This window comes from Labrus mixtus, chromosome 20 (genome assembly GCF_963584025.1).
Source record: "Labrus mixtus chromosome 20, fLabMix1.1, whole genome shotgun sequence".
NCBI lineage: Eukaryota > Metazoa > Chordata > Actinopteri > Labriformes > Labridae > Labrus > Labrus mixtus.
In genome coordinates this window covers 1,183,299-1,471,656 of record NC_083631.1, presented here as the reverse complement: position 1 = coordinate 1,471,656, position 288,358 = coordinate 1,183,299, and the positions used below count along the sequence as shown (strand labels likewise).

Sequence of the window (288,358 nt, the reverse complement as noted above, 5' to 3'; positions counted from 1 at the left end):
GTAAAAATTGACATTTTGACTGTTCACTACTAAAATCAGCCATTTTCCCCATTATAGGCCTATGCTTAAAATGCTAGTAATTTCATTAGTTTTTGTGCTTGTGTTTTTGAGCTTAGTAGGTTATTTACAGAAAGTGTATGTGTGTGAGTGTGTGACAGTTTGCTGTTTTATGTGTCTTTGAAGTAGTCAGATAGATTGACCTTAGATTGACCATATAGTAGATGGGGAAATGGGAAAAATAGGAACATTTGATATTTTACACCACTAAAATCAGCCATATCCCCATTATAGGCCTATGCATAAAATGCTAGTCATTTCTTGGTCATAAAACATCTGTAAAATGACTGCAGTAATACAATAGGCGAATGGACTTCGCTTACAAGAAATGGTAAGACCATGAATACACCGCATTATATAGGCTTACTTTTATTTTTATTGAATGAGTATACCTCTATGTGTGTGTAAATAATGCTGATATGAGATATGAAACACAACCAGTAGTCAATGTGCAAGCTGCCAATTGAATTGTGAATTTGAGCTACTCTATAAATGGGTTCATATATTTGTATATCTGACTCTGAAAAAGTTAGTGCCTCACCAGCCTCACCACACCCGTCACTGCAACGAGGGCAGCACGCAAGATCTCCATGAATTTTCACTTTGTGATTACCGCTTTACCCCGCTAAACCAATGACGTTTGATCATCCAGGACAGAGCAGCATAACTAGATGTTTTCCTATATTTTGTTATTTTAGATGATTATTCTTTTAATAACTATAAAACGGAACAACCTTATAGGGAGAAATAGCTCATAGGGAGAAATAGCTCATAGCGGACGGAGGAGCGAGATTGAGCGAGTGTGTCATTACTCACAGAGGAGAAAGATGAAACACACAGACAATCAAACACCTGTTCTATTGTAACTTCATTTACCAGAGTAAAGTGTGCTCTACACTGCAGACTGTTGTCTTTGTTAACAGAATGTTGCTGTCAAAACAGCTTCAACGTGCGCATTGATGTCTGCACGTCCACTCGCCACACTCACTGCTTTAATTATAATAAAGTGTTAAAACGGTCATAAGATACTGTCATGATTTGATTTTGTATATTTGAGTTTCCTGTTTTATCCCAGTGTTGATTGTTTCCCTTGTGTGTTAATGTTTCCTAGTTTTGATGGTTTCCTACTTTTGTTTTTAGAGTTTCCTGTTTTATTTTGTTATTTCTTATCCTCGTGTATCTCTGTGTTCTAGTGTGTTTTTGTTTCATTCTTGAGTTCTGTGTGTCTTTAGTGTTTCATGATTTACTTTGTAGTTGTCCTCAGTGTTTCTTGTATTGTATTCCTCTGTGTGTTTCCCTCCGTGTTGATTACCCTTATTGTCTTTACCTGTGTTATTAGTCTCACCTGTGTTTGATTACCCCTGTGTTTATTTAGTCTCTGTGTCTTTTTCAAACCGGCCACTACACCCTACCCACTACCCCTCCGTTTGCGCGTCCTCGCAGAGGGTGCGCCATATTAAGTCTGTCTCAAACCAACCAGCGGGGAGTGGTAGTGGGTTGTAAAACCCTCCACCAGCGAGTCTGCACCAATACCGACTTTCGGATCACGTGCAACGCCTATAGTGTCCGGTCGTCATGAATTAAGCAACCTGTGAGTTCAAACACTGCTCCAACTAAGACAGACATTTAATATCCTCATACAGACGTTAACAACTTCAAATGTGTACTGAGGATCAAATATATGTTTATTTATTGTAAAGTGTTTTATATTTACAGGGACTGTTGCAAAAACAAAAGAATATTAAATCATGTTGCAGACAACTTTTCACTGTTAATATTTATTTCTTATTTTTCTACTTTTGATGTCTTTGTGAAATCTCAATTCAACAACAAAAAATACACTTTTTGCTGCTCTGATGTTCAACAATAGTCTCCTTGTATTTGCATTAATTTATGACACCCTGATCTAAGAATTACAATAAATTAACTGAAATTATAAATTACAATAAACAATGTAGGCTCAATCTAATAGTTTTGTTATAAGTCTACACTAATATAACTAAAGAAGAAGAATAATCTAGGCTACATAAAGATTTTTACAGAATGCATTAGCTACAAAAAAAAGCCGTTCCTGCAAGATACCGCTAAGTAACCATGGTAACACACAGTTCCTGTTTCCACCTGAGAGAGGGAAGTTTTTCCCAAAGCCTGCCGCTGTATTTCTACCCTACATCTTGATGAAGGGAACGTCATTCAGCTGAGAGTGTCACTTCTAACGGAGTGCACTCCGTCACGGAGGGGGAGGGTGTAGGGGTTGGTTTGAAAAAGGGCCTCTGTGTTCCTTCCCTCGTGTTGTCAGATCATTGTTGTAAGTAGAGTGTAGTTTGTCCATCTATGTCGGCGTTTCCAGTGTTTCTAGTGCTTCCTCGTGGCTCCTTGTTTTCCCCTTTTGGAACATTTAGAATTAGTGAGTTTTGTTTGCCTTTGGCTTTTTGTTTAATACATTTTTGTTTCTTTGTATCTGCAAGGGGGTCCACCTCCTTTGTTTCTTCAAGCTATCGTGACAGATACGTCCGTGTGAATTTTTATTTGAGGTTTGTTGAAGTAAGAAATGTCCTAATTTGAATGTTAATACAAAGTAGGCCTATTACTAACAATTATTAAAATCACTCCTTCGCGCCGTTATCAGCCGCAACATGATCCAATGTTTGCCCCCCACACACACGCATAAAAACAGTACCGGTAGGTTTAGCTAGGTCAGTGGTTCTCAAACTTTTTAGACTGCGTACCACCTCCCAAAATATTTGGCTCTCCAAGTACCACCATTATGGTAGACGTTAAAATACACTGTAGGCCTATTTCTACACACATTTTAAGCAGGAGGCAAATATATTCATAAAAGAATGTTGGCAGCCATACTATAGGACTACTAAGGGCTAGCGCTAGAACTGGCACTTTAACTCCACACAACACTGACATTTGCCCAAATCCAAAAAAAAGTGCAGCACAATAAAAATGACAACTTTATACCAACAACCTGTTTGAGAATATTTAGTCTCAAGAGTTTCCCACTAATAGACGATACCTGGGCCCAAGTATATTTCCGACCTGTTCTTATTTAATTTTTCATTTATTCATAAAATTGCTGAGAGAGAGAGAGAGATCGTGCGCTCCACAGGCTTCGTGCAACCAGAGCCTCTGTATTATAAGTCTCTGCGTTCAACATAGCAAAACTCCCTTTAAAAAAAACAATAAGACGAGAGAGCAGAATCTCATCAGCTTCAGAGGGAGGGGGAGCGATAAGTTCCGCTGTCCGTACATGCATCAAAACTGAATCATCTCCTGTACAGCTGCTTGCTGCGGATTGTGTACTGAACTCCAATAAATAACAGAATGCCACTGAGCTAGGTTATTTAGCCATGAGTGATGACTCCATAAGCAGCAATGGCACGTGTGTCACGGAAACAAATAACCACTGTTATACGAGCAGGGTATGTCTGTCTGTGAATGGCTCAGTGCGCATGTGTGTGGGTGGGGGGAGCGAGTGAGGAGAGAGAGAACAAGGCGAATGTGTGCAAGAGGCACGTTATGATGCCGGGGGCCGGAGCAGAATAAGCAGGAGAAATTAGAGTCACGAGGCTTTTATAAGTTTGGTGACATAGGCATTCACTCCTACATGGTACTGTACTCCACACAGCTGTTAGACTTTTTCAAACGGAAGGGCAGACACTATGCACATTTCTAACACAATATTTAGAATTTCAATACTTTGTACTCAAATGTCGAGATTTGGACTTGAATTGATCCATAATACTACTTAATACTCAAATACAGAGGTTTAGAGTTGAAAAAAGTGGTTTTAGGGTTTAGTTACTCTTTAACAATGGGACAATCAATTACAGAAAATTTAGCATTTCTGCACCCCTATTATCAACCTTATTAGTACTGAATTAAATGTGTTATGTCATGCAGACTTACCATAACATTTCTCTGACGTACTTCATGAACACTCTGCCCCGCCCAAATGAGCAACCTTAGACCAATCAAAACAGTTGTTACATGTGAACTAGTGTTGTAGTAACAGTGCAAGATCATTTCGTGTGATTGGCTGTACATTTTTGAAGGGCTATGATGCGCCAACCTGATCTGGCCCATTTTACCTGACTTTACCCTACATTCATTAAAAAAAGATACACATATATATATATATATATATATAAAATGTTTTAATGGATGTGACAGACTATGCCATTATGTGTGAAGCACTGATAGATAGCAGTTTCATAACCCATATTTTAAAATAGATTTCTATTATAATCTGAGGTTATTTATAGATAAATACATTTTTTGTATTTTTTTTTTGTGAGCAAATTTCTTAAGGTACATAGCCATAAATTGAGGATATTATTAGATCACATTGTGACCCCTGAAACAATGACACCAGTGACATGGAAATACAATTACATTTACTAGAAATGTTGCATTCATATTCTTCCTTGTTCTGACTTTTTAGAGAGTCTTGGTATTCCCTCATAAGTGCTTGATGCATGACCTTGTACGTGTGTACAAAGTCATCCAATCTTGTCAGTCTCAAAGCAGATCTTTTTTAGATCCTACTGACTCTTCTCCATAATCTCCTGGGTCTTGTTGTCCCGGGCGTAGCTCTTTTAAAGATACCTTAATAAAATTCAAATGAAGTCATATTAGTATTATTTTTCAGATTTGCTTAATTCTTTTTACCTAAAACTGTGTCATTAAACAACAACTTAGTTATTACAATTCATGCTTTTTATAGGCATTTACACTAAAGTTTACCTGGGTCGACTTGTTGGCAGCTATTTTTTTATTTTTTTTATTTTTTTAAGATCTTTTCACATAAAGGTCCTTTTCCATGACGTCCAAGGTCACCTGTAGTATAAGCACGTTATTTTAATAATAAAAAACCAAGCTCAAAATAAATACACACAATTCATGTAGAACAGCAAGCTGGCTCACCATCTAAAGGTCCCGACCACAGAACTGTCTGAGGGAGAAAGTACATAACCTTCCTCTTATCTTAGCTATCGGTTACTATCTCTTTTGTTAATGTGTCTTAAATCAGACATAAAATACCCTGAAAACAATTATTTATCATCCAATTTGTTTCTTACCTCTCGGTTTCCTTGTTAGGCTTCCTTATCCATGAAAAGATTGGTTTTAATATTTTGGTGTGGCCCCCTGGGCCTACCTCTCGTTTTCAATTTTAAAAAATGGTAAAATGGGAGGTTCCAGACAAAGTAGAAAAGCCTGGATGGAATAAACTAATTTATGTTGTATTTTATGCATTTAAAACCTAAAAACGGGTCGGTGCCGACCCTAACACAAGGCACCTTTGGTATAAAGTTGGGGCAGAAGTACACAGTTGGCTTTCCATCTGTGTCACACTTTTGAAGTGGTGGTCAAATGGTGTTGGGCCCAATTCAACCTGTAAGGGTTAGGGTTAGAAAAGAGAAAAGATAATAATAATGTCATTGTTTATGTATTTTGACTTGTTTTATGAGACTTGTTCTTAGATGTTTCTATGCTCCATGCACTTTTGTATGTAGTCCCTGTGAGTCCTGTAATGTCAACCCATCAGACAAATGATCCTGACCAACATTATCAAAATCTGACAATTCTAACAAAATGTGTCAATTGAAAATTTTGAAAAAAATAACCTACCACAAAGTCTTCTTTTGCAATACCTAGGTCATCAATTTCATCAACATTCTCACCACTGGAGGGACTTGACATGACACTGGTAGCTCCTCCTCTTTGCCTTTTTGACTACACTTCCAATTGATAACACATGACTGTGTTATGTAATGTCCCCCCTGGAAGGAGACCACAGCCTTCAGTGACGATTCACTGTCCACTTTTACATTTATCTAGACATTGCAATCTTCAAAACAGCAGTATCCAGTGCAGGTAAATACTGGGCAGTTTTTCTTTGATCCAACAGTTTTTCCACTCTGTATTTTAAATGCAAAACTGGGTTCCATCCCATTGTCACTTTCAGCAATCCCTTTATATGGTGGAGGTACTTCTTGTCTTCTGCGAACACAGGTTGAAATAGAAGTAAGATTAGAAAATGGATAGCATTACAATGAAATTCATACAAATACATTTGTGGCAGTCATTTAAAGTTTTTTTTGACAATATATAAACAAAGCTAACAATTTAATATGTCTAATTGTCCAGTCCATGCTTCAGCTACAAAGTGCAAACTTCATCATACAATGCAAGACAAGAGGAAATAATATTTATATTTGCTGTAAGAAAGAGATACATTTAAATTATGTATTTATAAAACAACAACAATAATCAATTAGATATATTCCTTACATTTTTACAGGTTTAAACAATGAAACATGCCAGAGCTGTGTAACGCTGCTGGTACAGGAGGTGTAGCTAGTTGGCAATAAATCCCGGGATAGCTGGTTAGCATCAGTTAAACAGACGACAAAGTTGGGGATTTCCACACGGCACTTTTATTCTGTTTTACTAAAAGGACCATACAAAGCCAGGTCAGCACGGCACTATATATCCTGATCACACATGACAGGGAAAAATAGGCTATTATCCTGCACCAACTCGTCACTAGAGTTTTGGAGAGTCCTCTCATGGTCGACATACAAGATGACTGACATAGATAGACTTTCTCACCCACACACTTAAACATAACAAAGACACCACCTTGTGGCGCTATTTGGTACTACTACTAATATATTCTGACTGTTACAGCTGTAACATGCAAATCTTTAACTATTTATCATTACCTGTTTATGTTGAAGATATTTTCTTTTTACTCTTATCCTGTTTCTTTTTTCATTGGGGATTCTTAAATCTTTGCACACATTTCCCCAGAAACCCCCTTCTCCATATGCACTTTCTTGTGTGAGCGGGAAATTAACCTTGTGTTTCAGCCCCTGGATGCTTGCCAAAATGTCTTCTAAACATTTTCTGGACTACAGAATCAAGAAAAAACAAAATTGTCATTATTTTTTGGTTAGTCTTTTTTAATTTTATTTTTTTACAAACCAAGTATTAAAATATCACTCACCTTCCCAAATGTTCGTTAACCAAATGCTGTAGTTACCCTTGAGTATTTAAACAGGATGATTGTGTCATTTCCATACTTAGACTTAGACTTTAGACTTTACTTTATTGTCCCCAAGGGGAAATTCTTTTCCACAGTACAGTTATGGACAGCACGCCGACAGATAATAACAGATGGACAAACACAACAAGATAACATGCAGACAAACATATTGACAGAGTGGGACTGGGGTGTTTTTATTTTGGCCTTTTGTTGAGGGCTGCTATGGCTGCAGGCACCAGGCTTTTACCATAACGAGCCCTCCTGCACAACAGGGACCTGTACCTGCGTCCAGAGGGCATAATGGTGAAGTGGTAGTTGAGTGGGTGTGTGTTGTCCAGTGCTATTGTAAGTGCGATGCGTGAGATGGCCCTGAGATTGAGCTCTGACAGTGTGTGGGTGTGGGGAGACCAATTAATTTGGCAGCTATGTTTGTGACACGTGAGTTTGACCCGGTTTTTGACAGTGAGCATGTTAAAGAAGCAAGTGGAACAGTAGAGCAGGATGGGCTGGACAATACTTTGATACAACAGCAGGAGGAGATGGGGGGCAACATAGAGTCCTTTGAGCATACAGTCTTTGATGGCTCCTTTTTTGAATGTCCGTTGTGTGCTGGTCAAAAGTGAGTTTATTGTCTAGTGTGAGTCCGAGGTATTTGAAGCTGTCAACTGTTTCAACTGTATTGTTGTTGATGAGAGTGGGGGGCTGGGGTGATGGGGTACCTATTGTTATTTATTTTGTTTTGGCTACATTGAGATGGAGGAAGTTATGTCTACACCATTGGGAGAAATGTGTGACAGTGTTATGGTAGTCTGATACAGAGTTATTGTCTGATAGGACAGCGAGGATGGCAGTGTCGTCAGAGTATTTGAGGAAGGTGGTGGTGTGAGAGGGGCTGGTGCAGTCATTGGTGTACAGGGTGTAGAGGAAAGGGCTTAGCACACAGCCCTGGGGGGCTCCGGTGTTGGTGATGAGTGTGGGTGATGCAGTTGTGCCTACCCGGATGGCTTGCCGTCTGTCGCTGAGGAAGTTGTGCAGGAGATGGATCAGAATGGGTGGAGTGTTGAGGTTATGTAGCTTCTGGATGAGCAGGTGCCTTTGGATGGTGTTGAATGCGGCGCTGAAGTCCACGAAGAGGATCCTGGCGAAAGTGCCTGAGGAGTCTAGGTGCTGGAGGACAAGATGCAGCAGGCAGGCGACAGCATCCTCTGTGCCCCTTTTTTCCCTGTATGCGAATTGGAGGGGGTCCAGTTGAGGTTTTACGAACGGGAGGATGGTCTTGAGCAGCAGTTTTTCCAGGCATTTCATTATTATGGGTGTGAGGGCAATGGGGCGGTAGTGGTTTAGTTCGGTGGGTCGTGGTTTCTTAGGTACAGGGATTATGGTTGCGCTTTTCCAGAGGAGGGGTATTGTGGCAGTCAGGTATGATTCACAGAAGAGGGAGTGGGCAATTGGAGCCAGTTCTGTGGCACAGGTCTTCAGCACCCTTGCTGGGATGCCGTCGGGTCCTGGGGCCTTGGATGGATTACTCTGGCTGAGCTGGTGGCGAATACATACACAGGCAGACAGTGAGACAAGATGTAGACAGACGTGGCGTGTGGCTGAGCGAGGTACGGTGAGTGCTGTCGCAGCAGAGCATGTGCCAAGAAGCATGTCAATAATTGATACCAGCACACAGACAAAGTTGACAGACCTCAGCCTATTCCAAAGACCTTTTCTGCAAAGAACACCATTGGTGGCAATGGCCATCGAAATGCTGCATTGCTTAGACTGCTCCCTTAGATGACTGGTCATATGTTTCCTGAGCAGGGTTGCCAAGTCCGCTTGTCCTAAGCTACTTTGGGCTTGCTTTTCTGTAAAGTCGCTTGCAAATATTGTCAGTCGCGGGTTTTTGGGCCTTGTTTTCTAAAGTGTAGTTGCTTATTTGGGCTTGCTTTGCTCACTGTATGAACCCCCACTGATTCTCTCCTCGCTCTCCACAATAAAGCAAAACACTAACCCGATAGTTAGTTTGTCCTTTTCCATGATCAGTCCACAACCCCTTTTCCTTTGTTACCACGCCCGCCCAATCCGGCGCGCCCACACCCCCACATATGCACAACTACCTGAGCTACAGAGTGACAATGCCCGGGAGTATGTGAGGGACATGTGGAAAATGATATAATAAAGAGTGGGAGAAGGAGAGTGCATTGATGGACTGGAAATGACCTCAGGTGGTAGATGACTCGAAGACGTTCTGCCGATTTTGCAAGTGTGAAATACGTACTCGCCATGCAGATTTAAAACACTATGCTAGCACCGAAAAGCTCAAAACAACTCTGCACCTTTCTCACCCATGAGGCTTACGAACATCGGTTTTACTGTTTCAAAACAAAATGAGACAAGGGGAATCTTTGATGCACTTGTGATTGATGTTACTTTTGTAGCTGATTACCCCTTTTGCAAAATAACTTTTTATTATATGCAATAAAATACACAAAGACAAAAGACTTTGACTTGAGATCTTTTTTACCAACAGAAAAATCCACAACAAACTGTGTCAACCTTTTTTGGGCTGATTAACTTGGATGGTGAAACAGCAGAGGCTATTCCACTCTGACCTTTTTTCTACAGAATATTGGGCTGGATATCAAAAAAAAATTGGGTTAGGCACAGATGGCTGCAGTGTTAAGATGGGGAAGAAGAATTCTGTGTAAAAATACCTGCTCCTGGAAAACCCCAAATCTTCAGCTGCTCAAGTGTGTGTGCCATTCAATACAGCTGTGTGTAAGCAAGGCAGTCGAGACACTCCCACGCCACCTTGAATACTTGGTTTCTCATTCTCACAACTAGTTTTCACACGCTGCCGCGAGTATGCAAGGATCTACAGCCTTATCAATCCTGGTGAAGTCCCTTTGACGCTTGTACAGATGTTAGGTACACGATGGCTTTCCATCCATGACTGCTGTTTGCGCATTCTCCAGCAGTGGGATGAACTAAAGCTTCACTTTCACCTAAGCAAAGATCAACAAAGATATTATGATGCTGAAATCCTGCACCAGGGACCCGTTCCTAGTATGTGGTTCAAATAATAAGAGCTAATGTCCTTTTAGCCTGATTCATTTAATGTGATGATTGAAGGCTGGCTAAGTCCGTTCCTCCACTGCTGAATCGCGCTAAATCAGTATCGTAAGTTGGAACCAGACATGAGTGATCAGGATACTTGCGCGTGCCCATTCTACATAAAAAGGGAGCAGTGTGGATCACAGAAATCATGATTGTCTGTCATAATTGATGGCGAACAACAAAGAAAGAACAACATTTTTCACTCAATTAGAGCAGCAAACAATCATGGAGGAGTTTGAAAATTACAAAAACATAATGACTGTGAAATCCAACACCTCGGCTGCAGCGAAGGCGAGACAAGCAGCTTGGCAAGGGATTGCCGACAAGTTAAATGCATAAGTAAGGAATATGTGTAGTTAGATCGTCAGTTGACGGCCTGCCAGAACAACCCCTACCCCCTCCCCACCGGATCGTGGGTTGACGGCCTGCCAGAACATAATATAAGTAATAAGTAAGGTCTTTTACCTGCTTTTTGTAACATAACAATGAGTAAGGTCTTTTACCTGCTTTTTGTAACATAACAATGAGTAAGGTCTTTTACCTGCTTTTTGTGAAGTGTCTCGAGATAACACTTGTTATGAGTTGACGCTATACAAATAAAAATTGATTGATTGATTGATTGATTGATTATGCATTGCTGTAGGCTATAGCCTAGGCTATTTATTTAAATGTGAGTGTTTGCCGTAATCGCATAGCCTAATGAAAAAAGTAATGAACTAGATTAATGACTTTCTATCATGAATGAACCTTGTGTATTTTCTATAGGCTAGTTAATAGTAGGCATACTAATTTAGCGACGCTGTGTTTTATATAGCCTAGCTATCTGTTTTCATATTTATGTATTGTGCACTTTTTCTCCTCTTATCACTTAATATAGAACAAACCCAAATGTCAAAGTAAAACACAAGATCATTCAGTGTGGTAAGTGAATATCATTTGTGCCATGGTTTGAATTGGAAAAGTTCCCAGTGTCACTGCCATATCTTTCATATTTAGCCAACAAGAAAAGGGCTGAACTAGCCAAAATGGGAGGAGGACCGGAACTCCAGACGAGAAACTGGCCCTACAGCACAACAGGGGTAGGCCCATAATTGAGGGCGTACCTGGAGGCAACTGTTCTTCTGAACATGCTGGCAGGGAGGAGAGGAGCTCTCATCTCAAAGGTAGGTGAACCTCATTAAATGGTATGTTCATAATTGGTGATTTAGTTAACCATTGTGAAGTTTTGCAGCGGTTGGACATTCTGCTGCAGCCACCGTGGTGGTTTGGAGGAGAGGAGGAAGTACGTTTATATAGCTGCATCAGTGTACTGATTCTGTGTCTGTTCATTGTGTATGTTAACAGAAAACATCCTGCAGATGTTGAGGAAACGGTGTTGGTGTGCTCCATCCTGGATGCAGAGAAGGTAAGGGGAGGAAACTGTAATCCTCATATCTCAATCTTTGTGCGTGGTATTTGGACTAAATCAATCCATTCCTTTTAGGGGAGTGTGAGGAATGACCACTGAGCGGCTGGATATTAGTGATGAAGGCAGAGGCGAAGTATGGTGCAAATCAACTCCTATAATTTATTTTGCATAACAGCATCAGAAACACATGATTTGCTGTGGAGTGCGGCTCCCACGAGCAACCCCACGTAAAGCATCAAACAGCGTTTTGATATAGAATAAAACTATTTGCCCAACACCTAAAGTAAGTATTTAATTTACAATAAGACAATACAATCTCAACACCAAACTAAACACCCAACTCCGACGCACACTACCCTCTACACTATCAGCTCCTGTAGTCTCTCCCGGAACCTTTGAATAGGTGTTCGGACTCCGGGGACGACCTGGAGAGAGAACACAAGACACACAGTTAAGTGAGCGCTTCACAAACACTTAAATTGTTATAAATACATGTGTATTGCACTAATAATATATTGCCCAGAAACACCTGACAACTACTTAACCGAACCGCAATCAATTAATTTTCCGTGGGTAACATCATCTCTGTTTTACAGGCCGCTGTCCATCAGATGCGGAGCAGCCGCTGAAGCACCTGGAGGACACACGCTACACACAAACACTTAATAAACAATTCATATGAAGCAAAGCTAACTTGTGCAAATGTCTGTTTCTTACTGTGCAAATATATGTTTTCTTGAGCTCCCGTTCAGTACATCCAGTGAACGAATCAAAGCCCATTATTTTAAAAAAAAAATATATATTTTTTTTAATATTTTTTTTTGCCCTGCGTATATAATTTAAAATATAACTGTTCTGGCATAGGATATATTTGTTGTCATGCATATTTTCTGCTGACATGTAGCCTATATTAAGTTAAATGAATTGTCATTCACGATAACGTTTGCAAACTGAAAGCTGCTTTAACAGGCACAAACATTTTCGCGACACCCAGCTGTTCATTGTACTAGTACGTCGTTCAGTGTACGAATCATTGACTGACTGATGCTCAGTGAGTGATTCGTTCACTGAACGTACTGAACGGAACGGTCAGGGAAAATATATATGTTTTTTTTTAGCAGCTTTCAGACAGGTGAACTGTAGCTTTATCCAACTAAATTCTCAGCTCATTGGCTTATTATTCACCACCGGCCACGAGGAATGTCGCTCTCCCTCTCTTTGATCCCATTGGGGATGAGGACGCTCTGGATTTGCCGTTTTGGAACTTTTTTGCCCCGCTGTCCGAGCTTGCTGATGGCTCACCTCTGTCTTCTCTGCCTGCTCCTCGGAATTTTAGCGGCAATTCCACGTCTTCGTCAAGGAAACATCCCGTCTCTCTTCTCCACCGCTCTCCACCAGGTTCTCTGCCTAAATCCAAGCGTCCCCGTCCCCTGCTCCTATATCGTCTCAGCCGTGTGTCAACCTGTCACAGGCGTCTGCAGCAACAGCTGATGAGCTTCTCCCTAGCAACCTTGCAATATATGACGGGGGGGGGTGTCTAAATGGTCAACCAGAAATTCTTGTGATAGGCGATTCTATCACCAGGTTTGTCAAAGTCCCTTGTGGCATAACATACTGTTTCTCTGGTTTTAAAGTAGCCGATATTATTTAAAATGTCCCTGCCATTCTTGATCGTCACCCTTCTGCCCACACTGTGATTGTATACGCTGGTGCCATTGACTTCATGGCAAGGCAATCAATTAAACTTCAATCAGACTTTGAGTGTCTGACAACAACATTAGAGAGCCTTGGAAAAGCCTGTATCCTGTCTGGCCCCATTCCATCCCTAGCACGTGGTACAGATGCTTTAGTCGCCTCTTCAGTCTGCATTGCTGGGTACAGAATTTCTGTACTGCAACTGGATGCGGTTTTATAAACAACTTTGACTTGTTCTGGTCCAGCAAGGGCCTGACAAGAAAGAATGGGATTCACCCAAATGGACTGGGTGTTAAGCAACTGACCGCTAACTTGATTTATTTCTTAGCTACGCCAGCTTGACAAATTGGCCCTCCCACTTCTGAGGACAGTCTGTCAAATGACTGTACTATCTCTAATTCCCCTGGTATTTCTGAACTTGGGTCTGCTGCTGATCCAAACTCCAATCCTCTTATTTCTTGTTTACCTGATATGTCTCAGCCTTACTGCCCTCCCGAGATCACACCACTTGGTCTCAATAATCCTTATTCTTTTAAGTCTAGAAAAGGCATAGGGTTGATTCATCTAAATATTAGAAGTATACTCCAGCATCAGAAACTTGATCTTTTGAACATTTTAGTCCCTCAAGCTGATCCTGATATCCTGGTTTTAACAGAAACTTGGCTTAAGAAGAGCGTTTGTGACTCTGAAGTTGCCATGAATGATTTTAATCTTTCTAGAATCGACAGAATGGGAAGGGGCTGGGGGGTGGCTGTTTATGTCAAATCATGATTTTCTGTTTCTGTTTTACATGCAGTTTCTGTGCCTAATTGCTTTGAATTTATAGCGTTAAAGGTAAATGAGGGGTCAAATAATTTGTTTGTTATAATAGGGATTTATGGACCCCCATCAGCTGAAACTAGGTCTATTGACTGTCTAGCTGAATTACTCTCTCAGTATACAAACTCTGAAATCATAGTTATGGGTGATCTAAACTTGGATTGGTTGACCAAAAGCTCTGATTACCTGAAGGAAATCTCATCCAGTCTCAATTTAACCCAATTAATTAATGAACCCACCAGACCCAACTTGAAGAATCCTTCAAGATCGACTTCGATTCTCAAACAGAAGTGAAAAAATGACTGCAAGTGGTGTCTTTGACTTAGGGGTTAGTGATCATTGTCCTATTACTTGTATTAGGGATATGCATCTAAAGAGAACTTCTTCATGTATATTAATTAAAAGAAATATGAAACATTTTAATGAACCTGCTTTTATTAATGACCTATTTGAGAGCGACATCCATCTTACATCTCAATTTCAAGATACCGAACTAGCCTCAGACTTTTCTACTAATAAGTTCCTCTCTGTGGTAAATAAGCATGCACCTTTAAAAAAAGTTAGGGTAAAAAATAGATCCAGTCCATGGTTTTCCCCTGAACTGTCAGCTGTATTTCTATCAAGAAACAAAGCTTGGTCCTTAGCTAGACGTACGGGAGAGGTGTCCCACTGGGCTTCTTTCAGAGCACTCAGGAATAAATGCACTTCACTTGTGAGAAAAGCAAAATCAGTTTATTACTTGAACTTGGTCTCTAGCTGCTATTCCAACCCTGCAAAATTCTGGAAGGTGGTAAACGCTATATAATAGCAACGCTGCTGCCTCCCTACCTAATACTCATGTCAGGTTTGACGACTGCTTAGTGAATGATCCTAGCGAGATCTGCTCTGCCTTCAATATGCACTTTGCAGTGGCCGGTCATATCTTTGAGGATGTCGATAATAGATCACCCGCTCCTAGCATTGACCTTCCTCCCACTGACAATGGCTGTATTCCCACTCCAAATCATACTTCTCAGTTTAGCTTATCTCCTGTCTCATTCTGTGTAGTTTTAGAGGCTCTTCAAACCTTAGATCCTAAGAAATCTACTGGTGAAGACAAATTGGATCCTCTCTTTCTCCGTCTCTCAGCCTCTCTGATTGCTGAGCAATTAACTCACATTTTTAACCATTCCATTTCATCCGGAGTAATTCCCAATGTATGGAAAACTGCTTATGTTACACCTTTACACAAGAGTGGAGATAAGAGGGATCCTAATAATTATAGGCCAATCTCCAAATTGCCCTGCTTAGCAAAAATATTAGTCTCTCTCGTAAATCACCAACTCAAGGAATTTCTCTCAATAAACTCTGTTCTAAGCCCACGTCAGTCTGGGTTCAGATCTATGCACAGCACTGTTTCTGCTGTCACGCTAGTGTTAAATGATGTTGTCAATGCCTTGGGAAAAAAAAACATTTTGCTGCCATGTTTGTCGACCTCTCCAAAGCATTTGACACTGTTGACCATTCATTGCTTTTGCAAATTCTTGATTTTATTGGTTTTAGTGCAAGTGCGTGTGCATAGTTTTTGAACTACTTCACTGACCGATGGAAATCAGTGAACCTGGGAACCATCTGCTTAGAGTTTCTTCCAATCACTAAGGGTGTTCCAGAAGGTTCAATCTTAGGCCCAGCCCTTTTTACAATTTTTATTAATACAATTATTCCATTATTATCTAGCGACCATTCACATGCTCACTTATATGCAGATGATACAATATTGTACTGTATTGCTAATTCTGCTCAGCTTGCCATGGAGAACCTGCAACATTCCTTTAATGTTCTCCAAGTTGCACTTAACAATATTAAATTGGTTTTAAATGTTCAGAAAACTAAATGTATGTTGTTTTCTAGGGCTAAATGTGAAACTGATAATAACCTTCACATTACCACTCTGCTAGGCTCCATTGTCGAGAGCTAAAGACTATAAATATCTTGGTATATGGATAGATGACAGACTAACATTCAAACTTCACATTGATAGTCTTACTGTCAAACTATGACAAAAGGTTGGTTACCTATATAGAAATAAATCAAATTTCCCTATGTTCTGTAGGAAAAGGATAATTGAAGCAGTTTTTCTCTCAGTTTGGGATTATGGTGATGTGGTCTATAGGCATGCCTCTTCCACTATGCTAAAGCACTTAGATGCTGTTTACCATTCTGCGCTTAGATTCATTACCGGTGATAGCTACATGACTCACCACTGCATTCTTCATAATAAAGTTGGTTGGCCCTCCTTCACTGAGAGACGCAATAACCACTGGCATCTTTTTTTTATCTATAAAGCCCTTACTGGAAAGCTTCCATCATATATCACCTCCTTGTTACATCTGAACCCTGGTCCATTTTTAACCTGAGAGAGAGAGAGAGGCTGGTTCTCCAGGTTCCTCATGCCAGGACTGACCTGGGGAAAACTGCTTTTAGTGTTAGTGCTGCAAAGTCCTGGAATATTTTACAACAGGACCTGAATTTGAGCACTTTTATCCCTTATGGACACTTTAGAAATATTATTTTTAACCGTACCTGACTGTAATTGTTTTATTTGATTTTAATTACTGATGTATCACTGTAGTAATTTCAAGTTTTTAAATTATTTTAGTGTATATATTTTATTGCTCTTTTATTGATTTTATTTTCTGTAGTGCTTTATCTAATTTCTCGTTGTTTATCATTTATGTATGTTTTCTCGGCATCGTTGTAAATGAGGGTCGCCCTCAATGATCTCTCCGAGAACTTAAATAAAGGTTGATGATGATAAGCATGGTGGTGTGTCATGCTTATGGAAAATTTTGACCTTGGAAGGTAAGACTTTACTAATTTTGCCTTTTTTTTTACTGAAAAGTTTTCACACAACCCTGTCTCTGCTGAACTTGCAGAATATTTATGTCTTCTTTGTTCCTCTTATTTTAGCCATGGCAAAGTGTTTGCCCACTGGACAGAGATGTCAAAAGCTCTCCTGCGAGGTAAGTTTTGTAACGCATTATTTTCCTAAGTTGTATTTGTTTGTTTTTTAGTTTACTCATATGCCAATGATAATTATAATAATAATCGTACTTATAAAGCACCTTTAAAAACACAAGTTTGTGAATGATTTTACAACCAATCGAATTCAACCAAACAAACAGTTAACTCAAAATGTAACAAGCAAATCACAGTCTCAACTTATCGACCATTCCACACACCATTTGTTCCTCCATTCAGTCTTTAAAACCAAAAATCTTAACTAAAATTAGGGGTGCACATTATTTATATGTTAACCCCTAATGTGCAATGAATGTGCCATTCCTAGAGATATTACAGTCCTTTATGATTTAAAGTCTCACCTTATGATGTTTTATAGTTTCTTACAAAGATAAGAATCATTGGATTTAAAAAAAAAAAAAAAACATTTTTAAAAAAGGAGGAGGAGCAACTAGAGGCTGTGCAAGCTAACAGCACTCTTCAAAAAAGATGTGAAGGAAACAGAGGAAGAGGTAGGATTTTTTCCAGTCTATACTTCTTACCCAAGAGGGATACCCATTCTATGGGGTATTCTAACATACTATGTTCGTGCCCCAACATTTTTTAAACCTCATCACTTCAGATGTATCTTCTGTGATGGTGTCAGCGCTTTCCGATGTTGCAAGAGCATACATTGACCAAATAACAGACAGCAGCATGATTGCAGGTTGTGCAGGTTCCTGGAGGCCTCAGCAGGGACAGACTTCAGCTGGTTGTTTTGAACCATCCTGGAAACAAATGATCCAAAAACAATATGTTAAAGAAAACTCAACAGTACAGAATATAAATCATTATTTATGACCAGAATGAACTCTGTACTCCTCTACAATTCGAGCAGCAGCACAGAGAGCTGAGTAGCAGCAGATTCCGACTCAAACATTACTGGAGCACACAAGTAGGCCTACCGGATTTTTAACATGGCGATGTGTGTGAGTTGCCTTCCTGCTTACTCACGGTTATCCGACGACTTTCGCCGTTTGCGTGAGGAGTTGAAGAAGGATGAACTTTTCCTCCAGCTGTCGTCCATTGCTACTGCCCAGTCTAAACACCTTTCGTGCTCCGTGCTTTCAGCTCCGGTACATACAGACTCCGACACCACCCTGCCTTGCTACAAGTGAGTCTTTTCCGACAGTTGCCCCCCCCTTCATGTATGAAGGAAGACGCTATGGTAAGTCTTGGAGCGAGGCCCAAGCCCAGAGCCTGCTCAACTCCAGGGCCCTGGTCACAGGTTAAGCGCGCTGATCGGCGGAGTAATAACTCCGCGCTTTGTGCTATGTCAGCGACTATCCAGCTGGAAAACAAATTTGAAGTCCTGGAGCCTGTGGTCGATATGCTGAATGTAAAGGATTTCCCTCCTCTGTGTGCGAGATCTCAATCTCCTGTTTTATCACGGGGACCGCAGCGGTGTCCGCCTCCACCACCCCCCTCTATGCCCCTGTCCGGGCATCCTGTCAGTGATGGATCTGTACCCCGTGTCATCGAGTGCTCCACGGCTGTCTCCTCCTGACCCCAGTTCCTTCTACATGTCAAGAGCGGCCTGCTCGTCTCCGGGATAAGCATGATGGTGATCCCGCTCGCCTCCCCCAGGCGGCCAAACATAAGTCGGGACCCCCGCCTTGCTCCTCTGGTGGTGTGCTATCCGGGTCAGTCCGCAGGCCTGCTATGGATGATACTCGTGCCGACTGCTCTCCTATCCTCATCGTTGGATCATCCATGGGCCGACACATCCATATCAACAGGTGCTGCACCTCCTGCCACCCTGGTGCACTTGTTGAGGATATTAAAAACTCCATCCCACCGCTTCTACGTCACCACTCATGTGTTTCAACTATTGTGGCGCATGTGGGCTCTAATGATCTCAAGATTCAGCAGTCGGAGAACCTTAAAAACAACTTTATCCACCTCATTGACAGTATTCTGATTGCTAAAATGCAGTGTATAATTTCTGGCCCACTTCCATCCCCCTGCTTTGGTGATGTGAAATTCTCCAGGCTACGGCAACTGCACATCTGGCTTAAGGACCAGTTATAACGCTGTTACGCTAAACACAGACAGCGGTCCGAAACGGGAACAACAAGAGTTTTAAACAGGTAAAACTCGGGACGTGGCGGTCCAACAAAGAGAAAAATTACAGTTTTCGCATCAATCAAACAATTGTTAAAAACACTCTCTAAAGCTAATTCTGCCCAGACCTAGCCTCACTTGTGAATCGCTTTGCCTGCGATTGGTGAAGGAAAAAGAGTCCGGTGATGGAACAGATCTTCTGTCCGTCCTGGTGCAGAGGCATTTGATGGCGGCGAGGGTCCCTTACGGCAAGAGCGGCTTCATTGGTTCTCCGTCGAGTGGAAAGATGTCCGTTGATGTCCTTTCGTTGCAGGACGGAATAAGACCGTTATCTTTCTGATAATCTGTTATAGTCTGACGCTCTCCGAGAAACTGAGATGCGTTCACTGGACAATCCGAGCTCGGAATTCAGAACACTGCCGGCCGCGGATTACCTGCGCGCCAAAACTTAAAACAAAGAGATTTTTCCAGAAAACAGGAGTTGAGCTTGTGTCTCCGAACACTTGAATTCAGCGCGTGGAAAGAGGAAGAACAATGGAAGTCTTGGAGTTTTGTAGCCTGGCCTGCTTCATGGGGGGTCTACCTCAGGTCCCCTCCAATGAGAAGAGAGAGGTTCCGGTCCCCCCCCCTTTCTTCACACGTAGGTGGGAAGTATTGCAGGGGATTCTGGGAGTAAGAGTCCTTTAGGTCTCTTTGTGATCTCAGTGAATAACTCAAATGAGGCTTCTCACAGAGATGCAGGCCCAAGTCCATTGTTTGCCTGTCTTAAGCCTGCATGGCCCAACATCGGTCTATGTTAAACTCTACTTTTAGTCCCTCAGCTTATAGAACAGGAATAGAACAGGCCTGGGTTTAATTCACTTAAACATTAGCAAGGAAAACTAGACCAGCTAAAAATTCTGGCAACCCAAACCAATCCAGATATTATTGTTTTATCTGAAACCTGGTTAAAAGTATCTGTAAGTGACTCTGAGGATGCCTTGGATGATTTTAACCTTTTTAGAACTGATAGAAACTCCAGAGGTGGTGGTGTAGCTATCTATGCAAGATCTTCTTTGATCTGTACTGTCCTTAAAACTGTTTCAGTTGAAAAATGTTTTGAATTTTTGGCCAGCCCACATTCAAATCCTTCAAAATTCTGGAAGGCAATAAATTCCCTTAATCGGAAGTCCTCCCCCTCACTTCCTCCTCTCACTTCAGCCAACGGAACTTTAATTACAGACCATAAAGAGATCTATGTTGCGTTTAATGAACATTTTCGAGCAGCTGGCAACCTATTTGAAGAAACCTACACAGGACCCCCGTTACCTTTTTTTCTGATGAAGTGTTCAATGCCTTACTAGCTTTAGACACAAAATATTCTGTTGGTGAGGATAAACTTGATCCCTACTTCTTAAAGCTTGCAGCCCCTTTTTTAGTCAACTACATAACTTATATTTTTAACCTTTCTGTTTTATCTGGTACTGTTCGCAGAGTTTGGAAAGCTACTTGTGTCACTCCACTGCACGAGGGTGGTGAATCGGCTAATGTGAACAACTATAAGCCTATCTCTAAATTAGCATGTCTTGCTAAAATCTTAGAGTCACTTATAAATGAACAACTAAAATCCTACCTTTTAGAAAAGTCTATTCTAAGCTCACATCAGTCTGGCTTTAGACAAAAGCACAGCACAGTTACTGCCACCACTCTTGTTTTAAATGACATAATCTCAATTTTGGATGACAGGAATCACTGTGCAACTCTTTTTATTGACCTTTCCAAAGCCTTTGACACGGTTAATCATGAATTGCTCTTAGAAAGGCTAGTTAACATTGGTTTTGATAAAAACACATACAACTGGTTCAAGAGCTATATCCTGGGTAGACTGCAATGTGCAGCACTAGGAACTGCAAAATCAGAATTTGTTGAAATTTCAAATGGTGTTCCACAAGGTTCTGTCCTAGGTCCTGTTCTGTTTACTCTCTATATAAATTATATTGTTTCTGCTGTCACTGGCTGTAAAATTCATCTTTATGCTGATGACACAATTTTGTATTGCACTGCTGATAATATACAGTCTGCTGTGTACTCTCTCCAGTGCTGTTTTTCAAATTTAGAAGTTGCACTCACTAGACACAGATTGGTTTTAAATGCAGAGAAAACCAAGTTTATGCTCTTTTCCAGATCCAAAAATATTGATTTTGAGAAACTTGGCTAAACAACTAAGGATGGCTCTAGCGTTGAGAGAGTTACTGTTATATAATATCTGGGTATTTTAATTGATGATAACTTAACATTCAAAGACCATATTTCAAGTTTGGTTCTTAAACTTCGGCAGAAGATCGTTTTTTTCTACCGGAAAAAATCCTGCTTTCCCCTGCACTGCAGAAAAACTCTGGTTGAGGCAACTTTTTTACATGTGTTAGATTATGGTGACACATTGTACAGGCATGCTTCTGCAGCAACTTTAAAACCACTTGATGCAGTTTTCCATTCTGCTATTAGATTTATTACAGGTGATGCTTACAGCACCCATCACTGCATCCTGTATAAAAATGTTGGTTGGTCCTCTCTCTCTGTTAGGCGAGACTTAGATCTTTAATTATTAACTCCTTTACTTCTGATTGATTGCACATGTTTTAATTGATTTTGTTTTTAATACTTTTTATTATCTGTTTGTTGGTTTTTAAATGTTTGTTTTTTTGATGTGTATATATATATATGTGTGTTTATGTATACAGTATATGCATATGCTTATGTGTGTATGTGTACATATATATGTATATGTATGTTTGTTATTTTTCATTGTTTATCCTGCTCGACGTCAATGTAAATGAGGGCAATGCTCTCAATGATTTTCAAGTGTAAATAAAGACATCATTTACAGTACATCCAAGGTCAACATTGATGGAACTGATTATGGTGTTTTAACATTTGTTTCTGTGGGACAACAGTGTGGACTACCACAGTTTTGCAAAATTGAGCAGATTCTAATTGTTAACAATGTTATTGTCCTTCTTTGCCGACAACACAAATCATACTACATTGAACACCTGCGATCCTATGAATTCTCCCCAGGGAGTTTAATTGTATACAGTTTATCTGAGCTGACACATCACCTCCTTCTGCATACAACACAAATGGCAGTCTGCGCTTTATACCCAAGCAGTACATATTACTGCACTGAAAAGTATGGCAGCACAAATAAATCTCAGTGGGCAGCAGTACCACAATATGAGCATTCACAATAAGCACAACTGGCAGTTCTGTTACGGACATCTTCCTGCATGTTCCTTTGACACAGCGTCAGAAGAATTGGCCTGATTGTTTCCCTCTGCCTGCTTTTTTTTTAAGTTGAGCATGTATCTCAAGAAGGAAACACTGTGTTTGAAAGATCTGGAAAAACTGAAATTGACAAGGTCATAGAAGCACAACATTCTGGAAAACATGGCAGAAACGATGTACAGCTTCAAACCATACCCAAATGACAGGGAGGTGGGTATGGCAGCTGAGGCTCTAGTTACAGCATATCCATGTCTCCGTGGACTTGGAAGCAGGAATGGATGGTACAGATGGAAGGTCTGTTTGAAGTTCAAGATAGGTAAATATCGTACCAAGCTGGCCAGATCTGACTGCGCAGAGGTGTCCATCAACACAGGCAGGAGGAGCAGAACCCATCCTGAGAGTGAGCCTCCCCATTCTAACATCAAAAGAGCCAGACGAAGTAAACTTCCTACCCAATTTTTCCCAGAGGACAAAACCAGGCCTCTCTGGAGCAAATGAGACAGAAATCATTCATGAAGTTGAAAAGACAGACAAAGATCAGATGTTGATTGAAAAGCTCATGCAGATTACCTTTGACCTTTGCTGCAAAGAGATATATTTAGACTTAAGTTAATCTTGGAAACTATAAATTCATGAGAAAGAAAAATAAATATTTGAAATCTATGCAAAATGATATTTTCATGTTTCAACTGTTTTTACTTGGGTGGACCCAAATGGATTACTGACACAAGAAGGGGCATGTGTGTGCGTGCCCACAAACACAGGCTCGTGTATGAGCAGGAGTTTGTTTGTTGGAAAGGACGGCCTATTTGGGATAACAGTGCAGGGTAAGTTAAGTGATTTGTTTGTAGCTTTGTGGATTGTTTGTGTTTACCTTGACATTGCAAGAGAGTTTGTTTGTCAGCTGCTTATTGTTTCGGCTGCCGGCTGGCACTTGACAGTTTCCTGTGCGTAATCGGTAATATAGTGTGGTGTTTTCCCCTGGTAGGCTGAAGCGACGTTCCTCATATGGGTTCGTTGTGCGGGGATAAATTAGGAATGTGGTGAACGTGGGTGAAGCTTTTGCTTGGGAGCATGTCCGTGGTTTCGGGAAGGTTGCTAGCCTGCTTGTCGCCCAACTGAGCCATCGGTCACTAGTGCATAAATACCCACCACTGCAGCTGCAATAGAGTCGAGTTTAGGTAGCTGGGTTTATGTTTAGATAGTCGGGAAAATCCACATTGGATTGAGGAGTGTTCCTCTTGGTGCGCACGCGTTAGTGTCTCTGTGTCTGCTGGTTTCCGTTTGTGCGCAAAGCTGACAATTCTTTTTTTTTCTTTTTCTTCTCCGGTTCATTGTCACATAAATTGTAATTAAAATGTCTGAAATCAAATTGTTTATTGACAAAAGTGTTAAAGACAACATTAAGTCAGCGATAAATGCGATTTTGTTAATGCAGATGGAACATGACAGAAATAAACAGGAATTAGAAATTAAGAAACAGCTTCCGTCAACAGTCTTACTGTCAATTCACACATACTCTGTGCGCGCCGTGGTCCGTCAGCGCCGCGCACTATGTTGCACTTAGCTGCCACTTAGCTGCCACTCTAATCAATCATTGTGTTCACACAGGGCGCGCTGCGGTCCTTCTCCGGAGCATGTCACCAACGGCACTGCGCTCTGCTCCATTTCAAATACGCAGCGAGTCTATTTTCGCCAGACTACGCTGCAGGCAAGCGTCAAGCTGGACAGAATATGACAGCCCGGATCGAAAGTCAGACAAGGAAACGCACAGAGCATCCGGTCAATTTAAAAATAAAACACAATATACGGACTCGCGATCGTATTGTTCATCACTTTATCAACATTACGTCAAAACAGGAACTGAATGAACAACAGTGCATCCTCAGAAAGACAAAGCAACATGTTGTTTGCATGTTTTTATCTTTATTCCCGCAGGATCTTGTAGTTCTCCTGTGATGTGTCATGGGTGCGCTCCGCTGTGCTGACGTCCCAGAAACGGATCCAGTGTGAATGGGCGCGAGCCGTCTGACGGAGCAAAACAGTGGCGCTGACGGACCGCGGCGTGCACAGAGTATGTGTGAGTTGGGGGTGAGAAGGCTAAAGTAGATTTGGAGGAGTTTCGTTTGTCTTTGGGGAATGATGGCATGTTGTCTGGCGAGAGGCAGGGCGCACAGGATCCGTGGCTCTTCCGTGCATCGCTTTGATGTTAATCTTACCACGCTTTAATGAAAAGGACCCAGACACCTTTTTCTTGTTGTTTGAACGTGTGTCTGGAGCAAGATGTTGGCCCGATGCTGATGCTTCAGTCTGTTCTCACACGGAAGGCGCAAGAAGCATATTCTTCTTTGAGTTTTGAAGACAGCTCCAGCTATGTTACAATAAAGTCAGCTGTGCTTAAGGCATATGAACTTGTGCCCGAGGCTTATCGACAGCGTTTTAGAGGCTGGGAGAGAAGAACCGTCAGATGTACGTGAAGTTTGTCAGGGATCTGTCCACTCACTTTAAGCGGTGGTTAACTGCGCTTGATGTTACATCGTTTGATGGGTTGTGTGAACTGATGATTTTGGAGCAGTTTAAAAATTGTCTTCCGGATCTAGACAGTAGGCAGTACCTACTATCCGTGCTGTATACTGTTTAGTATCTACTATTCAGTAGGCGCGCACAGTAGGCAGAGATTTGTTCCTACTCTTCTTATTAATTCAGTATGGAAGTAGTGTCATTTACATTACCCGAACCGGCCGCATTCACCCGTTGTTTTGTTTTTTTTGTTTAGAAGAGTAATGCGCATATACAGTCAGGTAAACAAAAAACAATATCACAATGTAAATCAAGTAAAAGGCAGATTAAATAACTAAATAACATACAGTACATAAAGGAAAGTACAAATGAAAGACAGTAATATACAGAATATAAAATAAACCAATAAAGACTCATTTAAATAGTGAAATCATTATTTAAATAGAGGGAGAAAGGTTTTATAATAATGTATACATTTGTTATATTTTCTGTTGTTAATTAAAAGTAGTGATTTCAGTCGGGACTTTAACTCTAGATTGAAAAATTGATTCAATTAATCCACTCTGGTTTGTTTTGATTTGGAGGCGGACGTGAAGTGATGATTTACGTTTAATTTTGCACGGCATTGTGGGTGGTAAAATACAATTAATTTCCTGAAAGCACACATCCGATCCATACTGCATGAAACCCGGAAGTTAGTATCCATACTGAAATGTTCAGTAGACCCAAAAAATGCACACTGAATGACCATGAAAGTTCAGTATACTGAAACTCCCTACTGAAAAGTACTGCATACTGAACTGTGGCTATTCGGAAATGGCCACTATCTTGTGTTATTAGGAAAGGGGCAGGTATTATAAGTTTTCTTCTTCCTGCTCCTGTTTGCTCATGGACAGTGTTTCAGTATTATGAGATAAAAATATTTATTGTTGTGTATTATTGTGTTGAAACCATACACTGAAATGAGCAAATAAATCAAATATGAAATGAAATATGAAAAATAAAGTTCCCTCTTCTTGGTCAGGGTTACACTCTTTTTGGAATTTTCTTTTTCAAGCTTTTTTAGAAGAACTGGCAAAGCCCGACACAGGTGCCTGTGGGACAATTAGGAAAAACCGCATTGGCTTTCCTTAAACAAACCAAAATGATCCCCCTAAAAATGCACAGCGGGGAGATATCTGCTGGACCAGATATGACAAACTGCTGTTTGTAAAATGGATGGACACACGAGAAGTGACTGTTTGCTCCACAATACATAAAGCATTAAGTGGTAAGACTGTAAAGAGAAAAGTCAAAGAGGCTCAGGCTTGGCAGGTAAAGAACGTGACAATTCCTGATCCTGTCCAGTTCTACAATCAGAGCATGGGGTGGGATTTATCAGATGCTCTGATTGGATATTACAGTGTACACCATAAGACAAATCTGTAAAAACAGACTGACCCCTCAAAAAAAAACCCTCTAAGACAGAAGCGCTTCAGTTTGGGAAGGCCCAAGCACAACCAACACCCCACCACCAGCCTCTTGCATGCCATATTATTAGGGGGACAATGGCACAATGTCTAGAAGGTACTGTAAGAGATGCCAGGAGGCTGGTATCAAAAAGGTAAAAACTCCAGTTTACTATATTCGGTGCCAGGTCCCCCCTCACAGAGGCAGAGGAACTGCTTCAAGGAATGGCACAACAGGTAAACTGACTTTGCTTCTCAAAACTGCATTTGTTTGTTGTTTCTTGTGCAATTTGATGTTTATATTTTGTTGCTTTCTAAACCCTTTTTTACCTATTTAGAACTTTATTCTACAATTCTACAATTCACTTAGCAGACGCTTTTATCCAAAGCGACGTACATCAGAGTGTAAGTACAACACAAGCAAGGATCTAGAAAAAAGGGAACAATGTTTGCTTCAGTTTGTGTTTTCTATATTTGAAAGAGACAGAAATGTGTCACAAATATTCCATTGTTAGTTTGTATTTTATCTTTGTACATTTGTTACATTTTATATAAATCTTATTCATTCTGATTCAAACTTCATTGTATTTGTATGGTTTTATTTCAATTCAAACATTTATAGAGGACTTGTGTGGTTTCAAAAAAGTAAAAAAAAAAAAAAAAAAGTTACATTTTACATTGAATACATGTCTATATAACGACATCTTAGTAAATAAAAAAATAGTTTTACAGTTTGATACCTGAAACATTTGAAGTGGCACAGATGGAGCCAAACTGTTAATTTTCGAGAATGAACCTAAGAAACAGGCTCTACATATCATTGCGATCCATCTGGTCTTTGTGAGGTGTGCAATCAAGCAGAATCAATTGAACATGTAGTAGTATTATTGTAGAAAGTATTTAATACATAGACAGAGCATGATGTCAGATATGGAGAGAGAGGAACTGTAAGAAGAGATTTAAAAGGTATTTTGGAGTGTGGTGAAAGAGGGAGAGGCCGAAGATGCCTGTTTAAGTATCTTTTGAGAACAGGTCTGTTGAGGATTTAGAAATGTGAGGGACAGTTAAATCCAGCAGATGGCAGCAACGCATCGTTTTTGGATGCCAGCTGTCAATAAAACCCAAATAAGATTTATTGTTCCAGAGCTTTCATGTCAAAGTTGGGAGAGAATCAGTGAGGGGTTATCAGTTTCCACAGGGGAAGTGATCGCACTATTATTAGTAGTACAGTGCATAGTGTCATAATCCAACGTGGAAAACATAGGAGATGCACCCAATTACAGAAAACCAAAGTAATTTTATTTAAACAACAAGGCAAAACAAAATCATATTATCTTAACAAAAAGTCCAAACTGAAAAAAACCCCACAAACGGTCAAAAACTGGTAAGCACAGGAGACACTGGGGGAAGGAACACAGACTAAATAGACACAGGGTTAATTAGACACAGGTGAGACTAACGACAAAGGTGAAGACAATCAGGGCAATCAAGACTGGAGGGAAACACAGAGGCAGGAATTAACATAAGACAAGAAACACTGAGGACAAGAACTACAGTGTAAATCAGGAAACACTGAAGACACAGAGAACTCAAGAATGTAACAAAACAAGAGACATTACAAAATAAAAACAGGAAACACTAAAGACTAAACTAGGAAACATAACGATAAAGAACCCCACAAGGGAAACAAGCAACATCAGGGAAGAATGAGAAGTAAAACAAGAAAATCTAAACACGGAAAATATGCAAAACCAAATAAGACTAAATCACGACAGAGATACAATTGAGTTCAGATTCAAGTTCATCACTCATCAGTTTACAATACAGTCATTGAGACAGCAGACCAGAACTTTTCATAAAAAACATGATACAGAATTCAAATGATGGGTCTTACAGTTGTGTTTTTATTGGTACCTGCACAAATAGGCATAAAAGGCAATTCATTGGCAGACAAGGTGGCAAAGGAGGCTACATTAACTACTCAAGTAGATTTTATAGTTAGCATCAGTCGAACAGAAGTGAAGAGTATTATTAAACAGAGACTGAAGGAAAGGTGGCAAAAGCAGTGGGAGGAAGAAAGGAAAGGACGATGGTTTTACAGAATGCAAAGGAAGCTTGGTGAAATGAGAAGTGCAAGAACAAATAGGAGAAATTAAAGAATAATAATATATAATGTGGACATACTGGACTAAATAACACATTGTTCAAAATAGGAAAACATGATAGAGGCAGATGTTACTACTGTGGATAAGAGAAAACAGTGGAACATGTCATTCTGCATTGTCAGAAATATAGTTTTAAAAGAAGACAGATGATGGAAAACCTGAGACAAATTAAAGTATGTGTAGTGGCTTGATCTTGCTTTTCAAAAGTTTGAGCCACTGAGGGGCTGATAGCCTACCGTACTTAATTGACGCGTTGTTTCCGTGTTTCGTGGCAATAATTCAATTAACTCCGTGCTGTCACACTCAAACGGGTTTATCTGAATCGTTCATTTACAATACATATTCTGGTCGTCTACATACACTTATTCCATTATAACTTGAATGTACAACAAAGCCAGGATAAATGTTCCATTCACGATACATTTTAACAGCGGTCAAAAACTGTGTGCCTCTCACGGTGGGCTGCTCACCTGTCCGTGATTAACTCTTCTTCTACTTGTAACCTTCCCAACACCAAAGTGAATGTGCCCCCTACTGTGAGCACAAGGAACTACCACAGAGCACACATACATACTGAACACACAAATGGCTCTAACACGCCGGCCCCTAATTGTTTATGGCACTTACATAACAATTACCTTCAAATGTAACACACAGAGCCATCATGTAAGCAATAACATACAAATTGTACCACATCCCAAATATAACCTTGTTTTAGTCAGCATTGAGATTAATAGTGACCTCTAACAACTTGTAACTTCCTGCAGCAGACAAAGCTTAGTGACAGGTCTTTCCAAGATGCTTGTCTTTGTCTGGAGACGCACAGAGCGTACAAAGCCTTTTCTGTCTGGGAAAGTTTCCAACACTCTACCAAGAAGCCAGGATCCATGTGGAGCTCCAGAATCTACTACAACAACAATGTCTCCGGGAAGGAAATTTCTCCTCTCTTGATTCCATTTTGTCCGCTCTTGAAGTAAAGGGAGGTACTCCTGTACCCATCTTTTCCAGAAAAGATCTGCGATGTATTGGACTTGTTTCCATCTCCTTTTAACGTATACATCGTTCTTGCTGAAGAGTCCAGGTGGTAAGACTGGTTTACCTTTCATCAACAGAATGTGGTTAGGAGTGAGAGGTTCGAGATCGTTGGGATCATCTGAAAGCTTAGTGAGAGGACGATCATTCAATATGGCCTCGACCTCGCACAACACTGTGTGGAGTCCATCATCATCCAAGATTTGCTGATGTAATACAGAAGTGAGTACTTTCCTGACCATCCGGATGACACGTTCCCAGACTCCGCCGTGGTGCGATGCTGAAGGCGGGTTAAAGTTCCACTGAATACCTTCCTGCAGTAGAACTCCCTGTATCCGACTGTGATTCAAGGATGTTACTGCTTCCCTCAGCTCTTTCTCTGCTCCAACAAAATTTGTGCCATTATCTGAACGCATTGAAACCACTTGTCCTCTTCGGCTGATGAACCTTCGTAAAGCATTAATACATGCATCCGTATCCAATGATGGAGCCACTTCCAAATGGACAGCTCTGCTGGCCAGGCAGGTAAAAATGACACCATAACGCTTACAAAGACTTCTACCTCTCCTTACTTCGATAGGTCCGAAGTAATCTACTCCGACATTTGTGAAAGGAGGGAGATCAGGAAGAACCCTTTCCTTTGGTAGGTCGGCCATTTTTTGTTCGCCTACAGTTCCCTTATATCGCCTACAGAAACAACATTGCGATATAATTTTCCTCACAGCTGAATTGGCACTTGTTATCCAAAACCTTTTGCGCAGCCTTGACAGTGTATGATTTCTTCCACTGTGGCCCACTTGTTGGTGAATGTGCCTCAATATGAGTGTGGAGATGTATTGATCTTTTGAGAGAATGAGAGGATGCTTTGTCTCTTCTGGCAGAGCTGCCTTACTCAATCGACCTCCAACTCTCAAAAGTCCATCTTTGAAGCATGGGTCTAGTTTGTAGATGACGCTGGCTCTCGCTACAGACTTTCCAGCTGACAGTGCGTCAGTTTCTTCTTTAAACCTTTGTTGCTGACAGTAGCGAACAATAGAAACTTCAGCCTCCAACAGATCATCTGGCAACAAGGTTTGACCTCCTAATGCACTTTTGGCTTTTTTCATCTCCAATGATACATACTTGAATGCATCATCTGCATCTTTTCTGTGAACCTCAAGCGCATGTAATTCTCTCCTCCTTTCTACCAACTGTAGAAGAGTCCTTTTCCATTTGAGAAACCATGCGACTCCCACCTTCAATCTCCTCCAATCGGAAAAATGTGCTATGAGCTGGTCTGTAGCATCAGGTGAGTCTTTGGTTATGATTGTATTTACTGTGACATCCTTCTTGACTTCTGGATCATCAACTCCCATTGTTGCTTCCGTGGCATCAGAAAGCCAATCCTTTTCTGGTTCATACAGAAACTTTGGGCCCTCAATCCATCTACCACCATTCAGCAAATCTCCAACTTTCATACCTCTGGAGGCATCATCAGCAGGGTTCTCCTTAGTATGGATATACCTCCACTGTGAGACATGAGTTGCATCTCTGATTGTTGTCACCCTATTTGCCACAAACGTGTGGAAGCGTTTGTCCTCGTTCTTTATGTACTTCAACACTGAAGTGCTGTCCGTCCAGAAAATTGAGTGATCCAACGGTAGATCTAATTCTGCTCTCAACATGTGATCTACACGGACGGCAAGAACAGCAGCTGTCAGCTCCAGACGGGGAATGGTTACCTGTTTGAGGGGGGTGACTCTGGCTTTGCCCAGCAGAAACAAGACATGGACACTGCTTTTGCTGTTCTCAATCCTGAGGTAGGTAACAATGCCAAATCCCTCCTGGCTAGCATCAGAGAAGTGATGCAGTTGCGCCTTAGTGAGCTGTCCAAAGTGTTTGGGCTTAATGCACCTCTCAACTTTAAAAGAATCCATCCCTTTCAGGTCTTCCAGCCATCTTATCCACTGATTGCCAATGTCTGCAGGTATGTTGTCGTCCCATCCACAACGTCTCCTACAGAGCTCCTGCAACATGATCTTGGCTGGCAGTGTTATTGGTGCAAGGAAACCCAGTGGATCATAAACTGAACTGATCACAGACAACATTCCTCGCCTGGTAGAAGGTTGTTCCTTTAACACCATCTTGAACTTAAATGAGTCTGACTCCACACACCACTGCAGCCCAAGTGCTCTCTCTACTGGAAGCTCATCTCTATCCAGATCCAATTCTCTCCAATCCTTAGCCCTGTGCTCCTCTTCAATGGTTTGCAAGACTGCACGGCTGTTACTGACCCACTTTGTCAGAGTGAAGCCTCCTTTCTGACAGATGTTGTTAAGAGCTTGGACCATGGCAACCGCCTCCTCTTCTGAGGGCAAGCTCTTCAAGCAGTCATCCACATAGAAATTTCGTTTGACTGTTTCCACCACCTGTGGCGAAAAGTGAGCGCTATTGTCCTCAGCTGTTTTCCTCAGTGCATAACTGGCACAGCTTGGGGAAGAGACGGCACCGAACAAGTGAACTGTCATTCGATACTCCACTATCTCTTGACTCACATTGCCCTCAGGCCACCACAAGAATCGAAGGAAGTCTTTGTCTTCTTCGGCCACCTTGACCTGGTAGAACATAGACTGTATATCCCCCATGAATGCTATGGGCTCCTTCCTGAATCTTGTAAGGACCCCAAACAGGGAACTAGTGAGGTTGGGGCCTTGAAGAAGCTGGCTGTTAAGCGAGGTTCCTTTAAACTCAGCTGCACAGTCGAACACAACACGTAAAGTGGCCTTTTTGGGATGACGTACAGCGTGGTGGGGTATATACCAGAGCTTTCCATTTCCACAGTCCAGCTGATGGCAAGGCACCCTTTCTGCATAGTCATTCCTGATAACATCTGTGAAGAAGCTGGTATATTCCTTGTGATATAGCTCATCTTTCCTGAACTTCCCTTTTAATCCCATCAGCCTTTGCTTGACCATTGAGAGATTATTTGGAAGAGTGGGCAGATTTTTCCTGAAGGGCATTCTCAGGCTGTAATGTCCATCCTGAAGCTTTGCTGACTTGTCCATTATCTCCAAGAACCTGAGGTCCTCTCTTGACATTGCCCTTTCCTCTGAACTCTTTTCATTGAAGTCCTGGTTGTATTGGTTGCTTAGCATTTCCTCCAACTTGCATACAGAGATCCTATTTACAGCAGCCACTGAAAACCCTGTTTTAGGTTTGCTGTTCTCTCCGTCTCGAAGGGGACCATTAACCACCCAGCCTAATACAGTTCTTACGGCATATGGGCCGTTCCCCTGGCTGTTGACAACCTCCCACGGCTCCAATACCTTGGGGACGTTGGTACCAATCAACAAGTCAACGTTGGCATCTATGCAAGGAATTTTGACGTCAGAGAGGTATGGCCACTTTGCTAGCTCTTCCTGTGTGACAACATTGCTAGTGGTCACAGGCATTTTACTTTGAGTGAGAACTTCTGGTAGTCTGTAAAAGAAGTTACTGTCAAAACCAGCAACCTCCAGACCATTCAGGGCACTAGTAGCAACAACCTTCTCTTGTCCCATAGTGCGTAAAAGGAAGTTAGTTCTTCTTCCAGTAATGTTCAACCTCTGCATAAGACGCTCTGAACAGAATGTAGCTGTACTGCCAGGATCAAGAAACGCATATGTTTGAAGGATTCTGTCTCCTTTGATGGCTTTAACCTGGACTGGCAGAATTGACAGGATGCTGTCCTCCTTTCCGGCCCCTGTATGACCACAAGTTTCTGAGGAAGCTGGTGTGATGTATGGTTTTTCCTTTGATTGTTCACTTTCTGTGCTGGCTCTTGGCTTCGAGATATGAAGAACAGTTGGATGGTTTTGACCACAAACTTTGCAAGTCAAGCGCCTGTCGCAATCCTTGCTCCTGTGTCCAATACACAGGCATCCAAAACACGCCCCTTTCTCCTTTAAAAAGACAATTTTATCACGATGTTTCTTCTTTTCAAGCTTTGGACACTCGTCCAATGGGTGAAACTGAGAACAGCACACACAAGTGTGTTTAGACCTTTTCAAGGAATCCTGCCCTTTTGGGACTGACCATGAACTCCCAGATTCCTTGGTTGTGTCAACAGCTGTGACTGTAGTTGCAAAGCTGTTACCTTTGACTCTGCTGAACTTGGGCTGTGACTTGAACCTGTTAACACTCTTCATGGTTAAACCACATTGTGTGTCCTGGATGTCTCCAAAAAGAGGGTCAGAAACAATCTTTACCTGACGTTCAATAAACATGACAAGATCCTTGAATCTCGCTCTGCAGTTGTACCTCTCCAAGATCTCATGTGCTTTTGTCCTCCATCTTTCTCTGAGCTTGAATGGAAGTTTTGTCATTATTGCTCTCATATTGGTTGGCATGTCGAGTTCTTGCATATATTGAAGCTCCTCCATGACATTACAACAACCACGCAGAAACAGAGCAATGGCTTGTAGTGCCTTTACGTCCTCTGACTTTATTGCAGGCCAAGCCAGGGCCTTCTCTATGTAAGCCGCAGCAATCCTGTACTCATTTCCAAAGTGCTCTTGTAGAAGCTCTTTAGCCAGTTGGTATCCTCTGTCAGGACTCATGTGCTGACAACTCCTCACCAGCTCTCTTGGCTGTCCTCTTGTAAACTGTTCCAGAAAATAAAGGCAGTCAGCTTTGTTAGCTTTTGATTCAACACCATGCTCAAAAGCTTTAATGAAGTTTCTATACTGAAGTGGATCACCGTCGAACACTGGGATGTCTCTAGATGGTAAAGACATGAGACGTTGCTGTTGAACGAGAGCTTCTGTTATTTCATTCTGTCGATGCATTATAGTGACTATGTCTCCTTGCATTTGTAGAGAATGTGTATGCTGTTGTTGCTCAACATGAGCCATAGGCAAAGAGGGGGTTTGATGTTGTTCTGTTCCATGCCATTCAGTCTTGTTTTCCAACTTTGTCTCATGATTTGATCCAAAGATGCATTGCTTCCTGTTTGCACCAGGCTGAGTGTTCTGTGCACTTGTTTCATTATGACATACAGGGGAATTCCTTTGTTGCTTTGTGCTCCATGTAAAGGGTTCATATGTCTTTGCTGCAGGATTGAGACTTTTTGATGTTGTTTGTTGTCCATTTTTCCTTTCAAAATAAGAATTCATCCCATTTGATGATGCTTCGGAGTCTCCTGAACAATCTGAAGCAGCTTGTAAAACAGCCAGTTTTGCTGTGGATGCAGCTATTTCAGCATCCAGGGTGAGCTGCTCCCTTCTTCTTCGTAACTGTTCCTCCTGGGCCTCCAAAGCATGCTTTTCCTTAAGTATTGCAACACGAGCAAGAAGTGCAGCTTTTTCTGCCTGTACTTTGATGCAGGAAGAGGATTTGCTTTTACCACTGGCTGCACTTTTGCGGTTAGAGTGTTTACTGGTAACCTTTGATATGCTGTCATCAGGTCTGACATCATCAAAAGGGTTAACATCAACTTCAAGATTCACATCAACAGCCACATCATCATTATTGTCATTGTTTGTCAACCAATTTTCAACATCAGAAATGAAACCCTTCTCAGCAAGCATTTTTGCAGAAAACCATGTATCTTGTTTATCCCTTTCATCAGTGGGCATTAAAGGCACCAGAGAATCATACACAACTTTTGCTTCCCCACACAGACAAACCATTTTTTCAAGTTTTACCTCTTTCACCCTGCTGCGCTGCATGAGCTCCGGAGTTATTTTTCTTAAATTTCTGGCCTTATTTAATTTATCTTTTCTTATATTTTGTAGCCTTTCTACCTTTTCAGCCAGAGCTTTGTAAGTTAATTTAACAGATCTTTTACCCTTTACAGACTGTGTTTCATTAACGTTACCCATTTCCGCTGCAGCCGCAGCAGGATCAGCTGTGCGCGCAGCTGCCTGCTCGTCAATTTTACCGTCCATTATGTCCCCGTTTTGTTTATATTGTTCCATAACGCACGTCCAGCACGAACATTACAATCGATCACAAAGTTCAGTCTGATTTCGCAACGATCAGTTTATTTTTGGCGACCAATGCATTGGGATTACGCTCGCAAAGTTGTGTGCACACATTTAAACATGGCCATAAACCTGGTAGCGCTACACATACCTCGTAGAGCCGGTGGGCGCCGTTGAGTTGGACCGGTCTGATAACGATACCTTTTGGAACACGCTGTCTGATGATCGGCGTCCTCCTTGTAACGAACAATGCACCGGCGTCCTCCTCGTAACGAACAATGCACCCGGCGTCCTCCTTGTAACGAACAATGCACCCGGCGTCCTCCTTGTAACGAACAATGCACCGGCGTCCTCCTTGTAACGAACAATGCACCCGGCGTCCTCCTTGTAACGAACAATGCACCGGCGTCCTCCTTGTAACGAACAATGCACCGGCGTCCTCCTTGTAACGAACAATGCACCCGGCGTCCTCCTTGTAACGAACAATGCACCCGGCGTCCTCCAGCGAGCCAAACAAGTCTTGGGGAATCCAACGTTGAATCTGCCTCTATGCAACGATGGCGTTCTTTCAGCTTCCAATTGTCCAATTTAAAGCGAAGTTTTTGACTTAATGTAGTGGCTTGATCTTGCTTTTCAAAAGTTTGAGCCACTGAGGGGCTGATAGCCTACCGTACTTAATTGACGCGTTGTTTCCGTGTTTCGTGGCAATAATTCAATTAACTCCGTGCTGTCACACTCAAACGGGTTTATCTGAATCGTTCATTTACAATACATATTCTGGTCGTCTACATACACTTATTCCATTATAAGTTGAATGTACAACAAAGCCAGGATAAATGTTCCATTCACGATACATTTTAACAGCGGTCAAAAACTGTGTGCCTCTCACGGTGGGCTGCTCACCTGTCCGTGATTAACTCTTCTTCTACTTGTAACCTTCCCAACACCAAAGTGAATGTGCCCCCTACTGTGAGCACAAGGAACTACCACAGAGCACACATACATACTGAACACACAAATGGCTCTAACAGTATGTTTGGATTTAATAGAAATTCTACAAAAGACCTTGGAAAATGAGGGCTATAGGATTTTATTTCAGTACCTTGACAAACTAACCAGTAGGTGGCAGAAATGCACTCATTTGTTGTTTGCCAACCACCATAAAACCCTAAAGAAGAAGATGATGATGATTGCCTTCATCAGTTTCACCTGTGTCTTGTCTGTCACACCTGGGTTTGATTGCCACCTGCATTTCATCACGGAGGCCGTTTCCGAATAGCCACAGTTCAGTATGCAGTACTTTTCAGTAGGGAGTTTCAGTATACTGAACTTTCGTGGTCATTCAGTGTGCATTTTTTGGGTCCACTGAACATTTCAGTATGGATACTAACTTCCGGGTTTCATGCAGTATGGATCGGATGTGTGCTTTCAGGAAATTAATTGTGTTTTACCACCCACAATGCTGTGCGAAATGAAACGTAAATCATCACTTCACGTCCGCCTCCAAATCAAAACAAACCAGCGTGGATTAATTTAATACATTTTTAATCCAGAGTTAAAGTCCCGACTGAAATCACTACTTTAAATTAACAACAGAAAATATAACAAATGTATACATTATTATAAAACCTTTCCCCCTCTATTTAAATAATGATTTCACTATTTAAATGAGTCTTTATTGGTTTATTTTATATTCTGTATATTACTGTCTTTCATTTGTACTTTCCTGTATGTACTGTATGTTATTTAGTTATTTAATCTGTCTTTTACTTGATTTACATTGTGATATTGTTTTTTGTTTACCTGACTGTATATGAGCATTTCTCTTCTTGAATAAAGCTGAACAAAAAAACGGGTTGATGCAGCAGGTTCGCCACTTCCATACTGAATGAATAAGAAGAGTAGGAACAAATATCTGCCTACTGTGCGCGCCTACTGAATAGTAGGTACTAAACAGTATACAGCACGGATAGTAGGTACTGCCTACTGCCAGATTGAGTAGGTACTTGGCAATTCGGATACAGCCAGTTTCTTACCTTTTCTGTCAGTTCATTGTCAATCTGTTTGTAAATTTCCTCATGGCTCTTGGTTTTATCCTCTGGACTTTTTGTTGGATTATGATAGACTTGAAAGAGCTTTTTTTTGTTTAAATACATTCTTAGTCTAGGGATGGCCAATTCGAGGCTTCGAAACGTATCGATACATTCAAATCATTCCTGCTCGCTCAACATCGGCATCTACTGGCAGAAGCTGTCATCACAGCCAGTTTAGTCTGCACTTGACTCCTGTCCAAATTTCTGAGATACACATGATGGAGCTGAACACCATCTCTTCCAAACTACAGCTGAAATGTATCAGTGAAAGGGAATATTAGTTTCTCAGAGTACTGTGCTGACATGAAGCCACACACTGTGGCACTGGACATTCTTCAGGAAGAAGACAATAGTTTTTAAGGCACACTCCAACCAACATTAATGAAAAGGGGTCAACAGAGAATCCATTTGATGCAGAGGCTGAACTCTTTTAGTGTTTCTTAAAGCATTAAATGTAGCTTTTATCATTATTTTATCGAAAGTCTTTTAATTATCTATTGGTTTAACGCGGGGCTATTCAATTTGCGGCCCTTTGGGACGGCCCGCGAGGTCATTTTTAGTGGCCCTTTGAGAAGTCTTCTTTTACTCTAAAAAAATGAATAACTTTATTTATTTTTATTTTTTTAATAGCTGATGTGTATTATTTCCATATGAGTGTAGCTGAGTAAATATTTTATTTTAAATTATTATATTATTTTAATGTTGGTTCTCAAAACCTTTTGTCATAATTATTGACAGAAAAGTTGATACGGGTTATTTCATGCAAGTATTTCATGCATGTATTTTTGTATCCAAGTTATTTTGTTTCGTTTTACCTGTTGTAGCTGGGGGGAATATTTGACTCACTGCAGGAGAGAGGGACAATGCCATCGCTCGTGTCTGTGTGACTTTTGTGCCCTTTTTGCTGCCTTAAGATGTTTAAATGTTTGTTGACTTTATATGCACTTTTATGGATTTATTTAATTTAATTGAAGCTAATAACATAAACAATTAGCCTTTGTTTAATATCTTTGTTCTTGTCTTGTGTAAGATGTTTATTATCAAATAAGAGCCACATCTTATAAAGGTAGTATACATATAAGTTCTACTTTAAAAAAACGGAAAGTGGACTCAGAAAACAGACAATTTATCACCGAATGGACGAAGAAGTATCTGTTTATTTCTGTATGTATGAGGCCCGTGTGTTTACTATGCAACAAGTGCGTATCGGTGTACAAGGTATACAACTTAAGAAGACATTTTAAAACGACACATGCTAACTTTGACATCGTTTTCCTGTGAGGGTCTGATGCTCGTTGCACTTTTTCAGGCTTGTACAGAACAAGAGAGAGCTTCATCAGTATCTCTACGAGTAGCATGGATATTAAGCAAAAAGAAAAAGCCATTTACAGATGCAGAGACTGTCAAGGAGTGTATGTTTGCATCAGTTGAGAAGGCGGTTACAGATGAGAAAACTCGAAACAGTTTGATTGATTCAATCAAAAGAATTCCATTATCAGACACTTCAGCCATAAGGAGAGTGGAGGTCCTCACATCGGACGTCTTTGAGACTCTTTTGGACAAACTGAGGAAAGTGGAGGTGATGTCGCTAGCTGTGGATGAATCAACGGACAACAGTGTATTTATTAGAGAGTCTATGATGGTGAAATTTTTCGGTAAGATCTACTTGGATTAATTCCTTTGGAAGGTCAGACGACTGGTGAGATATTATTTAAAAAAATTATGTCATTCTTTGAGGAGAACAATTTAGACTTGGGACATTAACATGCTAGTAACCGACCAGGGCCCCCATGATGGCGGACAGGACTCAGGGACTGAGACAAGGATACACATTGAATCGTTTTTGTGAACTCAGAGGAGATACTGGTCTCTTTAATTCAAAGCAGAAAAAGGACAATACTTTTCTGTGTCTTATGGAGATCGGGGACTTTTGAGCTACTTTTTCCATCACATGAACCACCTTAACACGGCGCTCCAAGGCAGGGATAAAACAGCAGCCGTTTTTTATGCACTCTGGATAATACAACCCAGTCTCATGTCGAAATGTGTAATACCTACGTTGGTCCACAGCGCAAAACGTAGTAGTTTCACAATAAGGGCTCTAAAATTAACTGTACTTTATTTTAACATAGATCATATATGTACTAGGCAATAAATACTTCGGCCACACGAGATCCGTGACATATTCAGTGAATATATCTTTTGTAAGCCTTTTATAATCTTAGTTACAACCTTTTTTTGGAAACGGAAAAGACTACAATTATGGCGCCATTCAGAGTCAAGCTGTATGACTTGACTCTGAGGAATTGTAGTCTTTTAGACAAATCTCAGTGTTTCCCTTACCTAAGAAGTAATATATATTTAATTGAGGGTACACAGGGGAGTTTAATTGGATGGTTAACACATTTATGTTATCAGATATTTAAAAAATAATTGATACATTTGTTAAAATGTATTTTAACCATATATAGCAGCTCCCCCTGTTGTTTTAGTGAGCTGACCCTACCCTCACATGGTACTTTGTTCCAAGACCTCTCTAAAACAGTTATTCCCATGTCTGTAGCCCCTTTTGTTGCTGAGGTATAAGACTTCACACATGCCCTTGGTTCAAGGTTCAAAGGTCATTATTTCAAAACAGGGGTCATGTTGAAACCACATCTTCACATATGTTACTCTCCAGGATGAGACCTTTCCAACGATGTATGTCGTTCAGCTCTAAGCCAAAAACTTAAATATTCTCATTTCATAGGCATGAGGTCTTGCAGTCATACTTTCATAGAGGTTTCAAAGCCCAGTACATAAAATGTTTTTTTATTTTTTTTATTTTGTTTGTTTGTTTGTTTGTTTTGGTGTAAGTATATCATGAAATCTGGGGAACTATATGCTTGGAGGACAGCCTTAAGTTCTTGGTTTAGAATAATGGCTAAAAGTAAAAATCTCTTATACTCTTGTCCATATTAATTCATCCTAGTACTTTTTTTTATCCTTCTTTCCTTATAGAAGAGTTAATCTAATTTGTCATCAGGCATTGTTTTAATATTCAGTTTAATGTCTTTCATAGAGCAACAGGGTTGAACAGGTCAAAAGGCTTCATGTCTCTGCTAGGCCTCAAATGGTCAAATTAGCTCTTTTAAGCACCTTTAAAAGGTGTTTTTAACATCAGTCTTTAGTCACAAAGCATACAGCATATAGTGGAGAATGACCCTCTGTCTTTTGGAACATGTTCACACTTTCTAACACCCTTTTTTGATGTTTTGATAAAAGTGTTTCAATTGTGAAAGGTTTGGCAAATTGAGAGTGGGGCCTTAAGTGACTTGTGGGCTCACAAAATCTCTTAGAAGAGACCTAGGAAGTTGATTTTTGTTTTGGTGACAGTTCACAATCTCACGAACAACTGGTGAAAATCTGGGGGTTCTAGGTCTAACATAAGTGTATGAAAAAGGGGCATGACTGCACGATTGCGCATGTCAGCAGCACACTGGCAGACCATAGCATAATGGACTTTTTGAATGGGTTTTTGCTTAGATTCCTGGAATGGGATCTTTGGTTAACACAGATTGTGTTTTTGCAACCAACCTTAAAAAACATCAGTAAATACCCCCTGAAAGATCTAATAAAGAGGTCGCTCACAAGTGACGATAATCAATACGTCATTATTTGATGTCAGTGTCATGCACCCGTTTGTAGTTCTTATCGCCAGCCGTTTATTTTATTGATTACATTTTCTGGTATTAATCTAATCCGTCAGGATTATTTTGTTAAATAAAATCATATAAATCACACACAACTGTACAGTATTGTCTTTATGTATTGTTACATGTTATAGTTTATAATGTTGCTAATATGCATCGATCTGTTCCAAGCATTTTATTAAATTTGGTTGTAATGAAAGACATCCAGAAAAATGTAACAGAAATCATTATTTATTGCATAGGAGCTTAGTTTGATGTCTAGGGTCTGATGTAATTTTAAGAGCCACGAACCGAACGTCCACTGTCATCCGGTTCGTTGTTGATAGCGTCCATAGCTATCACCATAGCAACAGTAGAAAACGTAACATTCCAACGTTTTTCTATCGAGACCTGAAAGAATCTTTGTAGAAACGAACAAACTAAAGATCATAAACATAAACCGAACGAAGATTATGAAGATACAATGTACATTTGTCACCAGAAAGGTTATCAAAACGACACTTAAGCCTCAAACTATCTTAAAATATTTCATTTTCCACCGAAAATAGAAGGGATGTCCGCCATGTTTTTCTTTTCGCCAGGGGAAAACTGGGCAGTCACGTGACCTGAGGTATGCCTATACAAAAGAATAGACAAAAGGAAACGTAGACATGTCACAATTTTAGAGCCATTATTGTGAAACTACTACGTTTTGAGCTGTGGACCAACGTAGGTATTCCACATTTTGACATGAGACTGGGTTGGATAATATCTAGATATTTACAGGAGGACTTCTCCGGAGATTCTCCCGACCTAGCCGTTCACATATGCTCCTCACAGCGGGGGACTTTCCCTGTCAGAGGGGAGGGGGCTCTGGGGTTTCCTGAGGTAAGACGTGACATAAATAAACAATGCGGAAGTAGCGGCCGAAGCAACAGAGTCCTCTACACGACGTTATAATGAGAATATTTGTCTTTATATCAATGCTATGTGTAGTCCAATGGAATGACAACATCCACTACAGAGAGGAGAACAACATACTGACGAACAGAAAACAGAATGCAGACGTTTAATTACGTGCACTGTTGTGAAAAGTTCAGTATCCCCACAGAAGTAATGACATTTGTGAAGGACCCTTTCCGTGTGGATGTCGAGGGAGAGTTTGCATTTAATGCAAAGGAACTGGTCACCTCACTGGATGAGGCATCTTTGCAACTTGAACTGATTGACATTTAGTCATCTGATGACCTGCGACAGGTTTTCAAAAATTCTGGACTGGGGCCTCATGTATAACTGGTGCGTGTGCACTAATATGTTGAGTATGCTGTTTCTCCCACACGTTTGGATGTATGAAAATCAGTGTGACGTGAGAATGTGTGGACCATCCCGCAAACTCTGTCATTTGACAGACATTATAGTTCTGAAACTCGCCAGATGAGCCATAATAAATTTGCCACTCAATTTCCCGCACGGCTTTAGTGAGGACACGACCTGACTGGCGCCCCTCAGCAGTTGAAGCCCAGGGTGCAGTGGAGGTGCACGGTCAGCTGCTTTGGAGACGCTGGCCTCTGATCCAGCCTGTAATTCCAGAGAAAAGAACACCAAATAAAATGTTTTCTTGCCTCCACCTCAGTAACAAGCACCTTAATTTCACTGCTCAAAGATTATTGAAGTCCGGTTCAAAGACTTGAGCTCCCTGCGGAAGGAGCGTGTGGTCCAGATACATACAAGATACATTCCTGCTGTTGAAATTCTAGATGGCTAGCTCTGGCTTCTTCTCATTCGGCGACCTGTTTGTTGAATTGTTGTTACTAAAATGTGAATGTAACCGTCTCAATGCTGCTGTGATGAGTTTGTTTCCTTTATGTTGTCTTGGCTTCTTTCAATGACTCGGTAGACTGTGAAACTGAAATGCCCTTCTGGGATTAATAAAGTTGTCTGAATCTGAACGCTTAAAACATTGATGTGCAAGTATCTGGAAATGAAGAATGGGCTGCAGATTCTTATTGACCTACCAGATGCAAATGTACAGGTAAGAACTGTTATTTCATGTAGCATAACTTTTAATATAATAAAATAATCACCAGATTATGTAACTATGTGATATGTAATGCACATTTTATAAACATTTTATATTATAATCAATAATATTTGTAATACTGGTTTTGAAGTTTTTTTAAAGAGTCATTACAGGCAATCATAAGAAGATTTGGACATAAAAGTGAAGCTGCTGTCCTGGCCTATGTTGGTTGCAGGACCAGGAGAGGAAGGACTAGGTAAAGGCAAGTCTGGTAGAAGAATACTGAAAACATGTCCTGGAGCAAAAGCAGGTAAAACCAAACCAACACAGCACCAACGTAGAGGCTCTAACGAAGAGGAGTCATTTTCAGAATCAGAATCAGAATCAGGTTTTATTGCCAAGTACATTTACACATACAAGGAATTTGACTTGGTGTATTGGTGCTAAACAATTAAGAAGAGGATGAGGAAAATGTCACTGCTATAAGTAACTGTTCAACTCAAGTCAGGAGCAAGAGGGATAGAAACTCTCTCTGAAACATATTACAGCCACCCCATCCAGTGCCCTAGTAAAAAGACTCTTCAGGAAACCTGATTCTCTCTCCAAAGAGAAAAAGAATATTGGATCAAAGGTTTGACAGGCTTCTCTTTTTGAGGTACAATCCTTGGTTTGAAGGCTATGATGTTGGACAGATTTCAAAAGCTCCTGCTGCTATAACCCTTTTTTGTTCTTTTGTTAGGGAAAAAAAACTGATATGGTGGCTAATAAAGGAGGTAGTATATCTACAACTTTACCCCCTAATGGATGATGGACAGAAGAGAGAGACGTTTTTTTTAATAAAATGAAAACATTTTCATGTTCAGGAGAAGGTTAGTAATGTAAGAAGTGTAACTTAAGGTGTGACATGTAGGTCACTGGCCAGACATAAACTAGCCATGGATTATCTTGTTAACACATTCAGGGGTATTTTGGACATCGTAAATCATTTATGTGGCCTATAGGTCATTTGCACATGCAGACATGCATCAAGGTATCTGTATTTAAGTTTTCCTTATGAGATTGAAAGCATGTCTTAAATGAATCCTCAGCTAAAATTTAGAGTATGTTTATGTTTTTTATTTGGCCTAGTGGTTGTAAAATAGCAGTCAAATAGCTAATGAAACAGATTTCACTTTTTTAGGGGGGGCGGCTGTGGCTTAGTTGGTAGAGTTGTCGTTTGTTTGTTCAATCTCTGCTCCGTTACAGAGATGTAAGGTTTTCACTTCACTTCAATCTGTGTGTTTCCACTGGCTCCGCTGCGCTGCTTCTAAGCTCCGTCTCTGGCAGTCAGTAGCAGTATCTGCTTCTATTTTTGCTGGATGCTGGAGCCCGACGCATCAATTTAGCACAGAAAAGAACTAGCGGGACGGGAAGTCAGACACCAAAGCAACATTAAAACATCCGGTTTATTTTCAGAATAAAAAAGAAAAATAATCTTTTGTGTGTTTGTTTGTGTTTATAAGGTTTATATAGAGTTTTATACCACATACATCGTATTGTCTCACTGTCATGAGTTAATATGTAAAATTACTGTGGGAATTTCCTTTGTCTATGCACTCCATCTGTACACAGAGAATGCAGCTGGTGGGCGTTGACGGATGAGGGTGCGCGGAGCCGTAACGGAGCGGACACTCAATGCACATGTATCTCGTGAAAGTTCGGGGTCAGGCACTTTACCCCCTAGTTGGTATGCATTGGATTAGCTACTTCTGATGGCCACTTTACTTTGGCCATCATTTATGAAAAGGCATGAAAAAACACTTTGAGTAGTCTGAAGTCTAGAAATGCATCATCCAAGCTCAATTCCATTTATTCGGCCTAGTGGTTGTAAAGTAGCTGTGAAATTGCTTACAAAACAGACTTATTAATCACTTTATTTATTTATTTTTTTAATTTCACTGCTGAGAGTACAGTTATTTAGTTTGTACTCTGCCAAAAATAGTGTAGTTATTTAATTTTACTTTGCTAAGAGTGTGTACCTCAGCCTCTGCAGGCTTCTTCTCAGACCTTTTAATTAGGCTTCATGGGAGCGTCAGCCGGGGCCCTGGCCTGGCAAACCACCAAGTGTCTCAAAGCATTATTCTGTTCCATGATCTGCTGGTTGGACAGGCTGCTCTGCAGGGGCCACTCCCTGCAGTTTGCATATCCTAAGGAAGGAGCTGCTGTCAGGAAGCTGCTGTGCTGGGTGCATGCCCGCCTGATCTCTCTCTGTGCAATAGACGTCCCCAGTTAATTAGATAGTGGAGTGGACATCATGTCCAGATGATGATTTTTCCATGTCTCACTCTGTACTCAGCACCTTATCTGTGTAGGGCAGTGTTTGTGCTTGTGGTACCATCCGTACCCAGTGTGATTAAGACTACATCCTGCTTCACCTCTAACCCAGTAGCGATAGCCATAGAGGACATAGCCTATACCAGTGATTCTCAAATGGGGGTACGTGGGAGTACTGCAAGGGGTACATGACAATTTTTTTTTTTTAAAGTTGCATCACAACAAACTAAAACAATGATTTCTATGAAAATCAATAAACTGATTAAAGACAACTTTATCAACAGCATGTAATCTCTATGCAACATCAAATAGGGCACTATTTCCGACTTGAGCATATTCATTCATTCATTATTTCTATGGAAAACGGACTGAGTTGGAAATTCTGTACAAGTGTCTGTACTGATGCAGCAGTATTAATGACATGCCGTGTGAAAGGGCTAAAATGGAGATCCCCGACTTGCAGTGGACTCATTGTATCATTCACAGAGAGGCCTTGGCATCAAAGAAAATGAGCCCGGAGCTCCATACAGTTTTGAGTGACGCCGTGAAGGTAATTAATTTCATAAAGTCAAGGCCACTTACGCCTGTTTCGTATACTGTGTGAATCCATAGGATCTGAACACACACAATTATTGCTCCACACAGAAAGTGCGCTGGCTGCCTCGAGGGAGAATGCTGAACAGGCTGTAAACTACGTTGAGAGGTGCACACCTTTCTGTCTGATCATAGATCATCCCTGGCCACCTTGTTTCAGGACACTGACTGGCTTGCAAAGCTATCATATCTTGCAACTATATTTGACAAATTCAACAAGCTGAATGAGAAACTGTAAAGCAGGGACACTAAAATCTTGAACCTTTATGACAAGGTGGGTGGTTTCCTCAAGAAAACAGAGCTGTGGAAAAGATCATGTGCACAGGGGGGATTTTGCCTGCTTTCCTCAGATGCCTTCCTCTCCAATGAAGTTGTGGACAGAACTCCAGTTATGTCGACCATAAATGGACACTTGGCCAACTTGACTTGTAATTTTGCTTCTTACTTCCTTGATATGAAGGAGAGATCTGAGCCGCTGGATTGGGTGCGATATCAATTCATTGTGTCTGAAAGCAATAGAGACGAGCTTCCTGTCAACCTACAGGAGCAGCTCATGGATGTGTCTTCTGATTGTGGGCTGCAGATGACATTTGAGAGGTGTACTCTCACACAGTTTTGAGTGTCTGTGAAGAAGGAACACCCTGAGCTAGGACAGAGAGGTATGACCCAGATCAAAACAAAGCAGAGAAACACACTTTGCCAAGAGAAGTCCTGCTCTGCTGCTTATTTGTCTTGTACTCAGAACACTTTTCAGTAAAACAAGCACTCAATAAGATTTGTTTACTATTATGTCATTTTCTTTAAATCCCTGATTTTGACACAATGATTTGTGCAGTGTGTCTGCACTGTAAGAAGTTATCCAACTTCACAATTTAAATATTTTTCTCTATCATATCCCATTTAATGTGAGTATACAAACAACTGAGACAGACTGTGGCTTTCTATAGAGATCTTGGATTGTTTATGCCATGACACCAGAGATCAGATAAAGGGCATGATGAGCTTGGTATGGTTGTCATGCAGATGTGAATCACTGAGAGGAATGAAAGTTCCGCCTTTTGGAAAACTCCAACTATCAAACACCAAGTCAGAATGAGGAGTATGAGCTTCACAAACAACTCATCAACAGGAAAAAAACAAGTTGGTTCTTTGAAAAAAAAAAAACACATGGCATTGTTTTTGCATAATTTGCATTGCATTTGGTATTCAACACACTGCTTCCATTATATCCCACTGTAAGCTAAAAGAGAACGTAGATGGTTCTATTTGTTTATATAGTGATAGACTCCTATTTAAAATTCTAAGCAAATCTAAGGGTGCAGTGAGCACGAGGAGACAGAAAGCCTACTGTGACTTTTACATTGCTGGTTCATTCGGTTAAAACAACCTGACGGAAATATCAACGATGCACTGTGACTACCTCGGTACTTTGCTTTTTTCTTTTTCTTTTTCTTTTTTGTGTACCACTCTCAGGATAGTTTTATAGACAAGTTTATGTGTTTTTTTAATCTTTCAAAATGGCAGTGTAAATTTAGAGAATAAAAAAAATCTAAAATTCAGGTTAGCCTTTAATTATGGTGATTTTTCTAATGGGTTCATTTTCAGTTGTCTATCTTTTTGTTTCGCTTAACATTATTATACAGACTAATTCTGTGTGACAATGAGGTGAAACTAATGTAATTCTCACCTTTCAGTCGCTGGAGATTCAGTACTGTGAGTGTGGACGATTGAGGCAGAGTCAGCGGCAGATATAGTACACCAAACAAGTGCCATCTTTTACATGTAGTATTTAGTTGTGTGTTTTGGCTTAATTATTTTTAAGGTTTTATTATAATTAATGAGCAATAGAAAAAAGGTTTGAAGATGAAGATTTTAAAAGGAAATTCTTATAATGAATGTATAATTTATTTCTTACAGACAGTGGACCAGACTGAACGGACTTCAAACGAGGATTTTTGACTATACTCCAAAGGATTTTCTAAATGGGTACTGAAATTACCATGCAACAAGGAATCAAACTTGTATGAATAAATAAAGAAATAGATCAGACCGCTACAATCAGGGACTGTATTTAGAAAAATTCTGAGAAAACTCTCAGAGCTGGATTACACAAGAAATACAGTTAAAAACAAATAAAGTTATCTTTTTATCCCTGAACAACACATCAAGATGAAGACACAGTGAATGTTATTACCCGTCACTTTTTTCATGCTGGGAACATTCAACAACAATTGGATTTTTGGACACATTTTCCACATTGCCATGTCCAATCGCTTTGAAACAAGAGAAGATATTACATTTCAAAAACTCAGAGCTCAATACCCCAGGTAAGTTGATGTTTTTTTTGTTATGTTTAGCAGATTTAGTTTCAGAAGAATTTCATTTAACTTTAGCTTGAGTAAAAAAGCCAGAGTAGTGAAAAGAAAGATACTGTTATCAGAAATATCCACCCTAATTCAAATAATTCAGAATCAGAGATGGCAGTAAAGCGGGCAGCTCGGGCATGCTTGCCCGAAAATTGTCTTGCGACATTAGTGAGAATCCCGAGAACAATCTCAGAATCTACATTTCCTTTAGAGGTGACCTGAAGCTAGTTAGGTTTTCTTCCTGAAGCTTAAAACCCGAAAGCCTGTGGCTAGCAACAATAGCACAGCATTGTTCCTGGCCAGTGAAATGGTAAGATTGTGCTTTTGAACAGTTTTATACATGTTTATTTAAACTTATGGGCTAAATAGCAGTCAATTATTTGTAACTAATGAAGAATACAGAATCAGAGACGGCAGTAAAGCGGCCAGCCCGAGTTCGATCTGACCAGTGGCTCCATGTCATTCCCGACTTGCTCTCTCCTCAATTTCTGACTCTATCCACTGTGCTATCTCTAAATAAAGGCATAAAAAAAGCCCCAAAATGAAATGGAATCACCGTAAAGGCTCAAAGGTTGTGATGATAAATACACGGCCGATTATTGTCTCGCAACGTTAATGAGTCGCGAGAACAACCTCAGAATGATGCCATTTCCTTTAGGTTAGCCAAGGCTATAGTTCGGTTTGCTTACTGAAGCTAAGAAGCCGAAAGGACATGTGGTTAGCAAATAATAATAGCACAGTATTGTTCCTGACCAGTGAAATAGTAAGAGTGTATGTGTTATTGAACAGTTTTATAAATGTTTATTTAAAGTTATGGGCTAAATAGCAGTCAATTATTTGTAACGTCATTAGCCTGTTAGCATGTTGTTAACAACGATAGCTGGTGGACTATGGGGAGTTTTTATCGAGCATGCTTCTTTACAAAGCTTACATGCTCTGGACTCTGTGTATCATGGAGCTCTGTGGTTCATCACTCATTTTAAATCCTTCACTTTTTTGTATGCACGTGTTGGATGGACTATTTTAACCAGTCACAGACTTAAACACTTGTATTCTTATATAAAAGTCTATCTGAGGCCTACTTTCTTCATACGTTCTGACCTTCATCTGTCAGAAGAGTACAGTGACTTATATTCTTCAATCCCAGGACCTTTTGTTACCATCTGTTCCACACATCTGGCTGTAGATATTCTACCTGATGTATTTGTTGATGATTTCAACAAACATTTGCTGTTTAAATTTGTTATATGTGTCAGATTTTTTAAATTTTTATCTCAACAAGTTTATTTCCTGGTTTAATGAAAGTTAAATAAAAATATGAAAATTCAAAGTGAAAAATGTGTTTTGAATTAGTTAGCATTTCTTGATGTGGATCTTGTGTTTATTCCAAACTGTTATTGTAAATTTGAGCTAAGAAAATATGTTGTGTTTTATAAATGGCTATTGAATTGTGTGGAGTTCAAAGGTGTAAAAGAGGTCAAATGTTAATGTCAAACAACTTACTTATAATTCTAACAAAAATCAAGTTAAATGTCCTTCTGTCTCATACTCAGGATCAACCAATACAACCCAAGTTGCCTATTCAAGTGAGTATGATTATTTTTAGCCATCCTTTAGTCCTAAATGTTGAACTTCAGCAGGTCTTTTATCACACTGCATTGTTTCTTTTTCCCACACACACACACACACACACACACACACACACACACACTATAAACAACTTTGACTTTGCAGATTTGATACTAAATCATGAAATATTGTATAATCAATATCAAATAATTTCTGTCCTTTTCATTATTATATCAGTTGTGTTTTCTGTCCAGTGTGTAACAGACCCGAGTGGTTTGAATGGAGTTGTTGTGTATGGAGATCACACCTATGCATTAACAAATGTAAGTGTATTCACATTGAAATAAGCATGAATTTGTTTTTAATGCAGCATTTGTTAAACCTTTTGCATCACGGTCTGATAAAAGAAAAAGGAAAGTGTCCTCTTCTGAAAACTTCAGAGTGACTGAACACCTATGCTAATGAGACTACTTCTACTTTTTCTTGTTCTGTTCTCTTCTGAATTAACTTGCAATTTACAAGAATTGAGAATTGAGTTAAGTATCTGTCCATTACTGTCCATTGTATCATTCTCTGAGATACAAACTAAAAGTATCAAGCGACTAAACCTTTGCCACACACTACATATAGCATATGCTAATTTGCAATCGATCCCTTGATTGGTCATTAAAGGAACAATATGTAACTCTGACACCTAGTGTTTAAAATGGGCACTGCAGTCACAATTCAAAATATTGAAAAGAGCTGTCTTCCCACCCCCTCTTGCCTAGAGTTGATGTGCACACAGGTTGCCATGTAACGGACACTGAAGCTTCATCGTTAAGCAGCACTGCATCGGCCTTGAAACCTTTCTGCGTTCTAACCTCGCTCAATTTTTCAAAAGCATCTCCAATATTTATTCTAGTTTTACCACATTTGTGGTCGTGGAGCTTATTAGAAAAATGCTAAGGCTTTTTAGGTTTTCATTTTGAAACAAAAACGGGAGAGATTGAAGAGCTATATGTATTATTATATTCTGCAATTTTCACTGTGCGCCATCTAATGACCCTCTGACTCACCCTTCTGTCCCCTGCTGCAGCCCCTGATTGGGAACCACGTGGACAACTCAACCAATGTGGGTGGTGTGTTGGAGCAGCAAAGCTCAGGTAAATCAGGATAAAAAACAAAGTAGTCAATCTCCAAAATAGATGTGAGTTTACTTCACCAGGCAGCCATCTTGGTGCTACTGCTCCAGAGACACTAGAGCCCTAGTGGAAGACCTAATGTGCTGCTGAACCCTTGTCCACTCTGCCTTAGTGACACCACAACAGAGGACCCCAGACCAGGGGCCTCAGGTTTAAAAGACTGGGCAGCTTTCATACTGAAGTCGGCGTACTCACAAAATTGGAAAAGTACTTATGCACAGAAGTGTCCATATTTACAAATCAACGTGTTCACCTGTTCCTGCTCCCTTTTCCATTATACATCCAAGTTAATGCTAAATTAAGCCCAACTGCACGTGCCCGTTGGCCCACCTTGGCTCTTCCTGTTAGTAGCTGCTAATGACCATTAATGTGCCACATGCCTCAGGAATTTGCAACAAACAAAAAATGACTGAGCTCACCACAAGTGTAGTAAAAGCAGCTGGCTCAGAGTCATGCTTAACGGCTGAAATAAAGAAAAAATGGTCTGACATCAAAGCCACAGGTGGGGGGCCCAGGAAATCCCGATATGATGACTCATAAAGAACAAGTGACTGCAATATTTGGAGAAGCCATAATTTCTGGTATCATACCAGCACATGAGGGCGACTCAGATATGTGTGTTCTTCCCAAGCAGCAACCTCCAGTGTTAAAAAATGAAGCCAATGCAGAAGTGCAAAATCCTGTAGAAGAAATTAATATGTTTACAGCCTGGTTCAAAAAATGAAATTAGTCTGAGTAGCTCATGTCTCTATCAGCACACACTGTACCTTATTCACAATAAGGCATGTAGCTGATCTGACTGGTCCTGGTTTGTCAGGAGGCTTAAAATCCACCTCAGCTCCAGCTCTTAGCATGTTGTTAGGTTGACTGAAAGTTAAGCAACCCCCCAGCATCAGGCCAGTCATGAGTCTTTTTTTTCTTTTTCCAAAGTCGTCTTGTAATAATCCGGGGGTTCCAGCTGCTCGGACCAAACCAAGAAACCACGAAGAGTGTGGAGCTGGAGTAACACACATATGCTTACAAAACAGTTCAACACAGGGAAACAGTATCGTGTTTCAGCTGACAGGGGACGTGGTCTGTGAAGCAGCAGGTTTGGCAACAAGGAAGCAGATACTTATCAAAGTATCTGAAGGGGAAAGGCAGAAAAAAGCATACAGTTTGTACAAAGCCTTACTTTTTAAAGGGTTTTTATCCATGTTTTAGGGATCCTAATAATTATGCTGTTCTTTTTTATATTATACTTGTTTCCATGCACTCTTAAAAGATCTCATCTGAACATATTTCTGTCATTCAAACACCTAAAAACTTTATTTAAAAAAAAAAAGTTTGTTAGCAGGCTTCATTGATTTATATTTACAGTCAGGTTATTCCTGGTAGGCTAATTACATAAAATAAAGCATGACACAAACTTGCTGCTGGATTCACAGACCACCTACAACAAAGCATGCATCTATCAGTCACATGTTACATTCTACTTTTATGTACAATAAACAGTCTGGACATACAGAGTTTTAAAAAGTAATGTAATGTATTGTTACAGATAATGTGGAAACTGGGGAGTGCAGGAACACATCACCCCCAGACAACCTGAGCCAGGCAGAGTCAGGAGGAGCAGGAGAGGGGGGCCTAGGATCTGAGGCCAGTGTCTCCAGAGAAGCAAATCCATGCGCCTCTGGGAGTGCCTCGCTTGCTGAGGGCTGCGTCGGGCTAGGTCCTCATTACACTGCGCAGGAATCGCAGATAGAGATTGTTGATACAATGAAAGATATGTTGCAGAAAATTAAAAAGAATGAATGATGTTCTTGATGGAATAAGTCACATATTGAAAGACCATAATAAAAATAAGAAATGGAGCCTAGCGGTTAGTTAGCACACCCCATATAAAGAGGCTTTAATATGCAAGAGGTCTTGCTGTCCAGGTTTAAATCCGGCCTGTGGATCCTTTCCTGCATGTTATTCCAAACTCTCTCTCCATGTTTTCTGAATATATCCACTGTCCTATCTCTAAAATAAATGCATAAAAAGCCCAAATAAGATAAATCTTAAAAACAAAACAAAAATAAAGAGAAATACTTGCCTCATCTTACCGTGTTGTTTCACATTCTGTGCATCACATTGAAATGGAGATGTATAGTTGATGTGTTTGGGACATTGTTAGGTGCAGGGTCGCGGTCCGGTTTGCCTCCTGAGGCACATTCACAACACGTTTTTTCTCATTTCTTGCACAGGAGCTGGGAGTGCACCTCGCTTCCTTTGCATCACATATGTGCGCACACAACAACTGTACAGTAGAGGCTGACAGGACAGGAAAAATAAGTCAATTTGATGTGATGCCGAGAATTGACGCACAGGGCAACAGAGTTTAAAGCTTTCATGACACTTAACTGTCCTTAATATCATTAACTAAGAGACCCATAAGAACCTTTCAGTGTTTGCCTATATTTGATTTTTACTCTGGAACTTGCTCTGTTAACAGCCGCATCAAGTATTACACTTCCAAACAATCTGCATTATCTCAGATAATTGAATATTCCACCTAATACAGATTTATGTGCATGATAATAAATTGTATTAGCAAAGAAAATAAAGAACATTTAACATAACTTGAATTTGTAATTATTTTCATTGAAAAACTAAACCTCAACACTGACTATAGCCAAAATTTGATTAGATAATTCCAGAAGTGTTCAGAACTTTTTGGCTTATTCTCTCTAAATAATGCCCGTGTAGAATCCATGTTTTTTTTGCCAGTAATGTATTCTTTTATTTAGTCTTTTCAGTTCTGCATGTGCACATCCTAACTGCCTAACTGAGTAATTTACACATCTAAGCTTTTGTTTTGTAATATACTGAGATGATGTGGTGTGAGCTTTGTGTTTTGAAAATAATTTTCTGTAGGGAAACATCATATAACCTTTTTTAATTATCATCCATTTCCTTAAACACACACTTAAGTAGCCAGTCTCCCTTGCTGTAGTCTTTTATATGAAGTTGAGGATATTTTCAGGGTTCATGATTACAGAGCATTTCTCGTGGCAGCTGGACTGCAAGGCCAACACCAAACCTCAAGGCAGCAGTTCAACTCTAAACTGTATGACTCTGAAAAGGATTAACTGAATCAGGAGGTGAGGCTGCAAGAGGGTGTGCATCCTGATTTAAACGCACAGTGTGTAACTTCCACCACCAGGTGGCTCTCAATCAAACAATAAGTAAAAATTACGATTGGGCTTGTGAGGAATCATTGAAATGATTCTCTCTGCTACACCCTGATGAAAATGAACTCCGAGCTGACCGTATAAGAAGAGTAGACAAAACAAAACTTGAAAAACACAGTCACCTGTCCTGCAGTCTGCCTTGTAAAGGCAAAGTACTTTGAGTTTTCTGTTGTATCTTTCATCACACTGATTTACACAAGTCTTGGAACTGCCTTGGAATTAGCTAATCCAATTCATACACATAAACCCTTTTCACACATACGGAAATCTCCTGAAAAACTCCGGAGATTTGGCTACCCGGAGGGGCTTTAGGCTATATGTTAACGCACACAGCAGCATTTTTCGCGCTGACTTTACGCGGAGTTTCTCTGGCCAGACCCCTAGTATTTTATACAGTGACTGCCTTAAGTGTCTCTAAGTACAAGAAACAAAAGACTGAAAATAACAATGATAATTGGCTAAATGTTTTTAGGTCAACCTTAACTGTTTTGTGTTTTATTCTCTTGATCATTTGGGGCCTGACCACCAATCTGTCTTTCCACTGATTCGAAAAGTTGATCATACTCTTCAAAAAACAACCTGATGCACAAACATCCTGAGCTTTTGTTATTGTCAGCCAAAGGAATGTGACTGTCTTCACCACAAGATGTAAAGCGCTCACACTGCGGGGAATAGCAGTTATTAGTGCTGTTGTTGTAGACAGCATGGAGCAGGGTCGTGGTCTGGCGCTGAACTTGCACACAGGAAAAAACACAATGAATCATAAAGAATGCTATTTTAGCTTGTCTCAGGAGGCAGATGGGTCCTCACAAATCCAGACAATGCAACACACACAAAGCAAGAATTCAAACAAGGATGGATGTGTTTATGGAGGTGTGGATGCATTCAGGGTATTCTTATTGTGTAGTGAGGCTGATTGTTTTGTGTGTGTGTGTGTATGGTGCATCTGAAAATATGATTGTGTATTTATTGTGTGTTTACAGATTCCTTATTGTCGCTGGTTGTTATTTTCAGTCATGATGACTGAGTGACAGTGTTTGTGTGGTTTTGGATGGACAGTACTCGTCACTGAAGTTCTCAGCTAATCTTAGAACGTCGGTGTTTATGACTGCTGACTATTGTCTTGTGGACAGAAAAAACAAATGATGTCCTCTTTTGTTCATGAGGACATGTGACAGCAGTGTCAATTTTAATTTGACCCTCAGAATTGTTTTTTTAGTCTGTTAATCTATTAATTAATATTTTCATAATGCAGGCCCTTAATTCTAGTTAAATGTGTGTATAAGCTGTACAGCATCGGCCAACCACTTCCCAGGGCTGTAGCTCCTGCAATTTTCTGTACGTTCAGATGTTAATCTGCACAGTCGATCAATGGCATCCCATAGCTATGTGATAACATTTGTTGTGACTTACTGCTATACAAACAAGGATTGATTGGTTGATAGTGCTGAGCGATTTGTCTGTATTTTGATGTAGACAATGGAGATAAATGTTTATGTATGGCTGTGTCACCTGACATGAGCAATGGCAACACAGGCATGTGGATGTTAAAGGGATACTTCACACATTTGCATTAAGCTTTGTATCATTAGAAACCTGGTAGTATTTTTGAATGGTCGTGCATCCCGCCCTCATTTTCCCCTGAGATGTGAAATCTTTGTATTTCTGAGTCTGAAAAGGAGCTTCCAGTGACGCAAAAATCATCATTTTGCGTCACTGGAAGCTGTTGTGGTTAGCGGGGTGAAACTACAACGCTAGTTCCTCATATTTTCGACCACTGAAGCTACAGACCAATCACAGATCAGTGGGTGGGAACTCACTCCCAGAATCAAAACTTAACGTCCGCCATATTGCTTGGAAGCTATGCTAACAGGCTCTATGGAGAAAGCTGATAATGGCGAAAAAATGTAAATAAAGTGGCGAGACGGCTGCTGCCTACAGGCCGGTCTTGTGTTTTGGCTGCTGCGGGGCTGGCGCTAGCTAGCCGCGACCAGGCCGGCCTGTCGGCAGCAACCGTCTCATGGCTGGAATGGAAGTGATTTGTTCTTTTACTATTTGTAATTCTGTACCCTTCATTGCTTATCAGCACCTCTCACAAATTTCCAGTCAGCTTGCCTGCCCTCTACATATCAGGATCTCTTTGGGATTCATTAGAGTCAAAAACAGACAGCATTACCAATAGGTTACAGCATACAACACGTTTCCCTGTTGCCTGCTTTCTTTATTGGCCAGATTGCGCTTGAAACATCTGGGACAGCTCTGATCAGTTCCAAGGGATTTTGCCCTTAAATTGGCCAGTCCCCTCCTAGAGATTGCTTTGAACACTGAAAGCAAAATCTTTGGATTAAAAACAAAACCTTAAATACAAAAAAAAAACCAAGAATAATTCATAATTTGAAAATGTTTAAAATTAGATAAAAAGCAAAGGGAGAGAAGATTAATTGAGCTTGTCAGGCTGACCCTGTTGCTCTGGAGCTCTCCAAATGTGCTTGATTTGGGTGTAGCTACTAGTGGACAGCTATCACTTCACCTAACTATACATAATTGGCATATTCCTCAATCTGCCACACTAACTGTCCTGTCTTCTGTATTGTTTCTCTGTTTGTCTCTTTTTTCTTGTCTTTTGTCTTAAAATATATATATTTTTAGAACATCTAGGCTTGCTCCAGTATACATGGTGTTACAAGGTGGTCGACATGCATGGATTAAAACACCTCACCACTTCTGTCAGCGTCTTTCTGGACTTTCTTAGATATAAAACCCACTTTCTTCTTTTAGTTTCTAAAATTGTTGACAAACTACTGCTGCTGCTTTCAGTTAGTAGTGTTTAATGGACTTCCTGTCTGCAAGCTTCAAACAGCATAATCACACAAAGGAAGACATTTCAATGAGAGCTCTAGGTGCATCCAGCACACTGGGGAGGACGCAGTATCAGAAGTGACTGGCATATGGGATGAAAATCCACAGGGACTTTTGAGAGGAAAGGTCAGTGCCGAGGGGCTCAGACACTTGGGACAGGGTGTACGAGTGTGCGTATATTTGAGTCTCTCTTTGAGGAGTCAAACCATATCATGAATGAATGAGCAACCTTAAACAACAAGGGACCTTTAGCACACACATGGTTTTCTCCAATCGACCTTTCAGAGCTATATTCCATTTTTTCTGCGTCGAAACCGTCAACCTGTATTTTGGACCCAATCCCAACCAAGCTGTTTAAGGAAGTCTTTCCCTTAGTTAGCAACTCCATATTAGATATGATCAATATGTCTTTACTGGCAGGCTGTGAACCACAGGCATTTAAAGTAGCGGTAATCAAACCTCTACTTAAAAAGCCTACTCTGGACTCAGGAACTCTGGCTAATTACAGGCCTATATCCAACCTTCCTTTTTTCTCGAAGATCCTGGAGAAGGTGGTAGCTAAACAGCTGTGTGACTTTCTCCATGACAACAGTTTATTTGAGGAGTTCCAGTCAGGTTTTAGAGTCCACCATAGCACTGAGACTGCACTAGTTAGAGTTACAAACGATCTACTTCTAGCCTCAGACAGGGGACTTCTGTCTGTGCTCGTCTTGTTAGATCTTAGTGCTGCTTTTGACACCATTGACCATCGGATCCTGTTGTACAGACTGGAGCATTTGCTTGGAATTACAGGGACTGCTTTAAGTTGGTTTGAATCCTACTTATCAGACCGATCTCAGTTTGTACATGTTAATGATGAGTCCTCTATGCACACTAAAGTTTGCCATGGAGTCCCACAAGGTTCAGTGCTTGGACCAATTCTTTTTACATTATATATGCTTCCTCTGGGAAATATTATGAGGAAACACTCCATACAGTTTCATTGTTATGCAGATGATATTCAGCTTTATGTATCAATGAAGCCCGATGGTACCAGTCAGTTATGTCAGCTAGAAACGTGCCTTAAGGACGTTAGGACCTGGATGACCAGAAATATTTTGCTACTTAACTCAGACAAGACTGAAGTTATTGTGCTAGGCCCTAAGAACCTCAGAGAGACTTTTTCTAGTGATTTGACTGTCCTTAGTGACATCAGCCTGGCATCTAGCACCACTGTTAGGAATCTAGGAGTTATTTTTGATCAAGATATGTCTTTTAGCTCTCACATCAGTCAAGTTTCAAGAACAGCCTACTTTCACCTTCGTAATATATCCAAGATCAGGAATATCCTGTCGCAAAGTGATGCAGAGAAACTAGTTCATGCATTTGTTACCTCCAGACTGGATTATTGTAACTCTCTTTTGTCAGGGTGCTCTGGTAAGTCTCTAAAGACTCTTCAACTGGTCCAGAATGCTGCAGCTCGTGTACTGACCAGAACCAGGAAATGGGACCACATTACTCCTGTCCTGGCTTCTCTGCACTGGCTCCCTATACAGTCTAGAATAGAATTCAAGATCCTTCTTCTCACCTACAAAGCTCTAAATGGCCAGGCACCATCTTACCTGAAGGAGCTACTAGTGCCGTACTGTCCCTCGAGAGCATTGCGGTCCCGGAGTGCAGGCCTGCTGGTGGTACCTACAGTCTCTAAGTGTACATGGGGGGTAAAGCCTTCAGTTATCGGGCTCCTCTCCTCTGGAACCGCCTTCCAGCCGGGTTCCGGGAGGCAGACACAGTCTGTATTTTTAAGAATAGACTTAAAACTTTCCTTTTTGATAAATCTTATAGTTAGGGCTGGTGCTGGTGTAGACCAGTTCTTAGTTATGCTGCTATAGGCTTAGACTACCGGGGGAACTGGCACCCTGAGCTCCTCTCTCTCTCTCTCTCTCTCTCTCTCTCTCTGTGCATATACAGTACATCATATTACTGCATGTATCTACCTATAAATCTCAGTCACTAACCACCTACTTTCCTGGGAGCTCTTGAGCTCTCCTAGGCTCCTCAAGATCGTCGGTTGACGGCTTGCCAGAACAACCCCCACCCCACCACTACCCCCTCCCCACCGGATCGTGGGTTGGCGGCCTGCCAGAACAACCCCCCCCCCCACACACACAGCCCCTCCCCTCCCCACCGGATTGCTGATGGACGGTCTACCTCCCCCCACCCCCTTGCTCTCTATCCCTCTTCCTGCATCTTATCCCATCTCTCCCCCTATCCCTTTCCAAGCCCGGCGCAGTCTAGACCTGTGAAGACTGTTTCATCATGAGCCGGGGATCCGGCCGAAGATTTCTGCCTTTTAATAAGGCAGTTTTTTCTTACCACTGTAACTTTTGCTGCTTTGCTAAAGTGCTCATGATGGATAGGCCGGATCTTTGTAACGTAGCAATAAGTAAGGTCTTTTACCTGCTTTTTGTAACATAACAATGAGTAAGGTCTTTTTACCTGCTCTTTTGTAACATAACAATGAGTAAGGTATTTTACCTGCTCTTTTGTAATGTTAACAGACAAAGAGTAAGGTATTTTACCTGCTTCTTGTAAAGTGTCTCGAGATAACACTTGTTGTGAGTTGACGCTATACAAATAAAAATGAATTGATTGATTGACATGGCACCTCTTCATGTGTGTGTGTGGCATGTTTTTCACAATCTTTAACCCCTTCTTCTCTGTGTCTCTCAAAATGAGTCCAGTTCTGCTTTCAATTGTGGTTTGTTTTTCTGTCAAAAATAATTCATCTTAGCGTATTTGAAAATGTATGATATTCCGAGGTGCTACGGTTAGCGACCATTTGTCCAATGATATGTAGGCTATGTTTGTTGCGGCTCTGCCTCAGTGCAGAAAATATATTTATTGTATTAGTTAATTAGTTGAATTGTTAACTAACATTACTTAGTCAAACTGACTCTCTCTCACTCTCTGTGCATTCACATCATATTACTGCATGTCACTATCTGTAAATCTTAGTTACTAACCACTATTTTCCTGGGAGATCCTGAGCTCTTATGTGTCGTAGGGTTCTCGGGATTGTTGGTGCGGGGACGGCCTGCTGCTCTGGACCCCATCTTTATATTTATCAGTGGGACTTTTCTTGTCCTCCATTTAGCTCTTGAAGCTCATTGGGTACTTTGATTTTCACCTTTATTGGTAAGTATTTTTATTTTCTCTGCCACAAGGTCTCAGGTGACTGAAATATATATTCTCAGGCACACACACACTCACACTTTTAAACACTGCAATGACACCCCGCCATTATCTATCTAGCTGCAGTGAAGTCTAATCACAGGGAGGCAAGAGGGACTTCCCTGCCTCGGTCCAAACACTGCAGCGAAATGACAGATATGTTTGGCAAACGTCTCAGGGTTGAAGGTAATGATGATCTTGTTGTCTGGACCACAAACACAGCTCTGAGGGTTATTTTTGATCACTGTGAAGATGTACACGTGCGCACGTTTGTTTTCATCCTTTTGTATCTTTTTCTTCACATTGTTGATTTCATGAGTAACGGGTTAACAGAGTAGGCAATCCCCCAGATCTAAAACATGAGTCAATATTTCAATCTAAGAACAAAGCATGACAAAGGCTTATTTTAAGATGAGGGCTGACTGTACTAGATTGATGTGGGTGATTCAGTGTTAAGACTCCTTGACGCATACAGATAAAAGTAGTAGGCACGAAGTTGTAGGTTGCATCTACTTCTTACTGCCAACAGATTCTACGTTGGCAGAGCCTTGGTTTTACTTTGAGAAGATGAGAAGTGTTCTAGTTTCTGCTGATAGTACATTTGTAGTAAAGCCTATGTATGCAGGAAAAAAGTCCATATAGACAGCAAAATTGGACTGGACTTAATCCATGGTGATGACATCCTGGTTAACATTTCTTTTAATAAGATGACAATTTATTTATCTCAATAAACAGAAATTTGGAAGCGTGTTGAGATCGAGAAAGTAAATCATGCATATCCTGACCTCCTGGACTGCATCAAATCTGACCTCCATTCAACAAACAAGCATTTCAAAAGCTGTTATCTTCTCCCTTGAGGACCGACTTGGTAAAGCTTGCATTGTTTACATTGAAAAAATCTGCAGCAAGATTTTGTTATTTTGGCTAATTTACAAGACCCGTATATTGCAAGTAACTTACAAGAAAATATCTTTATTATTTTGGGTTCATACTGCTGATGTAAGCATCTGCGCAACTAAATATTACAATGAAAATGAGATTCACCAGCAACAGATTCATTGGTGCTCCTCAGGGGGATGTCGTGACAGAAATGATGGCATTCATCAAGCAGCAACCTCTGGTGTTTGAAAATAAAGCCAATGCATATGTGCAAAAGACCAGAGGCGCTGCTTGTCAACAGGCAATGCAGGCAACTGCTTGGGGCCCCAGACAAGAAGGGGGCCCCTGAGGGCTCACAAACTTAAACCAAAGCAGTTGAACAAAATGTGCAAATTTTGCAATGACAGTGGGAAACCTTCCTAAGGGGGCCCCATCTGACAGCACCCATTCTTGTCGCCCTGCGTGAAAACCAAAGTTCGTCAATGAAAGTCAACAAAGAAAAATTAAGAGGAATTATCCATCTATAGGAGAGAAAAAAGAAACATGACAAAAGAGGAAGAGGCCGACATGATGGTGATGAACGCTGTTTAGAGGGCCCCCAAATTGATTCTTGCTTAGGGCCCAAAGAGACTCTAAAATCGCTACTACAAAAGACTGCACTTCCTTAAGTGTCCACAGCGTGATTTTTTTTTTTCTAAGTCATCCATTTTTATTTTATGAAGTCTTTTCTTAAGCTTTAGGCCTGCTTCTGCTCCAGCTCTTTGCCTGTTAACATGTTGACCGAACGTTACTATAAAGTGCTGATTGGATTGTAAACAATGCAGGGCATGGAAAAGGATGTCTTAGTTGGATGTAATTTCTCATTAGCTACACTAGAAAGCCTGAATGGCTTAGATTTGTGGTTAGATTTTAGGACATTGGGGGGCCTTTTTTTGTAGCTAAACTTGAGACCTTAGTAGGGAACTTCAGAGGATCCTCTCTTTGTATTTTTTGTTCCTTTAATTTTTTATCCACTCTGACCATCATATATTTTCATTTAACTCAAAAATGGTATAAATAGGGAATTTTACAACTGACAACAGGAAAATATAATAACTAGGATTAAGAAAAAAAAGGTGCAATTATGGTAATCAACAGTAATAGAGATGTGACTTCAGATCCTAATCTTCCCGCTCTCTTCTCTTGCAGACAATCAAAATGGACCTGGATCTGAACACTGGCATATTTAATCTCTTCACTTTTTTTGTGCAGTGTGTAGTGAGTTTGTGTGGTTAGGTGAGTGAAAGCAAGCAAGCTGTCAAATGTGAGAAAATGGGAAAGGTGAGGCCATGAAGTTGTGAAACATGGCAATAAGGTACTAATTTATTTAAGGCTACATTCAGAAAGTTTGAGGCTTAAACAAGCTCCCCCCAGATCCTTCCTCACTGCATGTACATTGTCAGAGCCTTAAGCCGACCCTGTCTTTATCCACACAAGCACACACAGTTGAACACAAGCCAATCCTTCACATTTCATCCTTCTAAAACACAGAGGCTATTCATAGTTGATACACAGGTGACTGTCTGGTCCTGAAAGTCTAATTTGTAACACTGAAGGACAAAGGAGTGTTTGTGTACGAGATTTCATGATTGTGTGTGTGTGTGTGTGTGTGTGTGTGTGTGTGTGTGTGTGTGTGTGTGTGTGTGTGTGTGTGTGGGTGTGTGTGTGTGTGTGGGTGTGTGTGTGTGTGTGTGGGTGTGGGTGTGTCTGTGTGTGCACATGTGTAATCTTGTGTGTAAGTGTTTTGCTTCTCCCGTTCTTCTTTTCCCCCAGGTGAGCCAAACAAAGCAGTATTTGTTTCGCCCAAACGTGAAAGATGTACTTTCTTTGAAGATCGTCTGACTTTTCATGCACTGCAATCATTCACTTTGAATCATCCTGCAGCAACAGAACAGAACACCTGCTCGGCTGTCTCATCCCCACTGTCAAAATCCACGCTGGACTCATTTTGAATATCCCTGTTGTTGTAATATTTACATCATTCTGTATCGTTCAAAGAAGCAACTTTCCCAACAAAACTAAACTTTCTGTGCAGCCTTACTCTCACCTGTAAATAAACTGTACAATAGAGCGCCCCTACAGGCCTGGAGTACTTCTGTTAAAAAGGCTGAACTTAAAGCATTTTTGTACTTGCAGTTGCATTCTGAGTATGTGTGTTTTTGACTTGTTTTGCTTATTTGCAGATGGTTTGATGTTAATGTCATTTAGGCTTTTTGTGGCAAGCTTGTTTCATTTGACTTGGTGTCAGACGTTGCAGTTGTTTTGGAAGTTTGCAGTTTCTGCTACGTTTCTGAATCTAAGGCGGGTTTGTGTAAATGTACATCGTTTCAGTCGTTGCAGAGCTTTTGCACCTGCCGGCCTTCATAGTAGTGGCTTCTAAAGCCACAAATGTGACTAATTAGGCATAATATAAGGGAAAGTTTGTATTGTAAATACCTTCAAAACATTCAATGTCAATGTATTTTAAAATCATTGGAACAGAGTAGTAGGATGACTACGGTATCTATTGAATAAAAACTTTTTTTATCAGTTTTGAAATGTGCATGTGCATTATAATGTCACAGCCTATCTGCCTTTGTTAGGGATTCCTGTCAAAATAATGATGTGTGTGTGTGTGTGTGTGTGTGTGTGTGTGTGTGTGTGTGTGTGTGTCTTTGCCTTACGACTCATCTGCTTGTTTAATCAAGAGTGAATATTTAAACAACAGTCTAGACTGTTTGGATGACAGAGGCTCATTTTCCACTCCACTGATGTAAAAACCAGACTGCCACTGAGCCGACGGGAAAGAGTCGTTCATTTCAATGTGACACGCATTTAATCTAACATTAACAGGCTCACTGGGCATCCAGGTCAATATATAAAAAAAACATCTGTTCTCTCCCAGCATCACATCAAATCTGTTTTCTTTAATGTGAACTAGAAAAGTGTGTTTGTTAGTGAGGATATCGTTGGCCTAAGTGCTTATGCAGCAACTTGTTCCGGGCTGTTCATAGTCATCCTCCTCTTCACCAGCCTGGCAAAATATGTACTGTATGTTATACTGTAAGTAATATTAGATAGCCTATATAAGGATATTTCAGTCAAGTAAACTCACCTGCATTATTCATCTGACAAACTTTGTTTAAAATCAGTTCCTGTTAATAGCAAGGATGCTTTTATTAATGATGTGTGACACTTGAGAATATGACACTATCAGGCTGTAAGGGAATGTTGATACAATTGTGTATCTTGAAATTGGATAACCACAAAAACTGTTAGCACAGTATTGAATAGGGGAGAAACTAAATAATGAACTAAAAACAAACAAGCTCCCTTAACTAATGTTTACAGTAGATAGGGGGAACAAACCACTTGATGTTTAGCAGTTTAGAGTACACAGCATTCTTTGACTCTCTGGGTGGGGTCCTTGAAAAGGGTTCCGCCTGGGGACTCTATAGTTCTACTTCAACGCTCACATGGGCAGTGATGGAGTCACCTGGAGGGGGATGATTGGGAGTAACAGCCTGCCTGATTTGAACATGAGTGGGGCTTTGTTGGACTTCTGTGCTTGTCATGGATTGGCTATAACAAACACCATGTTCAAGCATAGGGATGTTCATGAGTGTACCTGGTACCAGAACACCCTAGGCCAAAGATCAATGACAGACTTCATAGTTGTTTCATCAGATCTGCAGCTGTATGTCTTGGACACTGGGGTGAAGAGAGGAGCAGAGCTATCAACTGATCACTACCTGGTGGTAAGGTTGGATCAAATGGTGGGAAAGCTGCTGGCCAGATTTGGTAAACCTAAACTTTTAGTGTGGGTCAACTTCCAACTCCTCAAGAAGTTCTGTTAATCCCAGGGAAGGTCGAGGACATGAAGTCCGAGAGGGGTTCATTATTCCCCCGTGATCATGTACTGTAGTTCTCTTGGGATCTTGTGAACCTGGGAGCACAGCTGCTCATGGCTGCCCACAGCTGCACTCATGCTTCAAATGGACCAAGTGGGGTGAGACGCTTGCCGTTCTAGGGAGCAAAACATAGCGGAGGTGGAATGCTGTGCACACGGATCCTGTGGAAACTGCCAGTTAGGCTGGCTACACACTTAACAAAATTCAAATCGATTTTAAAAACATGGGAGACCACAGACAAAAGGACAATTTCAACAGTTAATGCTTCCCAGTTGAATCGGAGCCTCCCTGACTCAAATGGGTCAGTCCATCGAGGGATGCTACCCGTGAATTGGGATGCAGTTTACATGTGTAAATTATGTCACAGGCATAAAAGATGAAGTATTATCCCATTTCCTATGTGCTCTGAAAAGTTTAAATATTGTTTAAATCTCCCAGATCTTTGGGCAGGGTTTTTATATTGTTTTTATTATTGCTGAAGGTCGGAAAGCTGCTCTTGTGTATCTTCGCTTATCGCTTTCTGGATTCCCTCTTCGTTGTTGTTTTCTTTAACAAGTTTCTAAGTTGTTTTCAAATTGGTTGATTATCATTTAATAGCAACCATAGAGGGCATTTTTTGTTTTACTGCAAACTTCTTAAATATAATGCGAAGTGTAGTGCAAGAAAATTAATTTCAACCTCTTGTGTAATTTTCAATTCATTTGCCCATGTATTGATATTTTTGTACATAATACACCCAAAGGAAATAACTGAACAAATATTCTATATTCAGAATTGAAAAACATTCTCTCATGTTGCTGTTGCTGAGCAGATTCCACAGCATATACTATTCTGGTGCTCTCCTAAATCTCATGAATGATTGATAGCCAGAGCCATCAACTTTTACTACATTATGATGGGGAGAAAATTCACTCTGCTGGGATCAGCTGAAGCCTCCTAAGTCCTTTCTGATGTTTTTTCACCAACATGCCGTAAGCAGCAATAAAAACATTATGAGTGTACCATCGGAAAGATTCAGGCTAAACTGCTGGATAAGCTCTACCTATAGCTCTCTTTAGTATCCCAATAGATTATAGCCTGTGACTACACATTAATGCAGTGGTTCCCAAACTTTTTTTGCCAGGCCCCCCCTTGAACATAAAAATGGCTTTGGGCCCCCCCACACGTTACCGAATACATTTTGTGTGTATATATATATATATGTGTGTGAGTATACAAAAAATACTGACAATAACATCCTTTATAGTCAAATATCTGTATTTTTAGAATTTATCTGAGATTTGCCAAAACAGAAAAAGAATGGCAGCATCAACGTGTGAAGATTAAACTTAAACAAAAATATAAAGCCAATTCTAAAGTAGCAATAAAGAGTATAACTGCAACATTCAACTGAACACTTTTTTAAGATGCAACAGTAATAATCGTTTTTAACAATTTCTTGACTCTCTGAAAGTAAACAGCTCCTTCTGAGAAACTTAATGAAAATCTTCTTTCAAGCTCCATTCTCCCGGTCCTGCAAGAATTTCAGTGACTTGTGTGTGCTTGTTTTGTGCTACAGATCTTCTCCAGCCTGGGCTGCAGCTGTGAGACAGACACTCTCAGTTCATTTTCAATGTCTAGCTTTGATCTGTATTTTGTCTTGATTGATGCAACTGCTGAAAAAACAATCTCACATAGGTAGGATGTGGCAAATGGAAGAAGTGTGGTCAGGGCACTGCCAAGCAGTGGGTACTCGTTTCCTACTCCAATCCAAAATGCAGACAATGTCTTGGTCTTGAACTGCAGCCGCAGTGTTGAGTCTGAGGTGACATTGATGAACTGTTCCTCCTCTGCAGTGCTGAAGTCATCAGCTGGGGTTGCACTGAAAGGGTCTCGGATCCAGCCATATTTTGCAGAATCTTGCAGTGGGAAATACCTTTGGAAGTGTGTTTGAAGGGCAGAGATGTGGCTTTTTACACATTGGATCACTGTGTTCTGCAGCTTGTTCACCTCAATAAATTATTTCAGGCTTTCAAATGAGTTTATATTCCCATCTGTAACTCACTGCTCCCACATCTCCAGTTTTCTTGTGAAAGATGTAATTTCATCTGCCACCTGTGGGAGGTGTGTCTTGGTGCCCTGCATCTGCAGATTTAGTTCATTGAGTTTTTGAAATATGTCTCTGAGATATGCAAGTTTCATGAGAAAGTTGTTGTTTTAAACTTGTGGGCAAGTTCATTCCCCTCTTCCTCCAGGAAGATTCTGATCTCATCCCGTAGTTCAAACACCCTGGACAAAACCTTTCCACGTGACAGGCACCGGGACTCACTGTGGAACAATAAAGCAGTGTGATCAGAGTCCATCTCCTTGCACAGTGCAGAAAAAATTTGGGCTTTGACGGGTCTAGTCTTTATGAAGTTTACCGTGGCAATAATATCTGTCATCACATCATTAAGCTCAGGACTCAGCTGTTTAGAAGCGAGCGCTTCTCTGTGGATCATGCAGTGCGTCCACTGCACGTCGGGGGAGACGCGCTTGATGAGCGCCTGCAGCCCTCCCCGTTTCCCTGCCATTACCTGGGCCCCATCTGTGCAGATGCCCACACAGTCGTTCCATGTCAGATCAGCCTCTTTCAAGTAAGTGTCGATGATATTAAACAGCTCAGTTGCAGTGGCTCTATTCATCACACGTTTACAAAAAAGCAAATCCTCCCTCAGATCATCAGCGTCGATGAATCTGACATAAGTTATTAATAAGCAGTCCTTGTTGCGGTCGGTCGCTTCATCCATCTGCAGGGCAAAACGTTTGTCCCGTATCTTGTCATTAAGCTGCTCCTCGATGTCCTTTGACATGTCATAAATACATCTTGCAATAGTATTGTTTGACAGAGGGATAGTTTTTAATTTACTGGCTGTTGCTTCATCAATCATAGTAGAGACCATATCAACAGTGGCGGGCAGTACTAATTCCTCAGCGATGGTGTGTGGCTTTTTACACTTAGCAACTCTATATGCCACTTTATATGACGCCAGTTGAGCATTTGACGGCAAAACGGCTGCTTTGGTAAAGGTGCTCTGCTGATGACAGCTGAGACGTTTCTTTTAGAAGAACTCAACAGGCTTCTGTGTGTGTGTGGGATGGGTTGTTTCTAGATGGGGTTTTAACTTGTTCGGCTTCATGCTGTCAGATGCTAATACTTTGAAGCACAACACACACTGTGGTCTCTCTTCGTTACCCACCGTTGTACAGGTGAAGCCGAGATATGACTCGTCATACTTTCTTGTCTTTGATTTTGATGTGCTATCTGATGAAGATTCATTGTCAGCTTTACGTTTTGCTGGAGGTCCTCTCTCAATATTCGCCATGCTTTGCTAGTTGCGCTAACTGTAGTGCATTGTTTGGAAATTGGAATTGTTCTTCTTCGTCTTTGTCCCCCAAACTTTTCGCGCCCCCCCCGTCATTGCGGCGCACGGCCCACTTTGGGAACCACTGCATTAATGGCTCATAATAAGCTGCTCTCTAAAGCCATTTTTACATATTGACACCTGGGGCTAGTTTGACATAATCAGAATATCAACCAAAGAGCAGAGAAGAACATACTGTACTGGTGAACAGAAAACATAATGCAGCAGTTTAAATATGTGCACAGAGATTGTACCACATGGTCGTGCACCGATCACAGGGAATAAACATCACCACCCTCTCCAATTCACTCGCGATGAATTCTCCTGATAATATCCTGCTGCATTCTCACATCAGCTCAGTCGAAAAAATAGTGGGCTGGCAGGAGAAACTCCAGATAAAGTCACCTACACACATGGAGCTCCTACTGAAAGTATCAGGTTTGTGAAAGCATGGTGAAGCACAAAACTGTTTAAGGGAACAAAATAACGTTTGTCCATACTAGACTTACAGCCAATCAGAAATAGATAGTCCTCTATCTATATAGTACCTTTATTTCTGTACCATACACCCACATAGGCTCTATTTTAAATGTGTGTTAGTGCACGCTCAGCTGAGAGGTGGTGTCTAGAAAGCAGTTAGTCATCTTCAGTGTTAAATCAATATCAGAATAATAAGTCATAACAATGCACAGTCAGCACTGCAATGGAATCACAAATGGGACATCCTCACGAGGACAGTGAAAAACATAGGTGGCAGCAACATCACTTGCTAATTATGTTATAAAAAGTAATCTTGAAGTGCTGCATTTCCAACATTTGCTTTAAACATTTATACAGCACAGGCACATTGCAGACACAATGTAGTACAGGCTATGTTGTCAAAGTCACAGTGCTTCATGATAACAACAGTTCTGATCTATGTGATTAGGTGTGTTGAAAAAAAATAAAAAATAAATCCTTGTTGCAGTCTAAAATACATAAGACTGTTCTTTGCAATACTTGTTTTGTTTTCAGTTAGGTTTATAAACATATTTAAATATGATTAATAAAATCAGGTTATAATCTCCAAAAGTGGGATTTTCATGTTTCTAAATTTGAGGTTTATTTTATTTATTTGTGGGGCGGCTGTGGAGTCTGTGGCTTCTCAACTGTAAGGTCAGGGGTTCGATCCCCTGCTCCGGGAGCAACATGTCCGATGTGTCCTTGGGCAAGACACTTAACCCCAAGTTGCTCCCTCTGCTTTGTCAGAGGCGTATGAACATGTATAAATGGGATAAGTTACTTCTGATGGTTAATTTACAAAGCAACCTCTGCCGTCAGTGTGTGAATGTGTAAGTGTGACCTGCGGTGTAAATGTGCTTTGAGTAGGCAGAATACTATAAAGCGCAACAAGTCAATTTACCATTTAAAACGCTGAGCAGTGTATAGAACAAGCAAACACCTCAGTTAACTGGTCTTAACTTTGAAATCGGCTAAGCAACTAAATTCTTACTGAGTGGACTGTTGTACTCGTCTGTTTAATGTAACTTTAACATCAGAACCATTTTGAATCTGTGAATCTTCATGTAAACAGTAAAGTGAAACAACAGTCATTACGTGGTCTCTTTAGTCTGATCCAAACAAACAGATCATTTCAGCATACATACCGATACATGAGACTCTGGACTTAGAAAAATGCATCCAACATTGGACTGCAAAATGTTTGGTGTGTGCTACTTTGTATTATTATACCACAGAAATGGAAATTTTTCTTACTTGCCAAACTGTATTTTACTCTAGGCTTTTTTTACTTTATAATTGTATTTTTATTTTAAATATATGATGTGTATTCTATGCTGTTTATGACTCAAATAAACTTTTGCAGTATCATGAAATTCTCTGTTTTAGATCGAGTATGTATAATTGTTCTTATCATTGTTAGTGTGAGTGTGAATACCAAGACCTCTGCTCCCCAGTACATTCTTAGTGCTGAGTGGAGCTGAAGAACGTGGGAGCTGGATTCCTCGTGACTGCTCTGCCTGTGGCATCCTTTCAGCACTTCACTGCCAGATACTTAACCACTCTCCTTATAAAATGTGTGTGCGTGTGTATTCTTGTGTGCACTGACTTTATTGCACAGCATGTGGTATTATACCTCATGTTGAGGTGGCAATCTTCCATCTGTGAGCTCTTACAGATAATTATATGTATTGTGTGAGGTTGCTCAAACGCTCATAAAATGTGTCCATGTGCTCACGCTGCAGAAGATTGTTAGAAAGTGGGGGAGCAGAGTGCAAAGAAAAAGGAAAGAAAAAAATAGAGCCCAAGTTTAACATATTACACATCAGATTTATCTGGTGTCATCTGAAATATGTTAAGGAAATTCAATAATTCGTAGAATTCATCAAAGGTCAGAATTCAGTGTAAATTGAAGACTGATACTAAATATTAGATGCACACTTTTTTTTGATTCCTCGTGAAAATAGTTACAGTTTGTGTAGGTGAACAGGCCTTGGCCTATGTTAAAGCAATGACTAGGATTTGTCCTCAGTTTTTACTTATAGTGGGTGTTAAGAATCAAATTGAGGTCCAATTAATCAACGGATTTGTTTTATTTTGTCACATACTGGCTCAAAGTAAGTGACAAATGAAGGGTATGACACATGAAACAAGATTTAAAGGAAGTTCATTTATTATTAAACTAAAGTTAAAACAATCATAATTATGTAAATGATGAGTGTAGGATTGTATCGTCAACAATGTCATCTGAAATGCGATGATGAGCTAGCGCCCGCAGTAGGGCGTTGCTAGTATTAGGGTGCAAACAAAAGCAAACCAGCTGGTGGAGGCCTGGGAGAAAGAGAGGAGAGACCAACCCAGTCTCATGTCAAAATGTGGAATACCTACGTTGGTCCACAGCGCAAAACGTAGTAGTTTCACAATAATGGCTCTAAAATTGTGACATGCCTATGTTTCCTTTTGCCTATTCTTTTGTATAGGCATACCTCAGGTCACGTGACTGCCCAGTTTTCCCCTGGCGAAAAGAAAAACATGGCGGACATCCCTTCTATTTTCGGTGGAAAATGAAATATTTTAAGATAGTTTAAGGCTTAAGTGTCGTTTTGATAACCTTTCTGACGACAAATGTACATTGTATCTTCATAATCTTCGTTCGGTTTATGTTTATGATCTTTAGTTTGTTCGTTTCTACAAAGATTCTTTCAGGTCTCGATAGAAAAACGTTGGACTGTTACGTTTTCTACTGTTGCTATGGTGATAGCTATGGACGCTATCAACAACGAACCGGAAGGAAGTGGACGTTCGGTTCGTGGCTCTTAAAATTACATCAGACCCTAGACATCAAACTAAGCTCCTATGCAATAAATAATGATTTCTGTTACATTTTTATGGATGTCTTTCATTACAACCAAATTTAATAAAACGCTTGGAACAGATCGATGCATATTAGCAACATTATAAACTATAACATGTAACAATACATAAAGACAATACTGTACAGTTTGTGTGATTTATATGATTTTATTTAACAAAATAATCCTGACGGATTAGATTAATACCAGAAAATGTAATCAATAAAATAAACGGCTGGCGATAAGAACTACAAACGGGCGCATGACACTGACATCACATAATGACGTATTGATAATCCTCACTTGTGAGCGACCTCTTTATTAGATCTTTCAGGGGGTATTTACTGATGTTTTCTAAGGTTGGTTGCAAAAACACATCTTAAATCTGTGTTAACCAAAGATCCCATTCCAGGAATCTAAGCAAAAAGCCATTCAAAAAGTCCATTATGCTATGGTCTGCCAGTGTGCTGCTGACATGCGCAATCGTGCAGTCATGCCCACTGTCGGTTTAAAGGCCGAGGGCGCGTTCACTATCATTTCAACATCGATTTTACTTTTAGCCATTATTCTAAACCAAGCACTTAAGGCTGTCCTCCAAGCCTATAGTTCCCCAGATTCTATGATATACTTACACCAAAACAAAAAGCAATTTAAGTACTGGGCTTTGAAACCTCTATGAAAGTATGACTGTAAGACCCCTTGCCTATGAAATGGGAATATTTAAGTTTTTGGCTTAGAGCTGAACGACATACATCGTTGGAAAGGTCTCATCCTGGAGAGTAACATATGTGAAGATGTGGTTTCAACATGACCCCTTTTTTTAAATAATGCCCTTTGAACCTTGACCCGAGGGCATGTTTGAAGGCTTATACCTCAGCAACAAAAGGGGCTACAGACATGGGAATAACTGTTTTAGAGAGGTCTTGGAACAAAGTACCATGTGAGGGTAGTCAGCTCACCAAAACAACAGGGGGAGCTGCTATATATGGTTAAAATACATTTTAACAAATGTATCAATTATTTTTTAAATATCTGATAACATAAATGTGTTAACCATCCAATTAAACTCCCCTGTGTACCCTCAATTAAATATATATTACTTCTTAGGTAAGGGAAACACTGAGATTTGTCTAAAAGACTACAATTCCTCAGAGTCAAGTCATACAGCTTGACTCTGAATGGCGCCATAATTGTAGTCTTTTCCGTTTCCAAAAAAAGGTTGTAACTAGGATTATAAAAGGCTTACAAAAGATATATTCACTGAATATGTCACGGATCTCGTGTGGCCGAAGTATTTATTGCCTAGTACATATATGATCTATGTTAAAATAAAGTACATGTATCTGTTAATTTCGGATATTTTGACTATTATTCTAGAAACGGGTATTTTGGTAGTTATGTCTGGCGTTGTGCACAGAGGGAACATAATTAGGGTTGTAAAAGATGTATATCTACCCACTATATCAAATATTTACTAAAGCCGAATGGGTTTTGTAAAATAATCTAGACTATGTATATTGTAAAAAAGTGGTCAAATCAAACCTGTTTTAAAGATAGTATTAATCTGTCAGGATTATTTTGTTAAATAAAATCATATAAATCACACAAACTGTACAGTATTGTCTTTATGTATTGTTACATGTTATAGTTTATAATGTTGCTAATATGCATCGATCTGTTCCAATCATTTTATTAAATTTGGTTGTAATGAAAGACATCCATAAAAATGTAACAGAAATCATTATTTATTGCATAGGAGCTTAGTTTGATGTCTAGGGTCTGATGTAACCCGTTTTAAGAGCCACGAACCGAACGTCCACTTCCTTCCGGTTCGTTGTTAATAGTGTCCATAGCAACCACCATAGCAAGTGTTGGGGTAGCTTGTTGTCTTGGTCCCAGGCGCCAATCTCTTGATATAAGGATTTTGTGAAAACTCAATGGAGGATTTGAATGGGAAAATTTAATTCCGGAACCAGAGCAGCCGAAAAAAGAGCTGCGAACCGAACGTCCACTTTCTTCCGGTTCGTTGTTGATAGCGTCCATAGCAACCACCATAGCAACAGTAGAAAACGTAACAGCCCAACGTTTTTCTATCGAGACCTGAAAGAATCTTTGTAGAAACGAACAAACTAAAGATCATAAACATAAACCGAACGAAGATTATGAAGATACAATGTACATTTGTCACCAGAAAGGTTATCAAAACGACACTTAAGCCTCAAACTATCTTAAAATATTGCATTTTCCACCGAAAATAGAAGGGATGTCCGCCATGTTTTTCTTTTCGCCAGGGGAAAACTGGGCAGTCACGTGACCTGAGGTATGCCTATACAAAAGAGTAGACAAAAGGAAACATAGGCATGTCACAATTTTAGAGCCCTTATTGTGAAACTACTACGTTTTGAGCTGTGGACCAACGTAGGTATTACACATTTTGACATGAGACTGGGTTGGGAGAGACACAAGTTAGAGTGGAAGCCACTTATGAGTCCTGATGGACTCAGGTGTACTCAGTTGGACTAATGGCCTTCCTGACTCCGCTCACTCAGGACGCAGGACGTCAGTGATAGCAGTGATATGAATGCTTCATTGTGTTGGTTGTGGTAACGTTTGGATGTGATGAATGTTTATCCAGTGAGTGATTTACCCCTCTGTCAGCTGAGTAGGAGAGAACATACAGAAGAGGAGCACTTAAACGGTACCATTGAGTCATGTTTAATCTATTTAGCGTTTGATATGTTCTAACATTTATTCCTAAGGACACTGTCTTAATGTTGAGGTCAAGATTAAAATATGTGTAACAAACACTCACAACTATTAACTCCATGCTAGATGACAGGGGGCGAACTAAAAGTAGGTAGATCCTCATTCAGTCTGTTTTGGTAAACAAAAATCCAATAATCAGAAAACAAATCCAGAGGAGCAGCCAATCAGAGAGATCCCTCTCACCAACACCGATTCAACATGTCAAATAGGCCAAAAAAACTACTGCGACGACCACTCACGGACGGTCCAACTAGGACCAACAGACGACGATTTCCTTGGTGTGTCAGGGCCTTAAGACAGAGGCTAGGTCCACAACCGCATACTTTCAAACTATTAATACTAAATATGACGCTACATTGAGTATGTAGTATGATCCGAAATCACAGTTCACAATTTTGTGTATTTTAGTCAGCGGAATGCATATAAAGTCACATTTTACATTTTATATGTGACCAAATAATATTAAAATGACTACGTAGTTGTTATATGAACTGATATTGTTGTTTAAGTCTTTTTAAGATGAACAACCGCGCTAGCTTGATGCTTGCTTATTCAACGTAGCTCTGACCTAAAGTACACCACGTGACCTGTAGTTTAGTATGTTGTTGATGGCATACTAATGGTTGGGTTTGTTTGCAGTATTGTTTGAGTATGTAGTAGCCAGTATGTAATGTGTGAATTTGGACACAGCCAGAGACAAGGCTAAGTAGGCATATATGAAAAATATTAATAAATGAAAACATGAACTAACTAAAACATTCTTAAACTCTAGATGGAGTGTCAATGAGTAGCTCATAGAATTAGCCAATTTTGGCCAACATAAAAATCATAAATAGTTCCCATCCCTTTAAAAGTCCTTGGATCTGCTGACATTCAAACACTTGTCACAGAGTTCCCCTCAAGGTCTACAGTCCCTCATGGCCGATTCAAGAACAGTCTATTAAATGCCCTAGCAGATTGTGTTGGCTCTGAAATTACCTTTATGAAAAGACCTTTTCATAGTGCAACTCCACAACAGGGCCATAACGAAGCTCAGCTGTCATTACGCCCTGAAGACATTCATATTGAGTCCTGCAATATGGGTCTCCCAGTCTAGGAATTCACATTGTATTTCAGAGTTGTGGAAGCGCAAGAGAGCACAGCACAGCTAGGCTACACTTACTCACACAGTCTAACATGCACACACACACACACACACACACACACACACACACACACACAGTGCTGCCCTCTCCAGTTGGCTCTGCTGAGCCTGTCTCGCCCATGTAAAGCCTCAGTTACTATCTCTGAAAGAGGAACAGAGGGGGGATCACTTCACCCCCCTATTACGCCTCCCTGAAATTCACTTTTAAGGCCATACATCACAGTGGCATAAATATCAGGATAGACACGGCAGTCTGAACAGGGCTACAGACTTGCTATTGCACTGTTATTCAAATCTATGAACCGGTTCCTGCATGATTGGTCAATACCCCTCAGACTTCAAACTGACTACAATAGAAACCAGAACATTTCTACAATTCTACATCCCCCACTGATGGATTATACATTTTTTAAATCATAAAATCGAAACGATGTCGCTCTATACCCTCTAAATGTCTGAGGATGTAGAAAATGCCTAACTGGAATGCATCCCAATTAAAAAAAAATCTCTAAAAAATTTTTCACATTCTTTTTCTAAATTGAAGCTGCAGATACCAAATTAAAATCCCTGATGACATCAGAGTTTTTTGGTTAAAGCCTTGGAAACCTTTTTCCATAGTTACAGTACTCTGTGTCTAAAAGCTGAGATCCAGGACACAAAGGAGAAAAACAGCCTCTCTTGTGGTTCAGTGTGACTGCTGGCGTCCTTACAGGTGTAACAGGAGCCTCTCAGTGACTTTCTGCCCTCAGATATCTAATGAAGACAAAACAACACACTGTGCTGCAGTGGCACTTTAATAATCACAGCTGCCTTGCCAAAAGTGTATGAATGATAAACATTATTAATAGTTTTGAACACTGTTCAGTTTTGACTTTTTTTTTCCTTTTTCCTCTTTAAATGTGCTAAAGGTATAATGTCACCAAGATAGTAACTCTAATATAAGAGCTGCAGGGTTTCTGCTGCACTCTGACCAAAGTATAACTGACCACGTATCACTCTGCTCCACTCTACCGCAACCTTTTTCCAAGAGTCTCTACAGAGACAACCAGTAATTTCATGTTGAAATATGATGACTTCCAAAAAGTCCCAAACCACAATGAAGCCTTTGTGAAGGATAGCCGGATCAAGCTACAGCTGAGCCAAAGGTTACTGTGGCTGAGAAGTGCAAACTTGCCTCAACAGCCCAAATGATTTCCATACCAAAAAATCAGGCTGCAAATTAAGAAATGATGCAAATTCATAAACATGCAAAAGTCCAAAATAAATATAATGACATAAATAAATGTAATACAAATGAAAACATTCTGATAAAATATGAAATACAATAGAGAGCTAGAGAGGGTTTTTCTTGTTGTCACATTCATGACAATAAAGCTGAATTGAAGTTTTTGACACTGCAGACCACTGTAAGAGCATATTGCTTGGAGGTAGGAGGGAAAAAACAAACCCTGTATGTGGACCCTGGCTCAAGCTGAGTCAACTATGTCGTGCTGCTATCACGGTACAGAGTCTTGGATTTAGTATTTTACAATGTGTCAAGAGCAGGATACAATCTAAGTTTACCTTGTTTGCACTGTAAAGGTGAAAGAGAAAAAACAATGCAGCACTGGTAAAGTTCAAACAAGTTGCTGCTGTCTCAGTATACAAATAAAAAATCTGCTTCTTTATGCTTTCAGTTCACATAAACTGTTTTCACATGTGCACTCGTTAAAACATGCAGATACTTTCAGGAGGACTGCTCCGCATATTCTCCTCACCTGGCTGTTAACATGTCAACCTCACAGCGGGAGAACAGGGGTGTCAGACTGACAGACACAAGTCTGACGTTGAAGGAATGACGCAGAAGTTGTGGACTAATTAAAAAAGAGTCAGAAATAAAACGCTAGAAAAATAATACAAATACTTTTTTCAACAAAAGTGCAGAGAAGAATAGCTGGCTAACAGAAAACATATTGCAGCCTTTTAATTACATGAATGGAGATTGTAGCGGTCGTGTGCACACAGTCTATGCACCGGTCACAGGAAATAAATGTCACCACCCCCTCTCACTCACTCGAGGTGGATTCTATTTCTCACATCAGCTCACCCAGACTTAATGTGGAAAACATACTAGGGGGCTGGCAGGAGAAACTGAGGGCAAAGTCTGAGAGAAAAATTCAGCTGGTTGCGTTCACATCACCTCCTAAAAATGTTGGGAGTTATTCAGGATTATTCTGCATGTGTGAAAGTCAAAATAGATGTTCCTCTCTGCACTTTTGTTGATATCTTATCTTATGTGCTGAACTGAAAATAGCACTGATAGACTTCTATATTAAAGGAACAAATGTTCATCATAGTGTCAGTCCCTGTTGCTTCGTCAGAAATTTTCAGAAATGCACATATTTAAACAGTTTATGTTTCTTTCATTTCTTTCATTCTTCCTATTTTTTTCCATTGACCCCATTGTAATTAAGCCCCCTCCAGAATGTTGGCTTATATGATGTCCCTGAGTATTATAGTGTGTTGAGTAGCGCAGTTCATGATTTTTCTCTAAAGAATGTACCTCAGTAAAATCTTTTGACAAGAATAGGAATTAAGGTTGCAGATGAGGACAAATTAAATAAAACTAAACAGCATAATGCACTGTTTTTTAAAGAGTATCAATGTTCCTCATCTTGCTTGGTCTGCACCTCTTGTCATCTTCTATTCTTCTTGTTTCCTCTGCATCGTCCCCTCTCTATGCTCTTCCTTCCTCTCTCATGGTGGGCCTCTCCTGCTGTGACTGCAATTACTGCAGGAGATTAAATTAAGGGGTGGAGGTTACTCACGCGGATAAAACTCACACAAACAATAAAGGCATCTGGCTGTAACACAAATATTCTCTTAATTGTCAAACATTACATGTCCTTACACCACAGACAGAATTCTCTCTGACTGAGCAAAGGCCAAAAGAACCCATAAAAGCCATCAGTCATTCGTACAATACAGTTCAAGTGTTAATGAGCGGTACCATTTAATGTTGCAGCTCTATCTGCAACAACAGAGGACTGGGACAAAGAGCAGAGGGCAGCAGAGGAGAATAGGAGGTGTAACCTCTTAATAAAACTGTGGCATCAGGGTCCCTCACTTTATGACCTGTGGGATTAAGAGGGGACTGATCATTGTGCATGTCTGTCACAGGATGGACAAGGAGGTTAAGGGTTTACCAGAGGTCACAGGAACCTCTGAAGCAGGATGAGGCCAGCAAAGCTAAACTTTTTGTCTGCTGTGTTGTTAGTGGGCTCGGTTGTCTGTGAGGAAACTACAGTTATTCCTTTCACAGGAGACAGGAAGTCTCACAATGCAATATCAAATAACAGTTTGTGTTGGGACATAAACAGCACTGAGTTTTAACCTATGTAGGGATTCCCTATTGTTCAACCTTTAAACAGGTCATCATTTTACTCATAAACTGCAAACAAAAGTGGAAGTATTGTCTGATTTCAAAAGTGAACCAAAACAGAATTCCTTAACTTGCATTCTATTTAAGGTCAGCAGGGGGAGATGCTAATGCTTGCTAAATACATCTCAACCAGATAGCAAAACTACTATCAGTTAATTAATAACTAAAGTACCTACATCTATACACATCCTACAAGTAAATATTCTCAATCCCAAATTTCAATGCAGCCTTATGTTCTTAAAAAAAATGTTTGCCTTTGAGTAAAACGGACAATAAAGAAGAGCATTTTTTAGGGTGATCGACATGTAGCCGCTCATTAAGGATGGAGGAACAACAGTGTTTTAGCTCCTGTGGCAAAGTGACTATTACTGGTCACTACTAAAAATAACTAAATAAATAAACAGGATGAAGAAAAAATCTGGATCCAGAGTGCCAAACTAAGGGCTACAGACAGGGGGGTTACAAACTAAATTACTTCCAGTGGTTCTGTCAATATGCACTCTAAGGTTTAACGTTCAGATTTTCTCTTTTTCTTTATCGATACTATATTTCAAACAATCAGAATCAACCAATCTGTGTACCTCTCTACCAGCACATTGTGATGCCCACCTATCTGCGGTGTTTGAATTTACATATCATTATACTAATGTTAGCTGTCAACCACTTCCTACCTAACATTACTATGTAGCAAGCCAAATTCATTTTGTGGTGTGCTCTGATTGATGGTTGGACTGGATCTTCCCCTGCATGGACCCAAGTGCATTTAAATGCTGAATTGGAGCTTAGTGTTGAAATGAATGTCTCAAAGGACTATGGAAACCCTTGTAAAATGATGCCATCTCATGAATCCAACGATATCCACATGAAAACCATCCACAGCTAGCTGCATGTGGAGAATTTTCAAGGCTAGCAAAAGTGCCTCAACAGCACTCAAATCATCTTTTATAAAGCTTTATTATATGTCACACATCGTTTCTGTTTTAGTTCTGATGCACTGGTTTTGTATTTTGTGACACATTGGAGCAGAATTACGCTGGTTTTATTTATTTAATAGTAGAGTAGCAGCATGATGAGAAATATTTTCTCTGTGTGTTAAAAGGACCAGTGAGACGAACAGAGACTGTTGATGAAACACAGAGGCAGACTCAATTTCTGTTTGTTGTAGATCTCCAACAAATCAATGTTTCTCACCTGTGTCATCCAGTCGACCTGTGTGTGTGTGTGTGTGTGTGTGTGTGTGTGTGTGTGTGTGTGTGTGTGTGTGCGTGCGTGTGTGTGCGTGTGTGTGTGCGTGCGTGCGTGTGTGTACAGTTATGCTTTTACTGCTCACGTAAATGCTCAAGTTTGTTTTCTCTACATTACAAGCATTGTTTCTTCTTAACTCACAATTATGTCACCTGCTGCATTACATCAGGTAAAGGTAAACACACACACACACACACACACACACACACACACACACACACACACACACGCAGTTCATAGCTGGTTTACTCAACTTAGAAGTGTATGGGCAGAGAATGGGACTGCGTAGAAATGTGTGCATGAGCGTGTCAGTGAAAGAGAAAGAGATTTCCTTATCATACAGAAATATTCCAAAACAATGCTGTAAAACAAAAACTGTTATTGACCCATGTCAGAAGCCAAAAAATAGATAGTGGATAGGACCAAGAATCAAAACAAATACACTTCTTTTTAGATTATTTTCTTCAACAACATCTCTGTGTTGCCATGGTTAAAATAAGAGAAGTATCCTGTGTGTTCATTAAAAAGCTAATGTTTATGACATGTCTGATAGTTGGTTGGATAGCTGCAGATGTATGGAGGATCTGCATGTTTATGCTGTGCATCATACTTACTTTGGCTCAGAATAGATTAACAAAAAACCATTAACATCAAGACACGTGAGTGGGAGGGTTGAAGAGCTGGGAAGTCTGCAGACGTAAACACCAACTCTGCGACATTCCTTAAATACCAGACGCAGTTGATCCACCCGATGCCGTGCACCTGCTGCTGCTCAGCAACATCTACACGCTGTCAAGCCGGTTGAGCTTGAAGGATTGCTGTTAGCAGTCTGTAGTTGAGGTGGGGTGGATCGGAAATGCTGTGTGGGAAAGTGCAAAGCTGTGGACAGAGAGAAAGTCAAGTCCCAGAAAGGCTAAATAACACAAGGATGGTTTTCACAATCAATCTACTAAATGTTTACATATTTTTCTAAAAGTTAATATGATGAACGAGATTCAAGATCTTTTGTATATGTGTAAAACAGGAGTCCTGTATATAGAAACCACATTAAACACGTGCAAAATGTCACACAAGGTATACAAATAATAAATCTGTGAAGACATATGAAATCAGATAACTATATACGTTTCAGGATTTTAAAAAACATGTTATGACATTTAAGAGAAAACATTTGTAGCATTTGAATGAGTTAAAGTTTTTCATCTCTCTAATCTCATACATGCAAACACTACAAAATATGAAATGAAAATATTGCATTGCTCACTGAAGCATATCATAAAGATTTTGGTGGTGCAAGAGGCAATGTTACACCTCACATGTTCTGTGTTGATGTCAAGTGATCTCATGGAGGCAGAAGAGAAAAATATCTATAGTGACTAAATCTGACTGCAGTAATTCTTGAGGTGAGGAAAAACAAAATCATCAGATCTGAATGAAACAACAGTCGGGGGGGCACAGTCAACACATGTCTGTTCTTCAGAAAGAACTACAGGTTAGTTTTAACCCATTTGTGTTCTATCAAGAGACTGTAAGTGTACTAACGTCGGCCTCAAGGCCAGAATGTTTATCATTGCTTGGAAACACCTTCAGCTGCTCATTATCGCTCTCACTCTCTTTTGTTGTTGTGGTCCCATAGACAAAGTACTGACACAGCTATGGTGTACAACTGAAACATCTGTCGTCAAGATTCCTCCTCATTTCCCTCTCTGCAACTTGTCATTTTAAAATTTCTACTTAAGTGCAAGTTATTTATGTGTTTAATATTGAGTGCTATAAGCTTTGTAATAAAAAAGGTTTTCCTGGCTTCAGGTCTTCATGCTAAGCTAGGGTAACGGTAGCCCTTTTCAGACTGCTTTTTTCCCCAAAAGTGCTGTAACTTAGCTCAGCCATCATCATGTCTTTGTATATTCATATTGATTCTGCAACGGCGTAATATTGGTGTCGCAGTCTGTGAATTCCCATTGTTTTTCTGCATTGAGTAAGCACGGCGGGCGCGCCACACAAACACACAGTCAGATATGCACACACACGCATTGCTGATACGGTCTTGCCGGGACGGGACAGAGGTGGGATCACTTCATCCCCCCATTATGCCTCTGTAACATTCATATTCAAGGTGAAACGTCACAGGGGCATACATCCTGTATATGCAGCTTGAAACACCAGTCTCAATGAACAAAAAAGGTATTTTCCAAATCTTGTCTCTATGCTGTTAATTTAACTTAAAAAACATTTTACATTGAATTTGATGAATAAAATAAAGCAACAGGGCACCAATTCTTATATTATATTTAATTCAACTAAAAGCTGCATTGATATCCAAAGGGAATGAGGAATAGCATTGTATTTTATGATGAGGGTGATTTGGTCCTCAGTAATAATGAACACATGTTAGAATAAAACTTTTCAGTTGTTTTGAATTTATGCAAGTGGATGGCATGAGACTAAAACTTTCTTAGAAGATTACTTTTTTTCTAAACCAACAGTTTGATAATTCTTATTTTTATACCTGTTTATCCAAGCACTTCACTCAGTGTTCTATTTTTTTTTTTTTCATTTATCATGAAGCTTATTCATCAGACTGAGACACACACTCACACACAGTGTGGTTATCTATCTGTGTGTTTTCATCCCTCCAAGGCTGAAGCCATTTGTGTTGTTCTGCTCAGACCATCTGACTCATCTCTTCCCTGAACAACAGACCTACTGTCTTACTGCCACTGTGCACAAACACACACTTTGTACACACCGCACTGCCATAGCACTAACAGCTGTTAGTTTAATCATCAGTCTACCTGGCAGAACAATCAAGCACAGACACACGTTGCAAAGGACATCATAAAAGTTCAGATTTCATTCTCAACAGCCGTTTTCCACATGAGAAACAGACTGTGTGCATGCATGTGTGTGACTATGAGTTCATATATGCTTTGCTAAAGTGCTCATGATGGATAGGCCGGATCTTTGTAACATAACAATAAGTAAGATCTTTTACCTGCTTTTAGTAACATAACAATGAGTAAGGTCTTTTACCTGCTTTTAGTAACATAACAATGAGTAAGGTCTTTTACCTGCTTTTTGTAACATAACAATGAGTAAGGTCTTTTACCTGCTTTTTGTAACATAACAATAAGTAAGGTCTTTTACCTGCTTTTTGTAACATAACAATGAGTAAGGTCTTTTTACCTGCTCTTTTGTAATGTTAACAGACAAAGAGTAAGGTATTTTACCTGCTTCTTGTAAAGTGTCTCGAGATAACACTTGTTATGAGTTGATGCTATACAAATAAAAGTTGATTGATTGATTGATTGATATGTGTGTGAGCAATTCTGACCATTTCTTTCCAGACATCTGCTGAGGTAGGGGCTTGCAGTTATGCAGTGGTTCAGCGATGACAGGAATACTTTATCTCACAGGAGCCTAGACCGTTCTCACTGTGCAGGGGCTGGTTTTCATTTCACTATTTCACTGGGAAAAAAAATAGTGATTTAACTACAGTATAAGCATGGCGATTGTTGCTTGTGCACACTTGTTTTAAGCAAACAGAATGTAACACTGACATGACAAGCGAATGTAATCTATATAAAGTTATCTACAGAAACATTACTTCCCAAAAAATGTATAATTTAATTTTCACAATTCTAAGTTTTTATGTTCTAGTTGCGTTATTTACTACTTCTATAGTGTTGTAATGTATATCTGATTTTGATTTTAAAAAATAATATGGAGAAAGGGACTGCTTATTAAAATAAATGTGCTGAAAAGGTTGTTGCAAAAGAAAGGGGAAACATTTTTTTCTTGCACAAACATGCTGCAGAAACCATTTGCAACAGAAAAACACAGCTTTTTCAATCATCACAACAAACGTGATGGGGTTGGGGGTGGGGGGGCTGATATAAAATTTGACACTCCTCCACTACTTACCAACAGCAGAGTTTGCAGGCTGCAAATAGCTCCTCAGTTCTCCCTGAAGAATCATATGAGTTGATGGGATGTGAACTGTTCTCCTTCAGGCAGTCAGCTTGGAGCTCCACACGCTCAAGCTTACTCATCTCTCCATTTACCAGTTAGGTCTCTATCTCTCCCTCTTACATCACTCCCTCCATCCTGTCAGTCAGAGTACCAATTAGAGTGTGCAGAACACGTAAAGAAATACAGTTCTTTATCCATCCCACCTACTCCTCCTCCACTTTACTGTACATCTCTCTTTTCTTCATCTTTCTGTTCCACTTAACGTGGGGATGAGAGACAATGATAAAACAGTCATGCAGAGGGAAGCATGAGCAGTATTGGAACACTCCAGCTACTGGTCTATTCATTACTGTGTGTTACTTTAAGGTCATTTCTTCATCATAAATAACTAGTTTTCTTTTACAACAGTTTGGTATTTATGGAAATAATTATTTTTTTACTCTCTTGAGAATTTGAAATAAAAAATGTTGCTACCACTCTTTCTGTATTATGCATGTGAATCGAGTACTGCAGGGCAGTTTGGCACTTTACAGTATGTAGCAGCCTCTGTCATCAGTGTGTGGATGTAGTGTGAATGGGTAAATGTGACAAGAAGTGGAAAAGCACTTTGAGTGGTCAAAAGACTACGTGCTATAGAAGTCCATTTACCATTTACTGAAGAGCACAGTGTTAAGGTGAAAGTGACTTAAGCATGTGGTTAACGATAGAAAAAGATGTCGATCAGCTTTAAATTAGGGGGCACAGGGTAGCCATAGCGGTTACATTGCTTTCCCCATGTACATAGGCTTCTGGACAGAAAGGTGGTTCTTATACAGCAGGAAGCAGAGGATCCTGTGCAGTCCTTAGTTTGCAAAGGTCTGACACACAGCATTAGCAATGTGCTTGACGCTGATGCCGAATATGTCGATAAGCTTGTTGCAGTGGCGTGGGTTTGACTCCAAGCTTTGACACTTTGCCGCACGTCATTTTCCCCACTCTCTCATCCTGGTTTCCTGCGTTATCCACTCTCTACATCTCTAATAGAGGCATTAAAGCCCCCAAAAATTATTAAAAAAGAAAAAAGGTTTGAATAAGCAATACGTTATTTCTTAGGTCACTTTTGCCTTTATTGGACAAAACAACTGAGGAGAGACAGGAAACATTCGGAGGAGAGAGTGAGGATGGCATGCAGGATTTCCAACCTGCGGTCACTGCAGAGGGGACTCTATAGTCTGTGACATTCAAGAAGAGCATTTTTCATCCCCTGGCTTCCTCCAACAAATCCAAAGACATGCTTAATGGGGATGTTAAGGACTCTTAATTAGCTTTATGTGTGAATGTGTGTCTGAATTATTGTCTGTCTCTATAGCACTTTTTTTTACAGACATTTCTGAATAACACAGAAAGAAGCTCCTTATTAACGTGGTTATGCACTGTCGACGTCATTTGCAACCAGTGTTCAATTTTGGAATAAGACTTTTGCACATTATTTGATGTTTAGACATGTATTATGGTTTGTCCCCCTTTCTTTCTAATAACATTTAGAAACTTCAACAACCCAACAGGGGTGATTGAGATGCTTGTGCTTCACTCATGGGCAGCTTTCATGTCATATTTTTTTTACAATTTCCCAATTGACAATGAGTCACAGTTAACCTTAAGAGAGCCAATCTGCCACAAACTGAAAGCAGAAGCAAACATGTGGGAGAGATCTACTCTCCAGTCTAACTATTTAATTCCTCGTTAGAGACCTTATGGGTTTCGCCTTTTCTTTTTGAATGCCTCTCCGATCCTGCTTTTCTTAAACATGCTGAAGTTTTTTTAGGGAATAGTAGTATATTACTGTAATGCCCCGTATGAAAAAATAGGAAAAACAAAGATATATGCATACATTATGTGTGTTCTGTCTTGCACATAATATAAACCATTGTATTTTGTATAACAAGAGTAATACAACTTGCTGACAGTCCAATGCTTTGTTTACAGAGCTGTATTCTGAATCTTTACAGAGAGCTGGTATTCAGCAGATTAAAAAAACACATCCTCTGTCAATTTGGGCTAACTGATGCTGACCTAAATAACTTCCTGTAGGATTTGGGTGATGACTAAATCCCTTTCATCAGTCCAGCCAGACCTGTACTCCAACTGATACTAAAAAAACATTGATATGTTCTTTTTGTTTTCCTCTTACACCAGGAGGGATGGTGCTGCATATCCAGAAAGGCTTGTTTTCAGGTGTGTGAGTTGCTGCAGGGCATTCTGGAACAACCTTTTGACGTCAGTACAGCTGCCTGGCTCCGCCCTCCTAAATGTATAGAGGCAGAGAAGGACAATAGAGAACAAGATGAGCCATGCAGAGGAGGAGAGAGCTGTCGTTCCAGCACAGTATTACTTGAGTAATGATCTGAATTTTCTGCCCGGGGCACAGTTACTGTGATTAAGGTGTGTCTAAATGTAACAAGAAGATATTGTTTCTAAGAAACACTGGGGACAGTTTGGCCTGATACAAGATGGATTGATGTGTTTGTGCTAAAAAGTATATCTAATCTTCCAAATGCACTGTATACTTGAGAAAATATTCACTGAACACTACAAGTCTTAATATTAATGAAAAGAGCAGCAGTGATGTGTTTATAATACATTGTAGAAGTGTTCTATTTAAGAGTAAAACACTGTACTATTTAGAGCTAGATGCTTCCCTGAGGGTGTTGAAATGTTAAAGTGCTTTGACGCATGTTAGAGCAGCACATAGCTGAAATTCTTGTCATATTTCACATTCTGAAATACCTCCTGAAACTCTGAGGTCATTCCAAGTCATACAAGTCGTACCAGGTGATACAGAGGAGGTTTCCCTGTTTCAGTAAGAACTGTAAACGAAAGGGTATAGCATGCAGCACTATAAAAAACATATTCAGGGTTAGAAGTAGAAGTTAGAAGAAAACATTGCGAAATTGCAAATTTTAACTACAGATCATTGTTTTGTGTGAGCCAAATTCAGGATGAGATGAGGAAAAAAAGTTCACCGAACAGTTTTTTTTTCTCTTTGGACAAGATTCATAGATAAACATGGAGTAAGAATACCCTTTCCAATTGCATACACGTTTTTAAGTGTTATTGCTATTGCTCTTGAAAACCCCCGCTCTAGGCTGCACTGTGGTGCATTGGTTAACGCTGTCGTCTCACATCAAGAAGGTTCCTGGTGCTAATCCCTGGTTACACAGGGACCTTTCTGTGTGGACTTAACATGTACTCCGACTTCCCTCCACAGTCCAAAGACATGCTCGTTAGGTTAATTGGTGACTCTAAATTGCAGTAGCTGTGATTAATGACTGTTTGTCTCTATATGTGTCAGGCCTGTGATTGACTGGCAACCCGTCCAGGCAGTACCCTGCCTCTTGCCCAAAGACAGCTGGGATCAACCCCAGCCCCCCAATATGATAATGGCTGCATAGGACCTCCACTGTGCAATCTTGGTGAAATGGATCTTGATGAAATGTCCTCGTGTTCTATGTATATCCTGCATTGTAAGTGAAAATACCCTAATACATGCTCTCTCTTTCTTCACTTTTGGACCGCTCTAACTTTTTTTTACCTACCTTAATAAACCTTTTCTACATGGCCTGACAAACAATATATGACATGGTCTCTCTGCACTTTATACCATTAGCATGCCTTTGATTCTCTCTTTAGTTTGGTAATTGTACCAAGACTTTTTTTTTGAGACCCTCAACATTTGGCTGTCCAATCGGCAGCTAGTAAGATTTGAAATAGTCTTTCCAAAAGCTTGAAGTCTTTTGATTCAGATTTTAAGAAGGAGCCAAATATAATCAACTTTTCCCTACTGTTCACTATAGGCCTATATACCTAGTGTTTATCTGTCAGGACATGAAAGCTGGATACCTTCCCAGCTTGTGCACCAGTCAGAGTGGTGAGTAATAGGCCAACCAGCAGGGGTGGGGCTCTGCTTGAGGTTCAGTTTAAAACACATCGGTTTCTTCTAGGCCACAAGGGTTAAGAACAGAGCAGCTGCAGAAAGTGAAAATCAAAGATTGGTGGAAAAAAATGGGAAAATGGAGAATTTCTGGATTGCGATAAAGAGTTGACTTTCTGGATGGTTAAGTCATCTGGTCTAACATGAAGAAAACCAGTGCTGTAGTCATGACTGTTTGAAGTGAGACCAAGTCATGACCAGAGTGTATTGAGAGAAAGACATGAACAGGACTTTGATGGGGTTTAGACCAAGAGAAAAACATGGCATGACTACAAGATCAGAACAATGTGAGTCCCTGACTTCGTGACACAAACCTACAATAAAAAGTGGAACATGCAAACCACTAGCACTACAATTAATCTCAAAGATCCACATTACCACGGCTATAAACCCACAAAGAAACTATTGTCATATGTATCTATCCAAGAGTGTTCCAAGAAAACTGTTGATATCAAATCGTTGAAGAGTTTTTTTTTAATGTTCCCCCTCTAAAATATATACTGCCCATTGTTGTAACAATGACAAAAAAAGAGGAGCAAACAACACTCACTAGCACTAGGATTTGAATTGATAATAGTTAGATATTTAATCATTTCAATGCAGCCAATTCAACATGCTTCTAAAAGCCACTCTAACCCTGAAAGGGTTGGACTTATTTTAAATGGTGAATTTTTATCTGATGGTTTAACTCCACCGGTGATGGTAACATTATGCTTCGGATGCACTCAGATCTATTTTGGAAGGCATGTCTGATCCTAAATCGCGCGTGAAGATGGAGCCTCCCTTTTTTTCCGGCAAGGCCTGGGTGGACTGACAGACATGAAGACACCCATCAAAACCCACAGAGGATTCTAAAAATACTGTGCTGCTGAGGGAGGAACCATAGCAGAGAGAAAGAAGAGTGAAGCAAAAGTCAACTATTCTATCCACATGTAAAAGATAAAGTAATAGAATTCAAAAACGGATGTTTCCATGGCACAACATCTGTCTCTCTATCTCTATCAAAATATGATTCTTCATATGTTTACTTCCAAACGAGCTTTAGCAGAGAGATAGATACAATTAGTAAAACGACAATGAGTGGTGAAAAAAACAAAGCCAAAAGTAAGAGATCAACATCTTTGATCCTGATTCAGAGTTGTAAAACCTGTTGACATTGTTACTGTTGTTAAGGAAGACCAGCCTTGAAAACAGATAACTGGGAACAGCTTGACCCTGCTGAAAGACTCCATGTGTTAGACAGAAACTTCTGTATGACCAGCTCATCTTGAAATGTATCTCGAAAAAACAACTTGTGTTTTATATTTGAAACAGAAGCTATTTCAAATGATTAAACACTTGTAAGTATTGTCTGATAATGTAATAGAAATTTTGCAGGAATCAACCATTATTATGTATTACTGCCATTTCTTACACTAAAGTGAGCGACTGTGGCTCAGTGATGGTTGTCTCTCAACTGGAAGGGTGTGGGTTCAATCCCCAGCTCCTGCAGCTATGTCTGATGTTTCCTTGGGCAAGACAAGTTGCTCCCACTGCTCGTATGAATGTGTATGAATGGGATGAGTACTTCTGATGGTCCCATTACATAGCAGCCTCTACCATCAGTGTGTGAATGTGTGTCACCTGCGGTGTAAAAGCGCGTTGAGTAGTTGGACTACTAGAAAAGCGCTATACAAGCTGAAGTCTGTTTACCAAATTCTGCACAAGGCACATAAACAGAGGTGAGTAGAAGTGTAATCAGAACCAGTCATCCATTATGTTACATTTCATATTTAGAAACTATGTGAAGAGAACTATGTGAAGTTTAATTGAAGTGCTTCACTTTAATAAGACCTCGCTGTGTCTACTTATTTCAACGCATATGAAATTGTGAACTCTCATGCATGGAAGGCCATTTCCACCAATAATATATAAATATATAAATAGGATCATATACATTTTATTTAGTTTTATTTCTTCCAAACATGGCAATACACACAACGCTTCATTGAAAACGATTCACAATTTCACAAATCACAACACATGTTCGGAAAGCAGCAGGGAGAAAGTCAATCTCATTTTGTCTGCCCCTTACTCAGAGAAAAAACAAGTCATCTCTAGATGCTGATTACAATCACTTGGCAACCAATACCACAGCGACATAAACAAAATCTGACAATTCAGAGTCTTTGACTTCATGGTAAAATGGACTTGAGCTATTCTTTTCTTCTGACTACTCAAAGCACTTTTATACCGCAGGTCACACCTACACATTCACACACATTCACACACTGATGGCGGAGGCTGCTTTGAAGTGAGACCATCAGAAGTAACTATTCCCCATTCGTCGGTGAAGCAGCGGGAGACGACCGATTGTATCAACTGAGCCACAGCTGCCCCTTTGTTTCCACATGAAGTGATGAGAAGAACAAAAAAAAATGTGCTTCAAATTACATACAGTCAAATAATTCACTCCTCCTAAATCAGTGGTTCCCAAAGTGGGCCGTGACCAAGACATTGTCTGCATTTTGGATTGGAGTAGGAAAGGAGTACCCACTGCTTGGCAGGAGAGCTCTGACCACACTTCTTCCATTTGCCACATCCTACCTATGTGAGATTGTTTTTTCAGCAGTTGCATCAATCAAGACAAAATACAGATCAAAGCTAGACATTGAAAATGAACTGAGAGTGTCTGTCTCACAGCTGCAGCCCAGGCTGGAGAAGATCTGTAGCACAAAACAAGCACACACAAGTCACTGAAATTCTTGCAGGACCGGGAGAATGGAGCTTGAAAGAAGATTTTCATTAAGTTTCTCAGAAGGAGCTGTTTACTTTCAGAGAGTCAAGAAATTGTTAAAAACGATTATTACTGTTGCATCTTAAAAAAGTGTTCAGTTGAATGTTGCAGTTATACTCTTTATTGCTACTTTAGAATTGGCTTTATATTTTTGTTTAAGTTTAATCTTCACACGTTGATGCTGCCATTCTTTTTCTGTTTTGGCAAATCTCAGATAAATTCTAAAAATACAGATATTTGACTATAAAGGATGTTATTGTCAGTATTTTTTGTATACTCACACACACATATATATATATACACACAAAATGTATTCGGTAACGTGTGGGGGGGCCCAAAGCCGTTTTTATGTTCAAGGGGGGGCCTGGCAAAAAAAGTTTGGGAACCACTGTCCTAAATGTTATTAACGTGAAATTCACACAGCTCTTCAAATCATTCTTTAAAGATTTCAGCAGTTTGATTCCAACAACATAAATACAAATCTGTTTTAAAGTTGTCTGTGCAAACTGATGCTCAAGATTGAATCTCATCCTTAAAAAAAGACCAAGTAACTAAATAATAATGAGGTACTTAGTTGTTTTATTTAGAAAATGTAACAAAGATTTGTGCTTCCTTATGATAACTCACTATTTGGAGGTACATCATTACTTTGAGAACATGTATTCATCACATTCACAGAATTGAGCCTCCCTACTCATGCCTGAAAAACGTATTGATAACAGATACAACTTTGTATTCCTTGTTTGGGGAGAGAGTGGTATACATTTAACAGAAGAAGAGACAGGTAAATAAAACTGAGTCTGAGTGAGATGAAAGGTCAGAGGGGAGAAAAACAGCTCTAACTTTGCACCAGTGTGGAGGAAGGAGACAGAAAGGTGGCAAAAAGAAGAGGAAACAACACAAGATGAAAGACAGAGGAGCAACAAGAAAGAAAAAACTGTCCGACAAACTGCCTGAATCAAAATAACTCGGCTCTCGTTGGCTTAGGACGTTTCATGTGGAGGGTTTTCCTCGACATTCTGCTGACTCACTAATCCTGCTATTTACTTATTATGTCAACAGCTGAGTAGCAGCAGGAGGGAGCCTCCAATCAGGATAATTGGATTGACTTAGCAATACAGGAGGGTTAGAACGGCGATGTGAAGACTACAGGGAGAGAGGATGGATTTCACTGACAGCTCAATTCCACCAAATATCTTTGTTAGATCAGCACAGCACAAACAGAAAACAGAATATTCTCCATACACGAATGTATTTACAGATGCAGTGGTGAACATAAACATGCAAGGGACTAGCTTATATAGCCAGCCTAGAAATAAAAGATAACTCTGTGCCACACCTTTATCAACATTACAACATGAAAATCATTACACAGTCGTACAGCATTTCATTTTGTGTTTTGTTTAATAAAATGACGCTAAAATAAGTTTCTATTGGACAAAAAAAACCTACAGTATGTTCCACATAAATATTCCTTTATAGTGAGGATTCTAGCAAAGGAATAGGCACTTAAAGGGAAAATACGCTTTATTATAACAGGTTTTATTCTAATTGCGCTTGAAAAAAGTTATATCTAAAGTGATAATGTTGTACATTTATTGTCTTCTGTAAGTGTAAAGCAATTTTTAATCCTGGTTTTGGAAAGTGCTTTTTATATCAAATTGGACCCAACTGTTTGCTTTGATGTATTATTAGCCAAACAATTGATTTTAAGGTTCCTTTAATTACTTTAAAGGCACAACATGGGCTGGCCTCTTCCTATATTTCTAAGGTTTTAACCCCTTATTAACCAAGAGGACACAGTCTGAGATCCTCTGGCAGAGCTCTACTGGCTGTTCCAAGGTTCAGGCTGAAAAATAAGGGGGCATGCTTTTTGCTGTCAGAGACCTCAGACTCTCAGCCTAACAGAGGAGATCAGACTCGAGTCAGTCCCTTGTTTTGCTTCTCTACTTAAGACTTTATTTTACAAAACAGCTTTTACTCTGTGATTTCATTTTAAATGTGAATATTTAGTCTGCTTTTGTTGTATGTTTGTTTCACTGCCTTAGCATGTTTGGTCTGTGGATTGTTTTTATTATAGTTTATTGTGTTTGTTCTCAAGAGTCATCTTTTGATTCTTCCAGAAAAAAACATTGGATTATCATGAAACCTCCTAATCTCTGCCCATGTACTACAGATGAAAACAAGGTCATTGTGTTGTATATTGTCCGTGCATGATGAACAATAAATAATTTTACACAACAAAATTATTTTAAAAAAGAAAGAAAATAAACACCATGTAGAAAAAACAACAACAACCATTCACGGCTTTCTCTCTACTATGAAGGGCAGGGTTTGAGGATGAAGCTTCGCCTTATTTTAGCCCAGAGTGGGAAACATTCACAGTTCACATCATTCAGTAATAATATTACTATAATAATAATATTAATCGATTGATGGCAAAACAATCGATAATCGAATTGACTCACTAAAGTGATGATTGGAAGTTAAATAGCTGAAGTTGTCGTATTGACATTTAAGATGTTGGCTGAATGTTAAGTCATGCAGTAACTAGCATGAAAGCAAACATTACGTCTTAGAAATTGTAGCAGGAAGTCTTTGAGCTGCACGTAAACCTGACATCATAGTAACGATGGTTATATAAGATTTTAATGAAACACAATTTAACCTTGACGCTCATAAGGATGTGCTATGACAAAAAATATTGAATTCATTCAGTGACTCATTTACATTTCTTTGGAGTGGATCCCACTTAATAATAATAATAACTTTATTTGTGTAGCACTTTTAAAAACAAGGGTTTACAACACCACAACAACAAAGCAACCCATGAATGAGACACCCAACCACCAACAACAACACAACGCCAACAGTTAAAGAACTCAAACAAAAACCCAACCAACATCAGGACTTGAACACCACAATAATTCAAGCAACATAATTAAATCTTTGAAAAAAAAGATTACAGGTAAACTCACTTGTTCTATTTTGAGATATTGCAAAGGCCCTTTAATCTGGTGAGACTGTTTTGTGCTGGGATGCCCTTATATTATTTTTCATGCAATCAATTTCATTGGATGTAGATGCCAGAGGAGATGCTATTGGCTCAACCTAAATGTATCAGTAAGCTCCATTTAGGTGATGCTGGGTATAGAGCTTCACCAGTGTAAGAGAGAACATGGCTCATATTTGGTGTTTAAAATGAATTTTACAAACATTCTACAAAGAACCACGCAATTTGCACAAACAATAATGGAACATGGAAAAGGTTAAATGATCTTTGATTTATTTGATAATCAGTGTATATTTGAATTGTCATACAAGACAAAAAGTATACATATCCTGTTCAGGATCAAGCCTTCAGAGACTCCTGTTAGAGTTAGACATCAGGAAGAACACATATGGCCCTTGGTATAAAGTGGACTTGGGGATAAGGCTGCAGGTTTGAACATATGGCAGGAATGACTAGTGGGGGATGGGCAGTGATTTAACCCCTCAGTATTTAGACTTCTTGGAGTGGGTGTATGGACCAATAGCGAAGGAATCAGCAGCTTACATTAATGCAATGCCTACAAGAAGCTTATATCTATATACTTTAGCAAATTAGCAAACTACTGGAAGTGGTGGCAGGTCATGCTCTGTGAAAATACATGGTATGGTTTGGGTGAGGGGTAGAACTTTTATATATAACACAGGTGGAGGAGTCTTTTGTAATGTTGACCTTTGTGTGTGTTGGTAGTACTAGTATGCATGAGGACATATTCACAATGCAAACAGGTAAATTGGAAAACAGTTGACAGGAAACCAAAGCAAGCAAAGAAGACTATTAAAAAAACAGTAAACTCTGCACAACTAAAAAGTTAAGATCTGAAATCTTCCACTGATACTTTCCTTGAAGATATGGCTGGTTTGAAAGTAAATATTGAACATATGTGTAGTGTACACACATGGCGAAATACGTGATGACGTTAAGACAAAGCGTAGGCTGTATGTTACCGGAGGAGTGTGGAATAAAAGGCATGAAAACGGTCCAAGCGTGGTGATGTCGTTGGTGTTGATACGGTTCAGAAACACTACAGTATGACACAAATGTTGTCACAACAGTTTGGCTGGCCACCCCCCTCAGGCAGGACAACAAGTAGAATGTTGTTGGTCTGAGTATCACAGTAGAGTGGTCCAGGTTACAATGGGGAGGGGGGAGGTTGGGGTATCAGAGAGAACAGCCCAGACACATCATGAGGGTGGGGGCTGGGCTGCTGAACGAGGACTTTAACATTCCTGTGTGACTGATAAACAACTGATAGTTATCACACATGGGGCTCCAGTACTCCTAGCTTGTAAAAGTTCTGTGTTTCAAGGGTGCATACTGTGAGCTGCCTGCTGTCAAACACTTGTACTCATGTTTTGGTTGAACAGAATCGTTTTTAAAGAGCTCTTTGTGGATATAGTTGTTTACTGACGAATATTCGAGCCTCATCTTTTAATCCTACATTTCATTCCATAATCAGACTGCGATCTCAATGTGTTAAATGTACGTCCTTTTGATGTTTTACCTTCAATTTGAATGTTGTGAAGGCGTAATGAGGGGACAAAGTGACCACCCTCTGTACCCTCGGTAGTAACAGGCGTTACAATGATGGGACGGGATCGGCGAGACAGGATAGGCGGAGTCAGCAGGGGAGTGCAGCGGTGTGTGTGTGTGCATGTCTATGAGGAGCTCTCGCTGTACCGTTCTCTCTTGCACTTCTGCAACGCCATAAAGCAATGTTCAATCAGAGAATGGGACACTAATATTACACCGCCACAGAATCAATATGAGAGTACAAAAAGGTACTTTTGGCATTGTTGCCGAATCCCAATATGAAAAAGGCTTATGTGTCTCATATCACTTCACATTGGTCTGCACCCCCGCTCTGGTTCCAACACAAATCTGAGATTCACGTCATGGAAGCTGAAACATTAGCAGGCAGTGGTTTCACACTGGGAGGGCTCAAACACCTCAAACAGGTCAGCATTATGACCCTGAGAATGTGATACTATTAGATGTCAGAGTGGGAGAGAGGAGGGGGATGAGGCAGAGACAGTGGGAAGGGTAATGATACAAAGCTATGTTGGAGAAATAATGGGATGACCCATTGGTGAAACTCCTGCCTGAGGACACTGACATCAAAACCTGTTTGATGCCTGTGACAACAAATACTGCTGTAGAACATGAGCCTGTTTTCTTCCAACCACCCACAGTCATGTCACCAGTTATCTATGATCTGTACAGCAGACAGGCGCTCTTAGAATAGAAAAATCAAGGCGTGCACTAAAGGGGTAAAAAAAAGGGACAATGGTTTAAAAGATATTGGGATTTTTTTTGTAGTGACTCTTATAATACAAAGTTGGTTTGGGTATATGAAAAGAATGTAATCAGTACCATGGTCTGCACTTCAATTATTCTGGATTAATGGGTCCAATCATAAACTTTATATGTGAAATGACTCATGACTTCAATCCTTGAACACTTGTACCCGTGTCAAAAACCACTGAGTCTTCACACCTTCACACACACAAAGACAACAGACGACATACAGGAATTACAACCTCAATGCTGTGTGCCTCTGCCAAACAGGAAACCTGTAGTTACCATCCCATAATGTAGTCATGGCAGTGATCGGGGGAAAATTGTTTTTTGAGAACATTTCAAAGAACACAACACCATTAAAGAGCCCAAGTAAGTAAAGACTCAAAAGTCAAGGTTGAATAAGTTTACTGTAAACCCCTCAATTACAGACCTGCTGTTGTAACTGTTTCATAACTTACTATCAGGTGATTAATCAGAAGTTGCATCGATATACACTATTCCCTTAAGTTTGGGGAAAAAATTAAACTTGTGTATGTATGTGTGCATATTTTTTAAGACCATCATGTCGACCTTTTTCTAAAGCTTAAAGCATTTGAAGTGGTTTAACATTTTACGTTTTTAACAGTACAAGTACCTTGTGACAAATCCAAGCAGCTAACCTGTGCCAGCAAGTACCAGCCCCGTTCCAAGGACGGATTATATCACACTGTAAGGGGCTATTGTATCTGCAATATTAAGAGAGGAGAGGATAAAAATTTTTAAAAAACACAGAAAGCTCCATAGTCCAATCCAGACATTTCTACAAAGCCAGAGTTAAAGAAGTTGTTGAAACACCACCTACCAGGACATTCTGAGTTTCAGGACAGGACTTCCATCATGGACACTGGGGTTGCATCCTTGTGTCTAGGTTAGTTTATTGTCATTATTATTTTTCAAACCTCTCCAACAACTGTAAACAGTTTTGTGCAACAACCTGCAGGTATGATTCACTCACTAATGTGTCCCTCACATCCCACCAGTGTGTTTCCTGAAGCAGCTGTGCCAAAGGTCAAAGCACTGCTGATGTTTGTAAAGACATGTTCAGACAACTCAGAGGTTGGACCTGAGTCATTTTAATGTGTTCCCATTCCCACTATGTCATGCAACAACAATAAGGCGCTTCAAATAAGGAAACAAGTCTCGTGAAAATATAGCAAACTCTTTGCTCAATAATTTATTCTTGACATTTACAAAACAAAATCTACACAAAGATGAAACGCTTAAACTGGCAACCAACCAATAAACCATTCAGCCAACCCTGAAGAACCAAACTAAGACAAGCAAAAAACTTTGGTAAAGAAGGACAGTCAAAACTTTCATGGCTGTAATCAGAAGCGTCTGTGTTTCAGTTTGTCGTGCTGCTCTGTGTAGTCCTAGTGGAGACTGAATTGAATTGTGGGCTTATTGTCACCCACAATAATCCTCTTTGGACCCCAAAAAGTGTTGTCTTAATATTCCCAAGCAAAGAATTGGGTGAACATCATGCAACATAAAGATTTAGAGTTAAGTGTGACATCAAAACGTAGTGAAAGGAACAAGAAGTGTGCTCAGGCCACGCCTGCAGGTTTCTGTTGGAAGTACAGTCTTCTCTAAAAGTCCTACAAAAAAATCCTTCAATATTGGAGTGAGTGCAGCAAAGTGTTCATCGTATATTGCACAGGTTTTTTTTGTTGTGCTCTCCTGAGCTGTATGCCTCGAGAATGCGCTCCGTTCAGGATGTGAGATGAGGAGAGCAAAGAGTGCCCAGGAGGACCATCATCCATAGGAATCGTGTCTAATGTCTACCAAGTGAAGGTGTTAACATTTTGCTCAAACTTCCATTCCTTAGATGACACCAAGACACCCAGGGCTAGTTTCCTTCTGGTACCATCTATTGAAGTTTGGAAGTGTCCCTGACTGCTGAGAAGATCCTCAGACAAGGAGTGGTTCAAAGTCACTTCTGTCGCCTGGCATCACTGCGATCCCCTCATCTCTTCTTCTTGCTGTGTCGGAGCATCTTCTTCCTCTTCAAGATCATCTCGTAAAGGTTTTCCAAGCCAGGCTGAAGGCCTTGACCGTCTAGAGCAGAGCAGCCCTGCGTGTGGTGCAACGTGTTTGAGCTCAGCTCATGGAGGCCGAGCGCCTTCTCAACCTGAAACACAAGAGGCACGGACAAGAAATCAGTTAAAACCTGACAATTATTACACCACATCTGACCTTTATTTCACCTTTCAAGTGAATATATAGCCTTGGAGATGCCAAAAAATGCACTTTCCCAAAAGGCACGTAAAGTTGCTAAGAGGCTCAGAAAAGCTGCTTAATCTGGTAAGAAAGTTGCCTAGTTGGCCACACTGCTGACCACTTTTACTTGATTAACCTTGAGTGAGATAATCACTTACAAAGATTGACTTAACCTTAAAATGGCATTTTACATTTTTGTGGCTTCATTGTGACATGAAATTCTCCCTCTTACATGAAGTCTGTTGTTCTCCTAATTTTTCCAATTATTGGTCATTTTTATAATCATGGTACTATAGCAGTCGTTTTTCTTCTCACACCACCCTCTCGACTTTTATACATTCTGCCCTTTTTGGGGTTCATATATTTAATCTATGTACCTACTTTTGTACGTTCACAATAGCTAAAGTTTGAAAAAAGTGTCTGTTTTCATGTACTGCTCCTCCTTGCTCCCTCTACGCTCTGAGTCCGTCAGCTACACTCTGCTGAGCCCCCACTGTTAGACCCCACGTGGGCCAAGTCTGCTCTGATTGGTCAGCCGATCCGCTCTGTCGTTATTGGTCAGTTGCTCAGCACGGTTCTCGGAAATGTCCCGCCTCTTTTACCATATTAGGAATGCAGCCACTGGCTCCGTCCGAGGGGAGCATAAACATTAGCACCTTAGCACTACTGTGCTACCGCAGGCTACGGCATATCGTGGGCGTGCTACAGAAGTTAACGGGCTTGCAACATGAGCTGCTGGGCTTGCCACAACGAGCCAATGGGCTTAGATCAGTGATCTCACACTGACAATGACATCGGACTGACAAATTTTTATCGAGGGGGGCTAGAACCGAGCATTACATGCGGCTAATGCTACAGCTAACAGGAGGACATAGGAGAAGCTGCGTTTCCGCGGACTTTGAATTTTTGCCCGTAGATGTGCCTAAACATGCACAGGACACTTGGAAAACACACTAAAGAGCATATAAAACCAGAAAAAGCATAATGTGGGACCTTTAACAAGCATCCTGTTGCAGCTGAGGAGTTAAAACATTCAAACTCAAGCTACAAAACGATTTTACTAGTACTAGAAATGTCTGGATATTGCTGGTGTCACATCTGTCAATGTTCTTATGTTTATAATGATTGGACAAGCTCAGGGAATGCAACTTTTGAAAAAGAAGCTCAACATCCTACCCTACCAATAACTGAAGCATCAACTCTTGTGTGCAGCAAGTATAGCTATGAAAAATATGCAGTCTTTGGTGCCTCTGGTTTGTTTTTGTAGCCGCAGATAAAGTGAAACCAACACACCCAATGGCTGCTGAACAATATATTTTGCAGTCCTACTTTGACACTTTTAGTTCGACCAAAGTTTTAAGATCAGTTATGAAGGCCTTCTTATAGATTGCCAGTAAAACTTGTTGAGAGAATTAGTCATTCATCTATCAGTCAGTAGGTTTACATAAACAGTCAAGTTAAGCTAACGTTCTAGCTCGATTAGGCCATTTAATTGGACTTCTGTCTTTTTCCCCAATACAAGTAACAACTGATTTATTGAAAGAAGTATTTCCAACTCAGCTACAGTAAGAGTAACTATTGGACTATCTTCCCATTGACCTTGCTAATAATAAGTGTCAAAATGGTTGTATGTCGAACTGTGAGAACATGTACAACTTAACAGCTTTTTTCTTTTGGTAGAAATGTCCCTCATCCCTCTAGCAGACGACAAAACAATTTCTGTTATGCTACACATCCTTGCTGGTCGACCTTTAGGTCAAAGCCCGGCGAAGGGACTGTGATGCATGCACTGAACACCTAGGTTTGGGTTGGACTGAGAAAATCGTTCCCCAGCAGTATCATCTAGGTGTGTTAATCTGACTTTGAGAAACCTTTGATATTTAACTTATCACATATTTGACTCAAACTGAAGCTCACTCCAGTAAATGGACACCAACAAACTGGAAAATCATCTTAGCTCTTGATAATTTCAATGCTTCAGTGCGATTGTAATTACCTCTGAAGCTGACATGGCTCCAACAAGGTCCTGTTTGTTAGCCAGGACCAGCACAGGTACCCCCTGGTTCTCTGCTGATCGAGTGATCCTGTTGAGCTCCACCTTCGCCTCCTCCATGCGTTCCGTCTCAGCTGCATCCACCACAAACACTAGCCCATCCGTCCTCCTGGTGTACGACTTCCAGAGGGGCCTCAGTTTTTCCTGACCACCTACGTCCCAAACCTGGAGCATGGTAGCGTTAGTTTTGGAGTTTCCCATAGTCACTTTAATCCGCTCCATGTTAAACCCTTTGGTGGGGATGGTCTCAACAAACTCCTGCAGCTTGAGTCTGTAGAGGAGAGCTGTTTTCCCTGCAGAGTCCAAACCAATCACCACTATGTGTAATGACTGAAAGTGGGGGAGAAATGGGGTGTTTGGGGCAATTTCTGTTAACTGGTTTCCCATGTTTAGGTCCTTTAAAGTGTGATAATCCTTCTAATGAGACACAGGACTAAATCATCTCCTTCAGCAGGCCATTCTTCAACCCTTTATATTGGTCTTTTCCTGGGTCTGTGTCTCACTTAGCCCGTCCAGAGATGCTTTGAGTTTTGCAGGAGGGACAATGGGTTTGGCAAGAGAACAGTTAACACTCCACTTCAAAGGTTGGTGCAAGAGGCTGGGGCTGCAGTCACGAAAGACCTGACAGAAAAATAGACAGGGGGAGGATGAGTCAGCAATTTCTGCAAGGGCACTGGGCTGTGAGTAATTAGACTGGCTGGGACTTAGTGCAGCTCCAGTTCTCACTGTGCAGAGGACTACACGACAAGTTTATACTAAATTTGACATCTGTTGGATAAGTATACTTCAGGTTTTATAGCATGCAGGGTTAACATTTGTATGAATACAGTCCAACTACTTATAGGAAAAACACATGGACTTATGTTAGATTTGTTCTTTGGATACTGTCTAGAATGGGGGATATATAATGTATATACAAGTATGCCCCTCTATTAGGGCTATGAAAGCATCTACTGAAACGATATGTATCAAGATGCATGGGTTATAGTAACGTGACAGCCTATTTTATAATTCTAACTTTCAGAAAGCAAAAACACGCAGACAGAAACACACATGTACAATATCTTAGTATCTAAATTGTGCGTGTGGAAGTATACAGTGGATTCTGCATTGATATGACATATATTAGGTAGGCTACTTTCCGTGAAATCTTTCCACAGGAAAGTAGAAGTCTACTATTTAACAGGCAAATCAAATCAACTTTATTCTGAGACGGGCAATAAAAAAAACATAAATCCTATCTATAAGGGTAAGCATCTCTGTAGCCTTAACAAATAGACCAGATTACTAAAGTAGTTTGAGGTGTGAATAACAGGCTAAACATTTACAAAACTTCTTTTGCTTTTTGGAGATACTGAATGCAAGGGCATCAGCAGCAGCTACAGCCTGGTGTTTTCTGTTTCGAGCTGTATCCTGCACACGACTGAAAACCCGGGGATTAAAAAGAGCCTGCAGCAGCAACACAAACACTCACGGTTCAGTTTGTAATCCAGTTACAGAAACAACAGATAGGCTAGCAGCGCTTGTGAAAAAACAACGCACGCTTTCAAATGTTTTAACAATTAAGTGCAAAACAGGAAGTCACAATTAAGCAAAAATAGTTGCAGTAAAAAAGTTTATCCCTGTTATCGTTCTTTGATAATGTTTTTATCGGTAAGATCTTTGAGGATTGTTCTCGAGCGTATCTCCGCTCTCTGAAGTAGCTACACGGTGTTTATGTGAATTTTGTTGAAAATGAGGCTACTTCTCTTACCTGCAAGTAATTCCTGGCACCTTAAATTTGACAACAGCTCTTCAGTACGACATATTTAAAACAATATCCAAGTGAACCGCCAAGTCCAGAAATAAAATCGTTTTAAAATGTGCAGCGTGCAGGCGTAGGTTGGTGTACTCCGTTTGTCCGACGAAGAGTGGCAGCAGTGGGAGACACAGCGCCGGGAAAAGCACTCCCAACCCCCCGCTGATGACGTAACAGCAGCGGGAGGGACTAAAGGAGCAGCCTACTGAAAGAAGATGTTTTAATTACGATATCATTCGATATTATGGCATTATAAATGTTGCTGAAATAGGCTAGATTACACATGAATAAAAACAAAATCAACGCAGACCAAGTTAGTTTAAAAGAAATGTATCACATTTAAAAAGGCCAATTTCGTTGTGCATCACAGTGTCATGATCAGAGGATGTAAATCAGAGCTAACGACACTTTTGCTTACAGATAAATGTATTAAGTTAAAAATGCAATATAACTTCTGAGCTGTAGAAGAAAACAGTATAGCCTACAAAGATTCTTTAAATGTTACAATTCAGTTTAATAAATAGTGAATGTATTTATTGCCCTCAGGTTTTTTTTTAGGCTAACTTAATGTTATGTCCTCTATTTAAAGTATATTTGGAAGAGATAAAACAGCACTAATGCACTTACCTAACAGTAGATCTAATTGCTCTGACAAACACATTCTCAGCACATGGGACTGCAAATAAGAATTTTCCACCCCAATTCTATTGTGTTGACTTTAAAATTAAATATCTTAAAGACTAAAAAAAATGTAGCAACAGCAAAAAACATGTTCATGTGTGCATGTGCTTGTAATTTAATGAGGGCGACTTATGAAACCAGAGAGATGATTGATTTTTTTCTGGTGGGACAAAATGGATTAGCTACAGCTATAGCTAATTAGCTATAACGGACGGAACTGTTAATATGGGATTCCAGGTTATTGATTTCCATTAAATGAGAATTCAGACACGTCCGTTCATGATCCTGAGGGATGGTACGAATGAGGGAGGAGGGGTTGAGAAAAGTCTGCAGGGCACTGGTCTTATGTGACTGAATTAAGAGCAATGGTTCCCAACCTCTGGGGGCAAACCGATTTTAAATAAAATCATAGAAATTTGTACAAAGGTCTTTTGGTAAATACAAGGGTGAAGGCATATTCTGACATTTTATCAATGAAAACTATTAAAATGTTCATTTTTGAAGGCAATGTATCACTTTTCGTGTGGGCCTTTGGGGGGTCTAGATACAAGTGGGGGGCTCCAAGGCAAAAAGTTGGGACCACTGCTCTAGAGCACTCTCACACAGGAGCTCATGCTCTACTTTTTCTTAACTTCTCAATCACTGTAGAAGCATGAATGTTCTTTGGGACATTGAGGGAGAAATGGTTCAATCATATTTTTTACTCAGTCAAGGTGAGATTTCAAAAAAGGGCTAAGCTAAAGAGGGCTTTGCTTTAAGTAAAATGTGTTCTACTACTCCCAGGCCAATTTGGGGCCAAATGAAACAAAACTAAAAACACAAAGCTAAAAAGTTAAACCTGGGAAAATAATAAACATGATGTTTTGTGTATAATGATGCAGTGAGCTGTACTTCTGTGTTTAAAAGTCAGTCATTGTTTAACTTTGAGGTTTCAAATTCTAAAGGGGAAAGGGATTTTTCCATTACCCATTTCAATATTTATCTGAAAGGTAAATACAAAACATTTTTAACGACTGTCCATTTACAGAATCCAGCAGGTAAATGTCCGGTGTTAGTGTGATACATGGTTGAAAGGGCAAGTCCGGACAATGTCAGGACTCAATTGTCTGAAAAAAGTTGTGAATATTTGATGATGCTTTGAGTAACTGAAGCTAAAAAAAGGCTTATTCAGATGCAATGCAAATGATTATTCTGTCTCCATGTTTTTCTCTGAGAGGACTCTACAAGCAGAAAACAAGTTTAATTGAAAATCATTTTAAAAAATGAGCAAAGTTTCCCTTTAGAGAAAGACAAATTAGAAAACGCTTTAGGGGTCAACTGAAACAGTTCTACCTCAGCCACACCAGCTCAAGTACCGAAAGGTCACTGTGAGCTATCTGTGGCATAATGGGTCAGCTGTATCGATTTGCATGGTAATGGACTACATAGTTCCCCATTGTTACCTAACAACCATAGCGATGATGGCTGGCTGCAAATGTGTGTGTGTTTGTGTGTGTGTGTGTGTGTGTGTGTGTGTGTGTGTGTGTGTGTGTGTGTGTGTGTGTGTGTGTGTGTGTGTGTGTATGTGTGTGTGTGCGTGTGTGTGTGATACTAGTGAAGACCTGCTAAATGATGGGAAGAAACAATGATGTCATGGATTCTTCTTTGGGAATCCAGTCCTGAAAGAGCAGCTGTATTAAGGTCCTGATTTAAATAGAGGATACAGTTGTAAAGTTGTACAATTGCTGCTTGTCAGCATCGTGGAAGCTATGCTAAGTGTGACCAGAATACTCATTTCACTATCAAAATATTTCTTCTCCAGTGAGCCCATTGTCATTTTGATAAAAATAATGAAACATTTTGAGCATCTTGGTCTGAGAGTCAAATACAGGTATCATTTTGGTCAAATTGACTTATTCATTGAAACAAACAAATAGATTAGACAGATGAATTCAAGCTTGTTGGTGTGTTGCACACCTTGCACATGAAAAGTATTTTGCTGCACATGACATGTGAGCGTTTTTTGATCAATAAAAAGCCATACAGGTTCTGGTTATTTACTGCATGGTGTTTTAGCACCCTCTGTTGTCTGCCAAAGGAATGGAAGCTCCTGGTGACTAACAGTTTATCTCAAGTAATCAAAACTGTAATTACAATGCTTTACAACATTTTGTTACTTTGCAAAAAAGAAAAAAACTTTTATGGTTCTTTATTAGTCTTTGCAGATTCGACTGAATAAGACTGTTTGATTCCACACTGGATTTCTTGTCATACAAACTGCTACTATACATGTTTTGGATCAATTCCGTGCTCTGCAAATACTCAGATTATATAGATGTGTTGTGTTAGTGTTGCTGGAAAAACTTTTTGTTCCTCACATTACATCCAGATGTGATTGCTTTTAATGTAATTATGTGAACATACTACTTTCTAAACCGCCTCGAAATGTAAAGTATCACAACATAACTTGATTTAGCACACACACACTAACATTGATCAGAGTCTTTTGCTCTACCAGGTAGAATGTGAAAACCTTGAACTTTTGAAAAGTGTAGTCCCTGAATGCAGCAGGAATTTGTTAAAAATTTGACACAGAAACTCAACATCTGGATGAAAGTGTTTGAAGGAGTTTGACACTTTGCAGGTCAACATTTGCTGCACATAAGTTCTGTTTGTGTTTCAGGAAAATGTCCTTTAAGTGCTGTTTTCAAGGAATGACAGCTAAAGCAGTTGCAAAAAAAACAAAACCGCTAAACAACAACCTTTAGCAGAAACATGTGGCTCTGCAACAATTTTCTCACTTGATTCAGTTCTGGAATTCAAAAGGCCTATAGAGATTCATGCAAGAAACATAGCTCTTACGTTTTCTGTGAAATCCAGATAGAAACTGTTTACGTAATTTATAGCCTAAACCTTATATAACATTGACTCACATATCTTGCTTTAGAAAGGTTGTGACCTTTTAGCATAACATCTAAGTCTGTCCATCTTGGTTCCACATGGCAGATCTTATCTTCCTGTTAAAATTAACTGCACACAATGATGGATATGATTTTTTCTGCTCTGTCCTGCATTAAGATTTGATCAGGCAGAGATATTTCATGGCCAGTATGGACAGAAGGGGTGACTACAGCTACCTTTGAATGTACATAGCCCACTGTTTATCCATATTGTTAAAAAAAATCCAACTTTTTATTTTATTTAAAAAGGCAATATCACACAAAAATATACAACTGTGTCTTTACCAGTCCTTTTCCAGTTTGTTTTTGTGGTTTATGCCATACGTTTATGCACAATAAGAAATAATTCAATCCACATGCCTGTGTGAAAATCCACTTGGTTCTGATCACATCAGTCAGTCCTGTCCAGTCCATCGCTGTTTCCCGGTGTATACATATTTTTATATTTGTCAACTTGCATTTCCTTTAAAGTATACACCTCCAATACCAAAAAGTATTCCACTTACATTCCAGTGAGTGCATCCATTTCTGCTGTTAATCTTCTAAACATTAAAGTTCTTGCATAATCACATTTCACACAAAAATCCTACTGTTTTATACTCCAGTAAGTATCCTGTAGAAGGCTGTCACTTCATAGACTAATGAAACGACTGAGAAAACAAATGGGATGTTAAATAAGAAAAGTAAAACAGAAGCACACACACATAAAGGCAAAACAATTATAGTGAGCCACAGGGAGGTAGCATATGATTTATCCACCCCACCTTTCTGTGTCTCTCTTACTAAATACTTCCCAGGAGAGCATTGTGTTGCCTAGAAACTCAACTTAACAAGGTCAGAGGCAGGCGAGAGGTAAAGAGAGACTGACACCTCAGCCTTCACCAACCCTCCACAGAGGCTGCTGCAGCTGCTTTCTCTCCAGAGGACAGGCCAGGTGAGCCAACTGTATTCACTCCTGTTATATACTGTACATACCTCGCTTTTTGTTCCTTTATTTTCTGCTATTACCGCAAAAGTTGTGTGTCATTTGAATTCACAAAACCTCTCATGTAAAGTAAGTAGCTGATTTGAAAAACCCTGAATTATACAAACAAATTACAGCACACTTTGTAAGGTGGGTCCCCATTTAATTTTCATGGATGTCTTACAAATATAAACCTTTTTTGAACGTTCTTTTCTGCACTAAATAACTGGATATCTGTTTATTTGTATAATTCAAAGCTACAACGGTAAGACTGATAATTAATTAATTCATACTTTATATTTCCACACATAGCTGTAGACACGTTTAAATGAAATAGCATTTAAAATGTATCTATATATCTATATATTGCTGAATAAATAGAATGTAATGATTATCATCTTTGCAAAATGGGTTGTATGGAGTCGTGATAGGTATTCAGAGTGTGCCAGGTGTCAGGAGTGCATGCAGAGGAGGTAACCCAGGAAAGAGATCAGTAATCAGAGGAGCTGCTGGCAGTGGTTGGAAGTTAGAGCGAATCAGGTGACTCTATTGTCAGATCACATGAATGTAACAGAGTTAGAGAGGTGGAGGAGGCATGGGGTAAATCTTAGTTTTCATGGTGGTCCCTATAAAATGTATTTTATTCAACTGTAAAGCCACCTGCTACTGTCATTTAGTTACTTGCTAATTGTGAAGTTCTGACTATTGAGTAGTAAGTTAACGTCTGTCTTTCACTGCCCCGACTGACTCAAAGTTTGGAGACTGTTTCAGGGGGATGTGGTCAGAGATGTAGTCTGGTAGGCTCTAGCACAGTGCAGGTTTGAGCCTGGTGGGCTTTATTTCCACTCCACTGCTATAAGGCACACAAATATGCCTCATCTGCCAACTTGAATCCCTGGAGGCATTTACTATGAATTTGGATAAGCGAGGAAACTTATGGATTTTTCATTGATTGATAGATTGTTTTTTTTTTTTTTAAGATTTCTTTTTGGCCATTTTGTGCCTTTAATGGAGAGATAGGACAGTGGATAGAGTCAGAAATCAGGGAGAGAGAGAGAGTGGGGAATGACATGCGGGAAAGAAGCCACAGGTGGGATTTGAACCTGTGCTGCCCCCTTGGAGGACTACAGCCTCCATACATGGGGCGCGCGCACTAACCACTGCACCACCAGCGCCCCAATTGATTAACTTCTTTAGTTCGAACATGTAAAAAAACAAAACAAACAAAGAAAAGCTGTAATTAAAAATAGATTAAATACACAACATGAGAAAGAAAATTCAATGTCCTTCATTCACTCTTACATGCCCGAAAAGTAGTAGCAAGAAGTTAAAACTGATCTTATCCTACCCCTTTTACCCAATTTAATAGGTATTAATTAGTATTAATTAGTAAGGCTGTTAACTTTTTACTGAGATACATGCACATGATAAGTTCTGCTTTAAAAGACCAACACATATAAATGCAAGAATTTTTCTAGATCCCAGAGGTCTTTGCATGAATAAGAAGGGAAAGGCAAGAGAGTGTTCCAAAACCCTCTTTGGCTCTTACTGAAGATTTGTTGAATTAGAGATATGTTTTGCCTTTTATCAATCTTTAAGACAGATTGAAGAACTACAGCCTTGTACTCGCTATACTTGTTAGGTATGAAAGAAAACCTTCCCAATAAATTAAGTATTTTTGGAAGGCCGGGTTGCAGCAGAAAGAAAGCCTCTAAAGTTGTCTCAAATGTCATACGATGTCATACATCGAAGCGACACACTGAATGGACTATACAGAGACAGTTTAAGAAAAATCTATTCTCACTGTATTAATGGAGCAGAGATCATATAAGCTCCATCCACACAGTCAATTTATTTCACTCTTATCTGCAGTTGTAAGAAGTGTTTCTTTTAGCCTGGATAATGTGTTTATATTCTTGAATTTGTCTGATACTGTGATTGTAATGTCTTCTCTAGCTGCTGTACATAAAGATGTCAGCTATGCACTGGGAGGCCAGACGGCGTCAGAGTTCTTTGGACAACAGGATGGCAAGACACAAGCTGCAAGTAAATAACAGGTTTAACTGACCGTACTAAGTGCACATAGTCAGGTAACTCTAATGTATTCAGGCAATGTTGAAATATGAACTTCCAAACACTGCTCAGCAGCGGATGGTGGTGCAGCAGTCTGCCTGCTCTACTTTATTATTGAACAACAGCGGGGCTGATTGGAAACTGAGCAGGGACATGTAACACCCCGGCAAGGGGCAAACTTGTTTCCTGCGTTAGTGTTTCCTGTGCTTGTATCCGGTTGCTGATTTTCAGGATACATTGAGATACAGAAACTTTTGTCTTTTTTAATATTATTATTATTATTTTTCACAGTTTGGTATAAATCAATTAAAAAAAAGATGCTTACACTGCAAGCACTCATCCAATCAAGTGTATTTGTCTAAAATCTTATCACAATGACACTTATCTCAAGCCACATTCAATTCAATCAATCAATCAATTTTTATTTGTATAGCGTCAACTCATAACAAGTGTTATCTCGAGACACTTTACAAGAAGCAGGTAAAATACCTTACTTATTGTTATGTTACAAAAAGCAGGTAAAAGACCTTACTCATTGTTATGTTACAAAAAGCAGGTAAAATACCTTACTCATTGTTATGTTACAAAAAGCAGGTAAAAGACCTTACTCATTGTTATGTTACTAAAAGCAGGTAAAAGACCTTACTCATTGTTATGTTACAAAAAGCAGGTAAAAGACCTTACTCATTGACATTCACCTGACAAGTCCAGATACATATCTTATTTTAAGATATAAAACACAAAAAATCAGTCGGACAGTGGATAAAGTAGGGAACTGAGAGAGAGTGGGGAATGACATGCAGGAAAGAGGCAGGTCGGACTTGAACCTGGGCCGCCTGCTTGGAGGACAAAGCCTCTGTACATGGGCGCAGCTAGGACATCCATCCTACAGTAACACTTTATAACGGGTATTTATCCTACCAATTTGTTCTGTCTGTTGAGGAGAATTATTATTTTTTGACTGCTGGAGTTTTGAAGTGTTGATTTCAGTTAACCATTTGTCTTCACAGATGTTGCAGAGCAAACCTGAGACCAGTAGCAATGAACCTGCATCAAATACAACAGAAGAGCAGACAGGTATTTTTATTTTTAAACAACACTATTCATCCAGTACTATAGTTGGTCCTTTTTTTAAAGCAGTTCCACTCCCTCATTTTTCCCTCGGTTGTTCTCCATAAGTATTTTTACTCCTCAACTTGGTAAAAAGTAAACACACACTACCTACACTCCAACAAACACAAACAAATACACACCCGGCCAGCCGTCACAGTCCAGGGTGCTCTCAGTAACATAATCCCCCTGATGGATTCAGGAAGGGTCACACAGTCTGCTCCACTGTGTGTGTCAGAAATCAGGATTACTGTTTTCATCACATTCAATCCTGAAAGGAATGATGGCATGTACTGCAGCCATGTTTTTATTTTATGGAAATCACTGACACTGATCAGTTAAGATTCCTGAGTTTAGGGATAAGGATAACTTTATTGTCCCCTGAGAGAATTCTGTCTTGGACTAAAGCGGCACACAAAGCTGCAATAATAGTGATACAACCATTAAACAATGAAACGAAGAACAAATGAGTATTGTTTGGGAAATTATACCTTGTTCATTCAAGACAGTGTATATGAAAGCTTTTATTTGAATGTTTGCATGTTAACATGTTTTTTTACATTATAAACAACTATTTAATTAAAATGTTGAATTGTTATTAATGCATAATTCTAATCATAAATATTTATGAATTATCCATAATGAGAATTCCGGAGTCTTTGGTTGCCTAGTAGCCTCATGTTTGGTTGAGCTTGCATCATCTTTTTCATGTGATGTTTCCAGCTGTAGGACAGTGTCCTCACTGTAAGGGCGACCTGAAGACACCTGTCAATCACAGTGCCAAGGTCCCTAACAGATACTCAGTAAGTCGCTGCACCTTCCTGAAGATACATTAGAATCGTCACTTTAAAAAAAATACAATGAATGAGAGCCTCCAAACCAGTAGGCATGATCCCCTCATCTTTCTTTTTAAATCAAAGCTTATATATAGAAGTGTTAAAAAAATGTCTCTTCTTTTACAGTCTTTGCAGTACAAACAGCAGTGGTGAAGAAAATGAGGAACAGCACCTCTCCATGAGTCACCTGCAGGATTACTGGACACAGTTTGAAAGTTCTGAACAGCATTTGTTTTAGCTGATAAATTAACTGATTATCACAGCGTTATTTAAGGTTAATGGGTTTATTTGAAGATGTATCCCTTCTACAAGTAAAACTGAACCAATGGTTGACCTTGAAAACATGTTTTCCTGTCATTTGTTCATTAAGGTTTGGATTTAAGATCACAAACAGCTTAGATGTTTAGAAATGGTGGCATAAAAAATGAGTTTCCATTGTCTTTGATTCATACATTAAAACGTTGATCACATAACAGGTAATAGCTTTTTTTTAAACCATGGACCCCCATTTGAGTTTGTCCTATGGGTTCCCCGTCTGATAAATTATGCTGTAAGATTTTTCATGCACAAAGGTTGAAATAAAAACAATTGACCAAAACAGGTGTTTATTCTCTCATGCTGTTTATGGATGAAAGTACAGGGGAAATAAACTGTATGGGACCAACTTGAACCCTCTAAAGGACCCCTGTGGGTCCCTGAACCTCACTTATTTGAGGATACCTGCTTTGGCATAAAGTTTTAAGTCTTGGTGTTTGACATCAAAAAGAAAGAGAAATCCCTCATTGGTGTAATGACTTTAATCAGATACAGATTTGTACATCATAACCTTGTTCATAAAGTGCAACACAGAAACAAAAGCTCAAACAATCCAGCTTTTCTCCTCTTCCTTAAATATTTCACTTATATTCATCAACAAATGAAAAAAAAAGAATCACCTGAACATTCCTCACAGAACACATAAAGGTTGATTTATAAATAAAAGACACATACAGAACAGTGTGTGAAACTTTTCACTTCATCACAAGTGCACATTTCAGCCTGGTTCAATCTCAGCAGAATGGAGCATGGTGTCAGTTAAAGGGACTGTGGTGAGGGTTCAGTTAAGTGACTGTGTGAAATTAAACCTTGGAATAAATAACATAAAGATAAGGTAAGCTGTGGCAGTAAACAGCCTTCCCACCCACAAACTGTGTATATGCAGCAGGGGATTCATTCCACATCTAAAAAAATAATTACACGAGTCATTAAATCTGCAATTTTCTTTGTACCCAAAACATGTTTAAATTCGGGTTAGGTTAGTGAAATCATTTTTGAAAGTCATGTGTGAACTCAACAGTGATCTCTGTCTAACAGTACTCTTGTGTTGTCGCTGACAGAACAACTCTTTTAGGTCTCAATCTTGTGTCGACTGAAAACTTTGGTTTTGAATAACTGAGCATAGCTGGAGGAAAATGTCCACATTATTCTGTCTGGATTACGTTATTCAGCAGTTTAAATAGTTATGTTTTGATAACTAAAAATGTAAATCCCTCTTTGTCCGAGCTGGTATCTGATGTTCTGTACTTTTAAAACAAAGAGCTCCACATTTGAAATGTTTGCTCTTGTGCAGTAACTTCGATTTAGATTAGTCAGATAAACCTTCAGCAGAAAGCAAATACATTTTTTGTACTCTCTCTAAAATATCCAATTACTCTTTTTTACTTTTCTATAGACATTAACTACTTGTATCTGCAATCCCAGCCCAGCAAAATAAATTAAATCTAGAATAAGCATCCTTGCTAAAAAGATTTTATACAACTATTTTAAGAACTACATACTGTATGCAGGAAAATAACTTTAGTGCCAAAAGTGCTGTTGTTTCTTCATCTTTACCACAAAGTCTTCAATCCCTCTCATTGGCAAAAAAAAAAGACAAGCTTAAATCAATCTGGCAACTTCACAAAGGAAAACACTAACACACACACACACATACAGCAGTGCAAATTCAACCACCACACAACAAGCCTAAAAATACAACAGCTTTTCTTTGAACACAGCTTAAAAGTGTTTTTCTTTTTTTTACATTTCCAGACAACTTCAAGCATTCAAAACAAAAAACACCTGAAAACAATCCCAACTGAAAGTTATTAAGTTAACTGATAGTCATAGCATCCGACTAGGCTCTGTATCTATTTAGACATTTGAAGGGAAAATAACAAATTTTTCACATTATTACACACGTTTTTTTATTTCCCGATTAAGCTTGGAATGACTTCACTCTTTCTGTACATACTCTTCATGCGCTCTCTTAAAAGAGGCACACATGCTTTTAGAGTATCAGTCCCTCCACCTGACCACTTTTAAGACAAACTAAACAGAGGACTGGAGTGTAAAATGATATGAACACATGTGGAGTTGGCTAAATTATATTTTAAGTCGTATAACTAACTCCATTTTGCTTTACCCAAATATACAGTATATATGTTTAAGCAGCCTATTGTCTCAGAGAATGCAAACACAAGGTGAAAGAAGACAGAGACACCTGATGTTAAATTTGACTTGAGCTTGTGTAGCTTAAAAATTCTAAATGAAAAGAGAATTCAATTCAATTTTCACATAAGAGACGAACAGATATTTATCAGTAATGTTCTGTTGCTAGGCAGCTTTCACTGACAACATGAAGGGTCCCATCTGTAAATATGAAACATCAAGTGTATATATTTTAGAATTTCAGCCTTTCCCCCAAATAATATAGATCTCTTTGTCTTCGGTCATGTCACATTTAGATTTAATGTGCCAAATCACAACAGATCGAGTTAATGAACAGAATCATCAGGGCAGCAGCATGCCGCTGTAAAGTTGTTACCTTTCAGAGATTTCAAGTTTTAGCAGAGGGCTGATTGTTAACTACATTTACTTCCAACAACTTAACGTCTAACTTACTCTCAGTATGCTTCAAATAAGGGATTTATTGGGTCATCATGGTTACGTTCACACCTGTAAACAAGGAATAAACCCATTCATTTACTTTCAGGTCCAGTTCATGTTCATACTGGTTAGTTCACAATGAAAACCAAGAGCTGTAAACATGACTGACAACAGATTCCTCCACTGAATAGTATTTTGAAATGTCATCTTGTATTATCATCACAAAAAATTTAAATATTGGCAACTTGGTAGAAATTGAGCCTAAAACAGGAATCCTACGTCTCACTTACGTGACCCTTGGGCTGAGATGCATTCATCTTCATGTTTACCCAATGATCATACATTAACATTATGTTTCATTATTAAGAATGGTATCTACTACAATTCATTCCCATTGGTTGCTGCATTTTGCTTTCCCATCAAAACCAACGGTTTGAGGTGGCCTTGAAACCAGATGAGATACCATTCCAGGTCAATTTTTTTGATCTATGCCAGAGTTTAATGACATCCTTTAAACATGCCTGAACAAAGGCACCGGCAACCACAGCAAAGTTTGTTAAAAATGAATCAAGTGCCTTAAATTGTCCACTGGCAGAAAAAACAAACTACACCAAACTCGTTTATTTGAAGCATGCTGAGAGCTTAAGTCTGACCGGGAGGTTTAGGTCACACACAGAATTATTATTTTCAGTCCTAAAAAAGGCTTGAAAATCAAAAGAACAATGTGTGGGGAATCAAATGTTTCACATGGATGAATGGCCCTTTATGAATTACCTGCAAGATTGAAGTGAAAACTCTATCACCAAATCAAAAACAGGATTGGAATTTGATTCTTTTTTTCATGTTCAGTAGTCATAAACTCCCCTACAGCACGTTTAGCATACCGTTTTGTGAGAGGTGTATGAAAACCCTACGTAAGCTCCAGTGATATGGACAATCACTACAAAACAAAAATGACTATATTAAATGTAGCCACACTTTACACAGCTGTTGACTAGGTACACGGCTCAGAGGCTCCTGATATACTTGGTTTTCAACAACATGAATATGCAGACAAGTAGCTATCTGTATGACTCAAGCAGCATTGTGCATACTTGTGTACATCACTATGACATTGGTAGTAGAGCCCAACCGATAAATTGGCCAGCCGATAATATCGGCCGATATGACTATTGGTATCGGCTACTTTTATCGCAGGTATGCGCTGATGTTACTAGATTTATTTACCAGTGAAAAGGATTTCATTTGAGTTTCTTTGTATTACACTAGCAGTTCTCTTTCACCAGAAGAGTGCGCCAACCAGCATTATCACTCTCCAGAAGTGATGATGCACATACATGAGCAGTTACTCTCTAGTTGATTTTTCAAGGATAAAAAGTAGCCTAAGTCACAATTTAAATTATTTAAAAAACTGCAAACAAACATCTTTACACTTAAAATACAGCTTGAATAGTGGATTACAACAGAAGTCCCACCTCTGGCAAAGCAAACAGCCAATCATAGTTAAGGATTTTAGGTTGGCTAATACGATTTCAAGGGGGCCCATGCCCTCTGGACGCCCCTGTCTGTGTTGAACTGATATGCCAAATCTTCCTCCTGCACAACAATGTAACCCTCAGCTACTTTAAAAAAAAAAATGTAACTCACAACCTGTTCATTTTTCTAAGCTACGATTGAGGAAGTATTTTTTTGTGTGCAAAAAACAAAAAAGCGTGGAAGGGACAATCTCACAGACACATAGTTAAAAGCAAGTCTATCAGTGATCTGAGCTGTTTGGTCCAAAGCAAAACACACCGTAACTTCAATGTGGATTTTCTATCTTAATGTCCAGTATGTAAACACATGCTCTGACTAAATGGCTGTGTACCAAAGTGATCTGTGATGGGAGTTTTGTCTCCATTTTCCTCATTGCAGATGTGGATACTTGATATTATCTTGCTGCTTCGTACCTCACTCTCTATCACTGTCCCGTGCCAAAGCAGTAAGGTAATATGTGTAGCATTGTCATGCTATCTAATCCTTACTGCTAACTACTAAGCTACATAAATATTTTACAGACAAATTTGTATCCGTTTTTATTCTGCTCAGTGCCCTTTCCAGGCTTCCCACAAGGCCTTAACTGAAAGGAATACTACTGAAATGTGTTTTTTGTTGGTCTAGTACAGTAGCAGAGAGTTTGCTGGAATGTTACTTTATATGGTAGAACAGAAGACCAATCCAACTGGACCAATAAGTAGGGAGATCGGCTGAAGGAGGGAGTTAAAAAGTAGATGAGCAGGTATGAATTTCTTGATTCCAGTGTGTCCGTTTCTTCTTTCTCCAATCTGTGAATTCCTGTGTCACCTCCTTATCTCTCCTCTCTCCTTCCTAAGCTTCTCCCTGTCTCTTTTGTCAGTAGCGTGTAGAGTACCAGTCATTGTCGGTCATCTGAACCAGCTCATTGACCACATCTAAAAGGTTGTAGTTATATTTGTTTAGCAGCCGCTGATTCAGCGGTCGATCCCCAAATCCCATCTCCACCAGCACGGCCATCATGGTGTCCTGTGTGGACGCATCCACTGGAGGCTGCACAGAAACAAGATCTCTCATCAGTCCACAAATCTGTTACTACAATCTTGATTGGGATACCCTTGTTTAAGTGCTTTACGAGAACCGCAAATGTAACAACGGAAATATAAGACATTAGATACATAAGATTATTGGATATAAAGTCCTGGCTGACCTGTGTGGGGCCTTGTCCAGTGAAGAGGGCTTTGTAGGCAGAAGCAGCTACCGACAGAGCTCCTTTCACCAGGCCGCTGGTAATGCCTGGGTGCCTGTGAAGAGACAATAGAGGTTATGTTCAGAATGTGGCTGAAAAAAAGCCAAAGCTACATCTCAAACTCAGCATTTCTACAGAAATAATATCTTGAATAAGATATTAACAAGAACAAAACTACTGGGTCATGATGTGCAGATCATGTTTACTGTACCACTACGACAGTCCTATACGACAACTATTCCTTTTATATTGAGTGAGATAGATTTACTTTGATAGGACCTTGACAACAGTAGCATGTTCTGTTTTTCTGTTTTCAAACTGTTGACACGGGAGAGAAAATCTTGATTGTTTTTTTATGTTATCATCTTTTTTTAAATGATCCTCATGACATGTGCTTTATTTTAAGTGTGTGTAAAGAGACCTGGGGTCTTCAGGGTTGTCCTCCTCTGTGCCTTCGGCAGCTTTAGTATCATCTGTCTGAGTGTTTTTGGGATCAGAGTCTGTGGGACAGCCAAACATCACATTATCTTCAGCTCTTCAGCTCAGAGATCCACCCAATTTCAGAAGTCAAACATACTGTCAGCTTTGAAATCGACATTTCTCCACATGAAAGGGTAAAACCTGCTGCGATTGAGTAGAGCCTTGCTAGCATGGCTCCTATGTCGCTGCTGCCTTTATAACAGGGTGCTTACCTTCCTCTGTTTGGTACAGATCTGAGCCCTCTGCTCCTTCTGCATCAGCTGTAGAGTCCACTGTAGGAGCCACATCAATTTCACCACTGCTCTCTGGACTGAGAAATACAAGACATTGTAAGTATTAACAACCAGTGCCACCAATACATGTTCAACCAAAAAGCTCAGTAAAAAAAAAGAGAGCTGCAATGAAGTGTTCAGGAGCAAAATGGTTACAACACATACAGTAGCTCTGATCTCTCACCAGCTCTATGTTTGTATCCCCCTCCTCGTACTGACCTTGGGGTGACGATGGTTTTCGGCAGTGCCACAACTTCAGGAGTCAGAGGCTCATCGTCCAGCGTCTGAGACGTGCAGAGCATGTCATTGGCACTGCTAGTGCCCGACACCGCCATCGCTGGCGCTGCTGCAGCGTCACCCTCACCTGACTGCCCCTCTGGGGTGGAACTGCCTGTGTGGTCAGGAGATGGGGTTTCTGGGTCTGTTGGGGTCTTGTCTGTGATGTCACCAGGCTGGGACAGAGCAGAACTGCAATTGCAAAAGGAAAGATGAATAAAAGGGATTGTAATGTCAAAGGATCAAATGGCCATTGATAAAGTCCTTTCTTGGTTTGAAATGAATCTAAGCTCATGGTCTCATGTGTAACCTCCTGAGCCCCCTTTTGTTTTTAAATACATTTTAGGATAAGTAGGATCTAATAAGAATAAAATTGAATTCAGATAGTTTGGATATCTTGATTGCTACGGTCACCCAGGTTGACATTTTGACCCTTTGTTTCTGTGTGCTAAAACATGTTTCTGTTTATTTTTTATCTTACTTCTGTGTTTGTAGGTGTAATAGTGCTTTGAGTAGTCAGAAGACTAGAAAATCGATATATAAGCTCAAGTCCATTTACCATTACCATGAGTCCAAAGAAGAGGACAACAGGTCTAAATCAAGCGTATAAGTATATGTGTTGTAATCCCTGAAGATTTCTATTCCAACACAAACTGCACTGGGACCAGTGCTGTAACTGTTTAGTCAAGGTGTCACATACCTATACATGGAGTCTCCCAGTGGGCGAGTTGTGTCAAAACAGTCGGGGAGGATGATGATGTAATCCTCTGAGGAGGTGGAGGACGATCGACTCCTTATGCCTTCGATTTCCTCTTCATCCTCCTCTTTCTCCTTCTCCTCCTCAGGCTCCTTCTCGCTCTCCTTCACTCTGGACTCCACGCAGATGCTCTCCACGGGAGAATCCTCAACTGTATCTGTGTAGAAACAAAGAAAACTCATCAGGCATTTTGTAAGCCAACTGTAAATTCTCATCGCATTTATTTGAAACCTTTATCTGTGGTGGATGGACCATTGTGAGTAGTGTACAATCATGTCTTTTTCTAACCCCACGCTGACTCTTCCTTAGCAACTAACAGTTTGTGTGTGTCCCTTAGAGCAGTGGTTCTCAACTGGTCGAAAAATGGCGACCCGAATATCTTAGATTTTACAATCAATCAGATTTATTCAAAGAAAAAAAATTGTGCAGTTTGGACCTCAGGGTACAAAACATGAAAAGTGATTTATAGACTTTTTCACAGCATTTTCCTTCCAAGCACACATTCACGACCCACTGAAACGGCTCTGCGACCCACTTTTGGCTCCTGACCCACCAGTTGAGAATCACTGCCTTAGAGCACTTCTGTGCCATGTCACAGGCCACAGCACAAACTGCAGGTTATACTTTAGTTTGTTTTTTGCTCTGCACAGGCACAAGTTAGCAAACCCCACAGTCTTACAGTGCACGAGAAGTAAGATCACATCCACTGACTCCATTTACCTACAAACAGTTCAAACCAGCAAAAACACCACAAGTTCTTGTTTTCATGTTTTGGTTTATGTATGGCTCAATATATAAACTATATATAAAGTAAAAATCTAACAAAGTTGATAAATGTTCCCATGGATAAATAAATGTTAAATTCACCTGTGTTTGAGTGCTCCTGCATTGTGGAAGCCATGGGTGAGCCATGGAGCGGTGTGGGTGCTGAGCTGGGGCCGGGTCCCAGGATCTGGGCTGCAGATAAGGCAGCAGGCAGGGAGGCTTTCAGCAGAGGAGGCAGAGAAGCTTTCAGTGTAGCTGGAGGTTTCTGGGGGGTTTTGGGGCTGCTGGGGCTGCTGTCTGGACTCTCCTCTGTTTTCACTATTTTACTCTTCACAGAGGAGGAGGAGGAGGAGGAGCCACCCTGAGCAGCTGGACGCACCACTAAAAGCAAACAGGAAGTGCACTTTTAGTGACTCTTCTCTGCTCTTACTTACAAATAAAACCATTGCATTTAAATTTTAAACAAATCCAACCTAGAACACTTTTTAGGACAAAGTCAACCAAAAGGCCACTAATAAAAGTAGAAGTGCTGGCTGACCTTTACCTGTCCCTGAGCGAGGCCCTCTCATAGGGGTGTGGTCAGGGGCTTCCTCCAGTGTCAATGAGCGAATCACAGTCTCACAAACAAACTGAGTCCCACTGATGTCATCATTCCCTTCCTCCTGAGCCGGGACTCCGCCTCCTTCTGCTCCAGGACCTACTTCGTGAGGAACATCTGAGGACAGGTGAGCAAATGTTAAGACCTCAGGTGCACGATTACGATGATCTCTGATGTACGTCGCTTTGGATAAAAGCGTCTGCTAAGTGAATTGTAGAATTGTAGATGGCTGGATGGTAAAAATGGCTCAACCATGGATCCATACAGTGATTTTCTTCCGTTGCACCAGGCATCGGTCGCAATGGAAGCAGGCGAAGGATGTTGATCATAGCAACGCTTTCCAGCGCCTCCTGGGGGATTCCCATGTGTTCCCAGGCCAGATGGGATTGACGATCCCTACAACAAGTTCTGGGTCTACTGTGAGGTCTCCTCCCAGTTGGAGCTTCCCAGAACACCTCAAAAGAGAGGCATCCAGGATCATCCTAATCAGATACACAAACCACCTCAACTGGCTCCTTTCAACAAAGGAGTAGCAGCTCTATTCCGAGCTTCCACTGGATGTCTTAGCTCCTCACCCTATTCCTAAGACTAAACACCTCCTCCAGCCTCTGAACAGCAATACAGCTTGTGCTTGTTCAATGGGCCACAAATAAGTAAGTGGAAGTAAAACAACAAACTATCAGCTGACCAATACATTGGTTTTGCTGTGGTTACTTTGCGTTTCATTCTTTATCAACAAAACTAAATTTGTGGTATTAAAATGGAACCGAGAACCTTTAGAAAAAGATCCATTACTCATGATGCTGTTGATGACTTCAGCCTCTTCCTGGATGAGACCCAAGGAGGGACTGCTCTTGTCCTGCAGGTGGCCATCTTGAGGCAAAGGGGACATGCATGGAGTCATGTCTGAGCAGACACAAGACAACAAAGACAGGGAACTTACTGAACCCAAGTCTTTTTTTTATCAGTCATGTCCTGTCAGTAATCAACTTATAGAAGTGATAAATAAGTTTGACTGGAGTTGTCAATGTAGCCATGTATTGATCCACGTTTTGTTTTTCAGTCTTATATCAGACTTCTGCATGGTTCATATGTAACAGTAGTAGTAGTATCAGTGTTGGACTTTGAACAGAAGTTCTGAATGTGTCTGGATTAAAAGAAACCATGAGAACACTTCTTACCAGCAGGCGTGTTGTTTGGGGCGCTCTCCAGTTCTTGGACGATGTTGATATCCAACAGCTCAAAGGACAGAAGATCCTAAGAGATCAGCAACAACATACAGTTAGCTTAAAACTCCTTACATTATGTGAAATGTATGACCCATACCATGCATTATATGTCATGATACATCTCCATCTGCTGTTTTGATTTTTACAATTTTTTTAATTTATTTTTTAAATGGTATTTTCTGAGACTTCCTTCTATGTGGAATTCACAGTAAATCTGGGGTCTACGTTTTTAAGTAATGTTCCTCCACTATATTTCATTATTAAACTGAACGTCTTTGGGTTTTGGACTGTTGGACAAGAACATTGTTTTTTTTGGGAGGGGGCTCCGAGTACTTGTGTCTGGCATGTTTCATCATGTCTGATGTCTTCATTTAGAATGATAAATATGAAAAAGCTTCAAGGTGAGTCATCAAAAATATAAAATCATGTTTTAAAGAAAGAAAAAACAGAGGAATTTTGAGATCAAAAATGTAAATAAAGCAATTAGCAAAGGAAAAAAGTCTCAGAACTATTCAATTAAGTTGCATAGTTCTATTTTAAATGTGGATTGTTATCAAAACAATTTGCTCAATAGATTCATTTGACATTCTTTATTATTCCCCAAGGGAAATTCTGGTTTTACGTTATCAAAAGACATGTTTCTCAAACACATAGGCCCAAATGACAGGATCTATTGCATGCATCTATGGCATAGCATTAATGGAGAAATGTCAGAGAGGGGCTGCTAAACGGGGAGCACCAGAGCTGTTGGGGGTTCTATGCCTTGCACAAGGGCAACTCAGCAGTACTCAGGAAGTGACTTGGCATCTCTCCAGCTACCAGAACAACTTCCATGTTTTGTTCTGCATTTGGACTTTGAACGTTGCCTTTCATCTTGACTAGCCTGAGGCTTAAATTGAATGAAAATGTGAGAGACCCCACACATGACGACAAATCATGACGGATTAACATTTCAGTTATTATAGTGTGTGGTATGCAACGCGCAGCCAACTCAGCACCGCACACTAACCCATTCGTTCACCAACAACCAGAGTCTCGACTATCAACACGTGAAATCTTGCGCGGTCAAACGCAACTTAAGAGTAAACAAACATGATGGGCAAGCTAACTGTGGCTAGCTGTTAGCTGGTACATCCATTACGGTAAACATTTTGTCAGTTGGATTGTGGTTTGTTTAACAGGACATGTTGTATTAACACAGGTGTTGTTGCCACAAATCAACAAGTTGGTCCTGAATTTATGACGCCCATCTAACTTCATGCTTTGTGATTGCTCGTCGCCATGGTAATGTTTGTTGTGCTTCCTGCTTCAGTCAGTTCCACGTGACAACTCACAGAGTCCGTGCTCAGCCGTCCTCAGTGTTCTCCCCACACAACAGGATTTCTGATCGTAAATATTGAACACCAGGTCACACAGATTGACTGATTTATTGGCTGATCAGTTGATGCAATATAATGACCACACCACAGGAGAATCTGGCAAGATAATCTTTGGATCCATCAGTTAGTCGGGCCTTTGCTGACTTTGATCAGGCACAAAATCTGTGCAGTGCCTTAACATTCTTACCAGCAGCAGTTTAGGCTAACAATAGCTTACATTTATCTTTATCAGTTCCATATGCATTTAAAAAATAAATAAATAAATAAATTAATAAATAACTGCCTCACAGCTGTATGCGTCCACCAACCAGCCAAAGTATATCCACACATGACAGTGTTATAGTGATAAGCTGGGGAGGGTATTCTTACATTAAAAATGTTTGCCACTATATGTTACCCACTCGAAGAATACCATAGAACGCCCCTCTCTCTGTTTCTCTGCAGAGCATGTGACTGTCAGGAGACCGTTCTCATGACAGCAGAATGAGCAAATATGCCAGAGGTGGAGAGAGAGTTTCAGTTTGAAGTCCTGAGACATTTTGCATTTAGGAGAATGGGGCAGATGTGAGGTCACAGTGAGCTTGACCTTTGAACACTAATTTCCTATTATTTCATCCTTGAGTTCAAGACACGATCTGTTTAATTTAAATATAAACCTTCCAGCTGTTCTTATAATATAAACCTTTGTCACACCTGTAGTATGAAGTGTACAGCAGTGTAATGATTGATGATTTTTGTACCTGTGCAGTTAGCAGGTCCACAGAGGGGATGTAGTATTCTTCTTGGTCCTCTGACAATATTGGTTGCTCTCTGGAGGCTGCACATGCTTTTCCATCCTTTGTCACTGGGTTCTTACCCTGCAGATACATTATCATGTTATTTAGCACACTGTACACCTATAACCTCATCTATTTGTATCTGTTAATATGCTTTTCATTTTTGCTTTTTTCTGTAACATGATTTTTTTCCTTCCCTTCCACCCATTGCCCTACCTGTGGTGTGACACATGGGGACACCAGTATCCCATCAGCCATCATCGGTGCCGGGGCCAGAGGGTCGACCACGATGCTGCACCAGACTCTGGGTCCAAACTGCTCTCCAGCGTGGGCAAGACGCCAGTGGGAGGTGTAGGAGCCCTCCACAGTGGGGGCACACAGTGCTACACTCACTATACCAACCTGGACACACACAAAGATTTATGTGGATCATTAGCATTTGAAGAAAGAAAAACGTTTACTGTACAATTCAAAGAAAGTTACATAAAACATGAGGGATGAGCTAGCAGACATGTACATCATAACAGATAAGTGATTGTTTCTAACTCACCTGTCCAGGCTGAAGGAAGGGGACAGACACCTCCCTCCAACGGTCCCCAGATCCCACCGCTAGGTTTCCCCACATGAATTTCAGCTGCAGGGAGGAAGGGAGGGTTAATAGAAGAATTACTTAAAGGAAGAATGTGCAACATTTTACACATAAATAAAGCAGAAATCAAGTATATCCTCTGTAAATATCTCTCAGAGTCATGACTGTCTACAATGAGTGTATAAAAACTGATTGAGTGAGAGACTATAGAAAATAAAAAATAACATACTGTACTCACTGCTACACGTAAACGTTCTTAGATCATGTTGCGTAAATATACACGCAATATGAAGCTATGAGCAAAATAAAGAGTGCTACCATTAGCCTGCTAACACAACAATGCAGCTTGAGACAAGGACAATTTAGTCCGCCGCTTGCACTTGCACTGTGTGATCAGTAGAGCTTGCATGAAGAGTTTGTGCGCTGAGAAGAAAAGCGCTGCACGTCCGTCCTGTCTCAACAGTCTGTTGATAACAGCCGCTGTATGACCGACACGGCTCTGTTAGTTTTTACTGGATGTGTTTTCTTTTAGATCGTTTCTTTCCCAATCAGAAACGGAGAGAGGGGGATGTGGTTACAAGTAACGATCAGTAGGAGGCAAAAATATGAGGAATCGTATATTTGGAAAAGAGCGCTGGAGACGTCAACAGCGCCTTTCTAAAAAGTTGAAAGATTTTTAACCTTGAGCGCTCAAAGTTGAGCACAAAAAAGGCGGGGCGCGTGGAAAAAAAGATGTGGATGGTTTAATGTTTGGGGATTTGACCGTCTTATTTCATGCTTACAAATCTTAAGCAACTCTAAGTCAATGTGTTTTCTGACCTAAAAATAACACTAGCGACCTAGTCAAAAGAGTGTAACTATATAACCGATTTACAACATTGTTAAATTGTCCAGACTTCATAAATCTTCACAAATCCTCCAGTCCAGCAGTTAAAAACCTTTAAAAAAACAATTACAAACATGAAAGAGCTCCTCACCTTCGTATCTGCACTCCAGTTAAGCGTCCCAGTGTTCCTCATCTTCCAGTACTTTATAAACTTGGTCCCGGGTCGCAGACGCGTTCCATCAGGAAGGTTCTCGTCCAGAAATGCAGCTGTCATGGCGGGAACCACCAGGGGACAGGGGCGCTTTGGGCGCCTGGAGCAAAAGAATTAAAACCTTTTAGTCCTGCATCTATCTGACATTGTGCTTTAGAAGATGCTTTAACAACTTTTACAACTTTAACAAGAGTCTGTCTTGTATGTACACCAGCCTAACTAGCTTGGACTATAGACGGTATAGAGAAAGTGGCTGTAGCCCCTGTGATTTCAATAACAGGTTTGTGTATTGTCATTATGAGGTCTTTTCAGCCATGGCCATCTTGATTTTGTTTTAGACAGAAAAGTCCATGTGTGAAAGAGATGATGGGGTTAGAGAGCAGTGAAGGAAAGAAAGCACTATGTCCTGATAATTTCAGCTCTCTGTTGCATAGTGGGATGCTGCTGTAAGTCATGATAACTTGCATTTTAACCTGGGATTCTTGTTTTTTCTCAGCCAAGAAAAAATATTAAATCAAAATTGTACTAACGGAAAAAAGAACAGACCCATCCAAAAAAAGGTATTTTCAAATTACTGCACTAGAAGGGACCCGTCAATCACAAAGTCACCACAACCTAAAGCATTCCCTGCTTTAATGTCTTTTACCATGGACTGTTTATATCAATGGACAGAGCCTGAGTGAAATCACCCATCTGTTAGAGCATGGGGCTTTGGAGTTCCATCGACGGCTGTCGCCCTTGTTTGAAGTGCTTTCAGTAAACCTGATGACAGGCTGAGAGCTGGAGCAGGTTTTAAGCCTCTTGAGATACAGCTACATCACGCCAACCTGTCAATCATGTCAGCTATGTGGCTTATTGTGAATAAAGCTGATCCTTCATCAAATCAAAACGCATAAGTTATCTAAAAATTAGACCCCCTCGTACAGTGTGTGATGATCGAGAGATGAGCTAATCAGACCTTTTCGTTTTTTGGAACCAGGCTATAAACATGCTTATTTCTGCTGTAAAAAACTGTCTTTTTTAAATGGGTGTGTATGTGACTTCTGATGCTTCTGCATCTAGCCTCAAGCGGACACTCAACCAACTGCAGGATTTTGCACTTCTGTATCTGCTTAATTTTTCAACACCGGAGGTAGCCGCTTGATATTAGACCATGTTGGATCATAAAACACAAAATCCACATTATGCTGTATTAAAGAAGAAAATTAAATTAAAAGGAAAACATTAACTTAGCTACAAATGAACTGAGAAGTAGTCTCATTTGCTTCCATATATTCTATTTTCAGTGGAGTTGCCCCCTGCTGGCCAGTAGCAACAAAGCAGGTTTAAAGCACTGCTGAATTAGGATCCCTTTTTAAAACAAGAGGCTCCATCAACTTCTGATATACTAGTCTTTGGTTTGGACATGACTTTGAACATACTCAGGACTGTTGTGCTGTGTGGCTCGCGGCTGCAAGAGGACAGGGGAGGAGCTTCCGTCTCTGTGGGAGGAACTCCACTGTATGCCCCGCCTCTCCATCCTCAACTGTTTTCTGATCTCTTTGACCTCGGCCTTCAGCAGGCGCTTCTCTGCTTTCAGACGCTGCTTCTCTGCCTTCCGGAAACTGCGGTCCCCTCGTCTGTAGAACCTGAAAGATAGTCAAATTACAAAAAAAGGGTTAAAGAGATGACATCATGGCGACACAGATGACAATCATTGGTAATAAACACAGACACTAGGTTTTAGGAATAATATGCCATATCAATCATTATTCACTTGAAATATCCCATCACTGCAAATGTTGAGTCCAGTATAAAGAAAAAAAGGAGGTGGTGGAGGTTGTATTTATGTGACTAAATGTGACAAATGCATTGATTGGTTGATTGATAGTTTGATTAATTTATTTTCCATTATTTTAAACAAAATATATCATAATTTTTAACAAGTGGATTTAAATCTCATAGCTTGTTTGTTTAATGAAGGTATCAAGTTAATATGGCAATGATCTATGTATTGCACTCATAATATAGTAACAAATAAAAATCTGCTCTGTTTTTCTGTATTAACAAGATAATTAACTCAGAAATACAAATTATGTGGTGCTCGCATTTCTGGGCACAACACTCTGTGTGGATCCAGTATTTTAAGCAACTGCCTCTCTTGAGTTTCCACTTTGTGTCAACATGTAGTCAACCTGAATGCATTTCAGATGCATCACTATCAGTGAAGCACGTCTTACGGGCACACCGGATCAGATCAGGTGGGGTTTGTGTCTGAACTGAAAAGATCGAAGTTGCCTGTGGAAAGTCGACATAATGACAATCCCAACTAAATTTATGTAGCATCTATGTTTCAAACCTAAAACAACATAAAACTGGGTTAAACTAAACAGTCTGGTAAAGTTTGCTACTTTAAGTGGTCTAAATGAGAGCTGCTGTTGGGATTTTTGAGCAACAGGTATCTTGTTAATTCAGAAAAACAGAGCAGTTTTTTATTTCCACGTGACCGCAATATGCTTCATTAACAGCTCAACAATTCAAGGTAAAGAAATCTTAAAGTTTGGATAGTGATTATTAAAAAAATAATTGTTATTGGTGGAGTCTCAGAATTGTAATCTTGATTGAGGTACAGTACCTGCTGTGGTCGGGGGCAGGTGACCCGTGCTCTGGGATGGACAGAGGAGTCCTTGCTCTCACCAGGTTGTGACTGGGATCGTGAGAGAAGCTGCAGGGCTCGCACAGAGTGCAGGAGGTGCACACACTGAGCAGAGACAGAGAGAGGAGGAGATACAGAGGAAGGTAGAAAATGAAAGAGGGAGATGAGAGGAAGGGTCATTCCAATTTAAGACTAAACAACATGACTAAGAATACAGAATAACAAACTCTAATGACACAGTGGATACCATAAAAAAAATGTCCACAGCAGTGTCCACTGTGAATAGCTAAGCTACTGTGCTATTTCACTTTCCCCATGATGCTGAGACACACGGAAAGAGAAAGCAGAATGCCTGGAGTCAGGGTGTACAGGGAAACATAAACTGATTCTTAATTTTAGGTTTCAGATATCAGGGAATGACTGCCTGAAGGCTGTACACCTTAGCATATCAGTCAAGTTGATTCACAAGTCGGTAAATCCTTCTCACCACAGCAGACAGGTGTCACCTTATCATCTTATCCTATTGGACATAAATGTGATATTTTTTCATGATTAAAGAATTATTATCCTCCTTTTCAACAAGTTTAAATAAGTCTCAGAGCTCCCCAAAACATGTGTGTGAAGTTTCTTTCTAAAAATCCACTCTGATCATGTATTTCATCATGCCTATAAACTCTCTATTTCAGCCCTGCTCAGAACAGCCTGTTTCTGTGTCTGTACATTTAAATATGTAAATGAGCTGGGTGTCTTGGGTTTACATTGAGAAGGCAGACTCAGAGGGCAGAACAAACCCCTGGCTGTGGGAGTGTCACCCACCTGGGGGAGGGCTTACTGCCCTTTGTGATGTCATGAAGGGAAAATCTCCAAACGGCCTGTTTGAGCACACATTTTCTGAAAAGTGGAGCAGGCAGAAGACGGAGAGGATGGATGTTACTCATAATTGGGGGGTTTGTAGACAGACTAGGGACACATATTAGTGTTAGAGGAACATGGTGAAGTGCATTTTGCATAATATGTGACCTTTAAGACATCCCTTCTTTAATTAGGGGCAGAAATGTTTATAGAGAGGTCACAGTGACCTTGACTTTGAACGCCATTTAGAATTAGTTTAACTTTGAGTTGACATAGATATGTGTGCCAAATGTTTTTCCTCAAAGCAATCCTAAAATAATACAAACAGAAGACTGAGACTTGGTTGGACTGGGCGGCTGTGGCTCAGTGGTACAGATCCAATAAGAAGGTGGCAGTTTGGTCCCCAGCTCCTGCACTCCACATGCCGAAGTGTACTTGGGCAAAATACTTAAAAGCAAATTGCTCCAGCTGTCATTAAAATCTGTGTATAACTGTGTGTGTGCCAATTCATACTGATTGGCACTTTACATAGCACCCTCTGCCATCAGTGTTTAAATGTGTGTGTGAAAGGGGGATTTTGGACATGACGAGAGTGGAGTAAGAGTGCATAGAGTCCTCAGAAGACTAGAAAAGCTCCCAGTCAGAGCGCCCATTCAGCTGTTTCTGGTAGGTCTCTGTTGTTCGCTACTGAGAGGCTTTGCTCTGACTTATTACAGCAGTGTGAGCCAGGAAAAATAAAAAAAGGTTTTCTTGTAATTTACTTCCAATTAACTGTCTTACACTTGCAGAAAAAAAACATCATGTTGCAAATTTGTACTCAGTAAAAATATAAGCTTTTTCAGGTCTGTACTGAACAGGATCACATATGTGTCATATGCTTGATACAGAAAAACTAAAAATCCCTGTAATCCCCTGAGAAAACTACTTTAAAATGCTTGTTTGCTTAACGGTGGTTGGATCAGTCTTTTCTAGGAAGGCAGGAAAACTAAAGGTTGAATGGCTTTCATGACAGCATGGAGCAGATTTGCAGATTGTTAGGTGCACTTGCATGCAGATATCGGTTTTAAACTAATACATGAATTGTCATCAGATCTTGACTCATATCATGATATCATGCAGGTGTAATGGGTTCCGAATGCTTTTGCTTTATAAGGACTGTTTTCCTGCAAACACCAAAGCCTGCTGATAAGATGATTGGTCAATAATACTCAGACAACAAATGTACAACAAACAGAAACCTATACATACTTTACTAAATTCAAATGTATGTCAAGATTGAACACTTTTTTTTGTAGAATCTGTGTAGAAAATCTGGCTCATCCTGTGACTCCCCCCTACCTGGCTCTGTGGGAAATCCCCCCTACTACAATTACTCTCCTCTTCCTGACTGTTACCTGCATGGGCGGAGCTGCAATCCCTCTCAGAACAATGGAGCTGACTCCAGCATGTGGATGCCTCACCTCTTCATTAGTTTGAGTGTTTGAACTGGTCCTTAAGTTTCTTCATGTTTTAAATATGTTGGTAGCCTTCGAATAGTTTGGGCTTTATTATCTGTATTCATTTATATTAATTCAGTAGCATTATTGCTGAAGTAACATCCTTTTAGATTATTATAGAATGTTTTATATAAAACATAAATTGTACACTGTTGGTGTTCAACCAAGCAGCTCACCTTGAAAATTTCAGGAAGTTTACAGTAATTTTGTGTGAAAGTACCATAACAGATGTGTGGTGAGTGTTGCATTGAATTAGTACTTTAACAACACATACCTGCACTGGTAGCCTCCTCCAGTGGTCTGCCCCCTGCAGGAAGAACAGGGAGGGGTGGAGGAGGATGGAGCTCCAGGCAGAGTGGAGGAGGAAACCTCAGGGACTTGCTGAGCTTCTGCTCCTCCTACTGCTCCCCCTCTACCTCCGCCTCCCACCCCTGTTCCTCCACTTCCTCCCAGGGGTTTGTGGATGCAGCACTGTCCAGAAAACTCCCGGCAGATCTTCTCCACGGCCTCACGAACCACCTGGTCCTTAAACTGAGGGGAGGGAGAGCAGAGAAGATGGAGGGAAGGACGTTGGAAAGAGGGCGCTCACTCATTGTGTCTTTCTGTAAAATCTGTTAGCTGATTATTCGTCATGAATAAAACCTCTGTTAGGTTGTTCTTACCTTCTCCATGTAAGAGGTGAACCAGGCTGGAGGAGTCTTGTCTTCTTCTTTAGTCCCCTTCACTTCTTTCAGAATTAACTGATTAAAAAAAGAATACACAAATGAACTTGAAAGTCAACCTTTTCTTTCAGATCATTGTCTTACAACTTGAACTGAACTTATTTTTATTTTCTGTTGCCAGACAAACTGACTTCATGATGGACATCCGGGTGTAAATCCATCAGTCGGTTCACTAAAGTTAACTCAAATACAGACCTGTCCATGAACACCACTGAAAGGATCTCATAGCTTAAGTTTTTTTGGGGGGGGAGCTAAAAAGATGACCATACTTTCCAGAGTAGCCCAAAATATATGCATTGTACAGTAAGTCATTATTGTGACAATAATTTAAAGAATTTGATCGACTTTCATATCCACTGACCACAGGACTGAAGCAATTCTACACATCTTTCTAGATAGCCTAGAAAAAATCCATCCATCCACTATCTATACTGCTTTTCCCGTTCGGGTTCGCAGGGGGCTGGAGCCGATTTGACCAGCTGTCATTGGGCGGGAGGCAGAGTACAACCTGGACTGGTTGAGCATGATCACAGGGCTGACATATAGAGACAGACAACCAGCCACACTCACACCAACGGGTAAGAGTCAACAATTAACCTAGAGAGCATGTCTTTGGACATTTATAGTTATCTAGGTGCATAAATAACTAAGGTAAATCATTTGCAGTAGCAACAATAAACTCACTTTTCAAAGCTGATCTAACCTGATCAGTGTCAATGGGTTTAAAAAGCTGATAAATGGTGAAAGACCAGCAAGACGCCTATGATGACCTGCTGTGTGTTGGGGTCTTACCATGCCCTGATCCGGCACTGCAGCCTGGACTTTGCGGCTGACCACCTGAGCCAGAGCGGGACAGTGCTGTGGGGGTCTGAAGCCCCTCTTCGGCTCTGTTGCACTGGCCTTGTTGGTCGGGACCCTGGTCGGCTGTCCTCGAGTCTCGTACACATTCATGTGCAGACGATTCCCCTGCCTCCCTGCACTCTGGAACACAAGAAAACTCAAACTGTCAATGAAGAGGCCAGTGTCTCCTCCACCCCGAAAAGCAAAGCCTCTCTGGACATAAGTAAGAACACATCAAACATTCATACTCTATAACCCTGTCGCTTTAAATCCTTCAGGTTTGTTTCAGGGAGAAGCTCTGTTTTCCAATGACTGCTTCAAATCGAATTACACAGATTAATTGTTCCACATCCTCAAAATGTTGTGCATAGGATCAAGTCTGAAAAATAGCATCATTACTGCTGTTTAAACAAGTGAGCAGAGTTTACGTGTAGCTCTTTGTTTCCTGTAAGTACGTAAACATGAAAAGGAATCTAGCCTAACAACTTACCTTCAATGCCTCTTCATACTCCCCTGGAAAAAATAAATAAAAAACAATATTAACTTGACATTAAGGTGCATCTTTAGTTTTGCATATTGCGCTATCTGACTGTTATTGCTTACCTTGGCTGTTAATGGACACCTGGTAATAAAAAAAAGGGAAATTATTAATGTCAATCCGTCAACATTTTAACCATTTTAGTCTGTTGTTTATTTATTAACACAGTTTTAGGTATTCAAGGGGGAGTCAATCAATTTCATAAATATGAATTTCAGTTGACCTATCCCTGTTGGTAATGCTCAGCTTGTGAAAAAAAAATGTAAACACTTTGACTATGTCAAGTCAGAGACAAAAACCTTGATGATGTCATTCTGGAGATCACAAGGTTTTATCAGCTTTGGTTAGTGAACTAACAAACGTGACACACAAAACAAAGTGAGGGAAAGGTTGAGTCAAAAAAAAAAAGCATCTGAACTGAATAAGGGGAAATTAAGGATTCTGAATTTTGGCTCAGTTAACTCAGCTATATTGAGCTTTTTCATTCAATCATTCAAATCACCAGCTTACCCCCCAACAAATCTCTGGAGTACGGGTTAAAAATGATCAAATCACAGTACAGCAACAGTGAAGGGAAGCTGGGCAATTACTTAGAGATAAAAAATAACTGAAATAATGACTCATTTAATCAATCCATCTTGATATGTTTGTTGAATTCATTCACTACAGATTGCGACTGCCATCGACCACTTAAAGGCTTTATATGTAATTTTCCCCACTTAAATATATTAGAAATCAAGTATATCCTCTGAAAATAACTCTAACATACTAGAAGAATAACATACTGTACTCACTGCTTAACTGTGTTTCTATATCACGCTCATTTCAGGTAAATTTACATGCAGTGTGAAGATACGAGCATAATAAAGATCACTAGCATTAGCATGCTAACACAACAATGCAGCGCGAGTTGTTTTGGTTTCATGCTGGTGCTCAAGGGCGACATCTGCTGGATCAAAAAATCACATATAAAGCATTTTCAATCTTGATTAATCACATGCTATTTTTTCCCTCTAGGTACACCATGGCTAAGCCTCTGCAGTGTCTACCTTTACAAAACTCCCAGACAGGTCAGTTGGTGAGTAAAAAATAATATCCGCCTAATGACATCAAAGACTTTTTTTCTGTTCCTTTCAGCTGTTTTTCTTTTTTTTCTTTCCTTCTCCCTCTGAGCTTGTTGTTCTGAGCTCTGTGTTCACACTGACAGAGTGGCGCTTCCTTCAGCATGTTCAAGTGTCACTCGGAGGCTCAAACCTGTTTTTTTTACCTGAACCCCTCCTATCTAAAGGCCCTGACACACCAAGCAGACGCCAAAGAACTAGTGGCGTCAAAGGCCGCCTGTGCCGTTGCCTCAAGATGCCTTTGTCTTGGCCAAAAAGTTGTCAGTCCTTGGTCTTATAGTGGAAAAAGAAAAGAAGAGGGGGTTGCAACAAATATTGAGAAACCGCATTAATGGGTGAAAGCATGCAGGCTCAAGGGGCTTTCCCGAACCTGAGTCGAGAGCTGGAGATAAATGAAACCTCCGAACAGCCAATCAGAGAGAATCCTCTCACTGAACGCCAACGTCGATTCAACATGTCGAATGGGCCAAAAAAGGCAGACAGGGGCTGACGGGTAGCGACGGAGCTGGACACACCGCAAAAACTAGGGTGACGACTAGTTACACCGACAACCGCTCACAGACGATCTAATTAGGACCGACGATACCTCGGTGTGTCAGGGCCTCAACAGTCAGCCCGGGCCACCATGTAGGAGCTCAGAGCAACTCAATCAATAGCAATGCGAATAACGCATTCACACTAACAGCCCTCATTTTATACATGTTTTTTATAAACAACAGGGCAGAGGTGTAAAAACACTGGCCTCTCCTTCAAGAACATCATCAATGTAATTACAGAGAACTTTGAGTGCAGACGTGTTGCATAAGTGCCATTTACTTTTTATGAGTGTAGTAACGGTGACGATAAAGTTTCATGTGTAATAAGGAAATAAATTAATGGCAGCAAAAAATATCTTACCTCCTCGTTCTCCTCATCGAAATAAGTCAGCTGAAGACTGGAGAGACCAAAAGACCGTTTCACCTACACACACACACACACACACACACACACACACACACACACACACACACACACACACACACACACACACACACACACACACACACACACACACACACACACACACACACACACACACACACACACACACACACACACACACACACACACACACACACACACACACACACACACACACACACACACACACACACACACACAGAGAGAGTGTGATGAGGACATAAGATGATGGGTCAATTGTTGTTTTTGCAGAAATTTTGAGACATACACTTTGTAATCAAAAACTCTAATACCTAACAGAAATTTCAATGTTATCTGTTGGGAAACAAATTGGAGTATTACTTTGAATGAAAGGAGAGTCAACTTTGAGTCCTCTTGGCTTACAGTCTGAATTCTCCATTTTTAGGATGCAGCCATGGTGACATTGTGCATAAGCAGTTAAAAAGCTAAACCTTTTCATTTAAACCCTTTCACATGTCTACTTCATCAGTGAAACAACAAATCAAAGTGAAGTCTGATGTCTGTGACTCAGCAACACTTAAACTAATGAACTCTCCAAGGATGCTGACTTTGAGTTGGATAAATTCAAAAGGTGCCAAGCTCGGAAGTCCTTCTTCAACTGCCTTGATACTGGGCATTTATAATCCCTGTGGTTATAAAGAGGACTTGTGGTCCTTTGCCCTCATAGATTTCAGTGGCTTTAGGCTCATTAGTATAAAAAGCACAATGAAACATTAAGATAATGTGAACAGTGCATTTGAAGCCACTTCCTGTAAATAAATTATAGCTGACACAACAAAACAACAAAAATCCAAAGAGTCAATCAAAATGTTACACTGGGAAATATACAGACAAAGAGTGTAACGATAGACTCTTAGATGGAATAAATAAAAAACATAAACCAGTCTCTGGGTTTAGACGGGGGAAAGCTTTGGTGCATTGATGTCAGAAAACAGTAAATAGATAGAATTGTCTATTTACAATTCTACAATTCATATAGCAGACGCTTTTATCCAAAGCGACGTACATCAGAGAGTAAAAAAAAAAAAGCAAGGATCTAGAAAAGAGGAAACAATGTGGGTAAGTTCAGAGGATCGGAAACAGCTGACAGGCAATGCACAGAGGCAAAGCATGTTCGTTCCACCACCAGGGGGCGACAGAGGAGAAGAGTCTAGTTAGAGTCTTAGGGCCTTGTTGTGAAGGTTGGATCAGACGATTTTCTGAAATCAATGAACCAAAGCTTCATTTTCTGGAACAGTCACAGTTAGATTTAGGTAGCACTACTTCTGATGAAGGAAAAGAACATGATCTGGTATTAGTTCATAAACTTTATTGACATAAACACTATAAACTGGTTTAAGTGCAATAGTGAAAATACAATTTAAAGGCCTCTACACAATTCCCCCTTATGTTTTTGTCAGAGTACATTAAATGCTATTATACTATCCACTTGTTTTCAGTTTGTAATTTTTCTCCACACATATGGCCCCAGGCTCGACCTATACCTCTAAGTGAGATTCAGACATTAGCCATGTTTCAGCTCAACAACAGTCCAGCCTGAAATGTGACTTGAGTTAAAGATGGTGACTCATCATACTACATGCTTTTGAATACCAGTCTCAGGGCTGATCCATTCTGTTGTCTACTTTTGTAGTTCTCAGACTGGATGGATTGGATTCTCTGTATTATTTTATAAGTGTAAAATATGTGTACAGTAGTGTTCAGTAGACAAGAGACCTGCGGCAGCTATAGGCTTTACTGAAGTCTGTTGAAAGTTGAGTCTTTTAAATGTAACACTTGCATTCAGGTTTTAAATTTAAGGAGGTTCAGGAGGTGGAACCCCCCCCCCCCCCCGCCCGCCTTGTTAAACTTGAGTTTAACAGACAGCATTATAGGATTATTTGGGGGCTGTAAATATGCTTTTGATTTAAAAATGAGGCAGCTCTCAAATAATTGGTGGTTTAAATTAGCAATTTATGACAAGTTTGTGCAACTGCCAATATTCACAAACTGACCCTTCACCTCTATGGGCTCAGTGAGGGAAGATCAAGTGCTGTTGGCTTAGGGATATTGTTGTTCTGCTTTTTTTGTAGCTTTGAAATCATACTTGTAAACAATCTGACAGATTGTTATTGGTTCCTTATTTAGACAAAAATAGAGGAATTAGGGGGGGATGGGCATCATTTACAGGAAGAGGTGTGGTATAGCAGAGAGAAGTACAATTGAGTAAGCAAATGCAGGATTGGCTCATGTGGAGAAGTTATACTTGTACCTACAGCCGAGGAAAAGACTTTGGAGAAACCAACAAAACTAAATAAGATTGAAAGGAATCCTATAAAAGAAATGCCAATGCCATAACCCCACAAACTGTGTCCACTAGGACAGGCTACCCCATGTGATAGCACCGCACAAAGCTTTCAATGCTTACTGGATCCATCAGCAGGCATTGTGGGACAAGCTGGGGGAAGACTGCATTTCTGCAGAGTGACGTCAGAGTGGCAGTCAGGTTGACAGACAGGGAAAGCACTCTACGTTATTACAAGTCTGGAAAAAGCTTGAGAGATGATATTATATGTGAAACACATTTATATTGAAGAGCACTTGTCTTTGACATGACTCCGATGTTGAACTGATGGAACTATAGTGCTGGAAATGTACTGAATACAAACAAGACAGAAGTTCTACATGGAGAAATTGCTGAGTTCAAATCAACAGCTAACAATATCATTAATACAAATTAAACAACAATAGTTAAAAAAAGAAAGAAAGACATCTTCAGTATGATTGAACATACAAAGTAAAGTCCTTCCTCTATAGCATGAACTTATTTGAATTGGTGCAGTATTGTATTACGTGTATTATTAGCGTGTAAGGCCTACATCAATTCTGCATTCTTCCTGTCACGTAAAACAAGCAGGAGGTGCACTGACAATAACACTGAGTAACATTTAAAAGCGACTGAATTAACAGAGGATGAATAACTGTCAAATGGTGGCTGTGTGATACAACTGCTCAAACCAGTTGTTATTCGAGTTAGTAGAGTGTTTTTATTTCCCATCACGACAAAGCAGTAGCCTATACTAAGCCTGTAGGGACAGCGGTGTGTCCTCTGTGACACTGCATCCTGTGCTGTCAGTCTAATGAAAGCTTTCCCAGCTTTACTCTTTCAGCTCACGGGACATGAGCATGATGCTAGGCTATAGCAGTGCATATTAATGGCAGTAGGCTATTCACTTAAGGGTTAACACATCGTTCGGATGTGGCACATTGATGTCATCATTTACAATTAGTACACCTGAACGAGTGTATAAGAGCAGGATGCAGGAAGCATCAGCCCGACGGTGTGTTGTGATCGGTGGTGTTTGTGAACAGGCCCGGTGATTCTCCCCTCTTACCATTGCCTCCATTGACTCCCAGCTCTTGGTCTCAGATCCCGACAGGAGGAAATTTTTGGAATTTCCCCTGAAATTCACCTTCAGATTGATGTAGAAGTCCATGACGTCGCCTTTCCGTGCCTTAAAGCATATTATACACAACGGGCGACGGAGCGTTTTCCCCGACAACCACAGCTATTTGGGTTAATCTCGCCAATTCGCTCCAGTCACTTATCCGACGGGGATGAGGCGTACTTTGTGTTTACATCAGCGCCCTGGGCACGCCCATCCTGCACCATGTGTCCGGAACAAAGGTCGCCACTTCCGCTTTTCAGAAGAAAAAACGAAACTGAAGAGCAGGGAAGTAACCTACCACTAGAGGGCGGCAGAGCATCACCTCTGATCAAGACTGCAGCACTGAAATGTAATTCAAATGTATGATGCTGTTACTAAAAGGAAATACCTTTTGTTGAGGTAATTCTAAGTCACACAATTCGTTAAGTAGGAATATATGGATCAGGTGAAATTATTTTTTATAATAGAGTCTAGCTCAACATTGTGTTTCCGGGAGTTAAAATCACATGAATTTTTTCCATAGGCTAAATGATTCAATTATTAGCCATTATGTTAAACCATAGCCGTGGGAAGTAGGGGTGCTGAGGGTGCTGTCAGTTAAGGCAGACATCAAATAATCTTCTCTGGATACAAGATATATATAACATTAAAACATATTTTTTTAATTCTCCTTTTGTAATTCACATAAAAAGCGAATGATTGTGGAATGTTTGAGAAATTATCATAGCAATTTGGAATAATTGTTCATATTAAAATATCGCTATGCTTCACAGTCAACAGTAAGACTTGTCACCTAGCAGCTAATGTTGTAAGTAGTTAGCTATCACAAACCAACACCTTCTCAAAAGGGCACAAAAGAAGACCCTATGTCTTCAGGATAGCATTCGGCGCTGGTCTGGCTTGTTTCACCTACACCCTGAAGACCCCACTCTCCAAATACTCCAAAAATGTTGTTTTTCCTTGGAGTCACTTTGGCACAGAAATGTTTGGTCATACGATGGTATGGTTTAATGAATTGAAGCGGCTGCATTATTTGCCTGAAAGCACTGAAAAAGAAGCTTATTAGCCCTGAGAATTTTTTGCAGGTTTAAATATTGTTCGTGTTTGGATATGTTTTGTTGTTGGTGCTGCGCAATGCGCACAGACCTGTTCAGCTGTGTGTATGTATTGTTGTCTGCTGTGCGTTAAACTTCTGGTTTTTCCTGACTGTTGTAAATTTACTGAATTGTGATGCGTGACACACTGGCAATATTATGTAAAGCCTGATGCTAGTGTGGCATCCATCCATGTAAAGTTATTTTAGAGTTGAAATAGCAGTATAAAAACAACGATTCCGAAGTAAACATACTAATTCCAGTAAAAGCAAGAGGGCAGTAATTCAATGCTGACTTTGATTCAAAGCCTTAAGAGTCTTGTACGCCTTCATTTGGCTAGCCATGTAGTGGAGGTCTGCAGGGCTAAGCAATTTGTGATATTGATCATCAGGCAAATCGGTGAACCTGTGGGAAATTCACTTTTCCTTAAAGTGTAGGGATAAAATCCAATGTGTCTATACATTTTCTGATGATACCTGCTGCATACAGGTCCATTCACAGTTTTAGTGTATTCACTTTACTCAAATCCCAACGATTCCCAACTGGTGTTCTTCATTTCCTGTCCCCTTTGTGACTTTAGCAGATCACATGATTGCAAAAAAGCTATTGGCTTTGAGCTAGTAACATCGATGGCAACTTACTGCAACAAAAAATTCTAACGTTCTGTGTTTACCCAGACAATTTGAAAATAAATCTTAGCCTGTCAGTTGCAAATACAAGCATCCTGGAGGGTATTTGTATGGGCTTGTTTGCCTTCACTGTGACTCAACGCTAGAGTTGTTTGTCTCCCAACCAGAAGGACAGGTTTTCCGTCCCCATTCTACTTCAAAGGAATGTCAAATTGCATCGTGCTAGATTCATAAACCCCAAATTAGTCCTGTTGCATCAGCAGTGTGTGTATGTATGAATGGGTGAATGTCAAATGCAGTGTAAAAAGCACTTTGAGAAGTCTTCTGACTTCTCAAAGTGCTTTTTACACTGCACTAGAAAAGTGCTGTAGAGTGTATTTTCTTTTTTAAATACCTTTTATATTTTACATATTTCATATTCAACATAAAGATGACAATATTTTACAGAGTGTATTTCCCTCCTGACCACGCCCCCCTGGTCTGACGAAGTGGCAAAACATTCTTAGACACTGCTGCCCTTAGTAGGAGACACAACGAGTATGGGAGTAAAACATGCAAATATCTGCTTAAATTTGGGACATATGGACTTGACAGAGATCCTAACTATTTACTTTAGACATGGTGGATTGTTGATATTACATTTGGGCAGAAATCGGGTAACCTGATTTCAAAGCCCATATAGCCTACACAAAGCAGAGCACAACACACATGAGCACGGTTCAGTCATGGATGTGAAACTGAACAGACTTAGAAGTCAGAGTGTAGAGATCAGTTGTTTCTACGTTTTCCAGTGATCCACTTGGTTGTTTTAATTTTAGCCTTCAGTAATGTGTAACAACGTTATTCTGTGTCAACCGCTGCTCACCTACTTATTTAAAGCCATTTTACTTACTTAAAGGCAGAGTTAATAATTTTCTCCAGATACACTTTTTAAGATTTTGTTTTAAATTGTCTTTAGGTCCTGACAGACATTAATAACTCATGTGCTCTGAAAAAGGAATGAAGAAAATCCTTCATCTGTATCAGTTGTAAGTTTGTAAAAACTTCAACCAATGTCTGCTACGAGGTACCAATCTGATGAACCAATCACAGCCTCCCTGTCTCCTTGCTCGTTCTCTACTCCATGCATGCACGAGCCCTCGCTCAAAGCATGAGCTGAGGTCCGCTTCTGGAACCAATGGTGCTCGTACATGTAAGTGAGGGGCGTGGCTTTTGAGGGAGCACAGAGGTGGGTAAAGACAAAGCACTGAGGGAATGCTACTTTCAAAATCATGCTAGTTTTCGAAAATTACCAACCCTGCCTTTAAATGATTCCTGACACCAGTGTGCTTTCTGCCATGCGTTGGCTCCAAGCCCAATTCTCCGCCCACCTTGACGTCTTGCGCATACCCATACAAGCTGAAGTCCACTTGCATGCAAAGAATGTGTCATATATATTCTACATTATTTTCTTTATTTAACTTTCTTTCTTTCTTTTTCAATATTTAGTTTTGTGCTCTTTGCCTTGGGCCACTGTGGCTCAGTTGGTAGAGACGTCGCCTCTCAAACAGAAGGTCAAGGGTTCAATCCCCAGCTGAGCAACATGTCCGATGTGTCCTTGGGCAAGACACTTAACCCCGCATTGCTCCCACTGCTTCAGTGGCGGTGTATGAATGGATTAGTACTTACTCTCTGATGTATGTCACTTTGGATAAAAGCATCTGCTAAGTGAATTGTAACATTTGTTGAAAGAGTTATGCAATTGTTGAATTTGTTTTTGTCTTTTTCGTTTATTATCATTTAATTATTTTATCATTTAATACTTATACACACTCGTAGTGCCTATGCACCTGCGAGGTCGAGATAAGTGTGCCATACATTGAAGCCAAAACCACATAGGAACTCGTAGGCGTCTAGCGTTTCTGTGTATCTGCTCGGTTCACGGTCTTCGAGCTAAAACCACATATGAACCTAGTATTACCTATGTTATGAACTTGGTATGACCTATGGATGCATCATGTTTCTGCGAACGTGCATTGTTGAGGTGTTACAGGATCTTGAAAAAAGAGACACTTTTTGGCTATAAAAACCCTGCAGAAAATCTGATCGAGGTTCCTTTTTGCTTTGCTAAATGAATCCACGTCACTCTGACTTCCCATCTTGGGACTGAGACCAAGATCTTTTAAAACCTCAAGTGTCTACACTCTTGGGTTTAGACTTTGGTTTTTTACTGTTTTGTATTTGCATTTGGAATATCATTTGAAGTTTTTTAAATACATTTTTTTGGAAACTTTTTGAAATCATTTTCTGACTGAAATCATTCACACCACAAAGACCGGAGTCTCCCTTAAGGACCCCGTGAACCTCGGAAGGTAAGCTTGACAGTCACACCACGGCACACTTCTACTGACTTTTAATACACATCCCATACACACCTAACGTCCTAGCAAGGGGAGTTCACAGTTATTCCCCCTCTGGGGGGTAATCTGGAGTCCTATACCAGGGGTTATCCTTGAATCTAATTATTCTAGAAATGAATGTTAGGCAGATAATCATGGGGCTGTGATTATAACTTGTTCATCCGTCCTCCAAAGGATGTTAGTGGAATAATTTTACATAGCTCCTTCCACTAGGAAAGAGTAGACTAGCAGGTTGGTAGGGAGTGAGCTCTCATTTAGTTATAGGAAAGAGTAGTCTAGTTAACTAATGGGTAGGGAGCTTCCGTTAGCTATAGTAAAGTTATTCACCCCTTTTTGCATGTCCAGGACATGCTACACATTGTAACATTTAGAATAACAGTGAATAGAATAGGAAGCCACAGGTTGGACATGAACCCGGGTTGTTCTCATAATGTCTCTGTCTCTGAACATGTCTCCAGCCCCCAAAATGGGAAAAGCGGTATATGTCATACACAAGACTTGTCTTTGTGTTAACCTACTAGTTTACTTTTACTACAGTATTATTTTTTTTTTTTACAGATTTAAAAAATATGCCGAAAGTGTCCAAGATGCCCCATTTACCTCCAATATACCGTCTGTGTAAAATACCTCCAGCAAGTTCTCGTTTTCAACAAACCAAAGCGTTAGTTTTCTTTCGAGCTGAATAAAAAAAACACAACATTTTGTCCAGGGCACCAACATAATGTTTTATCACAATTTTTTGGGATACAAACAGCTTCACGGTACAAGTAATTAGTATTCAACATTTCATTTACAAACATCACTTATTATTAACAAGTATTTTCTTCAGTCAGCAACACTGAGTCTGGGGCCAAAGTTTGTCTTTACATAACATGCTCAGACAAACTCAGAAGTACCTTTCAGGTTTATAATTTATCTAGGACAGGTGCTGTCATATTTATTTGTTCTGTTTCATCCAGAAGATGTTCTTTGTTTGTCTTGGGACTAACTGGATCCTTAACAGGATGCCACAGTACCGTCAGACGCTGTTGAGGACAAGAAAAACCCAATAGGAACACAGACTCATCATCAAATGAATATAATTCATATTTGAGTGATGAAAGGCAGTTTAAATGACATAACTGTGCATACATACAGGGTGTGGTAGTGCTATTACCTGTCTGAGGGTGCCCTGGGTGAGGAAGATCTTGTAGATAGTCCAGATAGGTACTGCAATCACAGAGGACAGAGCCATGCACCAGCCCAGATAGTAAGCCCAGTCTGAGTACGCATGGCCCCCACTGGATTTCAGTGGCTGATAGTCCAGGAAGGAGCAGATGAAGCAAACCTTGAAACAAAAGTAGAAAAAAATAGTACCTCTGGTAAGGTAAATGGTAAATGGACTTGAGCTTATATAGCACTTGTCTAGTCTTCCGACTACTCAAAGCACTTTTACACCACATGTCACACCCACCCATTCACACCCTTTCACACACTGATGGTAGTGGTCGCTATGTAGTATCATCCATCAGAAGTAACTAATCCCATTCATACACTGCCACTGAAGCAGCCGGAGCAATTCAGGGTTAAGTGTCTTGCCCATGGACACATCGTTGCCCAGCTGGGGATTGAACCCTTGACCTTCTGGTGGAGAGGAGGCGACTCTTACCAGAACCAAGAAATAGAACCAAGAAAAAAACCCATCTTACTGTTTTATTATTGCTGAACCTTAATCTTCACTGCTTTGATTCAGACAGATTTTTGACTTATTACTCACCATGCAGATTAGAGGGGTGAAGTAACGCCAACACAGATGAAAAAGAATAGATGGTCTCTGTCCCGTCATTTCTTTAACTGCATCGCAAATCTGTTCAGCCCCTGCATGTTAATGACAGTTGATCAGTATCACATTATGAGGGCAGGACCTCCTGATTTAATGCTGCCTTCACCTGCTCCTCGGACATATCGAGCTTCCCAGTTGTGCAGTCGTATAACGACATACACGCATTCAAGTGCTTTGGTCGGAAAAAAAGCAACAAATAAGTAAGGTTGCTTTTCCGTAGCTGATATTTAATTACCAAAAAACAAGTAGCACAGAGCTCCTTTGTGAGTCAGTGGACGAATTCAGAAATTGAATACACATTAGGGTGAGGTTGACGTTTGAATATGTTCATAAGCTTAAATAGTATTATAATAGCTCATATTTGCTTAGCTAGATAGCTTTATTGCTAAGATTAGGCTTGTTAGCATTCTCTATTTGTTTTTGCCTCTCCTGGGGTTTCAGTCAAACAACACAACTCCTACTCATACTCACAACTTCATGTGCTCATAAGTCGGGCTCATAAACTCGATACTAGGTCTTAACATTTGCTAACACTCCAAAGCCGCAGCTCTCTTCTTTTTCTTTTTTTTTTCACATAATCCTTAAAGTGGTCTATTTTAGATTGCTGTAAATAGCCCTCATTTTCTATTTTTAAGCACCTTTTTGGACCTGGACCTGTATCACTGGTACTTAAATTATTACCATGTGGATCTTTGTATCTATGTTAGCTAACAATAGCTACCGATACCTGTGTTGCTTAACGTTGTTTGATGTTTAAAGACCTCCTACTTCTGTTAGCTTTAAAAGTAAAACAGTATCAAAGAATCTTTCTTACAAAATAATCTGACCGGGCAGGTTTGTCTTGTCACACAGGTTAATGTTTGTGATCTTAAAGCAAACATAAGCTTGAGTTGGCCTGCAGCTGCGTGACAGAGCCTAGATCTGCTTGAAAGAGTCGTATCCCTGTAGGATATTGTGGTTTCAAGTGTAACTTGCCACCTTTACTCCAACTGCAAAGAAGTGGCACCACTGTTTTAGTTCCATTGAGTATTTCCAGGAAGCTGATGTCCACCTCCTGATCTTTTTTACATAATGAGCACATTTTAATTTAGAAGTTGGCTGGTGCTCAGTGAAGCAATCATCAAATATGAAAATCATCATCAGACCCTGGTTCTTCATGATAAAGATATCTTCAAATAACTATTACAACTGTTAATTTACAGGATTACATTTTTTACATTACTTACCAAAGGCCCAGCCAACAGCCATAAACTGGACAAAAGACACAAATAATATACATGCTCCATTTGCTGCATAGTAGTCGATCAGTTGGAACAGATACACTCCACCCTGGACAACACAGAACAAACACAAATACCATGTGTTATGTCACTTACTAAATATTCCTCTAATGAGAAATGTAAGCTTGTGAGTGAAGGTAAGGGCACACAGGCATGTGTGGTACCTGAGTGGTGAGGGAGATCTGTATACTAAAGCCAGCAGAACAGAAGAACATGAGGAAGATTTCTCTGCACCACGGTTTGCGCATTTGTTCTGGGAACATGTCAATCACTGACGAAGTTATAGTTTCCAAACCTGCAAACTAACACAATGCAAACAGACAGAGAGGAGAATCACTTTGTTGTTATATCAAATATGCAGATTAAAGACCCTGGTTCAGTCTTTACTGTCACTCCATGTAGCTGGTATGATTTGTACTGTAAAATTGTTGCGAAAGTGCGCTGATCAATTTACACATTTTGCCAATAACATGACTGCATTTGAAGCTGTTAAACAGCCAAGCCAATCAGAGTGAACCAGGACAACAAAAGCCTAACAGAGATGGTTTTTACCGCATAGATGTATGTATCAAATAGATTTGCTGGACACCGTCATTATGATGTGTGATTACTTCTTACCAGTGTATCCAGTCCCAAAAGAATGAGCATAACAAAGAAACAGGCTGCCCACAGCTGAGGCAGGGGCATCATGGCTACAGCCTGAGGATAAGCAATGAATGCCAGCCCAGGCCCTGGCAGGACAGAAGGAGGCATTTTAAATGTTGTCCTCTTCATTTATTTTGTTTATTATTATTTATCTTGATTTGCCTTTGAATCATACCTGATTCTACCACCATGTTGATTGGAACTTCCTGTTTGTGGGCCATGTAGCCCAGAGCTGAGAAGACTGCAAAACCAGCAACAAAGCTGGTGCTGCTGTTGAGCATGCACAACCACAGACTGTCCCTGCATACACACACACAGACACACAGACACACAGACACACACACACACACACACACACACACACACACACACACACACACACACACACACACACACACACACACACACAGCTGTTATTAGTCAGGGGAAACACACAAGCACCCAGCCCAGAAACGCAGAGCTAAGGTGCAGTCCGCTTTTCTCCACGTTCAGACACAAAACAAGAGCAAACTGTACGGAGCAGGATCATTTTATGGGCGTGTTTGCACCTGAACATCATTAGCGCTATATGCTTTGTGGATAAGACATTGATGAAGAGCAGATAGGGGAAACAAATGCACAATTTTTGAAGCTATTAGAGTCTGCAATAGTCAATTAACATTATATAAATGTTCTGCCTTTCATTCAGATTTTAGTGTTAACATTAATGCTCACTGGAACTAAGATAATATGCACACTAATTTAACTCTATACTCTAAGATATATTTTAACACTAAAAGCCATCCTGTATCATCCTGCACAATGATACAGTTCGTCCTACTCCTATTACACATACTTTGTATTATATTGATTTGAACATCTTATTTTTTAAAGTTAATTTTATCTTTTTCAGGTCCCCTGATAGCAGGATTCCTTCTGTTCATTAGCTTTTACCTTTTATATGTTTTTAACGTTTGTTGTTTATTGATTGGGTTTTTTATGATTTGGGATATTTATGCTTGGTGAAACAGCAGGTGGGGACATGACCCACTGTTTTATCAAGGCTATCATATAAAACGAGATGTGACTGAGCTGTGTAAAATTCCAGAGAACTCCCTTCACAATCAAGTTAATTATTCTTAATTATAGCCCACCTGTAGCAGTTGTTCTTGACTTTGTTGTAGCTGCCAAGTGTGATTATGGTTCCTGATGCAACATCATAGGAGAAAAGGACCTGGGCGGCAGCCTCTATCCAAACCTGATGACCAAACAAGAAATAAAACTTGTAATTTTGTCCGTTGTCACTATAACGGATTATCTTTACCCATTCCCCCCAGGAATATTTGTCGTTCAACAGTGAAAAAAAAACTTTACACTCTCCAAATGCTTCTCCTCAAATGAATTATAAGCAGCATATTTTGTCAAACTTGTATCACCTGGAGGTCTGCCAGGCGAGACGGATCTGGATACAGGTAGTAGACCACACCCAGGGTCAAACCCCTGACCAGCAGGATGGCCAGTGTCACGTATGGAAACACAGCTGTGAAATACACCAGCTGAAAGGTCAGTGTTAGTGGGTTTTTGTTTTAAATACTCTTAAATAGTTTACCGTGATAGTAAATATTCTATCATAAATGGCCAAAAAAGTTAACTTTGATAAGACCCTCTCTGCAGAAATTGGTTTCTGAAGAAGTTAGGCAGATCGGCTGTGCTATAGTGAGTTATACTGCCAATGAGCTGACATCTTAAACTGAACACTGGCTGGGCTTCAACTTGTTATGGGCTCAGATATGGCTGACAAGGGCCATCCAGAAGAAACTACATGTGGGCCAGAAATAGACATGCCAATGAAACGGGGGGGCTCAGCGGGTCCCAACTGGGCCACCTTACCCTGAAAAGAGAGGGTTATACTATGAACCTTATTTAAAGGAAATATGTTTGGACCCTGAATCTCCACACCCTTATTCACAGACCTTTCCTGTAGAGCGGACACCTTTCCAGACGCAGAAGTAGCAGGCAACCCAGCAGGTCAGGAGACACAGCAGCAGCTCCCACTTAACTGAGCCAACATCTTCTATTCCACCAGACATGGATAACACTTCTCTCCTTTATCGGTTACACAGAAACAGAATTTCAGTTTTAACAAAAACAGAACACAATTTGTACTTGATGTATTGCTGTAACCAAACACGACATGTTAATTCCTCATTTATTTATCAATAACTCACTCCCAGAACTCAGAGACTGAAGACTTGGTGATATTTCTAGATGTCCAGTTTCCGGTCAAGTTGCCACCGTGTACTTCAGTGTTGTTTGCAGAGGTGAGGTCAACACAAAGGTCTATAGATAGGGAAGGAAATTGATCACATTCATTAAGTTGAAATCTTCCTAAATTAATTGTGCAGTCTTTTGGACAAAGCATTAGGTAGATATTGTATAAAATCAACATACCCTTCAGTTCTTTACCTCCTAAAGCAATGTATGTGTGGTCCCCATACAGTGTTTCTCATTTTTGTTTCATGTGTATGTCATCTGTAAACTGGTCTCCTGGACTCTTCTGAGGTTCCCTAACATTTTCTAAGCAGCTTCTTGCTCTACCCTCTTGAGTAATGGTGTGATACATTCTACCTCATCCCTCCAGGGAAAAACTCTTTTGCTGCCACTGGCACATAATTCTTGTCATGCCATCAACCAATGTCATCAAAAAAGGTAACAAAAGATCTCTGCATTTGTTGTCCCAATCAATCTCTCTACTTAACCTGGATTCAGTGTTAAGACACCTTACACAGTCTCTATGGTAGTTTGGATTGTATCTTTTCTTAACTGTGATGTAGGCCTTGTTATAGACTGTAACTTTGCCTCCTGGTTCCACTAGTTGTCATGACATTTGTCCACATTTAAACTCGGTCAGATTTTGAGAGTACCCCAACATCCAAAGTTGGATTGATGCTAGTTATCAGGGCTTATTCCTGCTTCAGACAGTTACCAAGCCATTCTAGCTTTAGAAGCAGCTAAGAGGAGCTACAGGTGGATGCCTGATCTGACTTCTAACTGGTCAACTATGAAACTATATTCTTGTGGAATAATATTTAACACCACAGGGGAAGAAAGAGGCCATTGCTAACGGATTCGTTTTACTGCAGTCAGTAGCATGTAATTGAAAATCTGAGATAGTGATAAAGTGTCTAAAAGAAGGTGAAAGTTCTAAGTGAGTTCTACATACGTTTCTTTTTTTACATCCACAAACCTCATCACATACCGACCTGTGTTCCAGGGATTGTTGCAAATGGCCCAGGGCAGAGGGTCTCTGAAACAGTTTATGAGGTACAGTAGGGTCCATGCCAGGATAATGATGTAGAATCTGGAATAAAGCTGGATCACCATGATTGAATAGCCAGTCCCTGAAGGAATAGCATTTAAAAAAAATACTTTTTAATGTTTAGGCATTCATTTGACTTAATTTGACAAATTTGATCCATCCTCCCAAAGCAATGGAAGGCCCATATTTAAACTTCCTTTTTTGTGCCATACACTTGGTACTTGAACATCCTCGCGAGATCAACCTGAAGAACCTTTATAAAAACACATGTCAAGGCCAATGTCACGGTTGCAGGCCAGGGAAGTCCCACCTTTCCCTTGGGCTACAAAAGATTACACTTAGTCTCTGTCAACCTTTTCGCACTTCCCCTCAACTATAGTACTTTCACACTTGCACAAAAATACTGAAAACTTCCTGAAAATTTTAGGGCTGAGCTGCATGTGTGAACGCTATAGCCACATTTTCCACTCTGACTTGACCCCGACTTGTTCCTGTCAACTCCCTAGTACATTTTCTGTGTGAAGACAAGGTGAGCTGATGTGAGAACTAAGCAGGAAAAACTCAAGAAAATTCAATGCAAGCGAGCGGAAGGGGTTGGTGAAGTTTATAACCAACCTGCCTATGACCACAGACTGTATGTATGCTCCCAGTGTGATGTTCTTGCATATAATAACTGTGCTTCATAATGTTTTCTGATCCCCATTGCGTTCTTTTGTTTATATTGTGTCGAATTTAAGGTAGCATTGCTATTAAGGCAAAAAACGTCATTATAGCATCGTATAGCTGACTCTCTTGCTTCGTCTGCCACTTCTGTGTTGTTCTTTTTTTTTGTCATGCCTTGCCTCTTGAGAACCCCATTCCCGCCCGCTCATCCATCATGGATAGTCTGTGAGATGTATGTGTTAACAACGGACTCAGAAAGATTTTATGTTTAATGTACCTCACAGATGGGGTGCAGGTAGCCTAGTGGTTAGTACAAGCGCCCTGTTTATGAAGGCTGTAGTCCTCAAGCAGGCGGCCCGGGTTCCATATGATCTGTGGCCCCTTCCCTTCATGTAATTCCCCATGCTCTCTCCCAGATTTCTGACTTTATCCAGTGTCCTCCTATATCTAAATAAAACATAACAAGCCCAAGAATAAACCTTTAAAATGTACCTTACAGATACCCGTACTACTGCCCTGTCACGCATGCCAAATGTTGTGCACTCTACAGAACGTAATAAGAAGTAAGCATGTGGACACTACGGGGAAGACTAATAACCAGTAATGGCATTATGCTATCATAGATAAGTGTATGTTTATCGGAGTCCAGTACAGCACAAAATATTTCACAGTCATTTTCTTGAAATTTTCAGGACTGCATATTTGGAACTTGCTCTAGATTGATAAACAAAGTGTGTCCATGGGTCTTTTTTTTGCCACAAGAGATGGTGGGACTTCCCTGGCCCCGGACAGTCTCATTGGCCTTGACAGGTATAAAGGTTTTTCAGGTCGGCTTCACGAGGACGCAATCCCCATAGCTACTTATGTGTTCCTCAGTTAAAGGTGCACTATGTAGATTTGGTAGTAACATTTGAAAGTTGGAGAAGTGAAACAATTCTATGCTATATTTTCTGAACTAAATATACACAAACTTTATTCAAAGGGAAAAAAAGGATCCCTGAACCCTGTTTGGAGTTAAAAAGCTACCAGGAGAGTTACGGTTTCACTGTTGCAGGCCCTCCACCATAACTTCTCGCTTAGAAAATTATCTTCAAACAGTGTTCCAGGGACCAAATGTTCCTCTGAGGACAGTTTGTGTAAAGAGTTATGAACATATAGCAAATAATCTGTACACTTCTCTACAAAAACACCAAAGTGTACCTTTAGCATTCATTACATGCATAATTTACTTTTTTTTATTTTTTTTTATCACATCATGGTATTCTTAAGGATTTGCACTCTGGTTTCAGAGAAAAAAACACAGAACAGTCATTGTGACCATTAACATCTTAAAAGACATATATCATAAATGCTGTTTACTCAAAATAACATGTGACTGCAGTGTCACCCTATCCTAAGGGCCTTATTGTACGCCAGATGCAAAGCTGCTTGGCTGCAGTGCAGGTGTCTTTTTTATGCCGAGCACTCGCATTGTCGAAATAGCATATACATGCATATACTGTTTCAAGGACACAAAAAAATGACTACATTGTAGACCACTTAAAACCTGGTCTAAAGTCTGTGTTGCAGTATGTTCCAACATGCACCATCACACATTCTCACTACAACATTAAATGTGAATAATTATTTGGCTCAATATATATACTAACAGATTCAACATAATCTACCCTGTTGTGCAAAACACAGGTTAAGTCATAAAGAACTAAAAGACTGCCTAGAGTACATTAAGAGAAGAGAGCTAGTAAAATAAATTGAATGTTAAACATTCTATTATTGACATTTATGTTGTGTTGACTGATTCATGAAATCAAATCATCAAGTAACACTTGAGAAATCTCCACCTGAAAAGTTTCTGGTAGCTGTAAGTATTTCTGGATGGTACAGTGACTAAAAGTTTTTTTTAATTAATAGTCTGTGGCTAGATAATTAACAAAGATGAAAGGGGGACAGAAAGAGACTGCTTACACTTTTCTGAAATACAGTATAGGAAATTGATCTCACAGCATCTGGAAAATGTCTTTGTTCGAGGTGAATTAACCAGGAATGATGTGATTACCCTTTGCCAGGGGGCAGAGCTTGGTCCAGCAGGTGATAGCGCCCTCCTGTGTGTACTGACCAATCACAGTCTCAAGCAGGAAGAGTGGCATGCCTAACAGCACAGCAAAGATGCAGTAAGGCAACAGGAAAACCCCTGCAATGACAAAAAACAAAGATACAACAGAGATTACGGACTCTACTGGGATGAAGACAAATGAGCTCTATTAAACAGAGAAAAGTGACTGTGTTTCATCCAATGCAGGAACGCCTCTAACAGTTATTATCTGCCAGGTGTAAGTCAAGGGCATACTTGTTTTGTCAATTTTTCATATGAAGCTTGGTGGACTTTGTGCGATTCAGGGGTGAAGTTGCAACATTGTTGAATTTGGATCAGTTTGCTTCCACACTGAAATGTCAAGTGCACCACAGCCTATCAAATGTTATGTACTGTAGCCACCCACCACTAGTTGGGGCTGTAGCTGCGGTCAGTGGCTAATGCTGCACTATGACCCCAAATTAAAATGCAGGACAGTGGAAGAATGGCATCCTGTAGCGAGACGCAGTTTGGCAGTATTTTGAGCTATAAAATGGAGACAAAGTTATGTGTCGGCAGTGTCAGGTTAAACTTTCAAATCGACAGGAGCAATGAGTAACGTAAGCAGGGGCGCCACCAGGACCATGCAAAGACATCTCTTTTTCTACTTTTGGATTCCATCTCTGTTTGCTCCACAGGTTCCTGATCAACTGACAAGAATGTCAACAGGTTGTGGAGGCAGTGAGTGCACCTGGGATGATTAAAATATGTGTCAACACGACTACACCTGTGAGGGGGGAGGGACGTCTCAGAATAACTTAGGGGCATTAAAGAAGGTGTGAGCGGTTACTTTGGTCTATTGGACTGTCCCATTACTACTGTAAATTGTGGTAGCCAACATGCACATTAAGGGGCATACAAAGGGGGCTTGAGACCCTGCTACTGCAGGTATTAATAGGTAATATTACAGAAAGAAACTACAATCAACATTAAACAATTGTAAAAAAAAAAAAAAAAAGACAAAACTGAGCAACTCCATTGCTCTGCACTTTCTTTTTGCATTAAATGTGTTTTTTGGTGTTTCGGTGTTAAATTAGATATTTTTATGGTCAACAGTGAACTTGCCAGGTGTGTTGTTATGCATTACAGTGGCATTGTGCAATCTCTGCCCTTCTTTGGTGAAGGCAGCACATCTAAAGGTCTATGATTTCTAGAACAGCTCAAAAGGTGACTTTATCTGTCTTCATATGTCAAAAAGTTGAATCATTCTTTAAATCAAATTCCAAGAGGAAAAAAAAGCCTGACCATCCATATAACAAGCCTTGCAGCATAGAGGCACAAAAAAATCATCAAATGTCCCAATGTCAACAAAATTCCATTTAGGATTGCACAAAGAGCAATATACCTGTCTGATGAGCCCCACCCCAACCAGACACAGAGACATGCAAACCATTTGTCATAAAACTTGAGTGGTGTGAGGTATACAGTATGTAAATACACGTAAAACTTGTTTCACTAGTTGGGGGAGCCCTGCAGTAAAACAGTGCAGAAGAGAAAATTCCATCCAAGAATACTGGTTTCTACATTCACCCGTATCTGCTGTGCTGACTTGATAGATCAGTACTGTAAAAGGGTCTCATTATTTCAATAAAGGGAAAATAAAGAAAAGTGACGCTTCAAATCATTGACAAAATTCTGTCTCATACAATTCTGAGAATGTTTGCTGTTTTTTTTTCAAATAATCTGTTTATGCATTCTATCTTTAAAACACTTTTACTAACATGGCTCTACTCCTCTCAGATCTTGTGCTACAACCTGAAAAAGGATTGCATGTACAGTGAAGTTGTTGGACACCTCAGATCTGCAATTATTATGGAAATGCAGAGCTTCTCAGAGAAACCAGAATGGCAGATTATGATTTGCAAATATTTTAATGAACTGTAAAGTATATAGAAACATTGTTAAAACAAATATCTTCCTGGATTGTGTCCACTGATTTGTAGACACTGCCACCTAGTAGCTGGAGAGTGCTACTTGCCATTGAAAGTGCTGCATAGTCCCAAGTGGATTAGTTGCACCAAGTTAAAGTAAAAAAAAACAATACAGTGAAAATGCAGCCCTGCAATACATTCAATCTTCATTAGTTTAGAACCTTTTTGTGATTTCTAAGATTCAGCTATTTAGGTCAGCATTTCTTTTTTGAGAATGATGGGGCAGAATAATTAAGCTGTTTTCTTTTTACATTTTCAGCATCAGAATCATATTTAACTTATCATGAACTAATGCTGAGTTTAGTCTTCTTTACAAAAACAACAGAATCAATTCTAAGGACACCTTTGGTTATATACATACAGAAAAGATTAATGGACCATAATGGAATAACAGCCATAGTATCTCACAAAGTTTAAGACACTCCTTGTTCAGTGATTCCCCTACAGTTGTTATGATCTTTAAAGGTTTTTAAGTGGACCCAAAAGCAAGAGCGGAAGACAGGGTGATGGGTAAAAGGGATATTTATTGAAGTGAGGCTGGTGAAGGCTGGTGAGGCTTGAATGAGAGGCTGGGTGGTGAGGTGCTGGAGCTCATTCGTTGGAGGCACTGGGAAAAAAGAAGACAAGGGTCATTAGTCACAGGTAATTCCAAAGCACTGAAAGGTTTTTACTGAGGGTGCATTCGAATTGTCCCTCCTATCTCCTTTCACTATCCACTTTACCTTAACCCCGGGGAAAACGTCATGAGGTTAAGGAAAGATGTTAGGAGAATTCATAAAGGACTTAGGGAAAGGCGATCTCGTTGCTCTGACAATCCGACCACATTTCCACTAGGCCACGTCATTAAATGTGACGGGCCGGCGGAGGTTAATGACGTGAGTCCGCCGTGTTGAAACTACAATGTTCAGAAAATGGACTACAAAAAACTCATCTAAAAAACTTTCCCCTGTGCCTTCTTACCGGTGAAATAATCCTAATCACCACGAGGTTGGGATTGAAATAAAAGCTATAATAGACTACCAGGCTACAAGTAAGAAAAGTGAAACCATCAGCTTCCTGTCCACTCAGAAATCAGCATCAACATAAATATGATTATATGAAATGAATTGTTACATTTATGTAAGATATAACCTACACATAATGTTTTATACAAATGTACAACTGCACAAAGCATTCTTAAGTAAATGAAATATGTTGAATAAAACATCATCTGATAAAAATGTCTCTTATCTTTTTATCCCTTACATGATCTGTGTCACTTTACGATCATCGTTAATGTTCGTGAACAGTCAGATGCGCGACTTGCTTTAAATGTTGCGGGGCGTCATATCTCATCTCCTTTCGTAAAGGATGGTCCGGTGTATCCTATGCTAAAGGAGGTTATAAAGGAAGCACTGACCCACCTTTCCTTAACTTTTAGAGAATTCGAACGGCTCTTATCATGGCCGCCACTTAAATGCTTCCGGGGTTAAGGTAAAGTGGATAGTGAAAGGAGATAGGAGGGACAATTCGAACGCACCCCGAATCTTGAAACGCTGCTCTACCAAGGCGGAAATAATCTAGCAGTTTGGGAGAGGTGAACCAGGGTATAAATGCTGCAGCCGGTGATTCTGATGACGATCAGGTGAGTGATTGCAGAGAGCTCCAGCAGCCAATAAGCCACGCCCAGCCTCTGAAAGAAAAAAAACACAAGCACCAGCCAAAAGCAGACCAGGAAAAATACACAAAAAATGTCCAACCACCACAACAGTGATCATTTTGTGTCTTGAACATGGTTCACCATGACATACCACTCCACAGCATAATGGACTCAATTACTGTAGTGAATGCTACAGTCAAGTATGAATAACATCATTATTAGAGTCTGTGACAGATTAGCCTCCCCTTAATTCTCTGTGTGAATTGTATTGATATATTTCAGATCCAGTGACCGTAGTACAATTGAATAATTCTTATTTAACCATCTACTATTATAAAGTCTAGGGTACAGTGGAACATTGCACTTTAGTGTGTTAGCATGTGATAAAGGCTCAGAAATGCATAATTTATGGATCTTACAAAATACATTTAATGCCAAGATTTCAAAGTTCAAAAAGTAATTCCGAGAAAGACTATCCTTGTCATGCAACATTTTTTGTACATGCCTACCTGATCACCTTTTCACCCCCTCTCTGTCTCATAAGCATGCCCACTTTTTATTTGTCAGATGCAAAAAACTCCAATTTTATTCTGCATTTCATATGATATCAATACAATAGCTTTCCCTTTCGAGACCCAGTTTAAAACTTTTCTAGTGTTCATAAACAGCATTCATTTAAAGTTGTCTGATTCCAGTGATGTAAAAAGCAAAATGAGGAACATAATTAACCAAACTTTAGCTGCACTGACCGTGGCCATTAGTAAAGAATGTTTTGGCCACGTTAAATCCTTCCCCTTTTGCTGCTACAAGGTTAGAATACTTCATACAGTGTAGTCTTTTAAGGTCATTTCGAATGTTTCCCCCAAATGGATCTGTAGATGGAAATAAACTCAAATGTAAACCATCATGTGGATATGAATCCACAGCAAGTGGGTTGTGAGGTTGGAATGACAAAAGTATTTTGGAGACAGACCAGAGCTGTCTGCTCTGTTAAGGGACTGAGTGGAGCAATATAGCTGAGTGAACCAAACAGAACAGCTTCTAAAATCACAGATATAAATCTTCAGCAAACTGTTTGTTAGATCTCTTTCTTCTGTCCTAGCTCTGTACACTGTGGCAAGAAGAGAGGACATCAAAGTAAATATTACCCTATATGGTAGTGTTCTCCTCCCAACGTCCCTCTGATAAATAAAAATGTACATATCAAAGTATATATTATGACCAGCCATGTATGTGTTGGGAGACATGAGGGGCTAGAGTGGATTTGTCTGGGTGAAGTAGTCATTTCAGGAGGAAGAGCCACTCTGGACACAATGTGGCAAATAATGCAAGTGTATGTAAGAAGTATGTCTGATGTTTAAGAGCATTTTTTAGATTAATATATAGGCTATTAAACTGTGACGTTTGCTTGTTGCCTCAGGGCAATATTAGGCAGCTTTAGGTGCTTTGTGTGCACAATATCCTATATGAAGGAGATATACTCACATGCACAATCACTGTTTCTTCTTCTTTATCTACTTGCAGGAAATGGACATAATCCTCTGCAGTGAACTGGAGGCAGGTCAGGGGGCCAGCTAGCAGATTAATATGTGTGTGTGTGTGTGTGTGTGTGTGTGTGTGTGTGTGTGTGTGTGTGTGTGTGTGTGTGTGTGTGTGTGTGTGTGTGTGTGTGTGTGTGAGTGAGTGAGTGTGCGTGTGTGTGTGTGTGTTTATTTGCAGTCATTTAACAAGCATAACACAGGCTATTTGTTTGCTTTACCATTTGTTTAGTAGAGCTTTGATTTAAGTACACACTGTGTATTTATTTAGTCTTCTCTTTTCAGTTACTTGGCTGATGTGCTGTCCTCCCTGGTTTGAACAAAAGATGAGGCTGAGGGTGGAGCCTCTCTGACAGCATTGGGGCTGGGTCGGGGTTCCTTGGTGTATGACATTTTTGTATGTCAGTATGTCATTTTTGGTTTGGTTAGCTGGTTAGGTGTGTTAGTTAGCACTATTTTTCAGTAGAGTTATGCTGTTTTGACCTCTTGTAACAAGTCCTCTAGTTATATATTTGGAGAGATTTACTTTGCTGTGCTTTTGTTAAACGCCTGATTTTTTAATCGTTAACATCTTTATACAGTTTAAGATATCTTATACAGTATAAGATAACCAGTATAAGTTATACTCCAGCATATCATATGAGTTTCTCCGTGACTGGATACTGGTCTCAGACCCATGTTTGAAAAGGTGTATTAAAGATATTTCAGTATTAAACAAGTGAAATATCTGTCACAAGTGGATGATGTAATGTAAGACTGACTGCCTTGGCAGAAAATTAAATATACAAATATCTGTAAAAATGGACCTGTCAGTAAGTAAATCAATTAAGTAAATCAATTAAGAAGCTTTTTTAGTCTGTTAATAGACAATACAATTTGTTTGCCATTATGTTTCCCTTAAAAACATATCTGCTGTTCCAAATAAGTTGTACATGTAAACCATTCAAAAGAAGATGGCAGGAGAGATTTGCTTATCACATCCAGATGGAGTCTAGATGCTAAAGAATTTAGGGAGGGTAGGCCCATATGTGGCACGTTTTTGAAAAACTTCAGTCATTAATACAGGAAAAAGAACAAAGTTCAGCCAGTGGTCACCAGTGAAGTTTTCTTCACATAAAGAAAACTACAAAAAGAAAAAGAATAAATGAAAAAAACACAACAACAGTATTATTCAACAAATAAGATTTCTCTAAATTGTAATTCAATGAAGATCTCTTAAAGGAAATTCACAGATTTAGTATTCTGCACTGCTTTTTCAAAGCATTTTGTCTGTAGTGTTGCGGTTAAAATGCAAATACAGCAAACGAGGAGCACTCTTGACAGTTAAACACACTAATGGACTTGATAAATGGACTTGAGCTTTTTCTAGTCTTCCAACTACTCAAAGCGCTTTTACACTGCATGTCACACCCATATAGAAAGCCGATTGAATATTTAATAGATATCCTCGATATCAAAGCTCAGTTTCCTGAACTAGTGAGGTCTTTGGCCGCACTAGTTTACTAGTAGAACGTTGAAAGACTTACTCGTAAACTAGTAGAAGGCAAAAAGTCCTACATGTTAACTAGTAAGGTGCAAAATATCTACTAGTTAACTAGTAAGATATAGTTTGTGTCTACTAGTTATCTAGTGAGCCTAAAAATGTTTACTAGTTAACTAGTAAGAGCAACAATGTCCACTAGTATCACTAGTGATGCAGTTACACATTTTACTTGTTTACTAGTGAGGCTCTTAAAGTCCACTAGTTAACTAGTTAGTGCAAAAAGCCAACTAGTAACACTAGTTCAGGACATTTTAGTCCTACTAGTGAACTAGTGAGGCTCAAAATGGTTAACTAGTTATCTAGTAAGAGCCAAAATGTCACTAGTTACACTAGTAGTACTCTTTTTGGCATAACTAGTTAACTACTACGGTTTTAAATGCTAACTAGTACTACTAGTGAAAGCCAAAATGCGTACTAGAAACACTTGTTGAAGTACATGCTAATGAGTGGGTAGGATCAGGGCATTCTATGAACCTTACCATTGGTTCTCCATATAGACCTCCACCTTCCACAAATTTAACCCTTTGTAAGCTGTGCTGTGAAGCAACGGCTTCTTCCCTACTTTCCATGGAGAGTAAAACATGAAAATTATATATATATTAAATGTTATAATTGTTTTTTTAAACTTAAAATAAGATAGAAGATAATTTTAGAACTGTTCTCATGATTTTCTTTTTCCTTTTTTATCCCATCAAGACAGTATTTACAGAAAACATAAGAAAGAGTACATCTTAAGGTCAGTAGAGTGATAAAAAACAGCCCAAGGTGCAATTGTAAGTTAAAAATTAATGTGTAAATATTTCATATAAGTTCATGCTGTTCTTAAAAAAGAAAAAAGTTAATCAGATAAAATTATGGACTTTAAAACAACTGGAACATGATACAGAATTTATGTTCTTGTACTTAATACGTTTTAATTTGGCCTAAAGTCGGTAAACTAAGAAAAATAAAGGGATTCAAGATTAGGGCCACGTAAAAGGAAAAAAAACTTATAAACCTTTAGAGATTAAAATTGTTAATTTATGAGAATAAAGTAAAATGTACGAGATTCATTTCTTGTTTAAGTCTATATCAGAAGAGCAGCAACCGCCTGTTCGAAAATGATAAATGTGGAGCATCTTGTTAAAGTAAAGGTTTGACAAATAAGGAAATAGGCTCCTTCCTTGTGTAGTCTGTAAAAACAGTTTGACAAATATATCCGATAAGTTGTTTTATCGGCACATCATCATCACACTGTCATAAAATATCAGGACCCTGAAAATATACTGGAAGTAACTGTAGTTTTCCGAAGAAAGAACCACACTGACTTGGATGAAATTGTCTCTTTTGTGGCAGAGGAAAATGCTTTAGGGGTTCTCCTTTCATCATTTTTTTATTCTCCTAAATTTACATGTTTATTCTTGTACATATACAAGATTAATCTCAAATGTTTTTCTCTTTTTTTCTTTAAGATGGCTCTACTCCATCGTATAAATGAGCCCTAAAAATGTAATTTTATTATGTAAAGTGAAGGTTAAAAATTGTACTACTTGCAAATGCCCCACAGATCGTGCTATACGTATATATACTGCTAATGTCTACAGTACTAGTACTACTAGTTGACATTTAGGCCTTTACTAGTAGCACTAGTTGCACTAGTAGCACTAGTCACACCAGTCGCACTAGTCGCACCAGTAGTACTAGTAGGACTAGTCACAAGCACTAGCAAAGCTTCCATGAAATTGGATGGGTACGGGGGAGGGGAATACAAAGAAGCTGCCTATTTGATTGGTTAAGCTTTTGGTCAATGTGACTGCTTGTTTATTGGTTAAGGAAATTTCCCAAATGCTACAGTTTTAAACGCAGACATGGCTGACACTGTCCTTAGGCTCATTAGAAGGAGATGTATAGCTATTGAAAGAGCCTTTCATCAAGGATCTGCAGGTCCAAGAGAAGTTCACACTCTCAATATTTCAATCGCTAACTTAAGAAGAGTTGAGGATGCCATTAGCGTCGACACTTTGAGGAATTTAATCCAAAGTCTCACAGATCTCAAATCTGTAATCACTGCACCCGCAGCTACAGTTGCTGGTTTCCAAGCAGGCAGTATTCTGCATTCTGGTAAGTTTGTTAAATTATTATATTTTTTGTCGGTTTTGTCGTGTTTGATATTACTTATCAGATTTGATATTCAAGACTAATTCAGGGACCCATTAGGTAACCAAATTGAAACAGTGTGATGGGTAACTATAAAGACTTAGAAGTGACTGAAACAATGAAACCACTTTGCACCAGTCATTATTTGGTCATTTTTTGTAACTGCAATTAGTCTTTGTAACATGAAAATCTATGTAGGTCTTCTTCCCAGCCATCCAGTTTCAACACATGGTATAATTTAAATACTCTGATTTCAGTGAGCTACCCACATTGGTCCAATAACTTAAATGACTAATTTTGGGCCTACATACTGTATGTTTAGGAGGACAACTAATTTGGCATACTGAAAATATGGTATGGCAAAAAAACTGTTTTCTTTTTTACTACTGTGCTGCATGAAATCACCGGAATATTTGGATTTCTATATTACTGAATTCTTTTATTTAAATATTTTTAGGGAGACGAGGGAGACCTGCGCTTGACATTACAAGGGAGCAAATTCAGCTGCTCCTTACTCAAGGTTTCAGTCAGAGCCATGGCAAGGATGCTCAGCTGTTCCTCCTCCTACCTTCATAAGAAAATGAAATCTTTTCAGATTTCAGCAAGAAAGAGGTTTAATTTCATTAGTGAAATTCACCTAGAAGACCACATCAGGAGACTCCATAACCAGTTTCCAAGATCAGGCTCAGAAGTAAGCATACTGCAACATATTCTTTTGTATCCTTTTACAAAAATGAACTTTATCGTAACAGCTTTCAATTATGAACTCCTTTCAGATGATTTGGGCATTCCTGCGTTCAGAAGGGATTGTAGTGCAAAGATGAAGAGTTCGAGAGACCCTTAACCGCACTGATCCAGCCGCTGCAGCCCAGAGATAGAGTCAGACTGTGACAAGGAGAACGTACCATGTGCCATTTCCAAATAGTTTATGGCACATAGATGGCCATATGCGTCTCATTCGGTAATTGCACATCTTTATTGCTGGGAGTATTATTGAGTCATATTAGATGGGTTTAGTTGATTTGTTTTCATTGTCTTTGTTAACGTCTAGATTTTTTTTAATATGGTATGACCTCTCCCCAATCCAGCTTAATCTACATTTCATTATCATCTTCTTTCTCTATCTCAATCTTTTTGATCAACAATATTAAAATTCATGAATTTTGTGGTTTAAATGTGATAGAATGATCTGTAAGGGTTTATGTGTAAAGAAGTAATCAATTGTTCATTTTTATTTTAAATGTTTTACAGGTGGGGGTTTGTGACGCATGCTGGTATTGATGGGAACTCCAGATTAATAATTTACATCAACTGCAGTACAGACAACACAACTTTGACAGTGTTAACTAATTTTGTTCGAGCCACCTGTCTTTATGGGTTACCCTCCAGAGTCAGATCGGAGGGGAGAACACTCTGGTTGCTCTTTTGATGAACCTTCTGCGGGGACAAGGACATGCAGGTCACATTGCCGGTCAGTCTGTACACAACCAACGTATTGAACGTCTTTGGAGAGATGTTTTTCAGCAGGTTGTGCACTACTTCTACACACTTTTCTATTCTTTCGAAGATGAACAAATCCTGAACCCTGAAGATAACTTTCAGAAAATGGCTCTACAAGTAGTTTACAAGCCCGAAATCTAAAAACGTCTAGATTTATTTAGAAAAGCTTGGAACAACCATAAAATTAGAACGGCTAATGACCGTACACCAACATAAATATGGATGGAGGGCATGCTGGCCAACATTGAGCAGGAGTCAACAGCTCTTAACAATGTTTTTGGAGTTGACCCTTAAATTGAACAAAATCTTGAGGCTTGCTCGGCAAGACATGGCATACAGCTAACCCAGTTACAAGCAAACAGAGAAGACTTGGAACGAGCAATGATTGTGCAACAACCACTCAACACCAGGCTCTTCAAAATGCAATTGCTGGAATAACACACTTAAAGGACAGGTATCTTGTGTGTGCAAGAGAGCTTCAAAACATTATTCTCGGAACACAATCAACTTACTAATTATTGTTTTGAAAAGACAATAAAATGATGGAGGCAGAAACTTTATCAAAAAAAAAAAAAATGCAATGCCACTCAGTCATTACTTATTGCCTCTATACAGTAAATGTGTGGTGGTGACTTGGTCTGTAGACAGACTGTCCTCTGTCTGGATATTGATGTTTTAGTTGACTTGGGACATTTCTGTGTGGGGAGCTGATGTGTTTTCGACAGCCAATGGGGATGGAGATGAGCCCAGGAGGAGGGGCCCAACTTAAATGTGTTTACAACCTGCAACAAGTAATACTAATGACTACCTTTGAAAAGGCCAGAAATCTACAGAAAATGCTCATTGTAAGTTGCAGCAGACTAAGAGGACCTCTTCATCTGACTTGTTTTACCCGCTTTATTGTCATAACCTCAAACTGAAAAATATTTATTTTACTATCATGTGATCATGAAGATGAGAATTTAATTATCTTTAACAATGAGTCAATTAGAAGTTCAAGCAACTGACAGAAGATGTATCTGAAATATTGCAGAATTGGATATTTTTAAAGTTGTAAGAAAAGTCTATAATATTTGCATTTTAAAATGATACTTAATGCTATCATTCTCACATGAAAGTAGAATTAATATTTTAGATTTTGACTATTGGACAGACAAACAAGACGGATGAAGACTGCAAATAATAATAAACTGTTTCTGTTAATGTCTGGCATTTAGTGGCAAAACATTTGAATATTAAAACAATATGTCAAACAACATATATTTCCATGACTGCCATGTTTCTATGAGATCAAGCAGAATTTATGTGACAAACAACCTAGAACAAAGCAGTAAGAAATGATAACATTTAGCCTCTCATCCTGAGCTTTACATCACAAAAACAAGGCTGTCATGCAAATACGGTTTCTCATTGGCTCATTAGTCAATAATAAAATGGTCATAAGTAGCAGGCTTTACAAGCACCAATGTAGAGTTTACATAAACAAGAACACAGACTTTAGAACTTGTTAGGGGGGACTAGCCATATTTTAACATTGTTTTTTTTTTAGTTAAGATGATGCAAACTGACTGAAAGTATCAGCTAATCCTGCCAGGATTCTGCTACTCTGAGCTTAACTTGATAAGGACTAAACCTTTCCAAATCCCAAAGAGTCTTTAGTGGCCTGAAAAAGCAACCGATGTAATTCGTCCTCCTGCGTGATTCCTCTAGGAAGGAACAAGCACATCATGCAAGTTGAGGCGTAGGGCAAACGTCACTGGCCTGACTCCTGTTCAAAGAAGTCGATGCAGGGCTTATTTGGAAACCCAAGGGCAGGGACTTCATCTGCACCAGTGATGAATATCAGAAGGTCTTCGAATAGGAGTTCAGTCAATTTGTCTGCCAGGGAAAATAAATAAATAAAAGAAATGACCATTCATGTCTACATCAATTGTCTAACGTGAAAAGATGAGAACTGTATATATTCCACCCCAGCTACTTAGCTACTTAGCTACTTAGCTACCTAGTTACCCCAGCTAAAAAATGTATAGTTTGTAAACATGACTCTCTGGACCACATTTTTCTATACTGAAATTACATCCCACATTTACACTTTCATTATTTGACCTGTGTCACAGTACATTTTAAATGGACTTTGTAGGCGTTAATTAAATTTTATAGTGTTCTTAAAATAATAAAATGTTCCTTCAATCATGTTCAGAACCAGCTCCCAGCAGTAGATGGTGTCCTCCTCTTCCTCACGTCGGTTGGTTCCTCTACTGCTGTAACTGTAAGTGAAGATGGCCTTGAATGCTGCCTTTGACAAAGGCTCCTGCATGTTGGTGAACAATGGTAGGAAGGCAATCCAGTTCCCCTTTACCAGGTCCCACAGCTTCCCAAAAGTGTTCATTCCCTCTGTGAACTGGTGTACCATTCTGGCCGTTCTATAAACCAACAGAGATAGAACATGAATAAAACCATTCAGAAGTTTAGAATCACAGATATTTTTTAAAATGTGCTTATGTTTTGGGAAGGGACTGAAAACTGGATCAAAAATAAAAATGTTTCAAAATACTATTCAAGTATGAAATTACAGTTTCTTAAATGTATCTTTACAGTAGCTTTTTGGTTTTAGCAGCCATGACCAGGACAGAAAGAACAGAGGCAACCCATTACAGTAAAACACCTGTACAACACTACAAAAAACATCTGTCTGACCTACAGCTGGTAGTATTTCTTTCTGTCCTGGTAATTTGTGACACTATCATCAATATTTTATATAAATGTGTTGCTAGATTGATGATTTACGGTAGCTTTTTGTCCTGTTAATCCAAACATTTAAATGTTGAAATGTCAATTTTCGTAGGAGATGGATTAAAGGTTTACTTACTTTTACATTTGTTAAAAGAATTCACTTTAACATTGTCCAAATTTACATAACAATTTTCAAGTTGATAGTATAGATTTTTGTAGGGTTTTGTAGTTGTTGGTTTTTTTTTAGGCCTATTTCAGTTGTATATACATTTTTACCTGAGAAAGATGTAGTGCTTCACCACATAAGCATAGATTTTTGGTATGTCTTCAATTGTAGCTGTGAATATGAATGGGACACCACACTCATTAATCCAGTCCCCCAAGTCTTTCTGGAGTGCTGTCAGGTCCCCTGCAGTCTTGCACTCTAGGATCTAAATAGCAAAATCTGAGTGAGAACAATTTAGCTGGAGTTTCAAATTAAGCAATAATATGATCTGAGATTTAATAGTAATCTTTATTTATAGAGCAATGTTCTTAACTTGTGTTAAAAAGTGTTTATCAAGAATTGAACAAATTGATATATTGTCTACCAGTTAAAAATGGTTTGTTTAAAATCCCCAAAATTAATAACATAATAAATATTAAGTACCCTTTTGACTTTGCTTTGCACATCTGGGTCAGGCAGCAACTGCCAGTCAAACTGCTCAAGCTGTGGCTCCTGGCCACACATCAGCTGGAAGAGGCTGGGATCCAGGGCTTTGATACATGGACCTCCATGTGCAATCGACCAAGCGATAAGATTCCCAGCTTTGAAGTACTTATTTTGGTCTAATGCTGCTTGGTCGTAACTAAGAAAGACCTGGCCAGCCTTTCCTTCGAAAATGCCAAGAGAGGTCTGAACCGCTATCATCAAGAGTCTAGAATAGAGCAACAGCAAAGACAAATCAAACGATCTAACAATGCAATGACTTGAAAACATGAACACATTTTGAGGAAAATATTTAGAAAATATTGAGGGTACAAAGACCTGAAAAACTCTCGCTGTGGTCCCCCCATATCATCTGCATCTTCTCCTACAAACTCAATCTGTGGTGAATCGGTCCAACAGAAAGTGACTCTGGAGATTGCTTTAATGGCACTCTCCAGAAGCTTTTTCCTCCTGATGCAACAAGTGGAAATGACGCCCCCAGAAAGGTGATCCTCTCGAAAAGCGCTCAGAATTATGGCAAGATCCACTTCCTCCTGAAGAATAATAAATGTATAAAGTATACAATAAAAATGACTGGCAAAAGAGGTTGGTCACTAAATAGGACTGATGATCTTAGAATATCTTTAAAAACAGCAATATACAATTATTTTTATTGTGAGTATGTGAAATGGCTAGTTATTCAAAATTATTAAAATTACACTTATCGGTTTTTGTTAGGAAAAAAAATAAAACTTACCGACGTAGGCATGTCACTTTCAAAAGGAACTGCAATAATATCGTCCTCTTCCCCTTCCTCTGAATCATCAACGACAAAGTCATTGATAGAAGTACTAAAACGGCAGACAGATTTCTTTGTAAGTGTCAATATAACTTTAAGGCATTTCAAAAAATAATTTCTGAACCCAAACATTTTTGGTACAGTTTTGGGGATAATCTGGTGTATTCAGATATCATTATTAGTCAAATCTATGTAAAGTTGGGTATTATGAGTGTAAATTAATGTAAAGCCAGGTGTCACACATGGTTCCTGTTTTTATTAACATAAAAAATACCTATTAGGTGGTTCCACATGTGCCCTTCTGTAAAAGACCTGTAAAGTAAAAAATATTGTGTGGAATGTTCCCGTTAAAGTCAATATATTTGAAAAATTTAATAGAACACATTAAATGGTAAACAATAAGAAAAATTAACTTTTGTCATGTAAAAGTTTACCTCTGGGGTACCAGCATTCAGCCACTGTGCAGGATCCAAACTTGCCTCCTATTGATAGAAAAGAGTTACAATGTATATCTAACTGCATTTTACTGAGGTTAGCTTTAAAAAATTAGAACGATTATCTTTTAATACAGCTCTAAATCATTAAGATTAGCCTACTGTTTACTTTAGTCTGAATAATCAGAATTAGATACAAAATTTACTCTTTTTTTGCAGCAACTTACAAGTGATGGGTTCGAGTCTGTCCTTGGTGAGCTTCCATCAATGTCAAGAGTTGAAGAGAGTGACATGGCATTAAGGGGAGGGGACTCTGCACTTACATGAGAATTACTGTTAGATGTGAATGCTGGCGTGTTCATAGGAACCGTAGGAGCAGGGGGTGTAACCTGGGGGGCAGAAGGTGAGGCTTGAGGTCTGAGGGCCAGTGATGAAGGGGATTGGGATGAAAATACATCAATGGCTGCAGGGGCAGTGGTTGAGGCTGCAGGTCTGATGGCTGTCGATGCAGCAGTTGGTGTGGTCATCAGTTGTGTGGATGCTGAAGAAGCTAGAGACTGTGAAGCTGTCTCAGGTCCAGCTGGTGGAGATGTTTCTGGTGGGCTATGAGCGCCTTCAGGTTCGGGGATCTAAATGGAAAAGGCATGTTTGATCATTCTCATCAGTATGCTAAAATTCAAAAAGGAGTGCTGCCCTAATAGAACAAATAAAACAAAAAAACTCACCTGTAACGGCAGTGTAATAGACACAATAGACGGCACAAGAAATGTTGAATTGATGCGTGTCTCTTTGTGTTGATTCCTAATCCATGTTGAGTCGTTTGTGTGTGATCTTAATTTTGAATTTGATGTTTTAATATGCTTTTATATCTATGTCATATGTCATTGGATGTCATCTTTTAAGATGACATCCAATGACATTCAGGCTAACCATGGGAAAGCTCTGGCAGATGTAATTATTAAACTCTGAAAAAGTCCAAGAAAGTTGTACGTAACCTGTATTTGAGAACCCACCTGGTAAATCATTTCTTGGGATTCCTGAAAAACAATACAAATTTATGTCAGTGAGTATGATATGTTGACTCATTTTTTCTTTCTAACCACCGACTGAGAGTTAAGGCCTTACAGTGTCTTTATAAGCCTTTAACAACATATATTGTTATATTTGTTATGTCGTGAGCATATGATGTGGATATTTGTGCCTCATGCACAATATGATTTTATTTTTATTTTTTTTATGGTGCAAGCTTAAAATCTTACAATCATTTTATATAGCACAGTAAGGGCAAGTCCACCTTCCAAAACATGTCAGATAAATGGTACTGCAATGAGATTATGTAACTGTGGTGTTTGTGGTGTCATTAAAAAACTCAAATGAATGCTCACTTTCAAAACTAATACATGTGTATCTTACCTAAGCCTATTTGTCTTAGTTTACAGCATTCTGAATGAGATGGAAGGACAACTTCATCAGCATTTGGTAGCAGGAACAGCTTTACTCTCCAAACTCCAGGTGTACTCCAAAAATATAGTGTATTACATGTTATTGCAAGAATCACCTTATTATGTACATTATGTACTCATTATGTTCATTCTGTCCTCAGTCATTGACATACCATTTTAATATTTTAATGTTCATAACATTCTCCCTTAGTCGCTGCTGTTAACTCTCGTACAGCACATATATTTGTGCAATATCTAATTTAAAATTACTGAGATCTTTACAGAGAAGCCCTCTAAATCAAAGTGGCAGGCCCCCCTTAAAGTGATGTATGATCGACTTATACAATCCATGCATTGAAAAGTTTTGGGGGCTTCTCTTAACATCATTACACTCAATACTGCACGAAAATCATGTCCAGATTTATTTTTTGAATATTGTCAGAAAACATCCGTACTTCAATATGCTTATCATTACATATTGAGAGGAAAATTGACCATAGGAATGTATTGTGGCTTCAAACAGCTCTATGAATTGCGCATCATATGCGCCTGATTTTTGCTCCCTTAAGGTCCAATTCACAAAGCATACTGCATAAAGATTTTTGCTTCGCAAAGTTTTCTCTTGTTTCGTGTCTGATTGTGGAGTTAAGCCATCCGAACCTGTTCTCGCTTCCTCGCTGTCTCGGATGCATTATCATACTGATGGTTCTCAATTCTGTCCACATACTGAGGAAAAACAGCGTGCACAGAGTACACCTTCCAGTTCATTAGAAAGTTGAGTGACACCTTAGTATGTATGGTCTACACCCCAGATTATAAAGATAACGGTAATGTCAAAGTAACATTAACATAGGCTACATTATTGCAAAAAAATAGTTATCGGTTATCCAGAGGCGGAATTGTTTTCATGATCACAGAAAAATGTCAATGAGTCATCAGAGACACTGTAGTAACGGTGCAGTTACCATTGAAAACAGCAAAGCACAGAGAGGCTATTTGTTCTGCAGCGAAGTTTAGGCAGAATTTAACCATTAGCTTTTGATTTATAAATTAGACTGTGTCACAGTTTGTCAGACGCAAAAGCTGCGCATTCCTACTGAGAATTAGGTCCGGATTTTTCCGATAGTTTCTGTTAGCTACACATAGGACACCCATAGCTAGCCTTCTGCTTAGACTTGACTATGAAATTAAAACAAAAAGGATTCGTTTAAAAGCCCCTTCCAATTCAGCATTGACACTGAAAATGGACATACTGAAATAAACTAATCAAACCGAACTTTACCAGTTGGTGCTAATGCTAATTTAAGAGGGCTTACACATGCTACTTACCTGTCATCGGACCTGCTCTTCTTCGTCTCCGGAAAGCATTTCTGGTGGCACTCAAAATGTTGCTTTCACTCCTTTGCATTGCCAGTTATTTTTCTTGCCACATCCAGCGCATTCCACACGCGATTAATAACATTATTAAAACCACTTTCTGTGGCAGCTTCTTCTGAAGTCTGGCTCATGACACCGATAGCTTCGATTAGCAGTTGATGTCTGCCGCCCCCTTCTGGTTATATTTGACCGTGAAAAAAGCATAAAAAGCACATAGGTATGGAAAGCCGATTGAACATATATTAGAAATCCTTGATATCAAAACTCAGTTTCCTGTACTAGTGAGGTCTTTGGCCGCACTAGTTTACTAGTAGAACGTTAAAAGGCTTACTAGTAAACTTGTAGACAGCAAAAATTCCTACATGTTAACTAGTAAGGTGCAAAATATCTACTAGTTAACTAGTACAAAAAATTGTGTGTCTACTATCAATCAATCAATCAACTTTTATTTGTATAGCGTCAACTCATAACAAGTGTTATCTCGAGACACTTTACAAGAAGCAGGTAAAAAGACCTTACTCATTGTTATGTTACAAAAAGCAGGTAAAAGACCTTACTTATTGCTATGTTACAAAGATCCGGCCTATCCATCATGAGCACTTTAGCAAAGCAGCAAAAGTTACAGTGGTAAGAAAAAACTGCCTTATTAAAAGGCAGAAATCTTCGGCCGGATCCCCAGCTCATGACGAAACAGTCTTCACAGGCCTAGACTGCGCCGGGCTTGGAAAGGGATCGGGGGAGAGATGGGATATGATGCAGGAAGAGGGATAGAGAGCAAGGGGGTGGGGGGAGGTAGACCGTCCATCAGCAATCCGGTGGGGAGGGGAGGGGGTGTGGGGGGGTTGTTCTGGCAGGCCGCCAACCCACGATCCGGTGGGGAGGGGGTAGTGGTGGGGTGGGGGTTGTTCTGGCAAGCCGTCAACCGACGATCTTGAGGAGCCTAGGAGAGCTCAAGAACTCCCAGGAAAGTAGGTGGTTAGTGACTGAGATTTATAGATAGATATACTAGTTAACTAGTGCGTCTAAACATGTTTACTAGTTAACTAGTAAGAGCCAAAATGTCCACTAGTAAGCTAGAAAGGCATATATATGGACCATACTAGCTAACTAGTTAGGATAAAAAGTTTTTACAAGTTAACTAGTAAGAGCAGAAAGGTCCACTAGTTGTACTAGAGATGGCTTTATTAGTCTCCATTTTAAACTGGTTTATAACATTTGTATTGTTGTACATGTATTTTAATGTATCCTCATATCGTGTTATGGGGTTTTATGTAACTGAATGTTGTACATTTTAATCTGTTTGTTTACATAAAGGCCCAACTGGGGACACGAGTTGGAAATTAGCAATAGCTATATACTCTTTATGCAGCACATCAGTTTCATGCTTTGTATTGAAATTATGTTAAATTGCATTGTCCCTATTAAATAAATAAATTCAATTCAATTCTTACTAGTTAACTAGTGCGGCTCTAAATGTTCACTAGTTAACTAGTAAGAGAACAAATTTCCACTAGTTGCACTAGTATCATTTTTACAAGTCATACTAGTTAACTAGTGAGACTTAAGCATTTTACTAGTAAACTAGCTAGATCTAAAATGTCACTAGTAACACTTGTTGCACAAAATGATAACGAGGATGTGGGGGATAAGTGTGGATTGAGGTTTACGATATGCTCTAAAAATCAAGGACAAAAATAACATCAAATCAGGACCCAGGATGTGGTTATAATCCCACCCACCGCATTTACATATTGCACACTAGTCAACTAGTTGGATTGCAGGATTAGAACTAGCTTACTAGTCGATATCTGTTTTCATCTTACTAGTTAACTAGTTAGACACAAATGCTAACTAGATAACTAGTTAATCTCATAATGGTAACTAGTAACACTAGTGAAGATGTATTTTACCTTTCTAGGTCACTAGTAAGATAAAATGTGTCAACTAGTAACACTAGTTGGAATATTTTTAAACCTACTAGTTAACTAGTGAGGCTCGGAAACGTTTACTAGTTAACATGTAGTAGCTAAAATGTCAACTAGTCACACTACTGAGGACGGTTTTAACCTTACTAGTTTACTAGTAAAGCCCTATACAGTTTACGAGTAAACTAGTCAGTGCCTTTTTGTCCACTAGTTGAACTAGCTGGTGTCTTTTTGGACTCACTAGTAAACTAGTTGAAGACTTTGTGTGGCACTAGTAAACTAGTTGCAGACAAAACAGCATACTAGTGGACATTTGCTTTCGACTAGTAAACTAGTTGAATGATATCATTTGACAAGTTTACATGCTGAACAGTTAAAACCCTACTAGTTAACTAGTTGAACACAGATGTCAACTAGTAGTCTGATCTGTTGACTACTAGTTAACTTGTGACCGACAATTTATCTAACTAGTTAACTAGTACTGCCAAAAAAAACCTTACTAGTACAACTAGTGGACATTTTGCAATTACTTATTAACTAGTTAACTGTGTTTGGCCTCACTAGTTAACTAGCAAGGTCACACATGGTCTAACTGGTAAACTAGTGGACATTTTGACTCGTTCTAGTTATCTAGTGCGCATTTAAAGCCTCACTAGTTTACTAGTGAGGCCTTGAAGACCAAAGTAGTGATACTAGTGTGCATTTTTCTTTTACTAGTACTACTAGTAAACATCTTGAGCCCTACTTGTTAACTAGTAAGGTCAATTAGACTGCAACTAGTGGTACTAGTGACATTTATGCCCTTAGTAATAAACTAGTTAAGCTTTTTGAACATCATTAGTTTACTAGTAAAGTCGAAATGCGTTTCACAAGTGTAACTAGTGGACATTTGGTCCTTACTAGTTAACTTGTAAAGGTCAACTGGCAGTCCACTAGTAGTACTAGTAGCACTAGTGGACCGCATGATAATGAAGCAGGCAGGACAAGAATTTTGATTGGTCAATGTCAAACCTACGATTTTGCCAGCCTTAAAGGGCCAGATCTGAATAGTACCTTGGGTTAAACCAGCACTAATTTCTGAAGGTTTGTTCATTTGTTTCATGTTATATTATCACAAAATGGTAACTGACTGAATGCCCTTTGGTAGAATTTTATGACCCATGCACAGATTAAATCACAATCTGATGTTACATTGTTGTTCATGTTACAGAGACGTTTTGATCTCTAGTCCAACTTTTTAGTTTTTTAAACTTAGTTTTATTTGTTCTAAAAATCACTAATGATTATTCATTATTGCAGTATTTGTCAAAAAATAAACAATACTCAGTCACTTAATAGTTATATATATTAGTATGATAGAATAAAATAAAATCTCGCACAACATTAATGTTAAGGATTCTTGCTTTTTTCTTGCCATTGAAAATTTGGCAATATAAAATATGAAAGAAATACTAGTTTGAACCTTGCAAACTAAAAAATGAAATCATTTTTTTAAAAATCATGAAAGAAATGTGTTTATATTTAATTTATCTGCTAGACGATCATGTAAAATATTGTATAAAATATTTACGATTTAGGACAAGTGTATACTGAATTATAAAACTAATACAAAAAAGAAAATATAATAGGAAAAAAGTAACAAGCCTGAAACTTAATAAAAAAAATGTTTTAATGATTTATTTTTTATAAACATAAAGTCAGCCTCTTACATCTGGATAAATAAACCTTGTACAATAAGTAGCTGCAGAGAGATATGCATTTCGGCCATTAGGTGTCAGTTGCAGGATTAGTATGTTATGGACTTGATCTTTTTTTTTGGTTTAGCTTTGAGTAAGCCCAGCTGTAAAGATACATATGGCAGTGAGCAGATATAAGAGCCATTGATCATACTTGACTGTCTTCCTTTTATGTTTACAGTTCAGATAAGTGCACAAGCAACATACCTTAAGATTTATTTTATCATATGAGGAGTCATGTTTTTATGTTTAAAGCATAAAATTAAGATACTACTTGCAAATGCCCACCAGATGGTGCTATACTAATATACGCTGCTAATGTCTACAGTACTAGTACTACTAGTGGACATTTAGGCTCTTACTAGTAGCACTAGTTGCACTAGTTGCACTAGTAGTACTAGTGCTACTAGTGGACATTTAGGCTCTTTCTAGTAGCACTAGTTGCACTAGTAGTACTAGTAGTACTAGTGCTACTAGTGGACATTTAGGCTCTTTCTAGTAGCACTAGTTGCACTAGTAGTACTAGTACTCAAGTAAAAGTACTGTTACTTTAATGAAATTTTACTGAAGTACAAGTAAAAAGTAACTAGTTTAAAATGTACTTTAAGTAAAAGTTACTTAGTTACTTTTTTTAACAACGTGTCTCTCGTGTGTCGTGAAAAAGGACGAGAGGATATTAATCTCAAAGTTTTTTTTAATTAAAGGCAAATCTTTGCAAAGTTTATCTTTTCAGATAAACATTTTCTTTTCTACACCATTGACAAGAACAAAATATAAATAATGGGTTTATATGTTCAAGTATTCAGCTGTTTTATGAAGGGAAATGTTTATTTAACTATTTAAGAAAATACTAAAGAGGACTTTGTCTCAATCATAAACAGTGTAGAGTATTTTAGTGTTTTTAGTTTTGTTATTCTTAGTCTCAAAGACAGCCTCAAAGGCTGATGTAGCTGCAACTAAACCTGAGATGAAAGACAATCCATTTATTGTTCTAAAATGAGCCTGTATGAGCTGAAATATTAGATGTTTTAGTCACTGTTTGTTTACCTATTAGCTACTGAAGCTTCTAACTGAATCTTTTTGGTTTGAAGTATTTATTTTCACACATCTGAGATGTGTTAAGTTGCAGCAGCTTACAACACCCAACTTCCTCATACGTCTGCTTCAAAATAAAAGCACATCACATAAATGGTAATAAGGGACTTTTATTGTGAAAGACTTTCCGGAACTAAATGTGTTTATCACTCGGAGCTTTCGCGGAGCTGCAGTGGCGATTGTAGTCGCGAAGGCTGTAGTGAGAAAGAGCATTCAGCCACTTCTTTGCCCAAGAGTTAGAGCCACAGCCAACTTATTTGAATCATCTTGGACTTAAGACAATGAGACATCCATTTATAAACACCTTCAGCAGGTAGACCCACAGTAGTGGAGGTGCTTATCCGTGCTAGCTGAAGTGGCACCGAGCCAAGAAAAGGGTCTCTCTGTCTGTCGTCGCTCCGGTGCCATGAAGGAAAATCATTCATAGCAGGCCTATTTTTCTTACTTACTTTCTGAAAATGTAGCGAATTACAATACTTAACAGAAAACCTACTTAAGTGAAAGTAAAAGTGCAGATTTTAAAAATGACTTAAAAAGTAGTAAGTACACCAAAAAACTACTCAATTACAGTAACGCGAGTAAATGTAATTTGTTACTTTAGACCTCTGGCTACTAGTGCTACTAGTACGACTAGTGCTACTAGTACGACTAGTGCGACTAGTGCTACTAGTGCAACTAGTACGACTAGTGCTACTAGTACGACTAGTGCTATTAGTACAACTAGTGCGACTAGTGCTACTACTAGTGCTACTAGTACGACTAGTGCTATTAGTACGACTAGTGCGACTAGTGCTACTACTAGTGCTACTAGTACGACTAGTGCTATTAGTACGACTAGTGCGACTAGTGCTACTACTAGTGCTACTAGTACGACTAGTGCGACTAGTGCTACTACTAGTGCTACTAGTACGACTAGTGCTATTAGTACGACTAGTGCGACTAGTGCTACTACTAGTGCTACTAGTACGACTAGTAGCACTAGTAAAGGCCTAAATGTCAACTAGTAGTACTAGTACTGTACACATTACCCCCTAGAACCCCTAAAGCATTTTCCTCTGCCACAAAAGAGACAATTTCATCCAAGTCAGTGTGGTTCTTTCTTCGGAAAACTACAGTTACTTCCAGTATATTTTCAGGGTCCTGATATTTTATGACAGTGTGATGATGATGTGCCGATAAAACAACTTATCGGATATATTTGTCAAACTGTTTTTACAGACTACACAAGGAAGGAGCCTATTTCCTTATTTGTCAAACCTTTACTTTAACAAGATGCTCCACATTTATCATTTTCGAACAGGCGGTTGCTGCTCTTCTGATATAGACTTAAACAAGAAATGAATCTCGTACATTTTACTTTATTCTCATAAATTAACAATTTTAATCTCTAAAGGTTTATAAGTTTTTTTTCCTTTTACGTGGCCCTAATCTTGAATCCCTTTATTTTTCTTAGTTTACCGACTTTAGGCCAAATTAAAACGTATTAAGTACAAGAACATAAATTCTGTATCATGTTCCAGTTGTTTTAAAGTCCATAATTTTATCTGATTAACTTTTTTCTTTTTTAAGAACAGCATGAACTTATATGAAATATTTACACATTAATTTTTAACTTACAATTGCACCTTGGGCTGTTTTTTATCACTCTACTGACCTTAAGATGTACTCTTTCTTATGTTTTCTGTAAATACTGTCTTGATGGGATAAAAAAGGAAAAAGAAAATCATGAGAACAGTTCTAAAATTATCTTCTATCTTATTTTAAGTTTAAAAAAACAATTATAACATTTAATATATATATAATTTTCATGTTTTACTCTCCATGGAAAGTAGGGAAGAAGCCGTTGCTTCACAGCACAGCTTACAAAGGGTTAAATTTGTGGAAGGTGGAGGTCTATATGGAGAACCAATGGTAAGGTTCATAGAATGCCCTGATCCTACCCACTCATTAGCATGTACTTCAACAAGTGTTTCTAGTACGCATTTTGGCTTTCACTAGTAGTACTAGTTAGCATTTAAAACCGTAGTAGTTAACTAGTTATGCCAAAAAGAGTACTACTAGTGTAACTAGTGACATTTTGGCTCTTACTAGATAACTAGTTAACCATTTTGAGCCTCACTAGTTCACTAGTAGGACTAAAATGTCCTGAACTAGTGTTACTAGTTGGCTTTTTGCACTAACTAGTTAACTAGTGGACTTTAAGAGCCTCACTAGTAAACAAGTAAAATGTGTAACTGCATCACTAGTGATACTAGTGGACATTGTTGCTCTTACTAGTTAACTAGTAAACATTTTTAGGCTCACTAGATAACTAGTAGACACAAACTATATCTTACTAGTTAACTAGTAGATATTTTGCACCTTACTAGTTAACATGTAGGACTTTTTGCCTTCTACTAGTTTACAAGTAAGTCTTTCAACGTTCTACTAGTAAACTAGTGCGGCCAAAGACCTCACTAGTTCAGGAAACTGAGCTTTGATATCGAGGATATCTATTAAATATTCAATCGGCTTTCCATACATAGAACCCCACTGCAGCTGTAGTCTACTTCTGAATGTACAATTATGTGTCTGTCTTAGATGTTGTTGAAAAAGATTAAAATGCTTCAGTTGTAGGCTGTGTCTGGGTTTAAGAAAATGTTAGTTCGATTACAGTGAAAACTTAATATTTTATTTCACACATTCTGTTATAATTATATAGTTGTTTTTACTATTACGATTACAATAGTTTTCCTTACAATTCTGCTACGATAACAATTATAATTATATTTTGGAAACAATATTATTTAAAAAGGAGCATGGTTGAATATCTATATTCCAACCATTAGAATTGGCCTACAATTGAAAATAAATGTATTTTAAATAGAATATTAATATTTTTTATTCTGATAATATGTTGCTTAAAAGAAGACATTGTCTTACTTTTATTTTGCTTTTTTAAATCACGTTATGACCTGGTTGGTTTATTTCCAGTTCACACAAAAACAGCTGTCATGTGAAATAACACAAAATAAATTGATCCTATAGTTAAAAAAAAAAGAAAAAAAAACATTTAAAAAGTATAAATATTTGCATATATTTCAGTGACATGTCATTGCTTTATTTCCCACAAATACTGCAATCATAAAACAAAGTTTAAAAAACAAAGATTGGACTAGAGATCAAAATAAATAAAAATGTAATATCAGATTTGGTTTTGGGCATGGGTCATAAAATTCTACCAAAGGGCATTCAATGCGTTACCATTTTGTGATAATATAACGTAAAACAAATAAACAAACCTTAAGAAATTAGCGACAGTTTATCTCAAGGTACTATTCAGAGCTGGTCCTTTAAGGCTGGCAAAATCATCGGTTTGACATTGACCAATCAAGATCCTTGTCCCGCTTGCTTCATCAGCATGCTTACTACTAGTGCTACTAGTACTACTAGTAAGAGCCTAAATGTCCACTAGTAGCACTAGTACTACTAGTACTACTAAACCAAGAAAATTGAGCAAGTCCATAACATAACAATCCTGCAACTGACACCTAATGGCTGAAATGCATATCTCTCTGCAGCTACTTATTGTATAAGCTTTAGTTCTCCAGATGTAAGAGACTGACTTTATATTTATAAAAAAATAAATCATTAAAACATTTATTTCAAGTTTCAGGCTTGTTACTTTTTTCCTGTTATATTTTCTGATTCGCATTAGTTTAATAATTCAGTATACACTTGTCCTAAATCCTAAAATTTGATTCAATATTTTGCATGATCGTCTAGCAAATAAACTAAATATAAACACTTTTCTTTCATGATTTAAAAAAAATAATAATAATTTTTTAGTTTGCAAGTTTCAAACTAGTATATCTTTCATATTTTATATTGCCATATTTTCAATGGCAAGAAAAAAACAAAAATCCTTGAACATTAATGTTATTTATTTTATTTTATTCAATCATACTACTATATATAAATATTAAGTGACAGGTTATTGTTTATTTTTTGACAAATACTGCAATAATGAATAATCATTAGTGATTTTTAGAACAAATAATATTAGGTTTAAAAAACAAAAAAGTTACTGTAACATGAACAACAATGTATCATCAGATTTGGATTTAATCTGTGCATGGGTCATAAAATTCTACCAAAGGGCATTCAGTGAGTTACCATTTTGTGATAATATAACATGAAACAAATGAACAAACCTTCAGAAATTAGTGCTGGTTTAACTAAAGGTACTATTCAGAGCTGGCCCTTTAAGGCTGGCAAAAATGCAGGTTTGACATTGCCCAATCAAAATCCTTGTCCCGCCCTCTTCATTATCATGCAGTCCACTAGTGCTACTAGTACTACTAGTGGACTGCCAGTTGACCTTTACAAGTTAACTAGTAAGGACCAGTTACTACTAGTTACACTTGTAAAATGGATTTGGACTTTACTAGTAAACTTATGATGTTCAAAAAGCTTAACTAGTTTATCACTAAGGGCATAAATGTCACTAGTACCACTAGTTGCAGTCTAATTGACCTTACTAGTTAACAAGTAGGGCTCAAGATGTTTACTAGTAGTACTAGTAAAATAAAAATGCACACTAGTATCACTACTTTGGTCTTCAAGGCCTTACTAGTAAACTAGTGAGGATTTAAATGCATACTAGTTAACTAGAACGAGTCAAAATGTCCACTAGTTTACCAGTTAGACCATGTGTGACCTTGCTAGTTAACTAGTGAGGCCAAACACAGTTAACTAGTTAATAAGTAATTGCAAAATGTCCACTAGTTGTACTAGTAAGGGTCTTTTTGGCAGTACTAGTTAACTAGTTAGATAAATTGTCGGTCACAAGTTAACTAGTAGTCAACAGATCAGACTACTAGTTGACGTCTGCTCAACTAGTTAACTAGTAAAGGGTTTTAACTGTTCAGCATGTAAACTTGTCAAATGTTATCTTTCAACTAGTTTACTAGTCGAAAGCAAATGTCCACTAGTATGCTGTTATGTCTGCAACTAGTTTACTAGTGCCACACAAAGTCTTCAACTAGTTTACTAGTGAGGCCAAAAAGACACCAGCTAGTTTAACTAGTGGACAAAAAGGCACTGACTAGTTTACTCGTAAACTGTATAGGGCTTTACTAGTAAACTAGTAAGGTTAAAACCGTCCTCAGTAGTGTGACTAGTTGACATTTTAGCTACTACATGTTAACTAGTAAACATTTCCGAGCCTCACTAGTTAACTAGTAGGTTTAAAAATATTCCAACTAGTGTTACTAGTTGACACATTTTATCTTACTAGTGACCTAGAAAGGTAAAATACATCTTCACTAGTGTTACTAGTTACCATTATGAGATTAATTAGTTAACTAGTTAGCAGTTGTGTCTAACTAGTTAACTAGTAAGATGAAAACAGATATCAACTAGTAAACTAGTTCTAATCCTGCAATCCAACTAGTTGACTAGTGTGCAATATGTAAATGCGATGGGTGGGATTATAACCAAATCCTGGGTCCTGATTTGATGTTATTTTTGTTCTTGATTTTTAGAGCCTATCATAAGCCTCAATCCCCCACCTCCTCATTATCATTTTGTGTAACAAGTGTTACTAGTGACATTTTAGGTCTAGCTAGTTTACTAGTAAAATATTTAAGTCTCACTAGTTAACTAGTACGACTTGTAAAAATTATACTAGTGCAACTAGTTGAAATTTGTTCTCTTACTAGTTAACTAGTGAACATTTAGAGCTGCACTAGTTAACTAGTAAGACCAATAAAGCCATCTCTAGTATAACTAGTGGACCTTTCTGCTTTTACTAGTTAACTTGTAAAAACTTTTTATCCTAACTAGTTAGCTAGTATGGTCCATATATATGCCTTTCTAGCTTACTAGTGGACATTTTGGCTCTTACTAGTAAACATGTTTAGACTCACTAGTTAACTAGTAGACACACAATTTTTTGTACTAGTTAACTAGTAGATATTTTGCACCTTACTAGTTAACATGTAGGAATTTTTGCTGTCTACTAGTTTACTAGTAAGTCTTTCAACATTCTATTAGTAAACTAGTAGACTAGTGTCAAAGACCTCACTAGTACAGGAAACTAAGCTTTGAGATCAAGGATTTCTAATATATGTTCAATCGGCTTTCCATACACCCATTCACACCCCTTGACTGCCTCACCTTTTTTGTGATCGTCTGCCTCTGCCCTGATTAGTTTAATTTGTCTCATTATCATCTTTCCATCCCACTGTTACTTAGTCATTATGCTCTCCTTGTCTGCTGGCAATTCAAGGCCTTTGATTGTTTTTCGGACTGCAAATCTCAGTACAAATCCTTTCGCAATAAAATACTTTTTATTTGCTCTGTGTAATTCTGCTATCATGTGATTTAACTTTTGGCTCTATTCTGATTACTATACATGCAACCAAATAAACTTAATCTAAGTAGTTCAAGCGGGCCTGGCTCTAGGGTGGGGCAATGCCCCCCCCCCCCCCCCCCCCAAATGCTCTGATTGCCCAACCAAATCATTGCACTTCATCTCAAAAATTAAAAATAACTGAAAAGTATTTTATTTTTCCTTGTCGATCAACCAACCATAAACATTCTCAACGGGCGCTGAGAGTCGGCAGCCTGTTGCAGCAGCTCCGACTCTTTTTTCTTTATTTCGTCTATTTTCTTTTACTTTTATTAAGTATTTTTGCACTGTTTCGGTGCTTATTGTTGGACACTGCTGCAGCGTTTTAGTTGCGGTATTACTCGTGGAATTACGTGTTTCTTTCGGGACTTTTTTTTCTACTGTTGGAATGATCACGTACACTCGTGAGGATCTACTGAGCTTCAGGCATGGAGCCGGTGTTCCTCCTACACGCATCCCTGAGGAGTTATGGACAGGTGTCCGCCGGGGGAAGAAAGCCGGCGCTAAAGTCAGGGAGCGGATCGAGAGAGACAGGAAATTTAAACCCTTTCTACCGTCGGTCATCATGGGGAACGTCAGGTCACTCACCAACAAAGCGGACGAACTTACAGCTTTAGTAAACAGCCAGAGTGTCTACAGGGAGTGCATGGCTACATGGGAATATACCGGACAGTCACATCGAGCTGGCCGGCTTCACGCTGGTACGAGCGGACAGGGGGAGACAGAGCGGTAAGAAGAGAGGTGGAGGTCTTGCTGTCTTTATTAACTCTAAATGGTGTAATCCCGGACATGTAACTGTGAAGGACTGTGTCTGTACCCCAGACGTTGAAATGCTGGCGGTGGGATTACGCCCGTACTATCTGCCACGGGAGTTCTCACATGCCATTGCTGTTGCTGTTTACGTCCCACCATCAGCTGTAGCCGCTAGCGCGAGTAACGTCATCTATGATCGCGGGACTACAAACCCAGCATCCCAGCGCCCTCATACTGATCAGCGGGGACTTTAATCATGTCTCTCTCCCCTGTCCTGACAAACTTTAAATAGTATGTGGACTGTGCTACAAGAGGGAATAAAACCCTGGACCTCCTGTATGCCAACGTGAAGGGAGCATACAGCTCTTCTTCCCTCCCCCCTCTTGGGGAATCAGACCACAACCTCATCCACCTTGAGACCACCTACAGGCGAAGGTGAAGCAGCAGGTGGCCAACTCAAGGACTTTGAAGGTTTGGTCTAAGGATACAGAGGAGGCCCTGCAGGAGTGCTTCAATGTCACAGACTGGGAAAAGTTTAAAGAGGAATATGGTGATGACATTGAAGGCCTCTCTCATTGTATTACAGACTACATCCATTTCTGTGAGGACACCATAGTCCCTACCAAAAAGGTCAGCTGCTTCTCAAATAACAAACCATGGATCAATAAAGACATTAAAGCTCTCCTCAACAGAAAGAAGAGGGCCTTCATGACTAGGGATCGTGAGAAGCTCAAGGCTGTACAAAAGGAGTTAAAGAAGAAGCTGAGAGAGGCCAAGAACAACTACAAGAACAAGATTGAGGTTAAGATGGGACAGAACAACTCAAAGGAGGTGTGGAATGGCATTTTAATAAGGCAGTTTTTTCTTACCACTGTAACTTTTGCTGCTTTGCTAAAGTGCTCATGATGGATAGGCCGGATCTTTGTAACATAGCAATAAGTAAGGTCTTTTACCTGCTTTTTGTAACATAACAATGAGTAAGGTCTTTTTACCTGCTCTTTTGTAATGTTAACAGACAATGAGTAAGGTATTTTACCTGCTTCTTGTAAAGTGTCTCGAGATAACACTTGTTATGAGTTGACGCTATACAAATAAAAGTTGATTGATTGATTGATTGATGAAGCAGATGACGGGCTGCAGCAGGCCGGAACCCAGAATTAAAAGAGACCCGTTATTTGCTGCTGAGTTGAACCTATTTTTCAATAGGTTTGACACATCCCCCGACCCAGTGAGCTCAAATAGTGGGTCTATGTCTCCCCCCACCACCTCAGCCCCCATTCACACCTCTGCTGGAGACTCTGCTCTTCCTCCCATCAAGGTCCTGACCACCTCCCCCCCCCTCTCTCAGCTCCTCACCAGCAGCTTCAAAGGACAGCCCCCCCCCTCACCCCCCAGCTCCCTCCCTTCAGGTACCTGCATGACAATAGACAGTTCTCCACACCCCTCCCCCGCTCACTGTCCCACTCTCACTCTTACTACCAGCCAGGTACAAAGAGAACTCTCCAGACTCCACTGAACAAGCTGGTGAGGAAGGCCCGCTCTGTAGTGGGCCTTGATCTAGACAGTTTGGAGACAGTGGGTGAGAGGAGGATGAAGGACAAAATCGTATCCATCCTGGATAACTCCTCTCACCCTCTACATGACGAGCTGTGGCAGATGGGCAGCTCCTTCAGCCAACACCTCATCCCCCCCAGGTGCAAAAGCGCAGGAGCGCTTCAGGCTCCTTTGTGCCCACTGCCATAAGACTGTACAACAACAGCAGCCTATGACAACAACAACAGTGCGTCCTTGACACTAAACTTCACCCCCATAAAACACTACCCACATGACCTGCTTCATTATTATCATTGTATTATTATTATTATTTAGCATCAATATACATATATACTGTACATTCTATATATTTTTATTATATTATTATACTAGTCTATATTATATAACATTTCATTATATTACACTATATTGTTCATATTGCACTATATTATATTATATTATACTACATTATATTATATAACTGCACTCTGCATTACTGTGGTACAACACTGCCTCTCTTCTCTGCTGTTTACATTACTTGCTGCTATTTATCATACCATCATCACTTTAATCATCATGTCACTTTATCTTGTCATTCTCTGCAAATGCTGTCTCAATTCTTATGCTGCTGTAATGCCCGAATTTCCCCTCTGGCGATCAATAAAGTATTATCCTATCCTATCCTACATTCCAAATTTCAAACTTAAAGTTTGAGTGGTCAGGTTATATAAAAACTGGATACAATGGGAGATCAGTGACTTCAATACAAACACATTGCTACTCAGTTGCTTAGCCTACCTTCGCTAACACCCTGTAGCAGTTAGATTGTTAGCTGCATTTAGCTGCAAAGTTAGTGTTTGCTAACATCAGTTTTATGTTGCATATAGTAGGCTACCGTAACAGCAAATTTCTCTCAATAACAAAAACGTTTTTTTGCGGTTCACCCACCGTACTTTAATCCTCTCTTTCTCTCTCTCTCTCTCTCATTGTTACCATGCACTGAATTTTGGTTGCTAAATCTAAGGACACAGCTGTTACAGAGGCAGGCTTCACAGTGTTGTTTGAAAAAATGTAAACACTTATTGCCAATTACATTGTAGCTTCCCATTTAAATAGAAAATACATCAGTAGACTAGAAAAAAAACTGGATTACAGCAGATAGCACTTACCATTACATTTCACATTCACCCATTTTCACACTGATAATAAAGACTGCTGTTCAAAGTGCCAAGCATGAATGATGAATGATTTCATCACCTTTTCTCTCATCCACATAACAATCTCTATGCCCCTGAGGACAATTTGCAGTTAAGCTTCTTGCCTGGGATTCAATCCACCAATCTACCAAGGGAAACTAATCTACCTCTGAGCCATAGCCACCCCAACAGTGGCCTTAAAACTTTAGCTTATGAGTTCTTCTAAATGTGTTATACATGTAACTGATTGTACCATATCTGATAAAAAAAAAAGATGTATAAACTTCAACAGATTCCTGTTGGGATGTATACATTTTGACAGATTCCTGTTGGGTTGAGAGAGAAGACGCATACCCCATTCAAAAGAGGGTGGCAGGGGAGATTTGCTTATCACATCTAGATGGAGTGGGAATGCGAAATAATTTAGGGAAAACATGCCTATGTAGACTACTCAAAGTGCTTTTACCCTGCATGTCAAAACCCACAGCAGGGGCAATTTGGGGTTAAGCGTCCTGCCCAAGGACACATCGACTTGTTGCCCAGCTGTGGATCAAACCCTCGACCTTCTGGTTGAGAGGCAACAACTCTACCAACTGAGCCACAGCTGCACAGTAAAAGATGCACAACAGCAACAAGACTAGAAAGAGACAAAAAATCAGCACGCAAAAATGTCCATTAGGTTTCTTTTAATCCCCTGGTATCCTCCCTATTCCATTTGAATCAATTGCCTTTTATTTTAAGAGAATCCTTATTACTTTTTCTGTTTAGCAAAGACAATCTATGTGCTATAAGATGATAAGTTCATGTAAACTGCATAAAGAACATTTGTATTCTTCGTTCATGGGTAAAAAAAAAAGCACCGAGCCCAACTTCTTATATAACCTGAAAAACACAGAGAATCCCAGTAGCTTTAGGGAAAAGAGCTGCTTTCCCAGAAGTGCACAAATCACTCTGGAGCTGGGAGCTTAAGCATCCTGTGTACTGATCGAGGTTTGTTTCTTGCATAAAGAAAGGAGGCACTGGGGACTTTCAGCAACTACAGCTGCATTTCGTGTGTACGAGAGGAGGAGGAATCAAGTTCTATATGTAAATTCTACATAGAGGGAGAACTCTGATAAATTGACCAACTGGAGCTGAGACTGGGACTGGGAATCTGTCCAAAAAAAGCTGGAATGTGTAAGGACCACAGGGTCAACTAAACAGCAATCTTTAAAGCTTAATAGGGAACAGACATGTGTGTGTGTGTGTGTGTGTGTGTGTGTGTGTGTGTGTGTGTGTGTGTGTGTCTGTCTGTGTGTGTGTCCGCCCATGTGTGTATGTTTGTGTGAAATAGTGCATGTCTCAATATGTGTTAGTTTAAATTATATGTGCAGGATCCAGGGGTCCCTGCAAGTGTGTTGGTGATTGTGTGTGTGTGTGTGTGTGTGTGTGTGTGTGTGTGTGTGTGTGTGTGTGTGTGTGTGTGTGTGTGTGTGTGTGTGTGTGTAGGGGGACCATTTTAGTAACCCTCTTCTTCCTCTCAGCATGTTTAGGTATGCATAACAGCCAACCAGAGGGTTATTTTCAGGTCAGCTGCCATCACAGGCCAATCAAAGAGACACGGCACTGCCAAGAGGAGTTACACAACGAGTCGGGTTTTGGTGGGAAAGAAAGCCAGACGTACTACTCCTGTTCTGTGACCCAACACATCTGAAACTGTGCTGCAAGTCTGAGATTTCACATTGCCTTATAAACCAGAAGCGTATTTGAAAGAAGAATAAGCCAGTTATTCTGTTTTGTATGCAAAGCAGAATGCAAAATGCTACCAAACCAGAGAATGAAGAGCGAGGCCAAAAAGAGTGTGTATGTGTGTGTTACAGTGTCTGTTTGTGTAATGAGAAAAAATCCACAGGGCGATGCTGGAGTAGGAAGGAATGATTGAAATGTTTTATTATAAAAACACTTGACTGTTCGTGGAGCTGCAACATTAGACAAGATACAATCTCAATACTGGAGTCCACTGCCTTGTTTAGCCTGAAACTCACACAATCTACCCTGTATGTGTGCTGTAATACGTTCGGCTGCACATCTGACACCAAAACAGTCCAGATAGGATACACTGATTGAAAAAGAATGTGAAGCAAGGATGTCAAGTGGTTTGACCAATGGCCTTATGCATCCCTACTTTTGCGGCCATTGGCTTCAGTCATTAAGAAATGAACAGTAAACCTCAAAGAATGCCATGACAGGACATTTGATGCTACTTTATTTTGACAGAATGACGATCAAATGGTGACATGGAGAAGAGAAGAATCTGTGAGGGTTTAACAGGACATACAAAAAACTGACAAGACCTATCATTTAAATACAAAGAAAGTTGTTGTTGAATGGATGTCTATTCTTCTAAAGCAACATGTAATGTTTAGTGACATAACTTAATAAAACTACAATAAATGTTCTGGTCTAGAAAATACCATGAGTGGGAAAGAAACTCGGGACATATCTTTATCTGCTCTGATTGTCCTCAATGATCATTTCTCAAAGATAATTTGTTACAATATTTGTGGCATTTGTTATATTGCCCCCCAAAACACATATGAAGCCCTGTCTTGTTTTCAGTTCAGTCTTATCAAAGTTACTCATTCTTCAAATTATGCTTGTGTTAATTAGGCTCTGCTGTTATCAGGGTAAAGGAAACAAAAGAGCAACTCTAAAGTCCAATAATCAACATTTGAATCTAGACAACTCAGTTCCCTACATACCATGAACAGGACCCAATTATAGAGCCATAAATCATGTGCAAGTGAAACACACTGTTAATCTCTACACTGACTGAATAAAGTCAGTTATGTCTGGAGAATCAGATTCCCTCTGGGATCCCAACATCTCTGAGATGTTTTTTTCTTTTACCATCAAGCAGGCAGAGTATTCCAATAGAGCACATTGCCCCTTTGTTCATCACCACCACATCCATATAGCTGAGCAAATTGGCAACAATGGGAAAGTTATTGCTTTTGAACTTACCTTACTGCAAATGAATTATATCAGTATGCAAATGATTTAATTAAGTCAACTTCTACTATCTTTAATAGGACATCAAAGACTTGCAAATAACGGTTTGTGAAGCTAAACATGCAACTGTCTGTTCTCTACCTTAAAGATATTGAACAATATTAGATAACGGAGGCTATGAGAGTTTCACCAGGATAGAAGGCGTTTCCTCAATGCACTTGGGAAGAAGATACAACAGATGTTCATAGGAATCTGTGGGTGACAAAATAACTCCCAATGAAGATTTTTGAAGTCAGCCTCTCTTTACTCAAGCAGTGTTGCAACAGAGTTTTCGGAGAGGAGCTCCCAGAATCCAGAGATGTCTCAATATTTAAACACAATACAGATAACACTTAACATACGTCATGCTACTTAGCAACAGAGAAGTAATCTCTTCTCTGAGAGGCCAAGTTGTTCCATCTTCCCACCATCCCCTAGGAGAGCTGCCAACTCCCTATGATCTTAAAGACCTCTAAAAGAACAATACAATAAATCATTGTATCAGCATAGCACTCATATTACACACTTAGTATTTTTCCATCAGACTCTTTTTCCCTCAGGCCATAAGCTCCTAAACAAGGGCACTTTGATCTTAGACCTCATCATGATGCTCCTCAACCTCTGGATGTCTTAAAAAGCAACTTTTTGCTAACAGTTTGAAGTACAAGTAGCTTATTCAATGTTCTCATTATGGCTGCCTTGTTGTGTAAAAATCATGTTACCGCAGGTTTGAATGTAATTACAGAGGTGATCCCAAAACGAAAATGAAAAAGAAAGAGTACGAAAAGATTGCATCCAAAATATATCAAATTTGCACAAAAATAATCAAACAAATAGAAAACTGCTAATTGTACATAAAAATATCAACACATTGCCACAATCTCTTAATCCAAACTGACCCTACTCTGTGTCAGACCTGGCTCGTGTACTTATGCAACAACATGTTGAAGGGAATGTTGGAGAGAATGTTTTCTGCTAACCTTATCTGAAAAAAACATCTCCCACTGGGCGGGCAGGAAGCACAGCGGGCTGTAATCAGGCCAATTATGTCCGACCTCCCCGTCTGTGTGACCTGACAGGACCTTGAAAAAAACAATAATGGGGGTCCTAACCATTGTTGCTCCTGCAACCTGTCCACCCAGCTCCACTGATGTCACAGGGTTCATTTGGGTGAGGGGGAAAGAGAGGTAATCTCAAATATGGAGCGGATAGTGGACACAAGTGAGGCTACACAACTTGAATTCTCTATCAAGTTTGTCCAGTTTAAAACTCAGGAGTACATTCAGAGAAGTCCACATCAGCAACATATTATGAGCATACCCTCTAATACTCCTCCTGGGTGCTTCATTCCATTCTTTAAATTTGGTCAACACATTAAAGGAAGAATGTGAGACTTTTTGATCCAGTAGATGTCGCCCTTGAGCACCAGCATGAAACCAAAACAAACTGCTGTTTGGCCACACCTCAGCCACTCTGAATCCTCCTCTCTCCTACAGCGTCACACATCCAACCCTTCTCCCCTCACGTTTGCACAACAGAGTTATCAAATTGGAATGCACCATAATTAAGCTGAGTGCAAGCAGCGGATAAAATTGGCCTTGTCTCGAGCTGCATTGTTGTGTTAGCAGGCTAATGGCAAATGGACTTGAGCTTATAGAGCGCTTTTCCAGTGTTCTGACTACTCAGAGCACTTTTACACCGCATGTCACACCTACACATTCACATAACGGAAGGTTAAAATCTGTTGTAGGCTTTTCTACTTGATTGCAAAGGAGGCATTTATAATATTGTTGTTGAGGCCTTCCATTGTTTATTATTTGTGGTTTGTTTTTTGGCCTTTTTGCCATCAGTGATTGGACAGCTGTAGTAAAACAGGAAATGTGGGGAGGAGAGACCTGCATCAAAAGGCAAAGGCCAAGAATTGAACCAGCAGCTGATGCATTGAGGGCCGAAACCTTTGTATATTGGACGCCTGCTCTCTCAGCTGAAACCGGAACTCCCCATTATGTAATTCAATAATTGAGTAAGGGCTTTGAGGGTTAACGTGATTGTACTGTTTTTACATCAATCGACTCAATTGACATTAAAGTCTTCATATTAAGCTCGTAAAGTTTGCTTACTGTTTAATTTGTTTTTTTCCCTTCCCATTACTTTTTCACATATTTTGTGAATTGTTCCTTTTTTTATTCTTTAGTATTCAGTTAGTCTTTAGTGTTTCATTTTTTATTTTGTAGTTGTTTCTGAGTTTTTATTTTAATAGAAAATGTACAACAACATATGACATTTCAGAGATCAGTTAATACTTATATTACAGCAAAGTACAGGAAAAATCAAAGAAAATTATGAATAAAATAATAAAAGCAAACAGGGCTAAGTGGATTAAGCTGTTTTTTAAAGAATTTTATTTTCTATATACTTCAGGGATTTACAATAAAGTGCTTAATCGCTCATGAAAAAAGTCACTAAGGGTTGTACATTTACATTTATGGATAAAAAAAATTCTGAAAATAAATAATGTATTTAACAGAAGCTTTGTTCTGCCCTTCATTATAGTTCCAAAAACAATATCATCTCTGGAAAAGGGGGACAGAATTAAAGTTAAACCTTTGTCTGAGGAGTTCACCTCAAGGATAAAAGTTCTTTTGCATCTGCAGGTAGAGAATATTGTAAATATGTAATTAGTAAATTCTTAGGTGAACTAAACATATGAAGCTGCACAGATCACTTTGCTTGGTACAAAACCTTCTTTGAAAAGTTGTGTTCATCAACCATTAGTTTGTGGAAATCAAATCATCAACAGAAATCATCAAAAGGTCAAATGTTACCAGATTCATCTAATAAATGAATAGCAGAGCGTACATATTTCTCAAACCAGTCATTTAAAAAAAAATAAAGAGCTGTTTCTAAACTAAATTAATCTAATTCTATGTTGACCCCAGTGTTACTTGCCTTGTTTTACTTCCTGCCCTTGATGATTTACCTCCATTTGATTGCCCTCATCAGTTTCACCATGTGTCTTGTCTGTCACACCTGGTTTTGATTTCCCTTTGTGTAGTCAGCCTCTGTGTTCCTTCCGGTCTGGGTCAGTTCATTATGTCATACTTTCAAACTTCGCCTCATGTGTCCCCTGGTAAATCATGGTCTGTTGTGTTTTTCCCTGTCTTGGACTTTATTTTTTATCCTCCGTTATACTCCCTGTTTTACTAATAAGTCATTTGTTTTCTGAATGATTCACTTGTAGCTCCAGAGTTGATTTCTCTCCTGTTTGCTTGATTTTTGGTTGGAATTTTCATTGAAATTGTTTTATATTTGGACTTTTAGGGGAGTAAGCCTTGGCTTTCCCCTTTTTTGATGTTTGGTTAATCAATATATCTTGTCAGATCTGCAATTGGGTCCACTTCTGTGGTCTATTTTAACAAAATGACAGAAACAGTCAAACACTTGAATTTGGTCTGTTTTATTTTGCAAAAAAAATGATTTGAGCATGGGCTGTGCTCAGTAACAGAAAGGAACTGAGCATATAATGTTGCCAGTGGCTTATCTTCCACTTTGAGTGTATTTTCCTTCAAAAATGTTTTTTTCAGACGTGAATATTTTGCTATTGACATTTTATCTGTTTTTATGTGCAACAAATCAGATAAGTATAATACCCCAAACACACAACTAGACCCAGCATAACCTCTGCAAAATAGGGGCCATGATTTCAGATAATAAGTCTAGCTGAAGTTTCATATCTGTTTAAATTGCGTGCGTAAGACGTTTAATGGCGTGCGTAAAACAGTCGCTTATGGACTGGATAAACGCACATAACTGTGTATTATGAGAGAGATTGAGAGGGTGGAGCTGGGACTTTCGGATCCTAACACAAAGGGGGTGGGAACGAATGGATTGAGGGGTGCGCCTCTTCTCTTCACAAATCATATGAGCGTTTGTTTCTTGCCCAGAGCTTAGTCCTCTCCTGCCTTTCCACAAGCCTGTGCGTAATGGTAGAGCAGAGAATGAACTCTCTTGTGAAATGGGCGCTTATCCTCTTCGTCCTGGTCTCCATCATTCTCAACATAGTTCTGATCGGGATCCACTCCAGCAGGGCGCCCAAATGTTCCGCTCAGCGTGTCCAGCCGCTGCGGGTCAAGCACGACGAGCGCAGCGTCGTGTTCGCTGACCTCACTCGGGAGGAGTACCTGCAGGTCCAACAGTACATGCTCAAGCAAAAAGAATTGGATATATCCACCAGCCAGCTCACTAAACCAGGGGAAAACTTCTTGTTTTTAATAGACTTATCTTTGCCAAAGAAAGGGGACGCGCTGGCATTCTTGGACGGTAAAGCTGCCAAGCCGGCCAGAGAGGCGACGGTGGTGGTCTTTCATGGTGCGCAAGGCTACATTAAGGAGTACGTAGTGGGACCTCTTCCAAACCCAACATACATCAATGATGTCACCAAAGAGAGGTACAAGATGGAGCTGCCTATCACTGCGCGCACCGTCACAATTGGAGAATACGCATTGCTTTTCAACTTTTTTGAGCAACATGTTTTCTCCAAACTTAAGAAGCTCATGAAAGAAAGCTTTGACGTAGGGGCAGACAAACAGTTGAATGCGTTTGAGCAGATGCCTCGTGGAGTCCGATCAGGGGACAGAAAGACCTGGGTTTCTTTCTTCAGAGATATGAGCGGCATGTACATCCACCCGGCTGGTTTCGAGGTACAGGTCAACCACGAGAGCCTAAACGCTTCCAACTGGAAAGTGGAGCGGCTGCTTTATAACGGCCAATACTTTGACACTGTAGAAGAACTAAAGCAGAAATATGAAGCTGGGTCTGTAAAGAAAATCGTTTACAAGGAGTCAGCTGACTATGGGTCACTGAAACCAAAGCACAAGCATCAGCAGGTCGGTCCGCAGCTGTTTACCGTGGATGGTAAACGCTACAGCATCAGCAACAACCACGTTGTGTATCTGGACTGGAGCTTTGCCTTTGGGCTGAGCTCACTTACAGGCGCGAGGGTTTTTGATGTGCGCTTCAGGGGTGAGAGGATCGTCTACGAACTGAGCGTGCAAGAGGCCATGTCTGTGTACGGTTCAGTGACTCCTGGGATGATGATGACGAAGTTTTTAGACACCAGCATCGGGATAGGGCGCTTTGCCCACGAACTAACCCGTGGTGTGGACTGCCCCTACGACGCCACCTACATCGACACGTACCGCTATATCGATGTCCCAGCCCCGGTCAGATACCGTAATTCAATATGCGTCTTTGAACACAATATGGGCCAGCCCTTACGGAGGCACTTCGCTGACTTTTTCCACAACAACTACGGGGGGATGGTTAACAACGCCTTGGTGTTCAGGACAATCACAGCAATAGGGAACTATGACTACATGTGGGATTTTATCTTCTACCAGAGCGGATCAGTGGAAGCCAAGGTGCATGCCACCGGCTACATTTCTTCTTCTTACCTGATGGACGGTAGTCTGAAATATGGACACCAGGTGGCGGATAAGGTGCTTGGGAACATTCACACTCACTTTATAAACTTCAAGGTTGATCTGGATGTGATGGGTGAGTGACAGTATGGCATGTTAATCTGATATTTTATGCAGGACAGAGAGCGATGTGTGACTGGGTTTTGTAAAAAGAAAAAGTAGTAGTCTTTTGTACTAATTGTATTCACAAACCAAGAGAACACTCCAAACAATTAGCCAAAACCGGGAAGTGATTATCAGTTAAAGATCCATTAATTGAAGAGAATAAATAGTGGCAAAAATTTTCAAAAATTAGTAATAGCATATTTCTGCTTAGTTAAATCCTGGATGTGTATATTATCATTCTTAGTTTTTATATTTTTAGGGCTTATTACTAATAGTAATTCTATTCTATTCTATTCTATATAAAGGCAGCACATGTCAAGTTCCAAGTTAAGGAGGACAAAACACTAACAGTTCACTATAAAGGAGGGGAAATTGTGTTTTGTCCTCCTTAACTTGGAACTTGACATGTGCTGCCTTTTATACATTATTTAATACATAAAAAAGCCTTTGCTTAGGCAATATTTAATTCTCAGACTTTCAGTCCAAACCAAAGAACAGGAACACTGACACAATGCCTGTGAAACACACAGAGCCAAGAGAAACTGGAGTTGGTGATTAGGGGCACCATTCGGGGGACAGACAGTAACACTATTAAAGCCAATGACAGACCCCTACAAAATATTAGAAAATTGGTTAATTTTTTAAAATATTGAATTATTTTTTATTTTTCATTAAGGGTCAGAAAACCCTAGCAGCGCCCTTGTCGCTGATTAACATTAGGTACAGTGACTGTTGGGGAGACAATAGTGTTAAGTCTGGCTTCATAGTTTAAAAATGAAATAAATGTAAACAGTAGATACAAATGCCCAGTCCACAAGAGTTTTATGAAACTACAACAAAAAACATGTTTTAACAAAAACATTTTGTATATATTTTTTATCAGGTCTTAAGAATGTTTTCCAGACCAAAGATATGGAATATGTCAACATGTCTCTTCCATGGATGCCTGATCACTACGCTATGGTCCCTCAGCTTGTGGAGAAACAACTGAAAACAGAAAAGGTCAGCTTTTGTTCCTTGTTTCAAATATTGATTGTCTATATTACTTTAAGGTAGTACACTTGTTTAAGTACAGTTTATCAGACCCTATTGTTTTAAACTGTCTTAGATAACAGCAATATCATGTGAGAACAAGAGCCAACAATATCATTGCTGAACACATCCATATTCAAATGCCTGAAATGATTCACATGACAAAGTTTAAGGTTTTTAGTGGCTGTACATAGTGACAAACCCTGAGACACTTTTACCCAGCTCTGTGGTTCACCTCAGCCTTTTCAGTTTTTTTTGTGTAAAGGTCAGGAAACTATGTCACTAACTGATTTCCAACAGCAGGAAGCAACATTGTTCTAGCTTTGATTAACAGTTAACTTGAACCCACAAACATGCAGAAGTGAAAAAAACTCTTGTTCCTGAGTGTTGTTCCACTTGAGGATGGCTGCCAAAGCCCTAGAAGTCACATACACACCCCATGTTTAAATGCCCATGTAAGAGCAGTAATCATTTTATAGCCTTGTAAAAAAAACATTTTGGTCGGAATAGTTAATCTCTTTATGGGCATTCACTGTATGGGGTGTGTGTGTTTTTTATAACTCATATGTGAAGATTTAAATATGGATAAGAGTTATGCATAATATGTGGTTTGTGATTGATATGACTGCAAGCAGGGGCATTGCCAATCAATCAACCAACCAACCAACCAACCAACCAATCAATCAATCAATCAATCAATCAATCAATCAATCAATCAATCAATCAATCTGTTATCTCAAGACAGTATCATAAGAGCAGGTAAAGTACCTTACTTATATACCTACAAGGACCCAATATTAATCCACCATGAGCACAGCACTAAGCAATATTTAACAACATTACAGTGGCAAGGAAAAACTTTCTTTTAGGAGGCAGACATCTTGAGCAAAACCAAACTCATGTTGAACAGCCATGTGAATGGAAAGTGGGATAGAGGGAGATGCAAAAAGGAGAAGGACAGACAGAAACAGAGCAACAACAACAACAAGGAATACGATGGATTTATATAGCTACACTGTCAATCATAATGGTTATAGTATATGTGGTTTTAGCAGTAACAGCTAAGTATGATAATGGACTGATCATTCTAATTATTGTTTTACATGTAAAACATATAAGGCAGTCAAAATAGGCAAACCTATCCAAAGGGTTAATGCAGACAATACAAAATGTGGGTTAGTTTGCATATTAGGCAGGCAGTGACAGGTAAACAAAGGCTGGGAACTGGGGCACATGAATACTAAAAGCAGAAAAGCTGAGACCTGGTGAATACTGTGAAACAATAACAAATGCTGATAAAAATAATAATACAAGGCATTATCATAGTAAATGTGCAGGATGCCAAAAAGTCATGGGCAACCTTAGGTATAGCCAAAAACACTCACTGTGTATGCTGCATGTGTAAATGGGCAAGTGTAACGGACATGCTCAGTTGATAATAATATGTAAGCCAAGTGTTTACTGGCTGTTCATTTTCTCCAAAGTTGCCAAATTATTAATTTATAATGATTTAGTAAAAATCCAAGTTCCTATGTTAACATTGTGGCCTTGTAATATAAGACTATGCATACGATAAGTCTAGAAGGTTGCAGTTTAACTTTGATGTCTAAGTTCTGTTCCCATCTGGTTCAGACTGAAATGATTCTGAATGTTTTTGAATGGTAAAAATGATGGCTAGAAAGCTAGTCCCAACATCCTATTTTAAACACAAATAAAATGGACAATTACTGAAGTTCTCTATTGGTTTCAGACAGCTTTGGTTTTGTCCTGATTCAAGCTGGTTGTCTCAAGGCAAATATCTGTCAAACACTGAAATACCCATAACCTTACCACTTTGAACTACAATGAAAATAAAATTATTCTATGCATTTATTCAGGCCAGGGATTACATATACCTTCTCTGTGCCACTTATTATTACCTAACCATGTTTATGAATGTAGAAAAATGAACCAAATATCTTAATTAATCACTGATATATCAGTTTATGTGGCATCATAGGTAAGGACTTGCTTCTATTTCTAACAGAATATGTCTGTAAGTTTAACGGTAAGCTGTTACGCTGAGGAGAGCGTTTGTAATTTCTCAGGAGCTCCTTGCCTTCCTCAGCAAAGTCCAAGGCAACAAAAAAGATGTGGTCAAGGTGTAAGGTGGAACCTAAAACAAATCAACCACAGACCCCAACATGCTCCTTCTGAAGAAGAAGATTGAAAAGGAACAACTGACTGACTCTACCCAGCCACAGCCACTCAGTCAGTATAATCTTTCAACCAAAAGGGTTGGGGGTTAGATCCCCAGTTCCTGTAGCAATATGTCCGATGTGTCCTTGGGCAAGACTTAACTCCAAGTTTCTCCTGCTGCTTCGTCGGTGTTGATGAATGTGTGAATGGGATATGTTACTTCTGATGGCCACTTTACATTGATACCTCTGCCATAAGTGTGTGATTGGTAGGTGTGACATATGGTGTAAAAGAGCTCTACAAGCTCAAGTCCATTTAGCATTATTTACCAAAATTAAGAACTTTGACATATATGCTGCATTACTGTGTGACTAATTGTGATTTCAGATGCTTAAAAAAAAGTTTGACAAACGTCTTCTTATATACCTTAACAGGAAGCTGCTCTGCGTTATAACACCAAGACTCCACGCTACCTCCACATTGCCAGCAACCAGACCAATCGATGGGGTCACAATCGCTCCTACAGGCTGCAGGTGTTCAGCTTCACCGGGGACCACCTCCCAGAGAGCCAGGCAGAAGAGAAGTCCATGTCCTGGGCTAGGTCAGTCTGTCTCAGGCAGTCCAGAGCAGTATCAATTTGAACCAGTGTTAAGGATAGGGACGCTGCAGGAGAGGATGGGCAACGTCTCACGAGTGGTTTGATGATAAGAGCTGGCACCACATATGGCACCTGCCTCAGGATCAGTCATAGGTTTCAACCTGTAGAGGGCAAACTCTGCAAAAACTACAAAGTCTCACTTTATTGCATTGCATGAAAAAGTTGTAATATACATGTTAGTTTGATTTGTGAACATATTTAGTTATTCTATAAATAATGATAGTGCCCCTGTTAGGATGTAGCCTTTATGTAGTGACATGGGTGATAAGGGTTTGGGAGGTCAGAGTTTTATATGGCCGTTTGGAACATCAACTCTCATGCAGGACAAGGAACACATAAAAATAACTTAACTAAAGCCTTTTCATCAATTGTAAAAATCATCTATATGTAATGACGCTTTAGTAGCCATTTATGGACCCTGATAGGAGTGTCATAATAAATTCCAGAAATGTTTGCATTATACCTTGACTTTTACCTAATAATTATACGAGCTGGGGCTTTGTTCATTCATCAATTGCAGTGTTCTTATCTGGTGTCTTGTCTTGTCTGTTTGCATTTCCTACGAGACACAACAAAGCCTAAGAAGCTGAGAGATGGCTCTGCAGGTCATCCATTGACTTCTCTCCATATACTCTTCTGTCTGTCCCCAGATATAAGGTTGCCATCACCAAGCACAAGGATTTAGAACGGACCAGCTCTAGTTTGTACAGTCAAAATAACATGTGGACTCCAGCTGTGGACTTCAGCAAGTACATTGAAGACAATGAAAACATTGAAAACGAGGTGTGTGAAAGTTTCATCTGCATGTAGAATAATCGATAATACTAACATGTTTGTAAACTTGACATCCAATCACTTTGCTGATGTGATTTACATGATGTGTATTAAAATGTGCTTGCAGGATCTGGTTGCCTGGGTGACCACCGGTTTTCTCCACATCCCCCATGCAGAGGACATCCCCAACACAGTCACAGTGGGCAACGGGGGAGGGGTCATTCTGCGGCCACACAACTACTTTGATGAGGATCCTTCCATCCACTCTGCTGATGGGGTGTACATTGAACCAGGCACTGAAGACAGCTGTGAAAACAACAGGATGGCCTGCCTTGCTCAAGAGGCATGCAGTCCTGTTCTGGAACCCTTCACCTACCATGGCTTCGAAGGAGTCATGAAGTTTGAGGATTAGGTCTGATCTACTGAGTGCTGCAAGGTAATAACTGCAGAACACTGAAATACAGCAATGTGTTTATTCACTTATCAAGAAGAGTGTGTTGATATTAAAAAGTTTATAGTGCAGTTTGGAACAGAACATTTGATTTTCTCAATCTATTTCAAAACTGCAACATGGAGTCCATTGAGTAAAGGACATTCCAAAAAAATTAAAATTGGAAATTAACTTTCTTTTGAAGAGGGAGCGGGGAAGATCATCATGGAGTCAGGATATAATCATCCTACATTAGCAATAACACTTGAAGCTATTTCAACAGTTTGTCAATTTGTCAGAACACATCGGAAAAAGGCAGGGACACAATACAGTGCAAAAGATTAAGATTTACTTTATTGATCCCCGCAAGGGGAAATTTCAGATTTTACACTCTGTTAGTCATGAACACACACATGCAGAAACAGCTACCTCCACATTGCCAGCAACCAGACCAATCGATGGGGTCACAATCGCTCCTACAGGCTGCAGGTGTTCAGCTTCACCGGGGACCACCTCCCAGAGAGCCAGGCAGAAGAGAAGTCCATGTCCTGGGCTAGGTCAGTCTGTCTCAGGCAGTCCAGAGCAGTATCAATTTGAACCAGGATAGGTTAAGGATAGGGACGCTGCAGGAGAGGATGGGCAACGTCTCACGAGTGGAGGATCCTATGGATATGCACTAAGGGAGAGAAGCCAGAGTGACGGGGCGGCCCACAGCGGGCGCTCCTGAGCTGATGGTGGGGAGGGGGTTCGGTGCCTTGCTCAGGGGCACCTCGGCAGTGCTCAGGAGGTGATCTGGCACCTCTAGGGTTAATCCTAACCCTAACCCGGCTACTGCCGCCCCATAATAATAATAATAATAATGATCATAATAAGATATATGAATACATGAAGGTACAAAAGAAAACCTAGAAATGTAAAACTGCCATTAAAACCAACGAAAGTCCTTGTTATTCATAGAAAATCTGGATATCAATAGGATAATCATGAGGATTAAAGATCAGCTGTGGCTCAGTTGGTAGAGACTGTCAACTCTTAACCGGAAGGTCAGGGGCTCGATCCCAACTCCTGCAGCTTAATCTCCGATATGTCCTTGAACAAGTGATTAACCCCAAGTTGCTCCCGCTGCTTCGTCAGTGGTGAATTAATGTGTGTGAATGGGATTAGTTACTTCTGATGTCCACTTTACAAAGCATCCAGTGTGTCAATGGGTGGGTGTGACCGGCAATGAAAAAATATACAGGCTCAAGTCCATTTACCATCCACCATTTAAAGAGAAAGAGATTTGTCGTCTCACATGGATTGAGAGATGCCCCTCATGCTCCTATATGGCCTATGCCAAGAGCCGGCCCTGCCTGTGATTGACTGGTGAACAGTCAAGGGTGTACTCCCCTTCTCGCCCAATGACAGCTGGGATTCCAGCATCTCGACCCGAACGCTAAAAAGCGGTATAGATAATGGATGGATGTATGTATTTGTCTTTGCAAAAAAATGTCTGCAAGTGAAAACGGGTTTCAAAAAGGTTATTACAGACAAAAAAAAGCAAACATGTATATAGACTGGAAACTCAACATATCATATCATTCACCATTTGAAGATACATAGACTTTATTGTTGTTTGCTGTTACCTTTGAGACTTGAGTGTCAGACAGCACATTTTTATGAAGAAAAACTTTTCAAACTTGTTAATTCTTCCTCTTATTTATCTTCCAGGTTGGATTTCCTGAAGGGATAGTTTTATGTTCACCTCTTCAATATGAGCCAGCCAATATGAGCCATGCAGTGTCCCTCCAAAGCAACAGGAAGGAGATAATTCAAAACAATCTCTGCCTACTTCTTACAACTCAACAATAACATGAAAGAAGACTGTTTATTGTGATACATTAGCCTTGTCAACCAAGGTTTTGAAATCTGATAGAAGAGAAGAGAAGAGAAACCCGGACTGGATTAACCCAAAGGGGGGTTTCATAGAACTTCCGCCCCCCTTACACAATGACCACAGGTCTTTACTTACCATTTCAAATTATTCCGTTATATGCACAAATGTAAGACTGGTAACTCAACAGAGGTCAACATGTCTTAAATTATGTCCATGTGCTTACTGTAATAAGACAAGGCTAGCTTATGTCAAGAGTACCTTTCATTAAGAAGTGTTAAAGGTAATAAAAACATAAAAACCAATAGATTTGGATAACGTTTACATTCAATTTCTTAAAATGATCTCAAAGTAAAAGTCACACTTTGCACCTTGGGCAGTTTGGAAAAGCCCTGTTGATGATATTTCAGCCGTGGTGGAAAATATTAGTGCATTAGGGCGACTTCAATCTGAGTTGTACTATATGATTTCAATTGTACTTCTTTAAGGTGTCAAAGTTACTGTATATTGTGGTTCAGTCCCTGTGTTTGTATAGTTCATTGAAATAATCCTCACCTCAGGTCATATACCAATACCAATTCAGCCATACTCAGTTACATACATGTAGCATACTTGGTGTACTTCATGGATTCTAAGTATCCAAATAAAGGCCCAGCATCTAATTCTATACCATACTATACCGGCTGCTCTGTTAGTCAAAAAGCTTATTTCAGTTTAATTTGGCTACTTATGTCAGTACCTTTCCATGTAGTACACTTTGTAAGCTATGTAGTTGAGTAAGACTGAATTCTGATTGTGCAGTGTTGGCTCAAATCTAACAGAGTAGTTGTGCACTCACCAGCAATGATGATGATGGCACTTATTTTTAACAGCAATTTGCAACAAGTTGGAGCATTATTTCCGCCATTTGAACATGATTTTCACACTTCAAAATATCTCTCACTTAGTTCACCTTACTCAGTTTAATTTTACTACAACCAATAAATATGAAATTACTTTAATGTTTATTTCTTTGTGCAATATTGCTTGACAAGAGGTTGAAAACCATGCCCCCTCCTCCCAAGGTGTTTGGATAAGGAGATGTCCAAAATAAAGACACCTTGCTGTATTGGATAGACTGGGACTATAAAGTGTGTATGTTTTTTCCATGGATAGAGGAGAGCACGTTTTGAATAGTGTGTAGTGAGATTCCTTGTGTGAGCTTTGAGATTTCAGGTTGGAGGTCCATCATGTGTTAAAGCTTAAAGCATGGCCTCGCTTACATGGATGGGTATAATATGCTTCTCAGGAAATCAAAGTTGAGGTTCAGGCATGATGTTTCTGCTTCTGGACCTAGGTTGAAAAAGTTAGCTTCACATCACTTTTTAACCAGAATTCAAAATGTATTCAAAATGTTTTCTACTGTATAACCAATAAACCATACAAGCAACCATTTGCTAACACGAAGTGTAACAAGTAAATATCAAAGAGTGCTCATAACTAGTTTATGCTGACCCCTCGAAGGCTCAGGTAAGACAAAATAAAGATCTGTTTGCACATACTGGCCCTCACTTATCAAACGTACGTACGGCAGAAAAATGGGTGTACGGTCATTTCCACTCAAAGTTCGGCACTTATCAATTTGGACGCTCAAATCCCACGCCAGGTCTCAGCTTGTGTACTCACGTTTTCAACTCAGTGTGGACTTGCGGTGCAGCAAATCTGTCTGTGTTGGAGAATAATTAGATCATACTATAAAAGTGCTTGTTAAGACAGGCAGATAGAGGTTCACAGATTTACTGTTAGATAAGATATCTAAAATGTATTTTATATTACGCTTCACCTCAAACGATCTCTGTAGGCTACATCGCTTTTTAAATAATGTTGAGCAGCACGAGCTGTCAGGTGATTTATTAAGTTGTGTGTTTTATTTGATGAATTAATGTTTGTTTAATCGATTTACTTTAAAGATTAAAGATTAGAGAGGCTGCTTTCAGTAAATACATGTTAAACGTTCATGCGCACAGGAATATCACTGCAGAAAATACTGAGACAAATTAAAGGACAGACAAACTTCCAGAGGATACTAAATACAACTTTCAGCCTCTGAAATATGAAATATTTAGGAATACAGAACATTAACATTAGATCATAACTAATCGGTATGTCCGGAGATTAAAATAATAAATACGCTGATGTGCCACATGCGTAATAACGCACAGCAGACGCCCTGAGGCCAGAGACTACATGTGACTTAATAACGAATAAAGAAATCTGGGGGCTGTAAGACCTTCTTTTATGTAAGTGTTAAATTCTTGTGTTTGGAAAGTAGGTTAATCGGATGAGAAGTGCACATTGCACAGCGTTTGATCAAACACTTTATTCATGCGATGCAGGATGTTTCAGGTTTCTCTTCTCTTTTAAAGTCTCATTAATGGCGAGCTGCCAGTGCAGCCGACGTTATCCGACACAGATGCAGGTTCGCCTGTGCCTGATATTGAGGCTGAACCGATGAAGGAAGCCACTCGATCCACGATCTGGGATTATTTCAGGTGGGGTACGGCTGGCGTCCTCCGGTCCGGGAGCTGCTTCTTTTAAGACCTAGACACTAGGCTACATTGTAGCGATCATTTGGTCTGACCAGGTTTTTTAAACTAAAAGTATTTAAAAAAATTATATTATAGCCTATATTATGTACGTTACATATCACGGATGTTATATATTTTTTATATTTAAAAACAACGCTGTTGAGATTTCATGCAGGCGCATTTCTTCTGAAGCTCTTTAATCCTACATTTCAGGCTGCCAGACAACACAATGTTATTCCTCTTTACTTTTCTCTGTTATGGTGTCACTCAGGTCATATCTCGTTTCTCTTCTTTGCCGTATTAAGTATCTCCATGCCATAAACTCTGGGGGCGAGGACGGCTAAACCGTGAATAAATAGGGGCGTGGTATTTAAATGACAATCGTTTCCAGCCGCCACACTTATCAACACCCGGTCTTGCGTACGCTGTGATCAGCCAGATACGCACGTTTCATAGGTCCCACGTGGACTCTGTCGTACGATGATTTCTACACCCAAATCTGCGCTGGTTTCTACACCAGATTGATAAGTGAGGGCCAATGTGCGCACATATTTGTTGACAATGTGAACAGTTTTTCTTTGGGCACAGTGTAATAAACTGTGTAACTGTGTTTAATACATGCTACACCCTGTTTCATGTCCCCTTTTTGAGTATCATGTTGTAGGGTATGTTGGAGAAAATTCTTTCTGCATGCCTTATCTAAAAAAGGGAAGATTAAAAAGATTTCCAACTGGGCTAGAGCATGGTGGGCATCACTGATGTTAAATGCTTCATTTAGGTGAGGGGGTCAGTTGGTAGAGTCTGTCGTCTTTTTTACGGTGTGATCTGCTGGGGGGTGTCTGCAGTGTCACCAACCGATTTAACAATGCACTGCGGCGTGTGAATATGTATGAATGGGATTAGATGCTTCTGATGGTCACTTTACATCGAAACCTCTGCCATCAGTGTGTGAATGGGTAGTCAGAAGACTAGAAAAGCACTTGACAAGTTCAAGTCCATTTACTCTGTGCCATTTACTATAAACTCAGACATGAGGCTTGTAGCATTAAAAACTAAGTGAAAACTTCTTGTAATGAAAATATTAAATTCAGCTCACTTTTGCACAGAAAACCTTAGTCATTCCCATGAAAAGTTTTACATCTATTTCAAATGATTGACATTTCAGTAAACATGGGTTACCCATGTGGAGCTGCTGTACATCAAAACTCTATTGCTTTGGTTGGAATTAGGAATAAATGTGATAAACTCATTGAAGGAGAACTTTCCTTTTGTCTGAAACCTCTCAGCTTACTTTATTTGCAAGAAGGGCACATACGATTGCCACTGGATCAAGCATGCAGAATATAGTCTTCCTGACTGAACTTTTGCTAGAGCTACATTAGAATATCCACAATATATTCTGTGAAGATGGGCGGTTATGGGGAGGGGGAGGGGCACAAGAAACATCATCATGAAGGAATAAGGCAGAGAAAGAATCCTATTTAATAGGGGAGCAGAGCAATGATATGGCTGACAATGAGAAGAGGTGGAATGTCATTTGTCAGATGAGTACCGCTGATGAGACAGCTGATTACCCAATGACAGCCCCAGAAAATGACAGCGGAAATGGGAGTGAGCTTGCTTGAGAGGGATGAATGAGAGACAGACCCGACCGTGAAGGCAAACACAGTTTTCCTGACTGAACGTATGCTGGACCTTCATTTAATGGCATATTCGCTATAGACCATGGTCATGTAGAATAAGGTCCTATTAAGTGCTTAATAATGACTAATAAGCAGCCAGTATACTACTTATAAGCTTGCTAATAAGCAACTAGTTAATGGTGAATATTGAGACCTTAATTGAAAGTGTAACCGAAGTGTGAGAAAACTAAACTAGAGCCAAAAACATCAAGCTGCATAAATCAATATATCAATGTCAGGTAAATGACAAAGTATAACGTTTTTGTTGGCTATACATAGCGACAATTCTACAGAGTCCTATCATAATTTCTGCATTTATAGCACGCTTCAGTTGTTGTTTGGGTTTAAAGGTGAGGTCTATCGCATTGACTGGTTTCCAACAGCAGGTGGAGACAGTGTTGTGTAATAACGCAATAAAAAAGGACACTGGAATCTACAAGCGTGACAAAAAGGCAGATAAAGTTCACCTTATCCAATGTGTCAATGCAGATGATCAGAGGAGAGTATCCTTCCATCCATTCATCCACTGAGAGAGAGCGAGAGAGAGAGAGAGAGAGATTATGATGCATTTGCTGCTGGTCACAAACTAGTCCTTGACAGATTCCACAACAGCGCCTTATCACAGTTCAGCCATCATTATGCCTTTGTACTTAAATATTGCATTCACTACAATATTCTAGCATATATCAATGGATAATGATGGGCCGGCTGTGGCTCAGTTGGTAGATTTGGTCGTCTTCTAACCGGAAGGTACAGGGGTTCAAGCCCCAGCTCCTGTAGCAACATGTCCGATGTGTCCTTGGGCATGACATTTAACCCCAACTTGCTCTGGCTGCTTATCTGCTTTGAAAAATCTCTGGGACTGCCTTGTGTATTTTGTGCTTTGGTTTGCTCCTTGTGTCTTTAGGAACATCATGATTACACACCATGGAATGAACAATAATTTAGCTCAAGTTAAATCATTACCACACTTGATAATCTGGTACTATTAAGTCTGAGCAAGGTATTGAAGCATTAAAAAACAGAATCCTGATCATCCCGGAAACAGATTTCTACCAAAGACTTTTTATAAATATAATCCCAATATGATCCATCTCTTCTTCCTCCCACTCTACATTAATGAGATTCAAGATGTGTGAGTGCAGGTGCCTTTATCTGCTGTCAACTTCTTTTGAAACCAGTATTTATATACATATATACATAATCTATAAGTAAAATGGGTTAATGAGACCAACCTCATTACAGTTTGATTGAAGGGAAACCAAAACAGAATACCTTTATCAAGTGATATCCCACTCGACAAACTTTCTGATATCCTCTATCCATTCATCAATAGTATGCTTTTATATTTGATCATTCATTTTCATATTCACATACAATTGTTAAGATTATTATATTTTTAAGGATAATGAGTGTTAACATCTCTTTGAATTCATATACATGTTTTGTTTCATGTTACTTTTCATGACGCTGCTCTTGTCAACAGAGGCCTTTGATATTTGGATTTTGTGATGGCTTTTTACCCAAATAATAAGAGGTCCCAACGGCAAGCTGTATGTAAGTGAAGAGTTAAATGGAAGGACCTATAGTTGTGGCTGTTGATATGTAACAGAATTTATCTTCACGAGATGCTGAAATGATAGACACAATCTTAAACTGTACCTTGACCGTATTTTTTTTGCAGGTACAATAAACTTTTACTGCAGTGCTAAAAGCAGAAGTAACATGTAGCGTGCATTATTTGCCTTCTCGCTTCATAATGCTTTTAATTTACATTCTGCAATCATGCATCGTAAATGAGCCTCAAGATTGTATCTTCATTAACCTTAATATATGTACATATACATATAGAACCATTTTGAATTTAAGGAAATTAGAGTATTTCAGGTGATATTCTGTTAGTGTGTGTGGGTGTGTGTGTGTGTGTGTGTACAGCTGTAGCATTCACCGTTGCTTACACTATACAAAGAAAATGAAATCCTCTAATATAGTCATAGTTTTCCACAGCTGTAATTGTTCTGAAGCCCAAAGCCAGCTTCACACCAGCTGCCTTTTGGCTGCAGCATTGCAGTAAATTCCTGCTGTCAGACCCGACTTTCAGTCTTTCTTCATAAGTTTAACCTCTCTAAAGTTCATGAACTTTATATTATTAATTTGGGATTTCTTGCCTTTATATGTATCATAAATATTAATTATATACAGGTGCTAATAGCCATGTGCTGAAATCTAAATGATTATTAACATCTGTTAATAATATACACATATACCGCAAGGTTGTTTGCCATCTCCAGGGGTGGTGTCGGGTGTCTGTTATACAGATTTCGAGGGTTTGGCTTGTCATAAATTGCAAATGGACTTGAACTTGTGTATTGCTATCTGGTTTTCTAGACTACACACACTGCTGGTTATGCCACTCGGGAGCCATTCTGTTCAGTTCAGCGTGTAGTCGGAAGATATATCGCCTGTAACCTAATATAATTTAATTAGTGATATAACATACTTTTTGCCTGCATGATTTATGAAAAGTTTTTTTTATTTTATTTTAGCAGGTAAATTAACAAGTATGATTTAGAATAAAGAAATTCTACACTGAAGGTAGTCTCTCACCAGAAATCCCAGATCAGGCTTTTTCTTTGAAAATCACATAGGAAGGTTCTGTGCCTTAAAGCCTGTAAGGTATTCTACAGATATACAAATGATGGTTGATGAATGAATATTGCTAGTACAAGGTCAATATAAGCTGTGCAGCTCACAGCAGCCTTGTGAAAAGGTACATGACCCGTTAACATGCACTTAGAAATGAAAACAAAGATGTCTCCTGGCTGCCTGCACAGCCTGACTGAAGCCAGGGTACACTGTATTTGTTCGTTCTCATTAATGTTGAAGACAATCTCAGAGAAGTGATTGCTCAGAGGAAGACAAATGTCATGTTCAATGATTCAAACTGTGTTTGTGTCATTGTGGAATATGAGACTCCTTGAAATGAAAATTGTTTAAAAATGTAGTTGGCTGAATATATCACTCGATCTTCCTGACTAACTCACAAGCACACAAACAACGTGTAAATTGAAATGACCTCTTGAAAGTTTATTTTGTAGATGATTCTCTTCCTTCTAAAATGGACATCAAACACTTGGCTGTAGACTTGTATTGCAGAGAATAAAAATGACAGACCAATTGTAAATCTCCAATTTTAACATTAATGAATTTTAGGTTACAAGCATTTTGTTCAATATCGATAGTAATGCAACAATATACAGAAGATAATATATCAGAGGCACATACATTCTACAGGCTTGTTTAATTTATTTTTAAAGTTTTAATAATCAAACTACTATAATTTCTAAAAGCAAGATAAATCAACAGAGACAAACAAAACAGGAAGAATCAAATTTAAACTTCTCCTTCTTGTGATTCCCTGAAAGCCTCAATCAAAGCCGTGGTAGGTGAAGGGTTCCAGCACAGGACTGCAGGTCTCTTGAGCAAGGCAAGCTATCCTGTTGTTGTCACAGCTTTCCTCATTGCCGGGGTCAATGTACACCCCATCAGAGGAGTGGATGGAAGGATCCTCGTCAAAGTAGTTGTGTGGCCTCAGCAGGACCCCGCCCCCATTACCCACAGTAACCGTATTGGGGATGTCCTCGGCATGGGGGATATGGAGGAAACCAGTGGTGACCCAGGCGACCAGGTCCTGGAAAAACAAAGAAATTAAAACAATTGAGGAAAGTACAGAACATATCTATTTTAGAATTATATATATATACAGTTAATATATATATTTTGAAGTATTCCAAATGTAAAAACACACACCTCGTTTTCAATGGTTTCATTATCTTCAATGTATTTGCTAAAGTCAACTGCTGGATTCCAAATGTCATGTTGATTGTATAGGCTGCCACTGCTCTGTTCCAAATCCTTGTGCTTAGTTATGGCAACCTTATACCTGGTATGAGTAAAGTTAAATAATATTCCAGGAATATGAATGGATTGAATGATAATTGGACAGGAAACAAAATAGCCATGATTCTAGTCTCATATGCATTCAAAAGTTTATTCTCACCTGGCCCAGGACATGGCCCTCTCCTCTGCTTGGCTCTCTGGGAGGTGGTCACCAGTGTTGCTGAACACCTGCAGCCTGTAGGAGCGCTGGTGACCCCACTGGTTGGTCTGGTTGCTCGCAATGTGGAGGTAACGTGGAGTCTTGGCATTATTACGTAGCGCTGCCTCCTGTAAGAAGTCAAACACAGTACATACTGTATCTCATAGAATATCCTGTGAAGTTGTAGCTCCTCATTGATAGGTGGCTATACATTTGGTTTTTAAATTTGGTTTTTAAATGTTTATACATTATTTTCCCCGTTACTGCACCGCACCACTTGAAATGATCCAGTTGTGACTCTTGCCAATACCGTCCTTGAAGCTATTCAGCTATTTTTCATTGTTATTGCTACAATTCCAAATATTGGATGGATACTGCACCTGTTCTGTTTGAAGCTGTTTCTCCACCAACTGTGGGATCATGGCATGGCGTTCAGGCATCCAGGGAAGAGAGACATTGACAAACTCCATGTCTTTGGTCTGGAATACATTCTTTACTCCTGTTTAAGGGTAATACCAATTATCATATGAATACTTAAAATATAAATTGCCTTATTTTTAATGTCAGCAAGACCATACAAGAAAACACTTACCTAAAACATCAAGATCCACTTTGAAATTAAGGAAATGGGTGTGGATATTCCCAGTGATGTTCTCTGCAACTTGATGACCAAACTGAAAATTATTATTCAATTTGAAAGAAGATGCAATGTAACCAGTGGCGTGCACTTTGGCCTCCACTGAGCCACTTTGGTAGAAAATGAAATCCCACATGTAGTCATAGTTTCCTATAGCTGTGATTGTCCTGAACACTAAGGCACTATTGGCAAGTCCTCCATAACTGTTGTAGACAATCTCTGAGAAGTGCCTCCGTAGAGGTTGGCCCATGTCATGCTCAAAGACACAAATTGAGTTTTTGAGCTGCCGTGGAACACCTGTGGCCTTGAAATGGAAAGTGTCTATGAAGGTGGCTGAATAGGGGCAGTCGACCCCTCTCATCAACTCATAGGCACAGGCACCAATGCCAAGGCTGCCATCAAGGAACTTGGTGAGCATGATATTTGGGGAAACAGACCCATAAACTGACATAGCCTCTTGAACGCTTAGCTCATAGATGATCCTCTCTCCTCTAAAACGAACATCAAAAACCCTCATGCCTCTGAGGGTGTTCAGGCCAAAGGCGAAACTCCAGTCAAGGTATACAATGTTATTTTTCTTTATACTGAATCGCTTGCCTTGTACATAATATTGTTGGGGTCCAACACCTGTGGGTTTCTTCTTGGGTTTGAGTGATGCATAATTTGGCACAGGTTTGTAGATGATTTTCTCCACAGTCCCTGCTTCATATGTCTGCTTCAGTTCTAATAAACTATTAAAGTACTGTCCATTATAAAGCACCTTCATCACATGACAGGAGGAAAAATTGGTGCTTTTGTGGTCTATCAAGATTTCAAAGCCAACTGGATGGATGAAGAAGCCCTCCTCGTTTCGACAGAGTGAAACCCATGTCTGTCGGTCTCCTGACTTGACCCCTCTGGGCATGCTGTCATAGTAAACATGGTATGAAGATGGAGTTAAACCAAAGCTGTCTTTCAGAAGAGTGCTCACTGGTTTGAGGACATTCTGCAGAAAAGTTCTTAAAAGTATTTGTTCCCCTGAAAAAACTGGACGTGCAGTTAAAGGGATCTCCCTTTTGTATCTCTCAACAGTGACATCTTTGTGGTAGGATGGGTTGGGTAGTGGACCAACTACATATTCCTTTACAAAGTTCTTACTTCCATAAAAAAACACTGCAGTTGCTTCTCTTTTTGGTTCCAGCCCGTCACCATCCAGATAGTGCAAAACCTCCTGTTTTTTTGGCAGGGAGAGCTCGATCATATACAGGAAGTCAGCTGAAGGAGGTGAAGATGGTTCAAATGAAATGTTCATCCCTGGGATCTTGGACATGTAGTCACGCACCTGTAGAATCTCTTCAGCTGAGAGGTCAGCAAACACAACACTGCGCTCATTGTGGTTGACTGGTCGGTCTGGGTTCACCTGGTGAGCAGGGCACTGTGGAGTGCGCTGGGTGTTGAGCCATATTAAAACACAGTTACTGATCAGCAGAGCAACAGCTACAGGAACCAGAAGGTATGTAAGGACCCTGAAAACAGTTTTGCAGATCATTTCTCTGCCTGTGCACAGACGGTATTGTTGTGAAGAATGAATGTTATCTGTTTAATGACATGCTGAAAAGGGGCAAGGCCAGTATTACCAAAGACTGCTTTTACAACCTGAGAAGTCTTTGATTTGATAAGAGCAATTACAACCAGTTAGACTCTCATAATAAAAGTTGCTGTAATTAATATTGACTGACATGAAAAAAATAGAAATAAGACAAAGTCGGAATAAACTTTGGGCAGGCACGTAAATGTTTGAGCAACATTACAAAATATTATATTTAATTTATTTAAGAAGAGCATTTTAGTATAGTGCAGTCATATTTAAAGCCTACTGACCATACTGCTGGGTTTGCTGAAACTGTTCAGGCATAAATATCTCAACGGTCATATAGTAAGTTTCAGAGAGTTCTGTTAAGATACACTTTGTGCCCAGAGGATGAATCCCAATGATTGTTAACCTGACTTCATCAGATCCTATCAGAAGCTCAAGCTGTGAAGTTATAGAACTAAAAATGATATCATCTTCTAAATAACTTCAAACCTTTATCACCTCGCCTTCTCTTATCACCACCACGTTGAGAAAATTGGAATTTGATCCAGAACTTATCCATACCTTGTGTAATTGATAGTTTGATAAATTACCAAGCTAACACAATAAACACAGAGTAAATAATTCCCTTTGCCCCTTTTTTTCTCCCTGTTGCAGCAGCTGTGTGGTGTTTTGAAGCTTTTTGTTAGGCATTGGTTAAAATCTGGGCGCACATCCATCTCCTTAAGTGCTCTGCTGTTTCTCTTCTTGTTTGTGTGTGAAATGAACAAGTTGGTGACACTGGTCTTGTCATTTTTTTTTTTCAAATATGTCTGGAAAAGAGTCTGTAAAGAGCTGTCTGTAATACATTTTTTATAGCAGATTTGGTTTGTCATTTCTGGGTTTAATTAATGGTATGAAGTAATTTTGTGTTTACTTTTGGTTTGGTTCATTTGTATTGGTTTTGTTTGTCTTGCATTTGTGTATTGTTTGCTTTTATTTCTTTGTCATATTGTATTTAAATAGTGAGTTTTATATAAACCTCTCCTTTTTATGTACCCTGTCTCTGGCCCAGTGGTACAACAAATCTGTGAAATATGCACATTAAAATGTCTAAGAAATGCAGCCACGAGGGTTCTGTTATGGCAGTCTGAGATGTTTTAAGCTAGCTCTAGTTGCAGAGATTACTTGACTCCTTCCCTTAAACATCCCTCTGTCAGAGCCTGACAATCTGCCTTCGTCATCCCCGCTTTCAGAGTCCAGGTTTAACTCTTTGTAAATCTCTTGGCTACAGCTTAACAATACTACATTTCATCAAATGCCCAGCCCCATGCCGGACAACTTCAAGCCTGTGGCTGTCTTAAGTTCCTTGTCCTGCACAGGACAGTCCATTAAAGACAGAAAAGTTCACATCCTATCCAGGGGAGGCCACTGGTTTGAAAGAGGTCTTCAGGAAGCAATCAGTGTTCAGGTTGAACAACCATACTGTAATAGAGGTCGTGGCCTGAGACATCAGCTACTATGAACTCATAATGCAGTGTGTAATTCTAAATTAAAGCCTCATTCAAATCCTGGGTCATGTGGCCCCAACGACTGAAGGCGTCAATGACTCCTAATAAAACTCAACTTCTACTTGTTTACACAACCTATGCCATAGGCTACCCTTAGAGACATGTATTTCTAGCTCAGTCCACCAGGGGGTTTAGAAATAAAGATGAGATGTCAAACATCCTCAACTATAATAATAATAATAATAATAATAACAATAACAATAACAATAATAATACGTTTATTTGGTAAAGCCCCTTTAACAGTGCGAGTAAAGCCCCTTTAACAGCGGTCACAAAGTGTTTCACATAATATTACTAGAGCAGTAACAACAATAAAAATCAGAAAAGATGAACAAAGAAAAGAGAAAAACATTTGTACAAAATTACATCACATAATAACATCCACATTAAATGTGGACAAAAGTCTGTACAGCGTATGTGCATAAGAAGAGCAATCCAAAGTGTCAGAGCCACGAATTCAAAGGCACGATCCCCCCTAGTTTATAATCTGACAAGAGGGACACAAAGTACACCCTGTTCAGAAGATCTGAGGGGTCTACTGGTGATGACAGGATGGAGCAGGTCAAAGATATAAACATACAGCACATACAACATATAATACAATATTTCATTGTTCCCCGGGGGGGAATTTGTTGTCACAGCTTTGCACAGTTGGTACACACTACAGGTATACATGTATAAAAAAAACAGGTGTGTTTCAGGGCTTTATAAACAAAAACAAGAATTTCAAAATGTATTCGGACTTAATTGGGAGCTAATACAGAATAAAACGGGTATAATATGAATGGACCTGATGAACCTGGTTAACAATCTTGCAGCTGCATTTTGAATCATTTGTAAATGGTCAAGGGAGGACTTATTGAGGAAATGAAAGACACCCATCTGCGCCCCCTCAAATAGGTCAAGTTGCAGTTTGGATTAAGCTTTAAATTACCATGACCTAGATGACTGAGAACCTTGTTGGACAACAGAAACAGTTTAATTTGTTCAAAAGGATTTTCTGTAGGAACCTAGGGACTCTTTTATTGAAATGAAGATTTTCTGGAAGAACTTACCAATTTTAAGAAACATTTGAAACACAATCTTATCAGTTTAATTTGTATACCAAACACCTGAGTATGCAATTCTTCTCCAACTAGTCCAATAGCTCTAGATTCAGCTGATATACAATGATTACACAGGAAGGCAGGTGGTCTTATAGGTAGGAAGACAGGCAAGAAGGTCGTCTAATCATTTCAGTCTGTCTGCATAAAATGATTAGAATTTCAAGACAGATTATGAAACAAATACATGCAAAATAAATAGAGTACCCTACCTGTCATACAAATAAACTCCACACATTTATATTCATGATCATGGCCTTATTGTTAATTTGTAAAAATTAGCTTACGTCAAATAAAAAAACTAAGAACTCCTCCTTCCGCGATTCCCTGAAAGCTTCAATCAAAGCCATGGTAGGTGAAGGGTTCAAGAATAGGGCTGCAGGTCTCTTGAGCAAGGCAAGGATCCCAAATGTCATGTTGATTGTAAAGGCTGCTGCTGCCCTCTTCCAAATCCTTGTGCTTAGTTATGGTAACCTTGTACCTGGTGGGGGTTAAGTTAAATAATATTGCAGGGAGAGGAATAACTTAGATGAGGAGTAGGAGACTTCTTCAGATAGAGCACAATAGCCATAGCACAGAGTTGAGTTCACAATGTGATTATGATTTTAGTCTGAGTTACATTTAAAATCAGATTCTCACCTGGCCCAGGACATGGCCCTCTCCTCTGCTTGGCTCTCTGGGAGGTGGTCACCAGTGTTGCTGAACACCTGCAGCCTGTAGGAGCGCTGATGACCCCACCGGTTGGTCTGGTTGCTCGCAACATGGAGGTAACGTGGAGTCTTGGCGCCAAAATGTAGTGCTGCCTCCTGTAAGAAGATGAACCTTATATATCCTTTGTGATTGGAGGTTATAAATGAAAGGTTTTCCAGATTTTAAGCATCTCCTTTAGTGTCCTTATGTGCTGTTCATTAGACAGCCCCTATCACCTATCTACGGTGGCCGGTAGGGGTCAAACGCTCAGCAACTGATGAAACGACACACATTTAGAAAAACGCACAGCATATATAGAAATGCTGCACATTCAAAAGCAAATGCAAACTACCACAATAAATGCAAAGGCTGAAACGCGCTGCAAATAGGCAAAACAACTGCATAATCATCAAACGCGCTGCAAATACAGAAACGAAACTTAAGTTGAAACACACACAACCAGAAAACAACTGCAAACACAGAAACGCTGCAAGTTCAGCCTTAAACTGAAGTGCTCCAGGCCTGTAGGGGCGCTGTGGAACTGTTCATTTTGGTTTATTTACGGGAGAGAGTAAGAGAGACAGCTAGGAACAGAAAGTTATGTTTAGATAGGGAAGTTGTATCGTTGAAAGACACAGGATAACTTCAATGTTACTGAAACGCGGCGATAAAGCGAGTCCGACCGGGATTCTGACATCGGGGACGAGAGCCGAGTGTGGGTCTGTGGCTGTAGCCCCGGGATGCCTGGAGCTAGTGCTAGCTCTGGGGCTATGAGCTCCAGCTGCAACTCATCCCTCTGCACCCGCTTTCCCAGCCTGACACGTCGTGCTTTCGCCATCCCTGGTGTCCGGGATGAACTCGCTACTCACCTCTTTGCAACAGTTTAACATTCTCCCTGTCATCAAACACTGACAATTCACCCACAGAGAGCCCTCTGCCCCGGGCCTGACAAGTTCAAAATCCTGGCATACTCAAGCCGGGCAACAGTGCCGGTAGCCGGGCAGTCAACTTAGCAAAGCTACCGCTCAACAAGACCTCATTTCTCAAAGTTGTGTTTTTCCCCCCTACATGTTATAATGTCGTGTTTGTGCACAATAGAACGTGGGGCAGAACCCCGGTGAAACACTGCTCCGGTGAGAGGAGTCTTGTGGCTCCGGTGGTGTTTAATTAAAATCACCTCCCTTTCTGCCTCCCGCATCTGTGAGCGACCTGAGCGGGGATTCAATGAGAGCATCCCCGGTACGCCAGGAGAAGCCCGGCACCACCGGGGTTCTGCCCCACGTTCTATTGTGCACAAACACGACATTATAACATGTAGGGGGGAAAAACACAACTTTGAGAAATGAGGTCTTGTTGAGCGGTAGCTTTGCTAAGTTGGCTGCCCGGCTACCGTTCACCATTGCCCGGCTTCAGTAGGCTACGGGACTTCCATCTGCCAGGATTTTGAACTTGTCAGGCCCAGGGCAGAGGGCTCTCCGTGGGTGAATTGTCAGTGTTTGATGACAGGGAGAATGTTAAACTGTTGCAAAGAGATGAGTAGCAAGTTCAACCCGGACACTGGGGATGGCGAAAGCACGAAGTGCCAGGCTGGGAAAGCGGGTGCAGAGGGATGAGTTGGAGCTGGAGCTCATAGCCCCAGAGCTAGCACTAGCTCCAGGCATCCCGGGGCTACAGCCACGGACCCACGTACCTATCCCCTGATTTCCACTTTCCCAGCAGTGACCAAATGATTTCTGCATGAAACAGGCTGCCAATTCAAAGAGGATGCAAATTACAGTTTTTCTCAGTCGCTTTGGTACATTTCTCAGATCAGAATTGAAATTCTGAAAACTACTTGTTCAATCTTCACATCATTGTGTCACTTGTGCACATCAAAAAAGCAGTTTCTAATTTCTTTGAACAAGTTGCAAATGCTTTGGTACATCCATGCAAATGATTATGTACAATTCTCTGCTGTTTCCTACATTATCAATTGCTTATGTCATGTTGATCAAAATGTATTATAATGGATCTCTGTTGAATAGTCTCACCCCCCACAACATTTAGGCATTAGTTCATCACATAAGTTTTTACATGAACAGATGGTTCATTTACATGGTTGAACAAGTTGTCATAATATGTCAAGCATATTTCTATACATTTCCATTAGACTTTTTTTCTAAATCTGTCCTGAATTGGTAAATTGCTCCAAGGTGAATCTTGACTTTCTCTAACGAAGGGAAATGTGTGAAGCATTAGATCAACCAATAATCAACTAGTTTTCTGAAATAGCTCAAAGGTGCATCTCATGAACCATCAACTGGCAAGTATATATATAGCCGGAGCACAACACAATGTTACAATGTCTGACAATGGAAGGACAAGGAATTGGATGGGGTCAACAGCCAGAGAGAAGAAGAAGAGGAAGAGGAGTGAGGCTACGTGGCGGAGGAGCTGGGAGGCAAAACAGAGGAAGAGGCAGAAGAGGCCGAGGACATATGCGTGTTCCTGATGAGATAAGAGCCACACTTGTAGACCACGTTCTCAATCATGGGCTTACAATAGCCAAGGCTGGTCGAAGGGTGCAGCCAAATGATGGGAGAACAACTGTGTCCTCAATCATTCAGACTTTTCGTCGACAGAACAGTTATGTAATCTAACAAGAGGCACTGTACTGTAATACTGTATACTTTCTGTAATGCTTCATACAATATTACAGTATTCCACTTGCATTTTACAATATACAGTAAGTATACTTTATACAGTGATATTTTATCTTACTCAATTTTGTGTTTTGCATTACTATATTTTTTCCACATAGGACTGCAAGACAACTTCACAGGGGTGGCAGAGGGCCCCTTTTCACACCTGGTGTGACTTGGTCAAAATATCATCGGCCACAGAGCTACAGTTGATGTGCCAGGCCAACGGGCGGGAACATAACCATGGGTGCTGCTATCTCTAAGAATGGGGTGCTAGCGCATATTCCCATTATTGGGCCATACAATACAGAGCGTCTTGTCACCTTTGTAGACACTCTCTACAGGGATCTCATCCCTGAACAAGAGAGGGGTTAGATTGGAGATGACTTGCCAAAGTATGTGATAGTTTGGGACAATGTCAGTTTCCATCGCTCCAACATCATCAGGCAATGGTTTGCGACCCACAACAGGATGCTGATGGAGTTCCTCTCCCCCTACTCCCCATTCCTCAACCCCATTGAGGAATTTTTCTCAGCATGGACATGGAAAGTATATGATCGCCAGCCACATACACAGATGACCCTTCTGGCTGCCATGGATGTAGCGTGGGATAACATCACAGCAGATGCCTGCAGAGGCTGGATAAGACACTCTAAAAGATTCTTTCCACGCTGCATTGCAAGAGAAGATATTCGTTGTGATGTGGATGAGAATTTGTGGCCCAACAGACACAACAGACAGGAACGTCAGGAGGTGTACACTCCAGAGTACACTGTTATATTGACAACATGACTAAGCAATTTGACTGTCTTATCCGTACACAAGGACACAGATATTTACTTTTGAGAGATTAACTAAGGATTTTAGAGACTGGCTTTTGCAGGTAATCCATGGTGTTTTGCTATTTGTACGAATTGTTTTGAGAAATGCACTTACTGTTTTGCAAATGTCGAAGATGATTCGAGAAATGTACCAAAGCGACTGAGAAAAACTGTAAATAATGCACATGGAAGCCCAAAACAAGTATATAAATGGAAGTGAACTGCCAACCTTTTAAAACAATGTTCTCCAAAAACCAAATCAATCACATAAACTGCAAACCCCCTGAAAATCATTTACAATACAAATTGAAATGCACAAATACATTAAATACTTTAAATTGACAGAAAAACACTGCACAAGATTTTAGCTAAGATTATGAAAATACTTTACCTAGCAGATTCACGTGAACTTTTAATTTTTTTTTTTAATTGATAGGTACTTATTAAATAAGGGTCACTATTGGCATGCATACAGATTAAACTCTCAGTTTGAATGATTTTGATGACATGGATAGGTCATTAGCATGGAATATTAATTGAAATAATATGAGACTGGCAATAGGCATGCATGAGACAGGTTGCCTCCTGGAAGAAGCGTACACCTCTAGCGACCCCTCTTATACAATTAGGGCCTTTTACCTAAATGCCAAGTTGATGGATTACAGGTAATGTATTTGATTTAAACAATGTAGATTTTGTAGTTGATCTAAAACATAATAGCCTAAAGGGAACCTAACCGTCAGAATATTGTAATACTGCGATTTAAGGTACCTTATATATTTGCTACTTTGAGTGGTCTAACTCAGACCCAAAGAATGGGTAAACACTTCTGGTACTGCTGTTTGTGTTTTGCTTTGACTTAAAATGGAACGTTAGAAGTCCATCCATCCATCCAGTTTCTTCAATTTATTTGATGTTGGGTCGCAGTCAACCCAGACTTCCCTCTCCCCAGCAACATTTTCCAGCTCCTCCTGGGGGATTCCAAGGCGTTCCAAGGCCAGACGGGATATACAGTATAATCCCTCCAGGTAACTCTGGGTCTACCTCCAAAGGTAGGCGTCCAGGAGGCATCCTAATCAGATGTCCGGATTATTCGGAGGAGTAGCGGCTCTACTCCAAGCTCACCCCGAAAGTCTGAGCTCCTCACCGTATCTCTAAGGCTGAGCCCAGCCACCCTCCCGGAAACTCATTACGGCCGCTTATATCAGCGATATTATTCTTTCGGTCACAATGCCTGCATTATTGCTGAGCCAATCCGTCTGTCAATTTCACGGTCCATTTTACCCTCACTCATGAATAAGACCCTGAGGTACTTAAACTCCTTCAGTTGGGGCAAGGACTCACTCCTCCAACCAGAGAGAGCAATCCACTATTACTTTAGAAGTATAACTTTTAAAATTATTATTTCATAATTTTTCCAAAGAAATTTACCAATAGAATTGATCTGGTTGTTTATACATTTGCTTGCAGCTATGCAGCTATTAGAAGGTTATTTTTACAATAATAATTTCTTATATTAATACTGCACCTGTTCTGTTTGAAGCTGTTTCTCCACCAACTGCGGGATCATGGCATGGCGTTCAGGCATCCAGGGAAGAGAGACATTGACAAACTCCATGTCTTTGGTCTGGAATACATTCTTTACTCCTGTAAAAAGGTAAAACTGCAAGTTATTTTACTTTCAGTCGGTACGATTGTATGTTTTTATAGGCAAATTGTATTAAACATATGAATTTTAATTATTTGAGTCATAGTATTTTTAATTACACATACCTAAAACATCAAGATCCACTTTGAAGTTAAGGAAATGTGTGTGGATATTTCCAGTGGTATTTTCAGCCACTTGATGACCAAACTGAAAATGATTATTCATTAGGAAGGAAGATTGAACATAGCCGCTTGCATGTACTTTGGCCTCCACTGAACCACTTTGGTAGAAAATTAAATCCCAAATGTAGTCATAGTTTGCTATAGCTGTGATTGTCCTGAACACTAAGGCACTATTGGCAAGTCCTCCATAACTGTTGTAGACAATCTCTGAGAAGTGCCTCCGTAGAGGTTGGCCCATGTCATGCTCAAAGACACAAATTGAGTTTCTGAGCCGCCGTGGAACAGCAGTGTCTATGAAGGTGGCTGAATAGGGGCCCCCTCACCAATTCATAGACACATGTACCCATGCTCAAGCTGTTATCCAAGAACTTGGTGGGCATGATATTTGGGGAAACAGACCCATAAACTGACATAGCCCCTTGAACGCTTAGCTCATAGATGATCCTCTCTCCTCTAAAACGAACATCAAAAACCCTCATGCCCCTTACTGCGTTTCAGCCAAAGGCGAAACTCCAGTCAAGGTATACAATGTTATTTTTCTTTATACTGAATCGCTTGCCTTGTACATAATATTGTTGGGGTCCAACACCTGTGGGTTTCTTCTTGGGTTTGAGTGATGCATAATTTGGCACAGGTTTGTAGATGATTTTCTCCACAGTCCCTGCTTCATATGTCTGCTTCAGTTCTAATAAACTATTAAAGTACTGTCCATTATAAAGCACTTTCATCACATGCCAGGAGGAAAAATTGGTGCTTTGGTGGTCTATCAAGATTTCAAAGCCAACTGGATGGATATAGTAGCCCTCCTCATCTCGACAAAGTGTAATCCAGCTTTGTCTGTCTCCCTCTGGGCATGCTTTCATAATATACACTGTATGATGATGGAGTTAAACCAAAGCTGTCATTCAGCAATGTACTCACTGGTTTAAGCACATGCAGCATGAATAAATCCATAAGTATGTATTCCTGGGAGGTAACTGGACGTGCAGTGAAAGGGATCTCCTTTTTGTATCTCTCAACAGTGACATCTTTGTGGTAGGATGGGTTGGGTATCGGGCCAACTACATATTCCTTTACAAAGTTCTTACTTCCATAAAAAACCACTGCAGTTGCTTCTCTTTTTGGTTTTGGCCCGTCACCATCCAGATAGTGCAAAACCTCCTGTTTTTTTGGCAGGGAGAGCTCGATCATATACAGGAAGTCAGCTGAAGGAGGTGAAGATGGTTCAAATGAAATGTTCATCCCTGGGATCTTGGACATGTAGTCACGCACCTGTAGAATCTCTTCAGCTGAGAGGTCAGCAAACACAACACTGCGCTCATTGTGGTTGACTGATCGGTCTGGGTTCACCTGGTGAGCAGGGCACTGTGGAGTGCGCTGGGTGTTGAGCCATATTAAAACACAGTTACTGATCAGCAGAGCAACAGCTACAAGAACCAGAAGGTATGTAAGGACCCTGAAAACAGTTTTGCAGATCATTTCTTTGCCTGTGTACAGCAGGTATAGTTGTGGAAATGAAATGAAAGCATTTCAGAGAGACCGGTAAAAGGGGCGAGGCTAATGGTTTCACAGGCTGCTTTTACAAGATAACGTTACCATGTGATGTGTTTGTTTTGATAAGAGCAGTAGCAGTCAGTTTGAGTCTCATGCAAATTATTACTGTAATAATTATTGAGTTGTATAAAGGAGACTAAAACTCACACAATGATAGCAATGAATGTTGTCATGTAATTTAATATAACATGTTGTTAAACAGTAAGCTTGGCCAAACTTGACTTAAGAAAAGCACTGTGGGTCAACTATATTCATATATATTGTCATTCTTTGGCCCTTAGATTGAATTTGAATTGTTCAAAGACCCAGTTGAACTTTGTGTTAAGTGCTTTTTATAAGAAAATATCATGATACCACACTTCGGAAATACTTCTGAATGCAAATGCTGATGGGTAGCTGTCAAGTTTTGAATTTACCCCCCCAAAGGTAGAGGACCCAATTGCAGTCAAACTAAAATATTTAAAGGTGCACTATGTAGATTTGGTCATGAAATTTTGAAGTTGGAGAATTAAACAATCCTATGCTATATTTTCTGAACTAAATACACAAACTTTATTCAAAGGAAAAAATAGGACCCTGGAACGGTGTTTGGAGCTAAAAAGCTACAAGGAGAGTTACTGTTTCACTGTTGCGGGCCACTTCCAAAACTTCTCGGGTTGCATTTTATCTTCAGTGTTACAGGGACCAAATTTTCCTCTGAGGACAGTTTGTGTATTGAGTTATGAACATATACCACATAATTTTTAAATTTCTCCAACTTTCACATTTCTCTACCAAAACTCCAAAAGGCAAATAGAAACTTACTTAGAATTAAATCCAAAAAAATCCAACAAAAATCCACAAAGAGAAAACTGGGAGTCACAAGAAAGCACTGGTAAGTAAAGCAGTAACCACGGGGAAAATCTGACAATTGACTGACACTGAATGGAAGAAACATAAGACACTAAATACAAGGGGCAAACAAACACAGGTGAGACAAAAGACTCATGAGAAGACAATGAAGGCAATCACAACTACAACATAAAACAGGAAACACAGAAAACTAAATTCAGGATCATAAACATAAAAATACACAGAGAAACAAAAAGATACAATGGAGAAAATAAAACATTAAGCACCAGAAACTTTAACCAGGAATAAGAACAGAATACACACAGGGTTAAAAGCAACACTAGGGAAGAACAATACAAAATAAAACAGGAAATTCATTCTGAAATTAACAAAATATTAAACTAAACAGGAATCATGACAGGTAGCAGTTTAAATGGTAATTCCAACATTTCAATTAATCATAAAATGAAGTAATACATAACACAGATTAATCTCACTCCTTATGTTAATTTTGTAGGCTAGCTGTTAAAATTAATCAACGAGCGTGTCATCATTTCTTTTTAAATCTCTCAACATCTCTGTTATTTTTCAGTCAGGAACTTGCTATCAAAGTGCATTGTGGTTGTGTTGTGCATTGTGACGGTGATTCCAGGTTTTTATGGCTATTCCATTTATCGAACCTTGTTTGGGTTCCTGTCTAACATTCATCGCAATCCATTGAACATGATCATAACACTGAGCAAGCACTTACAACAGGAGGACAAACCCAAAGGGACAACACAAAGCCTCAGACACCACATGCACACTTTACAATCTATACAACCTTCTACCCCTTAGGCCACAGGTACAGATCTCTCACCTTCGGGACTAAGAGAGCCATGTCAACCTTTGTGCCCACATCCATCAGACTCATGAATGGCTGATTCATTGTTTAATCTTTTAATCTGGCTGTTGTTGGGCCACGCAGGTTTAGGACAGTCAAACAATGGACTTGGGCCTGCACCTCATTTGAGTAATTCACTGAGATCACAAAGAGGCCTCTTAAAAGGACTCTTAATCCCAGAATCCCCTGTGGTACTTCACACCAACGCGTGAAGTAAGGGGGGACCGGAACCTCTCTCTCCTCATTGGAGGGGACTTGAGGTAGACCCCCCATGGAGCAGGCCAGGCTACAAAGCTCCAAGACTTCCATTGCTCTCTCTCTTTCCACGCGCTGACTTCAAGTGTTCGGAGACACAAGCTCACCTCCTGTTTCCTGCAACAATCTTCCTTTGTTTTAAATTTTGGCGCGCAGGTAATCCGCGGCCGGCAGTGTTCTAAATCCCGAGCTCGGATTGTCCAGTTTCTCGGAGAGCGTCAGACTATAACAGATTATCAGAAAGATAACGGTCTTATTCCGTCCTGCAACGAAAGGACATCAACGGACATCTTTCCACTCGACGGAGAACACATCGAAGCCACTCTTGCCGTAAGGGACCATCGCCGCCATCAGACGCCTCTGCACCAGAACGGACAGAAGATCTGTTTTATCGCCGGACTCCTTTCCTTCACCAAAGCGATTCACAAGTGAGGCTTAATTAGGTCTGGGCAGAATTAGCTTTAGAGAGTGTTTTTAACAATTGTTTGGTTGAAGCAGAAACTGTAATTTTTATCTTTGTTGGACTGCTGCGTCCTGAGTTTTACCTGTTTAAAACTCTTGTTGTTCCCGTTTCGGACCGCTGCGTCCTATATGTGTTTAGCGTAACAGCGTTATAACCGGGTATTACTCTTCTGATCAGAAAGGCCAGTGTAAACCGTATTAACTTGAATTCAGCCATTGGTTTGTTTCTGTGAATGAAGGGAATTACTCCGAGTTGTGGCGTGGGATTCGGACTCTAATCCGGCCTCTTCAGGCACGCATTGCTCTCCTCCTCTATTCTCCTCATTTCTTTCCCTTTTACCATTACGCACATAGGCTACACCCACACACACACACACACACACACACACACACACACACACACACACACACACAGAGATCTATACACTCAGAGACACAGATCGTGTAAGGCCGAACTCGGTCTCTTTTAGACATTAAGGCCACATTAGGTCTTTGTTTGGTGTGCGCCATCGGAAGGGCGACCACATGGGACGAAGCAATCTCCCCCCTCTTCCCCCCTTCTCTCTCTCTTTCATCCACAGACACACACACACACACGCACCCAGGTCTTTGTTAGAAGTGCGCCATCGTGAGCGACCACGTGGGCACAAAGCCATCTTCCCCCTCTCTTCTCCCCCCCCTCTCTCTCTCACACACACACACACACACACACACATTCACACCCCTTCCACAAGCCTTGCTTGATAATGTTTGTTGCTTAGATTAGTTTATGATAGTTATTTGTTTGATTAAGTTCATTGATTTTGGATTGATGTTGCTTTGTTTAAATAAATTCTGTTATAATTTAAGAGAGCAGTTGTTTGTGATTACTGGTGTATTTGCATTGTGATATAAGCTGGGTGTGAAGGCTTTGTGTACGGATTCACGCCTTCAATTTATTAAATATAGTTATTAATTATTAATAATATTAGTAATTAAATAACTAATTTGAGACTGATTTGAGTGATATTTTGGTTATATTTCCCTGAGTACAGGGTGGTGCCCCAAAACGAGATTAAACATAGTTTGATGATATTTTATTTATATTATTAATAATTAAGTATAATTATTAAAGAATATAACCAAAGTTGACTTGATACAACCCCAACACTGTTGTCGTTTTAGTTAATTTTTCTTATATTTCTCCTTATTACTTTATTTTATTCATGTTTTACCCATAATAATTTTACTCTCTTTTCTCAGTATTTTGTCTGCTATGTTTTAACGTATTTTGTCCCTTTGGTTTACCTTCATATTGACCTGAATAGAGTGAGATGGTACAGTAGGGATGCCATTTCTTAACAGAACACAGTCTGATTATGCCTGCTGAAATGAGCGTACTATGGCAAAAAGTAGGAGGGACACAAAATGGGGAAGGTTTCTTCAACTCCAAGTGTATATAATGTTCCACTAGTTGAATATTATACATACAGTAAAGTACATATAAATGATTATACATATAAACATTTTATTGTTGCCTCACTTTATGATGATATGATATTATGTCCCTGCACCCTTAAAAACAAGGACACAGATAACAATAGGCATTACCTGAAAGAAAGGTCACTCCTTAACTTATTGTTGGGTCAATCATGTGAGAGATTTAAGATTTTTAATTTGGCATCATTTTGCTCAAAGCTAATGAGGCTGATTCAATAAACAAACAAGATAAATTAATCTCATCCTGCTGATAACAGAAAAGAACAGGGGTTGATTCTGGTGTTTCTCCAGTCAAGCATTAATTTTAGCATAGACTGCAAGTGTTTCTTTTTCTTTTCTTTTTTTATAGAACAGAATTCTTTGAACCATCCAGGTGACTCTGCAATATATGAAGAAGGGTGCCTAAAGCATCCTCAACATCCCTACCTGCCCTATAGGTAAATTGGAAGGGGTTCAATGTTTCCGGAGTTACACCCAAAATCTAATTTTTTACTACAGGTTAGTAGGCTAATGGCTGGAAATCTTTAAGAGATTTTGGTATTTGATCTTGGGCACAAGTACAACGTCAGACTCTTTCCAAAGGCAAGTAAGGAACTCTTTGGTGTTAGAAAGATTTCAATAAAATAATGGAAAAATGTTCAGCCAATGGCTCTGAAGCTGAGATGCTTCTCTTTTTCGCATCCCCTGAAGACTTCTAAAAACACATTCTTTATCAATACTTATTCCCAATTGTTGTGGAGAAGCATTCGTGTACACAAGCATTTTCTCACTAAAACTTAAATGCTTAAGAACTATTTAAAAAGATAATCAAGTAATTAGCAAATTCAGAGTCTCACTTGCCTGCAAGGGAAATTGTTCACTTTTTCGATTACATGCATATAATAGATTTAACACCCTTCCAAACTAGTGTAATGGGTGTGCCTGTCCTGCTGAAGTTCTAAACTTCACTGGATGCACATCTGTTACTGGTCGTGATATCTGCGTTGTGTTCTGGTGTTGCGTTGAAAGAAGAAGTACTCGGACCACGATCTGCCACTGGTTTCTCATTTATTGTGAACCGTGCTGGCTGCTGCATCTGCACAAGTCAAAAAGAAATACAAAAGTCTCAGTAACATGCAGTCTCTCTCACACACGCGGGTCTCCAGTCCCCTTCTCTGAGTGAGCTTAGCGCAGACTGCTTTTTAATTTATACATGCAAATAATGCATTTTTAACAAAGGTCAAATTCTGTTTTAAACAGCATTAATGTCTTTAAATAAAATGTAACACTAAATGAAATGAAATTATTTAAATGCTAAAAGCATTTGCAGCACATGAATTACAACCAGCATAATTATTTATACAAACAGTGAACATATAAAACACACATAAAATGCACATACCTGCACAAGTCAAAAAGAAATACAAAAGTCTCAGTAACATGCAGTCTCTCTCACACACGCGGGTCTCCAGTCCCCTGTTAGCAGATAAACACAGAGAAACCCTGTAGCACTTGGAAACATGTGTCTGCTAATAAACTTCATAAAGTTCATGCACAAGTCTACATTTAAAACACAACTCTTCTGCATGTTCACCAACTTAAAGAGTAACCTCCAATTGCAAACTGCTGCATTTTACATTGTCTATAACAAGAAATAGTGCTAAACCATGAACAGCGCTAACTATCCTTACCTTCTCTCAGTGAGCCTAGCGTGGACTGAGAGAAGCACAACACATGACGTCACGCACACTGCGACCTCTTAAAGTGACAGTACAGGTATTAACAGTTGAACTTCAGTGAGCCACAAAACACACATTAAACATGTTAAAACGAATATTTCTTCAATGTTTATCAGGATTTGGTGAAGTTTCAAATATAAAATAATAGAACAGTCCCAAGCACACTTTGTCTTTATACTTTAACTAGTGAGTATGACGATAGCGTGCAATTTCTGCTCTAAACTCAGAAACGGTTTACTCTTTTTTTGCATTGTACGCAACACTTTAAAAGTATATAGCTTACAAAGTGTTTGAAAACACATGCCCATTTGTGCAGTAGCCTCTACAAATGATATCAGTACGTCAGCCCGTAATCATTGATAAGTTGCACTTCTGGAGCGTACCATATTTATAGGGACTCAACATGCATGACTCACTTTGTACTGAAGAAAGTCCAAGATGGACTAAAATGTCTGCATGAATAGTTTGTTGGCTCAGCCAAACTATGATTCAATACAAATATTTCTTTGTTAAAACTTCTGCCTGTACTCCTTTTATTCTCTGTGACCACATTTTTCTTTGGACTATACCCTAAAATTTACTTTTTCGTATTTCCCCTTAAAGTTAAGACTAGATCCTGGTAAAGATGAAAGTTATTCACAAAGCTTCTAGCCCTTAAAATAGCTGCTAAGGTGTAAAACTGTTAGGAATGGTGAGGAGGCTACATGAAGAATGTTCTTTTTGACTCATAGTTGAGCCGAACAGACAGAAATGATTCATGCAGACGTTTCAATCCATCTATGACTTTTTTCAGTGAAAAGTGACAAATGCTTTTTGAGTTTCTCTACATGCGGTAACCTCCACAGGTGCATCCAAACACTTATTAAGACTCTTTAATGCTGATATAATGATCAGCTTGAGGCTGCTGCACCAGTGGGCATGTGATTTCAAACATTTTGTTGTCTATATACTTTTAAAGTACGGCTTTAAATTTATCTCACAGAGATGTTCATTTCATAATGTTTATTATTACTAAACTGTATGATTGGGCCCATTTCATTTCACTGTCCATCTATGCCTATTATAACTAAGGGAGGCCTTTTCTCTCAATTTCTTTTGAACAACCAATCCCCGCTTCTGGAAAAATGTGTCATATAGCAATGGGGGCAACCACACCTCCTCAATGGGATCAAACTTTCTGTCTCTTCTTTGCTCAGAGTTGCTCTGAAAATGTGATTTAGATAGCCACTGCTATGCTGACGATACCCAGCTCTTCCTGTCATTCCGGCCAGACGATGTTACAGTCTCAGCAAGAATTTTGTCATGCCTTGCTGATATCTCTAAATGGATGAATGAACGCCACCTTCAACTCAACCTTTCAAAGACTGAGCTCCTTTAAGGTTTAACATTTAAGGTGCAAGTGTCCTCAATTGCCCAGCCATGTCGATTTGCCCTGTACAACATCAGGAAGCTCAGACCTTACCTGTCAGAACATGCTACACAGCTCCTGGTACAGGCTCTTGTGATATCACGCATTGACAATTGCAACTCTCTACTGGCAGGTCTTCCTACATGCACTATCAAACCTCTGCAGATGATACAAAATGCAGCAGCACGACTGGTCTTCAACCTTCCTAAAAGAGCACATGTCACTCCGCTGTGCATCTCCTTACACTGGCTCCCAGTTACTGCTCGCATCAAATTTAAAACTCTGCTGCTCGCTTACAAAACAGCGACTAAAACGTCTCCTCCTTACTTTAACTCTGTCATCCAGGTCTACACTCACTCCCGCCCACTACGCTCTGCCAATGAAAGGCGTCTGATCCAACCTTCACAACAGGGTCCTAAGACGCTGACTAGACTCTTCTCTTCTGTCGCCCCCCGGTGGTGGAACAAACTACCAAACTCCATTCGATCTGCAGAGTCCCTTTGCACCTTTAAGAAAAAGCTAAAGACCAACCTCTTTCCTGAATACCTACGACCTTTATGATGAGGATGATGATGGTCTCGATATATTTTTTTAAAGATTTATTTTTGGGCTTTTTGTGCCTTTAATGTAGAGATAGGACAGTGGATAGAGTCGGAAATCAGGGAGAGAGAGAGTGGGGAATGACATGCGGGAAAGGAGCCACAGGCTGGATTCGAACCTGGGCTGCCCGCTTGGAAGACTATAGCCTCCATACATGGGGCGTGCGCACTAACAACTGCGCCCCGGTCTCGATATTATTGATGATGATGATGGTAATGACGATGGTTTTTGTTTGATAATGGCGACTTTAGAGCTCTCAAGAACTGCTGTCAATGTTGTTCTTCGCCTCTGGTCACTTCCTGTCAGCACCTGTGTGTCCAATCGAACTCAAAGCTGATCGTTTGCACTTACTGACATCATTTCCTTTTTCTAGATCCTTGCTTGTGTTGTACTTACTCTCTGATGTACGTCGTAGTAAGGAGGTCCCTGAGAGGATTCTCAGAATCTTTGTGAATGCCCTCGATGAAAATAAAGATATCAACATGAGACATTAATTTATACGAGAGAGAGAAGGAAATGTGCGCTTGGTGCATCAAGTCCCCTGGCAGTCTAAGCCTATAGCAGCACAATTATTTTGATATAATTTTTTCTTCTTTTTTCAAGGACAGTCATGTCCACACAAAGCTTCAAACACTGAACCCATTACACTTTCCTGGGTAAGTCAGGCTATAAAGGAAAAAAACAGAAATATCAAAAACATTTCTATTAGACAATATAAATCCTAGGACGGGTACAGCATCTGCAAGATCCAAATTCAACATAGCCATGACAGGAAGTGAACAGCAGGAACCTATGGACTGCAGTCTCAGAGGAGTTGCAGATGTGCAGCAGGCAATGAATTAACAGCAGGGTCTAGTCAGGAAACGCATGGGAAAAGAGCCAGAAGTCAGGTCCCAGAGTAGTGGACAGCCAAGACATGAGGTTACAGTACGTGACAGAAAACATGTTGGAGTCTGCAGTTATGCCAAAAACTAAAAAATTGGGGTGGCTCCTACAACAGGTCAGTCCATCTGAGAGGAGCAAAGCAGAAATGTATGTGGACCTTACCTTTTCTCCAGCGAACTAAGTTTGTTATATCTATAGACCAAAGTATCAGGTATGTGAAAAAGTCAGGAGTTGTGGTATTTATATAAACTCTAACCCTTTGGCTCTTTTATTTAACCTCTCCATACCCTCAAGCATAAAATGTAAGTCTTAAGACTGACTACAGAACACATGAGTTTTAAATACATGAAAGTTTGATGGCAGTCATCGGTGAGTGAAATGAATTGCATTATAACATGGCACTTTTGAAAAAGTTCTTTAAATCTCACTTTTGTTGTTAACTACAGAACAATTACAAAATGCGCTTGGAACATCGACTGATCTTCAAAAAATCATGTTAGTACTGAATCATGTTAGTGGCCTTTTACTACTATATTCCAGATAAATTGAGTTTTAGTTGCAATCCCTTTTAATCAATGTATATCTCTTCTGGCTGACATGGAGACCTGTGTAATATGATTTATCTTTTAATTAATGTTGAATGTATCATTAATGTACAATGTACAATGATGAATTTATAATTTATCAACAAAGAGAGACCATTGCCTCACAATATATAACAAGTGCACATTGGTCAGTTACCAGCAGTATGAGCTGGAAAGCTGTTTTTCAGACAGCAAAAGACAATTTAAGCATCTGACTGCTCACGACTAATAATTTTAGAGTTATCTGAGCCATTATGGGAAAGGACAATGCTGCCCCCTTGTGTCAAAAATGGTAACTTTGGAAACTGCCTCCATTCTCAAACACATTTTAACAAAGAATAGGAGTGAATACTAAAGTGGGAGGAAAGCCAATACAAATAAAATCCAAATTCTACAGAATTGTGCTTACTTGAACTCATCTAACTAGTTTGTTTAAACTAATAAAATAGTTTCAGATTAATTTTCTTTGTTTAATTAACATTGTACAAAAAGTAAGGTAATTTGTGTTTAGTAGATTATTTCTTTGTTGTAACAATGCTCCTTGGCAATAAATCTTATACTGTTGGAAAGCCTGTTTGTTTCCCTTTTAAATGGTGCCACATTTGTAAGGAACATGCATTTGTAGGATGAGCAGCAGAGCTAAGTATTTGGGTTGCTCCCATGAAAAACTTGTCAAATCTTCTCTGCCAATGCCAATCAGCTTATTCTACTGATTTGGATCCAGTGGCATTTTGATGTGTCCTTCTTGTAAATAAAGTAAACTAAGAGGTTTGAGACAAAAGGAAACACTTTGTGGTTTAAAATAAGTGGAGTTCTCCTTCAATGAGTGTATATATCACATGTATTCCTACAGTAATTCCAACCAAATCAATATAGTTTTGATGCACAGCAGCAAAGAAAAACTGTTCACATCAATAAATAGGTGCGTATAGTATGTGCAAACAGATCTTTATTTTGTCTTACCTGAGCCTTCGAGAAGTCAGCATAAACTAGTTATGAACACTCTTTGATATTTCCTTGTTACACTTAAGCTTGTTAACAAAAGGTTGCATATATATTGTATACAGTAGAAAACATTTTGAATACATTTTGAATTCTGGTTAAAAAGCGATGTGAAGCTAACTTTTTCAACCTAGGTCCAGAAGCAGAAACATCATGCCTGAACCTCAACTTTGATTTCCTGAGAAGCATATTATACCCATCCATGTAAGCGAGGCCATGCTTTAAGCTTTAACACATGATGGACCTCCAACCTGAAATCTCAAAGCTCACACAAGGAATCTCACTACACACTATTCAAAACGTGCTCTCCTCTATCCATGGAAAAAACATACACACTTTATAGTCCCAGTCTATCGAATTACATTGGACATCTCCTTATCCAAACACCTTGGGAGGAGGGGGCATGGTTTTCAACCTCTTGTCAAGCAATATTGCACAAAGAAATAAACATTAAAGTAATTTCATATTTATTGGTTGTAGTAAAATTAAACTGAGTAAGGTGAACTAAGTGAGAGATATTTTGAAGTGTGAAAATCATGTTCAAATGGCGGAAATAATGCTCCAACTTGTTGCAAATTGCTGTTAAAAATAAGTGCCATCATCATCATTGCTGGTGAGTGCACAACTACTCTGTTAGATTTGAGCCAACACTGCACAATCAGAATTCAGTCTTACTCAACTACATAGCTTACAAAGTGTACTACATGGAAAGGTACTGACATAAGTAGCCAAATTAAACTGAAATAAGCTTTTTGACTAACAGAGCAGCCGGTATAGTATGGTATAGAATTAGATGCTGGGCCTTTATTTGGATACTCCATGAAGTACACCAAGTATGCTACATGTATGTAACTGAGTATGGCTGAATTGGTATTGGTATATGACCTGAGGTGAGGATTATTTCAATGAACTATACAAACACAGGGACTGAACCACAATATACAGTAACTTTGACACCTTAAAGAAGTACAATTGAAATCATATAGTACAACTCAGATTGAAGATTGAACAGAGCTTTTCCAAACTGCCCAAGGTGCAAAGTGTGACTTTTACTTTGAGATCATTTTAAGAAATTGAATGTAAACGTTATCCAAATCTATTGGTTTTTATGTTTTTATTACCTTTAACACTTCTTAATGAAAGGTACTCTTGACATAAGCTAGCCTTGTCTTATTACAGTAAGCACATGGACATAATTTAAGACATGTTGACCTCTGTTGAGTTACCAGTCTTACATTTGTGCATATAACGGAATAATTTGAAATGGTAAGTAAAGACCTGTGGTCATTGTGTAAGGGGGGCGGAAGTTCTATGAAACCCCCCTTTGGGTTAATCCAGTCCGGGTTTCTCTTCTCTTCTCTTCTATCAGATTTCAAAACCTTGGTTGACAAGGCTAATGTATCACAATAAACAGTCTTCTTTCATGTTATTGTTGAGTTGTAAGAAGTAGGCAGAGATTGTTTTGAATTATCTCCTTCCTGTTGCTTTGGAGGGACACTGCATGGCTCATATTGGCTGGCTCATATTGAAGAGGTGAACATAAAACTATCCCTTCAGGAAATCCAACCTGGAAGATAAATAAGAGGAAGAATTAACAAGTTTGAAAAGTTTTTCTTCATAAAAATGTGCTGTCTGACACTCAAGTCTCAAAGGTAACAGCAAACAACAATAAAGTCTATGTATCTTCAAATGGTGAATGATATGATATGTTGTGTTTCCAGTCTATATACATGTTTGCTTTTTTTTGTCTGTAATAACCTTTTTGGAAACCAGTTTTCACTTGAAAGTCAAAGTAATCAGAGTAAATGGTAGTAAAAGCAGACATGCCCATCCATCCATTATCTATACCACTTTTTATCTTTCGGGTTGCAATGCTGGAGTCGATCCCAGCTGTCATTGGGGATCATTGGGGATTGGAGAGCTGGGTAAACCAGTCAATCACAGGGCTGACAAACAGACAACCAGTCACACTCAATTCACTCCTACCGGCAATGAAGAGTCTCCATAACATAATGAGCATGTCTTAAGACTGTGGGAGGGAACCAGAGTACCCATAGAGAACCCACACATGCACATACGGAGAACATGTAATCTCCACACAGAGAGTATCCTCTCCGACAGGGATCCGAACCAGGAATCTCCTCGCTGTGAGGCAACAGAAAGAATTAATCCACATATTCTTAAATGTGTACACATTGTCACATATGTGGGTGTATTGTATTCTTAATTTAGAAATATATTATATATAGGAAACTAGCTGAATAGATAAGTATTAATGGAGAGGGCGTGGGGATATTTATACACATGCTGAAAACAGCAATCCAATGCATGTTTCATGCTTAATAGCAGATGTTAATTTGTAACACCTGTCCCTTGAAGGGCTTTGACATGCCAACTAAATAGCTTAGTGTACCACAATTTTTTCTTTACTTTCCACTGTTTGTAATTATTATTTATTTTCTGTCTGTTTTTTTATGTTCACCTTTATCATTTGTTACATGTTAATAATACAATTTCAAATCAAGTCAAAGAGTAAGCAAATATTTAAGCATGATGGTGATGGTAAATTAGCCATAAAACCTAACAAACACAATTGCTCTTTAAAACAGCACATGCAAATCCCCCATTAACATTCCTTTTGAATATTAATGACGAAGCAGCAGGAGCAACTTGGTTTACTTGTTCAAGGACACATCTGACATGTAGATGCAGGAGCTGGGGATTTAACCCTTAACCTTCCGGTTAAAAGGCAACAGTCTCTACCAACTGAGCCACAGCTGATCTTTAATCCTCATGATTATCCTATTGATATCCAGATTTTCTATGAATAACAAGGACTTTCGTTGGTTTTAATGGCAGTTTTACATTTCTAGGTTTTCTTTTGTACCTTCATGTATTCATATATCTTATTATGATTATTGCACTGTATTGTGTCCCTGCCTTTTTCCTATGTGTTCTGACAAATTGACAAATTGTCCTTTAGGGACAATAAGTTGAAATAGCTTCAAGTGTTATTGCTAATGTAGGATGACTATATCCTGACTCCATGATGATCTTCCCCGCTCCCTCTTCAAAAGAAAGTTAATTTCCAATTATTAGATTTTTGGAATGTCCTTTACTCAATGGACTCCATGTTGCAGTTTTGAGATAAAAACAAATGTTCTGTTCCAAACTGCACTATAAACTTTTTAATATCAACACACTCTTCTTGATAAGTAGTAGTAATCAGTAGTAGTAATCATTTATTTCGGTCACAGGAAAAAACTAAAACATTTTGACCGAAAAGCTGTAGGCTGAAGCTTTACCTTATTACACCTACCCTTGTTACAAATCTCATTATTTAAGACACTACTAGTGTGGTTACAAAAAACAAAACATATCAGAACAAAATTTGTTCCAAGAATTTATTTCAAAACAAAACAAATGAAACAAACAAAAAACAAAACAGAAGTCACACTCAAAAAAAATAATCAAACCAACCTTTTATATTTGTTAAACACCATTTTTCTAAACAAAAATTGAAATCTGGAAAGTGAACTACACATTTTTAATTCCATGGCATAAGTATTCCACAAGTTAACCCCTTTTACCGAAATACACCTGTTCTTTATGTTTGTCCTTACCTTTGGTTTTTTATACACACCTATTCCCCTTAGTTCATACCGGCTCTCTCTAGTTTCAAAAAACCTCTGAATACGGTTGGGAAGCAAATGATTTTATGCCTTGTACATTATCTGGGCAGTTTTTAGATCTACTAGATCGCTGAATTTCAAAGCGTGTATGTTAATAAATAGTGCGTTAGTTGGTTTGTAATAATCAGATCTATTTACAATTCTTATAGCTTTTTTCTGTGGCATGGAAATGGGATTAATGTTGGTTTTGTATGTGTTTCCCCATACCTCCACGCAGTAGGTAATGTATGGAACCAGGAGTGCACAATACAATATATACAGTGAGTTTTGATTCAGGAATTCTTTAGTTTTACATAATATTGCAATGGTTTTAGACATTTTTGTTTTTACATTATTAATGTGTGGTTTCCAACACAATTATCACCCCCAGAAATTTATTCTCATACACTCTTTCTATCTCAACATCATCAATCATCATTTTTACTTGCTTTTTGATTTGCCTATTACCAAATACTATGAACTTTGTTTTACTTACATTCAGTGACAACTTTGTTGATGTCAAACCATTTCTTAATGTTCTTTTCTTAATGTTCATTTCTCTTTCCACTGTCTTGAGCAGCTGGTCCAAGCTATTCACGGAGCAATACAAATTAGTGTCATCAGCAAACAAAACAAATTTTAACAATTTAGACACTCGACAGATATCATTTATGTACAGTATAAACAGTTTGGGGCCTAGCACCGAACCTTGTGGAACCCCGCAGGTAACTTTCAACATATCTGAATCTACATTTTTTTATTTGAACATACTGATATCTATTGTTGAGGTAACTTTTTAACCATGCATGTGCTGTTCCTCTAACACAATATCTCTCTAGTTTTTTCAATAATAATTCATGATCAATTGTGTCAAATGCTTTTTTTAAATCTATAAATACCCCCACACTATATTCCTTATTGTCAATTGCAGAAGATATCTCTTCTGCCAGTTCTATCACTGCCATGGAAGTGGACCTGTTTGTTCTAAATCCATATTGATGGTCGCTCAATAAGTTGTGTTTTTCAATGAAATTGTCGAGTCTTTGTTTCTAAAATTTTTGAGAACTGGGAAAGCAGAGAGATTGGTCTATAATTGGAAAATGTATGTCTATCTCCATTTTTGTAGATAGGAATGACTTTTGCTGTTTTCATTTTGTTGGGAAATATACCTGTTTGGAGGGATTGATTGCAGATATGTGTCAATGGCTTAACAATACATTCAATAATGTTTTTAACAAGCGACATATCAATATTAGAGCAATCAGTGGACTTTTTGTTTTTAAATTTATTCATGATGTCAAGTATTTCATTTTCATCAACACCACTAATAAAGATTGTGTCAGAGTTTTTAGAAACAATATCTTCATCTACTCCCTCTTTATTTGTTGTGAAAGAGGAATAAGTGAATAAACACATTGCTGCATTTCAGTGTTCTGCAGTTATTACCTTGCAGCACAGTAGATCAGACCTAATCCTCAAACTTCATGACTCCTTCGAAGCCATGGTAGGTGAAGGGTTCCAGAACAGGACTGCATGCCTCTTGAGCAAGGCAGGCCATCCTGTTGTTTTCACAGCTGTCTTCAGTGCCTGGTTCAATGTACACCCCATCAGCAGAGTGGATGGAAGGATCCTCATCAAAGTAGTTGTGTGGCCGCAGAATGACCCCTCCCCCGTTGCCCACTGTGAGTGTGTTGGGGATGTCCTCTGCATGGGGGATGTGGAGAAAACCGGTGGTCACCCAGGCAACCAGATCCTGCAAGCACATTTTAATACACATCATGTAAATCACATCAGCAAAGTGATTGGATGTCAAGTTTACAAACATGTTAGTATTATCGATTATTCTACATGCAGATGAAACTTTCACACACCTCGTTTTCAATGTTTTCATTGTCTTCAATGTACTTGCTGAAGTCCACAGCTGGAGTCCACATGTTATTTTGACTGTACAAACTAGAGCTGGTCCGTTCTAAATCCTTGTGCTTGGTGATGGCAACCTTATATCTGGGGACAGACAGAAGAGTATATGGAGAGAAGTCAATGGATGACCTGCAGAGCCATCTCTCAGCTTCTTAGGCTTTGTTGTGTCTCGTAGGAAATGCAAACAGACAAGACAAGACACCAGATAAGAACACTGCAATTGATGAATGAACAAAGCCCCAGCTCGTATAATTATTAGGTAAAAGTCAAGGTATAATGCAAACATTTCTGGAATTCACTATAACACTCTGTCCCTAAATGGCTACTAAAGCAATGTATGTATGGATATACGATAACTACAATTGATGAAAAGGCTTTAATTAAGTTATTTTTATGAGTTCCTTGTCCTGCATGAGAGTTGATGTTCCAAACGGCCATTCAAAACCCTGACCTCCCAAACCCTTATCACCCATGTCACTACATAAAGGCTACATCATAACAGGGGCAGTCACTGTGAAGATACAGTGGTGTCCTGCATGAAATGTGATGTACTTAAAGGGATACTTCACCCATTTGAATTAAGCTTTGTATCATTAGAAACCTGGTAGTATTTTTGAATGGTCGTGCATCCCGCCCTCATTTTCCCCTGAGATGGGAAATCTTTGTATTTCTTGTCTGCAAAAGGAGTCTCCGATGAGGCAAAAATCGCCATTTTGCATCATCGGCAGCTGCTGTGGTTAGCAGGGTGAAACTACAATGCTAGTTTTATATATATTTTCGACCACTGAAGATACAGACCTATCACAGATCAGTGGGTGGGACCTCACTCACAGAATCAAAACTTAACGTCCGCCATATTGCTAGGAAGCTATGCTAACAGGCTCTATGGAGAAAGCCCATAAGAACCGACAATGGCTAAAAAAAAATATGTTTCAACTTCAAACTGATATGGATGAAGGGGATTTTGAAGGTCTTGTGCTCCAATCGGATGTTCGTGGCTATCTCTATGAGCCATGATATAGTGGCGAGGCGGCTGCTGCCGACAGGCAGGTTCCCTGCTGCAGCAGCCGAGGCAGGAGACTTGCCTGTCGGCAGCTGTGAGGACAAGGAGCCGGGGCCGGCTCGAGCTGGGGCGAATTGGTGGTATTAGTGCTCTCACTGTTTGCCTATGAACACAGATATAGAGTCTGTTTTCTGCCAGGAATTTCCAAGATGCCAATTCCTTCTGGAAGAAATCTCTGAATCAGTTGAGGAAACGGCCGTATGTGTTGTAGTAAATATGTCTGTAAATAGAGGACCGGGACCCTGGCTTCAGTGGGAGTGGCTTGCGGTGCTGTGCATTCTTGGAGTTGGTGTCTTTCATCCACGAGCCAAAAAGACACTTTCTGACTTTTCTCGTTCAAGAAGGCACCAACTTCGAAATGTATTTCACATTTCTACTACATGTATGACCCAATGTCAAAACAGATTCATGTTTAAACGGGTGAACTATCCCTTTAAAGAGTCACTAAAACCCCAGACCACTTATTTTTTGCTGAAAACCTATGTATATAGATATCAAGTAGTGATGTTGATCAGTTTGGGTCCAAATATCAACATTTTAGTACTGAGTATGTAAATTCTACATACAGTATTGTGTTAGAAATATGCATAGCGTTTGCCCTCTGTACTGCACTTACATTTGTCTTTTGACTGATCCGGAGGCAGGTGACATATGTGGTGCCAGCTCTTATCATCAAACCACTCATGAGACATTGCCCATCCTCCCCGTCCTTAGGACTGGTTCAGATTGATACTACTCTGGTCCACCTAGGTTGTGGCCTACAGGAGGCTCTACTTCAAATTACATTTCTGCAAAAGCGTGATTGCTGCTTCTACGTTTGTCGTTCAAGACTAAATAACCTTGCTAAACTTGGTAATCAGTTTATGTGTTCTTGTTGCATTGACTGTAACAGTTGCGGCTGATGGTAACAGCACAAATATATTGGTGTGTCTTAACGCTCATCCCCATCCTCCCTTTTGATTTTCCCTTTTGAGTCCAAACAAGTATTGACTGTGATTTTCACTAGACTGATTTCTCAAAGGATTAACCCAGAGTGTTAACTGAACCTTCATGAGGTAATATGAGATACATGTATTTTGTTTTTCAATCATTGACCAACAGTATATGAAAGTGAGGTTGTTGTTTTTTAAACTTTGTGACAATCTTACCTGGCCCAGGACATGGACTTCTCTTCTGCCTGGCTCTCTGGGAGGTGGTCCCCGGTGAAGCTGAACACCTGCAGCCTGTAGGAGCGATTGTGACCCCATCGATTGGTCTGGTTGCTGGCAATGTGGAGGTAGCGTGGAGTCTTGGTGTTATAACGCAGAGCAGCTTCCTGTCAAGGTATATCAGAAGATGTTTGTCAAACTGTTTTTTTTAAGCATCTGAAATCACAATTAGTCACAGAGTAATGCAGCATATATGTCAAAGTTCTTAATTTTGTGAATAAAAAGTAAAGGTCTCTTAATCATGACAAAAGTTTATTTTCTCTCTTCTTCTTCAGAAGGAGCATGTTGGGGTCTGTGGTTGATTTGTTTTAGGTTCCACCTTACACCTTGACCACATCTTTTTTGTTGCCTTGGACTTTGCTGAGGAAGGCAAGGAGCTCCTGAGAAATTACAAACGCTCTCCTCAGCGTAACAGCTTACCGTTAAACTTACAGACATATTCTGTTAGAAATAGAAGCAAGTCCTTACCTATATGTTTGCCTCTGACTCATAAGTTAGGAACAGCCTTAAAAATGACACATAAACTGACAAATCAGTGATTAATTAGGGTAATTGGTGCATTTATTAACTGTTTCTACACCAGGTTAGGTTTATTTTTATTTTCATATGTTTTTATATTTTCATGAATAGGATGTTGGGACTGGCTTTCTAGCCTATCACTCTTCCGGTACATCATAATTTTTACCACTCAAAAACATTTTGAATGGTGAAAATGATTTCAGTCTGAACCAGTTGGGAACAGAACTTAGACATCAAAGTTGAACTGACAACTTCTAGACTTATCTACATATGGATTTAGTCGTATATTACCAGGCTACGATGTTGATGACCTGTTGAGTTTTTATTTTTTTATTTTTAAGGAACTTGGATTTTTACTAAAGCACTATCAATTGATAATTTGGCTACTTTGGAGCAAGTGAACAGCCTGTAAAAAACTTGACAGTAACACTTGCCCATTTACACATGCAGCATACACAGTGAGTGCTTTTGGCCATACATAAGGTTGCCCATGACTTTTTGGCATCCTGCACATTTACTATGATAATGCCTTGTATTATTATTTTTATCAGCATTTGTTATTGTTTCACAGTATTCACCAGGTCTCAGCTTTTCTGCTCTTAGTATTCATGTGCCCCAGTTCCCAGCCTTTGTTTACCTGTCACTGCCTGCCTACTGCCCCATAGTATGCATATATAAAGAGGTTATCTATTCAGACCAAAATTGTTTTTTTTTAGTTTTTTTTTACAAGGCAATAACATTTTTATTGCTCTTAAATGGTCATTTAAACATGGGGTGTGTATGTGACTTCTAGGGCTTTTGGAGCCAGCCTCACATGAACACTCAGGAACTAGAGTGTTTTTCACGTCTGCATGTTTGTGGGTTCAAGTTAACTGTTAATCAAAGCTAGAACAATGTTGCCTCCTGCTGTTAGAAATAAGTTAAGCCGTTTTCACATATGCACTCCGGATAATATCTAGATTAAAGGAGGACTTCTCCGGAGATTCTCCCGAACTAGCCGTTCACATATGCTCCTCACAGCGGGGGACTTTTCCTGTCAGAGGGGAGGGGGGTCGGGGGATTTCCCGACGTAAGACGTGATGTAAATAAACAACGCGGAAGTAGCGGCCGAAGCAACAGAGTCCGCTACACGACGTTATAATGAGAATATTTGTCTTTATATCAATGCTATGTGTAGTCTAATGGAATGACAACATCCACTACAGAGAGGAGAACAACATACTGACGAACAGAAAACAGAATGCAGACGTTTAATTAGAGCACAGAGATCGTAGTGGTCGCGTGCAGACACTTTAGGCATTCACATATAAGCGTCATTCTCTTTCTATTGGCGGAGTTGAAATCTCCAGAGTATATGCTGCTGCGTTGAGACATCAACTCACTAAAATACTAGGGGTCTGGCCGGATAAACTCCAGGTAAAGTCTGCGCGAAAAATGCGGCTGTTTGCGTTCACACATAGCCTAAAGAACCTCCGGGTAGCGAAATCTCCAGCATTTTTCAGGAGATTTCCGTATGTGTGAAAAGGGTTCTCGTGAGATAGTTTCCTGACCTTTACACAAAAACACAACTGAAAAGGCTGAGGGGAACCACAGAGCTGAGTTTAAATCTTTGTGGGTTTGTCACTATGTGCAACCGCTACAAACCTTAAACTGTACTTAAACAAGTGTACTACCTTTTGAAAGTAAAACATTCAATATTTGAAACAAAGAACAAAAGCTGACCTTTTCTGTTTTCAGTTGTTTCTCCACAAGCTGAGGGACCATAGCGTAGTGATCAGGCATCCATGGAAGAGACATGTTGACATATTCCATATCTTTGGTCTGGAAAACATTCTTAAGACCTGAGAAAAAATATATACAAAATGTTTTTGTTAAAACATGTTTTTTGTTGTAGTTTCATAAAACTCTTGTGGACTGGGCATTTGTACAACCCAGTCTCATGTCAAAATGTGTAATACCTACGTTGGTCCACAGCTCAAAACGTAGTAGTTTCACACTAAGGGCTCTAAAATTGTGACATGTCTACGTTTCCTTTTGTCTACTCTTTTGTATAGGCATACCTCAGGTCACGTGACTGCCCAGTTTTCCCCTGGCGAAAAGAAAAACATGGCGGACATCCCTTCTATTTTCGGTGGAAAATGCAATATTTTAAGATAGTTTGAGGCTTAAGTGTCGTTTTGATAACCTTTCTGGCGACAAATGTATATTGTATCTTCATAATCTTCGTTCGGTTTATGTTTATGATCTTTAGTTTGTTCGTTTCTACAAAGATTCTTTCAGGTCTCGATAGAAAAACGTTGGGCTGTTACGTTTTCTACTGTTGCTATGGTGATAGCTATGGACGCTATCAACAACGAACCGGAAGGAAGTGGACGTTCGGTTCGCGGCTCTTAAAACGGGTTACATCAGACCCTAGACATCAAACTAAGCTCCTATGCAATAAATAATGATTTCTGTTACATTTTTATGGATGTCTTTCATTACAACCAAATTTAATAAAACGATTGGAACAGATCGATGCATATTAGCAACATTATAAACTATAACATGTAACAATACATAAAGACAATACTGTACAGTTTGTGTGTGATTTATATGATTTTATTTAACAAAATAATCCTGACAGATTAATACTATCTTTAAAACAGGTTTGATTTGACCACTTTTTTACAATATACATAGTCTAGATTATTTTACAAAACCCATTTGGCTTTAGTAAATATTTGATATAGTGGGTAGATATACATTTTTTACAACCCTAATTATGTTCCCTCTGTGCACAACGCCAGACATAACTACCCGTTTCCCGTTTCTAGAATAACAGTCAAAATATCCGAAATTAACAGATACATGTACTTTATTTTAACATAGATCATATATGTACTAGGCAATAAATACTTCGGCCACACGAGATCCGTGACATATTCAGTGAATATATCTTTTGTAAGCCTTTTATAATCTTAGTTACAACCTTTTTTTGGAAACGGAAAAGACTACAATTATGGCGCCATTCAGTATCAAGCTGTATGACTTGACTCTGAGGAATTGTAGTCTTTTAGACAAATCTCAGTGTTTCCCTTACCTAAGAAGTAATATATATTTAATTGAGGGTACACAGGGGAGTTTAATTGGATGGTTAACACATTTATGTTATCAGATATTTAAAAAATAATTGATACATTTGTTAAAATGTATTTTAACCATATATAGCAGCTCCCCCTGTTGTTTTAGTGAGCTGACCCTACCCTCACATGGTACTTTGTTCCAAGACCTCTCTAAAACAGTTATTCCCATGTCTGTAGCCCCTTTTGTTACTGAGGTATAAGCCTTCAAACATGCCCTTGGTTCAAGGTTCAAAGGTCATTATTTCAAAACAGGGGTCATGTTATAACCTCATCTTCACATATGTTACTCTCCAGGATGAGACCTTTCCAACGATGTATGTCGTTCAGCTCTAAGCCAAAAACTTAAATATTCTCATTTCATAGGCAAGGGGTCTTGCAGTCATACTTTCATAGAGGTTTCAAAGCCCAGTACATAAAATGTTTTTTTATTTTTTTTATTTTGTTTGTTTGTTTGTTTGTTTTGGTGTAAGTATATCATGAAATCTGGGGAACTATATGCTTGGAGGACAGCCTTAAGTTCTTGGTTTAGAATAATGGCTAAAAGTAAAAATCTCTTATACTCTTGTCCATATTAATTCATCCTAGTACTTTTTTTTATCCTTCTTTCCTTATAGAAGAGTTAATCTAATTTGTCATCAGGCATTGTTTTAATATTCAGTTTAATGTCTTTCATAGAGCAACAGGGTTGAACAGGTCAAAAGGCTTCATGTCTCTGCTAGGCCTCAAATGGTCAAGTTAGCTCTTTTAAGCACCTTTAAAAGGTGTTTTTAACATCAGTCTTGTTCACAAAGCATACAGCATATAGGGGAGAATGACCCTCTGTCTTTTGGAACATTTTCACACTTTCTAACACCCTTTTTTGATGTTTTGATAAAAGTGTTTCAATTGTGAAAGGTTTGGCAAATTGAAAGTGGGGCCTTAAGTGACTTGTGGGCTCACAAAATCTCTTAGAAGACACCTAGGAAGTTGATTTTTGTTTTGGTGACAGTTCACAATCTCACGAACAACTGGTGAAAATGTTGGGGTTCTAGGTCAAACATAAGTGTATGAAAAAGGGATTTAAAATTTGAGTCTACGGAGAGGGGGGGGGGGCGTTGAATCGATAGTGAACGCGCCCTCGGCCTTTAAACCGACAGTGGGCATGACTGCACGATTGCGCATGTCAGCAGCACACTGGCAGACCATAGCATAATGGACTTTTTGAATGGCTTTTTGCTTAGATTCCTGGAATGGGATCTTTGTTTAACACAGATTTAAGATGTGTTTTTGCAACCAACCTTAGAAAACATCAGTAAATACCCCCTGAAAGATCTAATAAAGAGGTCGCTCACAAGTGACGATAATCAATACGTCATTATGTGATGTCAGTGTCATGCGCCCGTTTGTAGTTCTTATCGCCAGCCATTTATTTTATTGATTACATTTTCTGGTATTAATCTAATCCGTCAGGATTATTTTGTTAAATAAAATCATATAAATCACACAAACTGTACAGTATTGTCTTTATGTATTGTTACATGTTATAGTTTATAATGTTGCTAATATGCATCGATCTGTTCCAATCGTTTTATTAAATTTGGTTGTAATGAAAGACATCCATAAAAATGTAACAGAAATCATTATTTATTGCATAGGAGCTTAGTTTGATGTCTAGGGTCTGATGTAATTTTAAGAGCCACGAACCGAACGTCCACTTCCTTCCGGTTCGTTGTTGATAGCGTCCATAGCAACCACCATAGCAACAGTAGAAAACGTAACAGTCCAACGTTTTTCTATCGAGACCTGAAAGAATCTTTGTAGAAACGAACAAACTAAAGATCATAAACATAAACCGAACGAAGATTATGAAGATACAATGTACATTTGTCGCCAGAAAGGTTATCAAAACGACACTTAAGCCTCAAACTATCTTAAAATATTGCATTTTCCACCGAAAATAGAAGGGATGTCCGCTATGTTTTTTTTTTCTCCAGGGGAAAACTGGGCAGTCACGTGACCTGAGGTATGCCTATACAAAAGAGTAGACAAAAGGAAACATAGGCATGTCACAATTTTAGAGCCATTATTGTGAAACTACTACGTTTTGAGCTGTGGACCAACGTAGGTATTACACATTTTGACATGAGACTGGGTTGCATTTGTATCTACTGTTTACATTTATTTCATTTTTAAACTATGAAGCCAGACTTAACACTATTGTCTCCCCAACAGTCACTGTACCTAATGTTAATCAGCGACAAGGGCGCTGCTAGGGTTTTCTGACCCTTAATGAAAAATAAAAAATAATTCAATATTTTAAAAAATTAACCAATTTTCTAATATTTTGTAGGGGTCTGTCATTGGCTTTAATAGTGTTACTGTCTGTCCCCCGAATGGTGCCCCTAATCACCAACTCCAGTTTCTCTTGGCTCTGTGTGTTTCACAGTCATTGTGTCAGTGTTCCTGTTCTTTGGTTTGGACTGAAAGTCTGAGAATTAGATATTGCCTAAGCAAAGGCTTTTTTATGTATTAAATAATGTATAAAAGGCAGCACATGTCAAGTTCCAAGTTAAGGAGGACAAAACACAATTTCCCCTCCTTTATAGTGAACTGTTAGTGTTTTGTCCTCCTTAACTTGGAACTTGACATGTGCTGCCTTTATATAGAATAGAATAGAATAGAATTACTATTAGTAATAAGTCCTAAAAATATAAAAACTAAGAATGATAATATACACATCCAGGATTTAACTAAGCAGAAATATGCTATTACTAATTTTTGAAAATTTTTGCCACTATTTATTCTCTTCAATTAATGGATCTTTAACTGATAATCACTTCCCGGTTTTGGCTAATTGTTTGGAGTGTTCTCTTGGTTTGTGAATACAATTAGTACAAAAGACTACTACGTTTTCTTTTTACAAAACCCAGTCACACATCGCTCTCTGTCCTGCATAAAATATCAGATTAACATGCCATACTGTCACTCACCCATCACATCCAGATCAACCTTGAAGTTTATAAAGTGAGTGTGAATGTTCCCAAGCACCTTATCCGCCACCTGGTGTCCATATTTCAGACTACCGTCCATCAGGTAAGAAGAAGAAATGTAGCCGGTGGCATGCACCTTGGCTTCCACTGATCCGCTCTGGTAGAAGATAAAATCCCACATGTAGTCATAGTTCTCTATTGCTGTGATTGTCCTGAACACCAAGGCGTTGTTAACCATCCCCCCGTAGTTGTTGTGGAAAAAGTCAGCGAAGTGCCTCCGTAAGGGCTGGCCCATATTGTGTTCAAAGACGCATATTGAATTACGGTATCTGACCGGGGCTGGGACATCGATATAGCGGTACGTGTCGATGTAGGTGGCGTCGTAGGGGCAGTCCACACCACGGGTTAGTTCGTGGGCAAAGCGCCCTATCCCGAAGCTGGTGTCTAAAAACTTCGTCATCATCATCCCAGGAGTCACTGAACCGTACACAGACATGGCCTCTTGCACGCTCAGTTCGTAGACGATCCTCTCACCCCTGAAGCGCACATCAAAAACCCTCGCGCCTGTAAGTGAGCTCAGCCCAAAGGCAAAGCTCCAGTCCAGATACACAACGTGGTTGTTGCTGATGCTGTAGCGTTTACCATCCACGGTAAACAGCTGCGGACCGACCTGCTGATGCTTGTGCTTTGGTTTCAGTGACCCATAGTCAGCTGACTCCTTGTAAACGATTTTCTTTACAGACCCAGCTTCATATTTCTGCTTTAGTTCTTCTACAGTGTCAAAGTATTGGCCGTTATAAAGCAGCCGCTCCACTTTCCAGTTGGAAGCGTTTAGGCTCTCGTGGTTGACCTGTACCTCGAAGCCAGCCGGGTGGATGTACATGCCGCTCATATCTCTGAAGAAAGAAAGCCAGGTCTTTCTGTCCCCGGATTGGACGCCACGAGGCATCTGCTCAAACGCATTCAACTGTTTGTCTGCCCCTACGTCAAAGCTTTCTTTCATGAGCTTCTTAAGTTTGGAGAAAACATGTTGCTCAAAAAAGTTGAAAAGCAATGCGTATTCTCCAATTGTGACGGTGCGCGCAGTGATAGGCAGCTCCATCTTGTACCTCTCTTTGGTGACATCATTGATGTATGTTGGGTTTGGAAGAGGTCCCACTACGTACTCCTTAATGTAGCCTTGCGCACCATGAAAGACTACCACCGTCGCCTCTCTGGCCGGCTTGGCAGCTTTACCGTCCAAGAATGCCAGCGCGTCCCCTTTCTTTGGCAAAGATAAGTCTATTAAAAACAAGAAGTTTTCCCCTGGTTTAGTGAGCTGGCTGGTGGATATATCCAATTCTTTTTGCTTGAGCATGTACTGTTGGACCTGCAGGTACTCCTCCCGAGTGAGGTCAGCGAACACGACGCTGCGCTCGTCGTGCTTGACCCGCAGCGGCTGGACACGCTGAGCGGAACATTTGGGCGCCCTGCTGGAGTGGATCCCGATCAGAACTATGTTGAGAATGATGGAGACCAGGACGAAGAGGATAAGCGCCCATTTCACAAGAGAGTTCATTCTCTGCTCTACCATTACGCACAGGCTTGTGGAAAGGCAGGAGAGGACTAAGCTCTGGGCAAGAAACAAACGCTCATATGATTTGTGAAGAGAAGAGGCGCACCCCTCAATCCATTCGTTCCCACCCCCTTTGTGTTAGGATCCGAAAGTCCCAGCTCCACCCTCTCAATCTCTCTCATAATACACAGTTATGTGCGTTTATCCAGTCCATAAGCGACTGTTTTACGCACGCCATTAAACGTCTTACGCACGCAATTTAAACAGATATGAAACTTCAGCTAGACTTATTATCTGAAATCATGGCCCCTATTTTGCAGAGGTTATGCTGGGTCTAGTTGTGTGTTTGGGGTATTATACTTATCTGATTTGTTGCACATAAAAACAGATAAAATGTCAATAGCAAAATATTCACGTCTGAAAAAAACATTTTTGAAGGAAAATACACTCAAAGTGGAAGATAAGCCACTGGCAACATTATATGCTCAGTTCCTTTCTGTTACTGAGCACAGCCCATGCTCAAATCATTTTTTTTGCAAAATAAAACAGACCAAATTCAAGTGTTTGACTGTTTCTGTCATTTTGTTAAAATAGACCACAGAAGTGGACCCAATTGCAGACCTGACAAGATATATTGATTAACCAAACATCAAAAAAGGGGAAAGCCAAGGCTTACTCCCCTAAAAGTCCAAATATAAAACAATTTCAATGAAAATTCCAACCAAAAATCAAGCAAACAGGAGAGAAATCAACTCTGGAGCTACAAGTGAATCATTCAGAAAACAAATGACTTATTAGTAAAACAGGGAGTATAACGGAGGATAAAAAATAAAGTCCAAGACAGGGAAAAACACAACAGACCATGATTTACCAGGGGACACATGAGGCGAAGTTTGAAAGTATGACATAATGAACTGACCCAGACCGGAAGGAACACAGAGGCTGACTACACAAAGGGAAATCAAAACCAGGTGTGACAGACAAGACACATGGTGAAACTGATGAGGGCAATCAAATGGAGGTAAATCATCAAGGGCAGGAAGTAAAACAAGGCAAGTAACACTGGGGTCAACATAGAATTAGATTAATTTAGTTTAGAAACAGCTCTTTATTTTTTTTTAAATGACTGGTTTGAGAAATATGTACGCTCTGCTATTCATTTATTAGATGAATCTGGTAACATTTGACCTTTTGATGATTTCTGTTGATGATTTGATTTCCACAAACTAATGGTTGATGAACACAACTTTTCAAAGAAGGTTTTGTACCAAGCAAAGTGATCTGTGCAGCTTCATATGTTTAGTTCACCTAAGAATTTACTAATTACATATTTACAATATTCTCTACCTGCAGATGCAAAAGAACTTTTATCCTTGAGGTGAACTCCTCAGACAAAGGTTTAACTTTAATTCTGTCCCCCTTTTCCAGAGATGATATTGTTTTTGGAACTATAATGAAGGGCAGAACAAAGCTTCTGTTAAATACATTATTTATTTTCAGAATTTTTTTTATCCATAAATGTAAATGTACAACCCTTAGTGACTTTTTTCATGAGCGATTAAGCACTTTATTGTAAATCCCTGAAGTATATAGAAAATAAAATTCTTTAAAAAACAGCTGAATCCACTTAGCCCTGTTTGCTTTTATTATTTTATTCATAATTTTCTTTGATTTTTCCTGTACTTTGCTGTAATATAAGTATTAACTGATCTCTGAAATGTCATATGTTGTTGTACATTTTCTATTAAAATAAAAACTCAGAAACAACTACAAAATAAAAAATGAAACACTAAAGACTAACTGAATACTAAAGAATAAAAAAAGGAACAATTCACAAAATATGTGAAAAAGTAATGGGAAGGGAAAAAAACAAATTAAACAGTAAGCAAACTTTACGAGCTTAATATGAAGACTTTAATGTCAATTGAGTCGATTGATGTAAAAACAGTACAATCACGTTAACCCTCAAAGCCCTTACTCAATTATTGAATTACATAATGGGGAGTTCCGGTTTCAGCTGAGAGAGCAGGCGTCCAATATACAAAGGTTTCGGCCCTCAATGCATCAGCTGCTGGTTCAATTCTTGGCCTTTGCCTTTTGATGCAGGTCTCTCCTCCCCACATTTCCTGTTTTACTACAGCTGTCCAATCACTGATGGCAAAAAGGCCAAAAAACAAACCACAAACAATAAACAATGGAAGGCCTCAACAACAATATTATAAATGCCTCCTTTGCAATCAAGTAGAAAAGCCTACAACAGATTTTAACCTTCCGTTATGTGAATGTGTAGGTGTGACATGCGGTGTAAAAGTGCTCTGAGTAGTCAGAACACTGGAAAAGCGCTCTATAAGCTCAAGTCCATTTGCCATTAGCCTGCTAACACAACAATGCAGCTCGAGACAAGGCCAATTTTATCCGCTGCTTGCACTCAGCTTAATTATGGTGCATTCCAATTTGATAACTCTGTTGTGCAAACGTGAGGGGAGAAGGGTTGGATGTGTGACGCTGTAGGAGAGAGGAGGATTCAGAGTGGCTGAGGTGTGGCCAAACAGCAGTTTGTTTTGGTTTCATGCTGGTGCTCAAGGGCGACATCTACTGGATCAAAAAGTCTCACATTCTTCCTTTAATGTGTTGACCAAATTTAAAGAATGGAATGAAGCACCCAGGAGGAGTATTAGAGGGTATGCTCATAATATGTTGCTGATGTGGACTTCTCTGAATGTACTCCTGAGTTTTAAACTGGACAAACTTGATAGAGAATTCAAGTTGTGTAGCCTCACTTGTGTCCACTATCCGCTCCATATTTGAGATTACCTCTCTTTCCCCCTCACCCAAATGAACCCTGTGACATCAGTGGAGCTGGGTGGACAGGTTGCAGGAGCAACAATGGTTAGGACCCCCATTATTGTTTTTTTCAAGGTCCTGTCAGGTCACACAGACGGGGAGGTCGGACATAATTGGCCTGATTACAGCCCGCTGTGCTTCCTGCCCGCCCAGTGGGAGATGTTTTTTTCAGATAAGGTTAGCAGAAAACATTCTCTCCAACATTCCCTTCAACATGTTGTTGCATAAGTACACGAGCCAGGTCTGACACAGAGTAGGGTCAGTTTGGATTAAGAGATTGTGGCAATGTGTTGATATTTTTATGTACAATTAGCAGTTTTCTATTTGTTTGATTATTTTTGTGCAAATTTGATATATTTTGGATGCAATCTTTTCGTACTCTTTCTTTTTCATTTTCGTTTTGGGATCACCTCTGTAATTACATTCAAACCTGCGGTAACATGATTTTTACACAACAAGGCAGCCATAATGAGAACATTGAATAAGCTACTTGTACTTCAAACTGTTAGCAAAAAGTTGCTTTTTAAGACATCCAGAGGTTGAGGAGCATCATGATGAGGTCTAAGATCAAAGTGCCCTTGTTTAGGAGCTTATGGCCTGAGGGAAAAAGAGTCTGATGGAAAAATACTAAGTGTGTAATATGAGTGCTATGCTGATACAATGATTTATTGTATTGTTCTTTTAGAGGTCTTTAAGATCATAGGGAGTTGGCAGCTCTCCTAGGGGATGGTGGGAAGATGGAACAACTTGGCCTCTCAGAGAAGAGATTACTTCTCTGTTGCTAAGTAGCATGACGTATGTTAAGTGTTATCTGTATTGTGTTTAAATATTGAGACATCTCTGGATTCTGGGAGCTCCTCTCCGAAAACTCTGTTGCAACACTGCTTGAGTAAAGAGAGGCTGACTTCAAAAATCTTCATTGGGAGTTATTTTGTCACCCACAGATTCCTATGAACATCTGTTGTATCTTCTTCCCAAGTGCATTGAGGAAACGCCTTCTATCCTGGTGAAACTCTCATAGCCTCCGTTATCTAATATTGTTCAATATCTTTAAGGTAGAGAACAGACAGTTGCATGTTTAGCTTCACAAACCATTATTTGCAAGTCTTTGATGTCCTATTAAAGATAGTAGAAGTTGACTTAATTAAATCATTTGCATACTGATATAATTCATTTGCAGTAAGGTAAGTTCAAAAGCAATAACTTTCCCATTGTTGCCAATTTGCTCAGCTATATGGATGTGGTGGTGATGAACAAAGGGGCAATGTGCTCTATTGGAATACTCTGCCTGCTTGATGGTAAAAGAAAAAAACATCTCAGAGATGTTGGGATCCCAGAGGGAATCTGATTCTCCAGACATAACTGACTTTATTCAGTCAGTGTAGAGATTAACAGTGTGTTTCACTTGCACATGATTTATGGCTCTATAATTGGGTCCTGTTCATGGTATGTAGGGAACTGAGTTGTCTAGATTCAAATGTTGATTATTGGACTTTAGAGTTGCTCTTTTGTTTCCTTTACCCTGATAACAGCAGAGCCTAATTAACACAAGCATAATTTGAAGAATGAGTAACTTTGATAAGACTGAACTGAAAACAAGACAGGGCTTCATATGTGTTTTGGGGGGCAATATAACAAATGCCACAAATATTGTAACAAATTATCTTTGAGAAATGATCATTGAGGACAATCAGAGCAGATAAAGATATGTCCCGAGTTTCTTTCCCACTCATGGTATTTTCTAGACCAGAACATTTATTGTAATTTTATTAAGTTATGTCACTAAACATTACATGTTGCTTTAGAAGAATAGACATCCATTCAACAACAACTTTCTTTGTATTTAAATGATAGGTCTTGTCAGTTTTTTGTATGTCCTGTTAAACCCTCACAGATTCTTCTCTTCTCCATGTCACCATTTGATCGTCATTCTGTCAAAATAAAGTAGCATCAAATGTCCTGTCATGGCATTCTTTGAGGTTTACTGTTCATTTCTTAATGACTGAAGCCAATGGCCGCAAAAGTAGGGATGCATAAGGCCATTGGTCAAACCACTTGACATCCTTGCTTCACATTCTTTTTCAATCAGTGTATCCTATCTGGACTGTTTTGGTGTCAGATGTGCAGCCGAATGTATTACAGCACACATACAGGGTAGATTGTGTGAGTTTCAGGCTAAACAAGGCAGTGGACTCCAGTATTGAGATTGTATCTTGTCTAATGTTGCAGCTCCACGAACAGTCAAGTGTTTTTATAATAAAACATTTCAATCATTCCTTCCTACTCCAGCATCGCCCTGTGGATTTTTTCTCATTACACAAACAGACACTGTAACACACACATACACACTCTTTTTGGCCTCGCTCTTCATTCTCTGGTTTGGTAGCATTTTGCATTCTGCTTTGCATACAAAACAGAATAACTGGCTTATTCTTCTTTCAAATACGCTTCTGGTTTATAAGGCAATGTGAAATCTCAGACTTGCAGCACAGTTTCAGATGTGTTGGGTCACAGAACAGGAGTAGTACGTCTGGCTTTCTTTCCCACCAAAACCCGACTCGTTGTGTAACTCCTCTTGGCAGTGCCGTGTCTCTTTGATTGGCCTGTGATGGCAGCTGACCTGAAAATAACCCTCTGGTTGGCTGTTATGCATACCTAAACATGCTGAGAGGAAGAAGAGGGTTACTAAAATGGTCCCCACACACACACACACACACACACACACACACACACACACACACACACACACACACACACACACACACACACACACACACACTAGAACTTGATTCCTCCTCCTCTCGTGCATTCAATAATACACACGAAATGCAGCTGTAGTTGCTGAAAGTCCCCAGTGCCTCCTTTCTTTATGCAAGAAACAAACCTCGATCAGTACACAGGATGCTTAAGCTCCCAGCTCCAGAGTGATTTGTGCACTTCTGGGAAAGCAGTTCTTTTCCCTAAAGCTACTGGGATTCTCTGTGTTTTTCAGGTTATATAAGAAGTTGGGCTCGGTGCTTTTTTAAACCATGAACAAAGAATACAAATGTTTTTTATGCAGTTTACATGAACTTATCATCTGAGATAGATAGCACATAGATTGTCTTTCCTAAACAGAAATATTAATATGGATTCTTTTCAGAAATTCTGCCTCAATAAACTGGACCAAAAACAAACTGATAATTGATTAAAATGGAATAGGGAGGATACCAGGGGCTTTAAATATTTAAAAGTGTGCCCCCTTCAAGAAAACAGCATGTTTACATTTTCAAGAATTATTTAGCAACAGGCCAGTATGCCTATAAAAAAACAAGTATGATCTTGCCTTCTTGTAACAAGATGAGCAAAATTGAAATAATATTGCAGCAAAAGAAAAACTATCAAATGAAAAGTTTACCTTATAAAAAACAGTGGTGTAGTGGTTTATTCGGTCTTCTTAGTAAATCTTATGTTCTTAAACTTCTTAACCACTCTATAGTGACGACATTACACTGTTTTACGCGTTGAGTTGGCTTCACACATGTTCCCATGTGTCCACGGTAAAACTACCGTGTTGCTCCGCCGTCACTCGTTTATTTTACTTAGACAGCGTAACACAACAATACACTTTACTTCCTGTCTCCTGATCCTTACAGAATCACAACAAACCTTCAAAATAAAATAGGAATAATCTCAGTAAATATTCCCAAGATAAACACAAACATATCGTCTGCTATGCTCTAGCAAATCATAGTCCAAACAATAATAATCAAACTTATTGCTTACAAGTGGCAAATAAGTTTGTTTAATGAGGAGTAACAAAAAAAAGTCAGTCTTCATCAACATACTTTTCAGCTCAGAAGAAGTGACTTCAACATGCTAAATGTTCCTATTCATCCTCTGAACCTGTCCAGACATGCCTTTGGTCTTTGAATCAAGGACTGGGTTTAAACTCTTAAAAAAAAGAATTAATCATGATTTACAAAAACTTAGCATTAAGTGCATCGCAAACATTTTGCTTCAATATAAATTTCACAATTATTAAAAAGATCAGCTAATATCATCATCACAAACGGACATCGCTTCACGTGACGCCGTAGAGGAAAGGATGTCTCATGTCTCCTAAATCATATCTCCTCATTTCCTCTCTCCTCTGCTTCGTTTCTTTGCATCTCTCTATGCATCTCTGGTGGGAGAGACTAAGATGCAAGTGGAGGAGGCAATTGTAGGACACTTGGATGTAATTAAGGGTACTGAGACGTACCCATAGTTGAGCCGAACAGACAGAAATGATTCATGCAGACATTTCAATCCATGTATGACTTTTTTTCAGTAAAAAGTGACAAATGCTTTTTGAGTTTCTCTACATGCAGTAACCTCCACAGGTGCATCCAAACACTTATTAAGACTCTTTAATGCTGATATAATGATCAGCATGCGTAGAGGCTGCTGCACAAGTGGGCATGTGATTTCAAGCATTTTGTTGGCTATATACTTGTAAAGTATGGCTTACAATTTATCTCACAGAGATGTTCATTTCATGGTGTTTGTAATTACTAGATTGTTTGATTGGGCCCAATTGATTTCACTTTCAACTTCTTTAAATCTCACTTTTGTTGTTAACTACAGAACAATTACAAAATGCGCTTGGAACATCGACTGATCTTAAAAAAATCATGTTAGTACTGAAATTGGGACATTGGCCTTTTACTACTATTCCAGATAAATTGAGTTTGAGTTGCTCATTAAATTAGACAAATCAATCCTCTTTAATGTATATCTCTTCTGGCTGACATGGAGACCTGTGTAATATGATTTATCTTTTAATTAATGTTGAATGCTTTGTTGATGTACAATGATGAATTCATCACCAAAGAGAGATGATTGCCTCACAATATATAGCAGGTGCACTTTAAGCAGTTATTAGCAGTATGAGCTGGAAAGCTGTTTTTCGGACAGCAAGAGACAATTTAACAACAAACATTTGACCCCTGTCAACTCATTTGAGTTATCTGAGCCATTTTGGGAAAGGACCATGGCAGTGCTGCCCCCTAGTGTCAAAAATGGTAACTTTGGAAACTGCCTCCATTCTCCATTACATTTTCACAAAGAACAGGAGTGAATACTAGAGAGGGAGGAAAGCCAATAATAAGTCCTATAGAATTGTGATTACTTGAACCCATCTAACTAGTTTGTTGGAATTATTACAATAGTTTCAGATCAATTGTGTCTGTTTGAATCAAACTAAATGTATGAAACCAATATCATGTTAATCAGGATTAAAACTGCAAAGCAGGCTGTGGCTCAGGAATTTGAGCATCTGATTTGAAAGATTGCTGGTCAAGCCTTTCAAAGTGTTCTGTGGCAAGAAGAATCCAAACTATCCCCACCAGGGAAAGTGATTGGTGTGTCAGAGTGGAAATATTTCAGATCCAGTTTTAGTTTAGTCTGGTTCATTTGAATCATGGACAATGTACAAAATGGCATTTGTCTCAGAAGAGAAAAGATGCGTTGTATCAGATTTAGCTCACTAGCTATTTTTTTTTCTTTTTCTGTTGTCCCTGTGTAGATGATGGCAAAAGTAAAATACAGAACAACCAGTTATCCATACACACGTATACACGCACTTACACACACATTTCATAAGACAGAAGAAAAACACAGAACAATATACAAATAGTAAAACATTAGTCACACGTTAAAAAAAACTTCAAAGTAGATAAAACAATCTCACTCAGAATCGGAATCAGCTTTATTGGTGAGGTATGCTTACACACACAAGGAATGTGTCTTAGGTGAACTGTGCTCTGTATGTACAACGTAAAATATACACAACATAAACAAAGACTATAGAAAACTAGATAAGACGATAGTGCAGTAATGAGTATTAATGTGTGAATGTGTGTGTGAAAGGGTGAACGTTGATGCATCGTAAATAACTGGAAGTTGGAGGACCAGTAAAACGCTGTATGAATTAAAACCATTTGCAATTCAGCATTATACAATTGGTAAATGTATCTGTCTAAAGTTAAACAACTTTTGTCACTGTCAACACTCTTCACTGGCACAGGAATAAGTTCATATAAAGTGACTGAACATAGGTTAGCTAACTTCAAAAAGTCTAGTTAGTACATTGTGACACTACCCAGTCTTTGTAGACTTTTAAGCTAACAATTTGTGCAAGCTACTAACTAGTACACTTTTACAGGAAAACCTTTTCCTCATATGGTAAATGCTAATATCATAGAAATGTGGGACTGAGCTGAGCATCCTGTGTAACACAATGACTTATTCACATTGTAAAAATATAGAATAGAATAGAATAGAACTTTATTTGTCCACAAAGTGGAAAATTGTCTTTGGCTTCACAAGAACAATACAGAAAAAACATTATGACAAACAAGACAACATTCAAGCACAGCAGGAAACATGGGGGAGCGTCTGTAGTCCTCGACAGCATCACACTTCGAACTGGGAGTGCAGTGGATGAGAAGGGTCACTTGTTATGTCCTGGGCTTTCTTTTTAGTGTTCAGTACATGCCTGTCACATGGTATGGTATGGCATGGTCAATAATATATGTGGCAGCATCAGGATATGAATATTTTTCATTTTCAAAGTGAAAAGGGGGGCAGCTGTGGCTCTGTAGTCATCTCTCAGCTGGAAGGTTGAGGCTCCTGCAACCACATGTTCGATGTGTCCTTGAGCAAGACACTTAACCCTAAATTGCCTCCGCTGCTATACATTTGTATAAATGGGATTAGCTAATTCTGATGGTCACACAGCAACTTTTGCCATCAGTGTGTGAATGGGTAGGTTTGACCTGAAGTGTAAATAGCACTTTGAGTAGTCAGAAGACTAGAAAAGCGTTATACAAGCTCAAGTCCATTTACCAAAACGAAATCATTATGATAAATAATTCTAAAACTATGAAAACCTCGGTCAGGACATAGGTCTGTCTGTGCTGTAGGCCTATAAGAAGCCTTTTACTGTATCTCTGGTTTCAATTTGACAGTCAAATCTATGTTTTTTTAGCAGTAGAAACAATATGAAAACAACATTGAAATATTAGGACTACTTACTCTAGCCTATAATGTTATGTTTTAAATGTTTTGCTCATCATTGTTTTTAATTTAACTGGCCTATCTATTAATATATTGCATTTTTTATTATTAGCTTACTTATTTATCGTCGATTATGATATATATTATCTTGACATCATTACCTCTTATATCGTGGTGTAACATGCCAAAAGAGAAAAAATCCTCCCGTGAAGTCTTGAACACAACACATTACGGTCTGTAAGGGAAGTTAACAGATTGTTTGTAGATTACATTGCTGACAGTTGCTTCAAAAAAGTGCAGTTGGCAAGATGTTGACAAGTGCGATGCTTAAATCAAGGTTTACCTTAAATAATTTGTTTTACAAAGTAAAAAGTACACATTGTTGCGGAAGATAAACGCGGAAGCATCTTTGCATGTTTCTACACGGATGAATTTGAGTCAGGACACACTTGCGCCGCCTCAGTTATTCCTCAACTAACTTTAGCAGAAATATTACAAACGTCACACCAGATGTGTTTCTCAGACTTTACATTGTTCATTTGGAAGATACTTTTTCTTTTACCGGAACTGTGATATTAAGTTGAATAAACGAGGAATTTCTTGGTTCGCTCGAAGTTTTGAAATGAGCTACTTTCTGGTAGTGAAAGAAGGAGAGTTTCACTTGAGTTTTTACAGTTGTCAGTTTTTGTAAATCATGTCTTGTGAAGGAAACCGCATGTCAGGTAAGCTTTATATTTATAATACAACATTTGTATCGTTGGTTAAAGTCAAATATAATAACTTATATTACGAGGCGGAACTAACAGCAATGTAACATTTTGTACATCATGTAACCTTTAGGCTACCATGTAACTAACGTTAATCTGAATTGATGTTGTGTTTTATGTCACAGATGTAAGGATAGGGGAGGCCTTGATCAAAGAGTAAGTAGACTCCATATTCAACTTTTACCCACTTGTGTATTTTAAATTGAAGAAAAGGAAAAAAAAATCAGAAAGAGTTTCATATATCATGCTTAATATAAGGGCTGAAGCCAACACTTATTTCCACTATCAATTCATCTCTTGAATGACTAGTAGATTAATTCAGCCCACAAACATTATTTTTCTTCGGACCAAATGATCAACAAGGAAGACAAGCAGAAGCAACAAGTTGTTCCCTCTGATCGATACATCTAAGAGCACAGAGACAAAACAGTCAGGATTTGAATGGTCGTGGAAACAAAATGTACATGTTAAGTGTTAGCAGGTGTTGAGATTTTCTGGAAAAAAAATACATATCTATAGCAGATCAGAATACAAAAATGTTCCCAATTACAAATTATTTCCAGCAAACATGACAAAAACGTATATACTAACACAGAATCCCCCATACTTTGAAATCTTGGAATAGAAAAGGTGTTTTGGTTGGAATCAAAGATTTGTGAGTCAGGTCTAAAACTATTCTGAAAGTGAGCAAAGAAGTGAATGCACTTCTTCCTCTTATTTTATTTGTGCATAGGTTTACATGTAACTACTTACAGATAATATGACAATTTGAATAATGAAACTTTAACAGTTACTTTGATTTAAACTTCTTGTTGTCGTTACAATAATGAATAAGTTTGAGTTTATCCTTCACATAATTAAACAGCTCGGAATGTATATGCCCTTCTGTCTGTCAGGGCTGCTTATGCTTTCAGTTTCATTTCATAGTAACAGCCGGCCTCTTCCAGTAAATGCATTCATAAAGTACACCTACCTGTGTGGACTCATTTATAGATGACAGTGTGATAGCAGCCACTGAAGTAAGTGAGAAATGTACCTTTCTTAGAAATGGGTGTGTGCCTCTGAAATGTTTGTTGTTTCCAGTCCTGTTAAAGATGGCAGGATGTGTTGACTAGGCCTGGGCGATAAAATGTCAATGATAATTATCTATCTTTTCTCAGTGTTTTCATGCACTGTGCTTATGATTGTGAAATGTTCCTCTGTTCAAGTAGAGTTTGTCATAGTCTGACATTAAAGAATAATTAAACCACAATTTACCATCTGGTTTCTTCAACTTTCTCTCAGGAGCAAAAATCTGCCTTTAAATTGAAAAGAAATAATGATTTACTTTAATCGTGATAATTATCGGTATCGCCTGATTTGAACATTTTTATCTTGATAACATTTTTAGTCATATCGCCCAGGTCTGTTTTGAACAAGTATGCGTTTTGAGTTTTTCACCTCTATCTTTCCTCAGAAGAAAGGTTACACAGACATACTCATTGGCAGATGGAAACACAAGAACCTATGGACATGCTCTAATGGAGAGATGCACAATACATTAGATTCTTCATATTTAACTGCATCCATATCGTCTTTACGCTCTTTTAAAGGGAGCCTTTTTGAAGTTAGAATGTTTATTACTTTGATTTCATGTCAAATCATGTTTGGATATTAAAATAATGAATGCCATTATGCTGCTGTTCCTGTTGTTTATTCATGTTGCACACATTCTGAATCCAGCCCTCAATGGGTTGATGATTTTGGTTTCCATTGACTGTTGTTGCATCATTTTGTTCCCAACAAATTATGAAATATACATTAGTAAAAACTTTCGACTTGAAAAATCTGTTCATCAAGACCGGTTTTGTGATTTAAGTGTGTGTGCATATCACAGCATGGTAATAAGATGGTAATAGTGGGGTCACAGTGTGATAACAAAGAGGTAATACATACCTAATTACTAAAGTAATAAGTAGGTAATGGCTTGATAATAACAATGTGTATATCTGGGTAATAAATGTATGTAGCATGGCAATATAGACCCACAATCTAAGGGTTATAATAGGTTAACACATTTAACACAAAACTTTTTTAATTTCGCTACTTCAATACTTTGGAAACATGCTAACAATACAATGGTTACATCAGTGCAATAATTAGGTTGAAATTGGTAATATGGTCATATGAATATTGTGATAACATGATAATAATGAGGTAATATATGTTGATGTTGTCACAGTATTAGAGGCTACAATCATCATTATACTTTCCAAATGAGATGAAACCTATTTCAAGTTAATATTGGTAATTACCCAATTATAATGTTGAAGTTCATCGAGCCCTTATATCCCAATCATTCCCTTTAGTTTAAAGGTAATACTGTACAAATGATGATAAATCTTGTGACTTCTTACCTGGAAACACTTCTGTATGTTTCTGTGTAATAACCATTTATCAGTGCTGAAAAAATGCCAAACTACCTGTTTTTTTTTATTTTTATTTAATGGTAATGAACTAATTAACATGCTGAAATTCTGTCTCATCTTGCCACAGTGTAGAGTTTGTAATGGAAGTTGGTTTAGAAAGAGACCTATTTTATAATGTCATTTGCTGTTCCAGGGTCATACAGGAGGAACTGAAGGATTTTCCCTCTGAGGAAATCCCACCCCTCAACCCACTGGCTATAGAAGGGGAAACTGTACAGGAGCAGAAGGTGGTGAACCAGCTGGGAACAATGATCCGTATCATTGGTGACAAGCTGAAAGATAACCCGGAGTTTCAGGAGTAAGTCTTTCAGCCGTTTGACCTCTGAGCTTGTATCCTATGTGGTATCAGAACACTTGAGTTTCTTACGATTTTAAACTTGTGTGCTGTTTGAACTACCTTTTCTCCAGTGCGATCGATGGTGTGGCTCGTTGCCCTGGTTCTAAGGGGGAGAGATTTAAGGAAGTGGCAGACAAAGTGTTCCAAGATGGTATCACCTGGGAGAGGATTGTTGTGCTCTTCTATGTTGCTGGGAAGCTGGCTGTTAAGGTGAGTTGTAGGGCTGGGCAAATATCAATCTTTATTTGAAAAGCGCCAATTCACAAATGTTATCTCGAGACACTTTACAAGAGAGCAGTTCTAGACTGTACTCTTTGTTATATTGTTTACAAAGAACCAACATGAAACCACCATGAACACAGCACTAAGCAACATTTAGCAAAGTTACAGTGGCAAGAAAAAACTAGTTACACATGTAACTACTGTCACAACCCAGGCTCAGTGAGCTGGACAAACAAGGAGACCACACACTTTTCTAAAGTTATTTAAATAATAATTTATTGAAAACTAAGGCAAATCTTCCTTATCGAAGAATGTGCAATCTGTAAATCAGTGGTGGTTGCAATGTTGAATGTGTGTAGTGTTGACGAGAGAGTGATAGAGACTGAGAAGTCGGCTTAAATACTCAGACCCAGCCTGCCCAGGTGTATGATATCAGTTTAACTGGCTCCGCCCCTTCCTACCTGATGGCAACCTAAATGGGTAGAGATACAAGGCAGCAGGAAGATCGCTGACACAGTCTGGGGTCATCACACCCTCCCTCTAAAGAACTGGGTCCCATGTACCCATAACAGATAACTATATTTCCCAAATTTAGTTAACCAAACATAAGCAATAACATACATATTTTACCAAACCCAATATAACTTATACTTTCCCAATGTTAGTTTCAGTTTCCCTCTCAGCTGCCTGGATCAGGTCCGAGGAGCACTTTAAGAGTAGGAAAACAAACAAACTCAGGATAAGCTGGGCAATCAACTGTTCTTTTTAGAGACCAGCCTGGATTAGGCATCTTTATACACCAGTGGTCAATGCTCTATTGACAAGGCTATTAACTATCATACAAAATCAGAGGCACAACAGTGGCACCAACATACATGTCAAAATGTTGTAGTGCCCAAACAGGAACCAAACTTTCTGTCAAACTGGCACAAAGTCAACCTCTGGAAGTAGCAACTGACAAGCCGCTCAAGCCCTAGCTTTCTTGCTTGAACTAATACTGCTGCAGGTTATACCTTTGGATCATTACCACAAATCTGGAAAAATTGATCAAGGTTAAGTGCAGTAAGCACTGGCTTAGTACACAGTACCAGATCCACATTATCAAACTCTGGAGCACAAACTGGAGATGAACTATACTTTTCATGAGCTCCCAAATCTTAAACATCTGGTTCACAACTTTCATGACAAACCCTCAAAGTGGTAACAAGAGTTTCTATAGCCTCCTCCTCCCCATCAAAAAGTGCTCCCACATCAGGTGGGAGAACAGCAGCAGTCGTATCCTTCTGAGGTGTCTGGCAAAAATGATTTATTTCGTCAGGACAGATAGGTGCCACCTCTGGACACTCTGTAATAACACCATGTTTCTGCAAGACAAATTGCATCTGGGTTTTAACATCTAGAGGCTTTTCATCAGCAAAGACACGTTCCCCAGCCAAATCCCTGGAACGTTCATCCCACCGACCGGCAGTTGAGAACAAATATCCAAATGAACTTCCTCTTTACCACGTCTGAACCAAAGTCAGCTTGACGCCAAGGTACAGACAACTTTTAATCCAAATCCCATGACAGGAACCAATTCCAGTGTGTCTGAGTCAGGTGAAAAAGGCAAAACAGACGTACTTGTGAAACTTTCTAGTGCACCATGTAAATCATGGAGCAAGGTTCACTGGGGCTCAAACTTTCCAAAATTGAACCATCAGCAAATTGTCCCTCTTTAATCAGTTGCAATTGTACTTTTCAAGCTCTTTTTTCTTTTTTTGTTTCCAATTTCATTTTTCCAATTCAAGTTGCATTTCAAGTCTTTGTTGTAATTTAAAATGTTCATGTTCCAATTGCAGAGATAAACGCTCTTTTTGTAGTTTAAATGTTCAACCTGCATTAACAAAACCAGGTGTAATGAGTACCCGTATTTTAAGCCATTGTCAAAATCCCAAGTCAAGTCTACCACTGATCAAATACCAAGTTTAAAACCCATTTACCAAACATCTCAAAAAGTGTAATGTAACAAGTTAATCTCTCCAACAAACAAACAAAATATGTGGCTTTACTTGACACGTTTTAAAGGGTCACCCCAACACCTAAACAAATAACTAACTCACCTATGCCTCACCTCTTCAATGGCTTGCCGGACTCAAGGCGTCTCCCAAACTCAGAACATCCCAGGGGACCACTGAGGCAGTCACCTGAAACACAAATTTAAAAGATATCAATTAATCAAAATGTGGGTCAAACTAACAAGTACAACTAATGCTCTCAAGAAAATCAAATCACTAAATCTTCAAACAAGAAGAACATTTGACTCTCCCTACAAATTGTACCAATCAGAGAGGTTACTTACCACCCTGCACAGACCAAGTTCCAAGCAAACTACACAAACAAACTGGTACAAAACTAATTAGACTTACAACTACCAAGTATCAAGTCAAATCCAAGTTAAAAAGTCAGACATGCCCCCTTTTGGTTCTATGAATCAAGGATTTGGAACGAGCTGTATCCCCCTGGTGTTTCACCTCAATATGATTATATTGTCTCTTTTTTGCCACTATGTCCAAGTCTGTCATTATTGACCAGTTTGAATCATGTCCAATCGCTGAATTGTATCCACTCCTAAACTTTCCTTCACGCTGTCATTAGCTGAGGGAAACACACCAGCTACCCTCCCAGAAATGTCTTGTATCAACCAAATCAAAAGATACCATCACTATACAGACAGAGGTTAGGGTCTCAGTAGAGTACCACACATGTAAGGAGGCCCATAGGTGATGATTGAGGGGCATAACTTTTGTATAAGTCTAAATTTAATTTTCTAAGGGAAAAGCTTCAACCTCTTTAACTTTATACCTTCCTTTACATGGATTCAATGTTTTGATTGATGGTTGAAAAACAGCTTCTGGATGACATGGAAGAAACAAACTGTCAAATGTAGGACAACAAAATGATTAAATTCTGATTGTTTAGATTACCCCTGTTTTCTCCCTGGGTCAAAGAAAGTGGCAAGAAAGTAAATATATTATTTAACATTTTTCTTGATTTTCTCTTCCAACCTCATGAAATATTGATGAACATGCAGTATCATTTTTGGGATCAGAAAGGGACTATAAGCCAGGCTACCTAATGTCATCTATGTTATGTTATGTTAAGATTATTTTAGTGTTCATCATTCAAAAAGTTTCTTACTGGAAGCCCAATCTGCAGAGCTCTTCAAACAGACGAGGGTCTTAGATTAATAAAGAAGACGTTCATTGTCCGTGTGTAAAACTGATTAACATGCGTCTTGAAGATAACTTATGAGATGCATGTGGAATGATTTACAGGTTTGTTGTAGACACCAGCTGTACTTTGTGTATTCATCTTTGTTTCTGTTGATCATCTCTGTGTGTTTGTGTCCATCAGATGGTTGAGGTTCATCTCCCTCAGTCAGTGAGGGACGTCCTTAAATGGACTTTGGATTTCTTCAGAAACAATCTACTGGGCTGGATTGTGGATCATGGAGGATGGGTATGTTTGGCCTTCATCTTTTTCAGACTGTACTTTTATCTGTGCTGTTAGTTCATCGTTCACATGTTTATTGTTGGAGAACTTTATGCATTGTGTGTCATTGTAACAGAATACAATGCTCTGTAGATCAAGCTGTTGGTAATTAGACTCTTCAGGGAAAAACAGGGGGGTTAGTAATAGAAGACCAGTGTGTCAGTTTGAACAGTAAGGGGAGCTGTTTAACCACCAGTATCTTTTAGGATTGCGTAGAGGTGGTAGTGTTATAAAGAAGTATTTAAAAAAATAAATGCTCAGCAGATGTTCAGTGGGAGACAGCCGCCCTATGTTTTAATGTCTCTTATACTACATGTGTGATTTATTTTCATGTATTATATAAAATAAGTGTATTTCATTTAATAAAAGTAGTAGGGGTCTTCACAGATCCAAAATGTCATACCCCATCCAAAACCTGGGTTAAAAGTTATGATTGTTTAGTTGAGTGAACATTTTGCATAGAGTGCTGATTTATTTTGACAGCAAATGAGAAGATTCACCACACACAAGAAGACTGGATTACTTCTTTTTATGTAATGACATTCTCATTAAATAAAAAGTGTAATGTAATTAAATAAAAAGAAGACGTAATGAAGCCTTCTTGTGTGCGGTGAATCTTCTCATTTGCTGTCAAGATGATGTTTCCTGCCATCACCTGTACCAAGATATAAGGACTTACAGTGCTGTGTGCAGGGCATCCATGTTTGTATGATATTAACTTATGTATTGTAGGCCTACAAGGAATTTATTGATGGTTATTTAGCAACCAAAATTAGAATAACTTTAAAGAAAGTATAAACTTTACATGAAGTGTGTTAAATAAATGAGATTGAATAACAAAGATGAACATAGAGCCAATAATAAAGCAAGATACTTTAAGCAAAATGAACGTTCGGTTAAATTGTAACCTTAGTTCTCTGAGTGTGTCTCTCAGAGTTACATATTCCATATGTACGGGGACTGAACCACTGGGGCAGTTGACGTGGATACTTCTTTAAGACACTACGTGGCCAATGCGCGGGTATAGAATGCAGAGGTGCGCATGAAGTCACTGATTTACACTGATTGGAACGGTTTCCGAGTGGTTATGCCTTGGAGAGATAGTCTCTTCACTCAGAGAACCAAGGTTACAATGTAACCACCCCTTTGACACCTCCCCTGAATATCAGGCAGTCGGCGTTTCGAATGAGACGTCAACTGCCCCAGTGGGTCAGTCCCCATACATATGGAATATGTAACTCTGTGCAGAGATAGTCTCGATATGATAGAGAAATAGTAAGGTTCATAAACATAATAGATATAACACATTTAATAAACACAGCCATGTGGCCTTTACTGTACCATGTGACAACAGCTGTTTCTCCACAGATCAACAGCTTCTCTGAGCTGGCAGTGGCGTCTGTGCAAAGCGTGTCATCAGTGAGCTCCAACACCTGCGGCCTTGTCCTCATCTTCGCCGCTGGCCTGGCTATTGGAAGTGTCATCACTTGGAAACTGACTAGACAACTCTGAGGGAGATAGAAGCTCATGCTCAAACTCCAGATCACAATCATGGAACTTACTAATTAGGTGGTGGTTTTTTTTTTGATTGTCATGTGATGATGACATGTCTGTGATGCATAGATTACATCTTGCCATTAGATGGTCCAGTATTAAAATGTGTCCAACATACTCCACCATCATGGGATATTTCAGACCTATATTCAAGCCCTACTCATATGAGATTAGTATTACCTGGGAACCTCTGGAAATTTGGAAATTACCTCTGAAATTACCTCTGAAATTACCTCTGAACGTCGCATTCGTTTTGTGAAGCCTGTAATTTACTCCTATTTACTGACATTTCTGATTGAAAACGTTAAGGCGCTGCATGATCACCAACTTGTCTCTGGGGGCAGCATCACACTTTACAGCGCTCAGTTTGCTGGACATTCATTAGAAGGACAAGATGCCACATCCAGTACACTTACAGCTGAATTTGCACCTAAAATGCAGTAAAACCTTTGTTTACAATGTCAAGCACAGCCTCCATTATTCACAAGCAGAAAAATGAGCAGAAAAAGGCACAACGCCTTCTTTAAAAGAAATACCACCACAAATTACTTACATGCTCATTAGAATGGGATTTTTTTTTAATTATTATTATCAGAGGACCTGTGTGTGCTATACAGATGTCCTCAGCAGTTATTACAAATGACCAGAGGTCCCCAGGTTATCCTGTGCAAATAGAACTTCAGACCCATTTTAACAACAATTATGTCCACTTTGTCTTCATTGAATTATGTATTGATTTGACTATGCATAAGGAACCAAAAACCTGTCTACTTGAATGAATTACTAATTGAGGAATATGTATTATTATTATTATTATTATTATTATTAGATGTGAAATGTGGGATATATTTGCTAGAGTAGGTAAAGATTTATTTTCTTTTAAAAACCGATATGAAGATGTCTGTTTGTGACACAACCAGCTTTGTTGATTTAGAAAAGATGTCAGGGAGCTTTTTGACTGTTTTACTTGCAGTGCTGCACTTGTTCTTCGCGGTACATGTGGTGGTCAGATGCAGGCTAACAACACAGTTTTGAAGGTGCCTTGTTTTTGTTATGGAGGCTGTTACAGGTCATTTTAAACCTGGTCACCACAGTCAGGGCATTATCATATACTGTACGTGGTGAATCTTGCTGATCAAAGTAATCTGTCAGCAGCAGCAGTGTCTCTTCTTATTCATTTTAACATGACTTGTTCAAAGGTTTGAGGGCTGGTTTAAACCTGCTTGTTACTTTTTTTATTATGAGAACATAGTAAAATGTATGGAAGCCCATTTCCGTCAGTTAAAAAAATAAAAATGAAACCTTGGCTTTGTTGAGATTTTTTTTTTTGCCCAAATTAAATCAAAATTATGAGATAAAAAGTCATAATTATGAGATAAAAAGTCAAAATTATGAGATAAAAAGTCATAATTATGAGATAATAAAGTCATAATAATGAGATAAAAAGTCATAATCGAGATAAAAAGTCAAAATTATGAGATAAAAAGTCATAATTATGAGATAATAAAGTCATAATAATGAGATAAAAAGTCATAATTATGAGATAAAGTTGAAATTATGAGATAAAAAGTCATAATTATGAGATTAAAAAGTCATAATTATGAGATAATAAAGTCATAATTATGAGATAGTTGAAAGGAAGAAAACTTACTAAAGGCAAAGCAGTAGCTTTACTTTGGTGTGAGCTCTAGCTGCTGTTTAATATGATATGGATTGTGAGTACATTGAGACTTACTTTAAACGTGGTTATACCACAAATGAAATATTATCTTTGCTAGCGGATTTGCATGGGATAGTGCTAAGCAAACGCACCCTTGAAAGGATTTTAAGGAAGAAGCTGCTCTGGCAAAGAAAGAATAAAAGTGATGTGGCTGAGGTGGCAACCTTTATTGAGAATCAACTGGAAACATCTGGTCAGTGCCGTGGTTACAGATGGATGCACCAAAAATGTTGGTTACATGGGATTGTGACTGACAGAGAAACAGTTTGAGTATTGCTGCAGTTATTTGATGGTGAAGGTGTTGATGTCAGGTCAAGAAACAGACTGCGGAGACGTGTTTACCACAGCTGTGGTCCAAACAATGTTTGGCATATTGATGGCTATGACAAGCTTAAGCCATTTGGAATTGCAATCAGTGGATCCATTGATGGTTTTTCCAGGAAGATGATTTGGCTTGAAGCTTACAAAACAAACAATGACCCAAAGGTCATCGCTGGCTACTATATGGATGCTGTGATCAATGCTGGTGGTTGCCCTGCCAGAATCAGACTTGACTTGGGGACAGAAAATGGCCATATGGCTGAAATGCAGCAGTTTTTGCATTTTTCTGAGAACCAAGCTGAAACAGACAGTGTAACCTTTGGTCCAAGCACTGGAAACCAGCGGATAGAACGATGGTGGTTAACCTTGAGAAGTGAGTGTGTCTAGTTTTGGATTGACCTGTTTGACAAACTGAGAGAAGATGGCTACTTCTCAGACAACTTCTTGGACAAGTCCTTGATCTGGTTTTGCTTCTTCAAACAATACAGGTAAGTGACACATTAAAATATTGCCCAATTATATTTTTAAGAGACACAAATGACCATGTGTGATATAGTCATTGCCTTTATGGTGTATGGAGACTAAAAAATACTATTTTTTTAGTTTTGTGGTTAACAAAGAAATCATGATGGTTGGTGTAATTATCAAATTAATTCATATCATATATACAGATACTGTATATGAAATAATTTTAGAATTGTATGATAAATGACATTAAATAATGATGTCAAAGACAGGTTTTTTGACATTTTGATAGCTGTTATATTATGCCTGCAACAGTAGTTGCAGTGCAAAAAATTACAATTTACTGGTATTCATATTATTGTGCGAGCCCCCTGTATCACAAGCAAGGACAAATCTCACAGATAAAAACCTACCATGGGTCAGGACTACTAGCCAGGGCAGTAATTACTAATGGCTTATATTTTATGCACTGACTAAATATGATGTGCCTTCTAGGAAGAACTTGATGAGGTTGTTCTGACTTGGAATAACCACAGAGTCCGTCAAGTCCACAACTCACGCTCACCTCATGGACGTCCCTCCATATTGCATGCAGTCCCTCAACTGTACGGAGGCAGGGATTGTTTGCATCATGTGGATATGGAGAAGATTCAAATCTGCCTTGAAGAGTGTGTGTTCAAGGACTTCCCATGTGATGAAGATGTGTTCCACATCTGTGTGGACCTAATGTCAGAGTATAATCTGAATTTGACCAATGATGTGTTTGAAACAGTTAACCTGTACATCAGACTTAGGCAGCTGATCAACAATGAACTGGACCTAGATGATTAACTTTCCCATAGGCCTGTGTCACTTTGTATATTCCCCTTTTTATGTTTTTCTCACAAACACAGTTTTCTTACATGTGTTTTGACCTGGGAGGAATGCTAATGTAATTGTAGTTACCTAAGAAATGTTAAAGATATACAAACTATGTTCAGTGCATAAAGTTCTTTGTTGAACTGACATTGACTACTTGTAAGAAGTGAGTAAAAATGCAAATTCACACATTTAGAAACATTTTTTTAATTAAAACATTTCTATTTCACAGTATACAAAACTGCTATGTTTTTATTTTAACTACAATGTAATCTAACTTATACAGCAGATAGTATATAGCAGTAACAGAGTTATTGGCTTATGGAACAGTTGAGAATGCCTTGCTCTCTTTTGATAACCAGCAATAACAGCACCTGAAAAAATAGTGCTTGAGATGTGAAATGACAGGAGTATTAAATCAAAGGTACCTGTTTTGTTATAAAGAAATAACTTACATAAATGTGCTGGAAAAACTCTGAACTGAAAATAATGGATGTACCAAGAAAATAACACAAATATTTCATTTGATAATGATTTTTTATCATAAGCTAATGTTTTTTAAATTAAAACAAATATGTGCATTTGGAACAAAAAAAGGTTATGCAAACATGACATATTATGACATTACCCTGTCGTATCAATAAAAAAAGTATAAGTAGGTAAATTTAGGCAAGATGCAAGCTCTCTCATGTATCGACAATAGAGTGAAGCTTAAAGTGGGGATTTCCCAAAAATAAGACGGAGGCTTGTTGTTCTGTGTTTGTGTTATGGAGCCAAGGTACAATAAGATGAACAAATGCTTTCAAGCTTCAAAAAACACCATTTGTGAATGTGTGAAAGAGAGCACAGATGGTTAAGTTCCTCCATTTTTCTCTCTCATCAAAAATTACCATTGACATTAGAACAAGAAATGTATGTTATAACCGTAATATGTTGTCTGAAATAACTAATTTGTTGGTGAAGTCTACACCATCAATCTTAAACATCGTACTTAATAAAGGTATTCACAGTACTCGGCATTGAAACATACTTCTTTAAACTTCTTAAATTGAAAGCAATGATGAACAACTTAAAAGTGGCAGCAGAAGAATGTTGAAAGCATGTTAAAGGACCACTAGGTAGAATTTAGGGAGATTTATAGTCAGAAATCAAATGTTATTATTGTTTAATCATCAGAAACTAAGGATTGTTGTGTCTTCTTTTGTTGTATTCTATTGGTTGCCAGTGAGCAACCTCACCACAAGGTGTCATTAATTTCTACACACTGGTCTTTTAAAACTGTGATACTAAAGTACGGTAAAACATGGTATCTGTAGTTATTACTTTAATACCCAAATTTCATCTGAAAACCTACAAACCTAATCCTGAGCCTATGAGGTCAGTCAAGCACATTTGGGCTGAAATATTTTTATCTTAGATAATGTCCATTACCCACACACTGCTTTCTAGGACTTTGTTCATTTCATGTCGAAACTCTGGGTAGCTGTCATAACTGACTGGCAACTCCAAGAAACAGCCACATGTATGAGCAACAGGTCTTCTCTGAAATCCCTGAAGTTGTGAGAAGGTGACAGTGATGCTCTTGCCTGTGAACAAGTCTGATCCAGTGCAAAATCTGAGGAAAAAGGAGAGGTGCTGGGTGTCTGACTCTCTAAGATATGTGCTTACATACTTAACGATTTGTTTCTCCTTGGCATTCTGGGTACTGGGGTAAATAATTGATCTCATGATCTTTTGTGATGTTGGTTGTAGCTCTTCATAGATTGCTGAAATCCCTTTGAACTCTGATCTAATGGGTCTGAGCATTTTCTTCCAATGTTTAATCACAAAAGAAGGCTCCTGAATCAGTTTTTGGTGAGCAAGCTCCTTCAAGATTTGCTCAATGTTATCTGCTGTTGGAAGCCTCTGGCAGTTGTGAATATCCATAATTTCCAACAGTTCTTCCTGGTCAACATCTTCAAAATGTAAACGACATGATTCAAGGATCACTCGCTCAGACTCTGACACATACTTGAAAAAGATGCCCACAATATCACTCTCCACAAAGCCCAAAAGAGCTCATTCCAACAGCACGGGTGCAAGTTTTACAGGAAGGTACTTCTCTTTTTTCCAGCCAAATGTGATAATTCGTCCTACACTTTCCCATTCTTGTTCATGAAAATCATGACGTAGGTATGGCACTTTGAAGACATTTCCCAAAGTGCACTGCTCGTAGAAGTCATTCCAAAATTCTGACAGGACATCCCTCAAAACACCTCCATCATCCACAGCTTTTTCAAGCATTCCATCTGGTAGGATAACTTGAAAGTAAAGGTTATCCTCCATGATTCTTTCCTCTGAAAAAACTTGAATAAGTTCTTTAAGAATCTGTCCACGATGAAGAACAACAATTTTCTTTAGTCCTTCTCTCTGACGGGCTTGTTCCTGTCCTATATCCGTGGAAGGAGGCAAAGGTGGTTCCTGAGGCAATGTATCATCAAGACTGGAGTACTCACTTACATAGACGCTTTGTGTGGGGAAAGTTACAATGTCACTATCCTCTAAGACATCCAAATTAAGTAATGTTTCATGTTCAGGGAAACTACGTAAATCAGTTGGGTCAACCGTGGTGTAGAGAAGGGACACACTCTCACTTCTTGCATCTGTAAATACTGTGCTGTTTCCAACGAAAATGATATCTGGGGTATTTATCTCCACATCTGTTGCTTCTGCTGGAGAGCTGTAATGGTTATCAGATCTAATATGTGTGTTTTCACCTTCTGTGGTTGCATCACTATCTTCCTCCTCCAGATGTATGTCTTGCTTCTTGGTTGTTAAATAGAAACGTAAGAGAGGTAACTTTGTCTTTTCATACAGTTCCCCAACTGTGATAGTATCGTCCAATGAATGCTGCTGAAAATCGGTCAAATCAATGTCAAAATCAGTAAGGGTACCCTCTGCATTTTTTCCATCTGGAAAAGTGCAGAGCCTTTTCTAGTAAGTTATTTTTTTTACTTTCCTTTGAGACACTCTCTTTTCTGGTCCCTCCACCCTTTTTGGTGCGTACCTGCACAAATCCTCCTTCTCTGAAATGCATCCATCTTATCTCAATTTTTCTCTGATTCTTTTGGGCGTTCTTTGGGATAGTGTGATGTTCTCTTTCAGGCACATGATCACCCTTGCTTCTTGATAGTTTTCCTCTAAGCCACTCAAAAACCTTCATCTTGCGACTCCTTGGTTCGTTTTCCTTGCGTCTGCAGTATCCAAAAACAGCCAGCCGATCACCATATGATGGCAGATAATCCCTTAGCTGTTCATCTGTCATGAGGTTTATGACACTGGTATCAATCTAAAAGGGAGAAATATTTAATTAATTATTTGGTAAAGTGCTTTCAATTATAATAATGAACAACCTGCATAAAGCCAAACATATTTGTGAAGCTGATCTCAACTTTTGTTTTTTAATATTAATATATGATTCAGTTCCTATATAAGTACCTTCTCCTGTTCCATTCCTCTGCACCTATGTTAAATAGAATTAAAGCTCAAACATTATAACCTCAAATACATAAAATCTCTGACAGTTCTTTTCTACTAAAATATTTTCCTTTGTAATTTTGGTTTTTAAGCATCTTTCCAGTCAATGTTTAGATAATATATATAGATATAGATATTTAACTGATGTACATATGTTGGATTTTTAACTTATTTTTATTTTTTATAATTATATTCCTGTTTCCTGTTTTCTTGAGCTGTTGTAATGAAAAAAATTCCCCCATGGGGATCAATAAAGTTTATCTTTATCTTTATAAGCAAAAACCTTTTGTTTTACAATGAAGAAAGGGAGCAGTCTCATTTTGTGTTTCATGTTTCTAGTAGTGTTTTTAAAAAATAAGTCACCTGATCAAAACCTGACCCATGATGCTATTACAAACTCACTACTTAAAATGGGTAAGAGGGCATAATCACTCCATTTGATTTTATGTGAAACAGCTTATGACAGCACTGATTGATCAAGTAAGCCTACCTTAAAAAAACTATAGCTTGTAATAACATGCATAGCTGGATGTTGAATCAGTTATCAATAAAATACAGACGCCTTGATTAACAATGCATCTCTTCAAAATGTAAACATGTTTTTGTAAAATATATATATTTGTAAAAAAGAGTACCAATGAAACGAACACAGGTGTCTGGTCTGTGGGGGCCGGGGCCGGTGAGGAGATGAAGCAGCTATTCAACAGATTTCGGGTGTTCATGGCTTTAGGTTACATGTATCGTGATGACCCCCTTACTCCTTACTCAGAGAGCAATGTGAAGGCCGATAGCCGCCTCACTGCAACACTTTGTTTACGTTTCAGGGACACTATCTAGTACCGTGAGCGTTAGCCTACTGTGTAGTAGCCTATAGGCTACATTGACATTTGAGTCAACGTCAGCGCTACTTAAACAGTAATGTAATGTGTTTAGTTCTAACGACAACCGGATTAAAAGACACAACTATTTGGGCTATTATGCATCTAACATTTATAACATTTGGTAGAATTAGCTACCTTGTTTAGGATTGCATAGCGTGGCTGGGCGAGTGAGGGGATGCAGGGACTACAATGCCAGCTGGATCACATGACTTTATTATCTCATAATTTTGACTTTTTATCTCATAATTATGACTTTTTATCTCATAATTTCTCAAAAAAAATCTCAATAAAGCCAAGTTTTCATTTTTATCTTTTTAACTGGCGGAAATGGGCTTCCATAGAAATGAGTACAAAAATGTAATGTTCTGTATTAGTGTAATAATTAAGAAAATATAAATCATTGGGAGGAAAACCTTTGTATTTGTTAATTTTGATGATGAAATCAAATCGTTGGAAATTAATCCTAAAAGTGGAAGAATAGAACTCTGAGACTCTTCCGCTGGCTGGGGAGAGGACGCTGGCGTTGGCTGTTCGCCGCTTCTCAACCAGAAAAACCTAAGTATTACCTGGTTTGAGTACGGAATTTAATCCGCTCATGTTGTATAAAGTTTAAACATTTATACACATTTTTAACTTCGAGCCTTTTTTGCACAGTTTGTACTGACCTGACGGTGGCTTTCCCGACCCACTGTCATCTTTTTCAACACCGGCAAACTGCGAGTAAATCTTCTGCTGTCGGTAGACAACCCGGACCTTCCAGTCTCTGTTTAGAGCTACTTCTGTGAGGTTCCTCCTGAACAGCCTCGCAGTTGGTTCCCCGGAGCAGATAGGCTCGCTACCTCGGACCGCTACCTCCAGTGCCAGCTAGCCGAAAGCTACCTGCCCTACCAGTCAACGAGCGGCCGGTGGCTACGCGCTGACTCAAGGCTAACACCACTGGCGACCGGCATGAATCGCATGATGTTGACATATTCCATCCCGCAACTGTTGACACTCAACAATTGGACCACTCCAACATGCATCACAGCCATTAAACAACTTGGACTTCTGCGTCGGCCCCGTTACATCCACAGAAGCTCCCGTCAAAAGTTTGTGTACTTCACTCCATTCCATCCATCTGGTCCTCAGCCAAGTGCACCGTCGCACGTCTGCGACGTCATCAGTACGCTGCCGTCCCTGGAACAAGTAGCACTGGAAACTCTGCGAGATCACCAAACTTCAAGCAGCACAGGAAACGTGGAGTGGACTCCAGTCTTCTTCGGCCTCTACAACGATTCTCCCCTTCCTCAGCAGTCAAAATAAAGCTTTTTAATTCACAATCCATCTCAAATGAATCATCCTTTATTCAAAATCACATCTCGGACAAGGGCATTGACTTAATGTGCCTAACTGAAACTTGGCACCAGCCAGGCGTCTTCTCTGCCCTGAATGAAGTCTGTCCTCCTGGTTACAGCTACCTCGAGAAAGCCCGCAGCTCTGGGCGTCGGGGTGGCGGTGTAGATGTCTTTTTCAGAAATTCATTTGAACTGTCCCCCCTGCCCCTGCCTGAACTGTCCTCATTTGAATGCCTTGCATTTAAATGTAAACCCCCTTTCACCATGACAATTCTTCTCATTTACCGGCCACCCAAACCAAACTCAACCTTCATCTCAGAGATGCACGACCTTCTCTCTTCACTCTGCACAACCTCTGCCAACATTATAATACTTGGAGATATCAATATCCACGTCGACACCCCCTCCAGCCACCCTGCAGCTGAGTTCTTAGAACTACTGGACTGTCTCAACCTAACACATGTTGATGTCCCCTGTTGGGCCACGCAGGCTTAGGACAGTCAAACCATGGACTTGGGCCTTTGAGTTATTTACTGAGATCACAAAGTGGCCTAAAAGGACTCTTTATCCCAGAATCCCCTGCGGTACTTCACACCTATGTGTGACATAAAGGGGGGACCGGAACCTGAGGGAGACCCCACAGGAAGGCGGCCAGGTGACAAAACTCTGAGACTCCCCTCGTTCAACCTCTTTCCACGCGCTGACTTGAAGTGCTCGGAGACCCAAGCTCACCTCCTGTTTCCTGCAACAATCTTCCTTTGTTTTAAGTTTTGGCGCGCAGGTAATCCGCGGCCGGCAGTGTTCTAAATTCCGAGCTCGGATTGTCCAGTGAACGCATCTCAGCTTCTCGGAGAGCGTTAGGCTATAACAGATCATCAGAAAGATAACGGTCTTATTCCGTCCTGCAACGAAAGGACATCAACGGACATCTTTCCACTTGACGGAGAACCAATGAAGCCGCTCTTGCCGTAAGGGACCCTCGCTGCCATCAGACGCCTCTACACCAGGACAGACAGAAGATCTGTTTTATCGCCGGACTCCTTTTTCCTTCACCGATCGCAGGCAAAGCGATTCACAAGTGAGGCTTAATTAGGTCTGGGCAGAATTAGCTTTAGAGAGTGTTTTTAACAATTGTTTGGTTGAAGCAGAAACTGTAATTTTTATCTTTGTTGGACTGAGTTTTACCTGTTTAAAACTCTTGTTTCCGTTTCGGACCGCTGAGTCCTATATGTGTTTAGCGTAACAGCGTTATAACCGGGTATTACTCTTCTGATCAGAAAGACCAGTGTAAGCTGTATTAACTTGAATTCGGCCATTGGTTTGTTTCTGTGAATGAAGGGAATTACTCCGAGTTGTGGTGCGGGATTCGGACTGCGATCCGGCCTCTTCAGGCACGCATTTCTCTCCACCTCTACGCTCCTCTTTTATCCTCTTTTCTTCCCCTTTGACTAACACACACCCACACACACACAGAGATCTGTATACTCGCGGCCATCCAGACGCCTCAGAGACACAGATCGTGTAGGGCCGAACTCGGTCTCTTTTAGACATTAAGGCCACATTAGGTCTTTGTTAGGTGTGTGCCATCGGAAGGGCGACCAAGTGGGTACGAAGCCATCTCCCCCTTTTCTTCTTCCCCCCCTCTCTCTCTCTCACACACACACATACATACACACACACACACACACACACACACACACACACACACACACGCACCCCTTTCACAAGCCGTGCTTGATAATGTTTGTTTGCTTAGATTAGTTTATGATAGTTATTTGTTTGATTAAGTTCATTGATTTTGGATTGATGTTGCTTTGTTTAAATAAATTCTGTTATAATTTAAGAGAGCAGTTGTTTGTGATTACTGGTGTATTTGCATTGTGATATAAGCTGGGTGCGAAGGCTTTGTGTACGGATTCACGCCTTCAATTTATTAAATATAGTTATTAATTATTAATAATATTAGTAATTAAATAACTAATTTGAGACTGATTTGAGTGATATTTTGGTTATATTTCCCTGAGTACAGGGTGGTGCCCCAAAACGAGATTAAACATAGTTTAATGATATTTTACTTATATTATTAATAATTAGAAATAATTATTAAAGAATATAACCAAAGTTGACTTGATACAACCCCAACACCCCACTCACACCAGGGGGCACACGCTTGATCTGGTGATCACTCACTCTGCACCCATTACAAATGTATTAGCATATGATTTGGGTGTGTCTGACCACAAGGCTGTCTCAATGGAGCTGATTTTCCAGTCTGCTCTCACCAAACCCAAGTGCCAGATTCACTTCAGAAATCTAAAAAACATCAACCCGGACTCACTAACACTAGACCTTCAACATCTCTCCTCTGCTAACTTCTCATCAACCAGTGAAGCAGTGGAATTTTACAACAAATCCCTAAACAGTCTCCTGGATCTCCACGCCTTTCTCAAAACCAGAACAGTCACGTTCCCACACTCAGCCCCCTGGTACACCTCCGAGCTGCGGAAAATGAAGGCGACTGGTCGTGTCCTTGAACGGCGTCTCAAGGTCTCAGGACTCACTATGCACAGGCTAGCATATCGTGAACACCAAAAAGCTTACTCAAAGTCCCTCAGAAATGCCCGGTCACAGTTCTACTCAAATATCATAAATAATATCCCCGGCAACTCAAAGCAACTTTTCTCCACCATAAACCATCTCCTAAATCCACCAACTCCCTTCCCAGCCAAGGGGGTTGGTGGAGCTCTTAAATCCACCAACCCCCTTCAGAACTAATTCTGTTACTAGAATAATGGCAGTAACAGTAAATGTACTTTTTTTTTTTCAAATAATGCACACAGCTAAAGTAGTGCAAAGCAAGGAGTGATCACACATCATCCGCTCTCTCCTCTTCAGCTCCGCCTCTCCACCTGTCCCGACTGCCGACCCACAGCCGGGGACCACCCAGCCTCTCTGCTGCCTCTCTGCAATTACGCAGCGAGAGACTGAGGAGATCATCAAAAAAATGAAACCTTCCACTTGCAATCTGGATCCCTTTCCCACAGCCCTGGTCAAATCAAACATCTCTGCCATAAGTCCCCTCATCACCAAAGTCATAAATCACTCCCTACAGACCGGCCATGTTCCATCTGCCTTGAAAACTGCTGTCACCACTTCTCAAAAAACCCACCCTAGATCCAGATGTCTTTGCCAACTACAGGCCCATCTCCAACCTTCCGTTCATCTCCAAAGTGCTGGAAAAAGCAGTTCTAGCTCAACTTCACGACCATCTACAACACAACAAACTATTTGAGAAATTTCAGTCTGGTTTCTGCTCTGCCCACAGTACAGAAACAGCTCTGGTCAGGGTCACAAATGACGTGCTGATGGCAGCTGATGCTGGTTCTCCATCTCTCCTCGTTCTCCTCGACCTGACAGCAGCATTTGACACCATCGATCACGCCATCCTCCTCAACCGCCTTCACTCTGTCATCGGTCTTTCTGACTCAGCCCTAGACTGGTTCTGTTCATACCTCACTGAAAGAACCGAACATGTCTCCTTTGGAGACAAAAAATCCCGGACTCACCTTGTCACCTGCGGTGTCCCTCAAGGATCAGTCCTCAGCCCCACCCTGTTCAATATCTACATGCTACCTCTTGGCCGCGTCATCAGCCAACATGGAATTTCATTTCATTGTTATGCTGATGACACTCAAATATACCTAAAAACAAATCAAACCCCCTCTGCACCCTGTGTAGTGGAAAAATACTATCTGTCTGTTGCCTTCGTTTGACCTTAAAAGATTAGGATGTTCGTGCGTCATTTAGCAATTAGAAACTGTTTCTCTGTATGACCTTGGTCTGTATCTCCAACAGGTACGCTCCTCAGGATCTGGGTACAGCATGACCTTAGGAGTTTCTGTTGGTGTTCCTCCGAACCAGGTGCCTTATAGAAGCTTGCATAGATAAATCACCAGACAAACTAGCAGAAGGCATAGTCACTAGGGCAAGCTGAAACCAATGACGATGTATCACTCATGTATATGCAAAATACCTACACCCTGTGAAAGTATAAATATGCTCTGCAACCGGGACTGCCCCGGGAATCTTTGATGCACTTGTGACTGATGTTACGTTTGTAGCTGATTACCCGTTTTGCAAAAGAACTCTTTATTATATGCAATAAAATACACAAAGACAAAAGATTTTGACTTGAGATCTTTTATTACCAACAGAAAAATCCACAACACCTGCCATCATCAACACTGACCACCTGCCTGGAGGAGATAGAGGCGTGGATGAAGAACAACTTTCTCAAGTTAAACAGAAGCTATTCTACTTGGCACCCAACACCAGATCAAGTCATCCCCCATAATCACCATCACCTTTTCTGGCCAAGTCATCCACCTCTCTCCAACCGTCACAAATCTCGGCATCAAAATGGACCCTCAACTGAACTTTGAAGCCCACATTAAACATCTTTGCAAAAACTCATTCTACCACCTCAGAAACATTGCCAAACTCCGTCCTACACTCTCCCTCTCAGATGCTGAGAAACTCGTCCACGCCTTTGTCTCCTCCAGGCTGGACTACTGCAACGCACTCCTCATCGGGATCCCTAGCAAGAGCCCAGAAGCTCCAACATGTCCAGAACAGCGCTGCTAGGGTCCTGATGAGAGTGCGTAAATATGAACACATCACACCCATCCTTCAGACACTACACTGGCTCCCTATTTCATTCAGGATTCAATACAAAGTCACCCTTCTCACCTACCAGTGCACCCATGGAAATGCCCCCTCTATCTCAAAGAACTCCTCACCCCACAATCCTCCACACGACAACTCCGCTCTGGAAACACCAACCTCCTCCATCCCCCCAGGACTAAACTCCACACCATGGGTGACCGGACCTTCTGCTCCTCTGCTCCCAGTCTGTGGAACGCTCTCCCCGAGCAGCTGGAGGCTCCACAGTCTGCTGATGCTTTTAAAAGGGCCCTAAAAACCCACCTTTTTAACAAAGCCTTCTGCTTGTGCTTTTAGTTTCGTTAGTTGCTTAGTTGATTAAATTTGTTTTTATTTCTATTTTTTTTTTTTCCTGTAGCACTTTGAGATTTTTTTGCAAAAATGTAAAGTGCGTTACAAATTAAATGTATTATTATTATTATTATTATTATTATCATTATTATTATTAAGAATAAGACATATGCATCATCAAAGCATAGATTATTAATTGATGAAATCTGGATTATTTTTTAATAAGGCACAGAATCAAATGTTTACATGTACATTATGATACAACTGCTATTAAAGAAGCATTTTTTTTGTAAGTAATGCCATATTGTCTTTTTTCCATTTTTTTTGCCTTTTATTTTAAAAGTTCATAACTTGATGCAGGTTTTACTTAAAATGTTGCCTTTGAACTCTAATAATTAGTTAAAATATGATTTTCTTGTACGCAGATGGACGACTGGATGGTTTGCGAGCCCCATGTACAGAGACTGTAGTTCTCAAAGCCGGTGCCCCTCTCTCCTTTTCCAATTTCCAACTCTTTCCACTGTCCTGTCTCACCAATAAAGGCACTCACAAAAAGCTCAGAAAGAAATCTTACAAAAGAAAAGATCATTTTCCAAGTTACATTGATTCTCAAACATGACAACAAAAAGGTTAGTGTGGATGTCTTTTTTGATAAAAGGAATTATATAGGAGGAATATATGAAGGTTCAAAGTTTGAACCTTCATATATTTGACAATTATTTTACAGTACAATACTTCAAACTGTAAAGAATATTGTTAATTATGGAATAAAAAGCCATGTTTTTTACATGTGATTTCAAGCAGTTGTCTTTTTTTGACTAGTGCTTGAGGCTGCTGGATGACAAATTCTTGAAATTAGATATTTATATTAAAGGTCACATATATTCCTTTTCAACCAATTTAAATAAGTCTCAGAGCGCCCCAAAACATGTCTTTGAGTTTTCTTGCCAAAGATCCACTCTGACACTATAATTTATCATGCCTATAAACCCCTCTATTTCAGCCCTGCTCAGAACAGGCTGTTTCTGTGTCTGTAGCTTTAAATGTAAATGACCTGTGTTCGACGGTGACCCTCTTGGAGGGCTTTGGGGTCTTGGGCTTTCTTGCACTATGCCCTATTGTTTTAGGTGAGAAGGCAGACTCAGAGGGCAGAACAAACACATAGCTGCGGGAGAGTCCCCCATCTGGGGGAGGGGTTACTGCCCTTTGTGATGTCACATGTCCTTTCTTGACTTTTCTCATAATTTGGGGTTTTGTAGACAAACTAGGAACATATATTAGTGTTAGAAAACCATGATGAAGTGTATTTAGCATAATATGAGACCTTAAATCATAACTGAAAAATTATATTGATACTTTGCCGTATTTTCCATCCTATGTTTAAATATTCTGGTTGTGTGGGGATACAACAATAGTGTGTTTACATGATGTTGATAGGCTTATCCTTATCTATTTTGCAGGCAACTGGCTCTAGGCTAGATTTACCACTTATGACGCTTGACTGAATGTCGTTGGTGAAGTTGCGATTTGTTTAAATACCCAATCTATCACATTCATTTCGTTCATGTGCACAGGATCTTACATGCTTACTGACAGCAGACTGTTAAACAGAGGACTCTTAGAGGGTTTTTATACCATCCATAACATACGTCCTTACTGTATAACAAGTGGATAGCACTTAAGTACGGGCTTTTACACTTTGCAGTAACAATGCATCTCCATTGAGTATGGAGATTGGGATCCACTGCCTGCCTCACATGCAAATACAGACCTGTATATCATTTCTGTTTGAAGGGCTGAGGGGAGGTCCTTCTGCCTTCAGGAAGTATGAGTATGTTTACACAATCAAACCAATGTGGACAAATGCATGCCAGATCACCTTCATATGAGCTGTCAGGTCTCTATCAGTCCTCAGGATGCATTGAGGTGCATTCACATCAAGCCTTACAGCTATCCACTTGTTATCAGATGAGTTATAAACAGCCTCTATCAGAAAACCAGACAGTCAGCAATCAAATGTGCCTTCTGTGTTCTCAGTGTGAGGCAACTGGATGATATCCAGTGTGGCTCAGTTGGTAGAGTTGTTGTCTCTAAACCGAAAGGTCAAGGGTTTGATCCCTAGCTCATGCAGCAACAAGTCTGATTTGTCCTTTGGCAAGACACTTAACTCTGAATTGCTTCGTCTGCGGTATATGAATGGGATTAGTTACTTCTGATGGTCTCACTACATAGCCACCACTGCCATCAGTGTGTGAATGGATAGATGTGACATGCGGTGTAAAAACCGCTCTAAGTAGTCTGAAGACTATAAAAGTGCTATACAAGCTCAAGTCCATTTACCATATTCAAACACTTTTGTTTCCACTCAAGTCTTCACTGTTGGCATAAAGATTACAGTATATAAACCATGTTTTTACATCAAATAAGCCTTGAAATTATTGATCATCCAGCCTTCTTGAGTCAAATTTCAGTCTGAAAACTTAACTTGGTTGCTTCCAAAAGCAAGTAATTGAAAGCTGGCTGTTTTTTTAACTTAATAACTGTATTTTGATTAGTTTACTTTTGCAATGCATTGGCATAGTTTGTGATAGAAACCAGAACTATATATAATAAATCATATTTATTAATAATAATATAGAATAAATGAAACCATAACTGGATACGTCCCACAACCGTGAATAAAGTCAAATCTGCTGTTCATTCCGCTGTCACCAAAGCTGAATGACACCAAACACAGTAAAACACAAATGTTAAGTCTTTGCAAAGTTTTTGTGATAAAAATATATGATTTTCAAAATGTGTGAAAACTGTAAAACAAGGATTTTAAAAAAAGACACAGCACAAAGGGGAAATTTTGGCATAAGCTTTTAATGTTTTTATTTATTTTTGAATTTTTTCTTTCAACTGAAGTATTTTGCTTTTTACCAGTAGTTTTTTTTTTTAAATTTATATTATTCATTTGTTTTTTTTATTATCCTATCAATAAAGGAGAAGAGTTGCTCAGGTAAATCAGCATTCACAGTCAAACCTTCATACGTTTTAACAATATAACAGTTTTTTTCTTTTTCACAAATGCTGTTAAATTATTTGTTTCACCTCTTTTGTTCTTTACATGTTTCAAAAATAGAAAAGGTAAATAATAAACATTCCATTGAAATATATTTTATACAGTTCTTGATTCTTTTTATTTCATTTTTCTCTCTCCAGTGTAGTGACAAAATTATATCCGGCATCAGTCTTTTTTAGCACAAACTCCTTTCATTTCTAGAGGGAAGCCTCTCGTCTTTTTGTCTCTGTCATCCTTCTTTCTTTTCTGCCTCTTTTTTGTGATACTATGGAAACCAATCAATGACTTATCAATCGATCAAGTGACAAAAAAAACCAGGCAATAATAATACAGTGATTTGAGTATCTTTCAACATCTAACAGGATGAATAGCTGCATCTCGACTTCAAGCATGACACTTTCTTCTTTTGACAAAACTGCAGCAGAAGGAAAGTGAATGAGATAAGGCACAGAAAACTGAGTACAAGGTTGGAACAAAAAATATATATAAAAGAAGACTAATTTTATCTGCACAGAAAGGAAGAAAGGCATGAGATGGACAGTAAAAAGAAAAGCTTTCCGTGACATCAGCATCAATGATTCAGTGAAAAGTTGTTAAAGCAAAGTCAAAAGTAAAGAGAAAGATGACCTAAGAGTATTTTAGGACATTCTCTGCAATGGTGAGTGATGGATGAAGACTCTGCTCGACAACAAACCCTTGACACTGGTGCTGTAGACTCATGACACAGAGACTGTTTTCACTCGAGAGTGACCACATCACACTCTGCTGCTCTGTGAGAGGTGATTGTGCAAATTACACATGCCCATACTTGTATCCTTGTGAGAAAAAAAACAACAACTAAAAGAAGTGCATGAATACTTAGTTCTTATGTCCTACTCCTGGCAGAGAAAGGAAAAGAGGATGATGAGCACTTTTGCTTTTTTTGACAGAGAAAAGGCTTCCCTTCACATAGCCATTCACAATGAGGTTAAAGTCACCATTTTAAAGTTTCCCATGCATGCATTTAGAATTCATCTCCAAAAATAGGATATAAAAACACTGGAACAAGGGATGCAAAAAGAAGCTTCTTCCTCAAAATAACTGGAGGAGCAGGAGGAGGGGTCAGAGGACAGAGGAACACAGCATGGAGAAGATGTTGCCACAAAAAACACAGACTGGAGTTTCAGAGTGAAGCTTAGTCGCTATGAACTAAAACCAAATATTTGCCCTTTCAGATTGAGCATAAAAGTTAAATCTGCAATAGAAGGCTAATGTATAAATAGTTAAAGGTCTGATTACTTGCTTGGGGAGTTTAGAGAAGCTAACTCCGATATCCAGATTTTTAGGCCTTGAAAACTGGGACAAAGCTAGCCAGCTTTGGTTAATTTAACGCTTTCTGAGGAAAGAAGATATTGTTGTAATTTTCTGGTTTATACATAGTTCATCCAGAGAGTATAAACTGATAGAGCTTGGCAAAGAATATATAGACTTAGCTACCTAGCTAACTAGTTCATTCAGATAGTGAAAGCTAGTATAACTAGCTAACCTACATAAATCTGACTCAAGGTCTGCTTTTTAGCTATATATTGGTCATGATATAATATTTATGATTGAAGGCTAGCTAACTAGTTCATCCATACAGTATAGATGAGATGACCAACCATTCCTTGTATTTAGAACTCTAAAACTCCAACCAGGAATAAGAAAGGTGTGTGGGGGGATGGGATGTGGTACTAGGCAGAGCTGCTTCTCTGCATCTTGTCCTGATATGTTTAGTTGTCGTTTGGGTTTCAAGTTAAGTTGCACTATTGGTTGACTCAGTTGTCAGTCTTTTCAAGTGGGGGTGACTTAGTTCAGGCTGCACAGCATGTTTTCTGTCTCCCAAGCAAGCCATTTATACAGACAAACACACAGACATACTGTACCTACACACACTCACACACGATTAAGAAAAACCAGAGTCCCTAAAAAGAGCATATTCAATTATTGCTCTGTCTCCACATCACTACAGTGGAATAATCAAGGTTTCCCTTTGTCTTTGTTCAATTCTGCATCCATCAGTTCTTCTTCTCTACTGACCCATATTCTCTATTATGCCATATTTATGTTGGTTTCTGAAGAAACATGCATTGAATAGAGGGAGAGTGGTGGATTGGTTGGGTATTTTTGATTCCTTTTGATTTGGGTCTAACTCAGTTTGTTGTCATAGTCCAATTACCAGACACTTGGAAAGATAACTTCCTTTGTTTTGAAAGATATGGTCAAAATGACCATATGACTATAGTCATCTCAGCAGGACACCAGAGGATTATACGTATATGGAGAATATTATTCAGCCTTTGAGTGCAACTTTTGCCCTTGAGTGCTCTTTCCTTGTGGAATTATAAGTAATTGCAGCATATTGGACAAGATGTGACAATTAATGAGTTTTGAATGATGGAAGCAATACATTTGTAGGACCCACATTGCACCATCTCTGTGCGATCAGCAGGACAAATCTTGCTACAAATAAAAAAAAAATCAATTGCTGCTGTCAACTAATCTTACGTTGATAGCTGAAAAAATATGGATGTTCTCTAAACAACATGAGTCCAATGACAATACTTATCAAGTTCGATTTTAGGAGTTAAAGGAGTACAATTTTAGGGACTTAAAGAGTACATTTGAATCAGCTTGGAAATTCAAAATCTGTCTCATGGATGAATACGTCAATGGAGTGCCCCTTTAACTCAACGTTATGTTTGAACTTTTGACTTTGACAGCCTTTGGGACAAACTTGTTGGGGGATTTGGATAATTTTATATTTTTTGTTAAGCTTTTTGGCTCAGTCACATAGAGTTTCAGTGCTACACTTTCATGAGATGGTTCATGTTTTACATCTACAGTAAGGGATAGAGGGTCATTGTATAAGTTCCTTTGTGTTGAGTCATTGTGTAGTCAGGTGTAAAACCAGTTTAGAGTCAGTAACAAATAGCTCTTTTTTTCCTCATTCTATACGGACACATTTGCCTCCCTGATAAAACTCCATAACTATCACATATGATCAATCCCTGTATAACACGACAATGGCAACAATGGTAGCCCAACTGTAGCATGCATTAGGTCGCTTTATGTGCATCACAACTTTGAAAACAAAAGCATTTATCGATGCATTGTTATAATCCTTATGATCTTAATTCATATAAACTGCATGTTTACAAAATAAATCACAATATATGTTATGTAAGCCCCCCAAAAAACAGTTAAAGTAAAAAAGAAAAGGAAATGCTGAAACCAATAAAAATCAGCAAAATCAATGACACCTAAAGTAGTCGTGTACAAATAGCATAGCCACAGTACAGTACATGATTGTTATTTAAACATTTCTGAAGGTGGGTTTTACACCTTTAGGAAGACAAGTGATCAAAACATCAGAACCGATTCCTTATGATAGCACATACAGGACATGTACCACATAAAATAAGAATTCCCTGGAAGCAGTGAGGCATCTTAAAGTGTGAAAGGACGCTTTTTAAAAAAAAAGAGTTTTTGAGGCTTCAAGTAGCTTTGTAGGAATCGAGATCTTTCATTATCATCGTGATAAAATAAATCATTTGATACAATGAATTGTAACAACTTTCCTGAAAATACATACTGCATCATTAAATCTTGACCATCAACCCCAAAATGTATGATACCTAGTATTCCTGAGATAGGCTCTGTTCTTCAAATTTAGTTTTGGCTTTTTGCATTTTGTTATAACTCTTAAAAAAATAACAGATACTGTAATGGTGTGTGTCAAAAGCAATAAAAGAAAACTAATGGAAACATTTTTTTCTGTTCGATGAAGGGTGACAGCATACAGTAGTTTCAAACACAGTATACCCCACAATGCACAATGTTGTGGAAACCAAGACTCATACGTAACCATCCAGGGGTGTCATTTTGTTACAGGGGAGGCCCTTTGAGTTCTCAGATTCAGCTAGCATGGCTGAACATGCTTGTAATGCTACAATTTACAGTCTGATACACTGCACTACCTTGGGAATTCTAAATACTCAATGAACTGCCGCTTGGCCACAAATTACAAGAGGGTAAAAGGGAGTTGAAACCATTTCCACTATGACCTTGGCTGAATCTGGATTTCTTGACTATCCCCAACTTGGATTAACAAAAATAAATCATTGAACACATTTTCAAGACTTTTTTGGTTGCAAAGGACTGTTCAAATCTGCCAGCAAACAACTGCACTAAAGGCTTCTTCTGTTGGCTGAGATTGCACGAGAAGAATTCAAAACTAATCAAAGCTAAGGGATGTTTAGCTGTGTAAATGAATAAACATTACTTTAGCTTGAACTATGCAAAGCATGAGATTTTAAACATGAAAATTTGACTCCTGTTTCAAGCTCTCAGCACAGGCCAGAAACTGTGCATATTGAACATGTCATCTTGAATGTCCAAATTTAGGAGTTCCAGTCCACAGTTCCAAAGAATCAATTTATGGATTAAATCTTTCTGAACAAGCAATTTATGTTTGTGTTTGACAGAACTTTATAAGTTCAATACAACTAGGGCCCAAATGTTTGTTTTCTGTCATCTGTTGGGATTTTAACAGCTTAAAAAAAGAACATCTGTAAAGAAAGGTCATTAGACCTTTTTTTAAATGGATCAAGTTAACAGTAACATATTTTGGTTAAATGTTTGACATAGCCCTACTGTATGTCAGCCACAAAATGAAAAAGCCACACATGGATGGATTATCACACAGCTGTTCTAATCATTTGAACAGCCTCTAAATCTCTGAAAACAGAGCCTGACACCTCGATCGAAAAAGTAAAAAAAAAATGACTGCAAGGATCACAGATGTTTTTCCTCTCTTTGGGGTGGTGTAGAGTATTTTTGTATTTTTCTTCTATCTCTTTGTAGTCGTCTGGCATCTTTTTTCAGTCTTTGTATTGATTTTGCATATTTATGTAGTTGCTTTGTTTGTCTTTTTTTGTATCCTGCTCCTTCTCTTTGTGGTGGATTTTCCTTTTTTGTAGTTTTTTTGCTTGTCTTTGTAGCTGTTTTAAATCTGCAGTAATGTGACATGTCTTTATGTTAGTTTGGTTCCTCTTTCTATTTTTTTTCACTTACATTTCTCATTACAGGTCTTTTGTAGGCTTTTGACCAAACCTAAACCCTTTGGCCTCTTTGCCCTTTACCAGTAGAGCGATTTAGTAACCCATCCACATTTAAACAGTTGAAAATAATTTTGCCCAGGTGGTAGTCCCATATGTTCTGACAAACAAATGTATACTGAATAATTCAAATAAATACAAAACATGAGATGCACAATAAATGCATTGTAAGACAAATCATGAAACAAAACAGTGCAATCCATATCCAGACATTATAACAGAGCATTTTTTCTTCAAATTACATCCATCCAGCACATCTTACAGTCCACCCTGACTGTTAAAGGCATCATCATCACTTTTGTCTCATTCCATGGCCATCTGAATCTATCCATAGATTGTAAATGAATGTCTTTTCTACAGCCTAGCTTAACATTTTTTTCCTCTGCTGTATCTGG

General features: G+C 39.4%; 8 protein-coding genes, 3 long non-coding RNA genes and 1 pseudogene across 18 annotated transcripts; 4 read left to right on the top strand and 8 right to left on the bottom strand.

Annotated features, from left to right (window-relative positions):
- Positions 1-47,632: 47,632 nt before the first annotated feature.
- LOC132954704 (uncharacterized) lies at positions 47,633-54,028 on the top strand. Of its 2 annotated transcripts, none has more exons than XR_009665838.1 (6): positions 47,633-47,730; positions 48,224-48,633; positions 50,226-50,258; positions 50,496-50,564; positions 51,320-51,386; positions 52,966-54,028. It is a non-coding gene; the product is annotated as an uncharacterized LOC132954704 (long non-coding RNA). The 2 variants fall into 2 exon arrangements; XR_009665839.1 differs by having other exon boundaries at positions 52,356-54,028.
- Positions 54,029-71,814: 17,786 nt separating this feature from the next.
- LOC132995636 (uncharacterized) lies at positions 71,815-241,696 on the top strand. The gene is made up of 2 exons (XR_009677039.1): positions 71,815-71,983; positions 241,401-241,696. It is a non-coding gene; the product is annotated as an uncharacterized LOC132995636 (long non-coding RNA).
- On the bottom strand, positions 98,077-103,134 carry LOC132954592 (ADP-ribosylation factor-like protein 4D). Its single transcript, XM_061027183.1, has 3 exons — positions 102,963-103,134; positions 101,153-101,830; positions 98,077-99,067 (listed from the first exon to the last, which is right to left on the bottom strand). Exons 2-3 carry the CDS (start codon positions 101,594-101,596, stop codon positions 98,903-98,905), a joined length of 609 nt encoding a protein of 202 aa, XP_060883166.1. The 5' UTR covers positions 101,597-101,830; positions 102,963-103,134; the 3' UTR covers positions 98,077-98,902.
- nbr1b (NBR1 autophagy cargo receptor b) lies at positions 112,393-138,258 on the bottom strand. Of its 6 annotated transcripts, XR_009665789.1 has the most exons (24): positions 137,996-138,258; positions 134,538-134,600; positions 132,585-132,603; positions 132,472-132,494; positions 131,934-132,122; positions 131,082-131,159; positions 130,694-130,950; positions 128,051-128,176; positions 126,858-127,064; positions 125,377-125,536; positions 124,361-124,444; positions 124,027-124,212; positions 123,775-123,891; positions 121,608-121,683; positions 121,201-121,299; positions 120,367-120,543; positions 119,931-120,209; positions 119,007-119,220; positions 118,250-118,498; positions 117,971-118,068; positions 117,700-117,778; positions 117,240-117,333; positions 115,855-117,082; positions 112,393-115,721 (listed from the first exon to the last, which is right to left on the bottom strand). XR_009665789.1 is itself a non-coding variant. In XM_061027179.1 (23 exons), the coding sequence occupies exons 1-23, from the start codon at positions 138,095-138,097 to the stop codon at positions 116,909-116,911; spliced, it is 3,150 nt and encodes a 1,049-aa protein (XP_060883162.1). In that variant the 5' UTR covers positions 138,098-138,258; the 3' UTR covers positions 112,393-116,908. The 6 variants fall into 6 exon arrangements, 4 of the variants coding, with proteins under 4 accessions (XP_060883162.1, XP_060883163.1, XP_060883164.1 ...); XM_061027179.1 differs by having other exon boundaries at positions 112,393-117,082; XM_061027180.1 differs by having other exon boundaries at positions 112,393-117,082; positions 120,373-120,543.
- On the bottom strand, positions 142,927-152,438 carry LOC132954453 (sodium- and chloride-dependent GABA transporter 2-like). 2 transcript variants are annotated; one of them, XM_061027005.1, is made up of 13 exons: positions 151,936-152,438; positions 149,161-149,298; positions 148,126-148,237; positions 147,871-148,003; positions 147,334-147,453; positions 147,052-147,155; positions 146,094-146,218; positions 145,892-146,004; positions 145,438-145,575; positions 145,220-145,322; positions 143,928-144,028; positions 143,307-143,498; positions 142,927-143,196 (listed from the first exon to the last, which is right to left on the bottom strand). In XM_061027005.1, the coding sequence occupies exons 1-13, from the start codon at positions 152,024-152,026 to the stop codon at positions 143,077-143,079; spliced, it is 1,590 nt and encodes a 529-aa protein (XP_060882988.1). In that variant the 5' UTR covers positions 152,027-152,438; the 3' UTR covers positions 142,927-143,076. The 2 variants fall into 2 exon arrangements, with proteins under 2 accessions (XP_060882988.1, XP_060882989.1); XM_061027006.1 differs by having other exon boundaries at positions 143,328-143,498.
- Positions 159,556-177,662, bottom strand: LOC132954337 (uncharacterized). Its single transcript, XR_009665745.1, has 3 exons — positions 177,481-177,662; positions 159,969-160,340; positions 159,556-159,926 (listed from the first exon to the last, which is right to left on the bottom strand). It is a non-coding gene; the product is annotated as an uncharacterized LOC132954337 (long non-coding RNA).
- Positions 164,336-169,761, bottom strand: LOC132995645 (uncharacterized). Its single transcript, XM_061065722.1, has 11 exons — positions 169,735-169,761; positions 169,054-169,119; positions 167,965-167,988; positions 167,179-167,580; positions 166,952-166,999; positions 166,792-166,829; positions 166,476-166,569; positions 166,058-166,272; positions 165,680-165,947; positions 165,307-165,461; positions 164,336-164,720 (listed from the first exon to the last, which is right to left on the bottom strand). The coding sequence occupies exons 1-11, from the start codon at positions 169,759-169,761 to the stop codon at positions 164,441-164,443; spliced, it is 1,617 nt and encodes a 538-aa protein (XP_060921705.1). The 3' UTR covers positions 164,336-164,440.
- Positions 191,372-200,963, top strand: LOC132995631 (primary amine oxidase, liver isozyme-like). The gene is made up of 6 exons (XM_061065701.1): positions 191,372-192,988; positions 193,901-194,019; positions 196,662-196,828; positions 197,536-197,668; positions 197,787-198,095; positions 199,800-200,963. Exons 1-5 carry the CDS (start codon positions 191,416-191,418, stop codon positions 198,069-198,071), a joined length of 2,277 nt encoding a protein of 758 aa, XP_060921684.1. The 5' UTR covers positions 191,372-191,415; the 3' UTR covers positions 198,072-198,095; positions 199,800-200,963.
- On the bottom strand, positions 207,284-210,532 carry LOC132954087 (primary amine oxidase, liver isozyme-like). Its single transcript, XM_061026544.1, has 5 exons — positions 208,903-210,532; positions 208,691-208,809; positions 208,272-208,438; positions 208,022-208,154; positions 207,284-207,902 (listed from the first exon to the last, which is right to left on the bottom strand). The coding sequence occupies exons 1-5, from the start codon at positions 210,473-210,475 to the stop codon at positions 207,639-207,641; spliced, it is 2,256 nt and encodes a 751-aa protein (XP_060882527.1). The 5' UTR covers positions 210,476-210,532; the 3' UTR covers positions 207,284-207,638.
- LOC132954362 (primary amine oxidase, liver isozyme-like) lies at positions 212,272-220,714 on the bottom strand (annotated as a pseudogene).
- LOC132995632 (primary amine oxidase, liver isozyme-like) lies at positions 234,186-246,948 on the bottom strand. The gene is made up of 5 exons (XM_061065702.1): positions 245,332-246,948; positions 240,960-241,078; positions 238,659-238,825; positions 236,399-236,531; positions 234,186-236,280 (listed from the first exon to the last, which is right to left on the bottom strand). Exons 1-5 carry the CDS (start codon positions 246,902-246,904, stop codon positions 235,996-235,998), a joined length of 2,277 nt encoding a protein of 758 aa, XP_060921685.1. The 5' UTR covers positions 246,905-246,948; the 3' UTR covers positions 234,186-235,995.
- Positions 246,949-257,207: 10,259 nt separating this feature from the next.
- On the top strand, positions 257,208-266,956 carry LOC132954091 (apoptosis regulator BAX-like). Its single transcript, XM_061026548.1, has 6 exons — positions 257,208-257,493; positions 257,664-257,694; positions 260,140-260,304; positions 260,415-260,553; positions 263,959-264,063; positions 265,465-266,956. Exons 1-6 carry the CDS (start codon positions 257,466-257,468, stop codon positions 265,606-265,608), a joined length of 612 nt encoding a protein of 203 aa, XP_060882531.1. The 5' UTR covers positions 257,208-257,465; the 3' UTR covers positions 265,609-266,956.
- The last annotated feature ends 21,402 nt before the right edge of the window (positions 266,957-288,358 follow it).

Coding starts and splice junctions, on each gene's coding strand:
- LOC132954453 (XM_061027005.1), bottom strand. CDS start 152,026: ATGCCACTCTTCCTGCTTGAGACTGTGATTGGTCAGTACACACAGGAG. Junction 146,005..146,093: donor CAACATGGTGGTAGAATCAG/GTATGATTCAAA, acceptor CTGTCCTGCCAG/GGCCTGGGCTGGCATTCATT. Junction 144,029..145,219: donor GGCTGTTGGCTGGGCCTTTG/GTAAGTAATGTA, acceptor ATTAACATGCAG/GGGCTGAACAGATTTGCGAT.
- LOC132995645 (XM_061065722.1), bottom strand. CDS start 169,761: ATGCTTTCCGGAGACGAAGAAGAGCAG. Junction 167,581..167,964: donor CCCAAGAAATGATTTACCAG/GTGGGTTCTCAA, acceptor TTTTCCATTTAG/ATCCCCGAACCTGAAGGCGC. Junction 164,721..165,306: donor AAGCACTACATCTTTCTCAG/GTAAAAATGTAT, acceptor GTTGGTTTATAG/AACGGCCAGAATGGTACACC.
- nbr1b (XM_061027179.1), bottom strand. CDS start 138,097: ATGGACTTCTACATCAATCTGAAGGTGAATTTCAGGGGAAATTCCAAA. Junction 130,951..131,081: donor TCACCTCTTACATGGAGAAG/GTAAGAACAACC, acceptor CCCTCCCCTCAG/TTTAAGGACCAGGTGGTTCG. Junction 118,069..118,249: donor AAAACCATCGTCACCCCAAG/GTCAGTACGAGG, acceptor TGTATTTCTCAG/TCCAGAGAGCAGTGGTGAAA.
- LOC132954091 (XM_061026548.1), top strand. CDS start 257,466: ATGTCTTGTGAAGGAAACCGCATGTCAG. Junction 257,695..260,139: donor GGGGAGGCCTTGATCAAAGA/GTAAGTAGACTC, acceptor TTGCTGTTCCAG/GGTCATACAGGAGGAACTGA. Junction 260,305..260,414: donor GATAACCCGGAGTTTCAGGA/GTAAGTCTTTCA, acceptor CCTTTTCTCCAG/TGCGATCGATGGTGTGGCTC.
- LOC132995631 (XM_061065701.1), top strand. CDS start 191,416: ATGGTAGAGCAGAGAATGAACTCTCTTGTGAAATGGGCGCTTATCCTC. Junction 194,020..196,661: donor AACAACTGAAAACAGAAAAG/GTCAGCTTTTGT, acceptor ATACCTTAACAG/GAAGCTGCTCTGCGTTATAA. Junction 197,669..197,786: donor ATGAAAACATTGAAAACGAG/GTGTGTGAAAGT, acceptor ATGTGCTTGCAG/GATCTGGTTGCCTGGGTGAC.
- LOC132954592 (XM_061027183.1), bottom strand. CDS start 101,596: ATGGGAAACCAGTTAACAGAAATTGCCCCAAACACCCCATTTCTCCCC. Junction 99,068..101,152: donor GAGCCATGTCAGCTTCAGAG/GTAATTACAATC, acceptor CTTGTGTTTCAG/GTTGAGAAGGCGCTCGGCCT.
- LOC132954087 (XM_061026544.1), bottom strand. CDS start 210,475: ATGATCTGCAAAACTGTTTTCAGGGTCCTTACATACCTTCTGGTTCCT. Junction 208,810..208,902: donor AGTGGATCTTGATGTTTTAG/GTAAGTGTTTTC, acceptor ACCCTTAAACAG/GAGTAAAGAATGTATTCCAG. Junction 208,439..208,690: donor AACAGCTTCAAACAGAACAG/GTGCAGTATCCA, acceptor GACTTCTTACAG/GAGGCAGCGCTACGTAATAA.
- LOC132995632 (XM_061065702.1), bottom strand. CDS start 246,904: ATGGTAGAGCAGAGAATGAACTCTCTTGTGAAATGGGCGCTTATCCTC. Junction 238,826..240,959: donor AACAACTGAAAACAGAAAAG/GTCAGCTTTTGT, acceptor ATACCTTGACAG/GAAGCTGCTCTGCGTTATAA. Junction 236,281..236,398: donor ATGAAAACATTGAAAACGAG/GTGTGTGAAAGT, acceptor ATGTGCTTGCAG/GATCTGGTTGCCTGGGTGAC.